Below are 227,647 nucleotides of genomic sequence, written 5' to 3' on the forward strand. Positions count from 1 at the left end.
CGGGTTGTGATACGGAGATATAGTAGGTGCCCACTTAAAGAGCAGGCGTGTGTACAGGGTTCGCCTTTGGGAATTGATACAATCCGTAAACGGAAAATTGCAAGTTTAATATATTTTGAAGTTTGAAAAAATATTTTCAACCAGACGCAACTTTCCGTTAAACCGACAACTGACCTTTATTTAATTTTTTTAAATGAAATATCGCAGTTTTCTTAATTAACAACGGATTTTTGTCGAAAACAAACATGAATTTCATAACAGAACATAGTACCGATTCTCAACTATGTTTTTAATTTATTTTGATTTTTAAGGCTTTGTCGGCACTTGCAGAGCTTTACTGAAACTCAATTATCTACAAAAATGTTTGACGTAAATTAATTAAATGAGTTAGATAATTGGAAAATTAACACGTTTTTATATACAATTAAAGAAAGTTATATAAAATTAATATTATACAGGGTTGCTCATTAAGGAGTCAAAGTGCAATATCTCAGTAAATATGGGGTTTAAGAGGAGATTTTTTATATCAAAGTTTTGAAACAATAAGAGGTACGGATTTTAAAATGATTTCCAAATGTACAGGGTCTGTCGTAAAAGTGGAGTAGTACCTAGTCATGTTTTTCTCTAAATGGAATCACACAATTTTTTGTTATTTTTGGATTTATCGTAAAATTTTAAGCTCAGTTTATGTAAAGAGTCTTATATCAAAAATTTTCAATCATCAATTTCAATCAAAATTCGCGAGTTTTTCGGGAAAACTCGAAAATTTTGATAATTGCAAGCTCTCATGAAAATCAGTGGTGTACCCTAAGCGCTACAAATATCGGAATCGGTCTTATGGGAGTAAAAGGACATAATAAACTACGTTTTAACATGCTGTAATAAAAAAAAAACATTTCCATGACGCCCGAACTAGGCTTTTAAAGATGCACGACTTTAAATCCCGATAACTTGCCTATTTCAAATGAAATGCCCCAATTTTCTCGACGCCAATCGTGTTCAGAATCCAAAAATCTACAATTTTTATTAATATTACCCCATTCCTAAACACAGCCGTTTCTAAGTTTCCCACAATCGCATCTTTTTGGCTTCTAAATGTTTCAAAAGATGCACTGGTGATGTCACCATAGGCAAATGTTCTTCAAATATCACGAAAAAATCTTATGGGAGGCCCCATAAGATTTATTCCTACATTCGCAGCGGTTAGGGTCGCTGAGACTTTGCAGCTATCAAAATTTTCGAAATTTCCCGAATAACTCAGAAACGATAAATTTTTGATGTAAGACCCTTTACATACGTTAACCCTGAAATTTGAAGATAAAATGGAAATTGGCAAAAACATTAAGGGATTTCATTTAATAGTACATAACTTGGTACTACCACACTTTTATGACAGACTCTGTACATTTGAAAAAAATTTTAAAATACATACTTCTTAATGAACAGAACCTTTAATATGAAACGTTTACTTCTAAAACTCACATTTACTGAGATATCGCACTTTGATGCAGTAATGACCAACCATGTATACTAGAATGTATACTATATATGTATAATATATTGAAAAATATTAAAATAAGTTAAAAAAAAAATTGTGAAATTTAGAATTTTTAAATTGTAAAATGCTTTTTTTCAAATAACACCTTACAATTATTTTTGCATCATTATATCGGTAAAAAGAAAATTAGCAAATACGATATACATCATAAGTATTAAAAATGAATACTTTTTGAGTAAATTGCAATAATTTATAAGCTACTTTATACTGCGTGGGGAATAGATATATCAGCGAATCTTTACACGATAAAGTTCGTTAATATTCATTTTGATTAATTTTGATTATTTTTTTTTTTTTTTAGTAAGAAGCAACGACAGAAAACGTGTAGTATCGTTAAACTACATAGTCACAGCTTATTATTTTGATGACAACACTTTAACGCCCCGTATATCGAAAAATAAACGTTTGCGAACCAATCTTATTTTGGCATCAAAAATACGCTCTTAAACTCTTAATACTGCATTTGAATTACTATGTGTATCCAGCGAGCTAAAAAATGCCCACATTTTATCTTCGATTCTATTTTTATGTTATTTTATACACGTTCTCAAATTTATAAGGAAGTTCCAATAACGTAAAAGTTTTTGAGAAGTTGCGAAAAAGTGTCGTAACTAAAACTAACATTGATACAGGGTGCTTTAAAATTAGTCTTTAATTCCAGTGCTTCAAAAAAAAGTGAAAGTACAAGGTAGTGGACAGACTCAAATTTTTAACATGTGCCGACAACTTTGTCTAATTATCCTAAACAAATCCACTTAAACAATTTCGTCTCTTATTGAAGTACAAAATAATAAAACCGTTAAAGAAGAATTTATTTTAAAAAGTTTTATAAAAAGCTTATTCGCTTCTTAAATGTTTTATTACACCGACTTCTTTGTTTTTCAGAGATTTATGTGTTTTGCGAAACAAAGTAAAGTTAAAGTTAAGGTAAAGTTCAAATGAAACCTAATTTAATCACGCCGTGTTCAAATGTTGGGTTGAACTGGGACACATGTTAATCGATTAACACATTTAAATTATTAATAACAAACAAAGTACTGAAATAAATAAAATACGAAAGTCAAGAAAATTTGGGCATCTTTCTTGACCCACTGCATTAGCAATTATTGATTAAATAAAACTTGTTACGTTTCTACATGCATAGGTATAACCCACATTTAAGGTCGATTAGTGGCAAATTGTGTTCTATTAGCTGAACCTAAACGATGTGTGTGTGTATAGATACAATAAATGAGGAAAAGCAAATAAATGTGCAAGACATATTTTAGCTATTGCTCACCGGCCAGTATTTAGATTTCATTAATGGTTGAATGTCCATGGTGTCTATTAACGCAATAATAAGGCTTCCGCTTTCTAGCTGATATTTTAATATTAAGAGAAGCTAAAACTCATTCATGTCTAAAGCAAAGGCGGTTTTTTAAAATTGTTAATAAAAAAACCCCCACCGCTGAACGTTTTAATTATTATGTCTTTGAATTTAACATAGCAGTTATTTTTTCAAATATGCGTGTGTGATTCATTGCGTTCATGACGCATTAGCAAAGCTACAGCATACGAAATTGTTATATGGCGTGGCATTATGGCTAACTTTCTCTACATGATCTTCAATATGATTTGCATATATTGTAATGCTTCGTAAATTGTAGTGATTCGTGAAAAATTACGCTATAAATGTTATTTTTAACTTTATCACTGTGAATTATTTTTGCCCGAAAGCTGGGTGTAAGAAAGAAACAATATTCTTTACATTTTTTTTTATTATAATACGTATATATCACAAATCCTTTTTGGCTCTCAGAACACACATTGCTATAGTATAGTACCCCTAATAAAGCCATCCAATTTGAAAAGTTGTTATGAAAACTTTACTAGAAGTAAGTAATGAGAAAAAGGGTAACAAAGCTATTAGTTTGCACAGTAAGTGTGTGTACTATATTTCAAGAGCAAAACTGTAAACAACAATTGTAATAAACATTTCAGTTCAAGTTAAGGCAGCATAAAATTAACAGGGTTGAAAGGAGACTCGTGAATCATACATAAAAATTCATTTGCAACGGAATTTACACTCAAAACAAATACGTATGTACAAGCAAATACGATTAACATATAAAACCCCTGTAGCAAAACTTTAGGATCACTTGGTAAAAAAATCTCATATAGCACTATCAATATATAGGGATACTATAATACTCACACTCTATCAGCATCAATTAAAACTTACTTTACAAAACATTAATTATCTGACAAGCACTCCGTATCGAGCACACAACAAACCTTGTATTACAGTATTTATTATTATTCAGTTCATACATAGGTATTATGGTACAACACAGATCTCTGATAATTTATGTACAAAAGAACTCACTGGGTTTTCTGAACCATACTGTGGCGTACCATTATCCTTGTGGCATGGAGAAATCTCCAGTAGGTCTTGCCAGTGGCTGGACTCGATTGGGACTGTGTTACCTTAGGCCGATACTTTAATAGGTAGGACCAATCCATGGAGAATATTGCAGTCAGTTCAATAGTATATGATTTCAGGCACTAACTTTACATTACTCATATAGTGTGACAGATATGATTTAATATATAAAACTAGCGAATACACATGTTACTTTAGTCATCCTGGTTTGTTCAATGTATAAAAATATATAAATATTGTGCAAATCTAAGCCCTCATCAAAAATAAGGATTAGGAGTGGTACATAGTAAAAATGAGCTCAAGCTTGAGAAGATCTATTGTTTGTTGATAATCGGCGAAATTAACACAAAGAAATGTTGCTGTAACACAATAAGAATTTGTTCCCATCAAATTATAAAACAATGAGACTGCTTTAGAGTACAGCACAGCAGCAGTAACTTCGTTTTTCTTTCTCTGGACTAAAGTTCATTTCCCTGACAATTTCGGCAAATACTTCATTGACATTGGTTCGGTTTTTTGCGCTGGCTTCAATAAAAGGGCAACCCCATTGCTGAGAAAGACTTTTACCTTCTTCGTAATCCACTTCTCTCTGGTGATCAAGATCCACTTTGTTTGCAACTAATAGGATGGGTACTTTTTCAGTTCCCTTAACCCTGGTAATGAGCTCCTTCATGGGACGGATATCCTGGAACGTTTGGTGGTTTGTCAAACTATAAACTACGACAAATCCTTGTCCATTTTTAATATAAAGGTCCCTCATACTAGCGAACTGTTCTGTCCCGGCGGTATCCAAAATTTCGAGGACGCATGGGGAGTTGTCCACTTCGATTTCTTTACGGTAAAAATCCTCGATCGTGGGGTCATATTTTTCCATAAAACATCCGGACACGAATTGCACAGTCAAAGCACTTTTCCCAACCCCACCCGATCCGAGGACGACTACTTTAAACTCACGCATTGTTCTACCTCTTCGGTACTTATGGGAGAGCTCCAGATATTCTAATATTTGCACAAATTAGCGTATTAACTAAATTTATCACTTTTTGAACAGTCTTTTATCACCTTTCTGAAATCCATTTCAACAAACAACAACTAACTACACATCATATTCGCCATCTTTAAGTTGTTGAAGAGAGAACGGCGATACGGCTGCAGCAAACTCTACATTTCATCATATGTCTACGCTCGTCATACGCATCGCACTACTTTAGCGGGGAGTGTTAAGACACTGACGATGACGGTAGAAAGATGCTGTCATTGGTGTCGGGGATTAATTCAGTGGGGGACTGTACTACACTGTTGTCTAACCTTTTAAATATTCAATGCATTTCTTCTTTTTTTTTTTAGTTCCAACTAAAATTGGAAAATAACGTCACAAAATTCAAAGCACCGATGCGCACTGCTCTAGGTACACACCCAAGTTGACTCGCTGTATATGCATCAAATACAAAATCCAGCTACAACATCCAGGATTGTAGATGTCTTTAAATGCTAGATATTTTGCAGGCACAATTCGGCAACAAAGCCTATCTAATAGTCCTGGAGCATGCGCCTATGTGTCAAAGTCACGCGATTTCCTCTACATTACTTTTTTTTATTTAATAACGTCACCGTGAAGAAACGAATCACTTTAAAAATAAAATAAGAGAAATTAAAATGTTAATGTTCCTTGAAATTTGTTAAAAACAAACTATGACAGAAGTTCTGACAGGCAAGTACAATATTTAATTTTATTCACATTTTCAATTAAGTTACTTTTTTTTAGATATCAGGAAAACTTGGGAAAGAATCTTTGACCAAAAAGGCTTTTTAAAAGGAGAAATCAACTTCACTTTGAGGGAGTTTGAGGTACTAGTTAAATATCCCCAACATTTTTAGTTCATTAAATTAATACATATTCAGGAAAAACGGGGAGACAGCGAAGTAGACAATTTGTTCAAATCAGTTGAAACTCTCACAGACATAAACGACACCCAGATATATCGTCTGCGTGAACTTGCCTATGGAAATATTATCGATGCCAATAGCCAACTCAATGAAGCTTTAACTCTTTGTGCCAATTTTCCAATTTTGGAAGAATCATTCAAACAGGTAGAACACTCAAAGATTTTTTTACAACCACCAAATAAAAGCACATTTTTAAGAGCACGTTACTTCATGAAAACCGCAAAAAAAGGAAAGATCAGTGGGAGGACGTGATGGATGGAATTACTGCAAACTACTCAAAAATCAATGAAGAATTTGAGCAGAGAGAAGCTGATCTAAAGAAAACATATAAAACCATGGAGAGCAAATTAATCTGAAATTTGATTATGTTGTTTAAACCTTTTATAGCAATATCTCAGTTCATTGCCCTTTTAATTACAGTATTTAACTTTTGAATGTTTGGGATTGAGTAAATTATAGTTTCTTTGGATGCAGGCTACTACTTGTGCCCAATTACTTTCTTGGCAGAATGTTATTTTGTAATTTATTATCAATATCTCAAAAACTGAGTGAAGACCAGAACTTCAAATATCATTCCTATGAATATAAAAATGAATGACTAACGTTTCGTGACATATTTTCCTCTAAATAATCAAAAGCGTAATTTAGTTTAAAATGTTTTACTTTAGGTACAACAGGTTGTTACATTTTACAATAAAGAAAAATATTGCAAAATAGCCAATGAATTACTGAGCTGAAGATCTTAACTAAAATATTTGTACAAATCTTACAATAGGTTGAAATTTAATATGATGCCAAGCCTATCATCATATAAAGGACCAGGCGTTTAAACTTATAGGACAACGACGAAAACAATACAAAGTCTACGTTTAGTCAACCCGTCGAATGACATCTACAGCAGTATTAATATAACTATACGCTTCCCGATAAATAGGGCATTATAAACGAAAAAATTGAAATCTTTGGTAAATTTGGGATTGGGCTATTAATTAAAAAGACAGTTAGGCCAGTCAACTAAACTCATGGCCGTTATTAGCTCCGTGTACACAATCATATCGCTACAAAGTAATTTAGAATGCCCTATTAACAGAATATGCAGTGAAAATGAGGATGAAAGCAAGCCGGCCAATCGATTGCTTGAGATCAAGAAAACAAACGTCTATGCTTTAACAACAACAAAATACATTATTTAATTTTAATAACTTCTAAAGTATAATTTCAGGCTTACGTACGTTAGGTAGACTCGATCGAACCAAAGCGAATAGGTGGGTATAATAAAGCATAATATGCATGCACCAATTCCATCTCCTGATAAGAACAGAGCGAGCCTTTTCCTGTCGAAATTAGCCGAAAACTTAAAAAAAAATAATACCGTATCGTATTCATGGATTTAATTATTCCCACACATTGTGATAGTTTTAGAATATATTCGATAACAAGCTAACTAATGTATAAACTCTTGTTCAAATTCAATAAGAAATTTATTATATACAAAAGAACTCAAGCTTGAAGCTATGTAAAATCTTAATATGAATTTCTGCCTTGTTTAACTTCATTACTGTTAATTTTATTTACAAGTCGACACTACCTGGACTTTTCTAGGGCTTATCGCAGCAGTGGAAGATCGTAAAGTGGAAACTAAATTTCTACTATACGGTGTCATTAATGTGGCGACTTGAGATAGTATTGTAAAACTACCGTCTTTCATTTTATTATGCAAATTTAAATAAGTACATAACCATTATGCGATGACAGGGCGTTGAAGCGACTGCACTTAACAAAAATATGTTTTTTTTTTCTGGTGCTTGAGTAGTATTTTATATCTCTAACAAACTGATAAAGACAGCTGAAAAGAAAAACGAGGAGACTTGTATAGCCTGGTGTGGTGAGAATAATCTAGGTATTTGTAATTTAGTATTATACACGCTACAAAATGAGTTGGATTTAAAATTAGTATTTAATGACAAAATCCGCAACCGTTGGCATGGCGTATTCCGTAGTTTACTACTACCCCCCCGGACAAATAAACTCATCCAAAACAATCAATATCTTTGCACTATTTCAAAATTGGATCAAAATAGTCAAAGCTATAGCATAATAAAACTATAACCGTTAACCATTCACACAATTTTGTAAAATTACAATTTCAATTTTTTGAATACATTTTAAAAAACAGCAACACAGGCAACTTCAATTTCCTAAAAACGTAAAAAACATCTGTGGTTACGGATTTAGCCTTGCATTTGGACTATTCACTATGAGTATACAATGCTTTTGAATGTTCGGGTTATCAAAATGATAATACTGTTAAAATCGCTTCAAATGTCACACCGGTCTGTTCGTCGTGAGACTTACCAAAGCTTGCCATTGAAATCCATAGCCGGTAAAACAGAGATAAACGCATACCTATTCGATATATGAAGCACCTGACGTAAAATGAAAAATGTAAAATATAACAATAATTAAAACACGTTTACTAGGACACACGCTAGAAACTAAAACTAAAGAAATAATTCTATGAACATATAGTATTTGGTAATAAATAGCGATGGAAGAAAAAGTAAATGAAACGATCGCAGAGTTGATCAAACGTCCACGTTCCGTCAGACGGAGAGTGCTTCTTCCACTTAACTGTATAATGGGAGAAGTGTTCACTATTCAAACCCTGATGTACGACAAAACTGAAATTTTGGCTGCATGGGGGGTATGAGAATAACTAACACAAAATAGGCTGTTTGACATCGTAGCGGCCCGAGAAATATACATATCAGATATGGTAATAATTAAATGATTTATAGTGAATTAAGGCTAACCTATAATAATTAGCTAGTATTTAAATAAGTGTAATAACGACGGTCATCTCACAAAATTAGTTCAAGTCAGCGTTGCCGCACTGCTATGGCCGCAAGGGAGCAACGTCAGATGTTGGTCGGTCTCACTATATTGTAGTCATTTTGAGCGGGGATTTTTTTTCTTCTTCCTCTTAAAAAAGCAGCAACACCTGAAATAACCGTAAAGAAAATCCCATGTTTGAAATCGACTCTATAAAATTCGACCCGATTCACTTCAGCAAAAATCAACATTCTCTTGCTTAAGTGAAGCTAACCTTGACCTTTGAATTTTGACTACATACTTTACATACTTGGTCTCATCCAAAGGTTCAATTTCTTGAGGTTGAGTGATAGGCGTATTACTGTGGCCGGCAGTGGGATCGTCCGTATTTAATTCTCCATTAGTTGAGCTGACAACCTGCACAGATCCATGTCGATCCGCAGGAGTCAAGTTTCCTAAGGTGCTCTGTTTTGAAGCTTCAGGCCATGCAGTATTTTTGTTGGTCTGAATAACAAGTAAAAGTACAGTTTTAGTTTTGTGTCGTGCAATTTTGAAATTTACTGAATAATGCTCCAGGTAACAAAATTAAGATGAAACTGATATCTCTCACCAATTTTGTGCGAGTATGCCGGTATTCAGCTAAAGGAATAAACGTTAAGAATAATATAAAAAAGTACCTTTGGAGCTGGGTGTCTATTATCCCTATTCGGAGATATAACCACATCATGAGCGGTAGTTTGAAGCGAGCCTACAGGCGTACTCTGGAAAAAAAAATTGCAATGATAATATTGTTCAACCGAGGTTGTATAAAGACTGGAACGAAACTGTTTTCTTATACATCTGTTTTTTCGTAATATATATATGTCCAGTTCTTTTGACAACCCTTTAAAATGATCCCCTTAACAATCAAAGCCAAACAATTTTACCGAATTTAGCTTCAAATAAAAAAAAATTAAATAAGAGAGCTATAATTGAATTAACAAAATATTTTAAATAAATTTCTCATTTGTAGACTGAAAAGCAATATTTTACCAACAAACGCTCTATGGTACTGATTCAGTGTTCCATACATTTTCAGATCTAATTTACCTTATTTGAATAAGGTGCAAAATGTACGCCATACATAACAAACAATATGCGTTATAATGGGTTAAAATTTTATACTTTTCTAGTGCATTTTTCTAGGTCCTATGTAGCATTAAAAATATGGTATAATTAAAAAAATGGCATACACATGTAACTTTTAAAAGAAATGTGACGGATATAAATCTAAAGTGAGAGGTTTTTGAAATGTAAGGCTTTGAAAATTACAAAAAATTATGTCGCATCGATTTTATTCGTTACCAGTTCATTTCATAGCTTGGGATATAGGAAAATGTCCTGAAATATTATATGGTGGAATTACCAGACTTTATTGTTAACGAGATCTTGATTGCTCGAATTAGCTCCGCATACTATCCAAGAAAAATCCTTTCGAATCGATACAGTAGTCGCTTGATTTTTGAAACCAATAAAAACACAGTGGTGAATATATTTTTATTTTTGATAAAATATATTGTGTATATGTACAAGAAATCCCAAATTTTGAGATGTAAGTGCAATTTAAATTTTTCTTTTATAAGCCACATTCGAATTTTTCATTTTTGGGCGGCATCATTTTCAGAATGAACTGATTTTTAATTTATTAAACTGTATTTATATTAGCGTTTCATATTAATTTTTTTGTTGACGGGGTTGTCATAATTATTTTGTTTTTTTTTTACGATACCTAATTTTTGACGATTTAGTTAAAGAAGGGGCGAGCTAAAATTCAAAATGATGACAACTAGAACAACGAGAAAAAAATATATATAAAATGATATTATAAAACACGAACGATGTTATGTGATACATGAGTTAATCTGAAAAATGGGGTTGCCCAAAAACGCAAAAATTCAATATTGCGCTCGTAAGAAAAAATAAAGTTACACATAATATCCAAAAAACGTGACGCTCTGCTAAAATGTCTAATAACATCAATTGATTTTGTAACAAAAAATGCCAATGTAAGGTTATTATAGACTGTAGTGCAATTAGAACTTCTTTTATAAACACTCTGCACATTTTTTATTATTACACTTTTTCCGCAGTGCGTATTCTCTTGTAGAATTTCATATTGTTTGTAGTAACCACGTCTCGTGCCTGTTGCAATAAACAGGTTATTTATTTATTTATCTCTAATAATAAAGAATCGACGGACAACTTTTACCTCGGACAAGAGGCAAAAACCAGATTGTGCTTTTACAATACAACATAAACAAAAAAAAAACCGTTAGCATCACTGAAATTTCCTCAGAAAAAAAGGAGGCTGTTATGGGGTCATTATAAGGACAATTAATTTGAAACATCCCATACAAAGTCATAAGTATATCGTGTTCTGTCAAATAAATCCTTTAACTTGAAAATGTCAAACACAAAAGTTTTGAAGTTTTTCATCATTACTTTAGTTAAACTATTGCATGTCGTGTGTTTAATATACTCACTAATTTACTGTGCTTAGTGTAAATATTAAAGTAGTGGAAAAAAAGAAAAAAGTAACATTAACTCCCGAACTTTCTTCTCTGGATAGTATAACAAAAATGGAAAGCAAAATGTGAAGCAAAAAAATAATAGCAAAATCAAATTCTAGTCTTAGAAAGTTGCTAAATTAAATTACAAAACTAAGGCTCAGATAAAGCATAGTCAAGAACTTGGAAATCAAATACCTACACGTTTGCTAAACAATTAGCATTTCAAAATCTTCTAATCTGGGAATTCTTCCCAAGCGTAATTTGCACAAACCGCCGATTGATCCAAAAAATATAGCAACAAAAATTGTCCACATTGTTGCAAATAACTTCATAAAGTTTTATTCTCCTTAATTGAAATGAGAATTATTTTTACATAAAACATTAAAACAATACCGCTCCACAATAATTTGTGAAGACGTGGAAAGAGAATTGTGTAATCTCAATTAGGGCCTTAAAATTATCTTTAAAATAATGCTCAATAGCATTAAATTAATAAAAAACTGTGATTATCTTTGATGACCAATTTTATCTAGCAATACAGGTACCTTATCGGATTTGGTTTTAATTTTATTTGATGGAGGAGCTCTCCGCAGTTGATGTAAGGTGTAAAGATTCGGTGGCTGTTGGATTAAGAATGTTGTAAATTAAAATAGTTGATTAATTGAAAAACATTTTAACGAAATGAATATCAATTGCAACATTATCATAATTTAAAGCTAAGCTAAATTAAGAACAAATTAAAGAAAACTCAACTTTCCATTGCAAGGCGCAGCTATTTCATAATCCAGAGTTCCTGAAAGTGCAAAGTGGGCTATACTTTGTTAAACACAAACTAATGGTACGAAACCTTTAAACCTGGTATTCAAAATTATATATCATGTAATCGTCCAATTTCAAATTAAAAAGTACTAAATGCTATCATGGAAATGTAATAATGACAGACGCAGTGTAAAATCAGATTAAAAAATCATTTTCCAACGGAAAAACTTCACACACCACAAAAAACAAAAATTAAAATGGACTTACCATTGTTTTCCCAGTCCAGTCGAACTCTCCATCGTCAACATATCCTTTTTTCTTAAACAAATTAGTAAACAAGTTGCGCAAATACTCGTAATCGGGCATTTCAAAGAAATCAAGTCGTCTAACGTATCTAAGGTAAGTTGCCATTTCCTCTGGATGGTTTTCACATAAACTATCTATGGTTGTGGCTCGTTTGGTATCACCAATTTTCTGATAACGCTCCTTTAGAGTGTCCGCTTTGAGCCCTTGCCACGGCAATGAGCCTCTCAAGAAGTACATAAACATATGACCTAATGCCTCCAGATCGTCTCGTCGAGACTGCTCCTTGCCTAAATGGGTGTTAATGGACATGTATCGGGCAGTTCCTGTCAGAGATTTATGCTCTCTGTACGGTATATGTTTATTTGTTTCCGACTCAATATATTCCTTAGCTAAACCAAAATCTACAACAAAAAACACCACCAACGTAACCATATATTGGAGAAAAAATTTTCTGTAATAATACCTATAATGTGTATAATTTTCTCGCGTTTTGTACTTTGCCTGCCGATAAGAAAATTTTCTGGTTTGACGTCTCTATAGATTAAATGTCTAGTATGGACATATTCAATTCGGTGAAGCTTTAAAAAAACATTAACTGAAACACACTCAAAAAAGATTATGCTCATTACTTACCAGTTGAATAGCAATCATAAGAACAGTCTTTAAAGTAAATCTGCGTTCACACAAATCAAAGAGATCCTCAAGGCTTGGGCCCAATAATTCCATAACTAACGCATTATACTTGCCGCATGGACCAAAGTAATATACTTCTGGAATGCCCTCTATAAAAAATATTATGCAATCATATAATTTAAAGGCTCCAGCAATAATCCTTTACCATGACTACCAAGCAGTTTATAAAACCTATATTCCAAATGTAGCTGTGGAGCCTTCGACTTCATGGGCTCCATTTTAATGGCAACATGCTCATTGTTATAAAGGTTTTTCCCTAGTCGTAACTCCCCAAAATTACCACAGCCAATTTTCTTGCCAACTCGAAAATTAGGTCCCACCATTAAGACACCACTGGAGTTCACACTATGCCTGGCATTGTGAGACTCACTGGTACCTGAGTGTTTATGCCAAGATTTATGCAATGATGCAAGTGAAGGTGTGGTAAATATTTTAAACTTACCTCGATGCTTAGAGTTTTTCTTTTGGTCACTTTTATCCATTTTCCACAACAATAGAACTTCTCTGCAAAAAAAATGATAAAACTCATGTAGTATGTGTGTGAGGTTTTAGTTATCGTTAACGTTATCAAAGTTTCTGTGTAAGTTGGCCACTTTGAAGAAATATTTTGATTCTAAGAACTATTGACTAAGATCTAAAATACCACTTTTTGGGATACTTGCTAATTGTTTCCTAATAATTATTAATGTTTCACTGCTCATTGAAGAGTGAGCTATTCATTATCTTCCTTTCCAGATTTTTTTTATGTAATAATCATAAGACCCAAATTTACATGCTCATACTTAGTTCTTGTGTTTATTGGAAAAATACAGTATATGATATACATTATGTAATAAATTAATGGAACATTCACAATAACCTAGCTTAAAAACAATGATTTGCATCAGATTCATTCCTCTCAGCTAATTTTTACCTATATTAATCTCCAAGAAGTAGCTGGATCTCTCCCTTAATAAATGTCTTTCCTGGAATACTCATGATACCAATGCAGTGTGAAAAGTACTGCATGTAAGAACATGTGTAATAAGTGTAGTTCTATGTGAATTATGTAAAATTGTGTAGCAGTCACCAGATCAATAATCACATATGGAACCAACAGATTCATTCTAAAACCTACTATCTCTTTACAATAGACACAATGAAAACCATGTCCATGGTTCCTAGACTACCTTCCTCCTCTTCTAATTCTTCTGCAGCAGGAGGCAAAGAAGATGACATGCAGAATCAGACAAGTCACCTTACAAGACTAGCAATCCATCAGCATAAAGAATAACAAATATTTTTGTTCCTGACTTAATGAAAAAACTGAAATCAGTGCGCACTCTATGCAGTCCCACAGTCTGCGAGAAAATAATGAAAGACAGAATTTAGAACTAAACAGTGGAAAAATATTCCCATCTTTTCCACATTCAAAACAGAATTTCCTGATCTTTAGCAATATAATACTTTGAGAAGAATCATTAAACAAACAATTCTTTAAGGTTAACCCAAAGGACCAAATCAGGTAAAACATTAACTTGATCAGAGTATTTTCAACCTTAAGATATCAAATTGCTGTTGCTACAAAGCCTATGTCATATTCATTCTACTGAGGACTTTGTTGCAGGTATGAATCTACCAGCTTCATTTTTTTTCAGTCTTAGAAAATAAAAACTCTATTTGATTAAAATTCAGTTTAGGTGTGTCCAAAATGATCACTTTGACATTTTTAATACATCTTCTTAATGTACAAGAGAGAGATAGGTTGAAGAAAAAAGAAGCCTTCAAGACTAATGAAACGGCACTGATTTGTGAACAAGTTATATTTGTAAGTATGTGTGTAAAAATTCATGCACTCACTTTTTGCAGCAAGGTCTTTAAATTTGTACCTATACAGGCTAACACTTATTTTACACAACACACAACATACATTTTTAGAATTCTATTTTGTGCAACCTTAGGGATTGAGAGACAATAGTAACCTTCCAGAGAAAATCTAGTTGCTCAGTCTTATAAAGAGAATCCTAAAGGAGCTATCAACTACATACAAAGAAATTTTAAAATTTAGAACTTTAAAATACTATTCTAAAACATCACTTCCATGCATTTCACATGTCAGAGTAAACTGAGAAGTAGTAAATCTAAGCTAAGCTTTAGGCACTACAATATGCTGAATACTTGTTTTTGTTATTTAATATAGATAGGGTCTTCATTAATGGGGTGATAAGGACAAGCTAACCTTGGAATACATGAGTGAACAAAATATAAGGGTGCAAATGTCTCATATTACAATGAAATGACAATTTAGATATCTACATAAAATTTGTTGTGAAGCCCACTACAATGCATTATTAAGATTAAAAGTGATTATTATGAAATTATGATTATTACGAAGCCACAAACTTAAAAAATATTTTTCAATCCTATAAAAAAAACCTTATTAAAGTAGTTTTCAATAAATGTCTAATAAACTGAAGTATATTATAAAAGCTGTGCAGTTATTAAAAATTAAAGCTGCTGAACACATATTTTTGATTAAATTAACTTATATGTTGGTAATAGCTATTATTATAAGGAGGCCACTATTTATGTATTTCTGTAAATATCATTTACTTATTAAGTTTTCACTTGGAACAATATTCCACTATCTTTTATCGAATAAAGACATTGGATTCCCTAGAACCCAAGGATGAATAAATAAATAAATAAACTAAAAACATCAAAATAGAAATATCAGTTGGAAAGTCAAATGTCAAGTTTGAACTTGTTTGTGGATTATACTGGAGACAACTTGTTTGTGGTTGGGCGGATGTTTTAATAACATGATCAACTTAATGTGTAAAATTGCACAATAACAAAAGATTCTAAAACTGTTCCAGACATTATGATTTAGGAATATTGAAAGATTTATAATACCTATAAGACTAAAATCTAAGATTTTATTAATGTAAATATATCTATATTAGTCTTCTAATGGTCAGGAAAAGAAATATGAGGGACGTCTTTGAAAGAATTTTAAGATTGTTTTCAAGATTACAGGTAATCAAGTAGGGTAATCAGCTGAGAGGAAGAATGGCTACCTCCTACCTGGGAATATGTAATGTTTAAAAGATAATAATGATATCTACTTACTTGTTAATAATTCACTGATGCCAAAGTTTCAAAGAGTCCAAAGATATAATTGCGATTCTTTTAGAGAAAGTCCTTTGAACTTGAGTCATTCATAAAGATTAAATTGTTGGATAGGCATATCACATTTTGTACTATCACAGGTATTTCACAATTTCTGAAGAAGGTTTAAAAGTGAACTATTTCGACGCTATATTTTCAGTTAAAACCCAGCAGTAATCCAGAAAGACCCAAGACTGGTCTTTAAGTGGATGGGTTGTCTTCAAGTGTCATTTCAATTCCATATTCCGAGATTAGATTGCGAAAACGGCTGAACGCCATTACAGATTGGGACCGGGCAATCCTGCTTTCGCCGTTAATAGACAAAATACTTGCGACTGATGTTCTGGAAAGCACCTCATAAACCCGAAAAAGACAGACAGCGACACAAATCTAATACAAAACGATTCTTATCTGCTAAAAATACACTGTACTCAGCCACAATTCTTTGCAAATAGTGTGCCGTGTAATTGACTTTTGGGTCAAAACAATTCTGAGCATGCGCCCGGATTACTGAAATCTTCTTGATTTTTGGACACAAACTACAATTTTTTTCTTTACAGCCAACTTATTACTCGAAACTATCCTGCACTGAATATCACAAAAATAAACTACTGGACTGGTAACAAAACATCTTGAAAAAGTTTATTTTTCTTAGGAAATTTAGAGAAAATTAGGTGTGGTGAATCATATGTTCTGTTTCCACGGCAACAGTCACAACAATATCCAAAAGTTTCCCGCTGAAAGTATGAACCTGCAAACCTCTTACATGAAACTCTTATAATATAGATTTTACATTTCACGAATAGGAATGTCTTATATTGTTAAATAATAGACACTATGTAACTATTGCACTAGTGTTAGATTACTATAAATTTTCATGAAAATTCTGCTTCAAATGTTGTATGTCCCCTCAATCGATAGCAATTTAACTCGTCACTTTGTGACCTGTAATACCGACCTAAAGCGAGCTTTCAAATATGTGCTTCGTGTTCGGAACATGGAGCAGGAATTCAATTTTACCTTTTACTCCAAGCTCTTTTCCACACAAGCGACATATAAATGTTGATTTAAGGGCCAAGTCTCCTTTGATGCTAAATGATTACATAAGAAACTCTATTGCCAAATTTGCTTTTATGTATTTATAAAAAAATATTAACAAATCATTGTCACATATTATTTGCTTACTATATAATTATTTTGTATCGTTCACAACCAAGTTAAACTTCGTAAATAATTATTATCTAGTACTAGACTGGCATAAAGCATAAATAATTAATATCTACGACATCACTGCTAAAATGTCATTTTCATATTTAGTATGTTTTCGGCTGATACCATACAAAAATATATGATACAAGCAAAGAGATAAATAAACAAACTTGTCAAATATCTACTCCGATTTAAGTTCAAAGTAGAGAGAAATGTATACTTAAAATTTCACAATACAGGTACGTCCACAAAAACACACTACACTTATACGGTGATGCTATAACGTGTAAACTAACATGTTTAAAACGTCCAAACGATTTTGCGTGAAAATAAAGGTTAGCGGCGCCTACGACGTCCTGCCCTGCCACGTCCCTGTCCTACGTTTCTTTTCTTAAGGACAATAGGTTGAACCACTTTAGCAGACTTATTCAAAGTAACATTTGCACTCTCTGCAGTAGATTCATCCCTCAACTCATCCCTGGACTCCGACTCATCTACAATTGTAGACTCATCCGAGGTGAATATCTCACTGGGAATGCGGGAATACTGGCGTGGTGTAGGAGATTCAGGTTGTTTAGGTTTAATTACGAGAGATATTAAGAAACGAAACAGTTTTCGCACCCCCAGCATGACTAAAACTAAAATGCCCGTTATAAATAGAACTACACTAATCTCAAATATATATTCGTCGAGACGTAAGGAAAAGAATATACAGTTAATAACGATTACTACGTTAACTGGATAAACATATCTAGCATATAACTGACTTATATGTGGAGGACAGACGGTCATTACGGTTACTGTAATGGAAAAAAGGGAGTGAAGTATAAAACCACACAACATGGTAACAAAATTACGATTTTGATACCAGTACTTTGGCTTTGTTGGAACTTCCTTTTTGGGCTGTTCTGTTTTCTCTAAAACAATAGAAATGAAAATTTAGTTAAAATACATATACATATGTCATACTAATCGTCTAATCATTGCGTATACGAGATGTACCAGTGAAAACTTTGCATTCGGATGATTTCGAATTACAATCAAAATAATAGAAATTGTCGCAACGAGTGGATTTTCTTTTTGACGGGAATAGATTTTGTGGCGATAAACGCAGATTGGGGGGTGCATGAAAGTTTAAAATCCCAAATAGCACATAGGTTGAATAACACTTCATTTGGAGGATTTTTTATTCTGATTCTCAATAGACATATAACTTCTTTAATTTTAGATATATTGAAATATATTGAAGTATGATAAAAATACGATGAAAATAATTGAAATACTTGAAATATTTCATTAAAATTGAATTACTGCTAAATACACCTGACAAACGGGTGGCTCTGGATAAAAATCTCATAAATTAAACGTGAAAAGGTTTTACGTACAGCTACCTGACATCTCATCCCCTTTCAAATGAGATGTCACTCGACCTATAATGACATTTGAGATTCTACAATTGAACACACCCCCGCGAAGGGAGTTCTTCTGATGAATCTTCATTTAACGTTAAAAAATATCCTCATCAAAAACGTGTCGCGACAATTTCTAATACTTTAATCGTAGTTCAAAACAAGACATGTGCAAAGTTTCAATGGTGCACCCTGTATATATTTACATATAAATATGTCATGGAGTGATTTGATTTATTCAAACGAGCAAAAAGCAAAAAAATAAACAAAAAATTTGCACTGAAGCAGCACTACTGTCGTTCATGTTACTATATGTTATAATGACAGAGAAAAAGTCGGTCATATTGCCACACTGATTGCGCACTGGTGTAGCTGTTTAAATACGCTATTATTCTGAATTATATACGGGTCTCTTTGAGAGATGGTTAACACTTCTTAATTTTTTTGTTTTTTGACCACTTGAGATTATATTCCCACACTGTATGGGTATGTAAGTGAGTTACTACAGTTTAAAAGGCAATGACATCAATACCTGGATTTTAAAAAAGGCACTCTGTATATTGTTTTTTCTTCAATGAAACTTTTCTTGATGATTTCAAATATATAGGGTTGCATGTAATAACTTTTTGACCGTTTCTTTACAAATGAAGTATATCTGTTTCATAAAGGCAACGTGTCAGCAAGAAAAATTCAATCCGAAAAAAATAATGATATGCGGGATGCTCCATTTAAAAATCTAATTATTGTTATCATCTCTGTGTAAACCACAAACATTCACAACTCTTAGCTCAAAAGCAACACCAACAGAACCCAAATATGTCAAGGGTCAAACTTTTGACGTGTTTTTTTAGCCTTGTATCTGCCGGGCTCTTGGTCAGACTTGAATTAGTAGTCTATTTTTGACGTCATTCCCTAGCGAACGTACCTCCCTAATTAACAGAATCGACGCCCTGTGTATTCACAAATTCGTTGCCTATTTTGGACTACTCTTATTATCCGATAGCACGTAGTAAGTAAAAGAAGCTGCTTCCAACGGGTGCACGACGTAACAGGTAGTGGCAGTCGAGTTATCAAAGACGTATTCGAGGTTTAGCCAAGTAATTTGTCAATTATCAACGTATGTTCGGTGATATAGACACCTATCACTGAAATGTACCTAGTTCTTTTTAAGGCAAATAGATTGAATATATCCTGGTAACTTTATCTAGGTGGTAATATTCTTGAAAGTGTGGAAATAAAGAAAGAGTATTGATCAGTTTCCAGGTGACAGTCAAAATTACCTTCCAGGTAAAGTTGTCAGCACATTGATCTAGCACTCCTTAATTAGGTAGGTGAGTAGGTATTTATACATCATCAATACCACATAAAGAAACTAACGGTACGTTTACTAAATTTGTGAGTATATATTTATTATACAAGTAATCGATCAACATTATTTCTCTAAAGCGTCATTTATATTTATCAAATGTCAAATTCAATTGGTAGATAATATCATGTCCTGATCAACGCACGGCACTAAGTGGATAAGAAATCGAGGCGAATTATTAGGCGTCCGTTTTAACACGTAATAATATAGTGGATCTACAACGAAAAATCTTAAGCTGAAATCCCAGGGCACTTAATTCGATATACCATTGCTCTATAAATGATCTGTGACGTCAGAGGAGGAAGCGAGAACTCAAACATCCTTGGGTGCTGTCAATAATGTCAAACCTATTATTGAAGCCTACATCCACTATATCGCCTCGTAAAAATTCTGTAACAATTACCCTTAATTTTCTTATCCACCTAGTTAAGTAATATTTACTTTATACTATAGAATTTAAAGTAGGTATACTAATGAATAGTAAAATATTATTCATTATTGCCTATCCAATTGTACAAAAAGGTAGATTTTAAATGGGTGGTAATAAACAAACTAGTCAAGTATACCTACATATCTTCGTTCAAAGTATAGTTGTATACATGACACTAAAAATATGAGTAAACACGATATACTTAAACAAAAAACAAAAATACAGTGGGTATATAGATACCAGTAATATATAAATTAGCACGTACAGTACTTGTTCGAATGAAAAGATATTTTAAATGGATTAAAATGTATGTAACATAAAAAGTTTACATGCTACTCTCACTAACGTTGCTACGCAATGATCTTCTGACATAACGGAAACCATCCGATGGAGGCTCAGGACGAACAAGAGGTCCACGTGGACGAGTAGAACGCCTGTCAGGGCGAGTAACAGGCCCAACCCCATGAAGAAGAGGAATAACCACATTCCGACGACTACTAAGCTCATCGGGGCGACTACTAGGCCTATCACGGCGACTACTAGGACCACTAGGGCGACTACTAGGACCACTAGGACGACTACTAGGCGCATCAGAGCCGCTACTAGGCCCATCACGGCGATTTTTAGGCCCTTCACGACGACTACCAAGGCCACTAGGGCGACTACTGGGCACATTAGGACCGCTACTAGGCCCATCACGACGACTATTAGGCCCATCACGACGACCACTAGGCCCATCACGACGACCATTAGGCCCATTACGACGACTACTAGGCCCATCAGGGCGACTACTAGGACCATCAGGGCGACTACTAGGACCATCAGGGCGACTACTAGGCCCGTCAGGCCGACTACTAGGACCATCAGGGCGACTACTAGGACCATCACGACGACTACTAGGACCATCAGGGCGACTACTAGGCCCGGCAACGCAAACATCAATTTCTTCAGGGTCAGTAACAGAGCTATCAAAGCTAGCACGATGCTCATCAAGAACAACAATAGGCTCCTCAGGTGGAGGAGTAGGCCTATAAGGGAACATGACAATTCCGTCGTAGCCATGAAAAGGGCGCATTCTAATATGGATTCTCTCTTGATTCAGTGGGGGCGCTATGATCTGGTGTTCTATTAAATAACTTCTCACAAGGAAAGTAACTGATAAAAATAGTATGAAAAAAAATGTGAATACTACCCCGTAAAGGAAAAACATTGCTTCTTCATAAAATTTTAACATCCACAAAATAGACAAAGCAATAAGACACAAGTTAACTGCGGTAAAGTATAGTATACAATTATTATATCCCCGCATCTCAACGCATACTGGTATGGATAGTATACCTAGACAAGCTAGGCCAGTAATTGTAAAACTCATAGCGATTACAAATATAGACCGTTTGTGCCATACCGGTTTAGTCGATATTTTCACTACGGAGTCTTCAGTATGCTCTGAAACAATTACGGGAACGAAAATTTAGATATTAGGTTAGTTCAGGTATGTATTACCTAAAACATTTGATTCGACCATAAAATTGGAGATGAGACGAAAGCAAGATTAATTGGTAAGGTATACATGGCGCGCCATATAAAAATGAACAGTATGGAATTTTGCAAATGTTAAGAGGCGCAAAGTTAGTTAAACGAGAAAGAACTGCGCATTTTAGAGCCTAAAAAAATGCAGTTGGAAAATGTGCAAAATGTCTCCTTAACGATTTTTGGAAATATTTTTTACGTTACTCAAAAAGATATTGAAAAGCAATTGCCACTTTAGCCGTTTTTTGCCCTTTAAAGCGTGGTATCTATATTTAAAATCCGACGTTTTTATTTCTTGCAACCATCATCAATCTAATTTTTTTAAGTGCAGTGCTAAATATTCTAAATTGGATTCTGAACCTTATTTTTATTATGAATTTAGAGACATGTGACACTCGACGTGTTTTAAAACTAAAATTCTTCAAATTTTGAATTTTGTTTGTAAAAATTCCTATGGGAAGTACCACTTGTATGTTAGTTAGCAAAGTACTTAATTATTTTAACAAGTGCTATGGATTTTCGGTAATAACGAAAATACATTTAATAACGGTACTTCATGCCGGTTGCAATCTCTTTTTGTTGATTTTACCTTATGTGTCGGCATTTAGATTCAATCAGTCATTAAAAAGCAAATTCATATACTTTCGTTCTATTTTGCTTTGTAATAATATATTTTTGATGCATGAGTAACAGTCACCCCTAATTTGGTTCAAATTGTCCATTCTTTGTAAATCTAACTCTTGTTAAAAATGGTTTCGTTATTCAAATAGAATCTAATAGGAACCAAATTTCTTGAGAATTTCGATCAGGCACAGTGCCAAATAGTGAAAATGTTAAGAATATAATTATACTATACAGGCCCGTAACGGAGCAAATCAGTAGACACATCAAAATTTAATTTAAATTGTAAAAAACAAATTAAGGATCGTATGTTACTGAACACAGAATATAAAGTAGATCCAGAATAAAATTTAAAAAATGCAGGACAGTATTAGAAAAGAAGTTAATGATGGTAAGTGGAACGTTTGGTATTAAATTTGATAGCATGCAAAGAGCAGCAATGATAGAGTGGCAATTATTTTGAAATATCTCTTTAAATACTAATATAAAGAAGTCCTTTTTTGACATACGTATGTGTTCCAAATTGGAAGTTGCTAATAAATTTAATTCAATAGAACTCGTCAAAATTAAATAAAAAGCCGATGTTCATATGCCAGTATAAAAAACAAAACAAAACGAAGCTAAAATGTCTTTTCATTTATTTCTTTATAATTTCCATAGTGTTTGTACGATTTTAACTTACATTTTGAAAATTGATCGACTTCATTCCATAATGTGAACGAGGAGAGAATCTATATAGTCGAGGTAATAAGAGTATTTCTGGAAGGAAGTCCAATTTTAATACGCCATACCGTTTTTTCAAAGATTTAGTTTTTTGTTCCATGCTCATGAAAGGAAAGAGTAAAAAAAATTCATACGCTTTGCTCCTATCTGTTGCGGTTTTCAAGTTATTTAAAGACTCATATTTTAAATTTTGAAGCAGTAAAATTTTACTCCCTGTGCTACGGACAAAAGTGTTTGTTTACCAACATTAAAATCATCTTTTTGTTTTACTTTGACGAGTTCTGTCAAACATCAATGTTGTCCAATGCAAATGGAGATGCCCTGTATGCAGTTCCTGATTATTTTCATCTTCAAGGTAATATCTGCACATGGCGAATATTATGTACGATTTAAATTTTTGTTGTCAACTTACTCTTATCTTCCGTACGGGGACTCGTATCCTCCTTAACGATATTCGTATCCTCCTTAACGATATTCGTATCCTCCTTAACGGGACTCGTAGCTTTCTTAATACGTTTAATTTTTACCTTTTTTGGGGGGGTAAGTTTTTGCAGAGGATGCCTCACAATTTGCACTGTTTCTGCCATCGCGCTATTTACGCAAAATTGGCGTTCCTCTGGACACTCACATCTGCCTGGATTACATGTCCCAGATTCGACGTTTGCACTGGATCCATTACATGAAGGTTCAAGGCATGGTGCAGTTTCTGCATGACCTAGAAATCCGACTTTTGTTGTAATTTCAAATTAATAAAAATATTTGAGAATTATCTTGTAGTAAGTTCTCGGAGGATTAATACGTTATGGCATCTAAATCATAAGACTGGTTAAATATATATAGATTCTTTTATTATTCCAGGCAATTCATACCTTATTGCATTGTTACGAATAATTTATAACAAAAATATAGGTAATTTAAAATTGGCAGAAGAGTAAAAAAATATAATTTAAACTGCAAACCATAATAATGAGACTAGAACTAACAGCAGTGTCCCCACCAGGGAGGATATGGTACCACTGCCTGGAATAAAGAAAGAAAACTCATTTGTACCATCGCACATTTTCTAATTTCGTACTATACCCTTACTTTTACACAGTTCTGCATCTTCGAAACACGATTTGCACACGCCCATAACACAACTGAATGAGTTAAAGTCTTCCTCTTGTTCATTGTTCAAACAGTCCTTATCTTCTCGACAATTAATTTCCAAATCTAAGGTAGATTGATAGTGTATCTTAGAAAAATAAATTTAGACAAAATTATATACTTACTGGTACATTTTCCAGAAATATTGTTATATTGGTAAGATGGTTGGCATTGACACGAAGTAGAATTAATGCAAATAGCATTGCCAAATTGCTCGGAGCATTGCGCGTCTTCTTGACAAAGACTTTGGAGGATTAGAGGAATTTCCAGGCATTTTGTGGATTCAGAGTTCTGAACGAAGCCTTTAGGACAATCAGTGGCAATTGGTTGAGAACAATTTCCGAATTTTGTACAGTTGCCCGAAGATTCTAAATATGAACATAACAAGTTTTCATATATAAAATGTGCTCTTTATTATATGTACCTTCTAAGCATTCTTTTTTATTTAAACTGGGTACCATTCCAGTGATACATTGACATATCTGGTTTAGACAAACAGAATGTTCGATGTGGCAATTAGAAGATTGTCGACATTGCTCTCCTAATTTAGTGACTTTTAATTCCAAAATATTAGCGCAGACTTTACTGCCGTTGCAATTGCAGTAATCTTCTATGCAAACGGCGTTTTCCAGGCTTTGGCAATCGGAGTCATTTTTGCAAGGATTCATTGCTGAAACTAAAAAGTGTTTCAAATTATATCTACGCTATTCATCTGAGAGCATTTAATTCAATTGCGTTAAAAAAAATTTGTATATATATATATATATATATGTATATATGAGTGTGTGTGTGTTATACTTACTGTCTCGCATTTGATTTTTTTGTAATGATACCATCAATTCTGATGCATTTAGTCTCACAAAATTAAAATATAAAATTAAGGAACAAATTAAAATCTTTAATGAGGTCTGCATTTTGGCGAAATTTTTAAATCTACAGCTAAATGCTCCTTATAGAGAGAAAGCCTCGAACAAACAAGTTCGCACATTTGCAGTACTTATCTTAAGAATTTCGTTGCCGACCGTTTTTGCTATAATTTTTTAGATGGTTTCTCACCTCACCACCCAAAATTGGCTTTCAAATAGGATATTATTTATCGTTTCATTTATGAAGTTTCAAACAATTTTTAACAAGAAAATTACTTTATTATGTTTTGAAAAATTCTGGTACTTTCATTATTATACCAACGTCTTTTTATATGAGTTATGAAGTTTCTATTTAAAAATAATATGGCCTTCTGCTGTAAATATGGTTTTAAACTTATTATTTTCTCCAATTTTATTATATTGTTTGATGTTAACTTTAAATAATTGCGAATCCGCTTCTACCTACCAGAGTCCAGCCCTGTCTTTAAATTTCTCATGCTCTAGAGTTAAAAACTGGTTCGAAGTGTGCCGAAGGAGTAAAGCTTTTGTTTGTTCATTGTCTGTCATCTGTCAAGTGTCTAACGTTGTCAGTTGCCAAAGGGGCACGGGGCATCATTCACCATTATTTATAAAAAAAATGTCATACCGGACGAAAATCTCATACAAAATGTAATATAAATTAAAAATTAAATTAAAAAATGGCAATGCAAAAGCCGAGCTTATGGGCTGATCACTTAATCAACAGATTCGGAGATCAGGCAAGTGTCGTCACATTCATTTAATATCGAATAGATTCATAAGGGTGATACTGCCCACCAACTAATCAATATTTACATCTACTACTGATAATCCAATTCTAGGAGTCCATTTAAATTGAATTTTCTTGTTTCTATTGTTCATTTTAGCTTCCTTGCCGCATTGGACCTCAAACTACCCATACCACTGTTAATCAGGAACAAAATAAACTATGTATTATTCAAATCTCTAAGTACAAGTTCTCCCTAGTTCTGGATGGCTTTGTTAAAGTGCTGAAGAAAGTCAATGAAACCGTAAGTGTTTCCTTATATTCCTCGTTAAAAAAACGTTCTTGTATTGCCAGGCTGTCAAAATATTTCACATTGTAATGGTAAACTTATGCATTTAATAATTAGTATATATCATAAGGAGATATACTAGCCAAGTCCCAAAACCCTTAATTAAGACTTGTGCAATGTAGTTCATATTGTCCTTAAAATTTGTCATTAAAAAGAAAGCAGTAATGAGATATAGTTTTCACTTCTTTTGTAAGTTGTGTTGGTGCCACTTATCAAAAGCAATCCAATTTACAATAAAATTAAAAAACACATTAAATATCCAAAGTTTCATTAATTCAGCTAGGTTCTCTGGCATTCAATTCTTCCAGAACACTTATCAGTATTTTTTTTTATTGAAGAGTCCGGAATCATTACATATTGTTTTGTCTAATTGATCTGAATTAAAATGCTTTATGTTAAAACAATTATTAAATATAGGAAGATTGACCAGGATTATACACCTTCACCAAATAAAAAAAAGCAGCTTAATTAGAAATAGACAAATTGTATATATACCACATAACTTTTTTTGGCTCCTGAATATAATAATGTAGAATTTTGAAAACATTTGAATATTATGAATATTTTGGAAAGTCAGGAATTTTTGTAAATATTTGAAAACTTTAGTAAAATCAATAAAATTTATGTGATACCAATTATAAAATTTTAAATAGCTATCTCATTACTAAATAAATTGATATTCTTGTATAGAATCTGTTATTTAAATGTGAAATAATTCTAAGTAAACCTCTTGTTTTTTGACATTTTGTTACATCTATTTGATATATACTCTCATTAACAAGTACAAAAAAACTACAAAATTATTAGTTTGTACCAATAAAATGGCTGAATTTTGGGCACTCCGATTTTATTAAATGCTTTGGTACCTAATCCATCAATTTATAGGTATAGAATTGGTGCTTCCAAGAATTATATATTTTTTTTATTCCAATAAGTGAATTACTACATAGTTTGTAACAAGACATGAAAAAATAAAAAAAAGAACTCATTGGCATTATCATTTATTAAAATCATGTTACAGGATTTGGAACTATTATGAAGATATACCTTTAAGAAAAAATAAAATAAACTAATAATTCTGTGGCATAGTGTATTAGAATCTATGCAAAAAAAAATAAATATCTAATTTATAATTACAAATTATCACACAAAAATAATTATTTTTCCAATATTCACATATAGCACTGGCAAATATTTCAAATATATTGGAAATTATCGCCAATATTTGGTTAATGTTGAATGTGTATTTCTTACAGGATACATATTAAATACATGTAGCAAATTTTCTTTTCATAATGGTGTATGGGACAATAATACATAATAACATACATGTTATTTTTAGTTTAGAACACTTCTGTTTATATTCACTATTATGATTTTTTTATAGTATGACAAGAATCAAAAACATGGATCTGAACAAGAAAAAAATTATTTTGACAGTTTATTTATAGTTCTTGAAACATTGGAAAAATGTTTCAACATTCAACCCAGAGACTCAATCTCATTAACTATGGAAGAAAGTCAAAATTTAAAGATACTGCTGAAAGAAATTTGCAGTTACCTTCTGATAAAAGGTGACAATGCTAATTAAAAAAAAAACTAAATAACCACCTGACTATTTTGCAGATGTATTTCCTGAAAACAACCCGAACACTCATGCCCTGAGATTATTAGCTAGTAAAGTACTTTTCGCACTCTCTGTGAATTTTTTTAACATTGTTTTTACAAGAATTACCTCGAAATTGCAAGAGTTTGCTTCTTCACCAGAAGAAATAGTTGAATTGAGTGAAATTGAGCTTATCCAACACATAAACGTGGATGTTAAGAGGTTGTCAAAATTGTTCCTAGAGGGAGTGACGAAATTTAAACAACTCCGTAAAAATGCTCAGCAGTTATTTGTAACATCTCTTGAAAAAGCGATTTGGAACTGGATTGAAACTTATCCTTTCGAATTTGCCGATTATCAACGAAATCCAGATGAAGATTTGTATAGAAATGCAGATCAGCTCTTTGATATCATAGAATCTTTCAGCGATAATAAAAAGATTAAACCCAATATGTGGTCCTTACAGATGATGCTACTAATATTAATTCCAGTAGGTTCTCTGTACACTCTAAATTAATTTCACAAGGATTAATATAACAACTGACAATTTTAGAAAGTTCTTGAAGAAATAGTCGTTACAGAAGGTAGTGGGGGGACCTCAAGGTATACCAAAAAGAAAAATTATGTGGATAATATAAAAAAGTCTCTCGCGTTACACTCAAACAATAAACAGTCAATAGAAGCTGCAGTAATAGCTGGCGTAAAGTTATGTAAAGCATCAACCTACATTAGTACATTAGAATCTACCACAAAGATATTTAGTCTTGTGCAAACTGTTATGAATGATCTAAAGGTAAGTGTACTAGCTATGTTGCTTTGATTGGCTACAAGAATAAATATTTTAGAATCTGCTATTCAACCCTACACACCCATACTCTCGAAGGGTACCCACATGTATAGGTCAAGATATTGATATAATGATAGATTGTTTTGTTTCGGCGTTCAGGGTAAACCCGCACTGCAACGACTGTCTTAACGTCTGCCTAAACCTGAATTCACCACCAACTTATCATTTTGTTCTGGTTAGATCACTATATAAAATAGTAACTCAACCCAGATTGCCTTGGTGGCCAATGATTGACATAGTTTACACTAAGTCAGCTGAACTAAAAGACATTTTTGCCGACATTTTGACTAAAGTAGGCACTCCTGGGTATAATCAACATGTACCCTTAAGAATGATGATTACCTTGAAAGGTAGCAAAGATTCGCAGCCAAAGTACCGCTCAGGGGCGGAAGAAACCCCTGGTTATAGAAACTTGTTATTGTACATGGTAAGACTTATTCATGCCGATCCAGTATTGTTTTTGAATCACCTCGGAAAACCGGGCCATGAAGTTCAAAGTTGCACTCTAGATCTGATCAACGGCCTTGTATCCTTAGTCCATTTGCAAGCCATGCCAGAGGTAGCACAAGAAGCAATGGACGCCCTTTTGGTGCTTCATCATCCCGACAAAATTGAAATGTGGAACCCCGAAGCGCCTATTAATACTTTTTGGGATGTAGGCTCCCAGGTTTTGAGCCAAATTTCTGGGAAACTTATACAACATCAATATGTAAATTATACTGATATTCTAAAATGGCTTAGGGAAATTTTAGTATATAGAAATGCATTTTTAACTAAACATAAGGAATATGCTACCCTAGGTAGTACTATTAGTCATTCTTTGCAAGCACATGTCAAATTAGAGGTAAGAACCAAAGATCATTTTTCAAACTTTGAGATAACAAAGTTTTTATTAATGTTTTAGCATCTGCTATATTGCCAGTCGCTGGAAGCTCATGTAAAACTGGAGGTATAAATGTCGTTAGTATTAAAAATTTATTATTAAATTAATACATGTTTTAGGTTGTCTATTATATGTATTTGTGGAGCATTGACATAGACGCCGTTTTAGTTGCAATGAGCTGCTTTTCATTATTATGCCAAGAGGCTGAGATAATTTGTTCGTCAGAGGAAATCAGCGTCACTACATTAGTTCCTAATTATCATGTTTATTTGGAATTGGCTCAAGCCTCTACAGTCCTCACCACGGGTAATATCCATTTTAGGTTTATACGCTGACGTTAGAAATTCTCTATAAATCAGGTCGGCTAGCGTTGCAAAAACGCATTATGGCCCTGCTTAGAAAAATAGAACATTGTGTAAATGGGGTTTATCCAGCATGGGAAGAAACGTTTAGAAACTGGACCGTTTCCTATAAAAGTATAACTGCTTCATCAAAAATTAAATCTGATGATGGTCAGTTGGAACCATTTCATCGATCAGTCGGGAAAAGACGGGCATCACATCAAAACTCGGAGCATGAACTTGAGGTACTAATGCCCTTAAATTTATGTCATAAACTTGTTTACCAGTATTGATGTTTTTCAAGAAAATGTATTTGTTTTGGACATTCATTACTTACCTTACACCTGGCTTAAAGTGGAATCGTTCATTATTGTGTTTCCATTTTATGTTCTCATTAGTGTAAACCATATTTGCATTACTCTGTGCTTTCCGAAACATTACAATTTTTGTTTATAAGTACACTAATGTCATATTTAGGTCAAGTCATACATGGGTACTTTTTAATTTTACATTATAAGGGGGAATGACGTATTTTCAACATTTACGAACCAATTGCTAAAATTAATTTTTATATTGTTTTCCATCTAAATTCACATTTTGCTTTAATTTATATTTTCACATGACACATTACAATTATAGAAAGAGCAAATACTAGAATGGGCGAATATGACGGGATTCTTGTGTGCATTGGGAGGAGTTTGTTTGCAAGCCCGAACCAGAGGGCAAGGAGTGGGGGCAGCTCAGCAACAGTCCGGTCAACAACCAGGTTCCCATAGCAGCCATAGCAGTAACGTTAGTAGTAGCATTTCCGGGTATTCCAGTATGTCGTCTTTGAATACGGCCACCTCCAGTATTCAAAGCGACTCAAATTGCTCTGCAAGGCGTGGTATGGGACCTTCAAGGGGGCACCATTCTGATTTTGAAGGCAGCAACGTCATACAGTATGTCTAAAAAAAAACTATGTTCCTTACAATATTCCCCCATTTTCCTTTAGGTTTGTGGAATTATTATTGCGTCTTTTGGTATGCAATAATGAGAAATTTGGCACTCAAATACAGAAACATGTCAAAGAACTTATCGGTCATGAAATGGCTCCTGCTCTATACCCTATACTTTTTGAGCAAATCAAAGTGATTATAGACAAATTCTTTGACCAAAGCGGGCAAGTCACTGTAACAGACCTGAACACCCAATTTATTGAGCACATAATTGTTATTCTCAAAAATATCCTGGATTATTCAAAAAATGATCAGCCCTCAGAGCATCTAGGAGTAACCAGCATTGAAGGCATGATGCTGCAAATCGTGAGATATTCCAGACATCTCGATATGTCGGTACATGGATTGCACATCAAAACCAAACTTTGTCAGCTAGTGGAAGTAATGATGCGTCGAAGGGATGATTTGTCCTTCCGTCAGGAGATGAAGTTTAGGAATAAATTAGTTGAATACCTTACTGATTGGGTTATGGGGTCTAGCCATCAAATTTCTCCTCCTAGTGGAAATGACATTACAGACATGACGAGAGAATTAGACCAATCAGCGATGCAAGCTGTAACCTCATTGCTGAGGGGACTTCCTCTGCAACCTGAAGAATCAGATAGGGGGGATCTTATGGAGGCTAAAAGCCAGTTGTTTCTAAAGTACTTTACATTGTTCATGAACTTGTTGAACGATTGCGCCGATCCAATGAGCGGGTCTGAAATTTTGGACTTATCAGATAGTGAGGAATGCAGGCATAGATTAAATTCTGAGAACCTGAGCAATTTGAGAAGTGCCACAATTCAGGCAATGTCTAACTTACTTTCGGCCAATATTGATAGCGGGTTAATGCATTCAATTGGTAAGTTCATAAATATGGAATTATTCTGGCAGATAATTATTTTATCTGACATTTAGACTTGGGTTATAATAAGGACCTGCAAACTAGGGCCGCGTTCATCGAAGTTCTAACAAAAATTCTGCAACAAGGCACCGAATTTGACACTCTCGCTGAAACAGTTTTGGCAGATAGATTTGAACAGCTGGTACAGTTAGTAACAATGATAAGTGACAAAGGAGAATTGCCTATAGCAGTAGCTTTAGCCAACGTAGTCACCACGTCTCAAATGGATGAATTGGCTAGAGTATTTGTAACGTTATTCGACGCAAAACATCTGCTTTCTCCCCTACTGTGGAACATGTTCTATCGAGAAGTTGAGATATCCGACTGCATGCAGACTCTTTTTAGAGGCAATTCGCTCGGCAGCAAAATCATGGCATTTTGCTTTAAGATTTATGGTGCCAGCTACTTGCAAACGCTTCTGGAACCTTTGATTCGGCCTTTATTAGACGAACCTTTTCAGAGCTTCGAAGTAGATCCAGCTCGATTAGATGCTACTGAAGATATTGAGGAAAACAGACAAAACTTAGTCGCTCTTACTCAAAAGGTTTTTGACGCAATAGTTTGTTCTGCTGACAGATTTCCTCCGCAATTACGCTCTATGTGTCATTGCCTGTATCAAGTTTTGAGCAAGAGGTTTCCACAGTTTCCCCAAAACAATATTGGAGCAGTGGGAACGGTGATATTCCTAAGGTTTATCAATCCAGCGATCGTATCTCCCCACGAAATGGGTATTGTAAGTGACCAAGTGCCCACCAATATACGGAGAGGACTGATGCTTATGTCAAAAATATTACAAAATATAGCTAACCATGTAGAGTTTAGTAAGGAACAACATATGTTGCCTTTTAATGACTTTTTGCGAAGCCATTTCGAGACGGGAAGGAGGTTTTTCATTACCATAGCATCAGATTGTGAAACTGCTGATCAGGCCTCACATTCCATGTCCTTTATTTCTGACGCCAACGTTTTAGCTTTGCACAGGCTTCTGTGGAACCATCAAGAGAAAATCGGAGATTATTTATCGAGCAGCCGAGATCATAGATCTGTGGGAAGACGGCCTTTTGATAAAATGGCGACCCTTTTGGCCTATTTAGGACCCCCCGAACATAAAGCCTTTGACTCTCAGTAAGCCAATGTGCATTTCTCGTACTTATTTTATGAAACTTTAATTAAATTCCAGTCTTCTGTTTGCCGCCAATCCTAGATGGAGGTCTTTAGATATGTCATCCACTAACTTCGAAGACTTGATGACCAGACACAATATCGACGAAAAGGAGGAATTTAAGTCTATAAAATCGCTTAACATATTTTATCAAGCCGGCACTAGCAAAGCTGGCTACCCGGTGTTTTACTATATAGCCAGGAGATTCAAGTAATGGTATTTTTAAAGGTTTTCCGTGATTTTCACAGCACGCCTTTCAGAGTGGGCGAGACTAACGGCGACTTGTTAATATACCACGCGATTTTAACCCTGAAACCATTTTGTCATTCCTCATTTGAGCTGGTGGTTGATTTTACTCGAACCGGTTCTGAGAATAGTTTTAGGATTGAGTGTTTACAGGGGTGGTTTTGCCTCTTACCAGAAGTAGCTATCGAAAATATTCACGCCGCTTACGTTTATAATTGCAACAGTTGGGTACGGGAATACACTAAATATCATGATAGAGTCCTGTATCCGCTGAAGGTAACGTTGATGATTCCCGTTGTTGTGAAAAAATTTCCGGTATTCTTATTCTCGATATTCAAACGATCCTTTCGCAATTTTTCAGGGAAACCGTAAAATCGTGTTTCTTGACCATCCTTCGAAACTAAACGACTTCATCGATCCTGAGCAACAAAAACTTCCCGGCGCCACCTTAAGTTTAGACGAAGACTTAAAAGTTTTCCACAACGCCTTAAAACTATCGCACAAAGACACCAAGGTGTCGATTAAAGTAGGACCTACAGCTATACAAATAACTTCAGCGGAGAGAACCAAAGTTCTTGCTCATTCTATTTACTTGAATGACGTTTATTACGCTTCCGAAATTGAGGAAGTATGTCTAGTGGACGATAATCAGTTCACTTTAACTATTACTAACGAGAGTGGCCCCTTGAGTTTTATCCACAACGACTGTGATGCTATCGTACAAGCTATTATTCATATAAGGAATAGATGGGAGCTCAGCCAGCCTGTAAGTATTTTTTCAAAACATGTTATTTGTGCAAATCAATGCTACTTCTGGTAAGTCGCGAGGCTATCAATGCAAGCATATCAGGCCCAAACTTATTTTCTTTTCAGGATCGTGGAAATGTATCAATCAAAGCTTTCCTACATTGTTTATTGTGTATTTTCCTATGTCACACATTTTTAAATAACACTTGCACCAATGAACTCAACAAGAATTTAATTTCAAATTTAATTTATTAATCAGATTTATCACATAATTTTTCACGGCGAGCAAATTGAGTTTAGGGGTAAATTTACGATGGCTATCTCTAATGAAACCCCATTCTAAATAAATATACATATATCAAATTTCTTATAAACACATGCCCTTCTCAGTCTCCAATCGGACGGCGCTTACATTGAATACAACTTTGTATGAAAAATTGGTTGTACGAATTTGCAAGAATTCTTATTTTGCGATTAATTATATGACTGTGTTATTTCACATGAATTTATATGGAATGGTACGGATTGAACCAACGGTTCCGAGGCTACCGGAGTATTTAAATTTTTGTCGCAAATCGTGCAGAGTTTACTATTTTACTTCCAAAATAGGGTTTTGCCTTATCGTACGGTGTTTTTCTTTCTTTTTTTAATATTGTTGTGTTGTGGGACTAGTCCTAAGTCGCCATAAAATGTTATTGAGCGAACAAAAAACGTGGCCAAGTTGGGAAAATGCAAAATTGATAAAATTATGGGGATTGATTCTTGACTTGTAGTCTTTTGTTTAACGAGAACCAAAATTCGTTCAAATTTTGTAATAATTGGCGTATGTGCACAACGTTGTCATGATGCTAGAATGGAAAAAAATATATATTTTTTATCTTTTTTTTTTAATGTTCCTATTTGTTTTCTTTTTTTTCACATGCATTTAGCCGAATGGAAACCACAAGACTATATGTTACTCAATCCTGTGCAATTGCCAGGAGATGCTTTTAAATGAAACTATTATAGACTTTGTGATGTGGAAAACATATTTAGCCTATCACTACAATAATCTGTAGAAATCGCCAGAAAGTCGGGGCGGGCCGCAAAAATGCACTGTGTGGGATTAATTAAGAAAGGATCTATTCTCCAAAATGTGTCCATTAATCCCAATCTTAATTAATTAAAGAATTCATTCTGAACTAAGCTATACTCTAATAAGTAGTCCTAAAACTTCGTATTTACTGTTTTAATGTTTAAAGTTTTCAACAGAAGCAGTTTGAATATGGAAAACACCCTGTGCATCTTTATGGAAATATCAATAATAGATTGTACAATTTTTGTTCATTTTTCCTAAATTTTTTAAATGATCTGCTGCATTCCTTGTTTCAGTCCTTTATATGAAATATCGGCCAACTCATAATACGATTTTTGATTTTTGGAAAAAAAGCAAACTTTATACTAGGACTGTCTAATAAACAATATTTTATTGCTGAATAAATGATGGTCACACATTTGTATTAAAAATGAAGTAAAACCTGTTATTAACAATCATCAGAAGTGGTATTAGAAATGCTTAACTAAAGTAACCACTTTTCCTTCATACATTTCTGCAAACAAATTTATTACGACCTCCTACGACCAATTTTTTGTACCAACCCACATCCAGAGTAAGCGTCGCCGTAGTGGGTCATTCCAGTTCTCTTGTTACGACGGCACAATTGAAAAGTTCCGTTGAACAAGAACAACAACTATCGAAGGACCGATTTCTCTTTGTGTCTGCTGTAATTTTTGGAAGCTTTAATCCTCCTATGAGAAGCCTTACCGTTTCTAATGATGCAGATTGTAAACTCTCACATAATGTTGAAGACCGCTCTTAGCGTGGTCTTCCCAGCTTTAGCCCATAGCAAATCTTATACTATCCATAGGATATCCTCGATATGATTACTGTAGTGAAAAGTCAGTATAGAAAATGGGATTTCAGGCTCTATCCTTTTTTCACTACAATAAGCAGTTGATCGGTTAGTGCCATTTGTTTATTACTCGTTTTTTTCATATGGTTTTTCCAGAAGAACTTGCAGTCGATGTCGCCTTCAAATACTTAACTTCGAGCTTCAGAAACTCCTGGTACGACGCCTCTTAAAAAGGCTTTTAAAATTAGATTTACCGAAGTGCTGATTTCACCCATTCTACCACCTGGGGTCGGATACTCTGTGGTATAATAAGGACATGACACGTACTGCCGTACCTTGCTTTATCGAATGCTTTTTCTATGCCAAAGAAGAGCACAACTTTTCTGTTTCAATAAGTCTATATTGTACAATACTGAATGGAGCGTAGTTTCTATCGACGTTCCCTTAAAGAAAACTAGAGAACATCGTTGGCGCAGGATATTTTCTACTTTAACCATGAAAATTGGTGTTTTATTTTTATCATCTCATTCAATAAATTTATCCCGCAATTTAGCCTCTCACTGTTGGTGTCATGAAATTACAATAATTTTTTCATCCAATGTATAATACACAATATACTTTGTAGGCAAGTTTCCTGCTTTACACCCACCACTTCACAGTAGCTATAATCCCATTTACAAAATCCTGATCGTTTTCAGGATACTGTTACGGTCCATCAGAAAATCCGACCAAAAGACGTGCCGGGAACGTTGCTGAACATGGCTCTGCTAAATTTAGGAGTGCATGATCCAATGTTGCGCACAGCAGCATATAACCTGCTTTGCGCCTTAACTGCAACTTTTGACCTAAAAATAGAGGGCCAGCTCCTAGAAACCCAAGGGCTATGCATTCCATCGAACAACACCCTTTTCATAAAGTCGATCTCCGAAAAACTGGCAACGAACGAGCCTCATTTGACCTTAGAATTTCTGGAGGAATGCATTCAGGGTTTTAGAGTATCCAGCATAGAATTGAAACATTTATGTCTGGAGTATATGACCCCATGGCTTCCTAATTTGGTCAAGTTTTGTAAACCTACGGACGATTTTAAAAGATACAAAAAAGTGGGGGAGATCTTGGAGAAGCTCATTGTACTGACTATTAAGGAGACTGAAATGTATCCTTCGGTTCAAGCAAAAATTTGGGGAACTTTGGGGAAAGTCTCAGATCTTATTGATATCATTTTGGATACGTTTTTGAGCTGTTCAGTGAGTGATGGGCATAGCCCTTTGATGGTGGAAGTTTTAGCCGACACCACTGTAGCTTTAGCTTCAGCCAATATACAGCTTGTTGCAAAGAAAACGATCGCGAGATTCTTTAAAGTTATACGTAATTTAACTACTTTACAAATAGAGGTAAAGTTTTCGCAAATTTCGTTCACACACAATTTTAAAGTGATTTTTGCAGGTTCAAGATGCAGTTCCTCCAATCACCGCCTTAGAAAACAACTCAATGTGGGACGATTTAACGGTACTAGCCCGCTATCTTTTGATGCTCTCCTTTAACAACTGCTTGGATGTAGTCCGACACTTACCATATCTTTTTCACACTGCGACTTTCTTGGTGTGTGCCGGTTCTATTAATATGAGAGCGGCTACTCACGGTCTTATTATGAACATTATTCATTCCCTGTGCACTTGTACTGAGCCTCGTTTCTCTGAAGACGTCCAGAAATTCTTGAGGCTTTCTCTGGACGAATTTGCCTTGCCCAAATATTACGTTTTATTTGGTGTGAGCAAGGTGAAAAATCCTTCAGTCGCGGCATTCCGACTGGGCATAAACCATCCTCTTGAATCTCGGATGTTTGTCTCCTGCGAAAAGGGTCCTGGATTGCAATGTCATCATCAAGCATGCGGGCATAATTGCCAAGCTGCACAGACCGTGACTACTAGTACTACAACACCTACGGCTCCAATTCCCCATGGAGACAAGGAGAAAATTACTAGTTCCGCAGCTATTCAAGAAAGAGAACGTGTTTCTTTGAGCTCTCTTGAAGTTATTACTGATGCTCTATTGGAGATACTCGAAGCCTGCATGAATGAAGTGGAAGAATGCGATTGGTTGAACCAGTGGATTGCGCTAGCAAAGAGCTTAGCCTACTGCTACAACCCCGCACTGCAACCTAGGGCCTTGATAGTTTTCGGTTGTATAGCAAAGACCGTTACAGATTCGGAGATGGTCCAAATAATGCGCACCATGATCAAATCCCTGGAGTCGTGGAACGACGTTATATTGCTCGAAGCCTCAATAATGTGTTTGACAAGACTACAGCCAGTACTTTCTTCCGAATCTCCTTTCCATAGATCAATATTTTGGGTAGCCGTCTCAGTATTACAGTTAAACGAATCGAATCTCTACGCCGTAGGTTTGTCGCTTTTGGAACAAAACCTTCATACTCTAGACTCTCAAGGCACGTTTGACGAAAGTGTAAGTAGTAACTAGCACACGCAGAGCGTAAAAGTGATGAGTTGGTTTCAGTCGTTGGAAGAAGTGATGATGTCAACTAGAGATCCGTTGGAATCCTACTTTAAACAGATGGACCATAATGTGGGCTTAAGTTTTAGAACAAACTTCCATTTTGCACTCGTGGGCCACTTGCTCAAAGGCTACAGACATACCACCGCAACCACCGTATCTAGAACCATTAGAGTTCTCACTATGTTGTTGTCGATAGTTGCCAAGCCTACCAAAAAGGATAAATTTGAAGTAACCCCTGAAAGTGTGGCCTATTTGACAGGTAAGAAAGAGAGTTTTTCATAGTTAATATTGGTTGAAAAGAGAAGTTTCGATTATGAAAGTGGTTTTAACCGTCTGAATATCTCATGCAAATACCGTCAAAATCTGTAGCGGTGAAAAATTAAACAATTTGTCCCTCCTTTTTCCTATTACTTTACCCCGATTTAATAAAATGCATCCTATCCAGAGCATATTTTTAGGGCGAAATGATTAATATGCTATGAATGTTGCATACTAATTTCCATAAAAATGTGATGATAGAAACGGGTAAGGGTTAGGTTATTGGTTGTTACCAAAACTAGCTTAATATTGAGGGCATAAGAATAATTTCACACTAAATGGGAAAAGAATGGAAAAAAAGCATATGGAGTAATCTTGTTGCAAGGAGGCAAAGTTACCTTAATTTTACAAACTGTGAAGTAGATGTCAGGCAGTAATGCAGGTTTGGCCCATCTGCCCACATAAAGGGAAAAGCCAAATCGTAGGGTGATTAAGGCAGAATTTATTAAATCGTATTTAAATGAAATTGTTCTATAATCGGTATTTAACCAGTTGCACTCAAATATTGGATTAATAAGTTCTGACTTAAGTTTCTCTCAATTCGTTCGAATCCTTTATATCCCGTCATGTTAGTTTCCATATACCTGTAAATTTTAGAATCATATAAGGGTTGACAACTTAAAAAATTCGATATTCTTGTGCGGATTATTTTATTTATTATTCTTTATTATTATTTTATTATCTTAATCTCTGCAGATATGCTTCACCTTCTTCCGATAATAAAATCTTTGATGCATTTTCTCGATTTGTCATATTGTTAGCGTATTTTTTCTGTCGTGAACCTTTTTATAGATGTTGATGAACGATCAGCAAAATGCCATTACGAGATTAAATGTCGTTAGCGATGATATATTTTAATACACTTTGGTTTTACATTTCTGCATTGTTGTGTAAAAAATTCCTCAAGTGAAGGAATACTGACCGTCTTGTAGCTGCTTCAGACCATGACACCAAAACATGAATTCTTGAAACTTGTCGCTTTAATCTCTTGGGAATTTATACGTGCCGCATTTTTTTCAAATTTTATATGATTTCAATGATCAGCTGATGTCAAGTTTTCAATTTACTATAACCACATTGCTACAGATAATAGTTATACTAATAACAGCACTGCATTTAATTTGTCCTTGGGTAGATCGAAACATTATCCAGATCCTAAATAATAGATCCCTTAGAAGAAATTATTGCCAAATAGGCGGTTCTAGACATCAATTCTTTGACATTTTTAATCATTTTTTAAGAGGTTTTGCCTAATTTTGAAATACTTAATTTGATTTTCAATAAATGTAATTTCGTATGTTCACAAATAATAAAGAATATTCATGTGTTTTAGCTTTAATTGGTTATTCCGAAGAAGTCAGAAGTAGATGTCATGTAAAACATTCCATACCGAGATATATATCGGATTCGATGTCACAGGAAAATTTTTTAATGGAGCCTAACACGCAATTTACCGTGCCTCAGCAACCTGCCACTACCATGTCAAGCAGTGTATTTAGCAGTAATACCACGCGAAGGCAAAAGTCTTGCGATTTTGTAGATCATGGTACTGTAGGGCAAAGCAAGACAGTTTCTACTAGTCAAGGACAAGTATGTATTGAAATATGATGCGTCTGAATTTACCATGAGTTTATTGTTTCAGGACCGTAGTGCCAGAGTATCAGTAAGTAACGAAAACAACGTGTTGTTAGATCCAGAAGTATTGACAGATTTTGGAACGCAAGCGCTGGTGTTGACTACCCTTGCTACTTTGGCAAAACATAGCACTGGTGAGGTGGAGACGAGGACTCTTTATAAGTTTCTAGCGGAGGGAGCCACGGTATTTCCAAGGGTATTTCCAGTAATGTGAGTGCCCAACTGGTTAACGAGACGAGAAAGAGTTTATTGTTACGTTGCAGTTATAATTTATTGGACCAAAATTTAAAAACCATACTAACTGGAAACCACGATTTGGAAACACTAAGTGCTGTGCGCACTATTATACAAACGATGATTGCTTGCGAAAATACTAGTCAAGAGAACATACACTACTTACAAAATTGCGGCTTTGCCGGGTTGTGGAGGTTTGCAGGTTCTTTTCTAAAAGTAAAACAGGTAAGTGGAAATATGGCCATTTTCATTGAATTAATTTAATTTAATGATTGTCTTTAGGGTGACACTCACAATATGGACGGTCATAGTGAGTTGTTTAGAGATTGCTTAATGCAAATGGTACAGATTTATGCGCCAAGCGAAAATGGTACGTTGGAGTTGAATCAGCCAGGTGTCGCTTTTCCTTCTATTTTAAGTGTTAACGATTCAAGTACGAATCTTTCGAATTCATGTTTGATACTTTCGCCGACGGATAGGGATAGAAGCAGTCTCGAGAGAGACGCAGCCAGAGGGAGTCAAACTTCCCTGGATCGGATATTTTGCGGAAAGATGTGAAAAGTTACAAAGCGCTTTTAAATAAATTGTTAGAAGAACATTGCCATTTCGATGTATGTTTTTGTTCTTCTAAATTTAACGATTAAGACTGCTAATCGTTTCACTGTTTTTTACGTTAAGTAAAAGTTTAGTTCCTGGGAAAATGGCATCTTTTCCTAACAATTTACAAATATTTATATTCTAAACTAAAAGATATGTGAAACTGTAATGTACAAATATTGTTAATTTTTAATTTGTTCTCGTTATGCCTATATGTTTCTATATTTATTTATTTTTTATTAAGATAAAAGAAGCATTTTTATAGATAAGAAAATTCATAATATTAAACGTGCTCTCCAAATTGATCAAGTAAATGAAGATTCATCCCTTTTCACGCCGGTATTTCCTTTAACCAGAGCTGAGTAGATGCTAAGAAAAAAATTCTCTTCTGGAAAAATACGTTATAACTACTGAGCTTCTTGTGGATAGCTTACTCGTGCATACTAAAAAAAATCCAGCGAAAACACGATTGGATGTTTTCATTAATAAAAGAAAACAGATACGACTATCAGATGTCACTCTGAGAAGCGTGGTACTATTTTGAGTTCTACCAAGCGATGAAGAACCTATCTGTCCTGATATGAAGACGTCTTGTGTAAAATTAAAAAGACCACGTGTATACTAAGGACTTGCAAAAGGGTCTTCGCCTGTACCTAAAGTCTCAGCTTACGAGCGCTGCACTGGCTATCGTGTACTGATGAGGCCCCTTCTGATATATGTGGCCGTATTTAGCGTGATCGGGTAAATTCATAGGTTCGCTAATAATTGGGACCTCCCATTGAAGTGCTGAGCGCGTTGCTTAACCTCAAGTCCTCGAATTTGATTTGAGTGATTAAATTAGAGGCGGTGCGTGCGGCATGTAGGATGCACAGCTGCAGTCATGTAAATTAGATGAGGATAAAAATCTTCAGTCAAACGTAATATTTTGAGCAAAATATACATATAACGTAATAAAACTAAAAACGAATTATCAATTTTTCAATTAAAAAAAAACCTCCTGGATTGCAAAAGTATTTATTATTATTAATAGTATTCAATATATGGTTTTGGTATAATCTAAAAGGCGCTTTGATGCGAATTATTATTATCTCATAGATTAATTATCTACACATTTGGTCAGTGTGTAAAATAAAAAATAAACATCTAACACTTCACATTATAAGTAAAGGAAATTAAGTAATATGATAAAAAAAATCACACAGTAAAACAACAATATTGCAACTAAACGTCATTTGCAAAACTCTTCAAGTTCTGTCTTAACAGTCCTACTAAGTCCCATATTGCAACTATTTGTCCCCATCCGTAATATGTATGGAATAATACTGTCAACTTGGACTTGCCCAATAAGCCCTCCAAAGAATAGTTCTTCCAATATGTTTGGCTCCAACGCCTTCAGTGGAGGTAACCTTAACAGTAATCTAAAAGAATTTATTTTAAAGAAAACGTCAGAGCCGCAAAAAATGGACTTACTTGGCGAATCTGTCGCTATCTCCGGGATTTGTCGTATTAATGTAGGTTTTTAAGCCCTGAAAACTTTTTTCTTGCAGCTTTTCAATTGATTTTCTGCTCACAATAATTTCATTTTGGTCTGAACTGAATAAAGTTATAGCCTTTAAGAAGGCATATTCTTGCTCCTCCAATTGAAGACGATTAATTGAGTTAACAAATACTTGTAATTTTACTATGTGGTCTGTGACCTGTTTTACTTTCGTGGCAGACATTTTTTCCTGTGCTATTGAGGCGTGCAAATGACTAATTAAAGCTGACAAAATTGTTGATATTGACAAAGAATGTGAACACTGGGCTAAACCCAATATAAATAGTTCGGCCCAGCAACTTTTTAATAAGTCTATTTGAGTTTCTGAGCTGCAAAAAAAATAATTAGACATCTACCTAAACTTGAAATTAAAAAAAAAAAAAATTACCTTAAACTTTGAAATGCAGGTATATTTTTGGCCCATTGAATGGATAAAACCAAAAGTCTAGAACCACTTTCGCAAATGTAATGAATGTGCAAGTAAGGCGGCACTGGGCCAGGAACTTGAAGATTAAATGGTATGTTTTGTTCTTCTAAGATGGGTCCCTCATAGTCACATTTTTCTTCACCGCCGATGTCAGTTCCACTGAGTGACTGAATTTTAGCAATCACATCTAAAGCCTTGGAAATGAGTTGTTTGTCTTTAGCAACATTTATTGCATCGGACAACTCATTTCCAGTATTTGTACTCTCAAGAGATGCTTCGTCGTCTAGACTCGCTTGTGAGGGAGAGAGATGAAAGGGTTCTCCTGAACTATTGGTTGCTGAAAAATAGCTCAATTTCAGGGGAAATTATTACACACAAGGTATTGCCTGTTTAACTCTTTCGCTGCTTTGCTCACATACAAAGCTCCCACAGATTACGCTATTTCTCTCGCCGAATCGCACATAACGTAAGGTAGGTAAAATGTTTTATTGTCCCAAGTTAAAATAAACTCTTCGACAAAGCTTAAAATTGACACCAAAGAACTCCGCGAGATAGTATGCTCCCCTACAAGACTTTACAACAGGTATCATTACCACTTCTCTCTACCTGGGAAACAACTGTATAATTTTCTTCCGTGTATATTTCTTTAAAATGCATGTCACCAACATCATGCACAAAGCAGTTACGTGTAAAATAGAGTAATTTCAAAACGAGAGAGAATTTTCACACTAGGAAATGGCTCATCACAAAGGATTCAATTTATCATAAACAATACCAAATCTATTCATATACTCACTGCACAGACAAAGCTTATTAATGAGACTCGTGACTACAACAGGAAACAGTCCATAGTCTCTTATTCATAGGTTAATTCTCAGGACATTAAAACTTATACCTACAGTTGATCAATTTATTCAGTTCACGTTTAATGTTAGTAAGAACATTATAAACAAATAGCAGAATATATTTCTCTTCCTCTCCTAAGACTGACTATTTTTACTTTACAGTGTGCTCTAAGAAATTAAATGCGGAAAATCATAACTTTGCTAACATACAAGGCAGGTCAGGTTATTTTTCACAAAATCTATATACAGGGTGTCCTCGAATTACGTGGCCAAAATAATACCGCAGATTGTTTGAGTGAAAATAAGTCGATTTAACTAAACTTCCCTCAGTCCAAAAGTTGATAATTATGGAGCTACAGGGTGTTAAAGTTGAAAAAAAAATCACATTTTCTTTAATATCTTTCGATTTCTTTGAGTTAATTTCACGAAATTTCATATTTGAGGGTGTTTTAGGATACGAAATTCAAATTTATTAACGATTTAGTTGTTTCTTCTAGGGGGCGCCACAAGCGACCATTAGGACACATTTAAATCTCTGTAACTTTTTCGTGCCACGGTGTATATTATTTTGGTATTTAAAAACCTTTTTCCCTACCTTTTATACTTAGAAAAGGTATACTTTATTGACGTCGCTAGAAGCAACGGTTTTGGAGAAAAATGCATCTAAGCCTGATGATGCATGCAAATTACCTTAAAATTATTTTCCCTTAAAAAAAATTAAGTTTTTCAAAAATAATTATTAGTAAAGGTATAACAATAAGTTTTCAAAATCAGATATTATTTTGACTATTACAACGGCAAAGTCCATAAACTAACAGCATATCCACCATTTCAGAATAAGTGAATTTATTGGCCATACTTATGGATATTTACAGGAACAAGAAGCGAAACTGACAAGAAAAACTGAGGGCTAAATAAAAAAACTGACATTTGAGAAACAAATTCAAGTGTTAAAATGTCAATTAAAAACATAGCCAACTGAGTTATTTACTTAAAAGCGCCAACGCAAATATGCAGCGCATTAGAATTATGCGTTTTTCTCCAAAACCGTTGCTTCTAGCAAAGTCAATAAAGTATACCTTTTCTAAGTATAAAAGGTAGGGAAAAAGGTTTTTAAATACCAAAATAATATACACCGTGGCACGAAAAAGTTACAGAGATTTAAATGTGTCCTAATGGTCGCTTGTGGCGCCCCCTAGAAGAAACAACTAAATTGTTAATAAATTTGAATTTCGTATCCTAAAACACCCTCAAATATGAAATTTCGTGAAATTAACTCAAAGAAATCGAAAGATATTAAAGAAAATGTGATTTTTTTTTCAACTTTAACACCCTGTAGCTCCATAATTATCAACTTTTGGACTGAGGGAAGTTTAGTTAAATCGACTTATTTTCACTCAAACAATCTGCGGTATTATTTTGGCCACGTGATTCGAGGACACCCTGTATGTACATGCGAATAAGAGTATTTTACAATCGTATAACTGTGTAATTGTTTCCAAACAGTCTCGAGATTCCTAATGGTCAAGTCAATGAATCTATTAACAATTTCTTGATAATGATTATTGAATGTTAAATTTGACTGCATAGAAATACCAAGATTTTAGCAACAATTGTTCATCAGTTAAATATTATCATTATTTGGGTAATTGTGAGATAAAGGATTGAATCTTTTAATAAATCGCAATGCAAAGTTTTGATGAATAAAATAAAGAAATTGAAGAACTCTCGTCTATAAAAGTATTAGACAAATCTTGAAACGGGGGAAGCGATGGATGGGGAGAAACCCTTAATAATCTCGAAAATGATTAATTGGATTTTAAGAACTAGTAACTCGTTAGAAAGTGTTGTTACTGATTTATTTATGGAAGTACTGAGCGGTTTACTCTCGATAAACAGAAATGTGTTAGAGGGCACTCTTTGAATACTACTCAAGCTTTTAGAACTTTTTTGAAAATTTGTAACGCGATACTCATTTCCAGTTTTAATTCAATATATCTTTATTTTTAATATGTATCATGTAAAAAGTAGGCTCGATGATATCTTGATTCAAAAAAATCTAGAGGTAATTAAAATTTTGCATTGTTTCCAAAAAACTACTGGATTTTTAGAAATGAAAATATCATGACGCCATGAAATACCATACGGCCCGTTCTTACCTAAGGCTATACGCACAGACCTCACCATTATTCATGTCAGTGTAGAGGTGCTTTAGGAATGAGAAGCGGAAGAAGATGAAGATCCAAGAAGAGGCATCATGGATTAAAATCTAAATTACTCTGGGCATATTAGTTCTTTGCATTCAAGGAAGAAGAGCTTTTACAAGCTTACAAGTCACTCAATTATTTTGAGTAGCATGATGAGGAAAGCTATGGGACGATAAATGCATACACTTTTGCGATTTTCAGCTTTAAATTTTGGAATGACAAAAAAAGCTCTTTTGAAGCAACTAGGGAAACGTTCACTCAATAGTGTGTATTTCATTGCCTGTGCCAAGAACTCCAACACCGCATCAGGCAAAACCATTAAAATGGTGAGAGATAACCCATCCCGCCCCCTTGCTCCCTTGTCCATGCAACCTAAACAATTTTTCACATTTCTCTGTCAGCAGTAAGAAGAAAGAAAAACGTTTTGCTATCTATTTTCCATTTTGTAGAATTTTTCCCGCTAATGATGCTGCCAGCCTAGGCAATTCAATTAATTGACATCAACTGAATGGGGTTGAATTTGTGCCGTCATATTCATTCAAAACAATCACACCCACTTTACTAAATATAGATTTTAAGTTATCATCTTGTTTGTTCAATAATAATTATTAAGTCTTTCAAAATTAATTTATCCACATTAATAACAAAAATTAATCAATGATATATTGACCATTTTGTAAGATGATCTTTTACCAGCTTTCTGTAAATTGAAAAATTGCGAAAAGCCTTTTTAATAACAACGAAACAAATGATATTTTGATGGTGCCAAGTCGAGGCTATACTCTGGATGTAGCATCGGTGTCCAATTTAGCTCTAATAATTTTTAACGTGTTATTAAAGACATGTGAGGCCTGAGGTTATAACGATAAAATATTACGCTTTTACGATTGGCCAATTGAAGATCTTTTCTCTTAACTTCTTCATTCAATTTCAATAGCTGACAACAGTAGCCATCCGATTGAATAGTTTGATTTCTTGGCAGCAGTTAAAAATAAACCTTCTAATCCCACCATACAGAAAACATAATCTTCTTTTGATGGATATTGACTTTGGATGTGAATTGTGTGCGCTTATCTTACTTGGTCCATGATTGTTTTCCTACTACGTTATCGTAAAAAATAAATTTTTCATAACCCATTATGAGTCTTTAGAAATTGATCACATATGCCGTATATGTTATAGCGTTTGGTGAGATCAATTTTCTTCACTTCGTGAGGAACCCAAACATCCACTTTGTTTCCGTAACCAAGCTGTTCTAAGTGCATATAAACGGTTTAATTCGATATGTTGAGTGTCTCCGCTATCTCTTAAGTTATCATACGACGAGTAGCTTTGATTAATGTCTTTATTGTATTATCGGTGGTAATTGGACGACCCGAATTTCCGGAACGAAAGCGAGCAAAATGACGCTAATACTAGCATTCAGGGCAATCCTTCCTATAAACCTCAAACAATTTTTTCTGAGATTTTGCTGTATTATTGCCCTTTCCAAGTAAAATAAATAGCGCTCAACTTTTGACTGAAAAAAAACCAAAAACTTCACCTTTAAAATGGCACATAATAATATAAGCTACGCAATCACTACTCCTAGAAATATACAGGTTGAGTCATCTATGAGAAAAAACGACATTACATATTGAACAGCCTATCATTTTAAAGCAGGCAGCAAACACAACAGAATGAAATGCTATGATATACATACAATATAAAACACACAGCACAAGGCAACAGTGATATAAAGGCATCAATATAGACAGCCAATGGTGAGAACAGTTGTTTCAAAATTCGAGACCAATAGGTTTGTTCTTTATATGTTAATACCAAATACAGCTATTCAGCCAAGTTATTTTCCATGCATTTACAAATATTTGAAATTGACATGTGAAATAATTATTGCCACAACACTAACAAAATCCAAACCCCAGATCCAACATTTATTTCCAATTTCTTCTAATTTTATAGCAGTTTCCTGTACAATTATTATATTTTCTGATTTTTTTTCATTTTCTTGCTAAGTATTGTCTAGGTAATCTTTTATTCTGTCATATATGTTTAATACACTTTTACATATAACAATACCAGTTCCGCCAGATATTGAGTAGAGCTAAGACTCCCTAAATCCTATTATATAAGAGCATTAAGACTTTTAATGGAATCTTTAAAATTTATACTTCATTTTAAATAAATTTAATGCACAGCTGAATCTTGCCAAGTGGCCAGCATTAGTGTAAAATTTCAATATCAGATTCTGAGCATTTATCTTGCATCACAAATGTTTATTCAGAGTAATTTAGCATACCATGACAATGTTTATCCAGAACACCGAAAGGGTTAAACTGTTGACACAACTCTGGGAGATGTGACAAATTATGAATTGCCAATGTTAACATGACCTATTTAATTAAAACCAATCTCTAATGGGCCTTGGAAAAGCGACTTTGTGTCCAAGCTAAGTCAAAATATCGATGTTTGTCAGCTTGACAAATAATTACAAATGCGCACTTTAACTTATAAAAGTAGATTTTTATTCCATGAACTTCATGTGAAAACTTACTTATATGTTTTGTGAGGAATTGCAATCCCAAATCACACTGATTGAAAGGATTAGTCATGATACCAGATTCAGCATTAAGATCTTTTCGGATGAATATTCCTTTAACATTATTTAGAGATGATGGATTAAAGTTATTGCTGGCATTACTGTATTCTTTCTTGTCTATTATTGGCTTTCTTTCATGTTGTACAGCTGGAAAGTTCACTCCTCTGATTTTAAAACTCCCTAACATGAACCCACTTACAATCACTTCTCATACCACAGGCAAGACACTTCTGAAGCCTGCAATATTGACATCGGTTCCTATGGTGTTTGGTGACCTCACAATTTTTGCTTCCTCGACACTGATACCCCAATTGCTTTCGAATCGACCTTTTAAAAAATCCCTTACAGCCTTCGCAAGATATAGCTCCATAATGCCTGCCTGAAGCTCTATCTCCACACACAACACAAAGTTCAATAGTTAGACACATATTGTTAGCGTTTGGTCTGCTTTTATCACTCAGCATTTCAGATTTCACAGTGTGGATATCGGCCTTTAAGTTATCATCCATTTCTGTTTGGAGTTATGTTATATATTAAGCATTTCTTCTGCTGAAACGTGCTTTCTGGCAAATTTAGGAAGTTGCTGTAAACGAACAAAACAAAAATGTCAGAAATGTCACCTTCTCACCTCATACTTCATAGTGAGGTTGAACAGTGTTTTATTTATATTGCAGAAATGAGAAATCGATAGTTTGGTTGAACTGATTATGTAGTAAAAATACCTAAATTTGAGGACACTTGAAGAAACTCGGCAACAGTGTACGTTATGAAGGATGAGGACATAAATTGGACCAAGTTTAAAATAAGTACTTTATTGCTGAATATTTTGTGCTTTTTTGCACTTGTTGCACCAGAGCGTTCTTTATCGCAAACTGGACAGAATTGGTTGAGTTTGCTGCAGTAATGCGTTCAAACTTACGGCAGAGTATTGGTGAAGTTGCTGCTTTATGTTTTGAGGTACTGCAGCTTGTATAGAACATTTCGCCACCGTCAAGTTGCACAACGATGATTTATTTGTACATAGACTTAAGGGGTCGATGACGATCAAATTTCAGTTACAAAATTTGGAGGAAAAACGAAAAGCACCTGCTGCAGAACATAATATCTGTATAATCTTCCTGACCTCGTAAATCTTCACACTCTCAGAGTTCCAAATTGTCACCTCACTATCTGTCTTATGGCGGCGGGTGGTTCAAATTTTAATACCGAAATTAAAAAAAATTTTTATCTATCAGCTACTATTTAAATTAACTTTAGATTGTGAAATCGCAGATTTATTTCTTCTCAAAGGTTATGTGTAATTATAGTTTTTGTGTTGTATTTTCATTATTTGCGCGATGTCTTATGCTCCAGGGATTTTAAGGCCCACAAATTAATATTTTTTTACATATTTTTATATACATAGCAGAGAGCGTCGTCGACGCTGCGCCAACTCCCGTTGACTTTTCCAACCCTTTTTTGTGTAAAAAATATAAACCTTGTACAAGTCTGCGCAGGTCACCGTCCCCGACATATTGGTGTTTTGTTATCCGGTTTTGAGCGAAATGACCAAGTCTCACACAATTTGTCGTAAAATTGTTTGAAAGCTTGATGATGAAGTTGTCTCATCATCAAGCAGGTCTATTGGTTGGATAAATTTCTAGATACCTTTTGGTAACACGACGACTTCGACAATTTGTTTACGTCAATCTATATTTATCATTTCAATATTGATAAATTTATTGTGTCGAGGTATCCGTGAAGGCATAACACAATTTGCTTATCATACTAACGAAGCAAGCTGTTCCTTATTATAGTTGTGCCTAATATCGTAAACTTCAGTAAAAATGTCAAAAGTGGCATTTGTGTAGCATTTTGTTATGTTTCATGGCCTCCCTCGTAATGTGAGCAGTTAATGATTTGATGATATTCATAAATCCTTAGTAACACAGTGAAAACCGTTATTTTTAATTATTTCGGAAAATAGCCTCAATATTTTTCAAAATATCGTTATGATTTAGAAGCACTCAGAGAATTACGATCAGTAAAAATATTTAAGTTATTAGCCTTAACAGAAAAGTTTGATGTTTTTTTTACCTCGGCCAAATATAGGTGGTGCCACCTATCACTTAGCTTGAAACAAAGATTATACAGGGTGAGTCGGGAGGATCGTGCCAAACTTCAGGAGCGTGTTGTACATGAAAAATAAATGTAAAAAAACTCAAATGTTGTTATCCGATTTTCGTTTGTTTACAAGTTATAGCGTAAATAAAATTTTTTAACTAGGATTCTATTTACCATAAATACCTGATACCTTTGGTATTAGTGATATTGATACTGCTTGATGTTTATTTTCGAGTTCAATTAAAGTGTTACAAGATGCCAAACATTTATTCAAATTTAGAATATGCAAATATGGTGTTTGTTTATGGTTTTTGTAATGGGAATGCTAGAGCTGCTGCTGAAAAATATCGTCAACGGTTTCCACATCAAAGACATCTTTCTAAAAACGTATTTATCCGAGTGTTCAACAATTTGTGCGAGACCGGAAAGCTTCCCAGTGCCAACATATCATCTGAACGATCTACTGAACAAAGCTTGGAAGAAGTAGAAAATATCCTGGATCTAGTAGAAGAAGGTGCAAAGACCAGCTCACGAAGAGTTGCTACTCAATTGGGCATTCCACAAAAAAGAGTAATAAACACAACGAATGCTCTTCATAAACGAAGCCGAAAATGTTTAGAAGTTAATGGCAATATTTTTGAACATTTACTATGATATTCAAACGTTCAATTATGGAATTTCTCATGAAATTTATAATTTTTTAAAATTTTATGTTTTAATTTTATTTACGCTATAACTTGTAAACAAACGAAAATCGGATAACAACATTTGAGTTTTTTTACATTTATTTTTCATGTACAACACGCTCCTGAAGTTTGGCACGATCCTCCCGACTCACTCTGTATATGAAGTTGTACCGGAAAACCCCCCTGGAAGCAATTGTAAGCCGTCTAAAACTTCGAATTTTATTCCTAATCTATGGAATTAAAAAAATACTAAAATAACCTATACAATGAAAACAAAGAAGCAAGAGATTAAGAAATTGTGAATGAAAACAAACCTATTCATTCTAGTGCTAAATATCTCAATAACGGTGAGGTATGCAAACTTGTGCAAGATATACCTTTTTAACGTAAAACATATTAGGGATCCAAATTTGATCAAATTTGAAATAAATTTTATACCGGATGGCAAAAAAATAAAGCTGTAAAAGTTAGCAGAGCGTCAAAGGCACTCTCCGCAATGTACACAAAAATGTAAGCAGATTCTGATTTATTACATTTAAATACAAGATCAAACAAATATTGCCATTACACAAGAAATACCAAAGAAATAACGAAAAAACATAAAAAGAATAACTCTCTATATTCCTAAAACCGTTAACTTTTGAAGAAAGGCAAGTTGGGTTAAATCTTCGTATATCAACCTCATAACTTTGGATATAGTTTTAAACGGACTATTTAGAGACACCCTGTATATTTTGCTATTTTCTCGTTGCTTTCATTATAAATTTGTTAAGTAGTTCTTAACAACAAATGAAAGACACATTATTAAAAACGGTTTTATTAACTAAAGCTAGATGGATAAGTAACATAGATAAACTCTCCAGAACAAATGATTATAAACTAAATCACACAACCACCACAGAAGAAACGAAACGCGTAGGAGCGTTGTCATTAATGAATGGAAATAAATACGTGATTCAATAAATATTTGAATGCTAACTAAGTCTAGAATGAATTTCAATCAGTCACACGTTTGAACAAATGCCTTTTTATTGCAATTACAATAAGTATTAATATTTATTTCATCACACGGTAGTTATTAGGAACAAAAAGCTCATAACGTTAGCCATGTTACCACCAAAAGAAAACCAAATATTACTTAGTTTTAAAAGATTATTAAGTACTATTAGCAAAATACGTAGAGGTAGAAATAAGTTTGAATTATTAAAGATTCACAATACTTCAAAATGGTTTATTTGTGCGAGTAATGTGCAATTATACCCTGTCAAAATATAGCTTAAAACTTTCATGAACCAGCGAACTAGTCATTGTTAAAATATCTAGGCTGCAAAATTGTTTTGCTTCATAGCTAAATCATTAGCTATGAGCTGTTCTTGTCGGCCACTTGGACGGTAAAAATACATAACTTTTAACATACATATTTACCACTTTTAACGCAAATTTTACTATTGTGCGTGTTTTAGCCTAGACTGCACAGGCCAGGGTTCTGAATATTTAACAAACAACGTATTTTAGGTATAGAATTTATAGTGAAAAATATTGCACCAAACATAATACTACGTAATATTGCCACCACTTGCAGATTATTTTTCATAAACAGCCATTTGGAATTTAAATACATTTATGGAAATATGCAGGATCAAACCCAGATTATTTACATATGTTTCTGTAAATACTGAGGAACACAATTTGCCAGAATAATAATATTTTTGGTGCCACTCAGTACATTCATAAAGGTAATCACCAATGGTTTGTGATATTTGCTACCCACATAGCGCAGAAGTCCATCATATAATTTTATAGATTCATTTTATTTTACGAAAACTTCCAATAAGAGCAAAATTATATACATACATATATATATATATATATATATATATTTATATATATATATATATTTATATATATATACATATATATAAATATATACACCCTATTAATAGCTTGAATTTGGATTTCAGGAAATGTTATAATACATTTTAATTGAAAATATACGTATAAAACTTCCTGTAATTTAATTGAGACAATAGAGGCAGCAGCGATAAGTATGCGATTTTTTCTCTAACTACTAAAATTATATCACGATATTAAACCTGAATGAATCTATTCGGATTTGTAAGAAAATATTAATTTAAATACCGAGAGTTACATGGATTGAAATTTACTTGGTAGACGATCATTAGCTTTAATAACGAAATGCTAATTCTCTTGTTAATTCAATTTAAAAAAAATTTATATATTCGGGTTTGCTCTAAATTTTTTTATGTGAAGTTTAAAAATATTCGGTTAAAAACCAAAAATCACATTCAATCGTCTGTCATGATATACCAATTTTGGGCTATGTGGGCTGCAAAATTAATAATACAATAACCACCATACACCGTCAACGGCATTTTAGCAAATTAGTTTTCATCAGCAAAATTTAATTGCGTGTGAACACCTACAACTACCCTGGGAAAAGTGAGGAAATGAAGTTAAATTGTGGCTGTGAAATCAATCAAAAACCAGTTTTGTTTTTGGAATGCGCCTCACTTGTCTGTTGGCCATGACTGGAGTTGAAGTTATTAATGTGCCTGTACTGAATGTATCTCCCTTTTCACTGTTAGCAGCACTTAAATCTACAGAATCACAATCCATCCCAGAATCTCCTTGCGAATTTATTAAGATCAATGGTTTATCTACTGCTATGTTCTCAGGTGAAAGAGAATTCCTGTTGATGCCAGAAAAGAGAGATTTCTTGCATTTAATGATGTGGCTGTTGCTTTCATCATCGCTATTTCTGCATTAATAAAATTCATAAGTACTCAATTTCACAAGTACAATAGTGTTGAAAACTTACTCAATATCGCTATCAGAACTATAAGTACTTTGGACTTTGTTAAAGGGAGGTGTAGACACATTTGCAGCTTTGTTGGTATTTAAAACAATGGGTGATAAAGGCATATTGCAGTTTTGATCTTCTTTAATGAATGGCGCCTACAAATAAAATACCATTTTTAAATGTGTTAACTACCACAAGCAAACAACTTACAGCAAAATCAACCCTGGGGCATTTTGCATCTCTTTTAGATATATTCTGCAATTTCGGACAGCTGAGCATCTTTTGAGTTGTAGGACGGTTTTTATACTCTTTTGAAATCATTTTTTCCACCACAATAGTTAGAGCTGAGGACACCCCTAAGCACAAAATTCATCAAGTCCCTAAACTAACCTGCTTGCCATTCAACTCACTGTCATAGAAAATTAGTGGTAAAGTGCCATTTCTAAGCTGGCGCCATAAAATACCATGCTCAGGCAACTCTATATCTGTTGCCAGCTCCAAAATTGTAAGGCCAAGGCCAAAAATATCACATGCAGTAGTGTAAATACCATCTAGCACCTCCACTGCTAAGTACTTCGAATCTCCATCAGATAATGTAGATTTGTTAACTTGATCATTCTGGTTTAAGGTAATAATAAGTTTGATTAAATTCCTGTGTAACTTGTGGGTAAAATAACAGTTTATTTGATCTTAATCCACTCTTTACTGTAATGCTAAATTAATTTGGATACTCACTGACTGTAAATCCACCAACAATCCAAAATCTCCCAACTTCAGCACTCCTTTTTTCATCATAATATTACCAGGCTTAACATCCAGATGCAGAAATTGCTTTTTGTGTAGAAAATCAAGTGCTTTGCAAATATCATGAAGCACAAGCCACAGTAGTGTTTCAGGGATATCATTGTTCAATTTGGCATAATCTGCTAAAGACATGTCACAATATTCTAAGAGCATGTAGGTGCCAAAGTTTTCCTCCCATGCCATGAAAAACTGCACACAATTGGGATGCCAGCCGAGAATCTCATTGTTTTTTACTTCTGCACAGCGGTCATTGAAACTTATATGATTTTTTATTCGTTTCAGAGCATACAGATTTTTGTCTTCTTTACTTTTAACTTTGTACACTCGGCCAAAGCTTCCCTCCCCTATAGAACCCAATTTTATGAAAACTTGGTCAAGATAGGAAACTCTTTGCTTGGGATCATACAGTGGGCTGAGAAGTACTTAAAATACAACATAGAACTGTACTTAATATTTGACACTTAGGTCCAATTATACAGTCATTGTTCAAAAATTGTTACAGCTAAACTTGCCTTGGTACTCTGTCCATCCCTTAACAGTAACATTAATCTGACAGCAATGCTGTTCTCATGGGACAGTTCAAAAACTAGTAAGGTTTAGCTGAGCCAACTTTTGAACCATGATTGTACAACTGGCCCTTAAGGTTAAGCTTACCATTGTTGTTAAAACATAAAGGGGCCAGTTTTTTTTTGCTTTGTTTTGATGTTATACTCTTCCTTAGTTTAAGTGGAACAGGACAGGAGGGATGTCTTCCTTTGTCTGCCAATTCCTAAAAACATTCAATGTGGTTTTAGGCGAATAATAAACATGTTCCAACTGAAGTATTACTCATACTCTTACCTTTTTTGTGGACAGCCTTTCATTAGTTTGCATTTCTTCTGGTATTTCGAGAGTTCCTCGTTTACGACTCATTATTTTCTTGTATTTGAAAGCTAATTTATAACTATTTATGTAAAAAAAAATAAAATCAAATTATTAACTTATAAATAATACGGATTGAGTTCACGAGCCCATCTTTTAAATATTGACAATGACAAATGGCAAGAGGAGACTTTGACGTGGTTTTTGCAAACGTCTTATAAATTACACGCTATCACATATAGTTTCACTTTCTAATTATTTTATACGTGTCGTAATGAGATGCGCGATTTATTCGTTGAAGACTTCTTAAATATATCGACTTTTGTCACTTTTCTTTTAAGTTTGAATTTTCCAAAATAGTGAGATAAGATAGTTCCTCGTACTTTGAAGGGAAGCGATAAATTACATAAATAGCCAAAGGGCTATAAATCAGATCCTTTAGCAAGAGAGGTCGAGTGTCATTTCAACAAGCTCGTTAATGGCCTTTATTTTTCAAATCTTGAAATAGAAATAACAAAATAAATAGTAATTATCGCAGATTTGAATGAATATCGTTAATGGAATTGTCGATATCGCGAGGACCAAAAATATGCGTTTAAATTCCCTTTCAGAAAATCTACTTTCAGTCCAGTTCTTAGTTTTCTTCCATAGATGTTTCAACCTTATTGGAAAGAAATTTAATTTAAATATATCATTTAATATAAACTTATTTTTATAAAGTCAAGTCTCTTGATAATTATATTTGCTTTAAAAAAATAAATCAATTTTTAGTTTTTAATTTGGATTTTTTTTTCTCGAGTGACATGTGACTTCACCGCAGTCACTACAAAGTGCAGAATTTTTACATTTATATTTGACCCGTTTTTCCAGCTTTTAAGAGTACCATTTATGTTCAAGGTACTGTTAGATATCCCAAAAATCAATTTCTTAAAACCTAGAGGTCAACATCTATGTATTATGAATATTTCTCTCTCTCTCTCTCCCTTCCTCTCTCTTTCTCTCTCCCTTCCTCTCTCTCTCTCTCTCTCTCTTCTTTCTGTATTTAGTTTATCTGATGAACGTTTATCAGAACTTACTTTTTTGCGATATTCTTTTGGAAGGAAATCACTCAACAGAACGACTCTAATTTATTATTTAATTAACAGACCAACATTCTCATCAGACAAATTCAGAATTTGTAAAGGTATGAATTATAGCAGAGATATTATTTGTGTCATGTTCAGTTGGATTTCGATCACGATACATACCGGTCGTGCAGATTTAGTGAAGTTTTACTACAAGAAATGTCCTTAGAATTAATATGGGAATTATTTCAAAGAGGAAGCGAAAACGGATTTATGTTCGTATGAACTTTTTTTTACTTCGATCACAGGAACTTATAGTAAACAGTTGTCAGACTTATTCTGTAACACCGCACATATATGTCTACGTATATGTCATACATATGTAAATGTTATGTATATCTTATGTTCCAATGATCTAAAAGCAACAAACGTTTCTTGACTTTGTACATAAGGAACGAAAGTAAAATAGCACAAAAGTTTATCTCAACCCTTCAAGTCATACCAAAGACTATAAATGATGCAAAGCTCTTTTACGTAATATACCGATATATCCTAAATAAAAATAAACTACAATGAGCAAAACCATATAGCCCCCATTTTGCAAAACTTTATCGTAACTAACCGCAAAGTCGTAACTTTTCAACACTTCAGTTCCATTACGGTAGCAAGGAATTTCTTCTACTGTAGAGCAAAGATCTACAACAATATCAACACTAATGAACCCCGCAATACCTTTTTTCCTGCTAGTTCATCCTTTACCTGCTCCTTCTACTTGATTCCAATACAGGATACATATTGATTCAAAAGAAATATAAAATGGAGAAAAATACTTCATTATTGCAAATAGTTTTGGGAGGGAGCCGATTTTAATCCATAGTCCTGAGAGCAGGACGCACATCAGTTGCAATGGCACTATAAACAGATGAATAAATTCCACTGTTGGGAAAAGGGCCGATAGACATAAGCCTGAAATACTCCGATAAGTAACTAGAATAATTTTTAAGCACAATATTACCGAGGGCACAACCACCGAAAGAAGCCCCAAGCACGACCACGTACATATTTACGAAAATTTGTAATCCTTCTAGAAACTGAAGGCATATAAAATACACTCCTAGAAATCCGAGGGAGTGCAATACCACTAGGGGAATCTGAAATGTAATTATTGTTAAGTCATAGACATATCAAATCACACATTACAATATAACTCATTATAACATCATCACATTAAATACAAACCAGAGAAAGAATCTTTGAAAGGAAGTATGGCAAAGCTGCATATAGGGTTTTTTCCTGTATGAATATTTCAATTTCTTGAGGAAAAATATAAATAACTTGATACATTTCATCGAAAATTAGTTCAGAAATGATCAACAGCAACGCGCCTTGAATGCTCTGAACGCTATTAGGGTCTGTTATGGTTGTACTTGAGTATGATATTCCGATTATTAACGCCGTTACCTATAGAAATGATAAATATGAGGTTTGTTAAAGTAAATAATAAATAAATACTCACAATGATGAGCAAAGAAGAAATTAAATATTGCTTGGACTGTCTTTTGAGATCAATATGTGTGCGCCAAATTAGCCAGCCTAGAGTGTAGAAAAATCTTTTCTCATCAGTCCTTTAAATATCATCAGTGTGTAAAAACTACAAATGAAGCTCAAAAAACTTACTTTTTTCTTAGAAGTAAACCATTGTATTCTATATCCGCAAAATTAAACTTTACTGCGTACTCTTCCTCAAATGCCTCAATCAAACCCCTGACCTTTACTTCCTCCATTGGGGATTTAATTGCCGTGGTTTTTATATAAAAGTCTGCAGGATTATACGTTGCCGGGCAAAAGAGAAACTGACTGAAATTCCACTTTGAATCATCATGTTAGATAATACCAGTACTTATATACAGTCGTGGCCAAAAATATGGAGTGATACAAACGTATCATTATTTCGCTTCCAAATACTGATTATTAAAAAAATAAACGTGTGATATCAAAACTCAAGTAAATTTTCAGTGATATTATGAACCAAAAATGTTAAATTCAATTCTACGCATATTATAAAATAAAAAATAACAAAAAATCTCAACAAAACAACAGAATACTATGCAGATTCTATCAAAAACAAATTATAATATTAAATAAATTAATATTTAGTAGCATATTTTTGTGAATTTACAACAATTTGACATCGATGTTGCATTAAATTGACTGGATTTTTGCAAATAAAAATGGGAATCTTCAACCGTTCTTTGTACAGGACTTTCTTCAACTAATTCCCGGAGATGCTCAATCCGGTGATTGAGGCAGCTACTCTAAGGCATTAATTTGATGTTCAATGAGCCGATTTTTTGCCTAGACAGGGTAAATGTTTTGGGTCATTGTCGTGCTGAAAACGCCATATTAAAAGCATTTCTTCGTCTACAAATGGTAAGATACGTTGCTCGAGAATGTCTTTATGCAGAAACCAACGGATAATTTTGTCAATTTTGACTAATAGTCCAATCCCGGATGGCGAAAAACATTTCTACACCATTGTGCCACCACCACTATGTTTAATTGTTGGTTTTGGATACTTCTAAGAGCAAACATATCTCTTCCCGACAGTCCAACATCAATTTCCTCATTAGAAGCAAAAAGTTTCTTTTTAGTTTCATCACTACAATGAACAGGTCCCTAGTTTGATGGAAACTTAAACAAATGTTGATGAGATAACTTTATTTTTGCCTTCTCATTCTTTTTATAAATAAATGGTTTCTTCACTGCAATTATTCCTACCAAGCTCATGTTACACAATCGATGTCTCAGAGTTTAATTAGTTATAGCAATGTTGGTATTGTTATTTTCCTTCCGAATAATCCTAGATGACTTTCAAGAATCTTCATTTGGTATAGTTTTTATTCGTTAATTAGTAGTAACGTTTGTTTTTGTTGAACGTCCAGGATTTAAACAATGTTTTACATCTCCAAAAGTCTTGAATATTTTATGGCTTTCGGAAGCAGCCCCTTGCCCAATTTTCAAAGTCTTTCTTCAGGCATTTCTTTTTGGTTGCCGCTACGATGAGACGTTTCAACCATTGAATTTCGAAAATCATCAGAAAAATACTTTCTATTTGCATGGCACGTATAACATTTATTACACATCCAAGCTGAATACCTGATAATGCCTTCATAAATAACCAAACTACATAGTATTCCTAAGGGAAATATCGAATGGTAAATTCAGCAATATTTACCTTACCCTATCCATGAACTTTGATGACAAAAACATGGATAATCAACAAAAAGACAATTTCTTTAAAATTATTCCATATTTTTGTCTTCAACTGTACCTTTCGAAAAATCTTCTCGCGTTTTCTTTAGATCCTTGGAACACCACCTTTCCATTCGACGCTAGCAAGATAAAATTATCAAATAATTCGAAGAGTTGTGAAGAAGGTTGGTGTACGGTTAAAAATACAATTTTTCCCGAGGCAGCTATTGTTTCCAGAAGTTTTACAACGGAAATTGCACTGAAACTGTCCAATCCTGTAGTGGGTTCATCACAGAAGAGAATACATGGGTCTGAAAGAAGCTTAAAAACATGGAATTAACATAGAGCCTGCATCAAGAACGTACTGTTGCTTACCTTGGTGGCTAAGGAAAGTTTTCTTTTTTCCCCCGAAGACAAATTTTGCACTTTACTGTACTTGAAGTTCTCTAAATTGAGATCTCTGAGCAGTTTATGAATTATTTGAACTCTGGCACTGTGAGGTTTGGTATATACATACATTGCCGCCTTAAAATTTTAGCAGTGACTAAAGTGAGCCTGCACGTTGAATTGAAATTACCATGAAATTCATGTGTTCATAAACAGTTAAGGATTCAGTGAATAAGTCTTTTTGCTGTAAAAATGACGAGTTGCTTCTCAAAATTTGCTCAGTTACAACTCTTCCATTAATTTTCAAAAGCCCTTTGCCTAAATCGTAAATCAAATTTGAGCAAAATTCCCACATATAAATATAGGAGACCTACCCCTACGCTCTCCAGAAAGTAGAGTAAGCAAAGTGGTCTTCCCAGATCCGCTAAAAGTTAAGCGAGCACTCAAAGTGAATCCCAAAGATATTCGGTGGCATCCTTTCTAAAGATTTTACAAGTCTTAAACATATCAATTATGACTTTTTTTGTATCTGAATGTCTTTATCAACAATTTATTTAGAGGCCTGCATTGAGAAAAAACATGAAATTTTAATAGGTTATATTCTAATTAGAAGAAAAAGATGAGAGAAGAACTAAACGCATCACAGGAATGTTCACATGCTATGTCAATGTAAGACGGTCCACTACCTTATCTCAAAAATTATGCGGTTTTAAAAAAGAACACCCTGTACAATTCGCTGACTTTTTGAAACTTACAGTACAAAATTTGGTCCCTTGATGGTTTCCTATTAAAATTTTGTTTTAAAAACTTAAATCTGGGATGAGAGATTGGGTGTTGAAAATTATCTTGCATCTTGACAAAAACTGAATTATTTCAAAAACTGCTAGATTTAGATACCATAAACCTTAATACAACTTAAATTTATTTTAATGGTCGAGTTCAAAAATTACATAATATACAGGGAATCCCATTAAAAAAAATGCAACTTTGATCAATTACATGTGTTTGGGACACTCTGTATACTACATGAAAATAATTTTAAAATGTAGCTCTAGTTAGTCTGTATACACCTCAAAAAAGAAACAGTTAAAAAATCTCTTGGCTTTGTCATGAAATCCCGAGGCGTTACTCATGGCCCACCCTGTATATGTATGTTATTTAGATTTTTCGATGTTCCAGATGGTCCAAAAAAGCGTGGCGTCACAATAAAAATATTTTTTTAACAGAATATCCTATACTTTGTTACGGATACTAATTGTGATTGTAATTATAAGTATTTTTGTTACTACAAAATATAATTTTTTTTGCGATCAATTGAATTTATGTAAAGATCGAAGGTAAAATGAGCTCCTGCAAATTCTCAATAAACTCACAAAGTATTAGTTGAATCGTTTGAAAACTTGTACAGTAAAAAACAAATAATGGATCTACTAGAGTATATTTTTAATTTTGGAGGAATTTTATACAAAATATGGAAAAAAATATCCCAAATTTTCACATTTCCAGTCTTTAAAACTCCTCTCCAATCTCAGGACCTTAATTCAACAGAAAATGTACGACATTATTTGGAACGACAGCTTAGAAAACATGAAATAACAATGAACAGTGTTAAAAACCAGAATGTAGGAAAACTGTAGTAAAATTTATTTAAATTATTTAAGAAGTATTATATCTTGTACGCCTAAACGTTTGAAAAATGTAGTTGAAGCAAAAGTTGGTCATATATTATACTAATTTAGTAAATCATGTTGTCTTTTAATCAATTATACAGATATCACAATATATTATACATATAGAGATTGTTAAAGTGGCGGAAGAACCGGGGATATGGTTCAATATGCTTTCAATAAAGACTTTGAAGTAGGTCGTGGTTAAAGTTGGGGCTAAGTCAGTCTAACCGACGTCTCCAGTTCGATTTTTAGACTAAATAAATATATTAGATGTAGTATCACTTTCACTACTTTCACGGAGATTGAATTTTTTTAAATAATTAGAGCAAAAAAACAGTAGTATAAATAAATGAAAAAAACATTAATCCATTGCTAGAACTCATATTAGTAAAAATCCTGAAATAGTGGACTGGACTGACTCCGCCCACTTCAACCGATAGTCCCATAATTCACTTCGTTGATCTTTATCGGAGGCATGTTAAATCTGATGCGCTCCCTCTTCCACTTGCATAATCCTCATGTTTTCACTTGAATTAGTGATATCTGCATAGTAGTTATAAATTAATTATTACCGTAACAATATTTTTCTGACGTATTTAGTAATTTTCTGAACTTTTTCTTCAAATTGGAAAATAGATTATTACGACTTCGCGTTCTCTTTTATGCAAACTTTCAAATAAATGTTTAATAAACATATTTTTGATGTAAAAAAACTAATATGTTTAATTGGGACTCATAAAATCTTTAAAAAGGATGCGTCCGAATGTGTTTGGGGTTCACTATATATGAATTTCATTGAGATTTAATGTCTGGTTAATTACCTTACGCCCATTATGGCAGTTACAGACCCTGAGAAAGTTGAACCTGAAACTGTTGGTTAAACAAATAGTTAAGTTGACTTTTTACATAGTGTTTCATTTACCTCCATCTATAATAACTTTTTTGCTTTTGCGCTGATTCCAAATGGAGCCATGCTTCTCTTGAACGGAATATTTCAGATTATCCCAAGTGAATATAAATCGAGCCTGTAAAAATTGTGAAATAGAATATTTCTGGCACCATTTTTTAAAACACTCTTACCATCTTGAAATTAAAATACGATTACAGACATATATTCACTCTCCTGAATATCTTATCTTTTATTTAAATTAGAAAAGAATAGTTAAAGCTAAACAAATATCTGCTCTTTTGAAACAAGGGATTCATAATGCGCATTTTTGTACCTAACTACATATGTATGGTAACCAAAAATGAGAAATATGTAATTGTTAAAAGTATTGTAATTTTCAAAAATTTATTGGTAGTGTTAATCAGTGTTCGGAGATTGTCTTTGTTTAATAACGTATATTACAAGGAAACTACAGCTTTAAAACAGTAAAAATCTTTATTTCCTTACATGAACTATATAATCACATTACGGATTGCCGTTAAACAAAATTGTCCTATTTAGGGCAACAATTTGATGTGCTTGGTAACCTGATGTTCGGATTTTAAAAATTACAATTATAGCACTTTTATGTATCAATAATTCTATTTGAATAACACTGATAAATGTAATAGTTATATTGAACGATATTTAAAAACAATTAAAAAAATAAATTAAGTTAAGATGCTCCCGTGTGTTTGCAAATGTACCCTGTAAATCTAAATTAATTCTTCAAATAATTATTTTATTCATATAAAAATAAACACAACAGTTTGGCACTTTTTACGATTTATGTAAAGTTTTATCTCTTGGAACTATTACAAAATTGCACTCTCAGACTTTTCCTCTAGGTCAAAAGGGCATTCATAGCTGGAAAAGTAGCTACACAGAATGAATATGTTATAGATTTAGCTAACTGGAACGCAACCAAAGAAACAATATGTAGGAACTGACTAAACTTCAAAGAAAATAAAAGTTTAATTAATCTCCTACATCACTATCCCGATCGCCGATGAAATAAAGGAGCTGAAACGCAATTCCCAATAGCATGGTACCAATTAAATCGCCCAACGCTGTTAAGTAAGGGATGGCAGAGTTGTCGGGGTCAACCCCCGCTTTCCACATGCCCAGGGTAAGTACTTGTGCAATATAAAGTAATAGGAAAACCTGTATTAAGGCCGCACTGAGGTATACCACAATAAAAGTAAATGTATATGAGGTATGTCCTGCTTGTAAGTAGCTAATCATATAAGAGAAAATTAAGTGACCAGGAACCACCATAAGCATAAGCATTTTAGCAGTGCCTGTGTGGCTGGTTTTTTGATTATCACAGAATGCATCACAGGGGCTAATGCAAATCTGCATGTTTTCAGGAAGACTCCCGACTTCCCCCATGCTGTGCAGTTCAGTAGAAATTCGACTAGCCTGAACTGCGACTAAATTCCCACCTACCCCATTTATTACTAACTGAAATACTGCCACGCCTTTGTATTGGGATACTGTAAAGTCTAAGATAAGGCCTCCTGCACTGCTTATTACCATTGCTGATATAACAGGGCTCCAACCAGTGAAGAGAACTTCACGTGTATATTTGTTTCGACTAGCTACATAGGCCCACAAGGGAACAAAACCAATTCCTAAGACTATCAAAAAAGGTGCTAACCATGGATGACTATCCATAGTTCGATAGAATAAAGAAGCAAAGTATGACAAAACTGCTAAGGTTGTAAGGTCCCCAAGGCTTGCAGCGATAGGCGTTGCTACATTATCAGGATTAATATTAAAACGTCTGGAAAAAATAATTACTCCAATCATAACTACTCCTAAAACAAAACTGGCACCAAAGGCTGTAACAATGCTGCTAGCACACAATAATAGGGCATGTTTAACATTCAGCTCCCCACGAGGAATCCAACCAAAGACAACTGCTGCTAGGGATGCCAGGAAACCAACAATGATTGCTTGGCACAGTATTAATGCAAGATTGCCTGTAATTAAACTTAACTTCTGTTTGTGACTATCTAAATGTCCCAAGTGAGCATGTGTTGATAAGCGAGATGCTAAGGTCATTTCTAAGTTTCCTTTAAGACCAAGGAGAGCAGGTACTAAAATGTATACTTCTGAAATATTCCTGTAGACTGGCCAATGTTGCACTTTGTCCAAGAGTAAACTAGCTGCAACCATACCAAAACCAGCAAGAAGGAAGGGGATGAACATTTGGATTGCTGTTATCCACAAAGGTTCATGTTTAATGACTTTAATGCTATGTGACTCTGTTCCATCTCCATTTATAAGGGAACAAGTGTCTGTGGCGTAATCCCTGCATTCCTCCTCATCCTACCATTAAATACCACTATTATGGGAAAATTAAAACGCTTATTAAACTTACATTTTCTTGTCCTTTCTCCACCATGTTTCTCGATTTCCGCGCGAGGCTCTCACGCAAAAGTCTCCTTTTTGTTACAGAACTCATCGCGATAAATTTCAACTATTATTTGCAAAATTAACATTTTAAAGGGCTTCTGCTGATATTGGTGGTTGAAACACAAAGACTAGCAAATGACATCGTATGGAGTTATATTTTTTTAACACGTATACCAAAGCTTTATCAACAAATTGAATACTTGAAAAGCCATTTATAGTTTTTAAGTAACATTCAAACCGATCATATAGCAATGTTTTATTTGTTGTTAATTAATTGTAATTATTTAATTTTTTAATTACGAGTGGCAATGACGTTTTTGACATTCACGTGACAACAAATAACCATAGCTGTTTTGATAATAATATTTACGTGGATTATGGTTATACCACGTCAGGTTAAAATGTTTTGAGTTTGAGAGCCGTGTTGAAATGATTGTAGAGCATTTACATCCGGCTTTGTAGCTTATTATTTATTTTGAATGTTTTTAACGCTTTCCTCGATATCGTTCCATAATTTAAAATTTTAAAGACCACCAGAGAATATTTATTTCATAACGTTAATCAGCTGTTTTTGATGTCAGTTTGACAAACGAAATTTTACATTGTTGTCATTGTTGTCACGTTTCTTTTCTAATATTTGTAAATATTCCCAAATATCAAGTCTTTTTTTGGAAAATTGGCAGTAGTAGCTTTATGCAAAGTGGTGTGATTTCCAACGATGAATTCTGGAATAACTAACATTTAACCAATTCTTACAGTTTCTCATAAAAGAATATGGTGAATTATTCCCAGTAACATATTGTATGGATTTTAAATCCCACACGTAGGGGTTTATTAGCACTTGCCTTAATGTAACGTTGGTGTCCCAAACAAAAAATAATGGATCCCAGAGATATGTCTAACCCTTTTCATAACTTCAACCTACCAGAAAATTATTGGGAGACTCCTGACTTGACAAGAAGGCTCCCTGTAGGAAACAATTATTATCCGTATTCATACCAAGAGAATTGTTCTCAGCAGCAAAGTCCCCAATCTAACTCAAGTCAAGAAGGTAAGAGAAGTCGCGTAATATACACATATTCCTGATATATTAATTTTCACCTATAATGGACCTTTCAGGAAGAAGCAAACTACCACGCAATATTTTCAATAATTTTTTTTCATAATAAATTTGCAATAAATATCTACTAAAACTTTTCCTACACTTCAACCATTGCTTTGTTGTCAATGGTTCAAACAGCATTCAAATTTTCAAATATCGTGAACTAAAAAATGAATGTAAGAAAGGGAGCGACAATTTCATATCAAATGCCTTTTTAAATTGGTAGTAGTAATTTTTTACTTATCTTCAGTTCATGTTTCAAAACACCCTTATAAGATTGTCATCTTCTCAATTATATATTTATGTAAATATGAAAACACTAGCATTGGCAATGATTACTACTTAATATATTTGTAAGTTTATAACAAAACCAAATTCCTGAAAACATGTTCTACAATTTTGCTGGTGCGAAAGACATGTATTTGAATATTCCCATCAGAGAAAATTACCTGAAAACTTTGAAGTTGATGGATTTAATTGACTGGATATATTGATTATTTTATGAGTAAACTGAACAGAATTTGACCAAAAATATAGAAATAAAATTTAGGTAATATATTAGATAACTTTAGAAGAATGTTAAAATTCACTAGTGATGTACAAGAAAATTTCCTAAAGGATTTTGTGCCCCAAGACTTCAAAAAATATGCTAACCTGTATAGTGGTAGTTGAAGGCAATCTCTTCTTATATTAAGCAGCACCAATTATATAATATGCATATAGAATTTAAAAACTATATCAGCAGTAAAACAATCACAATAAATTAAAAATAAAACTTTTTCATAACTTTTAATACTCTGCAATTCTGCTACTGATTGAAATTGGACACATGCTTATTAGAACTTTTTTCTTTATTTTGAACTAGAGAATACATATCTTAAGTAGTGTTGTGCAATTCTGAAATAGCCCGTATAAAATTATTTGCTTCTATAAGTGTTATAGTGTCTGCTGATTTTAGTCAATAATCTCAAAGGTTACGTCATTGCTCTTAACTTTGGGCCTAACCACCTAATATCATTTTTTCAGTGTATAATACATTGGTATTGCAGTACTGCTCTGGAAAAAATTGTTTGGGTTTTTGTTTCTCTTACTTGAAAAAGTCACCACTATGCAGAGAATGAGGAACTTTAACAACTTCTGCCAGATTATCCAGCATATGAAGATTTGTCAGCTTAGATTGATCAAAATCTAGTTTCACTCACAAAGACTTTATCTGGGCAAACATTTTTTCTGGTATATTGTTATATACCATATTCCAAATCCAACCATTGTGTCGGAAACCTACAGCATAATTTGTTCATTAGTGCTAAAATGTTTATTAAAGTCACCACCCACAATATATAAAATGTTGTATTGGTTTTCTAATATTTTTTTAAATAAAATCATCAAATATCTCAATTTTTCTAAAATGACAAATCTTGATGTTGAATACCATTTTACTTGCTAATAGCCTGACTTGACTCTAATATATTTTGAACACTTTTTAGATGTAACAGTGAAGCGTTATATAGGTTCTGGAGTAGCCTTTGTAAGTGTCATAACTGAGAACCTGCTCAGTCATCCATTTCTGGTCTTAAGAAGGCAGTGCCAAGTAAGAGGTTGAGATTGAATGATTACTTTGGACTTTGATGGGAACTTTTTGTAGGTTAATCATACCTCAAAGAGGTACCATTTACTACCAATTACCCTCTTACCCACAGTATGCCATTTACAGCAGCATCAAGGACTTACTACATTGTGGAAAGGCTTAGGTTCTGTTCTCCTTGTAAGGGGAATGTCATTAGGTATTGAAGATTTAATTTCAAAATTAACCCCTTGGCCTAGGTAACATAAAACAGTCAATGTATTTAGTAATTATCAATTGAAATCGAATTTTCAGGGAAACTAATGCACATAGTAGCCTGAAGCAATTTTTACAACACACAATGTTGAAGTGGTAACGTATGAATGCGTATAAAGTTACTTCATTATTAACATATACTTATAGTGTGACATTCGCAATAGTCACACCTTTTTATTCAGCATCTTTTGTGGAAACAGTTCAGAGTGACATTGCCAGTGAAACTCCTGGGATTCTCGACGTTTTCAGAGAAGGTTTTGTAAGGTTGCTGAATTGGGGAGCTCCAGCCAAAGGTCGAATGTTGCCGGTGTGGGCCCTCATTGTACCCACCATCACTTTAGGATTGGCAAAGTACCTATTCTCAATTATGGTGAAGGGGGTAGCTGTTAGAATTATGAACATGCGACAAATAAATAATTGGGAGAAAACAGGCACCATCCCTAAAGATAGCAACGCGGTAATGGAAGATATTAATTTAACGGCTTCCCTAATTGCCACTGTATCTAGTGATATAGCTTTTTATCCTTGTGAGACAATCGTGCATCGCTTGCATTTGCAGGTATGTTATTTTTTGCTGCGAGATGGATAAAACGTTATTTTCATCGATTTTAGGGTACTCGAACAATAATAGACAATCTAAGTGATGGTAAATCTGTGTTGCCCATCTTAACGAACTATAGTGGTGCGATAGACTGTTACGAGAAGTGCATGGCTACCGAAGGAACGGCGGGATTGTATAAAGGATTCGGAGCACTTATCTTGCAATACGTGGGTCATATCGCTTTAATTAAACTGTCTCGTTTCGTGCTCTCCGAAATCGGAGATCTGATCAAGAAACCCGCACCAAAGACCCAGATACCAATGAATAGTTCACCTCCAGCTATTTCCAATTTAACCAATCCATCTAAGTCTTATTTACTTCCATAACTTTTAGTCAAGATGCTTGGGACATTTTTAATTTCAATTTCGCATTGTTGCCAAGTTTAGAATTGTAAATTGTTATTATATTAAACTATTATTTAGATAATAGACCAATTATACGAGTTGTTTTTTTTTTAATCGACCAAGTTAAATTGGTTAACTGAGAGTGATGCAAATAGATAATAAGCTGATTGTCTTATTCCCTTCAAGCTCGGATATAACCACATCTGATCAGAATAAAGTCTAGTTCCACTATTTTTATGATACCTATGAAAAAATGGACAAAGTTGTAAGGAATTTTATGAGAAATTTATACCGGGTTTAAAAATTCCTTTAGGTTATTAGCTCTATCATTCTCAAATCTATAAATTGTAGATTTAACATAACACTCACAAAAAATCTACAGGAGTTAAATCAGGGGGTCTTGCTGGCCATAGAATGGTTCCCTATCAACTTATCACTCTGTTTGGAAAATGTCTCTCAAGACATTCTCGAACAGGAGCGGTATTGTGCATAGGACAATCATCTTTCTGAAACCATACATTTCTTAAATCAATTCCTAATTGTTGGATTGCTGGAATAATTTGTGCCTGGACCAAGTCAAGGTGTTTGAAGCCATTCAAAGTATCCTTAATGAAAAATGGACCAATTATATGGTCACCTAAAATACCTACCCAGATATTAAATTTTTGGAGATATTGGGTTCGCGCTTGGTACATTCGGTTCAAATTTTCCATTGACCAGTAACAAGAAACGGTTGGATTAGCGTGATCTAATAATGGAAATGTCGATTCATCTGTAAAAAGGATGTTTTTGATCAAATATTCATCATTATTGGCCCTTTTAATTATTGTTTCACAAAAAACCAGCCGAATCTCTAGATCTTCAGGAAAGATTTGGTTCGTTTTTTTCACCTTGTACCGTTTTTCCTCAAAATTCTGTGGGCGGTTACACGTAACACATCTACTTGGTTCGCTATTTGACTGAAGGACTGAACAGGATTTTCGCCAACACTGGCACAAACCGTGATTTTCTGCTCTTATCTTTCATTGTTATCTTGTGGACGGCGTTTATGATGCAGGAGCGAAACACATCCAGTCGTCTCGAAATTTTGAATGATACGACGCATTGTGGGAACGCTAGGAACGGGCCGATTCTCAAAATATCCTAAAAAACCAGCGACTACCCCTTCTAAGGATTGCCTTGAATAAAATTGTTTGATTATGAAGATTTTTTCTTCAATTGTAAAAACTTCCATTTTAATGTATTTCTATTCGCTATTATAGCAAGACATGGAAGATAAATTTATTCAAAAATTTCGATAGCAAGTGAGGAAAACAAAATTATTTTCGGCTTTATATTTCATATATTCAACAAAAAGTGTATTAAAAATACTTTACTGTCTAGGCTCACCTTTAAGTATCGCCGTACTTTTAATCAATTGGTTTGTCGATATCATCAAGCGCCCGGCCGTGTAAAAACGAGCCAGCAACGTTGCCGAGCTCCACTTGGATATCGCACCAAGCGAGCAGTACCACAAATGATCTCAATCGCGTTTTATTCGGATTTTGTGTACTATTAATCGAGATGCGTAGAAACAGACACTACTTCATATACCTAGTTCGCTGGGATTTATTGTATATGTAGTACACTACTTACCTCTGGGTGATAAACACTGAACTTTGCGAGTTCTTAAATATAGGCACACTGCAGATCGCTCCTATTTAGGTTAGAACTATTAGTACTTATCATTTCGCTGTGCTCTCGAAGCTTTTGCAAATCAGGTTGTAATATCCTCTTTTGTTCTCGAGACACCGAGTAGTACGGGTTATTCATTACACCGGACATAATTAAAATACATAAAGGTTTTTCCTAAATTTATTTATGTGAATGTTCAGTACAATCTACAATAAACCAATTAAAACCTAGGCAAATCGCAATCAAAAATCAGACTTTTATATGAATGATATAAAGTTAATTTTTATTACAATTTTTATGAAATTACATACAAAAATTGAGCTAGTTTGTTTCTTTTCTTTAGATTCGCTAATATATACACGAGGTTTTACGTGAAATTTTGGTCATGAATGCAAAATAGATTTTAAAGTTTTCTTTATTCTGAGTCAGGATTACTCCTGCGATTATTACAGCTGAAGGCACTGATAATCCAGGTTACCTGGCAACTAGGGCTTCGCAAATCACTGATCAGAAGAGTGTATAAAGGAGAAAATATTTATTAAATAAAGTGCACAACTGAAATTTGTATAGTCAAGAAATTTTGCGTGTCTAGCAGTTCTATATCACAAAATGGCAGTGTAGAAGACACAAAATAAACCATTCAGACCTGCCTACTTAATCTACAAAGAATAAATGCGTATAAATATTCAAGCGGATGAAGTAAGTATATGGTAGAATTCAGTTGCTCCAAAAAGGTAAGGTCAAAGAAGATTTTTTGGAGAAAATGAATCGAGAAAAATAAATATTAAATATGCTAGAGGAACACAATAAAATACCGCTATAAGATAAAAAATCTGAATAATTAACAGAAAAATCGTAAAATACAATGGTAAAAATAAATATTATCATACAAATCAAATTCTACTAAATAGTCTGAGATCACCGATTTCAGGGTTTCGTTCAAACCCAACGAAGCGCAAAGAATCATCTCTTCAGTTCGCGTGTTTTCATGAAAATATTCATTTATGTATTTACACCTTTACAATTACATTTCCCTTACACGAATATCACGATTGTAACTTTACACCTAGAAAACAAGCAAAACGTACCTTAAAGTAGTTGTACATCAGTTTCGAGTGGCAGTGAAGATCAACTATCTTTAGTAGCTTAAAATTACGTGAGCCTATAAGAGTCTGGATTCGAGACGTTGCTGTGAAGCACGAAGCTATTGTAGACGTCGCAAAGTTCCTGACTTTTGTATTCTTCTAGACAGACAAAACCTTCGAGGTTGGGAGATTGTTTCCTGGCGCAGTCCATGCAATGCACCACGTGTCGTTTCTCCTGTTCCCTTATAAACAGAATGTTGAACACTTCAATCTGTAAATGGCATTAAACCGGTAATTTGGGTAAACAATATTAACAAAATCATACTTACCTCGCATTGTCCACAATAATGCGACGCTTCGTTCTTTCCTCTACCATGGAACTTAACTTCTACCCCTTTATCTTTAACAAATTCTAAGATTCTACTGCATTTCGTCAAAGTTCTAAGTAGGCAGTTTCTGGGAAAAAATCATTATAAAAGAATTGATTAATAAATAAATTAGACACGTACTTGATCAACTCAAATAGCTTTCTATCGGAAACCTTAATGTTTCTGGCGAGATTCCAAGAAAGGTGAAGCATGGGCACTATGCTCTTGAAACTTTGGAGCTTGTTCCATTCATATCTCTCTATAGCCAATTGATACTGTCTAGCAGTTAAGGGGCCCACGTTCCAAGCAATGTTGTTGCACCATCCCACTGCTTGCACCCAATGCACACAGCCCGCGTTTACCCAGACCAAGTCCCCAGGCCTTTGCAGAAACCTGTACACCGGGATGTTAGCTTTATATAAATCTTCTAAGACCGGCCACCAGGATCCATGCAGGTAGTTGATTTGGTTCTGTTCGCAAAGTCTGAAAGCATAGAAATATATAAATTAAAAGACGTGGAGCAGCTGACGTTTGTTCATGGCGAGATTTGTATCACACTCTCTTTTTGAAACCCTTTTTAGCCGAAATATTTTACAGGGAAACGAAAACAGTAGAGGTCACAATCAATGTTAAAAGTAGTACGAGGAAAAGTGAAATTAAAACCTTAAAAACGAAATTAACTTTAATTTATTAAAATAATGTCATAAACGAATATGTCATTTTTCAATATAGTCCCCATCACGTTCAACACACCTCCTCTATCGTTTTGGGAATTCTTGAATACCCGAAAGAAAAATCTTTTAGTAGCGTACACAGTCACTCATGCACCCTCTCAATTACTTCATCATAAGCTTGAAATTTCTTCCTGTCTGAAATTTCTCTAAGGCGGCCAAATAGATAATAATCACGGAAGGGGAGATCAGGCGAATATGAAGGATGTGATAGACGTTCAAGCTTTAAATCTCGGATGGTTGTGCGGGCAGTATGTGGTCCCGCATTATCGTATTACAAAAGGAAGTTATTATTCATAGATCCTCGCCTGTTGGTTCTGATAGCAGGTTTCGGACGGTCTTTCAGGAGTTATGACCACGTAGCACTATCCACTATACCTACATAGGGCATGTAGTCTTCTAAAATTACCCCCTTAGCATTCCAAAACAGGGCCAACATATACTCTCCTGCCGAGAGCTGAGCGTAAAATTTTTTCGGCTTTGATGAAAAACCATGATGCCATTCTTTGCTTCCTCGTTCGGGTTCAGGTAGATGATAGTGCGCCTAGGACTCATCTCCAGTGACAATGGAGTCCTTTTCCAATACAATGCTTTTCAGAAAGGCGTCTTCTTCGGTTTTATACCGACGCGAGGATTTCTCAGAAGCATTGCCACGTCGTTGTTTCAATTGTAGGGTCAACTGCTCTGGCGTCCGCTTTGCTAACACTTTATGGAATTGGAGAATATCATGCATAATATGATGTACGGAACCATGACTTATGTTTAAAATTTCAGCGATTTTGTTAACAATAATACCACAATTTTCTTTCAGGAACACTTCATCTTTTGTACTCAACTCAGGCGTGCCAACATGTTTAGTTGGATTAGATTGGGAAGGCTCAGCTAAAGTTTTGGAATTTATTGCTTCATTCATACACTTGCAGGAGCCGCAGACTTGAATTTCGATACGTTATCCTACGATGATTATCAATGGGTTTCACCCCTTCACTTCACAAAAAGCGAATAATAGAATGATGTACCTCCCTAGTGCAATGATCTAGTGGAGTTGCCATTTTAGATCTGTTACTTTTTGAATAATTTCATTGCTTTTTTCACCACGATTCTTGCTGAGCCTTCTACGTCACAAAAATAATATTTCTACTAATTTATAACTAGCACGAGGATAGTCATAGAAGTACCCAAACTGACATATAAACGACGATTTTCTTGTTAAAAATTTCCCTATATTATAAAGATTTAACCTAAAAAGCTCATATCTAAGGTTTGAGAGTGCTACGTTTGTGTTTGAAGATTTTGTGAATATCCAAAAAAACGATATATTGATTCAATATTTCTATTTGAAAGGTATATCGATCCAACATCAAAGCGGAGTTAGATTCTATTCTAGGCGAATCTGGTCCTTCATCAACAGTTGTAAAATATTGAGTGGCAGAGTTTAGGCGCAATCGTACGAACTGCGCAGTGGTCCACCCAACGACACTCTAAATCTGACTATTCCAGAAATCGTGGTGAAAATCCACAAAACCACAGTGGACGATGGGCGTTTCAAAAAGTACTATATATCGCATTTTGATCTTACACCTGAATATAAGAAATCTGTGCGCAAAATGAATGCTGCGATCACTCAATTGAACAAAAACAGCGACGCGAAAATGTTTCACAGGAGTGTTTGGCAAACTTTCGCAGCAATAAAGCCGAGTTTTTGCATAGACTCATGACTGTGTATGAAACATGGATCTATCATTTTGCACCTGAGATGAAAGAGCAGTCAAAATAATTAAAAGGGAGAATTCGCTCTAAAAAAGGCGAAACCCGTCCCACCTGCAGGAAAGGATGACGTCAGTTTCTTGTGATGCATGTGCGATCATTTTCATTAACTATCTTCCTAAAGGAAAAACAATAAACAGAAAATATTATAAAAACTTATTGTATCGTTTGAGCAAAAAAATTTGGAAAAAACGACAGCATTTGACAAAAAATTCTTTTTCATTAAGACAATGCCCCAGTTTATACTGGCATCACTGGGATGGTGAAAATCAATTAATTTGGTTTCAAACGTTTTCCTTGCCCTCATTCGGCAGATTTAATCTACTCAGATTATTTTCCAATTTCGTATTTGAAAAAATGGCTCTGTGGAAAGCGATTTGTCAATAATAAAGAGGTGGAGTCTGAGATTGATACTTATTTCAAAAACTTCGAAGCTTCTTGCTACAAAAAAGGTATGGACGCCATAGAGCATCGCTGGGAAAAGTGTGTTAATCTTAAAGAAGGACTATGTTGAGAAATAACGTAATATTTTCCAATTTTTATTGTTTTTAAGTCTGATACTTCTGGGGCCATCCTTGTAATTCCGCGCGTGATTTTTTTTTGGGGCGCTTTTACAGTTTTCATTTGATTATGCCTCGTATTTATTTCCTGTTCATTTACCTGCAGATAGCGCCCCAATAGGAATCAGGAACTGCAAACCACTCGCAATCTCCGGGTCCAATGTTGATGTTAATGGAACAAAAATTGTTATTCTCTTGATGGCCTGGAGTGCGACTTCCTGGAACTTTCATGTACAACTGTACTGTATTCATGCCGAGAATGACGTGCCCAACATGAGAAAGCATGTTAGCCGCTGAGACGACCCTAGCAAATGCTGGTAATTTCATTAATTCCTGCAGCTGGGGACGCCATTTTCGTTCGTCACTTAGGTCTACGTTCGTTCCAAATCTGCAAATAGTCCAAATAAGTGGAGTTTTAAATTGGTGAAATTAAAACGTACTTCAATGTTTTATTTTCCTTGAGCGTTTTGGCAATGGAAGATGGGGCAACTGAAGTGTTCGTTTTCCTTCTTTTACCTGCGCCACAGTTCGAGTCTTTAGAATCGGAATCTGATAATCCCGGGACTGTCTGGTTTTTCTCTCGTTCTTCCTGTTAAACCCCCATCCATAAACTTCTAATTCATCAAAAATCACACAAAAACTACCTTTAAACTTTCCTTAAAACTTGATGCTTGGTACTGCGCATACCTTGCAATGGTCGTGTGCGACCTATGGGAAATACATGCCCACACTTTCTTTCCAGTTTGGGGATCCCAATTCTCATCCGAAGGCTGTTGAATTTGGGTCCTGACTTCAACGCTGTGATCAGGATTGGCCTCCACCAAAGTCTTTGTCGAAAATAATCCTAAGTCCAGTTTTAAGGCTGAAGCCAAACCTCGAACCACCGCAATTGGATGCTTCAAGCAGAACTCCTGTAATTGAGGACTGAACGCATGTTTTTTGTTATCCAAATATACTGAAGGCGTAGGAGGGATCAGCTGTTGATGGGTTAATGTTATCGCTGGCGGATCCGGCGGTTGAGGGGGCGGTGAATCGTCTGATATTATTGAATTGTTGATATCACCATTCACGACTTCGCTTCTGAAAACGTTCAAGACGACAGTTAGAACGAACTTGGAATTGACGAAAAAACTTACTTGCATAATTGAATAACAGTTTCAGCGCTCATGTCGATGTTGTACTCGATATTGGACTTCTTTTCCGACGAATTAAGTGCTTCAAAGTCCCAGGGCGGTTCTGATTTAACAATCAAAACGCTTTCTTGGTTGGGAGACTTCATCCTCCTTTTCTTTGGCTCAATAGGCTCTGATTTGGCTTCGACGCCCGATGGAGAGAAAGGTCCTGACGAGAGCGTGCTTGGGTTTACTTGAACTGCTGGTTCTGAAATTAAAAAAGCACTCAACATCAGGGTAATAGAAACTTTGGTGCCGTTCATACATTTGACCTTTAGCAGTTCACTTAAATGCTAATGAGTGGCAGATGATAAAATAGTTCTCATATCATCCGCTTTCGGTGCTAATATGAATGCTGAATCTGATCGTGCGACTGTGGTTAACATGACATTTAAAAATGTGTGCTTTAGTGCTTGAAACGCTTATAAATATATTTACGAGAGAAAGATAAATTGGTAATAAAATCAGATTTATTGGGGTTTGTTGTCGTAATTACTACGTCAACCGTCTTTAAGTTAGAGGACAGGTGCGGATTTTCATCTATCAAACAGTTTATGGTTTGTCGCTAATGCCGAAATTGTCAACTAACGCTAGCCGTATCAAATTTTATAACTGCTCAAAACTGTCAAACATGATTATTACCAGTCGGAACTAGATGTCCTGAAGGCGTAGCAGCAGTGGCGTCGGTTCCTTCTTTGGCATCTTCGATAGCATCTGACCCAAAATGCTTTAACAAGTTTTCGGCTAGAGTTGCTGCAAGATCATTCTGCGAGAGCAAATCTTTTAATTCGGCTTCGACATCTAAATCATGCTGCTGTCCCTGTAGAAAGGAGGAACCGACATTCACGCTTCCCGTGGGAGAAAATCCCTTGCTTCCATTCAAGGACGACCCCCCCATCGAAACCGCGCCGCCGGCGAAAGGTGGCGTCGCCCCACTCCTAACTCCAGAGTTAACAGCTTGCCTAGTCTGTCCTTGACTCCTCAGGTGTTGCTGCATTAGATTATGCTGGTGCTGTAGTTGTCTCATTAAGTTAATCTGGGGCTGAGTCAGGGTAGCTGCATTTGCTTGTAAGTGGTTTAGTAGGTTAATTTGCTGCTGAGTCAACATGAAATTGGGCTGCGTGGGCTTAGGGTCCGGCTCCATCTTGAAACGCTTTCCGGAGGCTCCGCTGGGACTGGGATAAGGCGGCGGCGGGCCTTGAGGTCCTGATCCCTGGGGGTAACTTTTCTGAAAGGACTGGGAGGAATTACGTGCTTGTTGGGGCTGCTGCTGCTGTCTCGAGGACATTTCCGCTGATATAGGCAGGTTCCACGCCTCTTCGATAGAAAGCAATTGCCTTCGTCTGGAATTACAAAAAGAAAAGAAAACGTTTCATTAAAGTGAAATAATTTTTAAGCAACGTCGTACGAAAACAGGTACAGAGCGTCGTAAATAAACAAAGAAATGCGTAATTTAAAGTAATCGGAATACAGTTTTGCTTATCGGGCCCAAGCTTGATAAGAGTGTTATAATTGTCTTGACTTCTTGATCTTCTGGCCTTAGGAAGTATCAGGGCATCTGGTATTTACATTAAATAAACAAGGAATAAAATTTTAGTTACTGACCTGTTGAACTTAATTAGGACACACTTGTATCCCGAATTTTTGTCCCAAAGGATTAACCAAAAAATTTATTTTCACAATTTCAACTGAGATGTGCGGACGAAATGGAGTATATGTTGATACCTCGCACCATGCCAAAGCGTTTTTGCTGATTCTAGTGGTGCCGAATATAAACATTTCAGTTTTTTCTACTTCTGTGTTCTGCTAACAGATATCAAAGACCTTCAACCTAATGGACGAGATTTATTTCTGGTTGAGATGCAATTGATATTGACACAGAAGTGACACGCGAAATGGGAAATATTTTGAAACGGCTGAAGACAACCTTACACAGGGGCCCGCCAACGCTTAGTTTTCGATACACAGGGTGGTAAAGTATTGTGTTCATCAAAATTTATATTAAGGTATGACTGCGTAGGTTGACAATCTTATGCTCTCTTTGTCGAATTTGTTGAAATCTTAGACTCTTAAAAACGATGCAGGCAGAAAACGGGTAAAAAAAAAACAAAAAAACAAAACAAAAAAAAAACAAAAAAAAAACAAAAAAACAAAAAAAAAACAAAAAAAAAACAAAAAAAACAAAAAAAAATAGCCAAATTTATTGAAGCTTTGCGTGGTCTGCTGGTATTGTTCCTCAGAGTCTGAAAACTGCCATATTCATGGATATTCTGATGGGAATTTGAAAAAGTTCGACTATTGGGGCTCGACGATTCGAAATTCTTATTACGTACAATCTTTGCGCTTCGAGCGAGTTCCATTCAGCCAGACCATAAACATAATGGACGTCAGCTAAATATTCAAATGATTATTATTTATTTTCAATTTGAAATTAAAAAACGAGCAAATGTAGATTCACCAAGACTAAAACCAGATGAAATGTACTAACTTGCAACGAAGTCAAATCGTCAAAAAAATTTACAGAAAACACGTGAGATTATCAAACTATTCAGTCATAACTTCCTACGAATTTTGATAATGACGATACTTTTAACAACCTGTAAATCGAAATCTAAGCGTTTCCGGCCCCACGTCTATAGGAAAAGTTTTATTTTAACCCTAAGGTACACTCTGAAATTCTTTGCACTGAATTTTCCATAATCCTGTATGATACACAGGACGTTACAAAGCTAATCGGTATCTTTTCAGAAAATGGCAGAAAATCACAAAATAAAACAATTTTGTAAATTGTCGTTTTTGGAAAAATGCACGTTAACAAACATACAAGATGTTCAAGTCTCAGGTTTTGTTTTTCCGGTTTTTCCTATTTTTTAGATATGCAGTCCAAACTCCTTTTCAACTGGTCTCTAAGGCCAATATGAAAATCTACAGTGTAATATTTTCTGAGGGGGACAGACCTTTGAAAATGGATTTTTGAGAGTTTTCATTACTCCAAAGTTTTTTTTTTCGGTACGCCACTGATATCTTTTTATCAAGACATAGATTTTTTGTGCTTTACAGTTGTAAGTTGGCCGTTTTTCAGCAACAGGCAAAAGCATACGAACGAATGCCTTATTTTTACCCTTATTCTCGAGTAGGACTTATGAAATTTAACCCACTTTTCCGCACATCTACCCTGCAATTATTACTAAAGTTCGTACTTAGGATCTTTGCATGTGCGTCATACGTACGAATCATATGCATCAAATCAATTCAAGGCCAACATAAAATATGATCAGTAGCGTCTCAAAAATGTTGCTTTTTAAATTTAAATAAAAGAGCCAGGGACAACAAAGGCAAGTAAAGAGTGAGGAGATGAGGAACTATTAATTTATGAACTAAACATCGGAACAATAAGATCCAATCACGAAAACTTTTTATGCCGAATACGGTGAAATAATTGACATATATTGTCACGCCACTGATCGTGCTAGAATTGTAACAAATAACTAACTCAACGGCACACCACCGTCTTTATTCAACCCGTATACATTCCTATTATCAATTTTAAGCCGCTAATCTAAGTGTGTAGAAGACATGCATGTTATATCTCTGTCTTTATCATTTGAATATCACGTTGCTCCCACATATCCTAGACACGTACGTGCCACCTAATTCGATACACATGCGACGACCCAAATTACAAACTATAGTTTAGTAACAACCTATATAGGGACTTAATTCCCTTTCTACCCTACATCTTAATGGCAAACCAAAAAAAAAAACGTTGGGGGCAGTAAAAGGGTCTTTAACCCCTCAAAAAATATCACCTTGTAGGTTTTTAAATTGGCTTTAGGGGCTGTTCCCTAAGCCTCTCATGAGAAATATGCGTTCCAAATTGGAATTAAATGTCTGAAAAATTCGAAGTACTGCAAAGGAAAACTGAAAGAAAAATCTAGAAGTTGAACACTGTGTATTTGTTAATATGCGTTTTCAACTGACGTTCATTTGCAAAGTCGTCTTAATTTGCGATTTTCTACCACATCCTGAAAGGGCATAAGTTCGCATCGTTCCTATGTCGAAGAAATGATACTAGTTACAAAATGAATTGTATTCTAAATATGTTATCAGTAGTAGACAAGGCGTAAAAATTTTAGATTTTTCTAACGTTTTATTTTTTATTTTATAGCTCTATGGTAGCTAAAATTTCACATGAATGAAATTTAGAAGGGGACTATTTTTTAGAATTTAGGCAAGGTCTATGTATCGTAAGTAAAACCTACAGGACCGTACTTTTAGTGCCTTTTTTACCACCTCAATTGTTATTTCTCTAAATTTAAACGATACGTTGTATTTCGAACCTTTTTTCTCTTGTTTTCTTTATATTTTTCCCAACAGCAACAGTTACAGTTACAATCACCGGCAAAATATATATGACCCTCCTGTAAATTGGGGGAGAATACGGTTAAAAATAGTTTCAAAATCACTACAGATATGTACTTGCGCTAGCTCTCGCAAAATCTCATACTGAAAATTTGTAAGCCGTCGAATTAAGCGAAATGAAGGTTCAATTCGGGCTAGCAAAAATTGCTAATAATTCAAAAGTGCTTAATTGAGAGCCCGGAATTTTTTATGAAGGTGAATTTTGACTGAATTGAGAAATCATAGAAAAACAATTGCTTTTGAAAAGTATTGACATATTTCAGATCTTCATGGGGTGGGGGAGGAGGAGGAGAAGGGGGAGGATGGCAGGAGGAGAAGTAGAAGGAAGAGGAGGGGGGAAGAAGGAGGAGGAAGAGGAGGGGAGAAGGAGGAGGAAGACGAGGGCGGGAAGAAGGAGGAAGACGAGGGGGAGAAGAAGAAGGATGAAGAGGAGAGGGAGAAAAAGAAGGATGAGAGGAGGGGGAGAAAAAGAAGGATGAAGAGGAGGGGGAGAAAAAGAAGGATGAAGAGGAGGGGGAGAAAAAGAAGGATGAAGAGGAGGGGGAGAAGAAGAAGGATGAAGAGGAGGGGGAGAAGAAGAAGGATGAAGGAGGGGGAGAAGAAGGATGAAGAGGAGAGGGAGAAAAAGAAGGGTGAAGAGGAGGAGGAGGAGGAGGAGGAATAAATTCCTTTTAGTAAAGGTTACTAAAAAATATCAAAATTAAATTCAAAACTCAAGAAAGGGAGAATTAGTTTGGGTTCACGAAGGAGGCCATTTCTGGCTTGTTTGTTGAGCTAAAAACATTCACAGTGAAGCACCCCTTATTTGAAAACTAACTAGGACCAAACTGGTACCTGCTTGTGCGTTACCCTATTAGAAAACTTTTAAACACATTTTAAAACTTACAAACACCAACGAAAACAACTTCTTATCGCAACGTTATCAAATAAGGAATAAATGTGGTGAGAAAATGCACATGTCCTGCACCTTCCTATGCATAAAAAAAGCACATGCGTACAAAAGTTGTTACGAAAAATATTTTTATTGCTTTACGCCATATCTCTTGACGGTAAAGCACTAGTCGACATCAATATTTTAATCTAACTTTGGCTATTTTAAATTCAAACGACGCAATAAGTGCAAATTGAAAGGAATTACGCTCATGCCTCTTGTCATCCTCATTTTATCTGCAAGTTGGGAAAAAATTCACCAATTCCAAAAATCAATTAACACCGAAAATGTTATAAAATTAAAATGAACAAAATCTCTCACGTGATAAAAGTTTATCTTTTTGATAGCTTATCCACTAATTGATGATCAGGTGGTTCTAAAAATTTAATTTATAAAAAAACCACAAGCAAAGTGGAACGTCTGCAAGTAAAGGAAGTGACGCGAGAGTAGCAGAGTTAAAACTCACAGCTAGACGAGCGCGAAAGTGTGTAAAGCGCATGCGCAGACAGACGCCCTATAAAGTGCAATTTCACTTGCTGCGCGTGCCAGGAAGTTAGCAGTAGAGTGATGTGACGTTATATGAAAGTTGTGCAGGTAAATTTTTACGTAATTGGCCCTTCGAGTGGAAATTTGATCTCGGAAACATTTCATAGTATACAGGGTGTTGCATCGCCAGACGGTCTATAGGAATACCATGTACATTTCAAAACTATCCAATATAGCCTTCCCTGTTGGTTTAAGAGCAACATTGTATTGTACATTGAGTTTTTTTTAAGGCCTTTTTATGAGGGATTCGCCTGTAAAATATGAAAAGTAGCCCCTGTACCATTTGCGAAAACCGCTTTTCTCAAATTTGTGAAGTCGTAACGTTGACCTGATATTTTCCACAATTAAGCCACCAGCAACAAAATAATGCATTTAATGGTATTAGCAAACAATAAATAAACATTCTTAGTTCCATTTCTAAGTTAGTAAATGTTGAAATAATCCTTCCTTTACTACTAAACAGGATCTTAAGCGATCGTAAAATTCACTCTTCGTGCGGGTAAGCTTTCGAGGGGAGGTTCGAGCACAAGCGGCCGACGTCATGTTTTTGAAACTCCTCCAGGTCTCGGTACTGGACATGGTTGTAAATACTATCCAGATAGCCACATGGAAAAAATCATTAATTAAAAGATTAGGGGATCGGACGGACCAGAGAACTTTCTCATTTGATCCGATTACGTGTCCATTAATTACGTTTTGCAGGTATTCTCAAACTGCAAGTGTACTGGTGCCGAGGACGGTACACTTGCGTCCATCCGAAACAAGACCTCTATATTTTTAGGTACATTCTCTGCCAGTTTTGGATCCAACTTTGTGTTGAAGTATATTTAAGAAAATACCCTCTAGTCAGGTTATGTCGTAAGAAAATCGATCTAAATGTATGGTGCGCCCCTGCCTCAATAAAACGATATTGAGATATTTTTTGCTCCAGCATTTGAGGTTTTGGCAATTTGTTTCTTCATTTAGCGTAAACGTAGACTCGTCCGTAAAACAGATGTTTTCCAAGAAGTTTCGACCGTTATTGGCTCGCTCCATTACATTAAAATAAAACTCACCTCTTCGAACCTTCCTCTCCCTCGTAATTCTTGATGTTTTTGATATTTATCGGTGTGATATTTACATATTTTTTCTTAGTTTGCACCGTTATTGTGGTGTGACGTTGGCCCGCAACTTCATCAAAATTTCTGGTGGTAAGACCGTTATTTTCTTCGTTATCAAGAAGGATATCCAAATCGGAATTATTAATTTATCGGTCAGCTCCGGCAACGGACATCGAGCCGTTGCAAATAACCCTGACAGTGCCCTTGTCCATCGAAACGTTTAATCACATCTTTCACGATTATATGGTAGGGATGGGTCTATCTGGGTAATTCACTGCGAAGATATCGGCTACTGCTCCAAAAATATTTCCAATGGACGAGAATAGTTCCAGACTTACCTGACCTGTTGCTTAAAGAGAAAAAAAAATTGAAAATATTACGTTATTTCTGAATATAGCGTTCTTTAAGATTGACACACATTTCGTTTTCAGTGACAAACTTCGAGTGTTTCAAAATAGACATCAACCTCGGGCTCCACCCTTTCGTTATTGGCAAATCTCTTTCCACCGAACCATTTTTTCAAGCTCGAAAAGAGAAAATAATCCGAGGGGGCTAAATCTAGCCGGTGGGGTGGGCGAGGGAAAAGTTCTAAACCAAGTGGATTGACTTTGGCTATCGCCATAAGAGAAGTGTGGACTGGTGTACAGGTCTTGATGAAACAAAACATCTTTTCGTCAAGTTCGTTAGCTTTTTTCTCATTTCTTCTCTTAAACTCTGCATGAAATTTGTATAATATTCTCCATTTGTTTTTTCTTTACGGAGATAGTTGATAAAAATTATCCCGCGGCATCCCAAAAACTGACGTCACCTCTCGTGCAGATGGAACGATTTTCGCCTTCTTTCGAACCGATTCTCTCCTTTGAATTCATTGTTTCAACTGCTCTTTGGCCTAAGGTGTGAAGCAACGGATCTATGTTTGATCCATGATCGTGAATTCGCACAACACCTCGACATTATTACTACGAAGCTTGTTCCCTCGAAACGTCCTCCCGGCTCTGTTTTGATTCATCTTCCGAGCAACTTTCCCATATGCAATAGTTCAGTGTACAGTGCGATGTACAGTACTTCATGAAATACCTATTTTACAGTGCAGTTGCGTGGATTTTTACCACAATTTCCGCAGTAGTCGAATCTGGAGTGTCCCTGGGTCGATCACTGTGGAGTTTTCTTGGCAGCTTTGCTCGAGCTTTGCCAAACAATATTTTACAGTTGTTAACGAAATAGTACAGTCTAATTCCGCTTTTATGTTAGGTCCCTTAAGACTTTTCAAATGAAAGTACTGAATCACGTATCGACGAGCAATTCTTCCTATGTTCGTAAATTCTCCAAGAGCTTTCACTGAAAATGGTACCAAAATGGATACAAATCAACGTACCACCCTCAAATTTTAGACATAAGCTTTTTTAAGGTTCGGTTTTTGTAATATAAGCAATCGTTAAAGAAATCGCTATTAATACGTCAGGTCGGGTACTTGTGGGACTACCCTCGTACTACTATTTAATCATGTTTACTGTCTCTACTCCTGTGTAAGATATTTTTTTAAGAAGCTTTAATAAAGACAGAATCGCTTTGACAAAACTCATTAACACAATGTCACAGTAGATAACAAGGTGACGGTTGTCGGTGGTTTAATTGAGGAAAATATCAGAGCAGCATTACAAGTTTACAGATTTTAGAAGTTTTTTTCCAAATTTTTCGCAAACGGTGCACAGAATATTTTTCACATTTTATGTGCCAGTCTCTCATAAAAGGACCTTCAAAAAAGTTTAATACAATTTTGCCTTTAAACGAACGGGGAAGATAATATTAGATGGTATTAAAATGTAAATGGGTTTTTCTACGGTCGGTCCAGCGACGACGCCACAGCCTTTATACGTATTTAGATCCTCATCCTGCTTTTTATCATATAAAATCCTGGATAGAGTTAACGTTTTACTGAAAATACGCCATAATCTATTATTTGATTTTCATGATTTTAAAAATTAATTAGACGTCTACTCTTTACAAATCGCATCATGTACGTGCACTTTTAGGAAAATTCTGGATGGAAAAAACATTCAGCGTTTTCCCCGTAACTTCCGAGCTCCCTCTGGATTATTTTAGCGTTTAAAAGATGCTGCATACGATGCAGCATGTTTTGTCTGAAATTTCGTTTTTAGTTCCCTTTAATATCTGCGATAATAAAGGAGATGAACTATTGTAGAAAATTAGCACACTTTTCCTAGTTTAATCAGATACAGTAGCGACCAAAAGTTTGGAAACTTTTTTAATTTTGAATTATTTCAAAATTTTTAAGGGCAATTTTATTTTTTTTTTAGAATATTGATAAGCATAAATTCGCGTTCTTAAAAACCAGTAAGAAAAAAATTGTTTATGATTCTAAAGAATGTTGTTATTGAATATTTGCAGTTTGTCGACGGACAAAAGTTTGGAAACTGCATTCAAAAATAGAGTATTATTCGATTATGTTGGGTTAATATCGCAAATTATTTTCGATCAGTTTAGCAATATGCCTAAAACTAAATGTTTTTCGAGTGATTTGAAAAATAAAATAGTGAAGTTACATTTAAGTGGTCAGCGATTAATCGACATTTCAAGAAATTTGCAAGAACCAAAAGGCAGTGTTGCCAAGATTTCGAAGAGGTATCGCAATGATAATACCACTGCTAATAGGAGTAGAAGTGGAAGACCTAAAAAGCTAATAGCAAAAGCAGGAGCAATCATCAAAAAGTTATCAAATGGAAATCCTAGATTGACCGCTGTTGATGTTAATAAAGAATTATCCACAAAATATAACATCGCAGTGTCAGTAACAACCGTAAAAAGAACACTAAATAATCTAGGATTATTTGGACGAAGACCTGCAAAGAAACCACTTATATCCGACAAAAATGTTAAAGCCCGTTTACAGTTTGCAAAAGACCATTTAGATTGGACAGTAGCAAAATGGGGTAATGTCTTGTTCAGTGATGAAAGTAAATTCCAACTCTTCGGAAGTGATGGAATACAGCATGTTCGACGACCAGCAAGGAAGAGATTAAAAAAAAAAAAAAAAAAAAAAAAAACAAATACCTACCATTAAACATGGTGGCGGTAAAGTCCTAATTTGGGGTTGCCTTTCTTCATCTGGTGTGGGCCCTCTAGTGGCTATTGATACCGTTATGGACCGGTTTAAATATAAAGAAATATTGGAAAATCATACGCTTCCATTTGCAGAATGGGAAATGCCCCTATAACGGATCTTTCAACACGACAATGATCCAAAACATGCTTCGCGTTTGGTGAAAAATTGGTTAGAAGAAAAATTTGTGCATGTTTTACAATGGCCTCCTCAATCACCTGACCTTAACCCAATTGAACACCTTTGGCATGAAATAGGGAAGAGAATTCGTAATTCTGACATATTTAATAGTGCAGAATTACTTGCAATTCTTCAAAGGGAATTGAAGGCAATTCCTGTAAGTGTTCGTCAAAAGCTCGTAGAATCAATGCATAAACGATGCTTAGCTGTGATTAAAGCCAAGGGATATGCCACGAAATATTGATATTTTTTATTTTTAAAATGATTATTACTTGGTATTTTAGTTTTTGGAAAGTGGTTTCCAAACTTTTGTCATCCAAGAATAATACTTTTCTTTGTAATTATATTTAGACTGAAACATTTGTTTACTTTTGTATAAATACTTTATCTCTATTTAAAAATATTACATATTTAAAATATAAAAAAAGACATTGACATACAAAGACAAAGGGATTGGTATAGAAAACGCCATAAAAATATACAAACCCATATGCAGACCATTATTGGACTACGGGCATGTACTGAGGGCAAATGCAACAGAAAAAACAAGCAAACACATACAGACTATAGAACAAATTGCACTAAGACTAATCACAAAAATAAGACACCCCGAAAACCCGTTACACAACTCACCCAACCAATTACTGTATGAACGCACAAACATGATAAGAATAACAGAAAGACTACGACAACTACAGAACGGATGGAAAAAGAACACCAACAACTCAACTATACTGAGCCCACTTTGCTTAACAAGACAGACAAGACAATCCCGCCTCCTTTTCCCTTCGAGCACCCTTTGGGAGCACTTCTAGATGTAATGTGATAGTATTTAGTCATCAAAAGATTACCATTGTATCACAGGCAGAAAGACCTAACAGGTCGATAGCCTATTTCCGAGGAAATAAAGATTGTTTATATATACAGGGTGAGTCGGGAGGATCGTGCCAAACTTCAGGAGCGTGTTGAACATGAAAAATAAATGTAAAAAAACTCAAATGTTGTTATCAGATTTTCGTTTGTTTACAAGTTATAGCCTAAATAAATTTTTTTAACTAGGATTCTATTTACCATAAACGTACCTGGACGTTGGATCGGTCGTGGTGGCCCTATTAGTTGGCCTCCAAGGTCTCCAGACCTCACTCCACTAGACTATTGTTTGTGGGGTTGGTTTAAAACTGAAGTGTACAGAGTAAAAGTGGACACTCAAGATGCACTAATTCAACGCATTAGAAATGCTGCAGCTGCCATTAAAGAAAGACATGAAACAATCAGGAGCGCAACGAATGCTCTTCATAGACGAAGCCGAAAATGTTTAGAAGTTAATGGCAATATTTTTGAACATTTACTATGATATTCAAACGTTCAATTATGGAATTTCTCATGAAATTTATAATTTTTTAAAATTTTATGTTTTAATTTTATTTACGCTATAACTTGTAAACAAACGAAAATCGGATAACAACATTTGAGTTTTTTACATTTATTTTTCATGTACAAGACGCTCCCGAAGTTTGGCACGATCCTCCCGACTCACCCTGTATATATAAAAGAAGCGATGGCGTTTTTATTAAATATTCAATTTTAAAAAAAGTTTCCAAACTTTTGGTCGCTACTCTATATTTTGTTAATGATTGCAAATGGGAATCAGATTTGATATTTAACATGAATATTGTAAAGGAATCCATTCCTACAAGGTGACAATTTTGTTCTCAATCGTATCGATAATATTTCCTGTCGAAGGCGATCCAAATTAGGTTCAATAAGTGTTCATTGTTACCAGTTTGACCGTAAATGATAAGACATCCAATTGGTTGTGTTCTAGGACTTCACGGGGGCCATGGATATTCACTTCCACAACCAATTCATCAGTGTGGAAGAACATTGTTCAAATACTGGTGCAGTTGTAGCCATCATGGCTTGTGATGATTTAAAATGGTAAGACGCGAATTAGCTTATGGGTAAAAATCTCGTAAACGGAGAGTTGTCGGGATTAAACCTTTTTTTTTTAGTAAAAATAGATACTCTTTCATTATCTTGAATAGAATTCGACTTTAATTGTAATCATAAAATGACGTGACCAGATATATCGAAGTCGTGGTTTTTAACTAGCGCTCTCCAAGAGCTGCGTAGAAATTAGATCATCACTCATACTTGGCATCTTATAAAACCTAAGTATATCAACTCTGGTATTGCTCTGACAACACAGAAAGTTTAAAAGCAATTTTGAAATAAATTTGAATCTTTAACCTTCTGTAATTCAGAGATACGAACATTGATATAAGGTACGTTTGGTTCAATCGTCATATTTTGGTGCCCCCTACCTCAGGTTTGTCTACTCCCTATTCCCAACGAATCGCCCTGTATGTATCTTTGATATATAGGGAGCGACTGTGTTGTTTTTTTTTTCTTTCAAACGAGGGAGGTAAACTTTCTTTTCTGCGGAGGTCGTGGGAAGAGACAATGAAATTCAGGGGCCAGGAGCGGCATAACGTTAATTTGCGTAAGGCGGCAAACTGTCCAGGGCCGGCCCTGGTACAAACCAATTCATTTCAGTTTAGAGTAAAGTAGGACTTACTGTGAAGTGACACTAGGCATTGGAGCGTTGGCGAGGTGCGTTTGCAAAAAACTGATTCTTTGGGCGAGATGTGGGTTCATCACCCCAGCACTGGACGTGAATTTGGGCAATTTGGTAGTGACTGGTTCCTCTGCAATTCCCTTGTTTTTCAATCCTGCCTGCGAGTTCAAGTAGCATGCATATGCGTCTCGGGCTTGTAATGAATTTTCGTACAATATACCTGGAAAAAAAAAATTATTGTCACGAAAACTGTACTTGAACACATTTTTTCTTTACCTAAATTGGCCCAAGCTGCTGAATGACACTTATCCAACTGCACCGCACAAATGTAGGCCTGCAAAGCATCCATAGGCTGATTCTGCTGTTGGTACAATACTCCTATGCTGCACCACGTATCTGCATTGCCTTCAGACTTCTCCACTGAGTTTCTATATGCAACGAATGCATCATGAACTTTTCCTATACTCGCGTAACATCTACCCAGCAGATAGAGCGTGGTACCGTTCGAGAGTGGATCAGCCTCATCAGCGCGAAGCAGACAATGAATGGCTAATGGTATTCTCTGACCTTTGTCACCAAGAGAGTCATGACTATGATAGAGCCAGCCCAGCTGACGGAATATTTCTGACTTCAGGACTGACGTGATGGTTTTGTCCTTGAGCAAGGCCTCGTATCTCTCTTTTGCTAATTTCACTTTTCCTTGGATTTCATACAAGTGGGCAATGTGGAATCGCACTGCAATAAAGAATCATGGAATTGCTAAGGCATTCTAGCTGACGGGTGGTCGGTAGGACCCAGGAGGGACATTCTATTAATTAAGGGGAATTTCATTGGTGGGAGCCACAATCATGTGAGTATTGATTAATGTAGGTTATTGATAATTTGTTAAATAAAATAAATATTAAATAGCAATGTTGTCAGCTTGGGCGACGCTAGTTTAGCAACATTACAAGTCTAAAGCATTGTGAATTCATACGTTTTTTCTTGACTAATTTAACTTGCATTTAATTAAAAAAAAAAAAATTAGCGAAGAGTAGGAAAACTCAAAATTCCTGTCTGAAGTTAGTTAGGAGATCCTTCACACTTCAGAAGCCGATTTCCATGCATTAGACAAAGCTAGCAATAAACAGTTCTGTGTCGTTTGCTCTTTTTTCCTGTCGAACCTCCTAAACTTATCACGTGGGCCGAAGAATGTGTATGGAGCTTTTAAACTGGGGTGTTCCATACTCAAGTGCTCAACCGTTTGTGGAAAAAGAGAGATTGTTTTTTCAACTTTTTAATAAAGAGATGCTAAATTGCAATACATTTTGGTAATACAGGCGTTTCATAACAAACCGGCAAAACTATAATTGAGTTATTTACGAATGGATTTTGATAAACTAAAATCTAAATATTTAAAATTATATTGTTCACACTCAACTCCTCGTTCAGATGTAAATTTCAGAATTTTACACAAGACTCCGTATTCTCTTTTTTCCATTTTTTAATAGAAAGCATTGTTTTGAAGAATTTGATGATCTGTGATAAGTTAATGTTAATCAGTTGTCTTTAATGTTGCAAATAGCTTTTTAAAAGCTCCATAGCGTCGTAGGTTGTCTTCCAAACGTTTAAATTTAGTAGGATGAAGTACTTTTCCATTAGGAAAACGAATAGAATAAAGACGTACTGCTTCTCCGAAGTTCGTATTACTTTAGAAACACGTTTCAAAAATACCCGTAAGTACACTGGTCATTTTAAAATATTTTCAAATGAAATGGACAGTTGGTAATTGCGGGCCTAGTGTGAAAAGAGAAGTCACTTTTCAAAATATTTTGAGAAGAGTCAAAAAAACGAAAAAAATTATTAGTTGTACAATAGAATTCGGCTCTAGCGAACATTCGGTTATAACAAACCGTCAAGAGATGTTGCTGGGAAACACCAGCACATTTCTGCCTTTGAGTAAGTTAACTGAAATGAACACGAAAAAATTGATGAACATGTGGAAGTTGCTGAATTTCCTGATGGTATTGACGTTGCTCAAATAATTGTCAATGATCAATACGAAAACGGTTCCAATGATGAGGAGGAAGTTGGCAGGAACGATGAAGTTTTAGTCCCTACAGCTCGAGAGGTCCTTTCTGCTTAGAACATCGCAGCATATTGTGTACAGATGGCTTATCCAGAAAATGAAAGCTTCTTAAATGTGACCGATCATTTGCAAAAGAAAATGAACTGAACAAATATTGAAAAACTGCAAAGTGCGGAGCCAAATTCTTTTCTGCTTAAGCTTTGATTTTATTTAAAATTTTTGTTCTTTTTTTCCAATTTTTGTTGTTGTTTTTCTCCTCAATAATAATATGTATACATATTTACTATAACGAAAAATCGTACAGTTTAATATTTCGATTGAACAAAAATCTTGAGCCAATAAGCGTTTTCCCTCGGTCGTCTATATCGAACCTCCGCATATAACGAACGATAAGTCAAGCTCCTTGAAGGTTCGTTATAACCGAATCCTACTATGTTGTTTTCTGTTTTTCATGTAAAGTACATTTTGTTTATGCATATAAATGGAAGTTCGGCTAATTTATCATAAAAAACGCAGGAATAAAAAAAATTGTTAACTGGTGTAAGCACGGCACCAGTCACTTTGAAACTTTTACAACTCAAGTTTTAAACTTTCACAGGAAGAATATCACAATATAATATGATAGAATCAATCAGAGCCGTTCTCTCCTTCGTCCGCGTTTGAAATGTCTGAAGTTTGAAAAACGACAAAATCACTTTTTAAATATACAGGGTGTTTCAGAATTATGATGACAAATCGATAGAGGTGCCAGATTATCGAAAAATAAATATAGTTTACTTAATAAAAGATCGCCTTAAGACCCGTCATTTCTGAGATACAGGGAGTTATAAATGTGTATGGGAGGCGATTGTTGGGTACCGGAATTCCCCGCCATTACCTTTGACGGTGGTCGTAATTGGGGGTGCCATCACGTCCCTTTCGGGATAAAGGCAATTTTCGGGTCACGGGATAATCTGCCCATCGGCCGTCAGGCCTGGCGAAATGGGCATTCATCGACTGAAATGCGCTCCGACTAAGAGTACGCCTATGTCTGCTGACCATCAGCTTCCAGTAATTAAGGGCTGGGAGAAGCTGGGAAATGATTATCTTCATTACTATCACGATTGTCACTCATCAGTTGACGGCGGATCGATACATCGCCAATCCTCAATCATAACTCATACTCTTCATCGGAATCGCGATCATCCAATCCTGTATTTCTTCAACTAAGTTTTAATCACATTTATGTAGGTTTTTTCTCCTCTATTTGTCTAGGGTTCTATTTCTGAGTTGTCACAATTCGGGGCTTACTTAATAACTTAACTAAGAGGATACTCGCGTTCCTTGATGACACTCCCGACAAGTCGCCGCCTCGTCACCTGGGATCAAAAAAAGAGTCTTCCCAGTTTCTCCAGTACCTTAAATGCCACTTTCCGGGGCAATAAACCAGCGGCGTACCCTGACCAGAGACCTATTTCCGATCAGCCATGTGGCAAGTCGCATCTGGACATCATAAACCATCCTTTGTCAGAACCGTTGTCTACTGTCCTTCGACCCTCTTTCCTGGTTCTAACAAAGAGAGGCTCGACTTTCTTTTACTTCATGCGGCTCTCGACCAAGGATAATTACTGGGAAAATTGCAGTAATGCTGTGAACCACATGAACTCAGTGACCATGCACATGGGCGTACCATCAGGGTACCTCACTCTTTATTTCCCTAACCTAGCCTAAATTATAGCTACTTTACATTTACACCCTCCTAGTTGCAGCTCGATTTGGTCAGACGGCAACAATCATGCTTATTAATTTATATACAGGGTGTTCGATGTATCATGCACATGCGATTTTCTCGAAAACTAAGAATGTAATAAAAAATCGTTTCAAATAAAATTTGTTTGGGATGAAGGAGCGCTTCTTTTGACATTTTTTTTTCAAAAAAACTGTCATTTAGAAGGCCTTTTCAAGGTCATTCGCATTTTTTCAAATGGAAACCCTAGATTTTTTTGACAAAAATGGATACATCACTAAAAACTGGAAAACATTTGTTTGAAAAATTTTTCGATTCAACGCTTTTTTAGATAGTTTATTCAAAGAAATAATCGAAAATGAAGTAAAGCGTGGAACAACATAAAAGTTTTCTAATTCAATAAATGTTCAAAATTCTATTTATTAACGTTCACAGGTTTAAAAATTGCCTTACAGGTTTTTTTAAACGAATTGTTTCAATAAAAAAAAAGCATATTCCGACAACCCCAGAAAATATGAATCGTTTAAAAAACGTATTGTAAAGTGTATTGAAGTTGGTGGAAGAAATTTTGAACATTTATTGGATTAGAAAATTTTTATGTTGTTGTTCCACGCTTTACTTAATTTCTTTGAATAAATTATCTAAAAAAGCGTTGAATCGAAAATTTTTTCAAACAAATGTTTTTTAGTTTTTAGTGATGTATCCATTTTTGTCAAAAAAATCTAGGGTTTCCATTAAAAAAAATGCGAATGACCTTGAAAAGGCCTTCTAAATGAGTTTTTTTGAAAAAAAAAGTCAAAAAAAGCGCTCTTTCATCCCAAACAAACTTTATTTGAAACATTTTTTTATTAAATCCTTAGTTTTCGAGAAAATCGCATGTGCATGATAAATCGAACACCCTGTGTACAAATTATTGCAGCGATCTGACAAACGGGTCCTACATTTATGTGCTACAAGTCAGTTAATAAACCGTGTTAATGTTTAAAGGGTTGTCCTAATTCCACGACTTTCGGGAGATGATCCCACGTGTTTACCTTGCTAAGCAGGTATCTAGTCCGTCCTGGACTCTCATAACCAGAAGTACAACATCGGCACTTCGAACCGACAAGTATTACAAGTAGTGCTCGCGTGTGAGCGCTCTCGTACAATAATCGCGGATGGTATCTCCAACCTCCAAGGAAGGAACCCCTGCATATCGATCAACAATTCCATAATTTATGTTATTTTATTTCTCACAGATGGCTTGAAATGTAAATTTCCAGTAGCAATAATCACGTGGGTTATATTATTATACAGAATTTTATTATTTTACTTTCGAAGGTGAAAAAACACAGTGCAAGCTTAGAAGAAATTGTGTGAAGTGTATGGTGCGGACTGCCTTAAAAATATAGTGAAGCATCGTCCCTCTCCGGACACATCGACGTTAAACTCATTGGACATCGTCGCTGATTAACACAGTGAAGAAGTTTATATCGTCGTTTATTGCAGTTAATTTGTCTAGTTTTTTACGAAAAGAGAGGTAGTAAAAATGTTGTCTAATTCAGATAGTGATAGTGACCCGCCAAATACCTCGATATGGTGGTTATTATTAATAATACTTTGTTTGTCTTTCTTAATCGTTTCTTCTTATTTGTTTTTCTTATGTGTGATCTGGTACCTGAAACAGCACCGCATATTCTATTTCCCTACCCTCCCTACGTACATTCGGTTCTTCCATCCGGCCGAACGTGTGGGACACCGCTGATTAAACATGACGTGCACTGTTGTCCTATAGAGAAAGTGGGGCGTTGTGAGAACCAATAACAGGACAAGTTTCAAGCACGTCGCTGCTCTGAGGGGCAGCTCGGCGAACAACTTCAGTTTGTAGAAATATGATTCTATTGCGATGCTCTATGTTTTTACTCGTATTGAAAGCCAGTGGTCAGCTCTATGTTTTTACTCGTACTGAAAGCCAGTGGTCAGCTTGCGTTAGCTCGCTTTCGTTGTGCAAGATGCACACGTGATAGTGGTCGTGCAATCGCCACCGATAACAATAAAATAAGGACATCAATCGAAATTAACCGGCGTATGACAACTCTAGAGGTAGAAGAGAAGCTCGACATGTTGAATTTAACAGTTCAGCTGCACTTACAACGGCTTCGCTAAAGAAATTGGATGATTGTTTTCCTTACGGAGTGAAGGAAATCGATCTCACTAAACGCAATAACATATGAGATTCACTTCTGAAAAGACTCATAACGGGTCATAATCAAAAAATGGATTGTTTACGACAACGTAGTGCGAAAACGATCATGAACTGAGATGAGACCACGCAATCGACGTCCGAAGCCAATGTTCATCAAACGAAGATTATGCTTCCTGTGTGGGGGATTAAAAAGTTTATTTTGAACTGAAAATTATTGATTCGAGTGTCTACTGTTGCCAGGTAGCCATATTGAACGAAGAAACCAAGAGAACAGGTCCTTAACGGGTCAATCGCAACGGCGTACTGTCCCATCTTGAAAACGCCAGACGCCGCACGTCTTTAATAATACGTCAAAAATCGTTAGAGCTAAATTGGGAACTGATGCCGCGCCCGCCATACAGTCCTGACTTGGCACCATCTGACTATCAATTGCTTCGTTGTCTTCAAAATTATTTGAACGATAGAACTTTCGATACCGATCGTGACATTGAAATTGAGTTGCAGCAGTTTTTTGCTTTGAAAAATCAAGGATTCTTCGAAGACGGGACTTTTTCCAATTCACTGCATCGGGCAAAATATCATCCAACAAATTGCTCGACGAGTATATGCATACAACATTGATTAGTGTTTATTATTAATGTGGATAAATCATTTTTGAAAAACATAAAGAAAAAAAAACGACATTAATTGTAATTAATGTCTATAATTATCGAACAGCTCAATAATTTACAATTATCAGACTTCCAGCATAATTGTTCACAGAAAGTTATGACGAAGAATTACGTGGTTCTTTTTATTTTTGACGCGACCCTGGGGCAAACAAATCTTCTCGGTGTAGACGGTGGTACTGGTGCCCGTGCTACCAGCCTGTGTGGGATATTTACCCACAAAAGAAACCCCATGTTTCAATAAGGACGTTTGAACCCATGGTTTATTGGGTCGCCGCGTTGATGATCTCAGAGAGCAGAATCAAGCCTGACTATCGCTTTTCACTCTGTCATCGCTTCAGATCTGGGCAGATCTTTTTCTGAAAATTTCGGCCTTCGTTCACCCTTAATACACTTTTGCGCGTGATTAATCGTAAACCAGTGGCGTTCTTAAGGTATGATTTGAAGTTCCCCTGCCGCCAGGGGGCTCTTGGACCCTTTTTGTCTCTTCCTGGACGCTTCTTTGTTCATCGGCTATCTTCGTTACAGGTTCTCTGTTAGAAAATAATGAAGTTGAAAACCCAGAAGGCTATCTGGTTTTTTCCTTCATTATTCCAAGAAATTACTTTTTTGTTCGGTATTGATTGGTGAGAAGGTAGGAATACCGTCAGAGATAATTAGCACTAGTTAGCTGCGGACAGGTTTTACCCAGATTTATGGTAATTAATTCCTTCAATCTGAAGGAATTCGTCGTTGGGAAGAGATTTGTCTAGTCTCTTCTGCCTTGATGGTTCTGGCTAAAATTCTCTTCCGGTTAGCCCTTGTCCCATAGCTGGTGTCGTGGCCTCACATGCGGGATGACCTCCTGGCAAGTTGTAGTCCGTTGCCCTCCTGATCAGCTTGTTTAGATATTCCGCGGCCCTTAAGGACGTCTTTGTTGCGTGACTTATTATTACGTCCCTCCTTATTATTTGGTTTGAATTTCTTTTGATATTGTCGGTGCTGACACACCAAGTTGCTTTACTACCTGAGGTTTCTTTAAATGTATCTTTGCTGCATAGCCCCATACTGTCGATACACACGTCAGCGCAATGGTTGAATGACTGTTCTTAAGAGGGTGATGTTTTCCTTCGTCGTCAGCTTCGATTCCTTCCTATCGTGGGATAGAGCCTCGCACTTGCGGCCTTCGTTTCTCTCCCTATTTTCTCTATGCGTTTCCCCCAAGTCAGTTTTTTAACCATATCAACTTCTAGGTAAGCAATTTTGTTACTTTACGGTACCTGTGCGTTTTTTTTTAATTTCCCATCGGTTTTCGATCCTGATTTTTCTTTTCCATTTGTAGACGTTTGGCTCAGTCTTTTTCGCGTTCATGGCGATTTTCTATTTCGAACACCATTTTCCAGTGCTCCAATTTCGTCTTATAGGCACTTAACTAACACTGTCCCGTTACATCAGCTAGCCAGTATCGCCGCCTCGTCTACATAAAGTACCAGTCACGTTTGTCCTGTTCTAGGTGGGTCTCCTACGTATACATTATACAGAAGCGGCGATAATTCTATTCTTTGAGGTACTCCTACTTTCGTAATCCTGTATGTTGTGCAGCAATCCTCTGATATAATTTCAGCGGTTGAGGGCGGTTTTATCCTCTTCCTTGTCGCTGGAACCTAATAGGCTCCGCTTGTCGCTAGCGTCAAGAATCTTTGCATGGGATAACACAGGGGCGCGTGACGATACAGATGGTTACATAACTTATATTGTTCAAAATGTTACATTTTTTTCAGTTAAAAATTGTTTTATCATAAATTTATTATACATGATTAAATTTAGAAAAATATTTTCTTTAAAAAAATGTGAAAAAGGAGCTGTATTTAAAATTCCGGCACTTGAAGCAAAAGAAGTTGAGATAAAGAAATTCTACATTAACACAATTGAGTAATTCGAAAATCATCATTTTATTTGGTTTTTAGTTTTTCAAAATCTGTTCATAAATAACTGAGTTATAGCTTCGCCTATTTTTTGAGATAGTTGGTATAGGAAAAATCACAAAAACAAAAATTTCGAGAAGACAAGTACAAAGCTCCATAAGCAAGAGCTATAACTATATACAGTGGCGAACAAAAGTATGGAAACATTTTCTATTTTTTAAAGCAATTTTATTCAACACTTAACAATAAATATCCGTCAAGAAAAAAGTCCTTTTTTGGAATATCTGCTATATCTAGAATATGTACATAACTAATAATAAATATATTAATATATTTATCAATCTAAAAAAAAAAAAATATTTTGAAAAATCTATAAATTGACCGAACATAAATATGGAAACATTACTTACAAATTGTTGAAAATAAATTATATTATGTACTATTTTATTAAAAGGTTTCTCAAAAGTTTTAGTATTTCGTTGGATACCCTTTGGCATCAATTACCGCTTGACATCTTCGACCCATAGAGTCAACAAGCTTTGTACAGACGTCCCTGGGAATCCTGCCTTCCGCTCTTCCTCCAATACTGCCCAAAATTCATCGCGATTTTTAACGTTTTTGGATCTGACCTTCTTATCTAAATAGTACCACAGATTTTCAATCGGATTTATATCAGGCGATTGTGACGGCCATTCCAACACCCGTATTTTGTTTTCTAAAAACCAATTTTTAGTTAATCGCGAGGTGTGCTTGGGATCATTATCCTGTTGATAAATCCATGCCAACGGTAGATCTTCTTCAAATGTCAGTAGGTGATTTTGTAAGATGTCGCAGTACATCTTGGAGTCCATTTTGCCATTTATTTTCACTAGTGGTCCAGTACCAGATAGTGTAAAACAACCTCAAACCATCACATTTCCACCGCCATGTTTGACGGTGGGAATTCAATATTTTGGGTCATATCTTTGTCCTGGAGGTCTTCGAACATATCCTGTAGAATCACTGCCGAACAAATTAAACTTACTTTCATCGCTGAAAACTACTAATGACCATTGGTGTTCGGTCCAATTCTTATGTTCTCTGGCGGATTTTAATCTCGCTTGTCTGTGTCGCTTTGCAAGAAGTGGTTTTTTAACTGCACTTCTACCATGAAGATTTTCACTTATAAGCCGACGCCTGATTGTCACATCCGATACATCAATATCTTCAAATTCCTCTTTTAACTCCTTATTTATGGCCACAGCAGATTTTTTTGGATCGACTCTAGCTTTCCTAACGATTGCACTATCCACTCTACGGGTTGTTTTTCGAGGTCTTCCACATTTCATTGCTGGATCTACTGTTCCTCTTTGCAAATACCTCTTAATTATTTTATGAACAGTTTCCCGAGGTATATTTAATGCATTTGCAATATTAATTTGTTTTGTTCCGTTGGTGTACATGGTCACTATTCTTCGCTTGAACTCAGCACTGTAATATTTACACTTCGGCATTTTCAACAAAATCTTAGAAGCAGAAAACTTTAGAATCAACAAATTTTGAGATTAGACTAAAATGAAGAAAATGTTTCCACATTTTTGTTCGGTCAATTTATACATTTTTTACAATATTGTTTTTTTTTAAGACTGATAAATACGTTAATATATTTATTTTTATCTATGTACAGGGTCATTCAAACTCGACGCCCCACCCATTTTATGCGAAAACAGTTGGGCTTAGCAAAATAATTTTTTCACCAGATTAAATAAAAGGACGTAAACTACAATAAATGCTAAAAACGTTGAAATGTGGAAAGCGACGCTCGGCGTCGCGACGCCGACTTTGTTTTTTTTTTCAGAAATGTGAACATTGATACATTCTAAACAAGTTTTGTATAAAAAGTTTTTTGAAATTTCTAATCATTTAAAAGCTACAGGAGAAACAAATATTGACATATTAGGTAGTCTTATGTTAACACATTTACATATTCTAGATAAAGTTAATATTCTAAAAAACAACTTTTTTCTTGACTGATGTTTGTCGCTACGTATAGGAATTAAATTGCATTAAAAATTAGAAAATGTTTCCATACTTTTGTTCGCCACTGTACATACGTGTGCAAAGTAATGGCTGGGTACAGGTACTTTTTAAGAAAATCTTTTAGTTTTGAACAAATATCAATAATCAATTGTTTTTTCTAAGAAACATATTGGGAGTGCAAATTAATTCGGTCCGTTTTTTGGTGTTAAAAAATGCATTTATTTGCAAACAAAATGAATGAACAAATTAATTAAAGTATTGGACATCGCTGGTTATTACTTTTTCCCATCTCTCCTGCAATTTTCGAATTCCATCTCGAAAAAAAGATTCATCTTTTGAAGCGATCCAAGTTTGAAGCCAAGTTTCGATTTCTGCGAGAGTAGTGAACCGGCAACCTGCCATTCATCTGCTGCATTCGTCGAAACGACCAATAATCCGAAGGAGCAATATCCGGAGAATATGGGGGTTGCGGTAAAACATCCCATTTTAAGGTTTCAAAATAATTTTTGACAACTTTAGCGACACGAGGTCGAGCGTCGTCATGAAGAAAAATAACTTTATCATGTCTTTCTTCATATTCCGGCCTTTTTCCTCGCAATGCACGGCTCAAACGAATTAATTGGAGTCGATACCGATCGCCCCTAAGGGAATCGCCAGGTTGCAGTAGCTCATAGTTAGCAACTCCCCTTTGATCCCACCAGATACACAGCATGATCTCCGAACCATGGATGTTTGGTTTTGGTGTTGATGTTGAGGTGGATGGCAACGATTGTCCGGGCTTAGCATAGTATTTTTTCTATTTGGGGTTGTCGTGGAATATCCACTTTTCGTCCCCCGTTACTATCCTATGCAAGAAACCTTTTCTTCGTTTCCTTCGAAGAAGTTGGTCACAAGTGAATGATCTCCTTTCAATGTCTCTCGGTTTGAGTTCATAAGGCACCCAATTACCTTGTTTCTGAATCATGCCCATGGCCTCAAATCGTACAGAAACGGCTTGTTGGGTTACTCCCAATGATTCTGCAAGCCCCTCTTGCGTTTGACTTTCATCTTCATCAAGTAATGTCTCTAGATCTGCGTCTTCGAACTTCTTTGGCTGTCCCGAACGGGGCCAGTCTTCAACACTAAAATCTCCATCCTTGAAACGTCGAAACCATTCCCTACATGATTTATCGGCTGGAGCAGTGTCACCATAAACTTCCACAAGCATTCGATGGGCTTCAGCTGCGCTTTTCTTCCAATTATAGCAGAAAAGTAAAACTTCCCGCAAATGCTGCTTCGTTACCGCAAAATTCGACATTTTTAACACAGTAAAAAACACGGTTTTTCTATACACTCCTAGGCGGTATAACCACCTGATATTATTAGCACGTGTCTAAACTTTCTAAAACCACCAAAATCAGTTTTCACTGTGAATTTGTACTTTCAATAAAATTTCACTAATTAGGTAAGTAAAAGCAAAAAAAACTTATAACGGAAAACCCTTATTTAGATTAAAAAAGAATTTACATGTTTTTGGTCACAAATCAATGTTTAAAAAAAAAAGCACTTTTAACTTAGAGAAAATGCTAGAGAAAGTATTAAAATAAAAAATTAAAGTACTTTAAAAGCAAACTAATATCAATAGTTTGTATTGTGCCCTTTTTGAGCAGTAATAGTCGAACATCCTCTCGGCATTGAATCGACTAAGCTTTAACACTTCTCAAATGGAATTACACACCAAATGTCCTGGACAATTTTCCACCGACCTTAATTAATGGTTGGTTTTCCTGCAGACATTTCTTTTTTAACACGTGTCCATAAATGCTCAATACGGTCAAGGTCCGGAGATTAGGCAGGACCAATCAAAACCTCAACCCCATTGTCGGCAAACCGTGCCCTTGCCCTCCTGTTCGTGTGTTTAGGGTCATTATTCTGCATAAAGGTCCATCTGATGGGCACTTTGTCATTGGCATCAAGAAATGTTACATTTTCCAGGATATCCACATAGACAACTTGGTCCGTGATCCCCTCAATACGATGTATCGGATCTACATCTCAGTACGACACATTATGGGAGCCCCGTACCATGTTTTATGACTTTAATGGTCTACTTTGGTTGATATTCAGATTGTGGCGATCTTCTAAGATGTTGTTTCTGCCCGGAACAACTAAAAGAATCAATTGTTGATTCATCTGATCAAGAATTTTCCTTCATCGAGACGGGGGCCAAGAGACATGTTCTCTAGCAAATTTTAAGCGGTTGAAGATTTGTTTGTCAGTTTAGGAACCTTCCATTGGGCGGCTCCCATGTAAATTTGCTTCAATTAATCATCTCCGTGTTGCAGAAGTGCTTACGTTAACTCTAATTCGTGTTTTTACTTGAGTAGATGTTCAGAGAGGGACACTTACCCCACTCTCTGTATTCATCTACCATCTACCAACATAGTTGTTTTTCTACCACGTATTTCCATTTTTCGTACAAATTTTACGGCATTGCTGATTATTTTGCTGGGACATTTTAACGCATTTTGAACACACAAAGTGCATGTTTTGACTAAAAATCATCAATTTACAGTTCGATCTTACTATTTATGTCAAATGAAAACTTTAATATGTTTAATTAACTACAAAATGAAATTGCGTAGCATCTTAATGCGTGCGACAATCAACACCGCTGTTTCTTTGCACAGGTATGTAAGTGTGAGATTTCTAATCCATTTATGACCATTAAGAAGCAATAACTGCGTTAATAATCGACCTGTAAAACTGTTCTTAGCGTCGCTATTCTTTTGCACACGACTGTGTGTCCGGAAGCCTTGGTATGTCGTTGGTCGGAAGTCGGCGATTTTGTTTAATTTAACTTTTTTTTTTAATGCACATATTTTTATATCCTTAATGCAAAGAGTGATCATTGACAGAAACCTCAGGTGAGCATTGAAATATCACAGGCATGTCTTGGATACACTCAGCTGTTACATCTGCGACCAATGTCAGATGTTTGATGGTAAACCAACGCTTCGCATTCACGGTTCACCTGCTCTATCGCTAGTTTTTTCAATGCTCGTTATATTCACTATGGTTTCCCGCATACCACTGAGGCACCCACTCAACTTGCCTCAAACCCACTTCGCACAAACCAACAATTCCGAAAATAAAATTAACGGTACATTTATTCTCAAATAAACCATAGCTTTGCAGCAAGCTTATATCTGAAATATCTTATTTGAAATCACAAAGGTCAAATACTGCAAAATTTGAAACAGTTCTCAAGGCTAGCAACCCATAACGTGAAATACGTTGGCCTAGGTCCTGGTCTCACGAAGAGAATTATTAAACATCTAGGCTAGCCTAGGCCGACCTGTCTTTGATTTTATCGAATCACCGCCATATCTGGTTCGAGAAACGAGATGTTTAAATCTTAATTTGCATATTTGAATCCCGAGGACCAATGGTTACTTACCAGTATTTTTTGGCGTCGAAGACGGACTGGCGTCTACTAATGCTAACTGCAAATGTTTATGCGCCAAATGGTATTCGTGAGTTACTTTGAACATGAAACCCAGTCTGAGATGGACTTCATTGGCTCTTTGGAAACCTGGCGCCACGTATAACAGCTGTTGGAAGGCTTTAACAGACCTGGAAAAAAGATTTTATTGTATATTAAGCAGGCAAGTTTGAGTCGGTTTGTTGATCTTATACGTGGGAATTACCAGCCCAACGTGCAACGGCGGCCATAGAATTAAGGAGGGCATATACAGGGTGTTTCCTAAGTACGGTACATAACTTCGGGAGCGTATTCTACAGCTAAAATAAGGTAATTTTGTTATATAAACTGTATCCCAAAAATGCTTCGTTGCGGAAATACAGGGTGTGAAAATTTCTTTAAAAATTACAATTTCCGAAACTACTTGAGACATTTTAATGAAATTTTGCAGGATTTGAGAGTTAGCAACGGTGCGTATTTTACGTCAAAAACAGTGGCTGTTGCGTAACCAGTGGCGTGCGGGCAGGATGATTGCTGGATATTTTAAAGGAAAAATGTGGTGCGCCACTGTTCTTTTCCAATATTTTGTTCCTTTTTTAATTATATGTTCCATTTGGAAGAAAAAATGTCTCTTAACTTTTTTTCGTAGGACGCACCGTTTTCGAGTAAATAACATTGTAGCTAAATTTTTTCATTCTTTTTTATTATTTTTAAAAGAAATACTTGCATGAAGATATGAATTTTTTTGTTGTGTACTTGCCTGTTTCATTAAAATTTCTAAAGTAGTTTCGGAAATATTTTAAAAATTGTAATTTTTTAAAGAAATTTTCACACCCTGTATTTCCGCAACGAAGCATTTTTGGGATATAGTTTACATAACAAAATTACCTTTATTTTAGCTGTAGAATACGCTCCCAAAATTACGTGCCGTACTCAGGAAACATCCTGTATATAAAAAAATAATTTCTTAAAGCAAATTTTTTTAAATTATAATAGTTTTTTTGACGCTCCTATTAAATTATAGGAAAAGTCAATAATCGACGTTTTAAGAAAAAAAAGTTCATTAAAAATTACAAAACCCCTCAGACATACAATTAAGAACAATATGTAAACATATAATAATAAAAACTTAAAATAACTAGTAACGATTTGGGTAGCTTTTACTCTTCTCCAGTTCCAAACTGCGATTGGACATACTTGATTAGGGCCCGAAAACATTCCTTGGGAGTAAAGTACCACACCCGTTTAACAGCTTTGAATAGAATATTTTTGATATTTTGTTATCTCAAAGCTTTCTTTTACATCGTCCCACCAATTTTCAATCAGATTAAGATCCGAATTACTGGTAGGCAATTTTGAAGACATATGTCTGGTCGAACCAAGAAGGAAAACTAGTTTCCGTATACTTCAGATCATTGTCTTGCTGAAACTATCAAATCACTGGCAAGTTCTCTTCGGTATTCGGTAGCATTATAGTCACTATAATATTCTGGTATTGGCGCTGGTGCATAATCCTCTCAATTTTATGAACTGGGCCTATCCCAGACAAGGAAAACGAATTGATCCATCTCCACGTTTCAGTGTAATTCTGGCGTATTTAGGATGGTATTCCTGGTTTGAAGGATGCCGCACATACTGTGTCCAATCCGATCCTATCCAATGGACTTTTGTTTCATCGGACTAAAGAACGTACTTTCACTGGGACAAGGCTTGATGGTTCTCAACAAACTGTGTTTAAGATATGCGATTTTTTTGCAAGCAGCAGCTTTTTACTCGTAACTCGTCCATGCAAATTTAAATGGAAAACACAGAGTTTTTATTTTTACAATTTTCCGGATATCAACCACTGTCATTGTAGAATTTCGCCGAGAGAGTTTTATAATTCGTCTACCTGTGCCGGAACTCGATTTTCGAGAATTATTTTTTGTGATAAGTTTCGTATAATTCCATGTTTTTTCAAATACTTAATCGCATGAAAAAACAGTCCTTTAGAGCATTTTAACTTCGTTGTAGTAGTCTTATACGATTTCCCGGAAGACTTCAAATTAATAGTAATTAATCCTCCAAGTTCTGGTGGGCAACTTTTTAATTTTTCCATTGTTTTGTACGTGTAATTTTTTCTCAAAATCTAAATCTTATAAGAACTTTCACAAACCATCACCAATAAATATGCTAAACTGACAAATCAACAGCGTTCTTAATTTAGTGCCCGCTCTTTCAGTACTTGACATGCGCTGTTGATTCAGAGTTTTTTCATAAAACATGGGGATCCCCTAACTTTTCAATAAATAGCTTCCAGATTCCCATAAACATTTTGGAAACATAGATCCTTACAATAATGCCAGATTTTCTCTATACTACTCTATATATTCAAAATTCAATAAAATAAGTAGGTGTTCTTAATTTTGTAGCCATCACTCTATGACCCATGTTATTTAATTGGATAAAAGTTTGAGGCTCTCAATGCAGTGTTTTTCAAAAAAGTTATAAAATCAATGTTACGTTTTTTTACAAAGAAATTTGCTTTTTCCTTATTATTATTGCGTTCTTTTTGCAATTCTAGACATTTTTCATGCAGATAGCACAATCCAATTTTCAACTCTTTTGGAAAAGTTCAGTTTTCGTCATCTTTGGCGTCACTATGATTTCTAAACAGTATCTGTTACAGTGACAAAATAAGTACTACGTAAGGAAAAATCGAAGAAACAATGTAAGCGTTATGAAGAGCGGTAACAAATGTCAAGTAAAAGTAAAAAACAGTACAAAATGATCTTTTACACAAGGCAGTTCTGTGTCTAAAGATGATATAATTATGAGACCTAGTTGCGAGATTATGCCTGTGATTTGCTTCAAGTAGAGCATCATAAAGGTGACAACGTTAAGACAATTTATCAATTGTCACGATCAAGATAATTATCACTCAAAGGTACCGAAGCGGTAAAAATTTTTCCAATAAACATTTCATGGATTACCTATAGATGGGAGTTATTTGGTCATATTTCCGAACTCTAATGGAAAAGCTCGGGCAAGCGTTAACCACTATTTGCAGAACAATTAAGGCGCCTGGACACGAGGTGGCCAGTACAGAATATTGTCATGAGCAATAGTGGAAAACACAAGCGATATGCACAATTTCGTCCTGAGGCCTTTACTTAGGTAAGCTTTGTAAAAGGATATGTTGGGTTATGAGGATTAAAGAAAACACACTAATTCTTTATGATTTTCTATTTTCTGATATGCGCGGTCCGATAGAGTTTAAGAGTGTCTTCTTATATCAGGACGTAGAAAAGGAATGAATTGAATAATTAAGCATCGCTCTAAAAACACATACGTCGAACCTGTGTGTTTACATATCATCCCAAAAAGTCTAGACCAAACACATCTATCGAATAGTTTATGTGTCTGATGGAAGTCATACCTTCATTAATTTTGCCTTATGAAAGAAAGCATTATCCAACACTCCCCCTCAAAATTTATGTCCCGATAAACTTAAGACACATCAACTTATGGACTCGCAAAAGCCTGGGGAGAATACAAAAATGATCCAACATTTGTTGCTAAGGATTAGGGAAACCCAGAAAAACCTAATCAGATCATTTAATCGATTTTAAATAGCCAATATCAACTATATAACTATATTACAAAAAAACTTCAAATAATCAACACTTAGACTGTTTATTCAACACCCATGGAGTCCCTTAGTTCCATGAATTTAGGTGATGGCAACGGTTTTGTCAACAAATCGGCTACTTGATTATCTGTGGAAATATATATTAATTTTATTGTTTTTTTTTCAACTTGTTCTCTGGTAAAGTGATACTTAATATCTATATGTTTAGACCTTTTGTGACTTGTTGGATTATTTGCTATACTTATACAGCTAAGATTGTCCTCATAAATTATAATTGGTTCTGAAATATCTAGCTTGATAGAAATTGCAAAGGATTTTAGCCAAAGAGCTTCTTTTACGGCTTCAAATAGTGCCATGTATTCGGCCTCAGTAGATGATGCTGCTACTGAATTTTGTCTTTTTGTATTCCAGCAGATTACATTGGTTTCAAATAATTTAAATATATATCCAGTAGTACTTTTTCTGTTATCTAAACTGCCTCCCCAATCTGAGTCGGCATAACCAGATAAAATATGTTTATATTCATCTCGTTTATAGGTAAGTTTAACATCGATTGTCCCTTTGATATATCGCAGTACCCTTTTTAGATTAATCCACAGCTCTTTATTATTTTTATTAACGTATCTACTTAAAATATTTACAGCTGTACTTAAATCAGGTCTAGTACATACCATAACATACATTAAACAACCAACTAGGTTTCTGCAGGGACTATCATATTTCTCATTGGAATTGAGAGCTTCATAGTTTAAGTTAACTTGAAGAGGGGTACTTACAGGTTTACAGTCATACATGTTAAACTTATTTAAAACGTTTTTAAGGTAAGAAGTCTGGCTCAAAGTTATTTTATTATCGGTTCTATCAATTTTTATCCCTACAAAAAATTTAATTTCCTTTAAGTCAACCATTTTGAATTTAGTCATCAGATAGTTTTTGAATTTAATCATTGATTCATTATTGCCGGTAATTATGACCACATCGTCGACATACAGCAACACATAGATATTTTCTGTAATGTTGCCTTTATCCATAATGTAAAGACAACGTTCAACTGGTGAATTTTGGAAACCACAATGATGAATGGCCTGCTCAAATGTTTCAAACCAGCATTTTGCTGCTTGTTTCAAACCGTACAAAGCTTTATTTAGTTTACATACTACATTTTTATTGCTTTCTATTCCTTCGGGCACTTTCATGAAAATTTCTTCATTCAATTTTCCATTTAGGAATGCTGTCTTTACGTCCATATGATGTATTAATAGATTATACTGATTTGCAAGAGACAACATGAATCTAAAACTTGAAATTCTTGCAACTGGCGCAAAAACTTCATCATAATCTATTAGATATTTTTGACTGAAACCCCGAGCAACTAATCGAGCTTTGTACTTTGATGGGTTACCAAACTCATCGTTTTTAATTGTAAATATCCACTTACAATCAACTATATTTTTATTTTCAGGTGTTGGCACTAAAGTCCATGTTTCATTAATTTTAAGTGAATCAATTTCATCTCTGATTGCTTGTTCCCAATAAACCCTGTCACTTCTTTCCTTAATCTCCTGATATGAACTAGGAACTTGGCATAGATAAACTTGCGCACATAATAAATAATTTTTGTCAACAGATTCTTCATCATATGACACAGGATGAATAGACTTAAGTCTTTCACTCCTTCTGAGTTCGCAAGACTCATTGTTATTACCCTTATTAAGACTTTTATCAACCGCCACCTGCGGTTCCTTAGACTTGCTGTCTAATTTTCCCTTTTTACTAGAACTAAATTCCAGTACATCTGATTTATTGTATGTATCAGATTTCAGAGACTCTACTGATGTTTCTAACCCATCATCAGTTTCAAACCTGGAGTTTTCAATATCAACCCCTTTAGACCCTGTCTTCACTGGTCTAGATACCAAAAAATTAGTTTCATCTACTATTACGTCCCGAACTGTTGCAAACTTTTCAGTTCTCACATCCCACACTCTATAACCGTTTGATTCGTACCCTAATAAAATTCCTTTCCAAGATTTATCATCAAATTTTGTTTTTAATATCTTATTATGAACAAAAACTGTCGAACCAAACACCCTTAAATATTTTAACTGTGGCTTCTTGCCATGCCATTTTTCATATGGTGTTTTGGCTTCTTTAAGTGCTTTAGTCGGTGATATATTAATTAGGTAGGTAGCTGTTAAAACGGCTTCTCCCCAAAACACTTTTTCTAATTGAGCAGTGTTCATCAGAGCTCGCCCCTTTTCAGCTATCGTCCTATTCATTCTTTCAGATACGCCATTTAACTGTGGAGTTCTTGGGACTGTTAAATGATAAGAAATACCTTTTTGAACACAAAATTCTTTCATTTCATTTGACAGGTACTCCCTACCATTATCGCAATATAAGTGCACTAATTTTAAATTGAAATGAGATTCGCTCTTTGAAACGAAATCTTGAAACATAGCAAAAACTTCAGATTTGTATGCCATCAGATAAATTACACAATAGTGAGTATATTCATCTATGAACGTAACATAATAGTTTTTGCCATTTAATGTGGAGGGTGTTATTGGCCCACAAACATCGGAGTGCACAACAAATAATGGACGATTTATGTGTTTCTTGTCTTTTGCCCTCTTAAAAGGTAACCGTGTTTGTTTACCTTTTATACAGGCCTCACATATATCGTCATCGGGTACCACATTTAATATACTATTTGTGTCCTCAAACATTTGTTTACTTTTTAGTTCATTAAACTTAAATTTACCAATATGACCTAACCTTTGATGCCATAATTTATAGAATTCTTTATTTCTTACACAGTTTATTTCTTTATTAAAAGTCTCAGAGTTTGAGGACACAACAAAAACTACAATAAATAGATTATTCAATACTTTACCCCTTAATATCAGTTTGCCATTCTTGTATATTTCAACTCCTTGCTGATTGAAGACAACTGTCATTCCGGCGTTTTGCATTTTAGACACTGATAACAGATTGTGAGGTGCTTCTGGACAATATAAAACGTCTTCCAGAATTCCTTCAATTCCCATATTACTGATGACGTTAACAGTTCCTCTTTTTGTAGCTTTTATGTAAGATCCGGCTTTTGCTACCGATATTTTTATTGGAGTCATCAAATCAGAGGAACTGGAAAATAAATCGCTCCTGTTGATAATATGGTCTGAAGCTCCCGAATCTACAAGAAATGAAATCTTGTTTTCGTCATGTGGCGATCCATGGTTTCCCGTCATAAATGCAAAACCACCGTGAGATTTTGTTGAGGCATCCAATTGGACTGATTGTATTGTCCTTTGTTTATTAATAGCTTCCTGATGTTGGATATGCCTCTTATAGTGGTAACAATCCTTTTTAATGTGGCCAACTCTTCCACACTGATAACACTTTAGTCTTTTTGCATTTTGATGTTTGTTTGGAAATTTTGTTTTGTATGTTTCAGTGCGAAAATATTTTGTTTTCTTTTGTTCTTTGCTGTTTTTCTTTTCAGCATGTAATATCTTCGCACTGGTATCGGCACTTTGCTGTTTTATCTTTATTTCTTGGTCAAGTAATCTAGTTTTAACAAATGCTAAGGTAAGATTTTCTTCTGATAAAGTCTCTATTGCTGTAATCACGCCGTCATATGATGTGGGTAATGTAATGAGCAAATGTGATACTTTATCACTTTCTTCCAGTTTTGCTCCAGCAGCCAGTAATTCCGTAATTAAATCGTCAAAGATCGAAAAGTGCTTGATTAACGGAATGTCTGCATTTAGTTTTAAACTTAGTAACCTTTTTCGGAGAGTAAGTTGAGTGGCAACGCTTTTTCGAGCATAAATTGCATCTAGGCTCTGTATTATTTCTCTTGCAGTTTTTGTAGGTTGAGCAAAACTGAGGAAAGAGTCAGATAAAAATTCAACAATAGTACCTCTTGCAGTTAGGTTAGCCTCGTTCCAGTCCTCAGTAGGTTCTTCTGGGAGTTCTTCGTCGATAACACTAATCACATCAAGCTCAGTTAATAATTCACGTATTCTGAATTTCCAGACACTGTATCGGTCTCCGTCAAAGGCTTTTATGTTACGTTTCACTTTAAAGTTTTGCATCGTTCTTATTATTAGTCACTGAACTGCACACAATTATTAAAACACCTGTTTATAAGTTCTTCCACTTTTTATTAAAAAAAATTTTCTGCGTTATATCTGGGCCCATAACCTGTTGGGTTATGAGGATTAAAGAAAACACACTAATTCTTTATGATTTTCTATTTTCTGATATGCGCGGTCCGATAGAGTTTAAGAGTGTCTTCTTATATCAGGACGTAGAAAAGGAATGAATTGAATAATTAAGCATCGCTCTAAAAACACATACGTCGAACCTGTGTGTTTACATATCATCCCAAAAAGTCTAGACCAAACACATCTATCGAATAGTTTATGTGTCTGATGGAAGTCATACCTTCATTAATTTTGCCTTATGAAAGAAAGCATTATCCAACAGGATAAACCCTAAAGCTTTTCGTACTCGACTTTCTAAAGATGTTTCTGCAGTTTTGCAAAGTCTCTAATCAGAATCAAAGCAGATGCTCAAATTCTTCCAGATGACAGTACGGTTGATTCCGGTATTAATCAGCAGAATGCTGAAGCGTGTCAGCAAAGCCTGATCCTTACCAAATACAATCAATCGTGTTTTCAACGAATTTAGAACAACTATAGGAAAAAGAAATTGCTTATCATTTGTCACAATCAAAAACCTACGAATATTGTCGTAAAAACTAATATAGCTGAAAATCATTAGGCATATTGATGAGAACAGAAGTGAATCGAGCGAAACTTAATAGGAAACATTTCATGATTAAGGATATGAAAAATTTGTCGTAATCAACTGGTATAAGGCAAAAAGGCTTCCCCCACCCCCGTGCCGACAGGATGTGATTTTGGCCCGTTGTGGTGGTATTGTGCCAGTGTGTGAGTGGGTCGTGGCAATTATGTGAATAAGAAAAAATACTTCTCTAATAGTTTATTCATGAGTTTTCTCCAAATCAAGATAATTTTCAAATTGGATTCGTCAGTGTTCCCGTTATTCGATTTTATTGGTTTTATCACATTTAGAACGTTCACTTCATTGACCTTTTTGAACTAAAAGCGGGGAATATACACACTAAGAGAATTACTTCTATAATAGTCCAAAAACTAATTGTTGCTGGAAATAATGTCGTCATGACAAATGTTATTAATGAAATGAAAATTGCAACTTAAAAATTTCAGCATCGATCGCAACATCATCCCAAAGCTAATACAGAGTGTTCCAGATTTTATCCAGACTATTTCTGACTAACCTGTGAGCAAGGAAGGCCTTTTCTCATATCTAATTGATTAAGTCATCAATTTCGTAATCGTTTAAACTCCTCCCAACGACCCACAGATTTAGTTTTAGCTTTTGTAAACTTTTCAGGAATTCCCGGTACAGGAGCTATAGCGAATCGAGAAGTTTTGTAAGATGCAGGCTTATTATACAGTTAAATGAGATACCATCCAATTGCATTGTACTCGCAGGAGCTGGTATAGTACACCACTTCATTAAAAAGTGTAAATATTTTCCCTGTATGAAATAAATAGTTAATTTTATTTAAATATATGTATTACGGTCTACATTTACAAGCCGTAGGGGCTAAATATTCGGACGATATATGAAATATTCCAAAAACGAAGTGTCCTACTAGCTAAGTTTTTGTTTGTTTCGCCGATGCAAATATCAATTCAGGCACTATTTATTTATCATATACAGGGTGTCTCGTAAGTCAACGGTATCCCTTGAAGGGCTGAAAGGCCAACTCAACACAAATGTACACTGACTTTCAAAAAAACCGCAACACCAAGAAGAACACATCGTACACGTTTGAAATTCTGGCATCACGTTGGGTCGGGTAATGGATAAAAACGATCAAAATATCAAAAGAAAGTTATTGTGAATAAGTGAAAAAATTTAATAATAATTTAATAATGGGTGGTATCTCCTCTTAAATTAATACATTCCTGTAGGCGACGTGGCATGCTTAAAATTAAATTCTCAATATCTTCCTGTGGTATTGTATCCCAGGCAATCTGCACCTGCTCGCGGAGTTCATCTACGGTCTCTGGAGGGCGAGCTAAACGTTGAAGTCTCCGACCCATTATATCCCATACATGCTCTATTGGGGACAAATCTGGAGACCGAGCTGGCCAAGGCAAAGTATCCAAATTTTCAGCTTCCAAATACCTCAAAGTATCGTTGGCTACATGTGGTCGCGCATTATCCTGTTGAAATGTGCTTCCAGGATGGTCGTGCATGTATGGTACAAGACTCGGTTCTAAGACACTATTAATGTACCTCTGAGCATTTAATCTATCATAAATGAAAACAAGAGGAGACCGACTACCATACTGGATGGCACCACAAACCATGACACCCGGTGTTAAACTAGAATGACGCCTTTCCAAAAAGTCCAAATTTAATCGCTCTCCTCTGCGCCTTCTAGCATGTAACCGTCCATCAGATCGCCATAAACAAAATCGGCTCTCATCACTGAACACGATTCTTCTCCACTCATCCACCCATTGCACTCTCAGACGACACCACTCCAGTCGGGCCACCCTGTGATTTCGTGATAATGGAAGCCGACCCATAGGACGATATGAATTTAGTCCAAAACTTCTAATTCTGGGATCATCGTACTAAGGGAGACCCTTCGATTTAGGGTGGCTACCCTTTTTTTTCCGAGGAGGGGGAATCTTCTTAAGACACCCGGTCTGGTCGTCAGCCGGGTAGTGTGGGATTCGACCGACCACTACGTCGGCCACCTACCCACTAAACCCACCTCCCCTCTTCTGCCCCGGGACTACCTCGTGGTATTACTTCAGGGCTTATTTTTCACCGGACTAGGTACGGACACGATCCCGCACCCCATTCTTCTTTCTCTCATTTTCTCTTGCAATCTTGGCCCTCAAGATCTTCTCTATCAGGCCCTCGAATGCCATCCATTTCCCCTTGCTATCCACTAGCTCATTCCCTATCGCGCTTCAGTTCAGGTCGAGTCCCCTCCCCCTTGCCTCCGCACGATAGTCCTCCCATTCTGGACACATCCACAGCGTGTGCTCCGGAGTGTCCTCTCTTTCGCCACAAAACCAACATTCCGCACTCCTTTCCACTCGTATCCACTTCAGGTATTTCCCAAACACGCCGTGTCCGGTGAACACCTGAGCCAACATATACCCACTTTTCGTCCATTCGCACTCGTACCAATCACGGATCCGGGGTATGAAGGTCTTTGCCCAATCCTCATACTTCTCCCATTCCTGCTCCCACTCGTTCATTACCCATTCCTTCATCCCACTTCTGCCTTCCCACATCATACTTCTCTCCGTCACTCTAATTCGCACCGGAGGTATTTTGGCCAAAGGGTGGCTGCCCAGTCAGCACCAAGAGACGGAATTGTTTCAAACGGGGCGCCGGTCGCTGAACGACGAAGTCGCCGGTCTTCGCGTCGGTTCGTCATTCTTGGACGGCCACTACCACGATGACGATTTACTGACCCTTCGTTAGACCAATCTCTCCAAGCTCTTAGCACTGTCGATGCGTTTCGATCCAATCTACGTGCAATTTCGCGGCAAGGTATACCTGCCTCATGCATACCAACAATTCTTCCCCCTTCAAAGGAAGTTAACTGCCGATAAACTGCATTTTGGCGTACACGAGGCATTTGGCACTACCACACATTCAACATGGTACTAACAACAGTACCTTTATCGCTATCCGCCTGTCAAAAAATTTGCAAAAAGAACGATCGTCACAGATGAAAAAGTAAAGAAAAACTTCATATCGCATTAAAATACGAACTTGAAATTTTTATCATTTTTTTCTCTTTGCAAGTCTAAAATCATACCAAAATTTCAAATACATACAGTGCGTTCTTCTTGGTGTTGCGGTTTTTTTTAAAGTCAGTGTATTTAGCTAAATCTGCCTTAGTCCGGAAGTTTATGCTTGATATACAGGGTGTCAAAAGTGAAAAAATAAATCACATTTTCTCTAATACGTCTCCACTATTTCGAACTAATTTCACAAAATTTTGAATTCAGGAACTTTTTAAGATGATAAATTCATAATTATCAAATATTATTGTTATTATTTTTGTTATATTATTAGTGCCTGCGTCCATCTGGATGGCAAGCAATTTAAGCATTTTATTTTACTTTTATTTAGTGTTAAATAAATACCGTTCATTTGTTAGTAACAAATATTTCATTTGAGTTTCTAATTATTTAAACAATATGACGATGAGCTTTTTGTACAGCAAATTTACAATACATTTACTAATAAGTAAAACAGCAACAATTATTTAAAAATTAATATTCAATAAATTTGCATGCATCATCAGCTTTAGATGCCCTTTTCTCGGAAACCGTTTTTTCTAGGCACTTCAATAGGGTTTATCTTTTTTAAGTAAGAAAGGTGACAGAAAATATATATCTAGTCCAAAATGACAGTCACCGGGGCACAAAAAAGTTTTCGCAGTTTAAATAAACTCTAATAGCTCCTTGTAGTGCCCTTTAGAAGATACACCGAAATCGTCGATAAATTTAAGTTTATCATCTGAAGAAAGTCCCAAATACCAAAATTAGTGTGATACTAGTTCGAAGTAGTAGACATACTACAGAAAATGTGATTTATGTTTTCACCTTTGACACCCTATATCTCGATTGTTGTACACTTTTGAACTAAAGCAAGTTTAATTAAATCGACTTATTTTCGATTGGCCTATCCACCCCCCAAGGAATACCGTTGACTTACGGGCCACCCTGTAATGCGACAATAAAAAATTGCTTTGTTTTTTACCAATTAAAAAAAAAGCAATACAATTTTAAGAATCTAACGAATTTGTTGGTAAATAAATATTCGAATAACAGTGTTTATTCCATTTTGAGGAAGCGTTAAGTACACAATAATTGGCAAATTTGATGTACCTTTTGTCAATACCTGTCAGTTTAGGTTTAATCTGTCATATTTTTGACATGAAGTCGTAACATTGTCGTGCCATGCGCGTGGCGTTGGAACAAACACAAAATTCCGACAAATGACAATTTGACAACATAGCAATGGCAAATCAATGTAAAAAATTGCAAATGATTTGAATATTGGTAAATCAACAATCAAATGTATCACAAAAAAGAATGGTGAGAAAACTAGTGTTGACGTTCGTGGGAAAGTTTCAGGCCGATCACGTAGAATCACCGAAAAAAGATGTCGTGAACTGATGAAAATTTTGCAGAACCAAGAGACGGAGTACTTTACGCAGAGCCGTACTTAAATACGTCAGGGGACTGCTGTAGGACATGATTGCGCAAGCCTAGTTACTGTTTTTATTAAGTAACGCAATGTAAAATAAATCAAATAATGGTCTTATTTCCGTCTTTTTTTAAGCCAAAAGAAAAACCATTATTAACAACCATTCAAAATAAAAAACGCTTAGATTGGGCAAAATCGAATATATCTTGGTCTGCAAAAAGAGGGAGTAAAGTGATATTTAGCAAGGAAAGTAAATATGATGTCTGCGTAGGGGATTTCCACAAGAGAGTAATTCGGATAAAATCAGAAGCATTCCGTAAAGACTGCCTCAAGCGGACCGTAAAGTTTCTCCAGTGCGTTATGATATCGGAATGTATGAGTAACAGAAGTGTTGGGAAATTTGAATTCATTGATGGCACTGTAAATGCGAAAAAGTATCAATTAATTTTACCGAGAAACCTGATTCCAACTGCAGAACAGAATTTTCCAAATAGAAATTTCATATTCAAATTCGGTCGAAAACGACGAAGGGGTGTGGGGATAATAACGTTAGAGTATGTCGTGGCCTTCAAGTAGTCCTGATATGAATGTTGTTGAAAGTTTGTGGCATAAAGTGACACAGTCATTGCGTAATGATGTCCAGCGCACAATCCCAACCTAAAGGGAAAATGAACTGAAATATTAATTTCTTTTACACCCGAATTTTGCAAAAATTTAGTAGATTCGAAGCCAAGAAGGATACACGCCGCCCTTCCGTCAAAGGGTGATGTTACATCATACAAATGTTTATTTTTAATTTAAACATTTAAGTGCGTCGGAACGTCATTTGTTAGGACCCGCACGGTATGTCCCCGCATGGGGCGATCAGGAGGAGAAAGTTCGAGATTTTTCATTTCGGAAGAAAAATGTGCTCTTCATGAAAGTTTTTCTTTTTACTAGAACAATTGAGTCAGTTCTCACCGTTTAAATTTTCCTTTTCGTTGCAGAGACGTCAAGAAGAGAGAGAGAGAGAGAGAGTATCGAATAATAGGTCCGTTTCGATGAAAATTTTGCTAAGGCCCAAAAATTAATTCTCGTTTTTCTAGAAACCGTAATCAAGACTTTTGTATATTAAGTTTTCATTACAATAATTCCACAAAAGAGAAAAATTTGCAAATAAAAAGTCCATAAAATTCAATATAATCTTACAAAAACTCTTTATTCAGAAAAAAATTCTAATAGTAATGGAAAATCTTGAATACAGGTAACGTAGCCGCCATTATTAGAGAGCATAAAGAAAATTAATACAACTTTTTTGTTTAAGGACTTTTAATAAATGATACGGCATTGACCGAATCAATTTTCCTGTTAGGTCAGTCGATGTTTGTAACTATTCTTCAGAGATAACCATTTTTAAATTCGTTTTATCGTGAAATATATGTTTCCAAATGGAGTTTTCCAAATAATCCCATAAATGTTCTATAGAGTTTAGGTTGGGACTTTGACGGTGTTTCTAATAGATGGAAATAAAAAATGCCTCTCAATTCTAATTTATCTGCATCTAGATTTGAATTTTTTTTTTTAACGTTCAGATACACTATTATGTTCATAATTTCATCAATTATCACTAAAGTGCCTATACCTGAAGTAGACATGCAACCCCAGACCATTAATCCGCCTCATCCATGCTAAAGAATTTTGGAATTTTATTTTTCTGATTTAACGCCTCTCCTGCCTTTCTCTACACTGTTCTACGTCCACTTAGTCCAAAAAATGGTGAACTTACTTTAATCGGGCCAAACGTGTTTTTCTCAAAATTCTAGCTTAATCATCCTGTATTTTTCAGCAAATTCAAAACGCTTCTTTTTGTTATTGCCACTAATACAGGACGTTTCAAACTGGATCTTCACCATTCGGACCGTGGAAATTGGAGAAGATACGAAGAAGTTTAAACTGGGGCAAAACTGCGTCATTTAGTGCTTGACCAGATTCCGTTTTCAAAATTTAAATTTTTCGAGTACTTCCGAAGGTAACTAAAAAAAAAACTAAATATAGGAATTTCATTATTACTATTTTAGCGATACTCGACAAGGAAGCTCAAAACCACAAGCACATTTTCAATGCCACCTTTTCTTATCTGCACGATGACGTTTTCAGATTTGTCGTCCAACGTTTCGTCTTTCAGCTACCATCATCAGCTTTATTTTTTCTTCTGAGCGCCACATTGGATTTCTCGACATAAAAATAGTCGGATGGTAAATCTGATAACGTTATGGTTTAGCTAAGAAAAAGTGGCATTAAAAATGTGCTTGTAATATTCGGCTTTTTCGTCAAATAACACTAAAACAAAAAGTGAAATCTCCAATTTTTGGTTTTTTTAGATTATTTTCGGAAACACTGGTAAAATTCAAATTTTGAAAACAGCATTTGACCAAACGCTAAATTACGTAATTTTGCCCCCATTTAAACTTCCTCGCATGTTCTCCAGTTTCCGAGATTCCAATGATGAGGGTTTAATTTGAAATGCCTTATATAGTGTTTTTTTCGGGCATCGCACCCTTTATATCCTCCATAAAGTTATTATCGAATTTCCTCTTCGTTCCAAAGAGCGGCTATAATTTTGATCTGAATTTTGAGGCACTTTTTTGTACTTTTCTTTATTTCATTGAAAATGAATTTTGATATACGGTGCGTTAACTTTTTTGGGCGCACACTTCGTAATTTATTGTTAATTCTGTTTTGGCACTTCAAATAATTCACAGCTTTTTTGATGGCAAAGCAACACCTTCTGACAATTTTTGAAATTTCCATGTAAGACTTTCTTCTTTTTTTAAATGAATAACTCATCACTTACCGTTGCTCAGCTGCATGCTGCTCATGTTTCACGTGACAAAATATACAGTGGTGGTCATTGAAATAGAGCCATTTCAAAAAAATATATTTCTTGGGAAATAAAGTTTTAATATCACACCGAATTAGTGTGATAATTGTATATTGTAAATATGTAATAAGAAAAGAAAAGTTTAACAACAAACTTAATTTTAAAAAACTGCATAAACATAATATTTAACAAATAAATGGAACAAATCGAAAGGAACACTTGGTCATAAAAATAGAGCCAACCAAGATAGAGGCATAATACAGTAATATTTTACATTTTAAAAGTTATGAAATAACCTTTAAACTCTTTTTAAACTCTTAATACTTTGTTGTATGACCGTTATGTTTAATAACTTGGATTAATCTTTTGGGCATAGAGTTTACAAGCCTTTGACACAGATCTAGTGATATTGCTTCCCATTCTGTCTTGATTACCTCCCAAAGTTCATCATTGTTTTTCGTTTTATGCTTGCCAACAGCATTCTTGAGGACAGTCCATATGTTGTCAATAGGATTGAGGTCCGGCGATTGAGAGGGCCAAGTCAATAAATCTACATTATTATCATTTAAAAATGTTTTCGCTCTCCTAGACGTGTGCTTCGGGTCGTTATCTTGCTGATACTTCCACATTAGCGGCATGCTCTCCTCTGCAAAAGGAAACATAATATCCCTAAGAATGGACATATTCATGTCGATCCATGGTTTCTTTGATCCAGTAAATTGGTCCGACACCATACCATGAAAAGGCTCCCCAAAGTTTTATATTACCACCTCCAAATTTAATTGTTTTAATGGTGTGTTTTGGTAATAATTCCTGGTTAGGCGGTCTTCTGACATAGTGTCTCCCATCAGATCCTATCAGATTTATTTTTGTTTCATCGCTCCATAAAATATTGCGCCATTTTTTTATTCCTTCTTCACCATCCCAATTCAAATGGTCTTGGGCAAATTTTAAACGTTGCTTAATGTTCTTAGAGGATAACAGGGGAACTTTTCTTGCTATTCTACCATGTAAATTATCTGTCTGAAGCCTTCTTCGAAGAGTTCTTGTACTTATTTCCTAACCTACACCTGTGGACAAAAGTTTGGAAACCCCGATAAAGATGTTGGTAAATGTCAATTATTCATTTAATCACAAATACGAAAATATGAGACTCGCATCGACAAATTTGTTTATAGCTAAAAAAAAATTAACAATTTAAAAAAAATGCATTTTTATCGCAGGACAAAAGTTTGGAAACTTTACACAAAATCTCTTTAAATTGTTTTAAATGCCATTTTTTTAATTTAATAATTTGTTGCATATTCTTTTGCCTGAATAACTGCAGCACATCTAGAATTCATCGAATCTACTAACTTTTCACAAACGTTAACTGGAACGCGTTCCCACTCACACTTTAATGTATTCCACAAATCTTCCTTATTCGATATGCCACGATCACAAATTTTGCGTTTTAAGTAATCCCATAGATGTTCTATGGGATTTAAATCAGGCGACTGGTTCGGCCACTTTAATTGGGTGACTTCATTTGCTTCCAACGATTGTTTAATGTGTTTAGAAGCATGCTTAGGGTCATTATCCTGTTGGAACCATCATCTTAATGGCACGTTCCATTCGGCGTAAGGAAGCATATGGTTCTGTAAGATACTCCCATAAGAGAAGCGGTCCATTTTATCCATAATTCTTACTAATAGGCCAACACCAGAGCGAGAAAAACATCTCCAAACCATAATATTTCCTCTTCCATGGTTTACTGTTAGCAACTGGAACTTTTTATCGAACCTTTTTTCGACAGGGCGTCTTACATATTCTTTCCCATCATTACCAAACAAATTGAATTTACTTTCATCACTCCGCAATACACAATTCCACTTTTGAATAGACCAAGTAATATATTCTTTAGCGAACGATAAACGGTCCTTCTTATTTTTTTTTTTTGATATAAGTGGTTTTTTAACAGGTCTTCTTCCAAAAAGTCCCATTTCCCTCAGTCGACGTTGGACAGTTTTTATGGACACATTATGAACGTTAGACAGTATTAGTTCTTGATGGATGTCATTGGCGGTCTTACGTGGGTTTGCTTGCGCAATTCTTTTAATAATTCTATCCACGTGAGCACTAGTAGATCTTGGTCTTCCACATCTAGGGCGATCCACAGTTGTTCCTAATCTTCTAGATTTAGAAATTACTTTAGAAATTCTTCCTTTCGGAAGCTGCACAATCTTCGATATTTCTCTATAACTTCTTCCACTTTCTTTTAATTTCACTATTTGCTCTCTAATGGTAATTGGGATTTCGTTCGTTCTTGAGATTTCTGAGGTGTTCAATCTTATACTGATAAAACTAACTGCTTAAAATATTCAAATATTTCCGAACTAAGATAACGTTTCCAAACTTTTGTCCTGTGATAAAAATGAATTTTTTTGAATTGTTTATTATTTCTTAGCTATAAACAAATTCGTCGATGCGAGTCTCATATTTTCGTATTGATGATTAAACAATAAAGAATTGAAAAATGCTTATTGGCAATATTTTCAAGTTATTAAATAAATAATTGACATTTACCAACATCTTTATCGGAGTTTCCAAACTTTTGTCCACAAGGGTAGTTCAGTTTTAATACTGGTAGATGTCTTGAAAGGATCTTTTTTAGAGATCCGAATAATTTGTCTGTCTGTGTGAGCACTTGTTTTTCTTCTAACTCCACGATTTTCCTGTTTTGGTCGTTTTGTTTAAAGCATTTTCAGCCATTTTTTTGAGCACCCGACAAGTCTTGCAATTTCTCTCAGCGATTTTCCCTCTTTCCGTAATGTTAAAATTGTCACCTCTTCCTCTGTCGTGCAATGAACGCCACGGCCCATTTTTATCTAACTTATCTTAAAATATCTCTCATATCTTAAATCTTAAAAAATAAATCGCGGTAATATCTTAAAGAAAACGACACGTTCAACTTTGAATGAACACTAGGTATGATGTATTTTATTTTGCACGTCTCTATGTTAATGACCACACAAATATTTGTTTGTTTCTTTAACGAGTTGAAATTTTTATCGTGTTTATTTATATTTTTTTGTTGCTGTGCATATCTCAAACAATTCCTATTGAACATGCTCAGGAATTATTTAGAGGTTCACCAAAATGTTTCCAAAAAGTTGTAGCGTTGAAATCTACCAAAAGTATCCACTGGCTCTATTTCAATGACCACCACTGTATATTCCCAACTAGATATTATTGCTTTTCTACATGTTAAGGAAAAAATAAGAAAATAATAAATAAGTGCGCCCTTGTTCTCTATTTTCACAAACTATGGGATCTTGGTCGGTTTACCAAGATTTTTACGGAATCAATTTATTATTATTATTAGTATACAAATAGATAATACAATACATCTATTTAGGAAAAATTAACTTTTCATTTCATACAGAGAAAATATTTATACTTTTTAGCGAAATAGTGTACTATACCAAGATCTGCGGATGAGTGTATACCAGTGCACGTAGAAAAGTACCTAAAACTTATCTCACGCAAATTAAACATAAATATTTCATAATCAACACCTTTAAAATCGCATTATACTTTATACTTTTCCTGTTTTGCAGCGGGAAGTAACATTAATGTTAACTCATGTGTAGTTAACTGCAGTGACACGTGTAGGGTCATTAATTATTTGAGTTAACCCGAACAACGCCAAATGAAAAGCAGACAAAAAAGTAGTAACTGGAAGCACAAAGTCATCACTAACACAATTAGAAATGTTTTCTCCTAGTGGTAGGTGCATTGATCCCACGGGAGCTCGTTTTTCACTAATCTCCATACTGTGTTCCAGCGCACTTAGAGATAAATACGTTGATCAACTGACCTACAGTATCGGACAAAATTAGAGCAACTTTTGAAATATTCTTCTAAATTTAAGTTCTCTAAAAAATCATGAAATATTTTATCATAAATATTCAGCTTAAGGTAGTTAGTGTAAAATACATTTGCGACAAAATAAGAGCAACCAATATTTAAATATTTTGTATTTCTGACTTTCCTGTGGTCTTTCAAACAACTAATATCTACGATTATGCCTCGTGGTGTTCACTATTCAGTTGATCTAAAACAAAAAATTATTAGTGCATATTAGAGTGGGAAATCGAAAAAACTTATATCGGAAGTTTTTGGCATAAAAAAAGATGTTTTATCAAAAACCATCAGGAGATTTACTGACCGTGGTGACGTAACGAATTTAAAACGAGGTGGTCGGAAAGGAAAAACGACAGAGAAGTTAGACAGGCGTCTTATAAGGCTAAGTAAAAAAAATCCTGAAATGATTATTGCATAAGCAGGAGAAGTTAGTGTTTCTTCCAGAACAGTTCAACGTCGATTGACAGAACGTGGTTTAAAAGGAAGGAACCCTGCCAAAAAACCACATTTTTCACTAAAAAATGGAGAGGCCAGGATGTTGTTCGCCACCTACCATCGAGATTGAACTCCTCAACAGTGGAAGAAAGTATTATTTTCCGATGAATCCAAGTTTTACATCTATGGAAGTGATGGAGCTCAATGGGTACGTCGCCCAAATGGGCAAAGACTTAATCCAAAGTACGTAAAAACTACCATTAAACACGGAGGAGGACATATTATGGTTTGGGGTTGTTTCTCTGCTTACGGAACTGGTCCACTTTATAGGATTAAGGACAAAATGGATAGATTTAAGTATAATTAAATACTAGAGAATGTTATGTATCCATATGCCGAATGGGAAATGCCCCTTAAGTTTGTCTACCAGCACGACAACGATCCTAAACATACTGCGAAAATAGTAAAAGCTTGGTTCGTGGAGAAGAAAGTCGAGGCAGTGAAATGGCCAGCCCAATCTCCGGACTTAAATCCCATTGAGAACCTTTGGGAGATCATAGATAACAAAATCCGAGGAAAAAATATTACCAATCAGGATAATTTATTTGAAGAAATAGAGAACGCCTGGAAGTCTATCGATCCTGACATCATTTCAAATTTAATTTCTTCAATGCCAAAAAGGTGTGAGCTGGTTCTTCAAAACAAGGGGTATTGGACTAAATATTAATGGTAATACATAAAAAAATGTTCTAAATATACTATTCATTCAAATAATTTTTAAGTTGTTTTAATTTTGTCGCTCCAATGGTGGTGGTAAAAGGTTTTCTTTTTCCTTCTCCTCTAAAATGTGCTTTTTAAAGATTGAGTCTCAGGTGTAAATTATAATAAGCTGTAAACATATTACTGATAATAACAAATCTTATTTTTAAAGAAACAATGTCAATTTAAAATTAAATTTCTAAAGTTGCTCTAATTTTGTCCGATACTGTATATTTTAAAAGTTAATTAACAAAATTATCCTTTAAGAAACTATATTTTATACAGAGTGCTTACTTAAATTGGAATCATATGGGAATTTTTTTTATTATTAATCTTGCGAAAAAAGTTATTTTTCATGAAGAGTTCTGCGCATGGTCTTAAACCTTAAATGAAATAACCGGGTATTACATTTTTGGATTCATATACCACCTTTGTTAAAAATATGAATTTTGTTCAACAAAATTTAATCACTGTTAGTTTCAGTAATGCACATTTATCTTTTGTTTATTAAAACCTCATAACTTTTCATCTCTTACTATGTGTCCATACTAATTGCGCAACTTAAATATGCTGTTAATGCATAGCAATAATGTATATTGCTAATAGGAAAAGACAGTCAATAATATGTGTTACTAAATAGGAATAATTATTTTAGTTTTGAGTAATTGTTAATTAAGTACACATAATTTGTTACGTTTATTTTTTTAAATGTTATTTTTACTTTTATTAGATTAATTCGTTATTGAAAAGTCAACGAAATTTATGAAATTGTAGAGATAGTTGACAGAAAATGGCGATGAAGAACTTTTCAATAAAAAGTAGCAAAAACAAAGTGTACATGGAAACGACATGAATAAAGCAAACACCGGTCAGCATCAAACTATAAAGTAACATTTATTGTACGAGGTAAAAAAAAATATGTATTTGCAGAAATTAACTTTATTTGTGAAATACCATCAAACTTAAATGGGTTTTGGACACGCTCTATGTAATTTTTAAACGATTTGAAAAGACCTTCAATTTCACATATCACTTAAGGTTGTATCTAACAGAATAAAGAAAATACGCGACTGAGAATTTTTAAGTGGTGGCCTCTGCATATCATTATAATACAGGGTGGTATTCAAGTACGTGGCCAAACTTCAAAGGATGTTTCTTCGAGGAAATCTATCGCGAATAATTTATGTACCACACCAATGCTTCATTTCCAAATTGCAAGGCGCCAAAATTTTCTTAAAAATCTTTTATTTCGTACAAATCCTAATAGTCCTTTAGCTGATTTTGTTGAAATTTGTTAGCGTTATTTACGGTTATTTTTGTCATTTATGCCATACACTGACTTTTGAAAACTTCGATATTTTTTCGCATTAAGCACATGGCGATGGCCACCCGGGGCACCAGATTTACATCCGTTAAATTTGTTTCTTTGGGGTAATGTAAAGTCCTCCGTTTATAGAACTCTGGTCATCGCTGAAGAAGAATTAATCCTACGGATACGGGATGCACGTATCTGATAAGATATACGCCGGGACTATTTCAACGCGCTCGCTTATCGATGTTAAGACAAGCTAATGCTTGTATTGCAGTTGAAAGAGGACATTTTCAGCAGCTATTGTAAGTTTCGTGTTAGTTAATGCTAAATGCTTTTTTTTAAATAAAAAAATGCGTACCCTTTGTTTAAGCATAACTCTATTAGGTGTATAAACTAATTCTCGGCCCTTAGGTAAAATTGGTTAAAACACCTCTCTGAATGTACAATTTTTTCTAACTATATAGTCCATTTTGAAGCGCCATCTTTGAGCTATCAAACCACTTAATTTGATGAATCTAACCGCGAAGAACGTTACAAAATAAAATGTCGTCTGACAAGCAGCGCTTAAGGCACTCTCGTCTTGTCACTTTTCAACTTAAAAAAAATGCTGCAGAAGCGCAAGACATGATTTGTTAAGCCTTGGGAGAGAATGCTGTGTCTTATAGTACGCGTAAAAAATGGTTTAAAAAGTTTCGGAATGGAAATTTTGATCATGAAGATGAAATACGCCCCGGTCAACCAAAAAAGGTTAACGATGAAGAGTTGGAGAACTTACTCAATGGAAATCCCTGCCAAACACAAAAAGAGCTTGCTGGTGCACTCGGAGTGACTCGACCAGCTATTTCGATGCGTTTGGAAAAATTAGGAAGGATAGAAAAGGAAGGCCACTGGATACCTCATGATCTTGGCCCGGAAAACAAAAATCGCCGCTGTGAAGTTGCAATGTGTCTACTGACGCGATTCAGAAAAAAAGACTTTTTAAGTAAAATTATTACTGGAGATGAAAAATGGATATTGTATGACAATCCTAAGAGAAAAGAATCGTGCGTTTATCCGGGAGAATCATCAGCAAGTACTGCAAAACCAAACATCCAAGGAAAAAAATTGTTATTGAGTATTTGGTGGGATTCCGAAGGTGTAATTTATTATGAGACACTTAAACCAAGAGAAACTATTACTGCTAATCGTTATCAAGACCAATTAATAAAATTGAGGGATGGTATTGAGGAATAAAGACCTTTTAATGGTAGTGGAACAAGGCAAGTCATTTTGTTGCACGACAACGCGCGACCACATACGGCAAAAGACACCATTGACATCTCCGCGTTGGGCTGGGAAGTTCTCCCTCATGCGGCGCATTCACCAGATCTTGCACCTTCTGATTATTACCTTTTTCGAGCATCACCTGGTTGATGCACACTTTCAATGTCTCGAAAAAGTCCACCAAAAACAATGGAAGATTTTATCCAAGAAAAATCACCATCTTTCTTCCGAGATGGGATTCGAAAATTACCTGATATATGGCAGAAATGCACTGAAAGTAAGGGCAATTATTTTGATGATTAAATTGTAATTCTTTTTTTTATAAATAAAAATCTAAATTGTTAAACAAAGGACGTGAATTAATTTATACACCTAATAATAAAATGTTTGGTAATTATACCATAAACGGTTTTTGCTCCGATCGTTCTGATTTTTGAATATGTTATTCTAAAGGTCATTTTGAACAACTTTTCTAAAGGGACAAGGGCGCGCAAATGCCTCTTTCACACTTTTTTTAGGTTGAACATTTTTCCAAACGGGATCGTGGAGCGAATATGGGTGCTGGGCGGGGTAAGGTAAGGTAACACATTTCCATTTTTCATCCAAATAATCATTTTTGAATTTATGAATTTGACAACATTGCTTGATTCTCCCAGCATTCACGTCTTACAGAAATTTATATATTTATTATTTAAATATTTCATTTAGTTCAGGTTAGTTCGGATCACCTCAGTAAAGGAAATTTATTTCATTTAGTTTCAATTCTTATCAAGCAATATGTTTTTCATTTACTTATTTTGATCAGAATTTATATTTTTTTTCAATTGCGATTGCAATTAAAATAAAATTGTGAAATTTTCGTGTATCTTTCTTGCGCAGGGGCCACGCTAGTATTTTAGTCGATTAAGTGAAGTGCCTTTCGGGATTCACGGAGTGAATTGGAGTGCTGAGCGAGGTAATTATCAACAACGTTTCAGATCTTTACAGCAACAACAAAATATTACATACCCATAGTGAAGCAGTTCACCCCACCCAGCACCCCTATTCGCTCCATGATCCCGTTTGGAAAAATGTTCAACCTAAAAAAAGTGTGAAAGAGGCATTTGCGCGCCCTTGTCCCTTTAGAAAAGTTGTTCAAAATGACCTTTAGAATAACATATTCAAAAATCAGAACGATCGGAGCAAGAACCGTTTACGGTACTGTTACCAAATGTTTTTCATAAATTTTTGGCGTTACCCCTATAGACGTCTCTAGCAAAAGAAGACAATTTCTAGCTTCTGCTACATTAAAAACCCTCACAAAGTTCTGACGGATATTAGTTTACGTCTTATTGTTATTTAGAAGTTTTTTTAATGTGTAACGATAAAAGAAAAGTTTGACACCCCGTGTCTTGAAAACGACGCATTACCGAACTTACGTTTATACGTATAAACTTTTCAACTTAGTAGCATTCAAAAAATCACCCCTTGATGTTTGCCCACGTACTTAAATAATACCCTGTATAAATCACTATCTGGCAAAACGGTGTAGGCCGTATATCCACGGCATCCTTACACGAGGTGGCATATTAGTTTTGATACTTTTACATATGTAAATTAATGAGTCCAGAATGAGAATGCCTCGGAGCCTTAGGTCTTCAGCAAATTTACATATTGAGCATTTTAGGAAACCGAATGGACAATTCACGAAATTTAAAAGAAGCTAGGGAGGAACCACCAGTTGTGATTCAAAATGGGTTATTACAGTGGCATATTGGCATTTTGGATCTTGTGTGTACATTGTGGCGACATAAAGCCAAAATGTCTTTGGAGCGACAGACCCTTGGGAAGGTATAATGCGAGTGGAATGTCAATGGTGGGTGCAATAGTAGCATCTGTTCACTGATGTTGTATTAGAAAATGTTCTATTTTTTAAATGTAATTTCCTGTTACATTACAACTTGCTTGGGAACACGAAGCTTCCGCGTCTTAGTTAAGGCCAGAGATACAGAATTTTATTTGAATTTTCATAATGTACCACAGATATACACGTAACAGTGTCTTTAAACTTTTATGTTTATTAATGAGTAATAATAAAAGCGCCTCAGAAAGCAGGCACTTGGAAAATTTACATAGTGTTCACCTTAGGTTACACAGTTATAGTATCATTAAAGAATAAAAATTAAAGATTAACAGTTAAAATGTATTTCCCATTTCAACTGATATTTGGCATAACTTTGCAGCTTGAAACTTCCAATATTTAATACACTTTCACATGAAATGCACCACTCAGTAAACAAATGATCAATATCCTCCTGGGATATTTCATTCCGTGCTACCTCAAGACGATGTCGTAGGTCATCCGCATTGTTTGGAGGCCTCGGTAAATTTCGAAGACGGCGACTCATCATGTCCTAAAGATGTTCGATGGGTGATAGGTCCGGTGACCGTGCAGGCCAAGGCAGTATTTCCAATTGTGCTTCTTCCAGGTATTGTCGAGTAATGTTCGCACTATGTGGTCTTGCATTATCCTGTTGGAAAATGCCATTTGGTGAAGTTTGCATGAAGGGTACTGATACCGGCCTCAGAACGTTGTTAATGTAGCGACGTGCGTTTAGGGTGCTTGGAATGAACACAAGAGAAAATCTTCGACCAACACATATCGCACCCCAGACCATAACATAAAGCTGTGTGGCGCCTTTCACAAAATTGCAAATTTCTTCTTTCACCTCGGTATCGTCTGACTCTTCTACGACCATCATTGATCCATAAACAAAATCGCGACTCGTCACTGAAGATAATATTGTTCCACTCATGACTCCAATCAACTCGTTCTTGACGCCAGGCCAATCTGGAAGCTTGGTGTTGGACGGTTAGTGGCAGTCGTAGATTTGGGTGGTGTGAATGCAGGCCAAAAGACGAAATTCTTCTGTGAACTGTTGACATCGACACCCGACGATTTAGAGCTCCCATCCAATCTACTGCAACAGACGTTGTTGCTTGAAATCGATCACCAATGGCCATCCGTCTAAGAAGTCGATCTTCACGTGCATTGCTGCTGCGGGGAGGATGTCCAGCTGGATGATGTTGCTGAACCTTTTCTTCAGACCATGAAGACCATATTCTCGCAATCGTGGTGTGGTTCCGATTCATTCTTCGGGCAATCTCACGAAGAGAAAGTCCACCCTCCTTCATGCCGGTAATTCGCCCTCTATCGAAATCCGAAACGTGGGAAAAATTTCGACGCTGTCTCACTGGGGGCATCTTGAGATGTCTCGTTCACAGTTCAACAACAAAATAAACTGATATTTCCACGTAAATATTATTTTATTTATTTACAATTGAATAAAAAATCTAAACGGTCAATGACAAAAAAACCACCAGCATTCTTTCTTTTTTACTGAAAGTCTGATCGTTTGATGTTCCATTATGAAGCATTATCTTGCCAAAGTTACAAAGGCTTAATTATTAGTATTACTGGGTGGTGCATTTCATGTGAAAGTGAGTGTATAAAATTTTGATTTTTATAGAAACCGATTTTACAAGAGTTCTTAATTGAGCTGAAGTACTTAATGGCTAATAGCATCTGAAACTTCTCTATTGCTATCGTATTTGGTGATGAGCCTGAACGTCGGAGTGCCTCGAAGAGCATATACTCAGAAAAATTACATTTTGTGCACTTTCAGTTGCTACAATATTATTTAAGATTTAAATTAATGCTCTTGAAAATGTATCAAATTTATAGTTACATTAATTTTTTCCATGTAAACAATTACCCTGCAGGAATTCTCAAATTGTCATTACCGGCAGTAACGATATTTTTGCAGAATAACATTGCAGGACTCTCAATTAATAACCGTCAGAATTTAACTTTATTTCAAATTTCATTAAATTCCTCAAATTATTGAAAATTTTTGTGGTAAATTAATGTATTTCATACTGAAATTGGTGATTTGTATGGATGTATAGAATGCACATGTACAGGGTGTTCCATTTTTGATGGGATTATTAAGAATTCTCGTTTAGAAATAGAGATACTTAAAAATGATTTATGCAATACTGTGCTACTTCTTCGACAGATAAATCATGATGTAAACAGTATTTTCATGGGCCCCTTTGTTTCTGTAACACAGAATGAAATTGAAATTGTTGCATTTTTGGGACCTCTTCTATATATATATAAGTTCATTTTAAAAGAACTTGATCATTTTGAAAACGTATTCTCAAAGATTTTTTATGTAAAATTCAGTGGTAATGTAAGATCTCTTATTCACCTAACCATTTTTAGGGTTTAAACCAAACTTATCTTTTTTTTTCGATGGATCACACTGTATTTGGTTAATATATCACGTTTCCACTTTGAAGCGCTTTTTAGCAATATATTGCACTACCGGGAAGCACTGAGAAAAAGACAATACTTAGAAATCAGACCTAAATTTAATAAAGAAAGAAATTCTTAATAAAGTGTACAGTTATTTGAAAAATAGCGTTATTTACTTGTACAGGGTGTTCAGAATAAGTCTGCTAACTGCTTACTGTAAGTTCCTGTGATCAAAACAAGAAAAAAGTACATATGAACATGAGTCCGGTTTCGCTTTTTGTTGAAATATAGTGATGACAAAAATTGTTTTGGTTTTTCCTACTAAATCCTTTTATATAATATTTTTATGAAAATTGGGGATCAAAAAATAGATGTATAGATACATCTCTTAAGGGGAAAACCATGTTTCAAATTTTACCAGCGACATTCCCATTGATGCAATCCTAGAAATTTCAAATCAAAAATATGATACACTCCAGGTTTAAAAAAAAAATAAAAATAATTTTCTGAATGCTTCATATTTCTGTGGAAAAAAGATCTCTTGAATATTTTCCCTAATGTTAACAGTTTTCTGCTAACTAATACTAAAAGTACAAGACTAAATTGGGGACAATACATTACGTGTTAAAGAAAATTAAATCAGGCATTAAAAATGCCCCCCACCTGTAAAAATGCATTCCTCAACTCTTTTTTGCATATTATCGCGCCCTATTTCAAAAATTCTTGGTATATTTTTTATTCTGTCAAATGAACAAATTATGCGATTTCTCAGTTGCATATTGTTGCATTTTTTTTTCACAGAAATATGAAACATTCGGAAAATTTATTTTTCCTTTTTTTTTTAACCAGTGACGTATCATATATTTTGTTAGAATGTTGAAGGTCATCCCGATGGGGAGCCACTTATGAAATAAAAAACATTTTTCGTTCTTAAAAGATGTGTTTCTACACCTCAGTGGCGTGCAAAATAATAGTAGTGCTAAGAACATTTTTGCAGAGGGTTGATTATTAACTTCAGTAAAGCTTTTTGGGAATCATAAATATCAGACGTTTCCACGATAAAGTATCAGGTCTCGAGTGAGTACAACTACAAACACCTTATTCTAAAACCTCTATGGGATTCCCATATTTATGTGAATCTCATACTTGTTAAGCTGCACAAAAACTACAGCGTCGACTGTCGTACTCATTAAGATATTACGTAATTTATTCTATAAATAAACGTTTTAAAGTTTTCATTTAAGGTAAATATAATTTACATAGTAAGGTTGAACTGCACATTGATGATTTTAGTTGCAATAATATGGGCAGAAAAACAGGATTTTAGCACTTAGACGTGAATGGAAAAATTATAAATGTATTCGAAACGTATTAAAATGTCGCACTAAACTGATCGGCATTGCCGTAAAATTTGTAAAAATTTTGAAAACATGTAGTAGAAAAAGAAAAACCACACAAAAGATGATAGACGAATACAGAGAGTGGCGTAAGTGTCCCTCTCTGAACATCTACTCAAGTAAAAACACGAATTAGAGTTAACGTAAGCACTTCTGCAACACGGAGATGATTAATTGAAGCAAATTTACATGGGAGCCGCCCAATGGAAGGTTCCTAAACTGACAAACAAATCTTCAACCGCTTAAAATTTGCTAGAGAACATGTCTCTTGGCCCCCGTCTCGATGAAGGAAAATTCTTTGATCAGATGAATCAACAATTGATTCTTTTTATTGTTCCGGGCAGAAACAATATCTTAGAAGATCGCCACAATCTGAATATCAACCAAAGTAGACCATTAAAGTCATAAAACATGGTACGGGGCACCCATAATGTGTCGTACTGAGATGTAGATCCGATACATCGTATTGAGGGGATCACGGACCAAGTTGTCTATGTGGATATCCTAGAAAATGTAACATTTCTTGATGCCAATGACAAAGTGCCCATCAGATGGACCTTTATGCAGGATAATGACCCTAAACACACGAACAGGAGGGCAAGGGCACGGTTTGTCGACAATGGGGTTGAGGTTTTGATTGGTCCTGCCTAATCTCCGGACCTTGACCGTATTGAGCATTTATGGACACGTGTTAAAAAAGAAATGTCTGCAGGAAAACCAACCATTAATTAAGGTCGGTGGAAAATTGTCCAGGACATTTGGTGTGTAATTCCAGTTGAGAAGTGTTAAAGCTTAGTCGATTCAATGCCGAGAGGATGTTCGACTATTACTGCTCAAAAAGGGCACAATATAAACTATTAATATTAGTTTGCTTTTAAAGTACTTTAATTTTTTATTTTCATACTTTCTCTAGCATTTTCTCTAAGTTAAAAGTGCTTTTTTTTTTAAACATTGGTTTGTGACCAAAAACATGTAAATTCTTTTTTAATCTAAATAAGGGTTTTCCGTTATAAGTTTTTTTTGCTTTTACTTACCTAATTAGTGAAATTTTATGTTTCTTAGAAAAAACAATAGATATTTGTTATTATTGATATTTGTTTCAAAATAAAGAATTTTCTTAAAAAGTACCTGCACACTGCTATTATGTTGTACATGTATAATATCGGCCACAAGTATTGCAACTTTTAAAATTGACTTATATTTTTGTTTAAATCAAAGGAACAAATGCGCCAGTCTCTACCTACATCCTTTGTTGAACTATCTTTACTTATCAGAGAATAGGAATGTATTACTTCTTTTTACAGTGTATAAACACGAATATAAACAAAATGGTACAAATTGTGTTATGTTGCCCAAAATTGCTGCAAAAATTTATTTTTGTGTTTTTTTTGAAAAAATTTTGTTTCTAAATTCTTATATTCAGTTCGACTTTTATTTAATGAATTTTCCGCCATCACTCGAAGTAAAGCGTATAGTGGTGACATTAGAACCAGTGTGATTTATTTTTATAAGATTAGTCTAAGGCAAATTGAAATAGTCAGAAATTGACAACTTTATAAATCGACAGTGTCCTGAATCATAAAAAAAATTGTTCATACCGGTAGCATAATACCATTAAAACATTAGTAGACCAAGAAAGTCCCTCAAGCAATTGTATTGAGAGATCTTAAATATTGCAAAAAGAAGTCTTTTCGTATCTTCAACGACAACCCTGGGTGAAATCGACAAAGCAGGACCATCTGGAATTTCAAGTCGAACAACGAGGCGAAGTTTTGGTGAAAATGGCTTAAACAGTCATAGATGTGCCAAAAAGCCTTTGCTCTCAAAGAAGAACATTGAAGCCAGCCTCGAGTTTACTCAAAACCACACTCGCTGGACACCAAATGATTGGAAAAAGGTATTTAGTGACGAGTCTAAGTTTAATGTATTTAGAAGTAACGATGTGGTACACGTGTGGGTGACTTAAAGACCAGAGGTTGGATCAAAAATATGTACACTTGTTTCACTGTCAAACATGGCAGAGGATCTGTAATGGTATGAGGGTGTTTTTCGTTTGGTATGCTCTGCACAAAACTGAGGGAAGGGTGGGCAAGTTGACAGAGACATTTTGAGAAACGTTTTGGAATCCTACAGATGAGGTCGAATTCCTTAAATTCACCTTTCAACACGATAACGATCCAAAGCATGCTTCCACATCGGTCAATCAGTGGTTAGAACAGCAAAAAATACCTATTATGAAATGGTCATCTTAAAATTCTGATATCAATCCAACTGAGAATTTAGGGGAAATCTTGAACCGGAAAATTCCGGATCGAAAAGTAGAAAATGACACGGAACTCTCCTAATTACTATCAAAAGCTCTGTCAGAAATGGATCCAGCTATTATTTAGAAATTAATTAATTCTACACCAAATAGAATGGCAGATGTAGTGAGGGCTAAAGGACATTACGCTAAATATTAAAAACGTATTTTATTTTACATTGTTATAGTTAATTAAGCATAACGATTTAGTTGCAATAATTTTTGCCAGCACAGAAACACAATTTGTTCATACCAGTGAATATAAGAAGCGCTAATACATCCCTTTTCCCTGATAAGTAAAAGTAGTTCAATAAGAGATGTTTTATGCGATTTAACCAGAAATATAAATCAATCTGAAAAGTTGCAATAATTATGGCCAATACTGTATATATTACAATTCCGAATTTTCATGAAAATATTCAACGCCGGAACGGACGCATTAAGAAACAACTAAAACGTTAATAATGTTTTATCACCGTGTATTTGAGGCAGGAAGTGAAAACGGACCCACCTTCGTATGAGCTTGTTTTTTAAAGTAAGTCACAAGAACTCACGGTAAGTAGTTGGCAGACTTACCTTGAATCACCCTGAATGTGTGCCAAGTTCGAATTATGTAAGTGTAAAATTTAAATAACAATTTTCTAATCGTTTCAATATTTGAAAAATATACCTAGTAGATTCGATCAACGAAATACTACAAAATGCTTCTTGTAACTTCGACCGTTATTTAGTAAATGAACAAACATGCTTTTGAGAACTTGAATCCGGATGTTTGTCCACCTCGTTTGTGACACCTCAACCAAAACTAAGTTCAAATCAAATTAAAGTCGATTAATAATCAAAGTGGAAATTCCCTCACATTCAAAAACGCGCTATTAAAGTTCCAAGTATAGTGTGATTAAGCCGAATAGGGAACTGGGTGTTTTGCGTGGGTGGGCTTTCCATGCACCAATGGGTATTCAAGGTATTGGTACCAATGGGTATTCAAGGTATTGGTACCAATGGGTATTCAAGGTATTGGTACGGCAGACGAACTAATAATCAAACATTATTTTTCTGGCTAGAACCAAACGATATGGACGTGTTTCCGTCGAAACAATAGCAAGTTTTGCACTTAAAATGCAAAATATGTGCATGTCTAAATCGAACTGTTGTGCTTTGGGTTCAAACCGAATAATTTGTTTGGTTTTAACAGATTTGATAAATTGGACAAAAAATTGCTTAGTCAGGACTCTCGTATTACTCAAGTGACCCACGCGATTATACGCGCGTCACCACTTTTGGGAATTGAACTTGTACATCTTTCCATTCAGATTAGCCACCTAAAAATGAGTCATCAGATAGTACTACGAAAACAATGTTAGGAATCTTTGCGGTCGTACCGACTTCCGGGCCTATATCAGCTGTTTGATATGCCACGCTCACACCACCACACGGTTCGACTTCAAAAGTTTAATGACTCTGAGTATTTGTCCCATTCAGTTTGGTACCTACTCGTGGTACTTACGTTTAAGTACTCAGCAAATTTGAGATTTGTTTAAAAAATTTACAATCATTCCAGGTGGACTTCGTTTGACTCTAAAACATAAATTTGCACCTACTTTTTAAATAGGATGAATTTCGTTACAAAACAGTAAAATAAAAAGAAATCGACAATGATGGTGGTGTGGTCAGGTTCCGATGATAATATCGTCGAAGCATGTGCGGAAGCAGATGTGATTATTGGGTCAGCTGTTTTGAACAGCTGCCAAAGCGATATTCCTTTTCAATGCTCCCTTTTTAAGGCCCACTACCTGTCTGAGGCTAAACTTCAAGATTCGAGCTACAAGAAATTTGTGAGCCAATGGAAAAAAGGCCATAGCATAAATTGTGGAAGGTCGTGAAAAACAATGTAAACGTACTGTGACGGGATCGTGGTGGGTCACACTAGGGGCACTGGCCTGAGGTGTGGTCGTCGAAACCAAAACGCAACAAGATAGGATGGCATCGGTACGACTGAGGTATAACCTTGGCAACCAGTCAATGACCGCACAGCTACCTGCTGTCCAAACTATTCTTGACCGGCTATCAATGCCTTCGGCTCTGCTTTTTCTTTGTTATTTGGACGCAATAATTAGGTATTCGCCGCGAATTAGGCGAATACGTTCCCCTATACATGTTTTTCAAATCAGTCTTTTAAACGCGATAAACATAGAACTTTTATGGCTTAAGACGTCCGTCAATGCTATAAATTACTTGACAAGAGTGCGGGTTGGGCCCTGTAGCAGCTGCAAGGTATTACACACGAGTACTACTATATATATACACAAGTATACCTCTAACTTTTCAATATGTACCAGTAGCAAAGCCCTTACGGCTAGCGACTACCTTATAAGTATTATTTAATGTTTTAATTACTTGCATCTATTGCTTCTGATAACATTCATGACCATCAAAGTAGTAGTTCAACGACTCAGTGACGTAAATGAAACACACGTCCTTGTGGTCTGCCAAGAGAGATCTCCTGCATCCCAACGACTATTTTTGACAAAACGCATATCTGTATGTGTGCAGTTCGTGAGGTATTTTAAGAGACCTTGTCTGCGACAATTTGGCTCCTGCTCAGGTAATAATGAGTTTTGGAAGCTATTTTTGCCTAAAGCAAATACCGCCTCTTGATTTTTATTAATATTTTCAGTAACTAGTATACCTAGAGGGATTTTTCGGTTTGAGCCCACATACTTTGTTAAATTTCAAATATTTTCAAGATTGCAATACGAATTAAGTGGCGTTCCCTAACCAATATCACCAAACAACTATTAAATCCGACCTCAAAAATTTCCCTTAAGCACCAAATTGGAACGAATTCCTTAAAAAACTGTGAGTTATTAAAAAAAAAAATCAAAAATCAAATAAAAGTTTAACACGCTGTAATTTGGTTAATAGCGGTTTGCGAACCAGGGTTCATAACTCAAATCATCTTATTTTTATGTAAGTTATCTTCCATTACTCATGTACTATTACTTAAGGACAACCCTATGTACTGAGCAGCAGCACAAAGTTGGGCCATCTTTTAGTTCACTCTGTAAAAAATACAATTAAGAAACAGTCCATCTGCAAGGGGAGTCGTCGGATGCCTTCGACATGTGTACTCTTTAAGGAAACACCTAAGCATGTATTTTCTTAATTTTTTTTCAGTAGTGATTAACCCAAATAACAAATTTGCATATATAAATTTGGTCCTTCGATCTGTTATTATTTATATATGGTTTTTCTGTTGGTTATCGTCACCCTCGGTTCTTTTAGTGGCTCTGTTTTCGACTTGCCCCTTTCTACTACCTGTACTTCCTGTAGATCTTCAAACAATTGTTCAATTACAGATTTTTACTGGCAACTCATATCTCTTCACGACTGTTAATAATTTCCGGAGTCTTATCTTCTATTTCAATTACCACCGTTTCTATAATCTCTTGCCTTCCATCAGCCTTCTCCTTTTTTAGTGTACATTTCTTCTGCATTCTCTTGTTAGTAACTCTTCAATTAATTACTACACGTTCCTGTATTTCAATTGATAGCTCTGGAGTCACATATTGCGGCTTTTCTTCCCTAATCTCGATTTCGTGCGTAGTCACAGTTTCTTCAGGCTTCTACCTTCAATTTCTGTAGTGATATAATCTCGGTTATTCCTTTTGACTTTCTTCTTTACTCCTCTATTATGCAGAGTAGTTTATACTATTTGTTTAGAAAATGCATTTCCTAAACAAATATTAGAAACTACTCTGAATGATGTATACACAACGTAGATGGGCAACTAATCTATTCTGTGTACTACATCTGTATTCATTAACCAAAACTGTAACAATAGTTTTAGCGGTTTGGCCAACTTCCTGTGTAGTGACTATTTCAGTAGTTTCTTCTTCATTTCCAGTTATTTTCTTAATTCCTTGTTTCTCTATAATATTAGAATGTATCACATCTTCATTGATCACAGTACTCTGATGTATTTCTTCTGATAGAATAAAATTTAAATTGTCGTGTTCAAATATTTCTGCAATAATTTATGAATTGAACAATTATCCTACCTTAGTCACATCACGGACATTGCCATTACTCCATAGATGACACTCTTCATTTTGATTTAAAAAATATATAGTGTAATGGTTTTATCTTTAATAGTTTTCATGCAAATGGTAACAATAGTTTCTCTTATAAAAAAGAAACAAGAATTTTGTTCCATTAGAATATGGTACTAGACAAAGGAAATCGTTGAACTCATGCAAATATTATGGATCATAAATTCATAATTGACTTCCTTGATTATTAATTTTCACGCCACCGAAGAGTTTCAACACGAATTTGCTTTCTGTCACAGGTTAAATTAGAACATACCGAGTTTTGCACCTGAAACATTCAATTTGAACATTCACTTTAAGTTCTTAGTTTTTGGACCATTATTTGCATGGAAACTTAATACCTTCCATACAAGTACAGTCCTCGAATTCATCCTCATTATGGTAACCCTACAAGTCAATCTCAGAAGTTCTTGGCAGTCGCATTTTATTAATAAAAACTGCAACCACAAACCTACAAAGCGCTGAATAATGTAACTGTATTCATGGTCAGACAGGTCAACGGCCGAATTACTTCTCGTTTAGGTCATATTATTTATTGTTATAAAACTGATATCATTAAAAATAATTCAGTAGATTATTATACAAGTTTGTGATTTTTACTGTTAAGTAATCATTCTAATCAAAGAATACTCGGCAAATGCCATATATGTCGAATAATTAACATTCCAGTGGTCCACTGCATAGGTACCTACTGCAACTGCACTAAGGTTTTTTGCAATAGTTAGTAACAAAAGGAGGTCAAGCCATTTAAATGGCAAACAATGCATTTCCTCGTCCCAGTTTAGTGGCGCAATATTAAAATACTGCTAAGATTGCAAAGCGATAAATAATAGTGTGCCGGACTTAAGGGCTGTTTGTTGTCTATAATAATCAATTTGATTTATTAAGAGAACCTCAAGTGATATACTGAAGCAATAAAGGTGCCACTGCAATGCTGTTTTGTAATAAGAAGGGGTCAGTTCATAATGTTGCCAGTTGAAAGAAGAGTCATTATACAGTAATAGCAACAGACTTGGAATAGATTGGGTGAATAACCCCTCCGCTGAATTAGACAGACCGTATCGATTGACAGTGATAACAGTACAACGTCCCCTTTATAACTAACGTGTGCATAACGCCGAAATTTTACTGTCTGAGAGCGTTCCCTCTACATCAGACGCTTTATATAGCTCCCAGTTTAACGTCCTGAAAATGTTAACTAAAATCGACGCTATGGCCTAATTCAGATATGTTTGCGTGGTGTCGCAGCTTTAATGAAATTCCGGAGTATTTCAGATAGCTAGTACCCATAAAAATTAATTATGAGAAAATTCTTGTGTGCAAAAGGGTGAATAATTGACGATTAGCCCATACATGCTCATATAGGGGCTCCTAGGCTGATAACAATCTCTTGTTATATGCATGTAGATACTTGCTTTACTTCCTTACTTTGACATGCAATGGCATCCACCTGGAAGAATTTTTGGAACTTGCTTTAATTCTATTCAGCATTCTTGTGATAGTTTCACGATACAACCAAAAGTACCACGAGGTTTGGGTAATGGTAAAAGTTTTGGAACTAAATTATTTGCAAGTAAAGAATATGTTCCTAATGAAAGATAATTTGTTTGTAGTTCTATTTTGGGACAAGATAACTATATGAATTAATAAATAGTATTATTTACAAAGTTAAAATTTTAATAACAATTACGAGACTCGGAAAGTTAAAGCTTTGTTTTGTAATGGAGAACATCTGCCGCCTGAAATAAGCAAGATACTACATAGAGTGGAAGTTAAGCAACTACTTTTCTTTAGTATTAGCAGCAAATAATTTACTTAATGTTAAAGGTGGCTCAAATTAGGAAAAATTTTCCTTTTATGTAGACGTTCTAATAAATTTTTTGGAATTCAGAAAATATTTTTCAAAATATATAATGAGCCAACTTGAAACTATAACTTTTTTGACATGCAGATAAAAATTGGGAAATCGAACTTTGTTTTGCAATATAAAGTATCTTAAGCCTGACACAAGTCACATGTTAGACTAAAATTTAAATAAATACTTTTGGTGTGGTATTAGTAACAAATAATATAATTAGGTCATTCAATGGGAAAAATCTCAAGTTAGCAAAAAATTTCTTTCAGTCTCTCTTTTCAAATAAATGCTTTAGAATTCATAATAGGTACAATACTTTTCAAAATATAAGGAAAAAACTGGAATCTCTGATTTCTAAAAGCTATAAATTTATGTTGAAATCGTAAAATTATTCTCTCTGTAACTCATTATATTTGTGAGACTTTGTCAGACAATGCATTTCTTTTTAAATAGTGATGTGGCCATTACAAGGTGTCATTCATATTTAAAATGACAGCAAAAGGCATGTTTGAATCAAGAGGGTTATCAACGGCAAAAAGAAATGTGTTCCAAATTTTCTACATATTTTTAAGAAATTCATCTTTGAAATGAAATCAACTTGTGAGACATCATTACAGAACAGATTTTCTATTTTAACAATACACAAGGGAGATAGGAGTTCTGAAAAGGGGGTTTGAGAAATGATTCTGACTTTGGACGATGATTGATTAACAAATAATTGCCAAAGATGTTAGTTTGGCATCAAGGTATTTATTATAGAACAAATTAAATTATGATGATGAATTTTGCAAAAAAAGACTACACAGGCCAGTACTTAGTAAAAATCCACGTTTTTTCCAATAAAACAGTAGTTCCCGATTTAATATGATGTGAAAACATGTTTTGATAATGCAACAAGTTTTGTTAGGAACGATTAAAAAAAATGAAGCCTAAAGTACAACAAACAAAAACTTGCTAAAACCGGACAAGCAGAAAAAATATATGACCCTTTAACCTAGGGTTATATATGAGTATAGAGATATCCCAATTCATTGATAGGTTAAAAATATCTTTATCTGCATAATATAAATAATGTGCGTATTAATAAAACGACTCTCAGGGGAACGAAAGTGAACTAGTAGGTGGACAATACCAGCTGCATCGTCGATGCAACTGCATAGCTTTCTACTAGTTTGTATATAGACAAAGGTATTTAATAGTGACGTCACGAATTGCGGAACCAACATCACAGGGATGGACGTGAAATATGTCATCGCGGCAATGGCGGATGTTTTCTTCTAATTTAAACATCCGCGGCAAGCGTACTAGATGCTGTATTAGATTAGTTTAATAGATGCGACTTACCATTATAACTAGGTAACAACAGTATCTGCTAATATACATATACAACAAAGGCAGTGATGATGTGTGTAAAGGACGTTCAATATCTAATTTCCTAAATAGAATTGACGTGACATTCGAGGTAAGCACTTCAGTCTCATTCACAAGGTGTGTAAAGAGCACTTGATGGTGTTTCCTAAACACTAAATTCTAGTGAACACTATAAGTGGAAAATAAATAAACAAAAAAACAGTTCACCCGCCTGCGCCAATACAACCGACCCGCACGCCTCTATCCGACTGAAAAAGGAATCACCCTAAATCCACGGTTGATTCAAGGGAACAACGATAAGACGAAGCGCGGGGAGTACCGTTGTTCGGCTTGAACGGTCCTATGTTACGTTTCCTTTCGGTGGATTTTCGCTTGTTGCGCTCGAATACGAACGACCTCTGTCGGTTACGTTCGTGCACTTGCACACAAGCATTGATGGAGTGGGCTCGCCCGCTCTACGTTTTTCTAGGAGCTAAGACCTCTTTTTGATTCGTTCCACTGTTGTCGCGATTTCAGTTTTCCGCTAAAACTCCCATTTCATCGGCAGCTTTTTTCTTCTTTCACTGATCTTCCTCAGGTATCTTATGTATCACTAAAAAGTAAACATATCCTATGATCTACTCAGTAAAAACACACAAGTGTCAATCAAAATCGGATCTACCATTTTTTTCAATTCATTAAAAAAATACGAAAGAATAACTATACCGTAAATAACGACCTCGTTTACTAGGAAAGTGGCCCGAGTTCCAAAAAAAAAACGTATTTCAGAGCATTAACGAAGTGTTAAATGAACATAATTCACAAAATTAGCTGAAACATGCGGAAATTCCACATGGCGTCCATAAGCAAATAATAGTAGCTTTTTACGTGTGATTTGAACTATGTGAAAATAGTTCACCGTAACGTATAAACCTATTAAATATTTAGTAAGTAGAATTAGGAACTTTAAAATTATTTAAATGCGTTTTGTGTATATACATATAATATGGAAGCCTATTATAATCAGAATCGCACTGATACTTTGTATTGTTAGAAGCTGCATGACATAAATCAACGCATCATCATGAACTAATCATTCAAATGCTTGACAAAGTTAGTTTTAAGAAAATATGTTAAATGTTAAATTTTATGTAGTTTTTCTGGGTACATTCGACAAAATGCGATGGGCGGAAAAAAATGGTTGTATCGGTAAGGTATTATTTTACATCCCATCAAGATGGAAGTGACATTCAAGATAGTTATTTTCCACGTCCACACACGTAAAAATAAGCTTTTATACTGGGTTTTGCATATTCAAAGATCTCGGAGGTTTTTGAATTTAGTATAAGAACAATGTGAAAAGTTAATGAACTGCAATAACACTTCGTCACAAGTCTATACTCTGTATTTATTAGATGTACATGTCAAATAATTGAACCTCCAAGCATCACAAATATTTATAAGTAGTAAATTATAATACTTTTTGGTTTTTTCTTATTGCTATTGAGTGTTTTATACTACGATTCGAGAAGCGTCGTCTTTGTTTGTTATCAAGTGAAACTTAACAAAACCAATAAAAATGTAAGAATTATCACCTACAGCGATCATTCTTGGAAATAAAACAATGCGTCATTATTTTTATATATTCAAGATTCCAATACTTCCATGGTCAAGTGTCAAAATGACAAGCAGTTTGTGAAATAACATACTGCAATGGTTTCCGAAAGCAACGTATAAATTTAATTAAATATCAAGGATACTAAAAATTCTGGGATAGGTCAGTTATACATAAGTGCATGTTGAAAAATTATGCTTTTCCCATTATTTTATATTCGCATTGATTTTGATTTAATTTTTGTTAGATTAAAATTTCCATTATTTTTAATTATTATTGTACTTACTCATTGCTTCAAAAATTGCAAAAATTACATTTAACTTTAAACACTAATACGTTAGAAACAATAAAAAACTTCTTTGAATTAAAAACCGAATACAATAATAAAAAATAGGAAATTTTGCTAAAAAAAAATTGTTTTTTTTTTTTAAACTATTTTAGATGTATAGCGCGTAAGACGCGTGAGAGACGTGGCAACACGGCCCGCCTGCACTTGCAGGATTATTACGCAACCATTGCAAAGTTGTATTTACGTGTACATTGTGTGGTTTAGTTAGTCACATGTGTTGTTCAAACCGAACTACACTGTTCGACATCTGGTGTGGACTGTTTTACTTTTTTTAAAAGCAATTTTTGGCTTTTTCGAATATTTATATAAGATAACATTAAATTTTATTCGGTTAGTAGTCTTTAAGTTTACGCTCTTCTAAGTTTATTCAATAAATATGGCTTAATTTCAAAACACACACTTCCCTCTCCACAATTATTTGTGTAACTAGTCCTGTATTTTAAATAAGAGTTTATGCGCTAATCCAACTTCTCTTATGCATTGCAAAACTGAACTAAGCAATTTCTTATCAGATGGTCTCTACAACTGAGTCATGGTCAAGGTCTTTAAAAAGTGACACTTCACAGGTGGTTTAATGGCTTGCTTGCGTGCGACATAAAAGCTTATCGTCATGTATTTGATGTAAGGATATTTCCTAGTTAACTCCCCTAAAAGCACAGCAATTCTTCAAGTTCATGGAAAGGTCTTTTGTATGAGAGTAGAGGCCCACTACCTGAAAGCTTTTATAAATTCAGGTAAAAATAATTACAGATCGGGTCCACCAGACCTGGGATTCGGTCCTTGAGCTTTTAGAAATAGATAATTTACCTCCTGCGAAAACTGGACCGGTTTCTTTCAGTTCAAAAATTTTGGGGTTTTGGCTGCCCCATAACAAACGGTTTATTGTCCTGAATAAAATACATGTACCTGGGTTGAGAAGCCTTGTATCACAATTGGGAGAAAAAAACGCAAAAGCGAAAGTATAGGGCGTATTTTAGTTTGGAAACTTTAATATAATGTTTGAAAAATTAAACGAAAAAGACATAATATGCATACATGCTGCCCTGATTTTATGCCATTACACACAATTTAAAAAACATAATTTAAAGCAAAAAAGTGAATAGTAGGAGATACATACGTAGGTTCGAATCCAGAACTGAACATTTCGAGTATTTTGGTAAAGTACTCCACCTAAATCAATTTTTCGGTATCTAATAGGTTCACAATTTGCTATTTTTTGACATAGGTATTAGTTATTTACAACTTCTTGTTTCACCAGACTTGATGTAAGTTCAGTAGTTTTAACGTAAGGTCCAAATATTTCTACATATTTGGAAAGATCATACAATCCATTATAACGATGTATTATACGTTGATATTTGAATTCAAAACGCCAGTGAAATTGTTTTTTTCTATTAAACAAAATTGCGATATTTTTAGTTTTTATTCTTCATCAAATATATTGCCATACTCATGTCCATTACAAAACTTATCGTTTCGATCCGTGTTTCACAAACTGGACTAATGGGACAATGTACTGCAATAAAAACATGAACAAACAAATGTTGTCATTTTGAAAATTGGAAAAAAAACGACAAAAAAAAACGTTTTGTCGCTATTTTGTATCCAATTATCAACTTATGATACATCATTGTAAAGGAAATTTCATGTCGTTTCCGAATATGTTAAAATATTTAGAACTTCACATTTTATATAGTGAGATTGAATGTACGTATGATTAATCCAGAAGTCGTAAATATCTGTCAAATATGTGCAAAAATGGCAAATTATGAGCAATTACATGACGAAAAATGCAAATTTTAATCTAAAAAAATGAGCAGTAATTTGGGGGGACCACTTTTCAGAAACATACAATATACATATTTATTATTTAATATAGAAAGCTAAGTCGGCGTCAAAGCTTTGATCTTCTCTGCATAATGCCGATAGAACCGGCAGAGATCTGTATTCACACTGATGAAATAAAAACGGTTTCAATGGAAACGTTTTGATTAGTTTTCATGGAAAGCCTTTTTTCAATACATTAACCAACACAAATGAATAAATGGAAACAAATAACATTGTAAAACATACTAAAAAAGCCTGAGACAAATTTTGCTGGAATGCGTTTTCATTTGATTGATACATTTTTGGGTAAAGCGAAACCGTTTTACCCTTCAGAGAAACGGTTTGTTAAGTTACAACATTTAGTAAGTGTGTTTAGGCTGACAAAACGTTTTGATATACTTCGTCCCTCATGACTTGTAATCACGGTTCCTTGTTTTATGCAAAAACGATCCAGCGCACCTGTTTGTCTTTTGAATTGAAAAGTTTTCCTTCTAGTATAACGGTAAAATATGGATATAGAAAACGGGATGCTATTAATGTTAATAGAAACTACACCTGCTTCTTATATCCTCTTTGTAGTAATAGGGTAAAATCAATAACGTCTTCCTCTATTAACTTTCTCTTTTTCCTTTAGTAAAAGCATCTTGTTCTGAATTTATTTTAATTACTAATCATGTATCCATATGTATGATGCTTCAAAACAATTTTGTATAAAACGTTTTATTTCAAGCGGCGTGAGTTTATTTACAAAACCTTTTTATACAGAGTGTTTAAAAAGGACGTGGTAATATTTATGGGGGAGATTTCTCATGTCATTTTATAGAAAAAGTTCTTATAAATTTAGGTCCGGAAGGTATTGTTTCTAAAATACAGGGTGTTAAAATTTTTTTGAATAACGATTTTTAAAAAATAATTTAAATATCTTTTTATTGATTTTTTAAAAACTTTGGTAGCGTTGTTTGTTGTGATAAGGGGCTGATTTGAACCTAACTAGGTTAAAATTATTATGCCTAGTCGAGTGGGGTGGGCTCCACACTATGGCCGAATTTATTGACAGAAAATGTACGTCACTGACTTCACGACGTTCACTGAATGTCGATATTTTTTGAGATGAAACAACTAAAAATACAACTTTTTTGTCTTTTGGATTTTCGTTGTATATTTCTTCATTTACAAGACGAAAAATATAAAAACTATTTTATTGCATGTCCATTTATCATATAAAAACAATTTCAAAAATTTCAAGGGTTTATTCTCTTATTCCTTAAGAATATTTTGTGCTTTGATGATTTTTAACAGGTTTAAACAATTGTTCAAAAAATACTATTTGAATTGCTTTTCAAAAACCGCTATTTAAAAAAATTTTAACACCCTGAGTCTTGGAGTCAGTAAATTTCTGGACCTATGTTTATAGGATTTTTTTCTTTCATAAAATGATCTGAGCAAGGACTTCCTTAAAAGTTGCCACGATTTTTTTAAACATCCTGTATATAAAAACTTACGACATAAAACCTATTTGCCTTTTTAGAGCGCAGTAGGGCATTTTAAAGTTGTCGCTTTTGCTGCTTCCAGCGGGTGCGGGAAGTAAGAGGTAGATGCAGACAATTATTAATAATATATGTATTTGAATTAATATGTCTAAGTCACCTTTCTATGATAAATATATGTGAAATATAAGGCAGCAAAATTTAAGCCAATCTGAGATTGTATAAGATTCTTATGCATTTTCGCCTTCTTTGGCATCATATTTTGTTATTTTTGCGGTGTTTTGTTCAGTTTAATTTTCATATAAATAAAACCATAAAAGAAGTTAAAAGTTCCCACACTTCTATATTGGTTCTTTCACATATTTTATGTTTGTTTGCTGTATAAATGGTTAGAGTGACACTTTTCATAGGTCAAACACCAGATTCGGATTTGTTTAATCACAGATTAATCAAATATAGGTATACTCGCTTTTTTTTCAAGTATTAGAACTATTTTCAATCACTTGTTTTGTCCAGGGGACAAATTAATCGTATTTGTGTGAAAATAACAATATATCTAAAAACTGGTTTTAGTCAAACTGAAAAATCGATATCTTCCATACAACGCCACCTATAGGCCTATTTCAAACCTGAGAAAATTAAAGGCAGAAATCTGTCTTGATCTTGTTACCATTGCAGGAATTAAGAATTTTCATTTTAGAACTATTACGAGTTTACCATGATTTGTAAAATCAAAAAATGTGTAAATATAAATTAATTTCCACTAAAAATATTGCAAGATTATTTCAAACTGGAACCCCAATATAAACAAATAATTTGACTTACCATTGGTAGGCTTTAAAGTGGTAATACACTAATCCCAACCCATACAAGAAAGTTGTGTTTTGCCAGTGGTTTTCTGCTTGAATCTTGTAAAACATCTGATAGGCTGACAGAGCTGAAAATATTAAACATTTTTCAGATTTATGCAATTAAAAAGTTCATATTTTTACCTTTTTGGTACTCCTCGAGCAGCAAATGAAAATGACCAAGTTTGACCCAAGTTTTTGGGTCAATACTGATTTGTTTCTTTTGAAAATTGTTAGGCTCATTTTCATTTTGTTCCTTCTGATGCTTGCGGGCCTGAATTACCATAAGTTGCAGGTATTTTACCGCCTGAAAGCGAAAATTTATTTAAACATTTCACATAACCTTAAATGCTGGGCCACTGTACCTTCTGAACCAAGGCTTTCTTCTTGGCATTTTCGGGCAGATTAAGCAGCAAATATCCATACTGCCGACTGTAATAGTATATGGAGGCTTTATTTATTTGCGTGATATAGACAAAATAACAAACCTGTCAAGCTCAGAAAGGATATGAAGTTCTTGGGCGGTCATAGTAATATCATCCAAATCTTGGGTGTCCCGCATCGGTTTATTCATTTTAATAGGAGGTGTACGGAAAATTGTTCAAGGAAACACACTTAAAAGTTAACAATGAATTGCAGTTCATGAGATTACGGCACTACGATAAGGAAAATAGGGCTATTCAACGAAAGTTGTAGAAATAACCACCATTTTGTTTATAACATTCTAAAATATAATGCAAAAAGAAAAAAAGGAAAACATTATCAGCCCGCGCCATCTATACATCTGAAGTAGAATTAGCTTTCAGAGACCTAATAATCTATTTCTATCTGTATTTATCAGACGTCGTTGAAGTAGTAACACTATACTCTATAATATTAGTTCTATTAAAAAAACAATATTATGGGTTACATCAATGTCAATAGATGTTCGTACTGTCAAAAGAAGATAAACAAATAAATGAGTTTGTTTGTTATTATTAAATTGTTATTAACATAATGATTTTTAGCGAATCTTCTCTATTTTTTGTGCTATGTTTGTAATTCGCTTTTGTTAACTGCTATCTTATTTTTTTTATCCTTAGTAGTGTTACAATTTTCGTTTTAACATTTTGTAAAGTCCTGATCCATAAATTTCCAATAAATTGTTGCCCTATACTCAATTCTGAAACCACCCCGGTATTTAAGTAACACTGTGAGTTGTATTATAACTGATGCTATGTATATAAATATGACTTTACTATATATCTCAAGTGGCCCTTTATTGTAACTCTTTTCTTTCAATTTAAGTATTAGATCTTTCAGTGTCAACAATTATATGAAACAATCAAGATTACCTCTATGAAAGGTCATGAGCCCTTCACTATTGAGTGGAGAAAAGCATCCAAGATCATTGTATATCAAAGATGCTTTATTCAAAGTTAATTTTATAATCTATACTCATTTTATGTGCAAATCAGGAACTCATTTTAGGGTACATTGATTATTTATCAAATTTTATTTTGAAGATGTTCTATTGTAGACAGGGAAATACACATGAATGGTTTAGCAAAAAAGAACTCAATTGATTTTAAAATAAAATGGAAACACACATTGAGGCGGGTAACATGATACACAGCTAAATCAGAAGAATTTAAATTTTTAAAGTTTCTAATAAAGTGCACAATATAAATTATTTTAAATGGTGTACCTTTATGTTACATTTTGCATAGCAAGAAAGTGTAAGTACAAAGTGTTCCAAATTTGAGGCTTACCACTGAGAGCTTGGAAACTGTAAGAGAGAAAAACACAATTTTATTTAGGTGTACAGGTGCAAATTTTCATATTTTGGTACTTGTTAAATTCTAACCAAAATCCCAAATTTAAATACTTCTGAGAATGTCTATAAAGTAGTATTTGTAACTATATTTAATTTTTAACACTTTAAGGCTTGCCTAGTGATGATTTTGGTAGCTAGATCTTGGAAAAATTTGAATGTTGCAATTACAGAAAAACTGCTACTTAAGTAGACACTTCTATTTGCAAATGAAAACTGTCTAGTTTGCTCTATACAATTTTTTCATTAATTATTTTTTTCATTTTCTTTCATGTTCTTCTCTACTGACGATGTACTACCACCGCCATTGTCTACACTCAAAGCTTCATTAAACAATTTTCCAATTTTCTCCTCAATATCACTTATTTCTGCCTCATAAGGTTCTCTGCATTTTTCAAAATCCTTGTTTTCAACTTCTTTAGATTTAGATGCTTTGTGTAGTGGGGCATTCAAATCCCCCAGCTCAATCACTCCTGATTTCAACGAAGCAGATCTCCGTCTTATCTCTGAGATGTAAGTTTCCCTATTCCATTCTCTGTTAATTTGTCGTTCATGAAACCTAGGATTACTAGGTATTGAACTATTGGAAGAATGTATACGAGATATTTTGATTTGCTTGCAGAGGTTGAAGCAGCCTCCAAAAATCTCTGAAAGTAGTATGGCAGCCCCGGCAATATAACCTGCAGCAAGTAACAGGAACATGCCTTGTGTATCGTCTAGTGTTAAAGCACGATCTTCTGGAGGTAACATTTTCAGACCCCCACTATGAGAATTGGCCTGAAATTGATTTAGAAGATAACTTATCCTGTAAGTTTAAACACAATGACTTACTGCTAAAAGTTTGCCAGTTGCTGATCTTAGCATATCCCATTCAACATCACTTTTCATTTTCAAATAGAAGCCTGATTGCAGGATCATTTGAACACCTTCTGCTATAATTTCGCTGTATACTGAATGTGATGGTAAGAGAATGCCCACTTTGAAGGGTACAAAGCATTGCTGTGTTATGTGAAGCAAAGCTTTTTTACTTCTAAAATTCTTGATATGAGAGTTTATGTTTCATTGGGTCGTTAGTTGTTATCTACCCCATAGTGAAATTTGTCTTTACGATAAATTGAAGTTCTTCGCGAGATCCCAACATTGCGTAAGGCCAAAAGAAGGCTTTTGTTACATTCACTAAACCACTTTCGACAGTGGGGACATAATCAACTTGACTAAGAATCTTCTCACTGTTTTTGCCCGTCACATTTTTGAACCAAGTGGGCCAGCCTCCTTTGTCCAGCATTCCAATTTGATATTTATGATTTAACAGCTGCTCAACAGTGTCGATTGCAGCTGGAAATACTGGTAATGTCACAAAAGCAATAATTGAACCTGTGTAGCATGCTGTTATTATAATTGTGAACAACCAGTAAATACCTAGGAGTTTTTTTTTTATTATAATAGAAGTATAATGTATAAACAAATGTCTTACCAACCAGTATCTTCGTAACGCCTTTGTTTGCTTTTGTCCACGACTTTGTTCCAGTAAATGTAAAACAATTTGTAAAGGTCCCGAAAACATACCAAAACATGTTTTCAAATTCAAGTGGGTCACTGAGTAAATATTTTAGAGTTAATCTCTCTGAATACGAAAATAGTGGTATGGAACCAATATACACTCCAATGAGTGCCAACCAAACTGACCAATGGAATGGTCCCATAATAGCCCGATATCTTGGTAATGCTGTTGAAGCTAAAGAAATAAAGGCGGCACAGTCTTCCCCATGCCAGTTAAGAGTGCCTGCATTATATCTGCTGTCTGTAATGTAAATTCCTGCTATACCCATATTTATATTTCCCCCTTTAAGAGTCTTAATAACAGCTTCACCAGACCCAAGTTTTTCTGTTTCTGAACTCTCCTTGAAGTCAGTGCTGAAGTTATACATTTTTGATAGTAAGTTCACTAGTTGTATCTCAATGCCAGAGTACTCAGTTTCATCCCTCTCATTTCTCTTCCTAAATAAAAATTTTGACTATGGGAATTAGATATACAAGGTGTTTCTGAAAATAGTGTAATACATTTAACCACGTGAAAGTTAGCTATACAGGATATGATGTATTACTTCCTGAGGACGTTTTTTTTTAATTAATAGTTTCGGGATATATTTAAATAAATGAACTGAATTTTTTGCGTTGTTCTAACTTTCAACGCTCTTTGTGAACCTCGAAAAAGATATGGGCACATTTGCTTAGGAGTGGGTAATAGAGGGAAGTAGTGTACTTTTACTGACAATTAATAACAAAAGTTATTAATTTGAAGATTGTTGCCTGAAAAAGACACTTGAAATCTGTTTCTATGAAAAATGAATGTTAACTTATCGTTTATTATTACGAGACATTTCCTAAACTCACTGCACAAATTTACATATGTTCAGGATCGTTTAATTTCTGAAATACAGTGTGATGAATTAAAAAAAGTTATATTAAGTTTAGAAGAATTTTTTGTGCTTATTTTAAGCGACGGAATATCTCGGAAAATTGCTGCAATATGTTGAGGAAACATTCTGTGATGTTACTAATAAAACAGCATTGATAAGTGATTAAAATTACTTTTTCTTGCAAACAATTATTGACGTTGACTTTTAGAAAAGGTTTGGATAGTTTTTATGTATTGGACATATGTATCCATTACTACTAAAAGTTTCACAAAAGGCACAAAAGTTTATGGTATTGTTCAAAAGTTCATTCATTTATCTCAACTCGTTCTGGAAACATTTAAAAATAACATTCAGAAGCTAACCCGTCACACCCTGTATATGGAAATCGAAAAGTTGTTTGATACATATTTGTAGAAAGTCTTCATCGAATGTATTAATATTTTGGGGTGTAGAATAAGTAGTTTAATTTATGGCGTTAATTTCAAAGACACTTGCATAACAAAATGCCAATTACGTTTTAATGACGTAGGGTGGTTGATGGGCAGTAGCTATTATAAACCTGTGTCCTGAAAAGCCATGTTTTAGTTTAGGCTGGAATAATTCAACATTTCTGGTAAAATTTCCTTCGCTCCACGAAGTTATCACTACAGGTTGGCTGGAACCCAGGGCATCCACGAAGAGTTTGTGAGTATAGAGAATGTAGGGTGCTTCTTGCTAAAAATAATTTATCTTTTTTTGTTCATCGGTTCATGTATCAATAGTAAATTTACGGGGTGACAATAGATGATGGTTCAGCTGTTACAAGGGGGACTCACTTGTTTAGTATTTTTAAATATTTTTCTCTCTTACCTTTTGCCCTATATATTTCTCAGACTTCACAATTACAAGCAGGTTCGCGATTTCCCTTGAAAACTCGCTGTTTAAATACTCTTGAACTCTCCACTGAGTAGATTTTGCCACTATCACCACTTTTTCACTTCGCTTACTTACTACATCTTGACATTTCATTACGTCTTTGACGAAAATGATGAAATGGACGCATTTTTGGTCTGGCTGGTTTATCAATTCCCCTATCTGAATATGATAGTCTGTTGGAATGGTTCCGTGTACTTGGATTAGGGGGTATTGTTGAAAAAGTTTTGACAGAAACACTTTCTCCTGAGCGTTTGTGAAGTTGTCGTACAAAATTGCTGTGGTGCAATCAGATAGGTATTTCACTGCAATTTTGTTGAGGAGGTTTATTAAAGAAACGTCTGGATCTTCCATATATAAATCTCGTTCCAGAAATAATTCGGAGAGTTTCGTTATTCTCGATTTTTCGTGCGATTTTTGCAATGCTCTTTTTGTTACCCCAGTATAAACGGCTTCTGAATATTCTACCGTTGCAAAGCTTGCCGGAATTAATAACGTTGAGGTTACTATTAGTAGCCCTAACATTGTCAGTTAATATCTTCTATCCGACTGAGACTGAGCGGCATAGGAAATATTGAAAAAAAAATCTCATTTAGCATGTATCGAAGTGAATTGTTGATCGCGGTGCAGGTGTTATTTCAATGGACTTCGTGGGATCCTTGACTGTTCCGAAATAAAATTGTTTTGAGGAAAAATAAATTAAAGTAATCTCGAAATATTTTATTATTTATCACTCACTGGATTCGTCTCACAATTTATTCTGTACACGCAACAAAAATTTATAATAAATTAGGAATAATATAAAAATTATCTAACGTTTTTGCCTATTATAGCTTGATGTATTAGGCAGAGTGTTTTCATCAATTACATCTTCTTGAACACCATGATAAAACTAACCTTCTTGGCAGTATTAATTATTATAATTTATTACATCCTAGCCGATATATACATAAATATTCACTAAGGCCATGATTGCTGATGTTATTCAGGTATGAATTAGCTGATGGCTAACTTGACACCTAAAGAACATCATTTGCTAATTTGTTACACCTAAATAATCCGGGCTTGATTACCAAGAAATCTTTGAAATTAACATCTAATGGCCTAATAGTATCCTAATAAGAAAAAAACACCAATTCTAATCGCTCAAGCGTCTAATCTTCGATGTCGTTGTCAATTTTGCTACTACGAATACCAGTATTGCCAGTCCAAGGATAAATGTCAGGACAGGGTTGACAGGTCCTCATGTATCGAACTCCTGATTTGTGCCAGAGATTGCAAACTTTAGGGTTGTTACATCGCTTTGGACGGTCCTGAATTAAAAAAAAAATTAAAATCTGCTTTCTGCAGCATTAAATCATAGTAGTTACCGAATAATCACATTGGAATGGCTGGAAATTATTCAACCTTGAAATGGGAACAGGGTCCCTCACCCATTGGAGGGCTTGCCAGTTGGTTATCAGCCACACATCTTTCATGGTCAATATGGTGTCAATAAAGTTAATGAAACCTTCTTTGTGGTGTGGCTGCGTGAACCACGCAGCGTGGTAGAAGAGTCCAAATGGAGCCCTAAAATCTCAAATTCGTATCAATCGTTTTCAAATATTAAAAACATACCTGTTGGTAGTGTAGTGCCTCTCAAAATTCTTGATCAACATCTTAAAGACACCGTCGGCATCTGGTGGGTTGCTGCAAGCGTCACCCATAGAGCACCTTCCTCCATTTAGATCTTGCCACATCACCATGGGCACTTCCCACACTCCTGGATAAGATCTGGTTGGACAAGGAGGAATCATACAGTCGTGGAATAGCTTGTAATCCAAAGTGTAAGGCCAGCTTGGAGGTTTATTTTCGTAGATGGGCATTGACGAGTCGTAAGTAAAATTGGAGTCGTAGAGCATTTTGAACATCTTATTTCCTCCCACCTAAATTGAGATTGAAAGTTATAAATACCTTAATTGAATGGAATAGCTCACTTTCGCGAGTATACGGCTGATTAAAACAAGTTCTCTTCTACGGAAGAATAATGGTCGATGTTGCAACAATATTTTTAATTACGATTAGCGGAATTTTTTGGATTTCAAGCAAGCATTATATGGGGCTATTTGACCACGGCGGTCTAATAAGTGCTAACAACCACGGAATTGGTAACGGTGAATTGGTAGCGCATTGTGGGTCCACCGATACTGATGCAATGTGGAACGTTTTTCAACCCGGGAATGTAGTTTTCTATGTTAATCATTAGTTAGTATGTTAGTGAAATTTCTTAGTTTTTCTATATTTTTAATCACATCCTACTGTTATTCATGCCTAAAATTTTGAATAATGGTAACCAGAAAAGTAGGCTAATTGAACCTCGCTGCTAGTCCTAATTCGGGTTAAAAATTATATCAACAAAAGCATTCGAGTAAAACTCTAAAAATAAAAAAAATCTTCAATTTTGTCTGTTTAAATTTTCCTTTACCATCACCGTCAGTATTCACTTATGAATAGAGCTAATATTAAGTGCTGCGTAACATATAAATATCGTTATCTGATGTACGCTTTTAAATGAAAATGAAAGGTGTAACGTATGGGAATTTCATCCATTGGTTGGGTATTTTACCGTTTTTCTCAGTGTCTCAGTTTCGTGTCAGTCCCACATAATGAACAAAGACGATTATGTGATGCGAGCGCATAGCACTAAGTGTTATTTGACGTTGATGCAGTGGTGGCAATTGAGAGTTTGAATAGCAAAAATTGCATTTCACACCAATAATTATGATTGCACACTTTTAATAAAATATACCTATACATACTCGTCGAATAGTGACGTTACAGAAGTTTTTACATACGATCTCTTATGAATTAAAACTCTTTTTTGCTTTTCGATGTTGATGTGTATGCAGTGTATTGAGCGTTTTTAAAAGTGATTTTTTCCTTATACCTTTCTAAAATTTTGGAAATAAAAATGAATTTTTTTTGCAAAATAATGTGGATTGTTTTGAAACTGTTACCGTAATGTTGATACTTAAATAAACATTTATTTTGCTTCAATTTTGAATTCAGGTGTTAATATGTGACGCAGATTGTTGCGGACTAATAATCTGGTCCTCTTTTCAAATGTTACTAATATGCGTAATATTGTATTTAAAATAGATGTGAAATAGTGAAGGTTATTTCACTTCCGGTCAAACTGAAAGTAGCAAAGGAGTTGTATTCAAAAATTATGGCAACGGGCATTCTATGGTTAAAATTTCAAAAGCATCATGGTGATCTTTTGATATTTTTGGGGTGTTGACTATAACGGAATTATTGGATATATTTGATGAAGATTTTTTTAGTATATTATTATAAGTTCTTTTAGGGATGAAGCTACTTCTCAAGAGAGGAACATGATGAGGAACCAGTATCATAGAACATCAATTATTTTAATAGACAATAGTTGGAACCAGATACAGTTGAGAGATTCTGTATATTTGGGTGAATATGAAGAAACAAGTAACGGTTAGCGCATAAGTGACTCCAGTGGTAAATTGTTAACTAGACCATAATCGCTTTTCAAATAGTGCTAAATTTTGTGTCTGGAACACAAACTCTACAGGTATTACATTAGGGGAAAAGGGTAATACATATAGGTATCGAAAGGTTATGTAAAAAATTTAGCTGGAATTACATGACATTTTTGTGTGTATTTTTGTTATATAACTATTTGTTGGGGTGTATAAAATTGCCAACGACTTAAATGTTATAAAATATTAAAAGTTAACAAAAATTACTTTAATAATATTTAAAATTTTTGGTGGGAACCACTTTCCAGAAACAGTTAGTCTAATTAAGGTGCATATTATTCATTTATAGAAGGGAGGTTGTTTTAATCCGGTCTACACATGTGAACCTGCTTTATCGAATAGGAACGCTATATCATACAATAATTTATTGAAAACTCACCGATAAGAAGGGCGCTCTCATTCCTTTGACGTCGTCCAATTTGACTCCTCCATAGGCAGCTAATATTTCTCTTTGTCCAGCAACCTCTCTTGTCCATTTCTTTTGCGAAAATTGCTCCCCAAAGCTATGCCTAAATTCGTAAATGTTCTATTAGAATCTATAAAGGGACTTGTTCTGCGATGTTTTAAGCATTTCCCAGGAATTAGTACAAACATTGAAATTGTTAGTGAAATCATAAGGGTGCAATGTGAAGCAAGCAATATCTAGCAATGTGCAAAATACTGTTTTTTTGAACTTACGATACTGTGTGAGAGGCAAGTTCGTGGCCATCGGAATACAGATTTTGCACTTGGCTATAATCTGTCCACTCGTGGGACACATAAAAGGTAGCAGCGATGGGACATCCATTTGGATTGGTTCGTCCTCTTTCGAAGAGATCTTGATATAAACCTTTGTTCAGGTCATTAACAGAGTCGTCGAAAGTGAGAAGGACGATTTGGGGTACTTGTTCAACGGGTAAGTCTCCTTTGAGTTAGTAGGCACAAGAAAAGAAAGAAAAAGCCCGATGAAAAAATTAAATAAAACAATGAATGTATACAAATGTAACACATAAATAGCAGCACAAGGGCATGAAGAAGAGAATAGTGTAGGTATGGTGTAGTCAGATTTGAAATGCCCACGATGTAGACCAATAATATGTCATTTTTGTTTTCAGAATGTTGAAATGTTAATTGATTATAGAAATAGACGGCTTTTCCTGTCCAAAAATGGCCAAAAAGGGCCACTTACGACACTGTGTGGGATGCTAATTCGTGGCCATCGGCGTATAAGTTCTGCACCTGGCTGTAATCTGTCCACTCATGGGAAACGTAAAAGGTGGCTGATATGGGACAGCCGTTGGGGTTTGTACGTCCATTTTCAAACAAGTCGATATAATACGGTTTATTTAAGTCATTAACAGCATCGTCAAAAGTCATTAAGACTATTTGTGGTACTTCTTCTACAGGAATCTCTCCTAGTTAACAAAAATACCTTTAGGAAATCACGTTTAGTCTTTTTTTAGCCTTTGAAACCTCGTCTTTTTTCCTTTTAAAACGATTCAGATTTGCTTACCAGGAATGTCTTTTCCACCGCAGTAGCAATCAGGTAACAAGCAAACATCCTTCCTACATTTGGCAGCAGTTTTATCGGGTTGGGGCTGAGGGTAGAGGGCATCAGGCCTTCGTGGGGGATTTCTGTAGATATCTATAAATTCTGAGGCCTTGGAAACAATGGAGGTCGAAGGTTTCAACGTTGGGCGAGATCGGCTATAAACGAAGCTCACTATCCATCATTTAGCTCGTCAGCAAAAGAAATTAAACAGAGTAAGTATTTGCAAAAACTGTTATATGAATCCTAGTTGCACTTTCATGCTTTTTTATCACCTTAGCCACTGTATACCGCATAAGTGTAAGGAATAAATGTGTTCTATCTATAATTTAAAATCGAGTCTGTAGAAGTGTCTTTTTTTGGTTTTGTAATGTGAACTGTTCCGGTAAACTTTTGCAAACACAATACTGCAGGGTTTTACTAGCACATTCATTCATGCGGGTCTTGGAAACAGTGACAATTAAAACCTTTTAATGAGGTGTCTCTTACGGTTTCTAAGATCTACACGCAAATCATTTATTCCCATGCAGTCAACTTACGGAGCTGGAGTACCCCTGTTAACGTTAACGGTAACTTCGTTACTAGCAATAGAAGCAGAGTTCGTGTAATGGGATGTACCTCGTCCTCTTGAAGGTGTTCTAAAATTAAGTAAACTGTAATTTAGTAGGTTGCTGTACAATTTTACAGTGTAACTCCACCCAACAAAGCATGCGGAGCCGTATACCGCCACTTCTATGTCTACGGGGTTGTCGGTTATAGGTGAACATCATTTTTAGCTTCTTTACTTAGAAAATGAAACTTATGGTACTAAAGGTGAAGAATATATAGGGTATCCTCAGATGCGGTTGCCTATACCTCAAATGGACCAATTTTTGCATTTTTCGACAAAAAGCCACTCTTCATAGAAGTTTTTGATTGCTCAAAAACCACCTTTCATCCTGAGAAAAATGATTTTCTTATACGGGGAATTTGACATCTTTTGAAATATCGTTTTGAGCTAAGAGTAAACTAATTTTATTTCCTATTTTTAAGCAAAATTGTTTCTTGAAGAAGTCGTTTAGAATTACTTTGATAGTTGAAATCGAAAATTTCAATTGTTTTTACTTTGAAATTGAGAAATAACTCTTAAGCCAATTAAAAAAGATACTGCTACTGTGTATGCAGGTAAGTACTTGTAAATAGCTGAGAAGTAGGTTTCAACTATTTTTCTACATAAAAATGTATACAGGATATTATTGGGTACGTGTCTAACATTTCATAAAGTTATTTTTCAAATAGTTTTATGATGGAAAGTTCTTATAAACGTGTGTTCTAGATCGTTTAGTTTTCAAGTCACTGAGTATCACACATAAAAAATAGATCACATATTTTTTGGCATCTTTCAATCTTTTCCAGTTAATTTTACGAAATTTCGTATTTTGAGTTTTTTTTTTATGAAAAATTCAATTCAGTCAATAATTTAGTTGCATCTTCTAGAGCAAGCCACAAGTAAGCATTAGGACACTTTCAAATAGCTAAAACTTTTGTTCTACACTGTCACTTTCGAGCAAAAAAATATGTTTCTCTACCTTGTAGAAGTAGGGTAATAGAATCATATCAAATGATTCGAAATACTCCAGAAGTGTGTTAGAGAGTTGGTTGTTCATGAGGAGATTGCATGCACGCATGGAGCAAGAAGGACATTTTTAACATTTATTGTAATTTTTATTATTTATCTAGCTTCATTTCGTGATATTCAAAGAAAATATATTATTATTATTACAAAAAATTTAATACAATTCTATTTTTGTTAAAAACTTAAAGCATTTAATTTTTGAAGGGCTATTTCCTTGTTTCTGTGGATAAAAGGTAAGATAGTAAGTTATATTAGCATTTTTGGATAATTAGCATCCATGATTAGCTTTAGATGCACTTTTATCGGAAACCGTTGCTTCTAGCGATGGCAATAAGGTACAATTTTTTTAAAACGGACAAGGTAGAGAAAAAACATTTTTTTTGCTCGAAAGTGACAGTGTAGAACAAAAAAGTTTTAGCTATTTGAAAGTGTCCTAATGCTTGCTTGTGGCGTTCTCTAGAAGATGCAACCAAATCGTTGATACATTTAGATTCTTCATCTCAAAAAAACCCTGGATACGAAATTTCATAAAATTAGCTGAACGAGATCGAAAAATATCAAAGAATACGTGATCAATTTTTTTAACTTTGATTCCCGGCATTTTAAAAACAAAATGGACTTGGACATGTGCTTTTAAGAAATTTCCATCTTCAAACTAATTGGAAATTCACCCTGTGAAATATCGGGCACTTATTCAATAACATCTTGTATATTACACTTATGTAACTGCATAATTTTTTCGTGATCCCAGAAGAATGTACATCGGACAGCGGGGATTATTGAAAAGTCCTTCGAACTTGGGATATTTTTGTAATATCCTTTACTGATTACTGGATATAGTTTTAAAATTTTTAAGGTTTTAGAAGCTGGTATTGGATTTCCTGTACAATTTTTTGAAATTGCTACATTGATTTTGGTGTATTTTGAGAGACTACTTCAAAATTTTCTAAGGTGGTTAAAAGATTGAAATAATGTTCGACATTTTTTTGGTGATTTTTTAAGGGTTATTCATGATTTTTGAAAGGATTCCCGAGTTTAGAAGTTTTGCTGCTATTTTTCAGAACATTTCTTGACAAATTTTATGAATTTTTAATGAGGCTTTCGAGCATTTTCAGATATTGTTTCGACGGTTTTTGACAATGTTATTTGGTTCTCATTAAGTCTCAGGATTTCCTCAGGTTTTGATGTCACACTTTAGAGAAATGTCGTATCCCGGTGTACGACAGCTTGGAGTTGATCCGACCTGATAGCAATTAAAAACTCTAAACTGATCTTCGGAGTGCCACAATCGATACTAAACTAAATCGAAGCATAGAGAGGAATATGATGCAATTATATCGAAGTTATTTGAGTTTCCTCTCAATCCCATAAAATAAGATTGACATGTACATTGCTATTATAACCCAACGTGGTACCATTTTGAAATTTTGATTATATATCTCTAATCAACAATTTTTTTAATAATCACCCAATTTTAGTTTTTACATAATCAATTAAGGAAATTACTGGAGAATCAGCCTGTGTAGGATTTATTAATAGGCCTTCAATCTCAGAATTTCTGAATAGGTTTCTAAACTACACTCACTTTCACATGAAATGCACCACTCAGTAATACTAATAATTAAGCCTTTGTAACTTTGGCAAGATAATGCTTCATAATGGAGCATCAAACGATCAGACTTTCAGTAAAAAAGAAAGAATGCTGGTGGTTTTTTTGTCATTGACCTTTTAGATTTTTTATTCAATTGTAAATAAATAAAATAATATTTACATGGAAGTATCAGTTTATCTTGTTGTTGAACTGCGAACAAGACATCTCAAGATGCCCCCAGTGAGACAGCGTCGAAATTTTTCCCACGTTTCGGATTTCGATAGAGGGCGAATTACCGGCATGAAGGAGGGTGGACTTTCTCTTCGTGAGATTGCCCGAAGAATGAATCGGAACCACACCACGATTGCGAGAATATGGTCTTCATGGTCTGAAGAAAAGGTTCAGCAACATCGTCCAGCTGGACATCCTCCCCGCAGCAGCAATGCACGTGAAGATCGACTTCTTAGACGAATGGCCATTGGTGATCGATTTCAAGCAACAATGTCTGTTGCAGTAGATTGGATGGGAGCTCTAAATCGTCGGGTGACGATGGCAACATTTTACAGAAGAATTTCGTCTTTTGGCGTGCATTCACACCACCCAAATCTACGACTGCCACTAACCGTCCAACACCAAGCTTCCAGATTGGCCTGGCGTCAAGAACGAGTTGATTGGAGTCATGAGTGGAACAATATCGTCTTCAGTGACGAGTCGCGATTTTGTTTATGGATCAATGATGGTCGTAGAAGAGTCAGACGATACCGAGGTGAAAGAAGAAATTTGCAATTTTGTGGAAGGCGCCACACAGCTTTATGTTATGGTCTGGGGTGCGATATGTGTTGGTCGAAGATTTTCTCTTGTGTTCATTCCAAGCACCCTAAACGCACGTCGCTACATTAACAACGTTCTGAGGCCAGTATCAGTACCCTTCATGCAAACTTCACCAAATGGCATTTTCCAACAGGATAATGCAAGACCACATAGTGCGAACATTACTCGACAATACCTGGAAGAAGCACAATTGGAAATACTGCCTTGGCCTGCACGGTCACCGGACCTATCACCCATCGAACATATTTGGGACATGATGAGTCGCCGTCTTCGAAATTTACCGAGGCCTCCAAACAATGCGGATGACCTACGACATCATCTTGAGGTAGCATGGAATGAAATATCCCAGAAGGATATTGATCATTTGTTGCAAAGCGTGCCGCGAAGAGTGCGTGCTTGCATTGCCGTACGAGGCGATGTCCCTCATTATTAATTTTTTAATTAACAAATGTTGCATTTTTTTACTGAAAGTCTGATCGCTTGATACTCCATTATGAAGCGTTATTTTGCCAAAGTTGCAAGACTTAATTATTAGTATTACTGGGTGGTGCATTTCATGTGAAAGCGAGTGTATTTTGTTTGAATTTTTTAGATGAAGAATTACATGTTTTGACTTTTTTTTATGGTTTCCGAGGATGTTTTTTTTTATTTGTTTATAAAAGATTTTGCGTAAGTTCACTGAATAAATCTGAGAAAATTAAAGTTTACTAGGACTCTATATCTCATTCCAGTTCTGCTCTTACGTAACTGGACGGCGATTAAACGTAGAGATGGAATGAAGCTTAAGGTATTACCCTTAATTCTTAGCCTTAATCTTCTCAGAGTTTTTCCTACCATTATTATTACATTCATATTCAGTGCTCGTGTCTCTAAGAGGATTTTATGTCCTGTTGCTTACACTCAAAGACTTGGTCGAAATGCAGCATAAAGGACGTAGCAGATTGTTTTTGAGGGATTTTTGCCTGCAGACCCCATATATTTGTCGTGGCAGCCCATTTCTACTTGTATTTAATTGTCTCCAGATGAACCAAACTGGTAAGATATAGGCAGTAATGTTTTTCCTCCGACTGCTATTGCATTCATATTAATTACAATTAATAAATGTTTCAATTTTTTTCTTTATATAAAAAAGTTAAAAGGGGTGTCTACTTATAACCAGTAACCCTGTACTACTGCCTATATACCTCTAGATCCTATGAATTTGAACTTAGCTTTTACATATATATTTGTGTACGTATATGTAGATATAACAGTGCCAGCAAGTTTGCTACTCCAAGGGATGTGCTAATTAAGAGTAGTAAGCGAAAGCAAGTAGCCTTTTCCTGCAAGTAAGAAACTCTGCTGCCGTATAGGAAGGGAGTGTACCTAAATTGTTCTAGTGTGATGGTGTTAATTAGGTAAATATGTTACTGGGTCCGGATAGGGAAGGTCCAGAGTCAACTTCCAGTCTCACTAACTTTAAGTTAAAATTCCTTGGCTACTGAAAGCGTTTACCAAATTCGGTTAAGAAGAGGTGCAATATCAGGAAAATCGGTGCTATTCCATGCAAATTAATTTGCAGAAAGAGGACGAATATCAAGTACCTCTGTTTCGCCTCGACCTTGCATTTCGGACCTTTGTTGGTACATTTGGTCGGTCCTTTAGTTCCACCAATAGCAATGAGGGATTTAATGGCAGCATTGACCCGGGATACTCTAGCGGGGAGGGACGCCGTGAGAGGAGGTTCTGTTTTAGAGTCAGGTCGTGAGAACGAAGGTGGTCGAGGTTTGTAGGACGGTGGTTGGTCCGGTTCTACCTTTTCTTCGTCTGCGTCGGGAAGGAAGTCTTGGGGAGGAGGAATTTCTACCGTTAGTGAGAAGTGCTTTTCACTTGAGGATTTGTCATTTTCTATATATGGTCTTTGTCTTTCTTTCGACAGTAATTCGAATAGTCGATTTTTTATTGTTGTCGTGGGAATTGAAGTCGTAGTGGATGATAATGTCGTAGTCGTAGAAGTAGTAGAGCTGTTAGAGTCTTGGGGTTGCTCCTCTAGATTCGAAACAATGTCCTCTGCTAATTCATAGGTAGCCCCATTTGACTTTTCTAACTCATGATTCAAAGTTATCGGGTTTATCAACTTTCGCACAGCTTTCAATGTTTTGTACTGATAAGTCGGGTTGGATTTAGTTTGATTTTTCTGCCTGAAACTAAACAACGAAGGAGAAACTATGGAGCTGTTACGCAAAATGGACTTTCGTAAGTATTTGGGAGGTGAGTATGTGGTCGGAACGATAAATTTTAGCTTCACTGAGGGCTGCACCTCTACATCAACGTTCGCATTGCTAACAGTGCTAGAAGAGACCTGGTGAGTTGACTTGGGTGCCTTGGTGATATAGTGAAAAGCGGGTTCAACTGTAGTTAAATGCTCTAATGGAGTAAGTTTGGTTGTGTATGGTTCATGCAAGTCAGGCTCGAAGTCCGTCGTTGATTCGAAAGGAGTATTTAAGGAATCAGGAACATCTACGTGTCCCGGGTTTGTATTATTTGACAGTGCAACTTGTGTTTGGTTTTCAATCGCTGTGACAGGCGCTTGGCTAGAATAAATGATAATGATTTTAGAATCCCCTTGATTTTTATAACCAATGAAAGCAAAATATAAAATTCACGCAAGCTTGATGAGATTTCGTATGATCAATATCAATGGCAATATCAAAGATACTACAAAAATGAGAGCGAATAAGCATTTTCTTGCTAATTGGCCAACGAAGTGAATTCAGCTTGTAGTTTTGTAGTACCTTGAAGGGGTGGTAGTGATCTTTTGTGGGGATAAGGTACGTGCTTGCGCCGTTGTAGAAGATTTCCTGATTGCAGGAGTTGAAGAAGTTCTTTTAGTTGTCGCAACCTCCTCAATATCATTTATTTCATTCCTGTCTCCCCTGTGGCTAAATCTTAACTTAATCTCAGGAAACTACCGCATCTACCAACTTACCTGGAGGTGGCTCTGCTCGATTGCCGGTAGGCAGGATCTTCTTCCTGAAAATTACCGTTAAAGCAGATCCAGGTTATAAAAGCAAACGTACCTGATAGGAATTGTCGTTGTAATCGCTCACGGTAGAAGATTGCTGATAAATGTCCTGATTCACATTATTATAAACGATATTTCCACGCTTTGGAGTCTCATCTCTCACCGGTGCAGGAGATCCGCGATACACAGTTGTGGTACTACCTCTGGTACTGGGAGGGTTGGTTTGATAGTTGTTGTTTTGAGGCGTGTAATCTACGAATGAAGGCGCCAGCCCAATTTAACATCGAAAGATACCAAGCTCTATATTCAATCCATCAATTAATCAAGGTTTTATTGTCTTAAATTGTTATTTACTTTGATTGACAAAACCTAAGAAATATTCGTATATGTACAGAACACGAAATGACAAATAAAACGATATTGAAATCAAATATAAATTAAAGGCTACATAAAGCATAGCGACCAACCAGCAATACAGTCCAAGGTAAAATATTTTGTCTTGGCAAGAAGCTGCTGAAACAGCTACCTAAAATACCTACCGACTGTATAAAAATTGTACAGTCAGCGACAAAAGTGAGTACACACTTAAAAGTTGTACAATTTATCTCGTAGTAAAAAATATTTAAAAAACCTTATTTAAAGTTATGAATACGGTAAAATGTTCGTTCTATTGTCTTCATAATTACCACTTAAAAACATGTTTATATACAATTGGCAACAAGGTAGACTTTGGGGAATCACAGGACTCCATAAAATACGATGCAAAAATGAGTGCACAGTCTGTTTATTAGAGATCAGTTAAAACTAAGTGGAATGCAGTGAAGAAGTAATCCGTACGATTTGTTAATTTTTTGGCTGTTAATACAATATCCAACAAATAACAACATGGCAAAACGTAATGAAAATCATAAAAGAACTGAAATATCAGAAGATTTACGCAAACTTATAGTAACATTGCGGCAAGAGGGCAAGTCTTTTCGGAAAATTGGAAATATAGTGAAGAGACATTACAGAACTATAAAAAAATTTTGGGATAAGTATGAAGCTACGGGTAGTGTGCGCAATGAACCTCGTTCTGGACGTCCACGGAAATTAACACCTCTTGATATACGCGATATAACAAGGACGGTTAAAAAAAATCCTAAAATCAGTGCAGTTCAATTAGCCGGGGATATATCAGAACAGAAGGGGACTTCTCTCATAAATGTTCGTACTATTCGGCGAGCACTCAATTCGCAAGGCTTCCATGGTCGTATGCCCCGTAAAAAGCCAGCTATTAGTGCTAAAAATCGAACCCTCAGAGTGGCCTTTGTAAAAAAACACTTATCAGAACCACTAGAATTTTGGAACACGATTCTTTTTACAGATGAAAGTAAATTTGAGATATTTGGTCAAAAAAAGAGGTCAAAAATATGGCGAACGAAAAATTCTGAGCTGGATCCCAAAAATCTCTTGAGCACCATCAAACACGGGGGTGGTTCCGTAATGGTTTGGGGTGCAATGGTAGCCTCTGGTGTGGGGCAGTTGGTTTTTATTGACAAAATAATGGATAAAACAATATATATGAATATCCTAAAAACTAATTTACAGCCCAGTATTGTCAAATTAGGTTTACAGGGGTCATGGGTATATCAGCAAGATAATGACCCCAAGCACACTGCCCATGTGGTCAAGGAATGGTTGTTATACAACGTTCCAAAACAACTCCATACTCCACCCCAGTCTCCAGATCTCAATTCCATTGAGAATCTGTGGGAAATATTGGACAGGAAGGTGCGTTCTAAACAAATTACAAGCGAAACTTCTCTCAAAACTGCACTACTTGAAGCATGGGATACAATTTTGCCTACTGTTACGCAAAATTTAATTAATTCTATGCCCAAACGATTAAGAGCTATCATCAAGGCCAATGGTGGACCAACAAAGTAGTAATTTTTATCGTTAATGTTAACAAAATGCATTGGAACACGCCGATTTGTAATATTGTGTACTGAGTTTTGCCTCTATTTTAAAGCTCTGTTATAAGGCAATCACCTATAAATCGATTTGTAATCCATTTAGGTAATTACAATTATTACCATGTTTTTATGTAACCACATGTGTACCTATATTTAATGTTTATAAAATCTTTTTCATTATTTAGTTTATCTTAAATACATTATTCTTTCAATTTCTATGGTGTGCACTCACTTTTGCCGCTGACTGTATGTAGATAAAGTTCTATAATTCAATCCGAAATGTCGATTGTTCACACTAATACATTTTCTGAGTCTCAAACCAAATTTTTTCCACACCTTGAACGCGGTTTTTCACGTCTCAGGGTTCTCAACGTTCTTAAATAGTACCTTACAACTTCTCTCTGCTGCTAGACACAGATTTATATGCCAGTGACTTCAGAAAACACAAAAAGAGACACTTAGTAGGTTTAAGTCGAAACTTTCTAGTGGCCACACATGTTAATGATCATTTTATCAAATATACAGAGTGTTACAGAATGTTGTGAGGAAAATTTAAGGACATATTGTACATCTATAAAAAAATTAAAAAAAGCTCATATAAATGTAGGTTTTTCCGTTTTTAATAGTTTATTTTACATTTGTCGAAAACTCGTTAAGATATTGAGATGAGTTTTGGTACACGCAAATGTACCATTAAAGATCACATTTATATGTCCAAATTGTTTTCTAAAGAGCTCTGTTCAGTGGCGTCTATTAGTGGAATTAGTGGAACTCTTTGCCAATGCTTGTGAAACAGTATGTCAAGAATTTCAAATATTTCGAAAAGTCAAAAGAAATATGCGGAGGCGATTTAGTCCATGTATCGAAGCACAGGAAATGTAAGATCTATGAATAAGGAGACCCAATAATTATTTAATCATATTAATGCAGATTTTTAAAAGGCAAAAATGCACAGGGTGTTCTATTTGAAATAAGGAAGTTAACATTGATTTCCGGTATAACCGGAAGTAGTAAAAACAGTAAAGTCGCCCCACATTGTGCGTTTGAGCAAACCAAACAATCTATCCCCAAAATATTTTCAAATTTCTCTAATCATAATATAGATATCGCCTTGTGACAGAGTTGCTGAGACACCTCGTATTTAAATTAGTCAACAGGAGCGAATTAACGAATCGATGGTTTCCATAAATCCTTCGCAGTGCACCCAAAAATCAAACAAAAAATATCTGGATAAAAATTAAAGCGAAAGTTTTTTTTCATAATTTTTTTTGATGCAGTAGTGTTCAGGGTATCAGAATTAGTAAAAATATGGAGGTTATCGTCGCTGATAAAAAAGTTACATCGATTTTTTGAGTTTAGGTGCAACGCAGGTAGTGCCACCTATCAACTGCTCGAAACAGTGTTTTGATGTATTTATCCGACCCAAAAACGCTAGTACGCTATACTTAATTGTAGCAATCTTTCTGAAACACCCTGTATAAACGACAAATAAAGAAAAAATCTAATTTCTGGAAAGGTCAAGTTAATCCCAGTTCTCTTATTAGATGGTCGTTAATAAGCGCAAGTATGTTTCCATACTATAGTTTTGGTCAGAACAGTATTTGAAAGTCTGTCACAACAAAAGTAATTGCGGCTTCAGGCCAATAATGTGACACAATAACTATATCTCCATCTCAATTTTATTACTTTTAATAAATATGTAAAATTTTTAACAAATTGCTATACTTGTTCTGGTAGACGTTATTACACAAGCTTATTCTGTCAGACGCGTGAAAGCGATTAGTTCATTAAGTGGAATGACCCTGATCATTTGTAACGTCAACGTACCTTTTTGCGAACTTTTGCAAATATACAGGGTGAGTCTTAAGCAATGGGACACGGAGCAACGATGGATTTATGACATAAAAATAATGCAATATAGCTAAATGTACGTTACACCAAAAAAAGTTGGTAATAACTGAGATACAGGGTGCTAAAGTTGAAAAATAAAATAAAATTTTCTTTAATGTCTCTGGAATAGTCCGGGCTAATTTCACGAAATTCCTTATATAAGGGGTTTTTGGAGATGATCAACTCAAATTTAATGACGATTTCGGTGTATCTTCTACAGGGGGCCACAATTGACAATTAGGAGTCATTTAAACTTTTTTGTGCCACGGTGTATGTCATTTCGGACTCACAAAATTTGTTCCTCTACCTTTTCCAGTTAAAAAAGTTACACCTTATTGGTGTCGCTAGGAGCAACGATTTTCGAGAAATTCAATTAAATAACTTAAATTCCCATTTTTTCTACTTGTTGACATGTAACAACATAGTTTTTTTTTATTGTTAAAAAAAGCACAAAGATAATATGAAAACAATTTAATACCGTAGTTGGTATTCTATTGACATATTTATTTAAGCTTCATTAACCCTTGAGCGGGCGCACATGTTGATATTCCACGAACGGGCATGCGCGGTAGTTTATATCGCAAATTATTAAATATCGTTTTTTATTCAATTTCTCAATTTTTTTTTGAATTTATTTTCTATACTTAATCTAACTATATATTATTACAGTAATACTTAATCTAATAATACTCTTTTAATCCATGTTCATAGGAGAGTTTTTACAAAAATTGCATGTAGTTATTTTTTCGCTGTGATTTTCACAAACAAATTTTTTACATGAAGTATAATAAGATGTAGCTCTATTATTCTTATGAGCATCACACAAATAACAAGGTCCGATTTGCTTTTCATTAGTCCCTCTTGGAACTTCTTGTGTTCAGTGGCGTAGCACATTTTTCCTTTAAAATATCCAGCAATTATCCTGCCCGCACGCCACTGGTTATGCAACAGCCACTGTTTTTAGTGTAAAATATGCACCGTTGCTAACTCTCAAACTTTGCAAAATTGCATTAAAATGTCTCAAGTACTTTCGGAAATATTAAAAAAATTGTAATTTTTTAAAGAAATTCTCACACCCCGTATTTCCGCAACGAAGCATTTTTGGGATATAGTTTATATAACAAAATTACCTTTATTTTAGCTGTAGAATACGCTCCCGAAGTTATGTACCGTATTTAGGAAACACCCTGTATTTTGGTTTATGTGTTACGAATATATTAGTTAGAAAATAAAATTCATATATATTCTTACAGAAAGCGATTCCCTGAGCTTATATCTATCTATATTCTATTATAATATATTTACAGGGTGTCTCAAATGCCATTGCTCCCTTCTGAATGATGGGACTTTACGGTTGGTAATGATGGGTTGGTAAAATTAAAGAAAATGTATCAAACTTGAAGCTTAGTTAATATTCGAAAACAGTCTTGTCATCTTTTTTAATTTTTCAAGTAATTGGAAAATATCGGAAAAATGCCAAAATTTGATTTACATAATAAATCCAAAAACGAAGATTTTTCAAAAAGGTGTTTAATAAAAATTCATTTTTTGGACTCTTGAAGTTTGCGATTTTCTAAATTTAATAGTTAGCCTTGTTCTGGAGTTAACGATCCCAACTTTGTATTCTTTAATATGGATCTAGATACATTTTGGCATATTCTAAAAGTGCTCATGAAGGGCTTTTCAACGATGTATCACGTGACAACATTTTTCAGCGTTTTGGTTTATAAGAGAGTATCATGAGTTTTTTTTTTATAAATGTGAACTGAGTTTCATTACAATTATGAACATTAACGAGCAAATAACAAATTTATAATCTTAAAATAATAACAAATTCTCAAAATATTAATGTTCAAAATGACCACCATTGTTTCCCATAATGTAACATACGAGCTTTACTAGAATAAGCTCTTAAAAATTGAAATTCTTTCGTTAAATTGACTTAGGGAAAAAAAGAACATTGCGAGCACTTATAGCTACAATATGCGACGACATATTATGGTTTTATGTTGCTAATTTATTTTTTGAACAACAATATTCTCCAATTCATTGTGACACTTTGGCTCGATTATGCAGTATTTTGATGAAGAAAAAATTGATAAACTATTTGTCTACATAAGCGAATTTTGTAACTTTATAAAGGCTTTTTACGAAAATTTACACTCAGAAGGAAGAGTGTTAAATCTTAAAATGTTTTCTTGAATAGAAAAGAATTTGCACGAGAATGGGTCATTTAGTAACACCACGAAAAGAAGTTCAACTTTTACGGCCATAGACGGCGTATATGAAATGAACGTATTAGGTATTGTACTACTCTTGCACAGATCATGCTATGTTCATTTATTGACTATTTCTATTCCGTACGTTTTAGGATATGTTCATTATAAAAATATAAACAATACTGATGTTTCTCTAAGAGAAATTGAAAATGAAATTGCGGTATCGAAATCTTCTGCTAGTGAAATATTTAACCAAACATAAACATACCATGCTGCTGTTGAAAGGTCTACCATTTAATGCCAAAGAACTGTAGCAAGACAAGGATATTTTGCAGATAGCTTTTACGAAAACAGAGTTGGGATATTAATTTTTACCACAAAATTTTAGGGTAAGAAGAAAGCCGATTCTGCAGTATTGGATGGTTTAGTTGCAATATTGATTATCGATGGAGTTAGGAGAATAATCACATTTATCCCTAAACAGGGTTTTAATTAACATTGAGGTCGTATGAACTGGCCAGCACAACCACCTGATTTAATCCCTATGGATTTCTCCATATGGAGCTTTATTAAAAGTAAAGTTTATTAAACAACACCACAAAATGAAAAGGATTTTGATAAAAAAATTCAAATTTCTTGCCAACAAACTACCCGCTGAATACTAAATAATATTCAAAACAAGGTTATTACAAATACTTGAAAACCTTTACGAAACAACGGTAGCCATTTTGAACATTCATATTTTAAGAATTTATGATTATTTTAAGATTTTAAATTTGCTATTTAATCGTTGATTTTTATTTTTCTAATAAAATTCCTTTCACATTTATAAAAAAATCTTTGATGATGGTCCCTTTCAAACCAAAACGCTGGAAAATGTTATCGTGTGAAACATTGTTGAAAAGTCTTAAATGAACTCTTTCAAAATTTGCCAAAATTTATCTAGGATCGTATAAAAAAAACAAAGCTGAAAATTAGGCCAACTAAAAAATTTAGAAAATCGCACACGTCAAGAACTTTCAAAAGTTTAAAAATTTTGTTTGAAATGCTTTTTAGAAAAATTTTTAGTTTTCGATTTACTATGGAAATTTAATTTTGCAATTTTTAAGACTTTTCCCAATATTTCGGAAAATAACAAAAACTGGCAACACTGTTGTCAAATATTATTTACGCCCAAGTTTGACACATTTTCTCTACTTTTACTGATCTCGGAACTTTCACCGTTTAAGATGTAGCAATGGTACCTTATGACATTTCGGATACCCTGTGCATTCTATCTACCATACGGCTCCAAATTATACCACCTCTTCCCACCCTTATTTTTTATTAAATTATTATTAATAAATAACAAATAGTAATAAAAAATAAATAATAAAATATTATTTTTAAATCCTAAACCAGCTTTAAACTGTACAAAAAATACCATTTTTTCTCGTTTTTTTTGTCTATACTTGTTGTTGATGTCACCGCCAGGGCAAAATAGAGGATTTTAAAAAATTGTAGTACTGGTTAAGTGAGACCTCAAATTAAAGATGTTTCTAAATTACATTTAATGGTAGAATTTGATTTTAAATCGATTGATTCGTTTTTGAGGAAAAAGTCATAAATTGAAAAAAAAATGTAAAAATAAATACAAATTGAATTTAATTGTCAGTAACAAATAATAAGAAAATTGATATAATTTGTAATAATAATAATAAAATTTACTTTCAAATTTATGCTAACAAATGATCTGTTTTTTTTTTTTATAAATTACTAGGTAATATCTAAAAGTGCTATTGATCTGTTAGTTATGCGTTCGTTAAGAGAAAAAGTTGAGGCTGTGTTTATTTTTACTAAAGTTAGTCGAAACTACCATATTGCCTAAAGGTTCTTCAATGAAAAAATTTGTCTAATTTTTTATTATTAATATTCTTATACATTCCATTAAATGTCTTATTATTTGCTATTTCCCATTAACAAACAAATTATTGTTATTCTTTATATGTTATGAAACAGAATTTGTATTGCACCTTTTCTATTTATTTTTGTAATTTATAGCTTTTTTTCTCAAATACTAATCGTCGAATTTTAAATCGCATTTCACCATTAAATGCAGTTTTGAAACACCTTTAATTTGAGATGTCACTTGACCCATGCTTTAATTTTAAAAAATCCTCTATTTTATCCTAGTGTTACGGCAACAACATTTAGAGAAATAAACAAACGTCAAAAAATACTATATTTGTTCTATTTATTGCTGGTTTGAAATTAACAAAAATATTAAAAATTTAACAAAAACATTAAAAAGTTAACGTGGGGGGCTCTAATTTACAGCCGTCAGTATGTTCTCAACGGTCTTTTTCAGAAAGAAATTCATTTTAAATTGGAAACTAGTGCAAAACGGGTGTGTAAAATTGTTTACTTATTGGTTTTTATTCTGCTAGCATGAAATTTGAAAGAAACTCTGTATGCAATTGCATTCATCTCAACCAAGTTTGATGTTGCACGCATTAAATTCTTAAAATTAGTTTCTCAAAGCATAGTACAAGCTACTAGCCTTGTGCAAAAAAAAAATGCAATTTTGTTTGCACATTGCAAACGAAGAAAAAACGGTTTTTAATACACTGACTTTGAAAAAAAACGTAACACCAAGAAGAACGCATTATATGTATTTGAAATTTTGGTATGTTTCCCGAAGGAATACCTACCAGGCGATAACGGGGCTAAAAGAAGAGAGGGGGTGGTTTTAGTGGGTAGGCGAGCATAGGCTCGAATCCCACACTACACGACCCGGAGCGGCCGGGTGTCTTTTTGAAGATTTCCACCTCCTCGGGCACAAAAAAAAACTCCCTTTGAAAGGGGAAGAATTGTTGGTATGCATGAGGCAGGTATACCTTGCCGCGAAATTGCACGTAGATTGTATCGAAACGCATCAACAGTGCTAAGAGCTTGGAGAGATTGGTCTAACGAAGGGTCAGTAAATCGTCATCGTGGTAGTGGCCGTCCAAGAATGACGAACCGACGCGAAGACCGGCGACTTCGTCGTTCAGCGACCGGCGCCCCGTTTGAAACAATTTCGTCTCTTGGTGCTGACGGGCAGCCACCCTTTGGCCAAAATACCTCCGGTGCGAATTAGAGTGACGGAGAGAAGTATGATGTGGGAAGGCAGAAGTGGGATGAAGGAATGGGTAATGAACGAGTGGGAGCGGGAATGGGAGAAGTATGAGGATTGGGCAAAGACCTTCATACCCCGGATCCGTGATTGGTACGAGTGCGAATGGACGAAAAGTGGGTATATGTTGGCTCAGGTGTTCACCGGACACGGCGTGTTTGGGAAATACCTGAAGTGGATGCGAGTGGAAAGGAGTGCGGAATGTTGGTTTTGTGGCGAAAGAGAGGACACTCCGGAGCACACGCTGTGGATGTGTCCAGAATGGGAGGACTATCGTGCGGAGGCAAGGGGGAGGGGACTCGACCTGAACCGAAGCGCGATAGGGAATGAGCTAGTGGATAGCAAGGGGAAATGGATGGCATTCGAGAGCCTGATAGAGAAGATCTTGAGGGCCAAGATTGCAAGAGAAAATGAGAGAAAGAAGAATGGGGTGCGGGATCGTGTCCGTACCTAGTCCGGTGAAAAATAAGCCCTGAAGTAATACCACGAGGTAGTCCCGGGGCAGAAGAGGGGAGGTGGGTTTAGTGGGTAGGTGGCCGACGTAGTGGTCGGTCGAATCCCACACTACCCGGCTGACGACCAGACCGGGTGTCTTAAAAAGATTCCCCCTCCTCGGAAAAAAAAAGGGTAGCCACCCTAAATCGAAGGGTCTCCCTTAGTATGATCTAACGCAGAATTCGAAGTTTTGGACTAAATTCATATCGTCCTATGGGTCGGCTTCCATTATCACGAAATCACAGGGTGGCCCGACTGGAGTGGTGTCGTCTGAGAGTGCAATGGGTGGATCAGTGGAGAAGAATCGTGTTCAGTGATGAGAGCCGATTTTGTTTATGGTGATCTGATGGACGGTTACGTGTTAGAAGGCGCAGAGGGGAGCGATTAAATTTGGACTTTTTGGAAAGGCGTCATTCTAGTTTAACACCAGGTGTCATGGTTTGTGGTGCCATCCAGTATGGTAGTCGGTCTCCTCTTGTTTTCATTTATGATAGATTAAATGCTCAGAGGTACATTAATAGTGTCTTAGAACCGAGTCTTGTACCATACATGCACGACCATCCTGGAAGCACATTTCAACAGCATAATGCGCGACCACATGTAGCCAACGATACTTTGAGGTATTTGGAAATTGAAAATTTGGATACTTTGCCTTGGCCAGCTCGGTCTCCAGATTTGTCCCCAATAGAGCATGTATGGGATATAATGGGTCGGAGACTTCAACGTTTAGCTCGCCCTCCAGAGACCGTAGATGAACTCCGCGAGCAGGTGCAGATTGCCTGAGATACAATACCACAGGAAGATATTGAGAATTTAATTTTAAGCACGCCACGTCGCTTACAGGAATGTATTAATTTAAGAGGACATACCACCCATTATTAAATTATTATTAAATTTTTTCACTTATTCACAATAACTTTCTTTTGATATTTTGATCGTTTTTATCCATTACCCGACCCAACGTGATGCCAGAATTTCAAACGTGTACGATGTGTTCTTCTTGGTGTTGCGGCTTTTTTGAAAGTCAGTGTATGTTTAAAAGCTCTATTGAGTGGTGCAGTAAAAATGATTAAATACGAGGACAACTGTAAATATCGACACAATTTACATCGTCTGAAAGTACTCACCGACATCTTTGTAAATTTCAGCATCCTCGTCATACAGAGCGTAAAACGGATCATAGCGGTTGTCATTTTGGTTTATATTGTTGTACTGACTGCTGTTGTACAGAGTCCTCGCAGTTGCCGTAGCTGTAGAAATTGGTGCCTGAGACACTGGACTCTTTTCCTCACTAGAAAATCACACGAATTTAACAGGTAAATTTACAATTCACTGTGTAATGGAATTATTCTGAAGGAACAAATTAATTTGTTTCTCGGGTTTTACGTGATTGACATAGAAACCGCAACAAGTCTGTAACATCCACTTAGTTTGTCGCAGTTTGTTTTTCCAGTATTCCATCACGTTGCTGGGACTACTGGCACCATACTGCGGTCAGATATTTTTCAAAAAATAACTTTCACTGATTAGAATAATAATTATTAAAATGGGTCAAGTTTTTGTTCCAATGCCGGCAAGGTGAACGGAACAAAACGGATATTACAAAACCACTCTTGATATTGATTTGTAGCAATTTATATTTTATCCTATAATTAATCTAAGTAATTCTAACATTAAGAGTACTGATAAGTATGTAATAGTCGTATTTAACAGAAAACTTAGGAAGAAAGTTAAATTTACCTGAGAACGATAATTGATTGTTCTTGTCTAGAGTCATGTTCGTACGATTCAGTGGTCGACTTGTGTTTTCGTTTTTGCGTAGGTAATAAAGTAGTCCTTTTTCGACTCGGAACCTTAGTTTTCTTTGATTTAGGAGTCTCAGTTGTAATATCTGAGGTATCGATAATAAATGGTTTAGAGGAATGGGCGGTAGATGTAGTAAATGGGGTGGGATTTGGGGTGGAGTTGCTTGAATTTGTCGCTACTGAAGGCCGCAATGTGGTTTTAGGTTTATTCTTTTGTGGAGCTACATTATATATTACTTTCGACTGTTTTTTAGTTGTATCAATATTTTTGGGATCATCCTTATACTTTGCCGAATATTTCACGGGTTCAGTTTCATTTTTCACCTCACTACTCGTCACGTTTGGTTCTACGTAATCGTACTCTTCCCAGTAATATTCATACTCGGGAGTGGTTGCCTTGGAATCAACTTCTGCACTTGACGCGTCCTCACTGGGATATATCTTCCTGTTACTACGCGACCTGCCTTCATCATAATCATCAGTCAATTCCTCATTAACAGGTTTGATATGTATGTGAGGTGCCGGGGTGGCTGGTTGTATTACGGCTTCCGGTGAAACGGTTATGATGAATTTCTCCTCTGGAACATATCTCTCTTCTTCTGGGACAAATTTTTGTTCCGGGACAAACTCCTCTTTGAATTTCTGGGTTGGCGCGAATTTTTCACCTTTCGGATTCGGTACGTTGTACTTGTCAGTTACAGCGATCAAAGTCGGTTCGTGGCTCTCAACAGGCACAATAAGGGACGGAGATTCCTTCTGGATATGGGCAATATGCGACGGCCTCGGCTCTTTAACAATAACGGGCCTAGATTCCTCTATGTACGGTTTTGGTGTTGTTGTTGTGGTAGTTGTTGTAGTTGTGGTAGTGGTGGTAGTAGTAGTGGAGCCAAGTTTCTCCAAGAACTGGTCAAAGTTAAAATTTGGGTCTTCAAAGGGATTGTAAATGTTTTCATATTTGTTAGAGCTTTTGAAGAATTCGGGGGGAGGTCCCAATTCGTCATCGTCGTCATCGCTAGAGTGATATTCGTAGCTTGACGTGAAATTGTTGGGTTTTCCCTCACTAGGTCGTTCACCTCCTTTTCCTTCAGCCCCCTCAGCTTCCTCCCCACTGTTTCCTTCTTCGCTTATTGCATCTCCTTCTTGCTCTTCGATTTCCTCTTTGGTTTCTTTAGATTTTTGATCATCTTCCTCTTTTTTCTCTCCTTCTTCCCTCCTTCCTTCTTCTCTTGTAATTTTATCATTGTCTCCCTGTTCTGTATTTGTGTCAGGCTCCTGAGGCGTAAACCCCCTTGTAACGGTTTCAGTATGGCTCTTGACATTATCTTTGAAGTCACCATTTTGAGGTTTAACAGTTTGAGAAACCACATTAGAAAATGCCGATTCCAGCGTGTTTATTGGGAATTTATTATGATAGTGTCTCATTGAGCCTTCTTTGCCGTTTCCTCTGAACTTAAAACTGTGCGCTGTAGCCGATGTTACAGGAGTTTTAAAAGAGTTAGGATGGAAGTGTTTGGGTGGGAGATGGCGAATCGTTACTTGATTTGACGGTAGGGCGTAATTAGGAATGAACGGTTGGAACTCGTCCTCATTTTCATAGCCAACAAATGTGACTTTTTGCCTAAGACCATTTCGATGCTGTGTTTGGGGGTACCTCCTTTGAACCACATGCCACGATATGGGTTCGTTATGTGTGGGTCGACTAGAAATTACCCTTGATTATAAATAGAATCGATTGGTCTTTATTGGGAGTGACTTGTTACCTTCTCTGTGCGTCTCTTTTGTGTCGTTTCTTCGTTGTCAAGTCGTTAGTCAATATTTCCGTCAAGTCCGGGGCATGACTATAGTAGATTGAGCCGAGTGAGTTTCGTAGTCTTTAATTGGTTTGACACTTACCTATAGTGCTGGAGCTGCGATTGGGTGCCAAACGAAATTACGCCGATTTTTTCTCTTGTCTGAAAGCAGACATTAATTACCGGGTGTCCGGAACATCATTCCGCACCCCCCTTAACTGGATGTCCGGCAAGTTTTGAAAAAATGGTAAAATGCCAAACTTGTACGATTTTAGTAAAATTTTCATTTTGCATTTATATAGGCTCTTCCGGATAAAAATGCATTCTCTAAAGGCCTCGTGAACCATGGAGATCGTTAAAATGGAGAAAACTTGCGCCTTTCTGTGTTCTGTAGAATCGTGTTTTAAATTTGAAAAAGTCCTAATGGATTGGAAGTTAATGGAAAGAAAATGGTTTTTCGCGATTCTTTTTTAGCATTTTCTGATTTTATTTCAAAAGATATGTTAAAATAAATTTGACATTCGTATTCTCACTTTTCTACAAGTGGTGTTTTTAGATTTTCGATTCGACGTTTCGTCTCTTCGAAACCATCATAAACTTAGTCTTTTTAAGTACTCAACAAATTTTTTCTTATGCTTAGTAAATTTTGATTTTTTTCCCGAATCCAAAGATATATCATCCTTACCATTTATTAAATGGTTTAGTCCAAAATATCTTATTCTCTGCTTTCCAACGTGACCAAACTTCTATTTGCCAATGTGAATGGTTTTGAAAATTATATTTAAGTATTATTATTTAATGGTCTTTGTCGTATTTTCGTGCAGTAAAATTTAAACCATTGGAATATTATGCCACTAAAGTGAAACTTGAAATGATTTGTTGTTATATTGAAAAATAATAAAAAAATCATCCAAGCTGGATGTGCAATATTTATAAAAATATCCCTAACGACGTCCACAAATTCGGTAGATTTTTTAGCGATTAGTTACAAATTTGATAGAATATGATTCGTTTAACAAACCAGCATTGCATCGTCGAAAAAAATGTTTACTTGCATCGGAAATCGCTGTTTGGCTGCTGTAGAAGAAATTAATAACGTAAATTTTCTAAGCACTAAAAATGATTATAAATATTGGGTGTTCGATAATTAATGTTGTATTTTTTATGTTTTTTCAAAGCGAATATACTTATGATGTAGTGGCCATCTTGGTGGATGACCTTCTGCCATCTTTCGGCAAGTTGGAAAATTCCGCGTTCGAAAAAGCCTTGATTTTTAAAAGTAAAAAATTGATTTAACTCATTTTTAACGGCTCGATCAGAATCGAAATTTCTACCATTCAAGTGATATTGAAGAGAACGAAACGAATAATAATCTGATGGCGCCAAGTCGGGGCTATACGGTGGATGAGGCATCAGTTCTCAATTTAGTTCCAATAATTTTCGACGCGTTATTAACGACGTATGGGGTCTAGCGTTATCATGATGGAACAGGACCCCTTTGCGATTGGCGAGTTCAGGACGTTTTCTTTTGATTTCTTCGTTCAATTTCGATAGCTGACAATAGTAAACATTCGAATCAATAGTTTGGTTTCTCGGAAGCAGTTCCAAATAAAGAATACCCTTGTAGTCCCACCACACAGATAGCAAAATCTTCTTTTGATGAATATCGGCTTGGGACGTCGATTGCGCAGGTTTATCTTGTTTGATCCATGATCGTTTTCGGACTACGTCATCGTAGACAATCCATTTTTCATCACCCGTTATGACTCTTTTTAGAAGTGGGTCGTTTTGGTTACGATTCAGCAAAGAATCGCATATGTTAGTGCGTTGGGTGAGGTGAATCTCCTTCAATTCGTGAGGAACCCAAATATTCAATTTTCTAACGTACCCAAGCTATTTTAAATTCAGAGAAACGATTGAATTCGATATGTTCAACTTTTCTCGAGTTGTCATACGACTAGCTCCGATTAAGGCCTTTATTTTATCGTCACCAATGGCGATTGGGCGTCCAGCATGTGGTGCATCTTGGACATTAAAATATCCGGGACGAAAGCGAGAAAACCAACGCTGGCACTGGCGTTCGGTAAGGCAGTTCTCACCATGGACTTCACACAATTTCTTCTGAGCTCGTGCTGCATTTTTGCCCTTTCGAAAGTAAAATAATAAAATGTGTCGATAGTGCTCACTTCGATCGTCCATTTTCAACTTAAATTTTAAACAACTTCTTGTTCACTAATCGCGTTCAATTTTCGATCGAAAAAAGTCTGAAACATAACCTTTAAAATGGCGTATAATAATATGAGCGACGAGACCACTGTTACTCGCCTGTTACGCCATCTATGAGAACAAAACGTCATTAATTATCGAACAACCCAATAGTAGCACAGAAAATTCTTCGTATCATTTTCCTTATCAGATTTTCTGAAAAGACGAGACTCATTTTTCAATCAATGGCATTGTTAATCGAAAAAATCATCATTATTGGGCAACAAAAAATCAAAATCGCACTCAAACACGTAGAAATCTGGAGCACTTTGGATTTAATGTGCGGCGTGATATTTTGAGGACACGAATTTTGTACTCATAATTTATGAGGAAACTAAATTCTGAAAGATGTGCACAATTGTTAAGAAACCAAATTCATAACACTTTGGCCGGCCTTCCTTCAGCAGTAGCTGGTAGTATGTGATTCCAACAAGACGGGGCTCCTTATAACTCTAGACGTAATACTGAATATTTAAGGGGCCGCTTTCAAAATAATTTAATTTCTACTGAGAGTCCCATAAACCGGCCACTGAGATCTTCCGACTTTACACCAGTAGACTTTTTCTTTTGAGGTTATTCTTTAAAAATGAAATTTAGTACAAGATCTCTTCAAAATGGTGAATCGAAGGTTCCAGTTCGACTTGCAGTGATTTTAAATAATGTTCTGGAAGATATTATTAACCGAAATTATTTATATTTGCAGAATAATGTCGAAATATTTGAACATATACAATAATTTCAAACGATTTTGTTGTGTTTATTTCATTGTTTACTTAGTGCCATGTAAATAAATTATTTTCAAAGTCGCTGATGATATCGAAAAAAAGTAACGGAAAATCATCTATTACGTCATAAGTGGGTTATACTGTTGGATTAAAAAAAAAATTGAATTTACTGAGCGTAAAATAAGATTTACTGACTATGTAAAAAATTAAGTTGATGATGGGTTCGAGAAATTAAAACGTAGGTGTTTTCTATTTAATGTAATCTACAGGGTGTCCCAGATCAAAGTGCAAATATTTTAACCGTGGTTTCTACTAATGGAATTAACAAACACGTATTTTTTCTTTTTGTCCAAAAGTCTTTGGTTTACGTTCTAGAGCTCTTTGAATATGGGGCTCCATTTGGATAAAATAATTTATGTTGGAAGAGCCCTTCGACGGATTTTCATGAAATTTGGTGCACAAACATTTTTCGATCGCAGCAGTTCACGAATAAAAAATGAAATATACAGCTTTGCCATAACATAGATATAAGGGCCGGACTGTGAGTATAAGGGCCCAGATTTATCTAACTGTTAAATATTTCGATCAAGTGATCACACTACTCGATTGTACCTTTCATTTAGAAACTTTTTTGTCTCTTGAAGATTTTTCGCAGAATGTGTCGTTTTCTCGTAGTAGCGATTCCAAGTTTTACGCCTTTTTACTGCAGGAATTTGTTGATATTAAGTAGACCACGGCTCGAATAGCCACATCACTCTCCCTGTCTAAAAAACCATTCTGATTGTCATTTTCTGGTATATTGTGGTCAACTGGCAGTAGGTATGACCCGTTAATGCTATTATTGCCATATTTAATTATAAAATAACATAAAAATTCATTTTTATTTGTTTTATGATGGCTCTTCCGTTTAGCGAGTATGCTGATATTCACATGATTTATGGTGAGTGCAGACAAAATGTTCGTAGAGCTAGAGCTCTCTACCATCAGCGATTTCCTGATCGACGACCTCCAAATGCAAGAACGTTTACAAATGTTCACATCAGGTTGAGGGAATTTGGTAGTTTCGCTCTTCAACGAGGAGAAAATCACAATATTAAGCATCATGGGGTGGATGATGAGCAAGAAATAATCAATTACTTTGAGGATAATAAAATCAGTAGTTTAAGAAATGCCGAGCATGACTTAATGATCCCAAAAAGTAGTATTCAAAGGGTGTTACCTCAAGAAAAGGATCACCCTTATCGTTTATAGAAAGTCCAGGAACTCGTGGTCACTTTGAACACTTTTTAGTGTGCAATTTCATTCTTCTTTGTTATTTTGTTTCAAATAGTTCAATAAATGACTTTAGGCAGACACGGTCTAATCCGAGGAAGATGAGAATTGCCTTAAAACAACTATTATGAGAAAGCGACGCATTCTGTGAAAAATCTCAAAGAGACAAAAAAGTTTCTCAATGAAAGGTATAATCAAGTAGTGTAATCACTTAATCTAAATATTTAACGGTTAAATAAATACGGGCCTCTATACTCGTAGTCCGGCCCTTATATCTATGCTATGGCAAGGCTGTATATTTAATTTTTTTATTTGTGAATTGCTACGATCGAAAAGTATTTGTATCCCAAATTTAACGAAAATCCTTTGAAGGGCTCTTCCAACACAAATTATTTTATCCAAATGGGGCCCCACATTCAAGGATCTCTAGAACTCAAACAACCGACTCTTGAACAAAAAGAAAAAATACGCGTTTGTTAATTTCATTAGTAGAAACCATGGTTAAAATATTTGCACTTTGATCTGGGACACCCTGTATAGGTAGTTCGTTTTAAGTGTATGTTACAGGAGGATCAAGGGAGCGACGTACACTTATGGTACATCCATGGCCAGCCTAATCATGTATACGTGAGCTTTTATGAAGAAAGTGATACGAGGGTGTTTATTGATTCGGGGGTGAAAAAACATGTTGTCTCATAAAGATAGTGCTATAACCTGGCCTTAGGTATAAGGACAATGTTATGAACACCTATTAGTGTCTTATCACATTTTGGAAATGGACTAAGCTCGTAATAGTTGAAATAGATTATCGGTGATAAAAGATGAAGAGGGCCTGTTTATAATCTCGACAAAAACATATGGAAGTGTGAAGGGAGTGATTCAGGGATGCGAGCGTGGGAAGAATGTGGAGGTCTGGATGCCGGTTCTGGTGAAAAAGAACAGGCGCACCCAGGGTGACTCGGATACATTGTGTGTGGGGGGGGGCATTCGACCCCCGATCTTAGGGAAGTAAAGAACTGCTGCTAAGACTTGTGCTTTATTCCACCCTCCTCCATTACCATTCAAACAATTTTCTGACATATATTAGAATTCCCTGCAATATTTTTTGGCGGCATTAGAATTCGCAGCCCTGTGCTTTGTCGGCGCGGGAATCCTCAGCAATATGCTGCGTTCCCTCAAAATTTACACTACCAATGCTGATTGGAGGCACCTCAAAAAAAAAAGGTTTTTCCCCACGGTTTAAGGTCGCGGGTAGTTTAGACGTAGTTAATTGCACCTTAGTCAGAGCACGCTTATGGTTATCACCAAGGGATTTTGGTATTTAAGGCTGGCAGAACGTATACAGGCTCTCTTTCTTTTTTTTAAATCTCGCAATGTAGAAGTTGTGTCCGTGTTTGTAAATTTGTGAGCTAACCTAGCACATAATAAATTCGCAGCGACAAGTAAGAAGAGCACTCAATTAATTCCAAAAAATTACCAAAATTCCAGTTTTTTGCAGCGAAATCGGAAATCTAAAAACACCGCCTTGTAAAGTAGAAAAAAAGGGATAATGCGAACATGAAATTTATTTTAACATATCTTTTGATATAAAATCAGAAAACAGCAAAAAAAGAATCAAAAAAATTGTTTTTTTTTTTACGAATAACTTCAGATCCATTCGAAATTTTTCAAATCTGAAAACGTGACTTTGCAGTACATAGAAAGGCGCAAACTTTACTTTAATTTAATCACCTTCCCATTTCTTATGGCTTACGAGGTCTCCGCTGAGTGCATTCTTATCCGGGGCAGCTTGTATGTGTATGGTGTTCCATTAAGCATCCCACGCAATTTGTTGACGCTACCAATGACTACTTAGTATGTACACTACTAGGGGCGAAAGTGCAAGTATAAATTTTACTGTAAAAAAGAGGTTCTTTTATTGCTGGCGATTGCTACATAATACTATAACAAGTATATAATTTTTTAAATAAAAACACCTTACAAGTTTTTTTTTTTTATTTTTCAAAAGTTTGCACGTAAGAGGGGGCGTCTTTTTTTGGGAATATATACATTTCATTAGGGGCTGTAATAAAAAAATACTTACTGGCAAAACATTACTATGCCTGTAGCCGTCTCTATCGCGCTGAACTTGACCCACTGTAGATGGTTGACCTCTGTAAACCCTTTGTTGCCTATCGCTTTCAATTTCTTCAGCTGGAGGTAGAGACTCTTCTACCGCGTCATACAGTTGCTGTTAATTAATAACGTACAATAGAGAATATAAAGACGAATAATAAATAACCTTTATAATGTCTTGTTGGTTCTGGAGCTGTCTGGGCTGTCCTCTGGAAGTGACCACAGCTTTGGGTTGCGGTGGTGGAGGTGGGGAATACTTGGTTCTGGAATCGGCTATTCTGGGATCATCCTTTTCTCGTTCGCGCGACCTCTCTCGGTTCCTTTGTGCCACGGGGGCAGCAGATGGTGTCCCGGGGGCTAATTCCAGGCCATCACATCCAACATTCCTTGGCCAATCGCAAGTTTGAAGCTCGTGGCTGTAATACCAAATTAGCAGTTTTTTAAATTTCATTTGAGGGGCGCGTCTTATAGTGGTGGTTACCTATACATAAGACCCCCAGTACAAGATTCCAATAAGGCTCCTCCGAAAACACAAACATAGTACTGAGTGCAGTCTTTCGGATGAGGATAATAACCGAATTCTTCAGGGCAGTCGAAATTAGCTCGTTCTCGTTCTTTGGCTTCTGAGGCAGTTGGCAGCGGTCTGGCTTTTCTTTGACCTTCAGCTAAACCTGGAACCATAAATCGTCAAACGTGCTTCGCAGTACAGGTCCAATATTGAAAATTATTGAAATGGTAGCTCGTTTATTCGAATCCCGAGAATGCGTTGGTTTAATGTTAGCCTAACAACAAGCAACTTTGTACCAAGAAAGGGATCAGTCGTTAAAAGTAATGAATTAAGATATTGTTTGCGTAGGGAGTATTGATATGGAAATAAGGTATTGACCGAATAAATCAAGGTCGTAGACCGGAAAATATCACACGAATCAGGATTTTCTTTAAAAAAGTACCACCTCCATTCGAGACGGCCTTTAAGAGCATATACGTTGATCATTAGCGTCCCATTCCCTTCGATATCCCAATTTATGTGTTTTTGATAGAAACCAAAAAACCTGCTTCGTTTTTTTTCACAAGTTTCACTTCTCGGAATTCGGTCTGACACGCCTTTGTTTTTCAGTGAATTATACAGCAAATTTCTAGATTTATAGAGAACATTTTGTTCTTCAGATTAAATGTATGAAAAAGCAGTGGCGTGGCGCTGCTTCAAATGAATATATATATTTTTAACTGCATAGTGCTTATCGCATCCACAGATTCCCCTGATTCAATGTGAAAAAGTGAAGATTCACAGTGCTAACATAGTGATTAAGTACCATCAAAAACCTGTTGGCGTAGGGTGGGTTCTAGTCTGACATACCTCCGTTGACTCCTGAATATACAGGGTGAGTCGGGAGGATCGTGCCAAACTTCAGGAACGTGTTGTACATGAAAAATAAATTTAAAAAACCGCAAATGTTGTTATCCGATTTTCGTTTGTTTACAAGTTATAGCGTAAGTGAAATTAAAACATAAAATTTTAAAAAATTATAAATTTCATAAGAAATTCCATAATTGAACGTTTGGATATCATAGTAAATGTTCAAAAATATTTCCATTAACTTCTAAACATTTTCGGCTTCGTCTATGAAGAGCATTCGTTGCGCTCCTGATTGTTTCATGTCTTTCTTTAATGGCAGCTGCAGCATTTCTAATGCGTTGAATTAGTGCATCTTGAGGGTCCACTTTTACTCTGTACACTTCAGTTTTAAAACAACACCACAAACAATAGTCTAGTGGAGTGAGGTTTGGAGACCTTGGAGGCCAACTAATAGGGCCACCACGACCAATCCAACGTCCAAGAAACGTTTCGTCTAAATGTTGCTTAACCTTTATGTTTTAATTTTATTTACGCTATAACTTGTAAACAAACGAAAATCGGATAACAACATTTGAGTTTTTTTACATTTATTTTTCATGTACAACACGCTCCTGAAGTTTGGCACGATCCTTCCGACTCACCCTGTAGAATATTTCGTGCGGCAATAAATTGTCCCCCTCCACTGTAAACTATTTAACAAATTGTAATTTAAAAAAGTTCAAATGCAGCATTAAATACTAAATGATGCTTGTATCACGGTTAGCCCAAAATGGCCGATTTTTAAACATTTGAACATGGGTCAAGGGACACCTTAAATTAAAGATGTTTTAAACTACCTTCAGTGGTGTGTTACGATTCAAAATTTATCAATTAATTTTTGAGAAAAAAGACTATAAATTTGCTAAAAAATGGAATACAAACTCAGTTAAATGGTACGTAACCAATGAAAAAGACTCTGTGTTAATAGGAAATTGGTTTGTTTTCGGTTTGGTGCTCACAAACAGTCTTTGATTAAAAAAAAATAAAATAAATAAGTGAATAAAAGTAACCAAAGATTGTGAGTATAATCTCAAAAACCAATTCATTTTTTAATCAACGAACAAGTTTTTTAAATTATTTACGTGCTATTTAACTGAGTTTGTATTGGACTTTTTACTAAGTTTATAGCAGTTTTCCTCAAAAACTAATAAATAGATTCTGAATCGCAATACGCCATTGAGCGCAGTCTTGAAAGACCCTTAATACAAGGTGTTACTTAAGCCATGTTTCAATATTTAAAAAATCAGCTATTTTACGCTACCGCTGATGTAGCAACATTTAAAAAAATAAAGAAAAAAAACAAAAGAAAGAATGTTAAAGTATTTTCGTTCTATTTAATGCTGCTTTTGAGTTTAAAAAAAAATTATAAAAAGTAAAATGAGAGGGGGGTGGGGAGATCCGTTTAGAGCCACATGGCGGATAGGTCAACAAGAACTATATTTGTTAAAGCTGAGACCGAATGGATCAAGAAACAATCGTTGTTGTAGTTCTAATTGAACTATTTTTTTACCTCGAAATAAAGTAATCGATTGTGTAAACAATGTGCGGTTTTAATCCATTGTTAAAGCACTATCTTTTTTTAACAACCACGTACATGGTAGTTTGAATCACTTTCAAGATGCGTTATCTAAAAGCTAACTGGCTATTTAAAAAATGCCTTAATGTTGCAAAAGCTTCGGCCGTGGGGAATTCACTGATGTGTGGAGACCTATAAAGTATAATATTTTAGTTGTTGTAAATTAAGTATACCACTCTGAAAAGCAGCTTTCTAAGCTGCTAAATCGAGAAAAGTGCACCAGCCAAGGTTTTTCGTGATAAACAACGCCTGGTACATTGCACAATGGATCCCGAAACGTCGTTCGTGATGTATTTTGTTGCAAACAACGTGCTTATGCTTTCTGTTGACCCTTTTGCTGTGAAATTTAAATGTTAACCTCGCCACTGACCACACCAGTAGGTCTAACAAACCCCAGGTTGCGACACAATGGGGCAACCACCAACCATCACTAGATCATTACTATTAGTTTTGGAGAGCCAATTTGTGCAAAAAGTTTCTTAATATTTGTGGAATGTCACAACTGTTGAGGTAATACTAGAGCGCTTTTTTCTATTGTGGTTTGCCTCAATTAAAATTAACAAAATCGTGGGAACTGGCCTCATTATGTTTAATTACTATTAGTTAAAACACTGTTGATTTCGGTAATGATTTGTAGACGAGATGGCAGCGGTGAAAGTGATACCATTGCATAAGTAAATTTCCCTAGGAATTATTATTTAGAGTAGATATACAGTGGCGACCAAAAGTTTGGGAACTTTTTTTAAAATCAAATATTTAATAAAAACGCCTTCGCTTCTTTTTTTTTTTTAATATTTTAAAAATGTAATATTTTTAAATAGAGATAAAGTATTTATACAAAAGTAAACAAATGTTTCAGTCTAAATATAATTACAAAGAAAAGTATTATTCTTGGATGACAAAAGTTTGGAAACCACTTTCTAAAAACTAAAATACCAAGTAATAATCATTTTAAAAATAAAAAATATCAATATTTCGTGGCATATCCCTTGGCTTTAATCACAGCTAAGCATCGTTTATGCATTGATTCTACGAGCTTTTGACGAACACTTACAGGAATTGCCTTCAATTCCCTTTGAAGAATTGCAAATAATTCTGCACTATTAAATATGTCAGAATTGCGAATTCTCTTCCCTATTTCATGCCAAAGGTGTTCAATTGGGTTAAGGTCAGGTGATTGAGGAGGCCATTGTAAAACATGCACAAATTTTTCTTCTAACCAATTTTTCACCAAACGCGAAGCATGTTTTGGATCATTGTCGTGTTGAAAGATCCGTTATAGGGGCATTTCCCATTCTGCAAATGGAAGCGTATGATTTTCCAATATTTCTTTATATTTAAACCGGTCCATAACGGTATCAATAGCCACTAGAAGGCCCACACCAGATGAAGAAAGGCAACCCCAAATTAGGACTTTACCGCCACCATGTTTAATGGTAGGTATTTGTTTTTTTTTTTAATCTCTTCCTTGCTGGTCGTCGAACATGCTGTATTCCATCACTTCCGAAGAGTTGGAATTTACTTTCATCACTGAACAAGACATTACCCCATTTTGCGACTGTCCAATCTAAATGGTCTTTTGCAAACTGTAAACGGGCTTTAACATTTTTGTCGGATATAAGTGATTTCTTTGCAGGTCTTCGTCCAAATAATCCTAGATTATTTAGTGTTCTTTTTACGGTTGTTGCTGACACTGCGATGTTATATTTTGTGGATAATTCTTTATTAACATCAACAGCGGTCAATCTAGGATTTCCATTTGATAACTTTTTGATGATTGCTCCTGCTTTTGCTGTTAGCTTTTTAGGTCTTCCACTTCTACTCGTATTAGCAGTGGTATTATCATTGCGATACCTCTTCGAAATCTTGGCAACACTGCCTTTTGGCACTTGTAAATTTCTTGAAATGTCGATTAGTCGCTGACCACTTAAATGTAACTTTACTATTTTATTTTTCAAATCACTCGAAAAACATTTAGTTTTAGGCATATTGCTAAACTGATCGAAAATAATTTGCGATATTAACCCAACATAATCGAATAATACTCTGTTTTTGAATGCAGTTTCCGAACTTTTGTCCGTCGACAAACTGCAAATATTCAATAACAACATTCTTTAGAACCATAAACAATTGTTTTCTTACTGGTTTTTAAGAACGCGAATTTATGCTTATCAAATTAAAAAAAAAAAAAAAATTGCCCTTAAAAATTTTGAAATAATTCAAAATTTCAAAAGTTTCCAAACTTTTGGTCGCTACTGTACGTGTAAAACAGTTTTTCAGATTTTCACTCAAGAAATTGCAAATTTTGCACGGTTTGAGATGGGACAAGACATTGAAATAGTACAGTACAGATGTTGATCGTAGTTTTCAAGTGAAACGACAATAATATTGATTTTAACATTTTGGAACATTTCACGTAAAACTTTAATCAGTTTGAGAAAAAGAAAGATTTTAGACGATTTGAAAGTCGTATTAATAACTCATTAATAATCGTGTTAATTTGCCAACTTTGTTGCATCGAGCGGATTGCGAAAAAAATCATTACATTTAAACACTTCAACTTTCAGACTTAAAGTCACTGCAGTTAGTCTGTATTTGCACTTTCACCAGAGATTGAAAACGACTAATGTCAAACATTAAGACCTCGATAAATGGTATGTGACAAACATACAATGCTCAGCGATTGGTCGTACCCACGAAGGAAATGCAGTCTATTTGTCGAATTAACAAAATCGCCCATTAATGAAACGACCTGCCCTACAGGAGACTGTGGCCGTCCAGTTCTGAAAGGGGGCCCTCGGCCGTCCAAATCTAAGAGTAGGAAAGTTGCGGTTTACGATAAGTTCCACCGAATGGCTCCGGCCTTCCAGGGCTGACGGGGAGACAAGTGACCCTCATCCAGATCGGATAAGGGGGATGTTGGCCTTCAAGGTACGAAGAAACTTATTAATAATAGTCGGTTGATAAGGTATGAATGTTTAATATCGGTCCATGTTACGTTAACCCGACAAAAATTCATGGTTTCTTCTGTGAAAAAATCGCTTTTTTGATATTGCAATACGTTATGCTTTACAAAAAATTGCGGATTTTTTTAGTGATTTTTCCACATAAGTACCTGCAAATTTTCGGAACCGTGGAATGAGTGGGGGCTCTGGGAGGGGGTAAAATTAGACAAAAAAGATTTGAAAAATATAATAAATAATATAATGGAACCTTACTTAACTATAGCCAAACTTACCGTATACAAACTTACCTAATCAAATCATTTTTATTCCCAAAAAAAACAAATATAGAATATAATTGAAAAGCAGCAATTAAAATGCAATCTGGAGATAAATTATTCGTCCACCTAAAAATAATGTAAAATAATGGAATAAAATCCAAATCACTTAAATTTATTTGACTTTTATTTAAAAAAATATATATCATTCATATGCCAAATGTACTAATAAAATATTCAACATTAACAATAACTATCAAAAATAAATGAGAAATTCTTCAAAACTGATGGGAGAAAAATTATTTGTCCACTAAACTTTTTTTAAAAATATATCGAAGCAGTACGAAACTAATAACGTGTGGGGCATCCTTTAGATCTTATAATTTCTCTTAACCTGTTAGGCATCGATTCTACTAGTTTTCTAACGTAACTTGTTTCGATCTTTGACCATTCCTCTTGACATATTGTTTTTAACTGCTCTTTGTTCGAAATATGTTGTTTTTTACCCTTTTTTTTAGTGCCGACCATAAATGTTCAATCAGGCTCACATCTGGAGATTCGGGAGGTGCTTCCAATACTCTTGGCACGTTATGTATATAAAATCCACTCTTTAACGACGCGGGCTGCATGTTTTGGATCGTTGTCTTGCTGATATGTGAATTCGTTTTTAATTCCCCATCGTCTCCGTACTTGGTATTAAATTTCTTTTTAAAATGTCTATGTAAACAAAGCGATCCATTATTCCATCAATAAAATTTCATTGTCCCACTCTGTTAGGGACTTTAAGTTATTGTCTTTTGTTTTTTTGGTTTATTGTTATTAATTTTGGTTTTGTCATGTATTTGTATTTTATCCCTTAAGTCACGCCCATGTGCGGCGATACTTATTCGGAGAATACCATCTGGGTGAAAGACCATATGGCCCATCAGGCCAAAACTAAGAGTACATTTTGGCTAGGGAATATGCTATTGGTCAAAGGAAGCTTTCTCGGTCGGGACTATTGCTGCGATGGTCAATTTGTTCGACCTGCGACATTCCCAGAAAAGCGACTAATATAGATATTCCCCAGATGGCCGCGAGTTATGGGACCCGGCGTAGCCATAGCTCGTAAGGGTTCTTGGTGGTGGTGCGCCCCTGGTTGGAATTCCTCGGGATTAGTACTTAAGGGACAATCGAAGTAATTTTTACTCTCTTCTTTTTCGCTTCTTTGTGTGGAAGCTTCGTCGGTGTCGGGATGTGATCAGAATCATAGTGTGTAACCGCCCAATTAAGCATTCTCCCTCTTCCTACTTAGACCAAAACTCTTTCATTATTCGATATAAGTGCAAATTAAATACGGTTCATTTTATTTAAAACAAAGTGTCGTGGTCGTGATTTCATTTATCGAAGGAGTCCCTCAACACACTCCATGCCACGACATACATCTCCAGATTAGAACTGAACCTCCTCCATGGTTCACAGTCGGGATTAAGTTTCTTGGATTACATGCTTCTCCTCGCTTTCTATACACAAGCACCTTTTTGGATTTTCCAGACAGCTCAATTTTAGATTCGTCAGTAAATATAACATTTTTCCAATAATCAATATTTTTGTCTAAAAGCCTTTGAGCAAACTCTAAATGTTTTTTCCTATTCTTTTTACCTATTAAAGGTTTTTTTGGCCAATTCGTGCCCGTATACCCTCGTTCCTTAAAAATTTCTTTATTGTCGTTTTATGGAAAACCTTGTGGAAATCACTGGTCACACTTTTCACTATTTCCGTTGCAGCAGTCCGCGGATTTTCCTGAACTTTACTTAATATTTTCCGTTTCTCTCGGAAGTGTCAATACACCTTTCCTTCCTTGCCCTGGCAAATCTTTGGTTGTATTGATTGTATTATATTTTTTTATAATGTATTGAATTTTGGACCAGCTTCTACTCACAATTTTCCTTATATCTTTTTACGATTTTCCTTCTTTATAATATTTAATAATCATTTCCCTTATTTTTTGAAACATTTCTGTGGATTTGCACCCCCTTTTAAAATTTACTGGTGTTCTTTACCACAAATGGTCTCAACCTAACATTGAAAATGTTAATAATAAATTCCTAGAAAGTTTTATCACTGAAATTGGAACGCTAAACACAAATTTATATTGTTTTTTCAAGTGGACGAGTAATTTTTCGCCCATTGGTTTTGAAAAATGTATGTTTTATTATTGATATTTTTGTAACATAATTATTATTGTTGAATATTTTAGTACTGTATTTGGCACATGAATAATATTTGTTACTTTTTGTAACAAAACTGAAATAAAAGAAAAGTAGTTTGGATTTCATCCATTGGTTTTTAATTTCATTCTGGGTGGACGAACAATTTATCTCCCGACTGTACATATGGTGGGTTTGTATATGGTTAGGTTAGGTTTCATCGTATTACCTATTATATTTATAAAAAAAAAAATTGTTTTATGTTACTCCACCAGTATCCCTATTGAGTTCTCAATCCTAAAACCTTGCAGATACTTATATGGAAAATAAGTAGAAAAATCCGCAATTAAAAAAAAAAATCACATATTACAATATCAAAGTAGTAATTTTTCAGGGAAGAAATAACTAATTTTTGGTTGTTTAAAGTGATGTCACCTTTAATACTTCTACTATTTTATTAGTCGCACGGTTTATATCGATTTTGCATAGAAAATCTAATTTTCTTTCACTGACCTAACGCCATTGGCGGAACTCTCAAACCAATAGAATTATTAAATTTCGATTTTTATCTGTTTTTAGTGAGCCACTTTTTTGAATCAACACCTGCTGTGATTTTGTGAAATTGACTTTCACAAAAATTTTATTCAAAATTAGATTTTTTTCTTACTTGCGAGATGGGTGGAAATGCCATTATTAGAACGTTATGGTTTTATCTGCGAAGCTTATTTCAAAGAAATGATGATGATTTTCGTTCAATTGCCCATGTTCCCACAAGTATTGAAACCTTATTCAGGGCAATTTTCTCCTGGGTTCCGAATTTTTTCCATTACTGATTCTTTTTCAAAAATTGAAAAAAAATCCAAGATCGTAGAAATTTGAAAAACATCATATTTCTAATTTTGTAAGTTTCTTTAATTTGCTAAATTCAGTAAAAAGACACAGATCAGTGAGGGGGATGAGGAAGTATATTCCCCCACAATATTCAGGGTTCTGGGATCCAGAAGGCGAAAGTTCGATATATATGCAAAATTGAGGCATATTAAAGCGTGAGCAGTGCGTTTTAATGCGTTTTAAGTGTGGCGTGTCCCAGCGACGCTTTCCCTTCGCACCGTACAAATGTTATTGAATGTTTCCATTCTGAACCGATACAATCACTCGGTATATGATGAAATTCAGGAAAGACTAGACGCAATTATTGAATGTATGTAAGTAGATTATAATAATAACCCCCATTTGGATAAAAATAGATTCAGATTAAGAGCTGTAGCAAGTTAAAATACTTTCTCCTCATGTGATACCTTTTTTATGCCTTTTGATCAACATGTTATACGCGAAACTCTTATGAAATAGGCAGCAATACGAACATACGGTCCTGAAGTCCCCTGCGCTTCGCGGCTTCTCAACAAAAATGTCCTACGTATCAAACACGGCCAATAATTCGTTTTTGAGGCCTTAAAGAGCTTTTTAGAGTGTGGATCTCAAATACGACATCATGAAAACTACCACCGACCAGAATTCAGTTGTAGAATACAGCATAGAAACAGCTAGAGCTGCCTAGAACAAATTTCCGGAAAGACGATAAGGGTAAACAAGGCCCTTCTATTCGCCCTTTTTCCCGGTTAACCTAGCTTTAAGCTAAAAATAAGAATCATATCGGAAGAGTTGTATTTTCTAGATTCTATATTTCAAGCGCCGACAATGAAGACTGAAGATCCTCAGAGCAGCGCTTGATTTTCTAAATCGTCATGTTGAGATGATAATAAGAAAATAGAATTTGCAAGAATAAATTTATGGCCATAAATGAACTTAAATCGACAACAATAGAGTACATTTTAGGGGAGGACCCAAGTAGACTAAAACTTAAAGTTGAGTACAGCTTAAACCACTTGTATGAGCAGACTTTAATCAACTCGTAGAGCCATTCGCCATTAGTCGAGTTTCAGGAATTGCAACTAACTTATGGGGGACATACCAATCAACTCAGAGAGACTTGAGCTAGTTATCACAGATTCAAAGGTAACAAACTAATTGAGGGTTCACAATGAGATTGTTTCTAGTATGCATTGCAAGTTATTTAATGGTACCTACTTCACTGACCGAAGAAGTGGGGCTGAAGGTGCCCTATGAACTGTTACTTATCCGGACTTAGGGCCACGGGTGAGTAATATGGTTTATGGTATTATGATACAGAACAGTAACTATTAATTTAAACTAGTCTAAACGAATTAAGCGCCACTTCTATAAACATTCATACGTTAATTCTGTAATTTGTTTTTGATTTAGCAATTGCTAAGTTGGTTAGGGAATCGCCAGGCTTAAACACATCATTTAGATTTTAAAAACCGAGAAAAAAATCATAAAGTTATTAAAGAATTACCTCAAGTATTTAATTTTTTATAAAATTTTATTGTTGAAATAAACGCAACAAATAAAATTAATAATGGGTGTGTCTGCCTCGTGCTAATCGGACTTCTTGACAACGTCTGGGCACGGAGTTGATTAGGTTTTCCATCATTTCTCCTGCAATGTTGTTCCATTCTTCCTAGAGGATTTCTACTAGGCCATTTAAATTTTCCGCAGTTGAATAATCGCTCGACCTTCTCTAGAGAACCTCCCGAAGATTTTCTAAAGCGTTTAGGCCTGGGGAACTGCGTAGTCATTCTAAAACTTCGATATTGTGCTCCTGAAGGAATACCGTTATTAAACGAGCCATGTAGGGTCTGTAATTATTTTGTTAACGAAGAAAAAATTTAGACCTTCTTCTGCTGCAAGTAGAATGACGTAAGATTTTACAATGTCCTCTAAAGACTGGCAACCATTCACAACTCCATCTTGAAAGATATGCAAAATGGCGCGTCTTGTTAAAAATATTCCTTGCCAGATCATAACGAAGCCCTTTCCGCAATGGATAGTTTCTTTCACACGTGACGGTAAATATCTCTTACCTCTACGTCTCTATGGTCGCATGCGTGGTCCATGTCCCATCAATATGGTTTTTGAAAAAAATTAATTGGGCTTCCCGATGTTCACGGGTTAACCGGGGCTTCACAGCTTTGGCTTTGGCTCTGGCTCTGGCTCTGGCTCTGGCTCTAGATCGTATATTGACGTCGTGAAGCCTGTTTTTTACAGTCTATGTGAACATTCATCTTCTCGTAATGCCGAAAGCAAGATCAGCAATGTAGCCTGCTGTTCTTGCTGCATTTTGGAGTGCTGATCTTGCCAAATTGCGGTCTGCACGAGGTGTTGTTATCCTTTCTTGAGCAGAATTAGGTCTTCTGGTGTCTGTATGAAATACGCTATGCCGACAAAGAACGCTGGAAATGAAGTAACTTCCTTCAAATAAAGTGACTGCTCTGACCACTTCATCGTCATTTAAAAGTGTCCTTCGGGTAATAGGCCTTCGTATAGCGTCAAAATTCATCGCGAGTTGCAGAAAACGGCATGCAACGCATTGCACTGCAATGAAGAGGACAAAACACTCTAAATGTTATTTTCAACATTGTAATAAATAAAATTTTGTCGCTTTTTTAGAAAAACATGCGAACGAAAAATTGTCATTTTTGCCATTTCTTGACTTTGGTGTTGAGAAAGTACTGGGAAATAGAATTATGCGGAATTTCCTTAAAAAGGTATTAAATTGCAAGTATAATGAAAAGTGGTCCTTAGTTCATTTTGATTAGTTTATTCTTATGCGTCTGTACTTTCCAGATCGCCTGTAGCGACATATCTTGAACTAGAACCTATGGAAAATATTACAAGACTGAATTAACAGCATAAAGATGTACGGAAGGTGAACATTCAGAATTTGGGAAACCTCGGGAAAACTTTACGTCTTTATCCCCATAGAAAGACAGCTTTTGACATGAAATATGTCGTCGTTTACACGAGTAATGAGAGCTTTTGACGTGAATCATATCAGCGTTTAAACGAGGAGTGACAGCTTTTGATATGAGACATGCCATCGTTTACACGAGTAATGAGAGCTTTTGACATGACACATATCAGCGTTTAAACGAGAAGTGACAGCTTTTGACATGAGACATGTCATCGTTTAAATGAGTAATGAGAACTTTTGACATGACACATATCAGCGTTTAATCGTGGAGTGACAGCTTTTGACATTAGACATGTCATAGTTTACACGAGTAATGAGAGCTTTTGACGTGACTCATATCAGCGTTTAAACGAGGAGTGACAGCTTTTGATATGAGACATGCCATCGTTTACACGAGTAATGAGAACTTTTGACATGACACATATCAGCGTTTAATCGAGGAGTGACAGCTTTTGACATTAGACTTGTCATCGTTTAAACGTGGACAAGCCTGATTTTTAACATGAGTCATGTCATCGTTTAAACAAGAACATGACTGATGTCATAGGTTGTCATTCCTCGGCAATCGAGAAGAGAAATTATCCCAGCGTTCAGCAAATTATTCATGCTCGCATTCCATAGCCTTTGGATCTGTTAATTTACGTTTTTAGAATTAATTTTTTTTTTCTATGCAAGTATAAGTGAAACATATTTACAACGAATCTCAATCAGACCAAGGCGATCAGAACGGTAATTTTTGTAACGATTTCGAGTGTATCCTTGTCGTAATATTTGTTGTAATACTTGAATCGTATCACAAACCGTAAATAGGTTACCGTATTAAATTAAAATTCTATGCAAATATAGGCTGTCGGCTGAGACTAATGTTGTCTTAAAAACGAAAGTGAATAGCAGGGAAAGTTCAATAGATTCTTGCACTGATCAAAATTCGTTGTGTTAATGATAGCCACCCGCACGTTTTGACACCGATTGTCCTTTTTTGGTGCTCATAAGTTTATGTAAGAGATTTTTGCTAATCACGTTTCATAATTCTAACTGCAAAATCTATTTTCGTGTCTTTCGCTATACATGGGAAACTCGCATTGTCAGACTTTCATGATTAAAGGTTAAAAAGACACGAAATCAGCGATTGCGGTATTTCGTAATTGTTTATGAATTATATTAATAATTGTGTACACACGTCGTGCATAACCCAGTTCCAAAACCTGTCTGTGAGCACCTATCTGCGTACGAGTATGAGGAACCAAAAAATACTAGCATTTCAATTAAACCAATTATGTAATCCATTTCTGTACATTGTTTTCATTCTTAAATGCTTTACATCATATAGCTATTGTCTTGTAACTTAATTTTTTCTGATATGTGTTATTAGCGAGTGTCCGGGGCTTTCGATGCCTTAATGACGATACCTTTTTGACTGTACGCGTTATTGTGACACCTGTTCGGAAATACGAAACGCGTATCCCTTCCTAATGGACAATTCCACGTTCTTATACTTCTAAAACTGGACGACTTCCTGTTAATTTCATTACTGCGTACGTGAAATTTATGGCTTGAACAGTTTTACTTTCTTCACATGGCGGCACATTGGGCAATTAACTTTATATGCGAAACTAGTGCAACAAACAAGAAATTGTTACTTAATGTTCAATGTTGCGGTAATCACTTAGTTAACTATGCAAAAATGTGATACTTCAGTAGTTTTGTTCAGTCAATTTTTGCCATAATAGTGAATGCGAATAATTACAACACAACGAAGCAGTTTAAGAGTTTTTCGGGTTACGTTGATGATTACATCTGGTTACCATCAAACGATTCCTTCGGGACAAACACCCGTTATGTTTGAATTCGACTGATGAAACATTTCAAGCTGTTCCCACCTGTTACCATAATTGGTTTTGACATGTAAAACGAAACCTACTTAGAACGCTTAATTAAGTCCTGCCGTACTAAAAGTGAAATGGGCACGAAAACACTAATCGGCCATGGCCGAAAATATGTTATTATCCCATAACAGTTGAGATTTGTTATAAACGCAATTCGCGCGATTTTTTAAGATGCTCAATGTGCTTCAGCAGAAATATTTCTCTATTCTTTAGTTAGGGTTTAGGCCCCTCCAAATGAAAGTGGCGTTAAACGAAAATCAGAGGAAGCCTGTCCAGTAAAAGGGTACCTATTAATTACTTAACAATGGCAACTAACTTGAACGTGTGTTTAGTTCTCATATGGCACCTTGTATAACGAGTACGTAACAACTTGTCGGAGACGTACATGTGTAAGCAACTAGAGCGGAAAACAAATAATATTGTCTTCGATATGAGAGGCAGTAGACAAAGTGAAATTTGAATTAAATCGTGTTATTTCAACGGCGAGACAAACTTTATCAGCCTTTCACTATTTCACAAGAAAATAAAAACATTTATTAGAGTGAGCGAGATTCGCGTTTTAGAATAATTAATGTTCTGGGGATTTTTCAGAAAGTCACACAATAGGTGGGTCAGGAGGAGTATCGGTTCACCGAGTGAAAGGATTCAAAATAGAGAATAAAACGATTGAAAACCAGATAATAAAATTGTAAATTATCGTTATGAGACGACTCAAGTGAGCTAAAGCGTAGCGTAAGCCGCACTTGTGTAATCGTATAATTTATAAAAAGTTTATAAAATTACAAACATAAAATTTACTTTTACGCCGTTACCGTGGTGTGCTCAGTAATCAGTCCGTTTTGAGTTCACTTTTGTGAATTTCAACATGAAACACAACCTAAATTAGTCATTGGCGGATTTGAATGCTGCATAGAATTGTCTATGAAAGTCGCCCCTTCGTTACGGGTGCGTCATTCTACGTAGCATTTGTAAACAAAAAAATAAAGCCACATACGGACTCGTTCCGTTGCTTGCAACCGACAGATTTCCATTCAAGTTTTATTTGTGAAAACAATTAGGGAAAGACATGACTCAGACCTCCGACTCCGACCGCCGATGGTGATGAAGCGGTGCGCTGAGCGTTCCCGAACAAGTTTACGGTCATGATCACGTCTAGTCGCATACGGACTCGCTCTGTTCCTTGTAGCAAAATACTGGGCTGCGCTCCTAATGCTGCAACTTGCATGACGTTGCAATAACCGTCTGCTAGTTTGCTCCGCTCCTTATAACAAAATATTGTTCACAGTTTCGGGAGTTGCGTACGCATGACGCTACAACGGTTGCGTACGCATGACGCTGCAACGGTTGCGTACGCATGACGCTGCAACGGTTGCGTACGCATGACGCTGCAACGGTTGCGTACGCATGACGCTGCAACGGTTTCGTACGGACTTGCTGCTCTTCTCGTAACCGAACCTTGCTCTGCTCAGATTGCACTTACTATTCGCGCGTTAGGTGCATTTTTCGTCGTTGCGAACATAAACGTAAAGACTCGCGGCGTGCTCCACACTCCTTGGTACGCTTACGGTCACGTTACGTTTAGTCTTGCTCCGCTCTTTACAACCAAACATTGCTTCTCGAGCTCTATAAAGCCGACTACTCAATAGATGCTGCAAACACCACGATTGTTAACAAGTTCAGAAACGAGAAGTGCAGTACTCTGTCGGATATGGGTTTTTCATTTGCGTTCGTAACGCTGCAAAAACGCTTTCCGGGCAATTTTCTCTCTCACGAGTCAAATGTCCTGTGGATTTCCGAGGAAATTTCCTTTTTAGTCTTTACAACGTTGTGCAACAAACATTTTTTGGCCTTATAATGGACGTTGTATGATCATTTATATGGTTGAGTACAAACTAATGACTGACACTGAATATGTATTTCGGAGCACTGAAGTGTTATTTGATGAGTGCAGGAAACAGAGCGTGTTGGAACAAAAACAACATTTCTTAGTTTAATCACTTTTACAAGTAAAATTTTATCGCAACTTTTGAGCTGCAAGGAGCGCAGCGAGGCTATGTTGCAGCTCTCGGAGAGCAGAAGAATGTTTTGCTATTAGAAGCAGAACAAGTCCGTACGTCACTTAACGTTTCGGTACCACTACCTCTACTTGTTTTGCTTGTGGAAAATTTTTAAATGTAGGTGCAGGCCATTGTTCTCTCCATACAATACACCGTGCTCTACGAAAAAGATAAATATTTATACTTCATTATTTTTTTATTCGTTTCAATGGGCACTAAGCAGCTACAACTTGTAGCTAACCTTCATATTATTTTTTTTGGTAAAAGTTCATTTGGGCGTTATTCAATTTACACAGCCGCTACCGGGGCTCCAATCCGGGTGCATGTCATGATAGACTGGTAGTACTGCCCACTCGGCCACTGCACCGGTTTTCCATTGTCTCAAAAATTGACGAAGTTAAGTGTAGGACACATTTGATAGGAATTTTGCAAGATCACCCACAAAACAGAAGTATTCTGTAAACGTGGAAAACGTTGGACATCGATACGTGAGTGAATATTTTAATTTCAATGTTCTTAGTTCATTCAACATCGAAGTATAATTATATCGTATTTTGGGCGAATCTGGTCCTCCATTACCAACTGCAAAGTGGTGGTGGTGGAGTTTAAGCGCGCTCGTGCGACCTGCCAAGACGAACTTCGCAGTAGCGGATCCGACGAAACTGTACACTTGACCAGTCCAAATATTGCGATGAAAATCCTCAAAACCATATTAAGAGATCGTTGATTAAAATTGCACGGGTTTGCACACATAATAGATATATTAACAAACACTGTAAATCGCACTTTGACTGAATACTTGGACTTGAGAAGCTGATGAACAGAAACAGCGCCGCGAGGATTTTTCAAGGGAGTGTTTGGCAAAGTTGCGCTGCAGTAAGGCAGAGTTTTTGCGTGGATTGAAAACCATGGATGAAACATGGGTCTGTGATTTCACACCTAAGACGAGAGAACGGTCGAAACAATGGAGTCCAAGGGGAGAATCAGCTCTAAAAACGGCGAAAACCGCTCCATCAGCAGCAGCAAAGGTGATGGAGTTAGGTTTTCGGGATAAACGTAAAATAATTTTCATTGATTATCTCCATTAAGGAAAAACAATAAACAGAGAATATTATACAAATTTATTGCAGCATTTGAGCGCAGAAATTAGGAAAAAGCGACCGCATTTGGCGAAAAGGAAAGTCTTGTTTCGTCAAGACAACGCACCAGTCCGCACATGCGTCAACGCAATGGTCAAAATCAATCAACCTGGTTTCGAATTTTTTCCTCGTTCACCTTATTAGCCAGATTTTGCCTCCTAAGGTGATTTTATGTTATTTTATATCTTTAATGATGAAGAGGTGGAGTCGGAGGTTAATACCTATTTTGAAACACTTGGAAGTTGCTTACTATCAACAGGGCATAGAAGCTATACAAAATTGCTAGGAAAAATCGGTCAATCTCAAAAGCGGCATTGTTGAGAAATAATGTAATATTTTCTCATTTTTTTTTTCTTTAAGTGTTAGTTTACGTTTTAATGCGTCACAGCAACTGACGGTCGAGCCCTTTGCCCTTCGACGTGCAGGATTCGCGCTGCGTAGCGAATTCACAGCGCTTCTAGGGCCCACTCGATTGCTACCAAAATCAGTCAATAATTTGGCTTACTATAACCGGAAAATTCATATTATTTTTAATGTCCCTTCAAAAGTTCGTAAACTTGTGAGAAGCAGTTTTTTTAATTGCTTTATAAACAAGTCAGAAAAAAACTACCCACTCCCAATCAATTCTCAAGGAAAGCCATTAAAATTGCAAGAGTTAAAGAGGGAAAGGGTTTGGTAGTGGTTCAATTAACATAGATATCAGACGTGACATATATCGGTCGAATTTTACTTTTACTTTCTGCGTTGAACATACCGGGCATGTGCGCATTTTTGCCTCAAGTATTTATACGAGGCAGTAAAACGGACGTTTTCATTTTTTTCTCTTTTCGCACACAAGTCGATAGTCCTATTTGCACACCTTTTCATGTTTTCCTATTTGGTGACATTGGTTCTTGCAGACTGAGTAATCTATAATTAAAGCGGATCTCGCAAGCAATGGGCGTAAAATTGCCATTCATAGGCTAACAATAAATAACATTTTCTTTGTTCGCATAAGGAAAAGTTTGTCTTGTTTTTTCTTCAAATATATCAAGCCTATACTATGGAAAAATCACGTATTTTAGAAGTAACTTTTAACCTTTTTCTAACCGACGCGGTTCTCACGTAATGCTATGTTTGGTAGCTGACGGTTAACCTTCAACTTTACATTCAAATGCTGCATAATAAACACCCACGAGCAATGTGCTTGATATTTCTAAATAACCCTAAATTAATTTCCACGGAACATAGGACTAACACATGTCTTAATGGTACCTTAAATGTCGAAATAATCCCATGAAACAATGAGGAATGTTCATAAACTTGCGAGCATTGTTTTGAATTTTGAGTTAAATGTGCGTTATTGGAAGAAGGTGCGTGGGCTCATTACGTAACTAGTGTTTCATAAGCACCCATCTACCACCATATTAGCCATGCTTATTATATGCAAGGTGAATCTCTTCGTGCTCATTAAGTGGCTCATTAGAATGATTATGGCAACTTTGGACAGCGTTAGATAACTGTCACATTGATGCAACTTTAATCGTCTTAAATCTAGGGAAATGGTCGATTATGGCATGCAAACCAAAACCAAATATTTCACAAAATCTTGCAATAAAGTGAGTGATCAAAAGTCATTATTAGTTGACGAAAAAGTGATTGCGGCCAAAAGTAATAGTTTTCAGAAACCGCACTTAATGAGATGCTATGTACAGGGTGTCTCAAATTTGATGGTTTCGTGGTGACCACAGTTATTATTGAAGCTAGGATATACGGTTTTTGTAATTCCATGCTTTATACAGGGATGGCACGAATATGAGCCTCGTTCCGTATCTTGAGGACTATGATTAGAAACAAATTGAAATTTGGGCGTCATACTAAAGTAAAGATCGTTCATTGTTTAAAAATATTTTCTTGAAACCACAACTTTCGGTTGTACCGAAAACTAATGTCAATTCGTTAATTTTAAATGGAACACCCTGTATAATATAAAAAATTTCTCTTCTGCGAAACGTTACGAATATTTTTCACGTATAATGGTGTATATCCAAATACTACGATTTTCGAAAATTTCATGAAATTAGTTTTTAGTAGTTTCCAAAAAAAATACGGTTGCAGCCATTAACGTATTTTCTCATAATTTGCAATTAGCTAAGTATTTTCACCGATATAGGATCAGAGAGTTTGAATTATACTTTTTCATACAGGATGTTCAAAAATTTTGCTCAAAGTAGTCATTCAGATATTGTAAAAAATCCCATTTTTCAAATATAAAATCTTATTTTTTGCAACAAATGCATATTTAACATACAAAATAACTAGTACTTTTAATTCAGTTGCCTAAATCTAAACCTATCCGTTTTTATTTTATAAAAAAAATACTTTTCAATGTTCAGTAATCTGCTTTTAGTGTAGCAACACCTGTAGATTATACAATCGAATATTATCTATATGTTTATTATTTATGATGATTGTGACAAAATATCAATCACAACATGATATATATTTGGTATTTGACATCTAGGAAAAACGAATTCGTCTCGAAAAGTCCTCAAAGGCATAACAGATCATTTTAAAGCTAGCGAATCTGTTAAAACGCCCCGTAGAAAAAAACAAGCCTATTATTGTTGATGAAATAATTGAAACTGCAATTTGCGAATTATTAGCAAATACATCAGTGGCTGCGACTGTAATTTTTTTTTTTTTTGAAAAATTTCAAATATCTCGAAAACTATAAGATTTAGGTTTAGAACATTATAAGTGGAAAATTTTTATAATGTTCCATAAAATCGAAATTTGATATTATACACAGGATGTTCCATTTAAAATAAGCGAGTTAACATTCATTTCCGGTATAACCGTAAGTGGTATTTTACGAAAATATGTTTAATCAATAGGCCACTTCCCCTTTAGTGTGATACCTAAATTTCAACTTTTTCCTAGTTGTAGCGTGAAACGCCCTGTATTTGCGAAGCGCACATTGGGAAAGACAGAATAATCGCCGTTTTAGGTTCGTGGATACTGGGTGTTTTAGAAACCTTCGCATTTTGGAGGTACCAGTTTCGACTGGCGTATTTCATTTGTCCAACAAGGTATAAAAAGAGAAAGTAAAAATGGATTCTCATCGAGTTTTTGCTACAACGTCCATTTTTCTGCACCACATGGGTTAGTTACAATCAACTGTAGTTATAATTTGTCATATATTATCACTTTATTTGTCACATTAATTTTATTATTAACTTTTGATTCGCTTTGTCGAAATGCGTATTGAAAATATTTCAAAGATATTTCCGAAAGCGGAAATCTTCCTCTCATTGGAAGTTTTTTTTATTGCTTTACCAAATACTACGTAGCGAGCACCGTTTAAAAAATTATAATTATGATTAATGCAGCCACACCATATCGTCAAGAAGAAGCGAAACAAGTCACCGGAATCTATTATTTGAAGCACCCTGTATATCAGACCTTGTTTAAATAAGTACCTAAAGATTATTTTCGGTTCTCGGGATGTCCACTGCACAATTCTGTGTAATAACATTAAAATCTACAAAAGAAACTTTAGACCGAAACCGCTAAAAGCAATTTATTTGCTTCCATCGAGCCTCGGTCGGCCGATTATATAAGAATCGGGTATGAATGAACTTTACGGCCGATAAATAAATGGTCTTCAAACCATTTAAACGAGTAGAAATTGAAAGTGTATCGCTCGCTCCATTTTCAAATTGCCTAAAGAGAACGTGAATGTGATTTATGCCACTGGGTGTACATATTGCAACGTTATAATTTACTTTTTTTTACCACAGAGAACACGTGGGCATGCGCGACTTCATTCCACCTGAATAAATAAATAAATAACTAAATATAGACTGATACAGGACTTCTAATGGTTGTTGTGTTGGAGATGAAGGTCGTCAAAATGAGGCGTGGTCCATACTGGCCTTCCATTCGCTGAGCATATCCGTATGCAAGTCTGATTCTGTTTCAACCGTAAATAATAATAATTCTAAGTTTAATGAAAATCTGTGGGAAAACTACACCATTTACAAAAGACTAATTAAATTAGCGTGGTATCAATGCTGAAGTGATTACACGTATTGAAAAAGTCAAGGTTAACAAGGACATGAACGACAATTACAAGCATTCAGGGTGAGCATGTGGCCGATTTCCAGCCCAATTTGCAGAGTGCATTCATCAGTTACGTGGCACTCGAAAGAGTGATTAATAGAACGAGTGTAGTTAAGCGCAATTACACAACCCAAACACTCATTGAAAGTGATTTTCTGTTACATATTTGTATACCCACCGTGTTATTTAAGACGCCACGATATTATTGTATTACAGTTGTGTTTGGACAAAAAAATACGGTGGGTGTAGGTAACTAGAAGTGAATGTCTTATTTGGCTAGCAATTCTAAAGGACGCTTGAGGATATTGTTCTTTTCGAGCTTATGCTAAGAGTTGCAACATAAAAATAATGAACACATACAATGAAGCAGAAACGTTCTGTGTATCTGCAGGGTGTCCGAGATGATATGCCTCACCACTACAGATAGAAGACTAAAATTCCCGCATAAATTCGTTAAAAATTGAAGAAAATATTTTTCGCGAAGGTTCTGGAAGAGGTCAAATATCGCTTTTAGTCGTGCGTTATTATTGTTGTTACCCGTACAGTAGACAAATGTACTTTTTCATTTTTTTTCTTGCGGAACTCTGTCTATATTATGCCATTTTCCAGTTCTTTGAGAAATTTTAAACATATTTTATATAATATACCCAGGTCTAAATTCAACAGTCACTGAAATGGTTGCGCAATGTGGCAAATAGAGTGGCCTGCTAGATCGCCTGACCTCGCATCTACGGACTTTTTATATATGGTTATCTGAAACATAGGAGGTATTTAAATAAGCCCAACAATATAGAAGAGTTAAAAGATTAAATATCCTAAAAAGCTCGGCAAAAACCTACTCGAATGATAAGAAAAGCTCGTGAAGGATTTGAATTGCGGCCTGCCCACTGTCAGGAAGTCAGCGCGGCACAGTTCCAACATTAAATACATTAGATTGTAGTAGTTTAGTTGTTATTTTTGAATCACTAATAGTTGTTCTATGCTTATTTCGATTTTTTGTTTTTTTTTCGATACCTTTAGAATTTAGACATAGGTGTGTTACACGGAATATGTTCAGAGTTTCTCAAAGATATCAAAAATATTATAATATACATGGGGTTCCATAAGAAAAAAGTTAAGAAGTACAATTATTTTCTATATGGGCAACGCCGTATATGTATATGTCTGTTACACAGGGTGTTTGCTTTACCGATGCACATCCGAAAGAGAGTGGTCGGTAAGATGATTGTGAACGTATTTGACCATATATACTTTTATAACAAGCGTCACACATTTCCACATATCGCCATTTTTCCGAATTTTACCAAATTCGCTGTTTACTTTCGTGTAAGTTACAATAAAAATTTAATAGAACATTTGTTGTGACTCTATCGCTTTTCATATTATCTTGAATACGTATTTTATCGTTATCAAACATGTAGTAGCATCTGCATATGAAAAAAGAAAAATGTGATGCTTTAAAATGCCAAAAATGAATTTCTCTAATATCAAACCTTGACTTTCTAAGTAACTAAAGAGGAAGACGCAAATGGAAGAGTCGTTCAAATATCTTTAAAAACTTCTTTGACCGTTGAAAATCATATTTCAAAACGATTGATGTCCGGCCCATTATCAGAGAACAATAAAATAATTTTTAAATAATTAATTTCCTGAAAGATTGATAGGACGAAATGGACCGATGTTACGGCCTGCCAGATCTCCAGATCTCACCCCAGTTGACTATCGCATCTGGGGACGAATGAAAGAACTGGTATACAATGAGGAAATTCATGAACGAAACCGCCTCATTCAAAGAATTAATGGGGCAGCAAAATTAATGAAGGCTGAAATGAGCCTAGGGGTAACCACCACAAAGATGAGACGAAGATGTCGATGTTGTATCAGAAACGGTGGTTCCCATTTTGAGAATAATAATTAGTTATAAGTAAATAGTGCAATTTGCATAAATAATAATTACTTATTAAGTTTTTATTCAATTTGTTAAATTGCCCTTTGCACTTTTTCTGAATTTTTTTTCTTTTTTAATTAAATACCTTATGGAGCATTAAGTCTGCGCCTTTCAGTACATCATTCGAAAGAGCAATGGTCAAAGAAGTTTTTAAAGATATTTGAACGACTCTTCCATTTGCATCTTCCTCTTTATTTACTAAGAAAGTCAAGGTTTGATATTAGAGAAATTTATTTTTGACATTTTAAAGCATCACATTTTCTTTTTTCATATGCAGATGCTACTACATGTTTGATAATGATAAAATACGTATTCAAGATAATGTGAAAACCGATAGAGTCACAACAAATGTTCTATTAAATTTTTATTATAACTTACACAGAACTAAACAGCGAATTTGGTAAAATTCGGAAAAATGGCGATATCTGGAAATGCGTGACGCTTTGTATAAGAATATACAGGGTGGCCCATCGAAAACAGTCCAGCAAAGTTTACTGCTTTGTATGTGAAAATTTAGAAAAAGCCTCGGACCCGTATACTTTTGTTTTCAGGGGGACAAATTTCCACATTAATTCTATCACTGTAACTTCAGCTCCTTAGTGGGGGCGGCATTCACCCTTGTTTTTTCAAATGGAAAGGGGTATGTTGTGATACGTCTTTTGAATGGGCATTAAATTGTCTTTCAAATGGCGTTTCGTTTTTTACATTTGAGCTGCGCGTCGCCGAGAAATATTAATTTAACTTTATTGATTAGTATTTACATGTTATTTTATTAAGTGTTGAAAATGTCCCCCATTCACCTCCATACGATAGTACAGCAACTGTTCAAAGTGTTCCCGGACATTTTGAAGAATATCTAATTTAATTTGTTGACATTCATTAGTGATGCGGTTCCGTAAATCTTCTAAGGATTCAGGCTGGGTGGCATAAATTTTCGATTTCAAATGTCCCCACAAAAAGAAATCAAGAGGAGGTAAATCGGGTGATCTCGCGGGCCATTCGATAGCACCCCTCCTCCCAATCCATCTATCAGGAAACTTTTCATCCAGAAACTGCCGTACAGGTATTGCATAATGGGGAGAAAGGAAAGAATTGCACAGCAATAACGAACTACCCACATCAACTACTTTACTGAAGGTAAAATCGAATTGTCTACCGATATTTGTCAGTTTACAAAAAATTTTTACTCACAAACCTATTTGTAAATAAGAAGTCCAGTAAAATGTTTAAAATTCCATTTCTTGGCGACGCGCAGCTCAAATGTAAAAAACGAAACGCCGTTTGAAAGACAATTTAATGTCCATTCAAAAGATGTATCACAACATACCCCTTTCCATTTGAAAAAATAAGGGTGAATGCCGCCCCCGCTAAGGGGTTGAAGTTACAGCGATAGAATTAATGTGGAAGTTTGTCCCTCTGAAAACAAAAGTATACGAGTCCGAGGCTTTTTCCAAATTTTCACATACAAAGCAGTAAACTTTTCTGGACTGTTTTTGATGGGCCACCCCGTATATGATCAAATACGTTCACAATAATCCTACCTACTATCCTCTTTTGGTTGTGTACCGGTAAACCAAACACCCTGTATAATAAAAGTACTAAAAATAATACCTGACGTGTTTACCATTGTTATAAAAAAATTATTCCTTCAATTTTTAAGGAATTTATGCAGGACTTCTGGTCCTCTACGCATATACAGTCACTCAAAAAAGTATCCGTACAGCCGGAAAAAAATTCTGTAAACCGTAACTTTTGACTGATTTTGTTCAAATTTTGTATAATGAAAATTCAAACCGAAACTCAATTTGCGTAATTGAGCAACTTTTGAAAATTTAACTTTTAGACTGCTTTCCAGCGTTTAAAAAAAACTTCTTGTGCGGTGGAAATTTTTCAATGTGGTTTTAACACTCTTGGAGGGAGGATTTTTCTTCACATATCCTGAAAATTTGATCAAAATCGAACCGCAAATAAGGGAGTTGCAGCCTTTCAAAAACGCCAAAGAGTGACGCTTTTCGCGCAAAACGACGAAACTTTGACATATTTGCGGTTCGATTTTGATCAAATTTTCAGGATATGTGAAGAAAAATCCTCCCTCCAAGAGTGTTAAAACCACATTGAAAAATTTCCACCGCACAAGAAGTTTTTTTTAAACGCTGGAAAGCAGTCTAAAAGTTAAATTTTCAAAAGTTGCTCAATTACGCAAATCGAGTTTCGGTTTGAATTTTCATTATACAAAATTTGAACAAAATCAGTCAAAAGTTACGGTTTACAGAATTTTTTTCCGGCTGTACGGATACTTTTTTGAGTGACTGTAAATACGTAGAGTTTACGTTTCCAGAACTCATTCATAAGCATCTCGGTAACCATAACAGAGTAAAAGATTGGCCAAGCTGGCAGTAAAGTTGCGGAATATAGAGTTTCACAATAGGTCGATTTACAATTTAAAAAATTCGATGAGTTTCGAAATTTGGCATTCACACAAATCAAAAAATCTAAAATACCAAAAACCCCGTTTGGTTGGAAGTAATAAACTAAGAGACAAGTAAATAAGAAAATTTATAAGAGGAACCCAATGGGTCTGCCTTCGGCGGTCAACACAGCTTTATGCCTTTTCTCAAATTCTAGATTGATCTTATAAACATTTCTTCTTATTTCAATCTTTAAAGTTCCGGTGATTTCACATCGTTACTCATTAATATCGGTGCGCACAAATTTAAAAATGAGTTCTTTCATAACTCGCAACAAATAATAATCTAACGGAGAAAGATCTGGTGAACGTGTCGGCCAATGCATGTCTTCATTGTGTGAAATGACTTTATGAGGAAGTATTTCAGACAAATAATTAGCCACTCTCCTATCGTTATGTGGCGGAGCACCATCTTGTAGTAAGCAAACGTTGCTCGAGCGGTTGAGGTAAATGTTTTTATTGATGTACGTAATCCGTAAGATAGGTCCATAAAAGGGGCAAATACTCATCTGCGGTTAAAATGGCTTGGTAGATGCACGGAAGAGCGATCGTATCACCAAATAAACCACCTCAACAATACGTTCAATCCAAAATGTGCTTGTGATCGACATGCTTGGTGTTTGTGTGGATTTTCAGTGGACCAGACATGATCATTGCAACGACTGAATATTCCTTAGTAAAGTTGTACTAATCCGTGAATATCGCATTTAAAGAGAAAATGGGGGTTTTGCATCACCAGTGCCCTAGTGTTCCTATGAAACGCATCAACATCTTCTGAACAAAGGACTTCGGTAATATCAATTTTACACGGGCGACATGCATAATAAATTTCTATCATATCGCACTTTTCTTCACTTGAAAAAGGCATTTGTTGAACCGATATGTATCTATCTCTAATTTTGTATCTGTAGGCGTCCACTGCACCTTACTGGTTGTTTCCTATATTGGGGTTCTTCGCGAACCTGATCATTGTTTTAAGTGACACTCTGCTCAAGTCTCTTGGACCGACTACTGCTCTGCTGAACAGATCAAACCTTTGCCTCGCAATTGCTGGACATTTGCACAGCACGAGTTCCAGGCATTCTTTCACCCTTTCGAGGGCCCCATCGGGAATCTCTTGAAGTACCATATTCCATACCTGGTAAGTTGTTCCAGACAAATATCTGCTATGCGCATACTCTCCGTTTTCTCGTGCACTCTTGCAGATGTGCAGTTCTATGCTCCACAACCTCCACTTTTCCTCGAGGAGAAGTAGGGCTGTGTAGAATGTGTTTCCTAGGCTTTTTGTTTTATCGTAAGGTCAAAGACTAGATTTAAAATCCTATGGTCCTGCGTGTCCCCAAAAAGCTTCGTTAGACTCCATGCTGATTAAATATGAACCATGTGATGCATGTTGTATGGGTCTGGGTGGTTTTTCTTGTCCCATGTTTCGGGAGAATTCTCAAGGGTAAGAAGATTGATAAGACGTTCCATATCTGACTTGACCGTAGTTCTTGTCGCTGCTGTTACACCGGGTGTGCGTTTCTGAACCCCAACTATAAGTGTCTCGCCAACCATTAAAGTGTTTTTGGCAAAGCTGTGCAATTTGGAATCCTAGAATATGCAGTTTCAAAATTTGAGAAATTCCCAAGACGTCCGGCGGTATTTGATGAAATCTGAAGTTATGGATATTTATTTTTATTTTTTCTTTAACTTAGTTGATGAGATAATTGAAAAAAATGTTTTCGTATTTTTGGGCAAAATCGATTTTAGAATTTTATGACTAGCGTTTTGTAATACCCTGCATGAAGCTTCCCTTGCAGGAAGACTGGACATCAAACAACTGTCTTAATTGAAATGGCACACACTGTAGATCCATTGTTACAGTACTTGATTTGCCTGACAATTCTAAGTATATTTCCATGTGCTCTCAAGATATTGGTATTTGAAAAACCACATTTTTGAAATTTCTAGGACCGTAACTTCCAAATGGTGTAACTTGGAGATATGCTTTTTATATTCCTATCTTACCTTTAAAAAAAAATTTTTGTTGTGAAAATTAATAATTTTGATAAATATCAAAGATAAAAAATTTTCCATCATATATACTGGATGAATTTGAATAGGAGTATTCCTTTTAAGACCACATAAGCCTCAAAAATCTAAACAACATTTTTATGTCTGAATTTTTGGAAATCTCAAGAATAACCGAAATATGCTCACATAAAAAAATAGTAAAAAACGTACGAGAATTACTAAATAACCAATTGTTCAACATGTAGTCGCAGTGAACCAACAAAATGGTCTGCGGTACCTGCGGGGTTATATGAAAAGTTTGGGGTTTACGACTGATATTAAAGCAGTTGCAGAGTTCCGCTAATGGACAGGAAACGCCGCAAAAATAGTTGGAAGAATATCTTTTAACGACATGTCTAGATTCTTGGATAAGGTGAGCGACCACCTGTGTAAATGAAACCGATGGCGACAATTTCGACAACCTTTTGTGCCAGTCCTGGAGTGAACAACAAAGGTTTTGTTATTTATTAAATCCTTCATACTTGCATATTTCGATTTTTTTAAGATATCGAAAAAATCTTACATAAAGATTTTGCTTAGTGTGTTGAAGTCTATGTCGTGTCAATAGGAAAACTCCTACTAAAGATTCGCCACGTATAATACACTGATTTTCAAAAAAACCGCAACACCAAGAAGAACGCATTGTATGTGTTTGAAATTTTGGTATGATTTCAGACTTGTAAAGAGAAAAAAATTGCACATAGATTGGATCGAAACGCATCGACAGTGCTAAGAGCTTGGAGAGATTGGTCTAACGAAGGGTCAGTAAATCGTCATTGTGGTAGTGGCCGTCCAAGAATGACGAACCGCCGCGAAGACCGGCGACTTCGTCGTTCAGCGACCGGCGCCACATTTGAAACAATTTCGTCTCTTGGTGCTGACTGGGCAGCCACCCTAAATCGAAGGGTCTCCCTTAGTATGATCTAACGCAGAATTCGAAGTTTTAGACTAAATTCATATCGTCCTATGGGTCGGCTTCCATTATCACGTAACCACAGGGTGGCCCGACTGGAGTGGTGTCGTCTGAGAGTGCAATGGGTGGATGAGTGGAGAAGAATCGTGTTTAGTGATGAGAGCCGATTTTGTATATGGCGATCTGATGCACGGTTACGTGTTAGAAGGCGCAGAGGAGAGCGGTTAAATTTGGACTTTCTGGAAAGGCGTCATTCAGGTTTAACACCAGGTGTCATGGTTTGGGGTGCCATCCAGTATGGTAGTCGGTCTCCTCTTGTTTTCATTTATGATAGATTAAATGCTCAGAGGTACATTAATAGTGTCTTAGAACCGGTTCTTGTACCGTACATGCACGACCATCCTGGATGCACATTTCAACAGGATAATGCGCGACCACATGTAGCCAACGATACTTTGAGATATTTGGAAGATGAAAATTTGGATACTTTGCCTTGGCCAGCTCGGTCTCCAGATTTGTCCCCAATAGAGCGTGTATGGGATATAATGGGTCGGAGACTTCAACGTTTAGCTCGCCCTCCAGAGACCATAGATGAACTCCGCGAGCAGGTGCAGATTGCCTGGGATACAATACCACAGGAAGATATTGACAATTTAATTTTAAGCATGCCACGTCGCTTACAGGAATGTATTAATTTAAGAGGAGATACCACCCATTATTAAATTATTATTAAATTTTTTCACTTATTCACAATAATTTTCTTTAGATATTTTGATCGTTTTTATCTATTACCCAACGTAATGCCAGAATTTCAAACGTGTACGATGTGTTCTTCTTGTTGTTGCGGTTTTTTTGAAAGTCAGTGTATTTTTGGCTACGCAAAAACTAAACCAAGAATCGATAATTTTTTATAATAATTTGATATGAAGCCTAATCGAAAAACTGAGGATAGTTTTTTGTTACCTGAAGATTTGCTTAAGTAATAGGTGTACAAAAAGAAACTGAGCAATGAAGTTATATGCAATAAAAAAACATACTTAGGCACGTTCAATTCGCCTGCAATTGTAAGCAGGTGTTGTTTATTTATGACTTTTTATATGATAAAAGCTTCAGTTGCTTAGGAGCTGTAGTTCAGTGCACAAAACGTAAATAGAGACATGGATATTTCCAAGCAATATTTCAGAATATCAATCTTGTTCTATTTTAAACTGAAAAAAATGCTGCTGAAATAACAGAAATGGTTAATTCGGCTTGGGGAGGTAATTCTGTTGGTGCTTCAATTGTTAGGAGATAGTTCAAGAAGTTTCATGAGGAAAATTTTTGTCTTGAGGACGATCCACCTGCGGGTGTCGAAAAAAAGTTTCAAGACGAAGAACTGCAAACTTTACCGGATGAAAATCCACGCCAAACTGAAAAACAGCTTGCAGAGCAGTTAGGAGTAACTCAACGAGCAGTTTCAGTTCGATTGCATGGAATGGGAAAAATTCAGAAAGCAAGAAAATGGGTTCCTCATGAGCTAACCGAAGACAATAAAAATCGAAGAGTTGACATCTGCACGAACTTGCTTTCTCGGTATAAAAGAAAGAATTTTCTGCATAATATTATTACGGGAGATGAAAAGTGTATTTTCTAAGGGCAGAAAAACATGGGTTGACCCAGGCCAGCCATCCACGTCAGTTGCAAAACCAGACATTCATGCCAAGAAAATCTTACTGTGTGTCTGGTGGGATTGTAAAGGAGTCGTTTACTATGAGCTTCTGGAACCCGGTCAAACTGTTACAGCTGACCGTTATCAGGCCCAAATGATCAAATTAAGCGATGCTCTGGAGGAAAAAAGAACATTTACGGGCCAACGAAGGCGGAAAGTGATATTGCTGCATGATAATGCTCGTCCGCATACAGGCTAAACCGACCCAGGAACTCATCTCCTCGTTAGGCTGGGAAATACTCCAGCACGCGGCGTATTCTCCAGACTTGGCTCCTTCCGACTTCCACTTGTTCAGATCCGTGCAGTCTCATTTAGCTGACCAACGATTCTTTAACGTTGAAGATATTCGAAAATGGCTCGATAACTATTTTTCGTCGAAACCACTAAGCTTCTATCACGAGGGCATCCATCATCTACCCAGTAAATGGCAAAAGACCATGGACAGTTATGGAAATTAATTTGATTACTAATATTTTCAATAACTATGTTTTTAATGAAGCTGAATTTCATCAAAAAATGCTCAGTTTCTTTTTGTGCACCTGTTAGATTGCGGTGATTATTTTAAATAATATCACTTTTTTGGAAATTGTATTTTTGTAATTCCACTTTTGGCCACCAGGGTGTGTAACAATACTTGTTGCCGCTGTGGCTTGCGTACGGCGTTCTCTTGGCCATGTATGTGGAAAAATGAATTAATTTTTTTATTTTGAGAAAACGTTTTTTTCTCAGCGCATTACTTAACGAAAACAATGTTTTCTGTGTTATTTAATTTCCGCGCTCTCAGTCATAGTTGCCACACTGAGTCACGTCGAGCAGGGAAATGTGGCTTTAATCGTGCATTCAAAATCTAAATGAGCCCAAAAGTTTACGAATTAATTTGAATCGTTAAAATAATCGTGACAAAGGCTTACGCAACCGTTCACGGTGAGACAAAGCGAATCACAAAATATTCATAACTAATAATTCGTTCTTTCAAAGTTTTATCTTTACGGTAATTAATCGCTGGATTCCTATAAAAATTCATTAGGCATTTAAATTAAACATACACGAATATTGCCCAACACAAAGGTCACGAAATTTCGTATGCCAAGTATTTTCGTCGTAGACCATTAATACCTGATTAAGGTTCGATTTCCCCATTGTCACTCAAGGCGAGCAGTATGGAATTAACAGGTTGCCGGCGAAATAAAACACGGATAATCAACTTCCTAGTTCCTGATGCCGGTGCGTACTTAAGTCAAGTTGCGTACGTGCGTCCTGCGCAAAGCTTACAAAAACTGAGGCTTTGAAAGGGAAAATATTCGATTGGAAAGAAAATCTAGGTCGTAGTAAGAACCAACGAGGTGTCTATTATGATTATGTACTTATAATATAGCTAAAACCGGTTTTATGCAAATTAGCAATTCAACAATCACCCGTTGATCGTATGCTACTGGTACGCTCGCATGCAAAGCCCTGTTGCACCGGCGCATGAAAACCGAAAGTAGTCGCAGGAACAATAAGCGAAAACGAAATTGTACTACCGATGACAAACATACATATATAATAACACTAAAGAAAGTGTGAAAGTATTACAATGATCGAGATGAGGCCGGTTTTATAATTTGTATTTTTTCGATTCGGGAAAAGAACGAAATAGGTCAAGGCCCGAGACACTTATGGCAAAATTACTTTCTCCATTAACACACATGATCATCGCACCCAAACGATGTACGTCGCTGTAATTGATAGTGACCTTTACGGCAAAGATACCTAACGTGCTTATTATATAATCTTCGGCTCTTCTCATAAAATGTGATATATAAATAAGCGAGTAGTTATTGAAACCACAGCATGAATAAGCTTCGCGATTGTCTGTTGCAAGTGTTGCGCATGAATTACCTACGACTTTAAGTCAGTCGTTGTGTCATCTCTGGAAGCAATTATTAAAAGAAGATTTTGGTCGAGCGATGGGAAAAAAATTACATATGGCTCCCATGATTGAAATTGGTACCTAATTTGGCTGTTTGTCTACGACGAGCGGAAACCCCCATTCGGGACGACGCTGGCCGAAAGTCCTACTGCAATCTCGTATGCTTAAAAGAATAAACTGTGCACAAAGTTTAAGAACTCACGTTGCTTTTGATGAAATTGAATATAAAATTTTTCAGTTCATAGGGAACTTCTGCAAGATTTACTCTAGTCCCTATAATCATTGGCGTATCACATCCTTTTGAGTTCCAGCAATTTTTCGAAGTTACATGCGCATCCTTAATTTTTTTTTTCATTCTTACTGGTTGTTATTTCGAAAGTTGAGTTCTGTACGCCCATGTTTTTATCGAATTCCAATGCATGCTTTATCATCTCTAAGTTGATTAAACTTTGTTCAATATACAACGTCATTGGCATTCGAATTTCTGTGAATGCCATGGGCGTATTTATTTGATTTCTTTAGTTTCTGAAATAACTTTAACGTTAATATTTTGTTGATTTTAAATTCCGTATAGGTATGTAAGCGTTTATGATTTTTCAAATCGATTCGCAAAACTGGGCATTACAATATTTAAATATTTATGAAAAGCAGTGTCGTACTTGGATTCACAGAACATTCGTACATTTTATAAATTTGATGAAGTATAACCGAATTTTATATCAAGAAAAATTCGATTATTACAGTTAGTATTTTCTCCCCCTCTCTCTCTTCTTCTACGTTCTCGTTAAAACTCTGAAGTTCCCGTAGTAGCATCGTCAAGTTTATAAATCTACCGATTTCCGTATGAAAATCAATGGTGTAACTAGTTTTTCAGAGCCTTTTCGACGTGTCAAAGTTCTCAGTGATAAGCGACGACCTTTTTAATAAGGTTTAACGTTTTTACTCCCACCACCCTGATTTTTTTATGGTCTCACCATTCTTTATCGAGAATAGTGTTTTATAGACCACTATTTTTCCTTTTAATTTAATTATTTTTATTCATAATTTATAACTCATTGGCGTATCATAGTCGATTTTGACGTATCTAGCAATTCAGCAATATGTTTCCTTCCATTTCACTAGTTCTTAATTAGAGAAAATTGCGATTTATGCTACACGGATTTTACGGGTTTTAAATACATATTTCTTGTTAATTACAGAGCTTTATCTTACAAAAAGTGGCTGATTTACAAGAATAAGTGAGCCCACGAATTCAGCACGTAACTGCTGAACTATCTAATGGCTGGCATTTCAAGGAGTTTTTGAAAAGTTCATGAAAAAATGATTTTATTGAAATTTAAAACGAATATAGAAGTGTGACTGAGAAATCGCACAAAGGCTTAGCAGCCAGGATCAACCGCGAATTTCTTTCCGAAGTGGGCCTTACCAAGTTTTAGGCCCATAAACAAGATAATTTAGCATTTGACTATGATCAACGTTCAATTCCCATTAACCAGCGTGGAAAAAAAATTTATCGTTGCAAATAAAACGATCCAGTAAATACTTGTCAGAAAAAATCCTTCGAGAATAATTAAGATTATTTTCTATACAGTTTTGCCGAAGTCCGCGCACCCCAGATGAGCAGATTTACGAGGAGCGCCTTGTTACGAAGAGCGCCCCTTTCCCACGGGACTGTTATTATAGCGATTTGAAGCTGGGCAAACAAACTACTTACGAAGTTTAGGAATTATTGGGTAAACGATGTTTTCTTGGATATTTCATAGAGCTGCCCATTATTGAATATACTGTAGTCTAGATAGTTATGCGATACGACAGTAGCTATGTTAAGGGTTTCAATAGAAACAAGCATATTTTGCCGCTGTATGTTAGTTCAAGAATTTTTGTTTTTAGCCCTTTTCAATCATTTTTTCGACCATGTGTCTTTATACACGGGGTTGATCAATATGTTCCTGAGTTGGGAAAATAGTGATCGTAGAACGCAATACTTACGGTGACTGCTTTTCTGACTACTGCGGTCCAGCTATGTGCGGAACTCTCAATATTGGACATTGCCGCACGGATTGCGATGAGTATGAAAGACGCATTCTATCAAACGAAAATGTGGCTTGGGAAAAAGTGCACGTCACGAAAACCTTTACCATATTTTTCCTGTTCATCACGAAAATGTCTCGAATGTTTTTTTTCTTCTCTTCTTGAAACTCGTTTCATTAAATTCTTCCAAAAGCGTCGAACACAAGACGGAAGCATAACAAGTTAAATTACTCGCCTTTCATTGTATTGTTAACCGAAGATTCGACATGGACCAATTTAGCGGAGCTGGATTGCCTTCATTATGTACAGGAGGTTCTTAAAATCACTGACCGTGACATTTAATTCGACTTTTTTTAGTAACGCCCTTTTTTAATTCAATTTTGAAGCGCCACAAATTGGAATGGTCAGGCGACAATAAGAAACCCGAACGAACTTTAAAATCATATAATTCGTTACAAATTTATTAATACATGGTATTATTTTGTCTTTTTGCACTTTGTTACAAAACCCTAAATGTCTGTTAAAAATTTGCTTGAATTATCTCATTAGTTAAAACACCTTAAAAAACCCTCTATAAATTTGTTCAAAAACTGAAGGAAATATTTTTCATAAAAATCCTGGTAGACGTCAAATATTGTTTTTAGCTATGAATTTTTTTACGTAACAGAGATGTATATCGGTGTTACCCATGTAGTAGACAAATGCACTTTTTCGTCTTTTCTTACCAAACCCCATGTATATTATGGCGTTTTTAAGTTCGTTGAGAAACTCTGAACATATTTTACGTAACGTACCCACATCTAAATTCAACAGGTTTTGAAAAAAACAACAAAAAATGGAAATAATGATAAAATCATTAACATTTAAAAGATAACAATACAACTCGCTATAGTGTAATGTATTAAATGTTAGAACTGTGCCTCGTTGACTTCCTGATAGTGGCCGAACCGCCATTCAAATTTCTCAAGAACTTTTCCTATCATCCGAGGAGGTATGTGCTCAGCTTCTTGAGTAATTTCATTTTTTAACTCTTCCATATTGTTCGCATGATTTAAATGCCCTTTACGGTTCAGATAAGCCCATGAAAAAGTTCATATGGGTGAGATCAGGCGACCTAGCCGGCCGCTCTGATTGTCCCATTTAACCAATTCGTCGATTATATTATTATTATGTACGTATGTTGCACGAAACGTGTTCAGAATTTCTTGAAGAACTTAAAAACGTCATATTATACACGAAGTGCTGTAAGAGAAAAGTGAAAACGTACATACAGCAGTTGCCATAAGTATGGAAACTTTTTTAATATCGCTTTTATTTAAAATGAATGATTATAATTTGAAATTGTAAATATAAAATAGATTCTATTTTTAATACTTTATCAACATCCCTGGTATATTGGTATTTATTGGAATTTGATTTGAAGTAAATATGAAACTTAAAAAAAACTGCGGACAAAAGTATGGAAACTATATGCATTTTTTGATAAAACGAATCAAATAAAAGCAAAATTTATCGAACTTACACAGTATACAGTAGAATTCAATAAAAGTGACAATGCCAAAGCGTCGTTTATCTGAAGAATTAAACAGCGGGTTGTACAGTTGTTTAAGCAGGGGCACAAGCAGTGTGATATTGCTGGTTCTTTAAATGTACCCAAAGGAACAATATCGAAAATATTGAAAAGTTTCCATGAACGTGGTACAATAGAGAGATTTCCAAGACCAGGTAGGCCCAAAAAGTTTCCAAAACGCACTCAAGAATTAATACGAAGGATGTCGAAAAAAAATCCACTATTGACTTCAACGGATATTTCAAGACTTCTTGCTGAAGAACTCAACAGAGTGGTATCGAGTCGTACGATGCGAAGATTCTTGGTGGCTGGAGGTTTGTTTGGAAGGACTGCTGTCAAAAAACCACAAATTTTCAAAAATAAATAGAAAGGCGCGTCTTGCATTTGCTTGGCAACAAATCAACTGGTCACAGGAAAAATGGAATACAATCTTGTGGAGCGATGAAAGTAAATTTCAGTTATTTGGTAGTGATGGTATTCGATAGGTAAGACGTCCTAAAAATGCAAGATTCGATTCTAAGTATCAATTGCCTACCGTAAAACATGGCGGTGGAAGTGTTATGGTGTGGGGGTGTTTTTCTACGTCTGGGGTTGGGCCATTAATTAAAATACTGACCGATTCGTGTACAAGGACACCTTAGCGAACCATATGCCTCATTATGCAGAAGGGGAAATGCTCTTGTTTTGGAGTTTTCAGCAAGACAATGACCACAAGCACGCATTAAAACTGGTTAAAAATTGGTTTGAAGAAAATTGTGTCGCGAAAATGGAATGGCCGTCGCAGAGTCCAGATCTTAACCCGATCGAACATCTTTGGGAACACCTTGGAAGGCAAATGCGGAAGGAAAAAATTCATAGTTTACCACATTTATTCGAGGTCTCGGAAAGAGAATGGAAATTAATTCCAGTGGAAGTTTGCAGAAAACTGGTGTATTCCATGAACCAACGGTGACGTGCAGTAATTAAAGGAAAAGGATTTGCCACAAAATATTGACACAATTTTGAAACAAAGGATATACAGGGTGTCTGGCAAGTCGATACAATAATTTTAGGGGGTGATAGATTACGTGATTCTGAATCGATTTAACCAAACATACCTATATACCAAGTGTTACAGTTTTCCTGATAATTCAGTTTTTAATATTTTTTAATTTAACCGTGCTCTTTCACAATTGTTGGAGGGTAGAAGAACACCAAGCTTTTTAATCACAAAAATGTATTAAACTTTTTTATTGCCTATAGATAATTGTTTAAATTATTTAAAGGGTAAAATCTAAAATGGCTTCGTTACCTACTTAGAACTACATAAAAATGATCTTCCGAGCTTGTAATAAAGCGAAGAGTCAAATTCAAATATGGATTTAATTTAAACGCTTAGGTGTAGGTTTATTCAAATTTCTTAAAAACTTTCTTAGGCAATAGTCTTTCAGTCGTGCTGAAAAGATTCTTAAGAAACATTTTAAAAATGAGAGAAATGAACTTTTTATGTATCCGAGCAGCGCAGTCACCAAAACGTTATCTCCTAAAAATGATATTAAAAATGAAGATATTTGCTAAAAACGCAAATGTGCCGGATAGCCATCATTTTGGACGAATTTGTATTTGATGACATCATCAAGTATTCAGGTAAAACAATTCTCACCGAATAAAAAAACATCAGAATTCGAAATATATCTAGAAAAACTCAAGAGGAAGGTGAAAGAAAACAAAAAGAAAGTGGTAGTTGCGGGAGACTTCAATGCTAAAAATTTAATGTGGAACTCAGTTAAAACAGGGGAAAGAGGGAGAATGATGGAAGAATTTATGGAGGAGACGGATGTGGTAGTATGCAACGAAGGAAACAAATCGACATTTGAAACAGCTAGAGCAAGATCAATAATAGATGTAACTATGCAACCAAATTGTGGAAAATGTAAAGTGAAAAACTGGACGGTGGGGGAGGATGAAAATCTGAGCGACCACAATAATATACAGGGTGTCCGGCAAGTCGATACAATAATTTTAGGGGATGATAGAAACAATTGTTATATATATATATTATTATATATATATATTATATATTATTATATATATTATATTATTATATATTATTATATATATATATATATACAGGGTGAGTCGGGAGGATCGTGCCAAACTTCAGGAGCGTGTTGTACATGAAAAATAAATTTAAAAAACCACAAATGTTGTTATCCGATTTTCGTTTGTTTACAAGTTATAGCGTAAATGAAATTAAAACATAAAATTTTAAAAAATTATAAATTTCATAAAAAATTCCATAAATTAACGTTTGGATATCATAGTAAATGTTCAAAAATATTTCCATTAACTTCTAAACATTTTCGGCTTCGTCTATGAAGAGCATTCGTTGCGCTCCTGATGGTTTCATGTCTTTCTTTAATGGCAGCTGCAGCATTTCTAATGCGTTGAATTAGTGCATCTTGAGTGTCCACTTTTACTCTGTACACTTCAGTTTTAAACCAACCCCACAAACAATAGTCTAGTGGAGTGAGGTCTGGAGACCTTGGAGGCCAACTAATGGGGCCACCACGACCAATTCAACGTATTAATTTATGGAATTTCTTATGAAATTTCTAATTTTTTAAAATTTTATGTTTTAATTTCATTTACGCTATAACTTGTAAACAAACGAAAATCTGATAACAACATTTGAGTTTTTTTACATTTATTTTTCATGTACAACACGCTCCTGAAGTTTGGCACGATCCTCCCCCGATATATCTGTTACGTCAAAAATGTACAACTAAAAACGATATTTAACTAGTTCCACCATTTTCATGGAAAACATTTTCATCAATTTTCGACGAATTTATGCAAGACTTTGTCCCTTATTTACAACTTACGACGTAAATCGCCGTCCAATCTTCATTGTTTCATAATACGTATTGTTTGATTTTAATCAAAATGATGAACTTATGTCATTAAGTCGTAACCTTTACGCATTAATTCGGCTCTTTCTTCTCACGGGAACTTAATGGCATAACGCATCTGAAGGGTTGACGTTGTTTTTACCGATGACCTCGAATACATTGATGAAAGCTGGCGGTTTCGTTTAGCCCTAGGGATTTCCTTTATGCGTTTTATCAGATTTTAGTGAAAATGCAATTAAGGTATTAATAGTAGAGAAACGCAGACATTAACCTAAATCGAAGTTTTCCCACCACATATTTTTTCTTAGCGGATTAGAGAATCACAAATTGGTTCAAATCACAATAGTCGAGTCCTTGACATATAACAAAAAAGAATTTACAAATACATAGTTCCATGACTGGCCTTGCTTTCTATACTCGCATTCGCGGTGAGGGATAAACGGCTTTATTAATTTCTTCGCCTTAGTTACGTGGTAGGTACCTCCGATCATTACAGTTTGCTCTCTCTCTCTCTCTCTCTCTCACATGTAGCATTTAAATAGCCGAGGAGGTTCCATGAAATGTACCAGCTGACGCCGCATATCCGCAATGCAAATTTGTTTTCACTTCTTAAATATGTGCCATCATCTATAGTATTTCCTGAACAGTTGATACGTTTTCATTATCAAACTTTTTTCGGTATGCGTGAAGAAGAATAAGAAGACAAACCCTTTTGGCGCCTTGATAAAATCATTTACATCATTATTTATCATCGGCAAATTCGCTTGGGAGTACTGTATGGTACCCTCGTTATCTGTGTTATCGAATAAAGCGGTACATAACTACGTTAGATATGCACTATTTCTCCGAATAGAATTCGGCACTGTGCAGTTGTTCCGGTGAGTGTTATAACAATTATTACGTCGCAGTCACTTATCAACAAAAACCAAATGGATATTAAATAAAACAGGCGAGAATGTCACTTTCATGCGTAAAATTATTGTCAAATAATTTCCGCTCTAATTCCAAAATTCTAATTTGATTAACCTTGTAATACGCCGATTTGTAACTGCAAGAATGTGTTGGAATTTATGATTAAGTTTTTGCGTTGATATGGCAATATTTCAATTTTAACGCCATGACGACACATAAATTCGAGGGAAGTTTGCAATCATTTTTAGGTCAACACCTGCGTTCAAATTTCCCATCTGCCGCGAATAAAAATTCAACGATTTCAACGCACCGCACTGCACAACGTATGCGTGCCTGGCAGTCAACGTCGATACACATACATCGCGCAGTGCTCGGCGTCGCGACGCCGCGCGACTAATCCCGCTGGGCGCGTCGCCGCGACGCTGCGCGACTCGGCCAGCTAGACTCAGCGTCGCGACGTCGTGCGCCTCATCTAGCTACTTACCGATCAGCAAAGTAATCTGTACAGCTGAAAGAAGAATCGCGGAAGCGATGTGAGTCGACACCATGTTGATTCCACTTGGCACGTAATATCCAGGGAACACTGATCACACGCAGGAGCTAATGCACTTCACCCATGTAGAAATCGACAAATTCTCCCCAAATGTGACAGCACAGAACGCGTTTATGCATTGACTGGGTTGCCGAAGGAATAAAAGTGGTTCTTTAATGATCAGTGAAATGTCCCAAGTGGGGACCGAGAAGAGAAAACCCGAGGAACCCCCACTAATGCAGCGCCAAGACGTTCGGTACTTATTGGTTCGCGAATGAATGTTTGTTGCTTATATCGATTTATTAAGAGATTTTTATCTAATACTAAACAAATTAGTTTTCGAGTGCTTAAGAGTTGGAAAGCGTTCACGGGGAGCAAATGTTCCAATTGTGCGACCCAAAAATTGCTCGTTAGTACCGGTTTTTAGATTTTTCGCGTACGAACAGTATACAGGGCGTCCCTGAAATTTTTTACAAGTCTTCAGTTTAACTTCCTTTCACTGCTTCAGAAGGTTTTTGTCATTACCGCTTTCTAATGCCATCAACGTATTGTGAGCAATTTTTTTAGTTATAACAAATTAATTACTCAATAAAGTCAAAGGGTAAAATGATAACCACCTATTGCAAAATGTCTGTTATTTTCGCAAAGGCCAACCATAATTTTCTTCTATGCGTGCGTACACAGGCAAAGAATGGATTTTAGACTGAGGTGGAATATTGCAACAAATTTGAAGACCTCGGGTCCGGCAGGTTCATCAATCTGCAGATCGAAATCGCAGGAACCACAGTTGTGTCCGCTGAGATCCCAAACGGAAACGGATCTGCTCGAGGTCCGATCGCCTTGAGTTGTGAAGAAATATTTATCCGATCCGGGTAGATAATGAAGAGTACGCGGAGCCCTTTATTTGCCTAGAGTTGCTATCTTGGGAATATACATTGTCCTGTGTTGTTTACTTTTTAAAAATAAATAATAAATATGGCTGCGGACGATTATCATCAGTTTTCGCGGGTTATTTTTCATCCGACCGAGGCGCTTGACAGCGTAGATCTTAAGTGCTACACTCCCTTAGTGGGATATTTTATAATACCACAAAGGAGAACATGTTTTATGTTCGGTGTCACATTTCTGCCTTTGGCACTAAATT

General features: G+C 35.3%; 13 protein-coding genes and 2 long non-coding RNA genes across 26 annotated transcripts; 5 read left to right on the plus strand and 10 right to left on the minus strand.

Annotated features, from left to right (window-relative positions):
• Nucleotides 1-3,297: 3,297 nt before the first annotated feature.
• Rap2l (Ras-associated protein 2-like) lies at nucleotides 3,298-5,212 on the minus strand. The gene has a single exon (XM_066299441.1). The coding sequence runs from the start codon at nucleotides 4,936-4,938 to the stop codon at nucleotides 4,393-4,395; it is 546 nt and encodes a 181-aa protein (XP_066155538.1). The 5' UTR covers nucleotides 4,939-5,212; the 3' UTR covers nucleotides 3,298-4,392.
• A 319-nt stretch (nucleotides 5,213-5,531) lies between these two features.
• Nucleotides 5,532-6,641, plus strand: Muted (biogenesis of lysosome-related organelles complex 1 subunit 5). The gene is made up of 4 exons (XM_066299442.1): nucleotides 5,532-5,691; nucleotides 5,746-5,828; nucleotides 5,883-6,071; nucleotides 6,125-6,641. The coding sequence occupies exons 1-4, from the start codon at nucleotides 5,673-5,675 to the stop codon at nucleotides 6,281-6,283; spliced, it is 450 nt and encodes a 149-aa protein (XP_066155539.1). The 5' UTR covers nucleotides 5,532-5,672; the 3' UTR covers nucleotides 6,284-6,641.
• On the minus strand, nucleotides 6,571-17,061 carry gish (casein kinase I gish). 2 transcript variants are annotated; one of them, XM_066299434.1, is made up of 9 exons: nucleotides 16,178-17,061; nucleotides 13,509-13,570; nucleotides 13,212-13,442; nucleotides 13,007-13,155; nucleotides 12,837-12,951; nucleotides 12,335-12,774; nucleotides 9,437-9,520; nucleotides 9,061-9,263; nucleotides 6,571-8,928 (listed from the first exon to the last, which is right to left on the minus strand). In XM_066299434.1, the coding sequence occupies exons 2-9, from the start codon at nucleotides 13,546-13,548 to the stop codon at nucleotides 8,877-8,879; spliced, it is 1,314 nt and encodes a 437-aa protein (XP_066155531.1). In that variant the 5' UTR covers nucleotides 13,549-13,570; nucleotides 16,178-17,061; the 3' UTR covers nucleotides 6,571-8,876. The 2 variants fall into 2 exon arrangements, with proteins under 2 accessions (XP_066155531.1, XP_066155532.1); XM_066299435.1 differs by having other exon boundaries at nucleotides 9,070-9,263; nucleotides 16,178-17,060.
• Nucleotides 17,062-20,217: 3,156 nt separating this feature from the next.
• On the minus strand, nucleotides 20,218-25,652 carry LOC136348532 (uncharacterized). Its single transcript, XM_066299429.1, has 6 exons — nucleotides 25,453-25,652; nucleotides 25,075-25,326; nucleotides 24,776-25,018; nucleotides 24,591-24,716; nucleotides 23,917-24,219; nucleotides 20,218-22,076 (listed from the first exon to the last, which is right to left on the minus strand). Exons 1-6 carry the CDS (start codon nucleotides 25,562-25,564, stop codon nucleotides 20,956-20,958), a joined length of 2,157 nt encoding a protein of 718 aa, XP_066155526.1. The 5' UTR covers nucleotides 25,565-25,652; the 3' UTR covers nucleotides 20,218-20,955.
• A 447-nt stretch (nucleotides 25,653-26,099) lies between these two features.
• On the plus strand, nucleotides 26,100-41,824 carry Nf1 (neurofibromin 1). The gene is given in 21 exon segments (XM_066299428.1): nucleotides 26,100-26,274; nucleotides 26,422-26,565; nucleotides 27,998-28,184; nucleotides 28,237-29,009; nucleotides 29,062-29,907; nucleotides 29,968-30,012; nucleotides 30,066-30,252; nucleotides 30,306-30,532; nucleotides 30,927-31,228; nucleotides 31,282-32,129; nucleotides 32,186-33,296; nucleotides 33,352-33,543; nucleotides 33,594-33,855; nucleotides 33,941-34,345; nucleotides 36,917-37,612; nucleotides 37,665-38,684; nucleotides 38,736-38,994; nucleotides 40,387-40,643; nucleotides 40,696-40,898; nucleotides 40,952-41,147; nucleotides 41,205-41,824. Coding segments are annotated over 21 exon segments (8,496 nt in total). The 5' UTR covers nucleotides 26,100-26,214; the 3' UTR covers nucleotides 41,481-41,824.
• A 693-nt stretch (nucleotides 41,825-42,517) lies between these two features.
• Nucleotides 42,518-50,281, minus strand: Hr78 (Hormone-receptor-like in 78). Of its 2 annotated transcripts, none has more exons than XM_066299295.1 (6): nucleotides 50,054-50,281; nucleotides 49,334-49,717; nucleotides 49,090-49,281; nucleotides 43,445-43,820; nucleotides 42,990-43,385; nucleotides 42,518-42,937 (listed from the first exon to the last, which is right to left on the minus strand). In XM_066299295.1, exons 2-6 carry the CDS (start codon nucleotides 49,641-49,643, stop codon nucleotides 42,748-42,750), a joined length of 1,464 nt encoding a protein of 487 aa, XP_066155392.1. In that variant the 5' UTR covers nucleotides 49,644-49,717; nucleotides 50,054-50,281; the 3' UTR covers nucleotides 42,518-42,747. The 2 variants fall into 2 exon arrangements, with proteins under 2 accessions (XP_066155392.1, XP_066155393.1); XM_066299296.1 differs by lacking the exon at nucleotides 50,054-50,281 and adding an exon at nucleotides 49,857-50,000.
• A 2,443-nt stretch (nucleotides 50,282-52,724) lies between these two features.
• Nucleotides 52,725-56,585, minus strand: Myt1 (protein kinase, membrane associated tyrosine/threonine 1). The gene is made up of 7 exons (XM_066299327.1): nucleotides 56,389-56,585; nucleotides 56,203-56,317; nucleotides 55,480-55,970; nucleotides 55,155-55,362; nucleotides 54,955-55,100; nucleotides 54,763-54,899; nucleotides 52,725-54,702 (listed from the first exon to the last, which is right to left on the minus strand). Exons 1-7 carry the CDS (start codon nucleotides 56,458-56,460, stop codon nucleotides 54,417-54,419), a joined length of 1,455 nt encoding a protein of 484 aa, XP_066155424.1. The 5' UTR covers nucleotides 56,461-56,585; the 3' UTR covers nucleotides 52,725-54,416.
• A 1,158-nt stretch (nucleotides 56,586-57,743) lies between these two features.
• On the minus strand, nucleotides 57,744-70,728 carry LOC136348440 (protein white-like). Of its 2 annotated transcripts, none has more exons than XM_066299241.1 (13): nucleotides 70,669-70,728; nucleotides 63,705-63,807; nucleotides 63,604-63,652; nucleotides 61,487-61,536; nucleotides 61,303-61,430; nucleotides 61,101-61,250; nucleotides 60,805-61,046; nucleotides 59,151-59,330; nucleotides 58,990-59,098; nucleotides 58,713-58,934; nucleotides 58,489-58,624; nucleotides 58,233-58,439; nucleotides 57,744-58,169 (listed from the first exon to the last, which is right to left on the minus strand). In XM_066299241.1, the coding sequence occupies exons 1-13, from the start codon at nucleotides 70,711-70,713 to the stop codon at nucleotides 57,982-57,984; spliced, it is 1,809 nt and encodes a 602-aa protein (XP_066155338.1). In that variant the 5' UTR covers nucleotides 70,714-70,728; the 3' UTR covers nucleotides 57,744-57,981. The 2 variants fall into 2 exon arrangements, with proteins under 2 accessions (XP_066155338.1, XP_066155339.1); XM_066299242.1 differs by lacking the exon at nucleotides 70,669-70,728 and adding an exon at nucleotides 63,863-64,060.
• On the minus strand, nucleotides 64,148-66,386 carry LOC136348441 (solute carrier family 41 member 1-like). Its single transcript, XM_066299243.1, has 2 exons — nucleotides 66,097-66,386; nucleotides 64,148-66,044 (listed from the first exon to the last, which is right to left on the minus strand). The coding sequence occupies exons 1-2, from the start codon at nucleotides 66,178-66,180 to the stop codon at nucleotides 64,689-64,691; spliced, it is 1,440 nt and encodes a 479-aa protein (XP_066155340.1). The 5' UTR covers nucleotides 66,181-66,386; the 3' UTR covers nucleotides 64,148-64,688.
• Nucleotides 66,806-70,117, plus strand: LOC136348442 (mitochondrial outer membrane protein SLC25A46-like). The gene is made up of 6 exons (XM_066299244.1): nucleotides 66,806-67,182; nucleotides 68,721-68,824; nucleotides 68,879-69,057; nucleotides 69,113-69,169; nucleotides 69,221-69,632; nucleotides 69,686-70,117. The coding sequence occupies exons 1-6, from the start codon at nucleotides 67,011-67,013 to the stop codon at nucleotides 69,998-70,000; spliced, it is 1,239 nt and encodes a 412-aa protein (XP_066155341.1). The 5' UTR covers nucleotides 66,806-67,010; the 3' UTR covers nucleotides 70,001-70,117.
• Nucleotides 70,729-71,858: 1,130 nt separating the features above from the next.
• Utx (Utx histone demethylase) lies at nucleotides 71,859-149,932 on the minus strand. Of its 2 annotated transcripts, XM_066299287.1 has the most exons (15): nucleotides 149,698-149,932; nucleotides 149,575-149,641; nucleotides 149,354-149,516; nucleotides 149,187-149,298; nucleotides 104,263-104,438; nucleotides 90,530-90,988; nucleotides 90,254-90,473; nucleotides 78,018-78,718; nucleotides 77,340-77,583; nucleotides 76,848-77,283; nucleotides 76,644-76,792; nucleotides 76,304-76,591; nucleotides 73,287-73,628; nucleotides 73,107-73,233; nucleotides 71,859-73,048 (listed from the first exon to the last, which is right to left on the minus strand). In XM_066299287.1, the coding sequence occupies exons 1-15, from the start codon at nucleotides 149,781-149,783 to the stop codon at nucleotides 72,845-72,847; spliced, it is 3,774 nt and encodes a 1,257-aa protein (XP_066155384.1). In that variant the 5' UTR covers nucleotides 149,784-149,932; the 3' UTR covers nucleotides 71,859-72,844. The 2 variants fall into 2 exon arrangements, with proteins under 2 accessions (XP_066155384.1, XP_066155385.1); XM_066299288.1 differs by lacking the exons at nucleotides 149,187-149,298; nucleotides 149,354-149,516; nucleotides 149,575-149,641; nucleotides 149,698-149,932 and adding an exon at nucleotides 143,078-143,637.
• Nucleotides 149,933-151,268: 1,336 nt separating this feature from the next.
• Ir21a (Ionotropic receptor 21a) lies at nucleotides 151,269-154,723 on the minus strand. Its single transcript, XM_066299292.1, has 6 exons — nucleotides 154,292-154,723; nucleotides 153,957-154,156; nucleotides 152,497-153,020; nucleotides 152,108-152,441; nucleotides 151,854-152,052; nucleotides 151,269-151,799 (listed from the first exon to the last, which is right to left on the minus strand). Exons 1-6 carry the CDS (start codon nucleotides 154,706-154,708, stop codon nucleotides 151,269-151,271), a joined length of 2,205 nt encoding a protein of 734 aa, XP_066155389.1. The 5' UTR covers nucleotides 154,709-154,723.
• On the plus strand, nucleotides 151,448-155,498 carry LOC136348467 (uncharacterized). Its single transcript, XR_010733662.1, has 2 exons — nucleotides 151,448-151,535; nucleotides 151,645-155,498. It is a non-coding gene; the product is annotated as an uncharacterized lncRNA (long non-coding RNA).
• Nucleotides 155,060-226,686, minus strand: Cda5 (Chitin deacetylase-like 5). 8 transcript variants are annotated; one of them, XM_066299282.1, is made up of 17 exons: nucleotides 226,456-226,686; nucleotides 186,644-186,833; nucleotides 186,329-186,578; nucleotides 186,131-186,277; nucleotides 179,889-179,947; nucleotides 177,318-177,481; nucleotides 166,530-166,726; nucleotides 166,439-166,482; nucleotides 166,245-166,391; nucleotides 165,054-166,043; nucleotides 159,973-160,071; nucleotides 159,398-159,591; nucleotides 158,584-158,809; nucleotides 158,285-158,414; nucleotides 155,972-156,279; nucleotides 155,725-155,923; nucleotides 155,060-155,667 (listed from the first exon to the last, which is right to left on the minus strand). In XM_066299282.1, exons 1-17 carry the CDS (start codon nucleotides 226,517-226,519, stop codon nucleotides 155,509-155,511), a joined length of 3,567 nt encoding a protein of 1,188 aa, XP_066155379.1. In that variant the 5' UTR covers nucleotides 226,520-226,686; the 3' UTR covers nucleotides 155,060-155,508. The 8 variants fall into 8 exon arrangements, with proteins under 8 accessions (XP_066155379.1, XP_066155375.1, XP_066155376.1 ...); XM_066299278.1 differs by lacking the exons at nucleotides 179,889-179,947; nucleotides 186,131-186,277; nucleotides 186,329-186,578; nucleotides 186,644-186,833; nucleotides 226,456-226,686 and adding an exon at nucleotides 177,931-179,496; XM_066299279.1 differs by lacking the exons at nucleotides 159,973-160,071; nucleotides 179,889-179,947; nucleotides 186,131-186,277; ... (1 more) ...; nucleotides 186,644-186,833; nucleotides 226,456-226,686 and adding an exon at nucleotides 177,931-179,498.
• LOC136348468 (uncharacterized) lies at nucleotides 162,684-166,070 on the plus strand. Its single transcript, XR_010733663.1, has 2 exons — nucleotides 162,684-164,257; nucleotides 164,329-166,070. It is a non-coding gene; the product is annotated as an uncharacterized lncRNA (long non-coding RNA).
• Nucleotides 226,687-227,647: the final 961 nt, after the last annotated feature.

The sequence above is a fragment of the Euwallacea fornicatus genome, chromosome 33 (genome assembly GCF_040115645.1).
Source record: "Euwallacea fornicatus isolate EFF26 chromosome 33, ASM4011564v1, whole genome shotgun sequence".
NCBI classification, from domain to species: Eukaryota; Metazoa; Arthropoda; class Insecta; order Coleoptera; family Curculionidae; genus Euwallacea; species Euwallacea fornicatus.

What these genes read in the sequence shown, in the direction of transcription:
- Rap2l (XM_066299441.1), bottom strand. Translation starts at nt 4,938, where the DNA reads ATGCGTGAGTTTAAAGTAGTCGTCCTCGGATCGGGTGGGGTTGGGAAA.
- Muted (XM_066299442.1), top strand. An exon ending in TCACTTTGAGGGAGTTTGAG is followed by an intron (nt 5,829 to 5,882) that starts GTACTAGTTAAA and finishes ATACATATTCAG; the next exon opens with GAAAAACGGGGAGACAGCGA. An exon ending in TGGAAGAATCATTCAAACAG is followed by an intron (nt 6,072 to 6,124) that starts GTAGAACACTCA and finishes CACATTTTTAAG; the next exon opens with AGCACGTTACTTCATGAAAA.
- gish (XM_066299434.1), bottom strand. Translation starts at nt 13,548, where the DNA reads ATGGATAAAAGTGACCAAAAGAAAAACTCTAAGCATCGAG. An exon ending in GAAAATTATACACATTATAG is followed by an intron (nt 12,775 to 12,836) that starts GTATTATTACAG and finishes TTTTTGTTGTAG; the next exon opens with ATTTTGGTTTAGCTAAGGAA. An exon ending in GATGAGACCAAGTATGTAAA is followed by an intron (nt 8,929 to 9,060) that starts GTATGTAGTCAA and finishes CGGTTATTTCAG; the next exon opens with GTGTTGCTGCTTTTTTAAGA.
- LOC136348532 (XM_066299429.1), bottom strand. Translation starts at nt 25,564, where the DNA reads ATGCAGACCTCATTAAAGATTTTAATTTGTTCCTTAATTTTATATTTT. An exon ending in TAAAAAAGAATGCTTAGAAG is followed by an intron (nt 25,019 to 25,074) that starts GTACATATAATA and finishes GTTCATATTTAG; the next exon opens with AATCTTCGGGCAACTGTACA. An exon ending in AGATGCAGAACTGTGTAAAA is followed by an intron (nt 24,220 to 24,590) that starts GTAAGGGTATAG and finishes TCGGATTTCTAG; the next exon opens with GTCATGCAGAAACTGCACCA.
- Hr78 (XM_066299295.1), bottom strand. Translation starts at nt 49,643, where the DNA reads ATGGATGATAACTTAAAGGCCGATATCCACACTGTGAAATCTGAAATG. An exon ending in CCTGCATTTCAAAGTTTAAG is followed by an intron (nt 43,386 to 43,444) that starts GTAATTTTTTTT and finishes TTTTTTTTGCAG; the next exon opens with CTCAGAAACTCAAATAGACT. An exon ending in GATAGCGACAGATTCGCCAA is followed by an intron (nt 42,938 to 42,989) that starts GTAAGTCCATTT and finishes AAATTCTTTTAG; the next exon opens with ATTACTGTTAAGGTTACCTC.
- Myt1 (XM_066299327.1), bottom strand. Translation starts at nt 56,460, where the DNA reads ATGAGTCGTAAACGAGGAACTCTCGAAATACCAGAAGAAATGCAAACT. An exon ending in AAAGGCTGTCCACAAAAAAG is followed by an intron (nt 56,318 to 56,388) that starts GTAAGAGTATGA and finishes GAATGTTTTTAG; the next exon opens with GAATTGGCAGACAAAGGAAG. An exon ending in ACCACTAATTTTCTATGACA is followed by an intron (nt 55,101 to 55,154) that starts GTGAGTTGAATG and finishes TTTTGTGCTTAG; the next exon opens with GGGTGTCCTCAGCTCTAACT.
- LOC136348441 (XM_066299243.1), bottom strand. Translation starts at nt 66,180, where the DNA reads ATGAGTTCTGTAACAAAAAGGAGACTTTTGCGTGAGAGCCTCGCGCGG. An exon ending in TGGAGAAAGGACAAGAAAAT is followed by an intron (nt 66,045 to 66,096) that starts GTAAGTTTAATA and finishes ATTTAATGGTAG; the next exon opens with GATGAGGAGGAATGCAGGGA.
- LOC136348442 (XM_066299244.1), top strand. Translation starts at nt 67,011, where the DNA reads ATGGATCCCAGAGATATGTCTAACCCTTTTCATAACTTCAACCTACCA. An exon ending in TCTTAAGAAGGCAGTGCCAA is followed by an intron (nt 68,825 to 68,878) that starts GTAAGAGGTTGA and finishes AACTTTTTGTAG; the next exon opens with GTTAATCATACCTCAAAGAG. An exon ending in TGCATCGCTTGCATTTGCAG is followed by an intron (nt 69,633 to 69,685) that starts GTATGTTATTTT and finishes CATCGATTTTAG; the next exon opens with GGTACTCGAACAATAATAGA.
- LOC136348440 (XM_066299241.1), bottom strand. Translation starts at nt 70,713, where the DNA reads ATGTACCAAGCGCGAACCCAATATCTCCAAAAATTTAATATCTGG. An exon ending in TCCAAAAATTTAATATCTGG is followed by an intron (nt 63,808 to 70,668) that starts GTAGGTATTTTA and finishes CAATTTTTACAG; the next exon opens with GCTCGATTTATATTCACTTG. An exon ending in GAATCAAGTAGAAGGAGCAG is followed by an intron (nt 58,170 to 58,232) that starts GTAAAGGATGAA and finishes ATATTGTTGTAG; the next exon opens with ATCTTTGCTCTACAGTAGAA.
- Utx (XM_066299287.1), bottom strand. Translation starts at nt 149,783, where the DNA reads ATGAATAAACCGATGCGGGACACCCAAGATTTGGATGATATTACTATG. An exon ending in CACTTTAAAGCCTACCAATG is followed by an intron (nt 104,439 to 149,186) that starts GTAAGTCAAATT and finishes TCTTTTTTCCAG; the next exon opens with GTCTGTTAAAGCCTTCCAAC. An exon ending in TTCGACGCCAAAAAATACTG is followed by an intron (nt 90,989 to 104,262) that starts GTAAGTAACCAT and finishes TCTTTATTGCAG; the next exon opens with TGCGATTCCACATTGCCCAC.
- Ir21a (XM_066299292.1), bottom strand. Translation starts at nt 154,708, where the DNA reads ATGGAAGATCCAGACGTTTCTTTAATAAACCTCCTCAACAAAATTGCA. An exon ending in CCACCCTACGTCATTAAAAC is followed by an intron (nt 153,021 to 153,956) that starts GTAATTGGCATT and finishes ATTTTTATTTAG; the next exon opens with GAAGAGAAATGAGAGGGATG. An exon ending in CGTTACGAAGATACTGGTTG is followed by an intron (nt 152,442 to 152,496) that starts GTAAGACATTTG and finishes AAAAACTCCTAG; the next exon opens with GTATTTACTGGTTGTTCACA.
- Cda5 (XM_066299278.1), bottom strand. Translation starts at nt 179,417, where the DNA reads ATGAGACACTATCATAATAAATTCCCAATAAACACGCTGGAATCGGCA. An exon ending in AAGGTCGAGGCGAAACAGAG is followed by an intron (nt 160,072 to 165,053) that starts GTACTTGATATT and finishes ACTTAATTTTAG; the next exon opens with AACACCTTCAAGAGGACGAG. An exon ending in CGGTGGAAAAGACATTCCTG is followed by an intron (nt 158,810 to 159,397) that starts GTAAGCAAATCT and finishes ACTAACTCAAAG; the next exon opens with GAGACTTACCCGTTGAACAA.